Here is a 235171-nt window from a genome sequence, read left to right on the forward strand (position 1 = left end):
AGGGTTGTGCTTTGGCCCTAGAGTTGGAAAATTTTTCTTATACCCCTGGGACCTAATTTTCATTCATACATATTTAATCCTAGCTCTGTGAAGAAGAACCCTTGTCTGCTCCCTTTCGTGATGTTGTAGAGCCACATGACAGGTCGAAACTGACAATTTCACCCTCCCCACCACCCTTTTCCCATCCCCAGGCTGAAACCTTTTTCACTCCCCCTTTTGTTCAGCATGTTTAAAGATTCACTAAATGGCCAAGACCACTGTTAAACAATAAAGGGCTTAAATTAATTTCACATAACCGTTTGATTCTTGGACTGCGATTTTGCCCTGATAACCATGTGTCACAGATTAAACAAACCCCCCTTATCTCCTGCTTTGTGTCGTCCCTTATTCTTTCCCTTCTGACTAAAATCATCACCCCCCCAATCCAAAGTCTTTTCTTTTCGAGTTGCAATTTAGTAACCAATGATTTTTCAACGCATAGAATATTCAATACGTATATTAATTTCCCTTCTCCTTTCCTGGAATTCAAAATTGAATGTTCACATGAAACCATTATATAGCTAAGTGATATAATGGCCCATACCATTTTGAAATTGTTTTAAGCATTAATGATATCCTGATAATCCAGGATGTTAACCTTCAAGAATCTAGGCTCATTCTATCGCATATTTCGTAAACTACAAAACACATTATGCGCTTTTAATAAATGCGACCCTGTCATCTTCTCCTGTCACAACAGTCCTTTTCGTGAGCACATATTAAGCTTTCTTCCTCCCTCACATTATGTAATGAATTTCACTTTAAGCGTTATGTATGTCAGGAGAATTTCAAATCATTGAAATAAGGAAAACAAACTGAAAGGATACAGAGAGAAACAAACCGATAATTGTATGAGAGATATTAATATATCTCTTTTGGAAATTGATAAGGCATGCAGACAAGCAAGTTAGGAAAATAAAAGGTTTGAATAATGTGGTTAAAAAATATGAATTCCATGCACTTTTAATAGAAAATGTGCATTTTTACACACTTTTGTTTTTAATGACCATGTGTGGGACCACAAAGGAATTTTAAAGAACTGATGTTATAAAGACATTATCTGATCATGCTACAGTAAACTTTGAAATAACTGCTAAAAACAAAGCTATAAAAAGTCTCATGTGTTTTGGGAAAAGGAAAGAATACTTTTGAAAAAGTTATTGGCTAAAAGAGGAAACCCTCCATAAATTACTGTATATTTAGAACTGGATAGATTTTAAAAGCGCTACTCCCAAACTGAGGGAGCCAGATAAATCATGCCAAGAAAGGAAATATGTAGCCTTGAATATATCTGATAAAAAACAACAAAGTCTGAAAATAAATTAGTTAGGCCTTCAACCTGAGAATCCCAAAATAAAACAATAAATTTAAATAGAAAGAATCTAGAAGGAAAGAAATAATAAGATGAGGTCTGATAAACTAGAATACAAAAATAAAAATCAGAGATGACTTAAGATTTGGTCGAGAAAAAAATACAAGTCATAAATGATCACAGAACAAAAACAGGCAAGTGGTAGAATGCAGGAGAGTAAATTCATATGCAATTGAAATTGTATAAAATTATAAAAAAATAAAATACCAAAGGTATCTATTACCAATAAACTTAAAATTTTATATAAAATAAGTAATGGTCATGATTAAAAAAAAACACTCAAAATTGGCCTGAGAAGTAGGAAATTTGGCTAGATCCAGAAGAGATCAAACAATGCTGAACATTCTCTCTCAAAAGTCAACTCTCTAAAGAGGTACTATGGATGAATTTTAAAGTTTCAAAATCCACATAAATGATTCAAAATCTTTCCTGATAATTTTTTAATGATTAAGAACCAGAGTCACAAAGTTATCAATTTTTCTTTGGGGCCAAAGGTAGTAAAACTGGACATATATTTTGAGGATCTACAACCTTCAAAAGAAAACAGCCTATTTATATACTTTGAAGGGTGATGCACATTCCTGGTCCATGCACTTCTCAAAAAAACAGACTAAGAAGCAAAACAAACAAATAAAAAATAAACAAAGAAAATTCAACAAATGGTGCTGCAATAATGGGATGCTCACATGGAAAAAGAATGAAATGTGAACCCTGCCATGCAGCATATGTGTGTGTATATATATATATATATAATATATATATAATTGTATATATATATATATATATATATATATATATATAAAAGAGTGATGCACACCAGTAGCCATCCAAAGTGGTCAATTAATGTGACTCTTTTCAAAATTAAAGTGTATGTTCCACTAAAGACATCACAATATCATAACATCAAACTCTGAGTATCATTTCCTGCTAGAGAAACAAGTCATTACAGGTAATAGAAGAATTATTCCTGAACATCACCAGCAAAAAAAAGAAAAGAATGTAATGGGGGGAAAAAAATCACAGTAACAAAAAAACTTTAAAATACCTAGGAAGCAACTAATATTATGTAAAATATTTATGAAGTACATTCTGAGACTTTCTTGAAGGAAATAAAAGATACCTTAATAAATGCAGAGATATTGGGACAAGTCCACACTGTAAAAATATAATGTGGGTTCAAGTTAATTAATCTAATTGAATGCAATTACAAACATAATCCTATTGTTGGGAAGTTGACATACTGATGGTAAATTTCACATTCACGAATAACTCCGAGTAATGTCTGAAAATAGCTTTAAAATATTGAAAATAAATAATCAGGGGAACTCAATCACTATGTCAGAATAACTAAACATTATATTTGGAACTGGAACAAAAAAAAGTATAGTGAAATGAAAATAAAAAGGTTAGTTAATGACAATTTAATATATGGCAAATAATACAGAGAAATAGGTTCATTTGGAGGAAAATTAATTCTCCTCTTATACAATACGTAAAAATATATTTCAGGTTGATTACACCTATTAGTGTGAAAAATGAAACTCTACAAGATTAGAAGAGATGAGAGGATAAAAAATTTATGACATTCGGGTAAAACAGATTTCTTAAATACACCAGGATAGAGCATGAAGTATTAAATACTTCATAGATTTGGCTACATTAAAATTAGCAATTTTATCATAAAGCACTCTATAGATAAAATTAAATTAAAGTAGTAAGCTGTGAGAAGATATTTGTAAAGTATATAATTCATAAAGGATTAGACTATATAAAATGTCCTAGAAATCAACAAAAATTGTAGAGTATAGGAAGATGAGAATGTGAATATACATTTTAGAGAAAAAAAAAAAAATTGGGGCGGGCCACGGTGGCTCAATGACAGAATTCTCGCCTGCCATTCCGGAGACCCGCATTCGATTCCCGGTGCCTGCCCATGCAAAAAAACAAAATAAAAAAAATTGACACACACAGAAAGAAATGCTAAAAACCTTCCTAATCAGTGAAATACCACTTCACATGCAGTATATTTTCAAATAACCTTAACGTTCCATGAAGCTTTAGGAAACAAAAGTCCTTACATGTTGTTCTCTGGAAAGTATAGACACTCTGTAAAGCATCATGCAGCATTTGACTAAATTGAAAGTGCAACTGTGTGCATTTCAGTCATGTTTTTCCTAATAGCTAGAAGTTGGAAAGAAAGTAAAGGTCCATCAGTGGAAAATGGAGAAATGGTAAGTGCTAAATTCATCAAGCAGAATGGCATATAGCAATATAAAGCAATGAACTAAATCTGCACTTATTATTATAGATAGATCTCAACATAATCTTGAATAAAGCAAGCAAGTTTCAGAATGAGATCTAAAATATGATAAAATGGATATTTTCAAAACAACAAATACATATTAGAAGGGTATTAAAATACAGATTTGCATAAGGCACGGAGAGGAGAATGAAACTGGCAATAAGAAAAAAAGACATCAAAAAGGGAGCTTACAATAAAAGAACTAAGTCAGCGATGACCCTGTTCATCTAATAGAACAGCAGAGTGAATTGAATCAATCCCATTCTGTGCACTGAGATCCAGCACAAAGAAAATAAAATAATTTTAAAACAAAAGCAAAAATAATTGAATAGAAAATGTTAAGTATAGGAGAACACAGAAGGAAAAAAATCTAATGTTCTAGTTTGCTAGCTGCTGGAATGCAATATACCAGAAATGGAATGGCTTTTAAAAAGGGGAATTTAATGAGTTGCTAGTTTACAGTTCTAAGGCCGAGAAAATGTCCCGATTAAAACAAGTCTAAAGAAATGTCCAATCAAAGGCATCTAGGGAAAAATACCTTGGTTCAAGAAGGCCGATGAAGTTCAGGGTTTCTCTCTCAAGTGAGAAGGCACATGGCGAACACAGTCAGGGCTTCTCTCTCATCTGGAAGGGCACATGGTGAACACGGCATCATATGCTAGCTTTCTCTCCTGGCTTCCTGTTTCATGAAGCTCCCTGGGAGGCATTTTCCTTCTTCATCTCCAAAGGTCACTGGCTCATGGACTCTCTGCTTCGTGGTGCTGCAGCATTCTCTGTTCTCTCTGAATCTCTCATTCTCCTTTTATAGGACTTCAGAAACTAATCAAGACCCACTCAAATGGGTAGAGACATGTCATCCCCTAATCCAGTTTAACAACCATTCTTAACTAAATCACATCAACCAGGGAGATTATCTCATTACAGTTTCAAATATACAATATTGAATAGGGATTATTCTACCTTTAAGAAATGGAATTTATATTAAAACATGGCTTTTCTTAGGGGGCATACTTCCTTTCAAACCAGCACATCTAATATACACAAGGAAGAAAGGCATCAAAACATAAAAGCAAATAAATGTATAAAAGCCAAATATCTAGATTCATAAGAAAAGAGAGAGCCAACTATCAATATGGCTATACTGGGATGCAGGGTGTTGAGGGCATTGGTATGTATTGAGCTAAATTCTTATCTAATTGTGTCAGTATTCCATTGCTATTATTAAAAACAAATTGCCAAAGGGTCAGTGACTTAAAACAGTGGACATTTATTACCTTGCAGTTCCACAGTTAGAATTCCAAAAATGTGTTTTAAGTTATCAGCAGGGCTCTGTTCCTTCCTGAGTCCCTAGGAGAGACGCCTTCCTTTGTCTTTTCCAGCTTCTAAAAGTTGCATGCATTCCTTGTTTTAGGCTCCCTTCCTCCAGCTTCAAAGGCAAAACAACTCTGCATCTCAGACCTTTATTTTAGGTTCACCTCTCACTCTAACTCCTCTTGTGCCTACTTCTTCCACTTTTAAGGAACCTTGTTATTAGATTGTGCTCAGAGTAATGCAGAAGAACCTCCCTATTTGCAGTCCTCTGATTAGTGGCCCTAATTGGATCCATAACCTTAATTGCCCCTTGTACATAAGGTATCGTATTCAAAGGTCCTGGGGATTAGACTGTGAACATCTTCAGGGCCATTATGCCTGACTACGCTTGAAGAAAGTCAATAACTTTCTTGATCTGAACTTGGTAACTAAAGAACCAGCACAGAAAGCATGTTATTTAATCATAGGAAAGCAACCACTGGAACAAAAACAAAACAAAGCAGAAAAGAGTTTGAAATTATTAGCCCTGGAACAAAGGATTCTTGCTTTTCATTAAGTCTCAGCCCCCTGTGTTTTTCTTACTTTTAATGAAGTCCTTATATTATCATAACATACCTTCTTTTAATCTAAATTTCCTACTTTGGTCCTCATAAGCCTTTCTCTGAGACTAATTTTCCACACTCCTTCCTTTGTTTACCAAGCCTCTGTCACCCTGGTTTCATTTTGATTCCTCAAGCACACCAAGGTCCCCTGCCTCCCTCTCTTAGTACTCGCTGTCCTCTTGGCCAGGATGTCCCCATGGGGGCTTCTCCATTCTTCAGGCCAAAGATGGCATGCTTGGCTTATCCCGACCAGCCTAACTCAAGTCAGTTGCCCTCGCTAGTGTCTGTTATGCCTGGCTTATCCCGACCAGCCTAACTCAAGTCAGTTGCCCTCGCTAGTGTCTGTTATGCCTTTGTTTCTTTCATCGCATGTATTATAGGTGCATCTTTTATTTAACTGCATGTTAATTTGTTAGTCTCTAGGAGAATATTAAATCCTTGATGGTTCTATGTTTTCTATACTCATTATAACCACAGGCCCAGATCAATGACAGGCACATAGCAAATTCTCAAGACATGTTTGATGAGTGAAGAAAATGTATGCTCAACTTGCTTTTATGTCAACACAGCTTGAGGACCTTTGGGGATAGAGAACTTGGCACCTCAACAAGTAGTCCACTCCTTCTTTAGACAGCCCTGTCTTGGAGAGTAGATAATGAGAAGTGCTGAATATTTGTCTCACATTTCACATTATTTCATGTTGTTTCCCTGCAACTTATCCAGAAACAAATAGAAATTTTGCATTATTAGCTGCAGCTTCCAAATTTTATAATTGTAAATCAACAAGGAAATAAAGAGAAAATGAGCTTATAAGATTTTAGAGAATCATATAGCTCTATCATCTCCATTCTCACTTTTTTTAGCACCTATTACAAATACAAGGTCATACTGTTTTGGCTTGGACTTAATATTTTCCTATATTAATACTTTGAAAGCCCAATGTATATATTTTTATCATGTATTTTAGGAATTTAGCAAATAAAATTGGAACATGATGAACAGTCTGATTTTATGAAGTAAAAACAAAAGCATTTTCACTGTTAAAAAACAAGCGTATTTCTGTAAATTATGACTTATACTACGTTTTTAGGCAGTTAATGAAATTAAACAATTAATGGCCCATGGGTGCACCTGTCACCCACATAGATCTGAGTGGAATTGAATTAGGTGTGCTGTTAATTTAAGAGTTTTACTCTACAGTTCTACACTAAACATTATAGCCTTTGTCCAAATATAATGAAGAAATTTAGTTATCGTACAATCATAATACAATATAAATATTACCCAATAATTTTTAAATTGTGATGGTGAGCTTATAGAGTGCAGTCTCTGAATAAAATCAGTGGGAAACTCCCAAGTTCAGTGAGATCCCTCTGGAAAGGCAGAGGCATCCCTAGGGAAGCTGTTTGAGCAAAATGCTGCCTCAGCATCTCACACTGAAGCATCCCATAGCCTGAGTGCTAAGGATGACCAAAGAGCAATAGGTAAGGACAGTGCTGACCCGGCCTGCCTGTTCATGTCATACAGCCTAATGTAAAATTGTTAGCCACATGTCCCCAGCGCAATTCTTAAACAAAACAGGTGAAAACGGGGACCTAGTGTGAGCTTTGATGGTTGGATGCCTGGTCCAGCAGAACAAAAACTGGGGCAGAGGTTCAGCCAACAGATTTAACTATCATCTAGTAAATGCAGTTAAAGATCTTGAAGTAGCTTTACTTTCATTTTATTGTTTGGTTTTTGAAGACATTTTTTATCCTTTTAAATATTTTCTTAGTAACATGAGAAATTCTAAGTATGCAATGTTAAATGAAAAAGTGCAGAAAAAAATGTACATACCATTTAAGCTCATGAAATAACTTTAAACACAGAGAGCAAAAATAAGCAAGAATAATTGCTTTTAATGTGGAGGAATTAATAATGCTTATTGCCAATTCTTAGTTGCTCTGCCACCTCCCAAAATGATAAGGCTGTGTTGTGACACTAAATTAGGCATAACCTTTTAGTTAGATTTCTCCAATACTTTATGGTTAAACATATCAGAGTTAATCCTCCAATTGTCCCCATCCTCTATTAAGACAGATTCTAAAGTAATAAGTTAATTCTTCATCAGACTAATCTAGACAGATGAGTCTCTCAGTAGGAAGAAGAGAACCAGGGTTCAGTGGAGGAATCCAGTGCTTGCTTCTCTCATATGAATCCCATGAGCAGATGCTCTGTGTGGGAAGTAACTCAGTGTCACATACTTAGGTAGGCTCGAACCTGGACCACAATTTAGAGAGGATAGCCTGAGTAGTGATTGTTATACCACTCTGGACAGAAATTTCAGCTGCATAATCCTATTTTTATTTTGCATTTTATGCATACAACATATCATCCCTCTAAAGACACAATTAATGGCTCTCAGTATAATCACAGAGTTGTGCATTCATCACCATAATTAATTTGAGAACATTCTTATTGTTCAAAAAATATCCCATACAGCCTATACCCTCCTTTTATTGTCACTTATCATTGCTATAATACCTTTGTTACAATTTACAACAGAATATTACAATACTACTGTTAACTATAGTTCATGGTTTGTATTAGTTACATTTTTCCCATATACCACCCTACTATTAACACCTTATAAGGGAGATACTTAGATTTTTGAGGAGCCTTCTACAATGGGTGCACCCTTCTCCATTCCTACCAGCAATCACTAAGTGTTCCTACTTCTTACTTCTCCAAATCCGTTTCAGCACCTGTAGTTTTCTATTTTTTTTTAACCAGGAAAGCCATTGTAGTAGGTATGAAATGATATCTCATTGTGGTTATGTACCCCATAAAAGGCCATGTTCCCTTAATCCACCCCTGTGGAAGCAGACCTATTGCTGGGTGGGACCTGTTGATAAGGCGGTTTCCATGGACATGACCTAGCCCATTCAAGTTAGGTCTTAATGCCTTTGCTGGGGTCCTTTATGAAAGGATAGAAGCCAGGAACACCGAGAGAGAGAAGCCAACAGAGAAACACCCAGCCATTGAAACTAGAACCAGGAGAGAAGGACCAGTAGATATTGCAACATACCTTCCCATGTGACAGAGGAACCCCAGATGCGAGAAGCTTTCCCTCAGAGAAGGTATCTTCCTCTTGATACCGTCATTTGGACATTTTCATGGCCTTAGAACTTTAAATTTGTTACTTAATAAACAAACCACCATTGAAAAAACCAACCTATTTCTGGTATATTGCATTCTGGCAGCTTTAGCAAACCAAAACAGCTATTCATATTGAATATCTATTCATGTGCTTTTTGGCCATTTATATTACCTTTTTGGAAAAGTGTCTATTCAAGTCTTTTGCCCATTTTTAAAATGGGTTGTTAGTCTTTCTATTGTTGAGTTGTAGGATTTCTTTATTTATTTTGCATATTAAACCCTCATCAGATAAGTGGTTTCCAAATACTTTCCCCCATTGAGTAGGCGGCCCTTTCACTTTACTGTCAAAGTTCTTTGAAGCACAAAGGCATTCGATTTTTATGAGGTCCCATTTATCTATTTCTTCTTTTGTTGCTTGTGCTTTTGGTATAAAGTCTATAAGAAACCACCTCCTAACAAGATATTAAAGATAGTTCCCTACATTTTCTTCTGGGAGTTTCATGGTTCAGGCTCCAATGTTTAAGTCTTTGATCCATTTTGAGTTAATTTTTATGTGAAGGTTAAAAAGTCCTTTTTCATTCTTTTGGATATGGATAGCTAGATTTCCTAGCACCATTTGTTGAAAAGACTGTTTTGTCCCAGTTGAGTGGTTATGGTACCCGTGTCAAAAATTAATAGAACATAGATGTGAGGGTCTATTTATGAACTCTCAAGTTGATTTAATTGATCAATACATATATTTTTATGCCAGTACTGTGCTATTTTAACCACTGTAGCTTTGTAATATGCTTTACAGTCAGGCAGCGTGAGTCATTTTTCTTACTCAAGATCTTTTTTGCTGTTCAGGGACACTTGCCCTTCGAAAAACTTTGATAATTGGTGTTTCCATTTCTGAAAAATAGGCTGTTAGAATTTTGATTGGGTTTGTGTTGATTCTGCAAATAAATTTGGATAGAATTGACATCAAGCAATAGTCTTCCAATCCATGAACCAGAATATCTTTCCATTTACTTAGGTCTTCTTTGATTTATTTTACCAATGTTGTGTAGTTTTCTATTTATTGGTCCTTTACAGCCCCAGTTAAATTCATTCCTAGATATTTGAATCCTTTAGTTGCTATTGTAAATAAAATGCTTTTTCTTGATTTCCTCTTCAGATAGAATCGCTCAGTATAGAAACACTACCAATTTTTGTGTATTGATCTTGTATATTGCCACTTGTATATTGCTAAAATCATTTATTAGCTCTAGTAGCTTTCTTGTAGATTTTTTGGAACTTTCTACATATTGGATCATGTTATCTACACATAGTGGACATTCTACTCCTTCCTTTCTAATTTGGAGGCCTTCTATTTCTTTTTCTTGCCTAATTTGCTCTAACTGGAACTTCTAGCATGATACTGAATTATAGTGGTGACAATGAATATCCTTGTCTTGTTCCTGATCTTAGAGGGAAAGCTTTCACTCGTTCACCATTAAGAGCAATGTTAGCTTTGGGTTTTTCATATGTCCTTTATCATGTTAAGGAAGTTTCCTTCTATTATTATCTCTCAAAATGTTTTTATTAAGAAAGGATGTTGGATTTTGTCAAATGTCTTTTTTCTGTCAATTGAGATAATCGTGTGGTTTCTTCCCCCTTCAATTTGTTAATATGGTGTATCACATTAAGTGATATTCTTGTGTTGAACCACCCTTGGTATTTGCAGACATTTTAATCCTGACTAGAGTTTATTAAATTAATTCTATTTGTCCATGTAACTTAGCATTGCACCCATCCTACTCTGGAATGCTACCTTCTCTCTTCTTCTGGAACTTGCATTTCCCCAGCATTTAATAAATGTTGCTAGATCAGATAAATAATAGATGCTAACAAATTGGAGCAAGGACCAGAAGAAAAAAACTGTTGAGATGATGTTACAAAAGAAATCTAAGTTTGTGACACTTGAACATAATTAGCTAAGGATAGAAAGGATCCAGGGTTCCCTAGATAAATATAAATATGAGAAAAAGATGACCAACATCCACAACCACAGTCCCCATGTTTATTGAGAGCTTATTGCTCTTAGTGCATCTTTATCCATCACTTCAGCTCCATGTATCTGGAAACTACTAGCATCAACCTTTTAGAGAAGCACAAGCCAAGAATCAGAGGTTGACTGTCCTGCCCAAATCTGCAAGGATGAACTGAGATCTGAATCCAGAAGGTCTGCCTCTAAACTTCTCCCTCTTGGCCATGAAGCTAGAATGCCAAGGGCGTGTAAAAGCACAGCCCAGTGAATTCAGTAGAGTCTGAATAATGCCACCCTACACCTGGTCTTATCAGAAAAACGTAACAGAAAGGAATTAGAAGGGTTAGAAGAAATAACCAAGAAGCACATGAGAGAACTTAAATTAGATAAAATAATCATCTGTCAAGAAGAGAGCCACTAAATTCACTTTTTTTTTTTTTTTTTTTTAAAGAGATAGGGAGGAAAGGAAGGAAAGACAGAGAAGGAAGGAAGGATGGAAGGAAGGGAAACATTTTTAAACATTTTCTTGTTTTATTATATTTTGTTTGTTTGTTTGTTTTTACATGGGCTAGGGCCGGGAATCGAACCGGGGTCCTCCGGCACGGCAGGCAAACACTCTTGCCCGCTGAGCCACCGCGGCCCGCCCTAAATTCACTTTTAAAACAATTGCTTGCCTACTTCCCCAGGATGATCTTGCCATAAACTGATTTTTTTTGAAATGTCTGTATAGTGTTGCTATGCTTATTTTTTACTTTGTCTCCATTCACTATAGTGCAGCCTTCAGGAGGGTAATTTTCTTAATTTTTGTTTAATTTTCTTCACGTCAAGGTTCTATTAAGCAGAGAAACAGATTTTAAGAAAAACTCAGAAATCTCCTTTCCACCAGAATAGATTATCAGTTTTGTGATAGGAATCAGGTGGACAACAATCTCAGGACTGGATACAAATGACCAGATTTCCTTCCAAGTTCAAGACATAAATTTATTCGTCATCATTTGTTATCCATGGATACCCCCATACTCGCTCCAAACAGCTATTGAAATGTAGAAAGTCAAACAAAAAATGTGTTCTAATCTACCTGATCCTGAAAAGAACTTTGAGGCCCAAATCAACTGGTGTTCTTTGAGAAGGAGAAAACAATTGTGAACTCAATTTTCTTTTGAGTTGGTTGGTGGTAAAGTGGACTCTTTTGTCAGTTTTCTACCTGTTTCTCTTTGGTGCATAAAAAGTTGATGTAACACTCAAGTAAAACATTTTGAAGTTTTTATCTTTTTATGGTCACTAAGACACTGGTACCTGTTCTACATTGCTGATTGGAGTGAAGGGCCTTTCATGGGTGTCATTCACTGTAAATGCAAACAACCCAAAGAAGCCAATTTTAATAAAAGCCTCCCTCCAAAAAGATCTTAGAAGGTTCTTCCTTCTGCTGAGATAAATACTTCCAGGTGGTATTTGATGGACAATAAGAAGTATGTGCATCTGGGCTGGCATTCATAGCTGAGTTTGGAATTATAATTTTAGATCCTGCTGGCAAGCCTGAGTAATTCTTTAATTCTTCAAATGGAGCATAATTTTGCTTGCTCTTACATATTTTAATTTTAATTAAAATATACTGCATAATATAGAAACATTATATCAGCTGGTGAATATGGAAACATTGCATCAACTTGATGGAATAGGGGGAAGCATCAAACGTCCACACTTGAACTATTTGTATCATCCTTTGGAAAGTCACATTCAGTTACATGCAGAGGTCATGGGAGCCGAGCATTCCAAAAGAATGTCGTTGTGCTACGGAGCAGAGATGAGTAGTCTTCATTTTGGTAGAAATGCTTTCAAAGTAAATATAGAGATCTATTTTTTGAATGATTATATTTCCCCCAAAGTTTCTTCTAATCTGCTGCAAATAGCATTTCAGAATGGGCATCTGGTAAGATCAATGCCAAATTTACCACCAGACGGGTACTTATTATTTTGGATTAATGATCAAACTTATTTGTGAGAATCTCAAACAAGGGACAGCCCGGTATGAGATGTTAACCATGTGTCTGGAAATGGATCATCTAACTGAAGAAAAGAAAGAACCATGGATTGCCACAGGAGTCCTATCCAGGCCCTCTGCCTCTTGGAAAAGGAAACGTGACAGGATTTTGTCTTCAATAGTTTCTGGGCTGCCGAAATCTGAGAGGTCCTGAAAAGCAAAAATGGTGCTTAGTACTGCAGATAAATCTCAGTATTGGATTTTTTAAGTGCCTCAAAGCAATTTTTAGTCAGGCTTAGAGCAGAGAATGGCCCTGTGGACTTCGTACTTGGAAAAGCCGCATATTTCGAGCTTTCAGACAACTATAAGAAATTCTTCTCGGTTGACTCTATAAAAATTTATTAAAGACATTCACATTTCTATTAGGAGAATTTTGCCAAGTGACAGGAATATTCCAAAATGAGGGCTTTCATGAGCTTTGCACTTTTCTGCACTCACAAATGAATCACAGCCTGTATGACCAGCCAGACTTGATAAATCTTCAAGACAGTCACCTCTAGGAATTTGGCCCAATCCTATGATGACACATTTCTTTTGGCTTTATAATTGGGTTGTGCAAAAAGATTTGGATTTTGCTCCTAAAATAGTCTTTAATAGAGTAACTCTGTCCACCCTATACTTTCCTTTTTTTAATTTTTGTATGCTGTATGGCAGGGTCACATTTCATTCTTTTTCCGTGTGAGTGTCCCCTTATTGCAGCACCACTTGTTGAATTTTTGTTTTGGTTGGTTTTTGTTTGCTTATTTGGGAAGTGCATGGACCGGGAATTGAACCCGGGCCTCCCTCATCGCAGGCGAGAATTCTACCACTCAACTACCCTCGCATCCCACTGTCCACCCTGTATTTTGCATTCCACAGAATCTAAACTATGCTGAGGCCAAAAGTGAGAATAATTGTGATAGTATTATTATCCCAATTAGTTCCTCCTCTCCCTGTGAGGTAATTTTACTTCCCTGAATATTGCCATGTGACATATGATGCCTCCTAGGGGTTAGAATATATTTCTTTGCCCCTTTAAAGAATCACTGTAGTTTAGTGGTGGAATTTTCACCTGCCATGCAGGAGACTAGGTTCAATTCCCAGCCCGTGTTACACATCCCCCCCACCACAAAAAAAAAAAAATCATCAATGGTGCTGCAGTAAAGGGATATTCACATGGATAAATAATGAAATGTGACTACTACTGCACAGCATAAAAAAAATAAGTGTTATTACTGGCTTATCCATTGCTCCTTTTTTCCTCTGATATGACTATAATATGTACCAAAGAGTGGTATATCCTGTAGACTGGATACTGGCAAGAAAAAAGACATAGAGCAAAGGCACAGCTAAGCTGCACCTATGGCAGCTGAAATGTAACACGAGCAAAAAGTACAAATCTTTGTTGTTCTATGTGGCCGAGATGTTTGTTTTCAAACCAAAACTTTTACCCAAACTAATATAACAGGCTTTTAAAATTTTTCATTATCAATTAAGAGTTATTGAGTTGCTACTGCATGCTAAGATTTTGCTGGATGCATTCACAAATGTCATAGGATTTTCAAAGGTTATGCTATTTAGAATCCAGGAAATCTGAGATTCCAAACCAAGTAACATTAAATCCAATAGCATCATGATGCAGTTTTAAAAGCCTAAGTGCCACAATTACTTCCCTACTATTCTCTGAATGCACCCTGTATTTTCATATTTGTGTCATTCTGAATTTCAGAGACCTACTGTCTTCACCCCCCACGCCCCTTAACTCCTCATTTCCAACTGTAAAATTCCTCCATTTAAACTTCATGAGGTCAGAGACATTTGCTGCTTTGTTCATTCCTCTTTCTACATAGACTAGCACCGGGCCCAGAAAAAATGCTCAAAACATGTTATGGGTGAATGAATCATAGCACATTCTACAACCTGCTTTGTGTTTGTGACTATCTGTTATATAAATGAGCCTAAGATGGTCTCCATATATTGGTTCTGTGTGTTGTTTACTTCTTCACAGCAGCCTGGGACCATTAACTAAAAAAGCCCACCAGTGCCAAACTCAAGTTCTTACATATTCAATTGCTTTAAAAATAGCCCAACTAAGCCTTTTTAGGCATTTAGAGCCAACCTGCTTTGCATACCCTGCGAAACTGCACCCAACAAATGCTAATCACAGGTAAGATAAAACCCTATAGTTATAAGGCCCTAAGCCACTTCTGTGCCTAGGAACTGTTTGACCCTGAGACCCCACAGTGCTGACTGAGCAGCATCACATAGACACATAAGCCCATCTCTAGGTTCCATTCTCCTTTGGGAGTTTCCTTAGTCCTGCTTCTGGGTGGTCTCTTGCAGCACAACCTCTGGGAGGTTCCCTGCTAAGAGGGACCCCCCCCCTTCTCAAGTACCCTGTCCGAGCACCACCCAAATAAAGTCTGTGTTTTACTGCCTTCCAGTGGTTAAATCTGTTTTCTTTATGACCTCTAAGGTCCTTAAACTCACTAGATTATTGCTCACCATAAACTAAATAATATGAAGGAAAAGTCTGTTTCTTGGCCAAATTTTATCCCCACAGTGCCTCCCACAGATATTTATTATGCAGTCTGGATTTAATTTTTTTTTAAGTCTGGAATCACATATGATCAATCTATTTTTATCAAAACACTTCTTCTTTCAGTGGCTAGTTTTAATGAATATCCTATCAGTTCAATGATCATATAGCCTATTAAACCTATGATGCTTCCTGAAATAATATTAAAAGATCACAGATTGTTTACAAAATGGCCATTTTAGGTAGATATGTCTACTCTATCCAAGATATCAGTATTTCTTATAACTAAATTTTTCTGGCTTTATGACAACTCTATCCACAGCACCCTTTGAATTCTAAACATTTTGACTGCATCTATAATAACCCCAGTTTTCCCTTAGCTGCCCTTCAGTAACTATCACATTTTTGTGGTTAGATTTTTCCACTCTGACCCACAAGGGAAATTTCTGTAATGTTGCACTGGCATGATAAGATGTTATATTCAAGCCTGCTAAAAACTGAACTGATGAATAAAAGGAACATGCATTTGCTCAGCTCTGGTGTGAATATGCATGCCTCTTTCCTCTGTCTCTGAGAGATGAAGGTCCAGAGGCCCTAATCCTAGCCTCAACACATGGGGCTGTGAATTGCCTATCTTTCAGTTTAGTGATTCATTCATTCACCAACTAGGTAGTCACTAACATCTACTATAGAGGTTGGATGTGATGTCCTGCAGGTTACATCCAGAATGAAAAAGGATTTTTTTGGACTTGGCCAATGGTTAAAATTCAAGTACTTAATTAGTTGCCTCATTTAAAAAACTCGTAATACTTTATATAAAGGTTCAAATTTCTGGTATTCTTTGAAATATCAGCCATGGCCACACTGCGTCAGTGTTTCTATATGGTGATTGTGGTTTTCCTGTGGGTGAAACATGGGTGTCAGTTTCCCACAGCCCTGAACCCTTCCTGTTGTCTGATACCACATACACATTTAAGCTACTGTTTTAATTTGTTAAATGCTGCCAGAATGCAATATACCAGAAATGGAATAGCTTTTAAAAAGGGAATTTATTAAGTTAGAAGTTTAAAGTTCTAAGGCCATAAAAATGTCCAAACTAAGGCATCCAGAGAAAGGTACCTTGACTAAAGAAAGACCAATCTCTGTCATATGTGTAGGCATGTGGCTGGCATCTGCTGGTCCTTGTTGCTGGTTCCGTTGCTTCCAGCTTCTGAGGCCAGTGGTTTCTTCTCTAAGCATCTGTGAGCCTTCACTTAATTCCTCTGGGACACAACTCTGGATTCTGACTTGCTTAGCATCACATGGGAAGTCAGATGGCGACATCTTCTGGGTTCTTCATCTCTAAACATGTGTCTAAGTGTCTGCTCCCTCTGTTGGCACTTGAAGCATCTCCAAATGTCTGCGACTCTGTCAGATCTGAAGCAACTATATTTTCTCCAACATGTCTCTCCTTTTAAAGGACTCCAGTAAATTCATCAAGAACCATTTTGAATGGGTAGAGTCACGTCTCCATCAAGTCAAAAGGTGACGCCCACAATTGAGTGAATTATATATCCATGGAAACAATCTAATCAAAAGGTCCCACCTCTGCTGGTTTGAAATGATGTATGTACCCTAGAAAAAGCCATGTTTTAATCCTAATCCCATTTTGTAAAGGCAGCCATTTCTTCTACTCCCTATTCAGTATTGTATGTTTGAAAATGTAATCAGATCATCTCCCTGGAGGTGTGATTTAATCAAGAGTGGTTGTTAAACTGGATTAGGTAGAGGCATATCTCCCCCCATTTGGGTGGGTCTTGATTAGTTTCTGAAGTCCTATAAAAGAGGAAGCATTTTGGAGAATGAGAGAGATTCAGAGAGAGGAGAGTACAACAACATAGGCACAAAAAGCAGAGTCCACCAGCCAGCGACCTTTGGAGATGAAGAAGGAAAATGCCTCCCAGGTAGCTTCATGAAACAGGAAGCCAGGAGAAGAAGCTAGCAGATGACACTGTGTTCAACATATGCCCTTCCAGATGAGAGAGGAATCCTGAACCATGTGCCCTTCCAGATGAGAGAGAAATGCTGACTGTGTTCACCATGTGCCCTTCCACTTGAGAAAGAAACCCTGAGCTTCATCAGCCTTCTGAACCAAGGTGTCTCTTCCTGGATGCCTTAGATTGGACATTCCTATAGACTTGCTTTAATTGGGACATTTTCTTGGCCTTAGAACTGTAAACTAGCAACTTATTAAATTCACCCCTTTAAAAGCCATTCTGTTTCTGGTATATTGCCTTCCAGCAGCTAGCAAACTGGAACACCACCCTACAATATTGCATCAGGATTAGAAGAACAGGGCTTTTCTGGGGTACATAACAATTTCAAACCTGCACAGCCATATACAGTATAAGCTCTTGAGTTTGTGATCCCCTGCCTATTATATCCTCAACACTCTGCAAAACACTCAAATCCACAGTGAGGAAGTGTGTGAGTACACATGGCCAGCCTTTTTAGTGTAGCAATCCTCAAAATGTAGTCTGAGGGTTCCTCATGATTCTGCCCTGGATTTTTAAGGTCAAAATTATTTTCACTATGCTGGCATTTGTACTAATGGCACAAAAACAGTGGAGGCAAAATTGCTGGAACTTTAACATGAATAAAGGTAATGACACCAAATGTAATTATCTATGACACATAATCAGAGAAAAATAAAATACAGCCAGCTACAGTAAAGAATATCCTTGATGAAGTGATAAAAATTATTAATTTTATTAAATCAAGGCACTTGAGTGCATGGCTCTTTAATAATCTTTGTGATGAAATGGAAATTACACATAAGACTCCTGCGGCATGTTGAAGTATCGTGGTTGCCTCAGAGAATAGCGCGTGCTTGGTTGCTTGAATTACAAGCTGCAGTAGTTTCATTTTCCATGAAAAGCCATTTTTTTTACTTGAAAGAAAAGCTAAATAATAAGTATTAACAGGAACTTTCTACAGAATAAATGAAGCGAGCTGTTACGTCGAAGATATCAACAAACAGTGTTCGTTGCTAGAGATCAATTTGATCTCACTAGTAAAAATTTGAATTTTGGAAATCCTGTATCTGCAACTATGAGCTTGACAGCTTCCCCAAATCTAAAGAGTTTTCTGATGAGAATGTTGGCAATTTTAACATTTATCTTTTTTTTATTCTAAATGGATCAGCGTTTGGGGGATTTGCACAAGGAGGTAAACCAGTAGTTCTCAAATGACTAATGGTCATGCATGGGTAAAATAGGTATTAAAATTACAAGATAGGACAGTGGATTTTTAATAGAACAGTGTTCAAAAAAAAACATTAATGTTGTTTCTGATTCCATGTTGCAAACAACTTTTAAGAAACAGCCACTGGTCCAGGCTTGGTATCATACTAAAAAATATCCATAATTATTTGCAAATGCTATTGAAGTACTCATCCCATTTCAACCAAATATCTGTATGAGGCTGGATTTTACTCTATACTTCAGCCAAAACAACATATTGCAGCAGATTGAATGCAGAAGCAGATATGGGAATCGTGCTCATTCCTAGAAAGCTGGTCATAAAATAAATTTTCAGCAATTCAAACTAGTGCCATTCTTCTCACCATTTTTTTGCTTCAAAAAAAGTAGTTTTCACAAACTATACAATAGTCGATTCTTTTCACTTTAAATGAATAAATTTAAATCATCATTTTAATTTCTATTACAATAAACATCACTGGAGATGGTGCATCTAAAAATGTCTCTTTGGAGATCCTCAATAATTTTTAAGAGTATTAAGTGGTTCTGAGAGATACTGCTTTAGCACAACACTCACTACCTTGCTAATCTTGACAAAACACACAGTATAGAAGTCCATTCATTTAATGGAAAGAATAGGAAAAATCTGCATATTCTGAATCAGAAACAGTAACATTCTAAGAATTTCAGTCTTTCAAAAGTGTTGACAATAATCATGTGGGTGCCAAATAAAACTAAGATATTAATAAATATTCAGAAAGAACTTAATTTTGCTAATGGTTGCTAATCATAGATAAGCGAACTACCCTGGTTTTATTCTTTTTAGATCTTATTTGCCACATGCAATCCATATACTGGGAGACAAATGAATATAAATCTTTAATTTTAACAATTTACATTATATATAAAATACAACATTTGCATATATAACATAACATATAAGCGTGTATGTATAGGTGTGGGGGTACGAAATCTTTAGTTCCTTTGGAAACTAAATAATGAATCTATATGTGCTGTTGACTGATTCCAGGCAGCTCTGGCACACAGTATGCATCAGTCTGCTATTGCTTCAATAACAAATGGCCATCAATTTAGTGGCTTAAAACAACATTAATCTTTTATCTTTGATTTTTGGAGGTCAGAAGTCCAACACAGGCCTCACTGGGCTAAAATCAACATGTCAACTGGACTCTGTTCCTTTCCTCGAGCTTTCGGGACAATCTATGTCCTTGTCTTTTCTAACTTCTAGAAGCTGCCACATTCCTTGGTCTGTGGTGTCCTTCCGTAGTCAAAGCCAGCAATGGCTGGTTCAGTCTTTCTCATATGGCATCACTGTGTCACTGACCTTTCTCCCTCCCTCCTCTTCTCTTAAGGACCTTTATATTACATTGGCCCACCAGATAATCTGGAGAGCCTCCCTATTTTAAGGTTAGTTGGTTAGCAAATTTATTTCTATCTACAACCTTAACTCCCCTTTGCTGTGTAATGTAACTTCATGGATTCCAGGGATTAGAATGTTGCCAGCTCTCGGGACCGCTGTTCTGGAATACAAGGGTGGCAATGGGCTCCTACAATTGCCCCTGCCTCAAACTGGGTGCTTGGATCCAGTCACCATCTCATGAGGAGCATTGCTGCTCTTTCTGGTCCCACATCTGTTCTTATCCCAGGAGACCAGAAAGTTTGGGTCTTAACACCTCAGGAAGTTTGGGATATTTGTTCTGTTTCTGGTTCAAAGATGTATTTATTCTGTATTCTGGATCACCTGTGTTATCATCAAAGCCAGCAAGGTTGCATCTCTCTACGCCTTTTTTTAGAGTCACATCTCTCTTTGAACACAGCCAGGAAAGAATTCACTTTAAGGACCTGTGGTATTAGATTGAGCCCATTGGGTACTCCAGGAAACTCTCCCCATACCAAGAGTCACATCTGCAAAGCCCTTGTTGCCATGTAAGGTAACATAGTCACAGATTTTGGGGATTAGTGCATGGGCCCTTTGCAGGAAGGAGGCATTGTTCTGCCTAGCCTACTCTCAAAAAAAAGTACATGAACTATTTCTCCACAGATCCGCCTGCATGTCCCTGTGTTACCGTTACACAGTGGTCCTGTTTATGGGCATACAGCAAATGTTTGAGAAAACCTGCATCCTTTCCATTACACAAAATCTAGTGAGACTTCTGGGCCAGTGAACAACACTGCCACTCTGAAATATGGCTGAAGGTCAGATCATCTGGTTCTTCAAATAACTCAGCACCCGTATGAGGAAAATTATTTAATGAATATCAAGATCCCCATGACTTCCCCTGCTGCACTGGTGGTGGTCCTGGGTAGCCACGGCAAGAATGAAGTGGGCTCAAATATAATATATGAACAAATGCATTTTCATTTACTGTCAGGCAGCATACTGTCAAGAATTTTCAGAGTTATTTAAAGAGGTAGGGAAGTGGTTTTAAAAATAAAATACTTTGGTGCAAGGGTAGTTCAGTGGTAGAATTTTCACCTGCCATGCGGATGACCCGGGTTCAATTCCCAGCCCGTGTACTTTAGTTCCCCCCCCCCAAAAAAAATTTTTTAAATGATACTGCAAGAATGGGATAGTCACATGGAAAAAGAATAACATGTGACCCCCACTATGCAGCATACAAAAAATAAAATACTCAGAAAATCTCAGTTCCAGGAATTTATCCAAGAGAAATTAAAACAAATGTCCATTAAAATTCTTGTATAAAAATGTTCATACTATCTTTATACATAAAAGCCAAAAGATTAGGAACAACCCAAATGTCTACTAACAGGTGAATCAATAAACAAAAGTTGTATAACCATACAATGGATAAATAAAAAGGAACTGCTGATATATGCCACAAAATGGATGAATCTGAGAAACATTATGCTGAGTGAAAGAAGCCAGACACAAAATAGTAGATACCATATGATCCATTTATATGAAATTCTAGAACAAGCAAAATTAACATTGACAGAAGGATCAGTGATTGCTGGAGTCTGGAGATTGAAAAGGGACTCAAGGGAAATTTTGTGATGGAAATGTTCTATGTCTTATGTTGGTGGCTATATAGGTATATCATTTGTAAAACTCATTGAACTGTACATTGTGGGGGCATTTTATTATATGTTAATTATGCCCTAATGAAGTTGATATAAAAATATTATAAGTGAATTAATCTCTATATTCATTTTGAAGGTGATTACCCCAACTTATTTGAAACATTCTGATATCACACATATCTTCCCAAATACACAGCAGACACTGTGGGTTATTTTGCAATAGAATGAAATTCAGTGGATAATTGTGTTCGTTACCTGCGGTGGATTGAATACAGAGGTGGCAATGGGGTTCCTACAGCTGCTCCTGCCTCCGTGCACCCCAGTTTGAATGCATTCTTGGTCTTGGTTGTCATTCTAGGGGTTATAGGCTCACTGCAAATAGATCTCAAGATGCTGCTTCAGTTACAGTGGGTCCCCACTGAATCAGGTTGAGCTTTGATCTGGATTGCTGGAGTCCTGTTAGCAAAGCAAAAGTCAGAGGGAGAGAGAAGCCAGAGAGAGCAGCCAGAAGTCAACAAACCCAGAGGAGAAAGGAAAAGACGCTGCTATGTGCATTGCCGTGTTATGGAAGAACCAAAGAACCCCAAAGATTGCTGGCCAGCCAGACGACACCAACCTTGGGGGAAAGCAAGCTTTCTGGCCACTGAAACCCTGAGCCAGTAAATCCCTGTTGTTTAGCCAACCCATTGGATGTTACCTGTTCTAGCAGCCTGGAAACTAAAGCACATCGGCAGGGCTGATAGTCATATTATCACATACCTGCTGAGTCAGTTTTGTTCCTTTGAGCGTCAACCAGCACATATCTATATGTTGTTTTTAAACCGTGCTGTGTACCCAAAATAATAACATTTTTCATTTAGGAGGGAAAAAATGATCCTTAATCATCTCAGCATAATCAAGAGAATAAAATAGCAGCTAATTTTTAATCTCTAGTTTGCATCTGGAAAAACTGAATATCATGTATGAATGGAGCAGGTGCCCCTAGGTCACTAATGAGTCAGAAATGAAGTCAGAAACTTAATTTCCATTCTGCTGATTTTCACATTATTGTGCCTAATTCCCAAAGACTTAATAATAAAATGTCAACAAAGTCATTGGTAGGCAATAATGTTTCTTTGAAACCTCTAAGTATTTTCCTCTAGGGATAAACAGGCATGTCTAATCCATTTAGTAATAATTTTAAATTGTGCAAAAGAAATAGCCCTGATGTCACCATTTTGAAGCTCAGTAACTATGCTGACATTTATTTCACATTTAGCATTTGTGTGCAAGTTGATTCGATCAATACAAATATTGACCCATACCAGGATTTAAATTAATATTCAATCTTCTATTCTTATTAAAAGCAAGGCAACCATGAAGCTCCAGTGAACTTATTAGAGGCATATGTTCATGTTTTATTGTAATTTTAAGCAGTTTTACAACAAATAACCCCATAAATAATAAAACTCTAAATTTTGTATATGCCCCAAATTATCTCTAGATCTGTTCTTATGCATGTTATATATATATAAATATATTTTTTCATTATATTTTATATTTTATATATATTTGTGTGTGTGTGTATACACACACACATACATTTTTTTCTTTTTGCATGGGCAGGCACTGGGAAATGAACACAGGTCTCCGGCATGGCAGGTGAGAACTCTGCCACTGAGCTACCGTTGCCCGCCCCATATCATGTTATATATTTTTAAATGCCCATCATTTATGCACAGTATTTTTAAGTTTTTATATCACTTAACCATTTCTCTGCTTTAAGACAGTCATACTGGTTATTTTTTATGAGTGCTGAGAGGGTAGTATCATAATCAGACCTGATTTTCTAGGCCATTCCACTCTTGGTTGTCTTAAATTTTTTTTTTTTTCAGTTAAAAGATTTGTTACCATGAACATTTTTGTTTAAATTTCTTTGTTCTTTGTAGGTTTATTTGGGTTATAATGCAAACATCCCCCCCAAATAAAAATTCTATAGAAATACATGCCCAGTTCTTTTCTTTTTATCAAACAATAGGACTTATAGCACTTTATGAGTAAAAAACCACCATATGATGCAAGACTTTATAGCTAAATGGCTATTGTGCACCACAGTTCTTTAAAGGAAAACACATAATGTATATATGTGCAAAATATATGTGCATATGTTCATATGTGTGCACATGTGTATATACATATGTTTGTATGTGTATATATCCCTTTGTGAAGGTATGGCAAATCATCCTTCATAAAAGGAAAACTTATCCCATTACCCCACAATTTTGTACAAACGCCTTGCTTTAGGAAGTCTTTCTTCACAGAGTTCAAAGGTGAAGGTTAGCCCGCTTCTAGCCCTAGAATGTCAGATTTGGAAGCTGCCTTAGACCGCAGGCAGCCCACAGGTCCTGCTGTTTTGCTGCTGGGGGAGGGGAAGTGACCTGCCCAGGGCCAGCGGCTCTTGGGGCGGGGCCGGAACCCGTGACTTTGCTCAGGCCTGAGGCGCTGCACAGTCTAAGTCTCGCTGTCCTCGGGAACGTGCTTTCCCAAGGCCCCACTCGGAGTCCCCGCATCGCGCCATTGGTTCCTGCGGATTTTGTCCTGTTTTCCACAGGCTGCACTTCCTTAAAATGAACTGCCCAGAAAGGCGTCCCGGACACTCGCACTTCCAGCAGCTCTCAGTGCAATTCAGGCCGGTTCCTCCCCAGTGCTCAGTCCTCTTGCTTCCACTGCCTTAGGCTCCTTTTCCAGGTATCCATTTTCTCTGTAATTCCAATAGGAATTTTTTTTTGAATCTCTGAACTGCAGAACAAGTCCCATGTTTCTTTTGGTATGTAATCAGTCATAGTTCTTTTAAAAATGATTTTGTTTGCAAAGACCAAAAGCAACTTTGCATGTTTTTTCCGAGATTTAGGTTTTGAATGTTGGGTTCAAATTAACAGTCTTCTTGATTGCAAATCAGGATTTCCTTTTTTTTTTTTCACTCTGATTGCTAATTTTTTTTCCTGAATATAAGAATATTCCAGGACTATAGAATTATATGAGAACAGTCGGTTAGTGATTTTCGTATGAATTGTAGAAATATTGCATAAAGGACATGAGAGAAAATGACCCGTCTGAAAGAAAACAAAATTTGAAAGAGACCTACTATAACATGGAGTGCTCACCAGAAATATATTACGCTTGTGTGTTATTGTGATCAAAATATTCTGCCTTCACCATGCAGTACAAAGAAGGCCTGACATTTAACAGGAATATAAATCAATAAAAAAATGATGATGTAATGGGGGGCGGGGGGAATCTGTAAAATAGTAGCTCCCAAAACCTGTGAATTTCTGGAATGTTCAGTACTTACAGTTGCAATTCTGACTTATCACCTTGATTTCAACTTTAAAAAAGTATATCAGTAAATATATTAGCCATGGAAGATTAAAGAATGTCTTGTTACATAATAAAGTACAGAATCCATGAGAATGGAGAATTCATAAATACAGAACAGAGCTGACAAAAGAGAAATGAGGTCCGCTTGCTGCTACTTCTCACTGAAACTATCAATAGACACTCAGTTTGTGGAGCGTGTGTTGGAGTCACTGAATAACAGTTAAATTCATATGCTCAGGTTTACATTAAGGGATTACAACACAAGGAGACTTATTCTCTGAGTTTAGAAATTTTCATTTTTACCTTCATTTTCCTACTAGTAAATTTAATAAATCTTTGAAATGTACTCAAGCATCTAAGGTATACATACTATTGACACTGCCATTTCTGAAGATTGAAATAAATAATTATTTAATCTACCTTTCCAGTTCTCACATTTCTTTATCATTAAAAACTAAAGAATTTCACTAAAAAAAAAAGGAAGGAAGGAAACAGTATATATATAATCACTTGTTCCTGTCTGTCTTATATAACTGACTATAAATGCAGTAAATCATTGGTTCCTTTATGTTTTGTAAAACAAAGAGATTTTAAGACACTTCTGGGTGAAATCTCCTACCAGCACAAAATATAAGTTTAAACTAAGTTCTTGATCTAAAGATTTGAAGCTCAGGGGCCAAGTTTGGAGATTCCTTTAACAGACTGTCTATCCACTGTCACACTACAAATATATTTCGAAAAATACAATTTGGAGGGTGCACAGGCGATTCAGTGGTAGAATACTGGCCTTCCTTTCAGAAGACCCAGGTTCAATTCCCAGACCATGCACCTAAAAAAAAAGTACAATTTGGAGGTGCAATAGATCTTCTTGCCTCGATTATCTTGCTGTTGTGAGTGGGGCTAATGTTTACTTACTAATTCATTACTCCATATTTTACAACTCAAATCCAAGTCACACTCTAGGGTTTCCATGTCCTATTTTCAATGCCCTGCATGTAACCACCTAGGATTCAAACTCAGTGTACCTAGCACCATACCCATGAGCCCAGAGTTCCCCTCTCCCCTTTCTCTATTCCCTGTCTTGATATGCAGCCTCCATCCCCGGGATGACATGCCCAGAAGTCATCCTAGTTTTTTCTCTCTCTTCCTGCCATGCACAATAATTTCTATTTCCTTGCCATTCTACCTAGTAAAAGATCTTGGGATCTGTTCAGTGTTCTCTTAATCTTGGGTCACCATTTCAATAATTTCCAGGGAAATTCAGGCCACTGTATCATAGAGTACTTCTTTTATGCCTCACTCTTACACACCCTCTGTTCTCATAAAAAATAAAGATCCTCACTGGAGTGGGTATTTAAAAATGACAATAGGTTAGTTAGTATTTTTTGCCCAAAGCTTACTATTTTCATTTGCTAAAGTTGCCAGAATACAGCATATAAGAAATGGATTGGCTTTTATAATGGGGATTTATTAGTTTACAAATTTATAGTTCTAAGGCCATGAAAACATCCAAATTAAGGCATTGAGAAGAAGATACCTCCTCTGAGGAAAGGCTGCTGGCATCTGGGGTTCCTCTGTCACATGGAAAGGAACATGGCCAGCATATGCCGGTGCTCTGCTCCCAGGCTGTGTTGCTTTCAGCTTCTGATCCCAGCAGCTTTCTCTCTGGACTTTTATGGGTCCTCTCTTAGCATCTCCAGGCTGTTGCTCTCTCTCTCTCTCTCTCTCTCTCTCTCTCTCTCCAAACTCGCTTTGCTTTTCTGTCTTTTCTCCTCTCGTAAAAGACTCTTCTGGTAAAGGATTAACATTTACCTTGAATTGGGTGGTCACATCTCACCTTGTCAAAAAACCCAATGAAAAGGTCCCACCCACAATAGGTCTGCACCCACAGGAATGGATTAAAAGAACATGGACCGCATATAGAAGGATCCTGTTTTTTAATCCATTCTGCCAGTCTATGTCTTTTGATTGGGGAATTCAGTCCATTAATATTTAGTGTTATTACTGTTTGGGTAATACTTTCCTCTACCATTTTGCCTTTTGTATTATATATATCATATCTGACTTTCCTTCTTTCTACACTCTTCTCCATACCTCTCTCTTCTGTCTTTTCGTATCTGACTCTAGTGCTCCCTTTAGTATTTCTTGCAGAGCTGGTCTCTTGGTCACAAATTCTCTCAGTGACTTTTTGTCTGAGAATGTTTTAATTTCTCCCTCATTTTTGAAGGACAATTTTGCTGGATATAGGAGTCTTGGTTGGCAGTTTTTCTCTTTTAGTAATTTAAATATATCATCCCACTGTCTTCTAGCTTCCATGGTTTCTGCTGAGAAATCTACACATTGTCTTATTGGGTTTTCCTTGTATGTAATGGATTATTTTTCTCTTGCTGCTTTCAAGATCCTCTCTTTCTCTTTGACCTCTGACATTCTAACTAGTAAGTGTCTTGGAGAACGCCTATTTGGGTCTAATCTCTTCGGGGTGCGCTGAACTTCTTGGATCTGTAATTTTAGGTCCTTCATAAGAGTTGGGAAATTTTCAGTGATAATTTCTTCCATTAGTTTTTCTCCTCCTTTTCTCTTCTCTTCTCCTTCTGGGACACCCACAACACGTATATTTGTGCGGTTCATATTGTCCTTGAGTTCCCTGATACCCTGTTCAAATTTTTCCATTCTTTTCCCGATAGTTTCTGTTTCCTTTTGGAATTCAGATGTTTCATCCTCCAAATCACTAATTCTATCTTCTGTCTCTTTAAATCTATCATTGTAGGTATCCATTGTTTTTTCCATCTTTTCTACTTTATCCTTCACTTCCATAAGCTCTGTGATTTGTTTTTTCAGTTTTTCTATTTCTTCTTTTTGTTCAGCCCATGTCTTCTTCATGTCCTCCCTCAATTTATCAATTTCGTTTTTGAAGAGGTTTTCCATTTCTGTTCGTATATTCAGCATTAGTTGTCTCAGCTCCTGTATCTCATTTGAACTATTGCTTTGTTCCTTTGACTGGGCCATATGTTCAATTTTTTTAGCGTGATCCGTTATCTTCTGCTGGCGTCTGGGCATTTAATCAGATTTCCCTGGGTGTTGGACCCAACAGGTTGAAAGATTTTTCTGTGAAATCTCTGGGTTCTGTTTTTCTTATCCTGCCCAGTAGGTGGCGCTCGTGGCACACTTTTGTCTGCGGGTTCCACCAGTAAAAGGTGCTGTGGGTCCTTTAACTTTGGAAAACTCTCACCGTGGGGGAGGTTCGCCAGCCGAAGCGGCTTGGAAGAGTGCCAGCCGGCCTGGGGGTCCGAACGTGGGGAGGGTCACCAGCCCCCGCAGCCCGGGAGAGCGCCCGTCTGAATTTCCTAGTTGGCCCGGGGCGCCAAGCGTGGTGGGAGGGTGCCAGCTGCCGCGTCCCGGGAGAGTGCACCATTCCCAGCCGGATCGGGAGTCACGTGTTTGGAAGGGACCCCCCTGGTCACTGTTCTCCGCGGCCTGGGGATTTCCAATCCAATTCTCTCAGTTGGTCCGGGGGGCCGCGCGTGGTGGGGGTGCCAGCCGCCGTGGCTTGAGGGGACCGCCTGCCCAATTCTGCCAGCTGGCCCGGGAAGGAGGAAGGGAGGGACTCTGGCTGCTTGCCGCCCCACCCGGGGAAGCCCGCGCCCCTCGGCGATCTCACCAGAGCAGGTTCTCCCAGCCAGTCAGCCGTTCCAGGATGGGGTACACTGTCTTTTTGATCTCCGTCGTGGCTCCGGGAGCTGTTCTGTATCGTAGAATGGTATATGATTTCTAAATGTTGGGTTAATTTCTTTTTTTCCGTTAATTAATAAAAAAAAAAAAAAAAGAACATGGACCTTTGTTGGAATATATAATACTTCAAATCAGCATAGCTACTATACAGCTTTCCAAAAATTCATGACTACTTGTCATTAGAGGTTCTTTTCTTCCTCTCTTAATTGCATTAGAATCATCAACTGAAAGTTTACTGATAAACCTCAGATGAGCCTCAGAAGGACTTCATATCCCTTTCGGTCACTCTTCTGCAGGGATATCCACTATCTTGATCTCTAATGCAAAGAATTAGATTTGCCTATTTTTGGTCTTCATATAAACAGAATCATACTGTATGCACTCTTTTTTCCTGACTTTTCTTACCATAATATATGTGAAATTCATACCTATTGTTGTAGAAGTACTGTGTTCCTTTTCATTGATATAAAATACTCTGTTGAAAAAATATTTATCCATTATAGTATTAAAATACATTTGGATTGCTTTCAGACTGGGACAAATAATACAGCTATGAGCATTCTCATCTATGTGTTTGGTGTAGATCTGTATATATTTCTGGGGAAGTATTGCTAGGCCATAGGATATGCAAATATTTAGACTTTCTGGTACTTTCAAACAGTTTTCCATAGAAGTTGTACGAGTTGACATTCCTTCCTGTAGTAGATAAATCCATTTGCTCCATTTCCTCACCCACATTTGATATATTGTCTTTTTCTTTTAGCTGTTCTGGTGTGAATATAGTGCTGTGGTATAGTTTTATTTGCTTTTTTCTCTCCTCACCGAATAAAAAAAATTGAACATATTTTCGCATGTTTAATAGCCGTTTGGATATCCCTTTTTTTAAAATGCCTGCTCAAATTTCTTGTATTATCCTCTTCCTTACGCCTTTATAGGAATCTTTGACTATGAGTCCTTTGGTATGTGTATAGGTCTTGCAAATATATCGTCCTACTCTGTGGCTTACTTTTCCACCTTCTCAATGAAGTCTTCTGGTGAACAGAAGTTCTTAAAGTTCAATTTATCAACTTCTTCCTTTAAAGCTAGTGCTTTTTTGTGTCCTATTAATTTTTTTGCCTCCCTCAAAGTCATGAAAAATTTGTGATGCTTTTTCTATAAGCTTTATTGTCTTATCTTTCAAAAAGGCCACATTTTATCTGTAGGTTTAATTGTAGGGAAGATGTTATAATAATAATAAGCATTAATAAATGCTGGAACTTTAGTCATTGTGTGAAAATTAGGGGGCAGAAACAAAGGCAAATATTCGTCTCCTTGCTTTTCTTTATGCAAAAGTAAGAGGAAAATCAGCCTGGGAATAAGAAAGAGAAGCTTCACTTTGCATATACTCAAGTGATATAATCCCAAAGCGCTTGCCAAATGTTTCTTTCCCATAGAAATCTTCTGGAGAGTTCCACGCACAGTTTCTCTGGAGGCTCATTCTTCTTTCCAGAAGTGCTGATGCATTTATCTCAGAAGCTTCTAAGTAATTAGGTGCCAAAGGTGAAAAAAAGATAAGACCAAGAATGACTGACGTCAAGGTCTTTGCTGGAAATATCACACTCCGACTAAATGAGCAATGTGATTTTCTACAAACTGCTGAGTCATTCTCTTACCTCTCATAGAAATGAGAAAATGACTTTTAAAGGTGAACCAATTACATTGAGACCAGAAGGTCCCGCTTTCCTACTTATTTTTGCAACACAAATTTTAAACAAAGACAAGCAAAATATATGACCCTGTGGGTTGCTGAAAAATAGTTCCTGAAATAAACTACCAAGTATTTAAAAACTTCCAGCAGGAAAAGCTGTAAGAAGAGCCTTGGTCATGTCTTAAAACTCCTGCAGAACTTATTTCTCAGATACGCTGAAATTTTCCCAAAAAAATGTGGTTTGCCGTGATTTTGCAGTTGGTTTCTTTCAGATAAGGGTTTGCTTCTTAGAATTTTTTTCTTCTTGCAGTCACATTTCAGAAACTGTTTATTTCCATGCTCTAAAAACTGGTAATGCAGCCAAGTTAGTCATCTATTTGTGTTTGCAAGAAATGGAGTGGAACGATTATAAAGGGGAGAAGGGGAATTATTTGCCAGCAATAGCATGAATAAATTTACTCAATTTTTGATTGATAAGAATGTTCCACTGGTAAGGAGGGATTATAAGGGAAATGCATAGAGCTGGACCCTTGGACGCATTGGACTATGTCAGCTACGTAATACCAGCAAACCTAGGGTGTGGAGAGGGAAATCTTGTCAGAAGGGCCTAATAAAGATAATAAATCAAACATATTTTAACATCTTGGTGATGAACATGAAAGGGAAATAGTCCCACAAATAAGAAGAAAGTAATTAGTCACAAAATAAAGGTGCTGCTGTGCATGATAAACCAGATCTCTAAAAACTACAGCATTAACAGGAAGGAAAACTGGGCGAAGTAAATTGTCGAGCATAAACAGTCCTGCATTTTTTATGGCCCTTTGGTCTGCATGTTTTCAACTTTTCTATTAAATGTTGTCCTCAGCTGCTGGGGAAAAAGAACTCAGTAGCAAGACCCACCTGGCCTTGACTCCTCCTGCCTCTGTTCTCTCAAGAATGTTCTGGAACAATCACAAGGACAGCAGGGAGGCGTGGGGACTTCTGTGGGCTCTGCCTGATAAGAGCCATCAAAGGAGGCAGTTCTCAAATGCCAGGCTCCTGGGACAGTCTCCACCTGTTTGTTTTGTCACTGTGCCTTTTTTTTAATTCATGCAATAGGAAATGGGGGACCTGCTCTGTGCTTATTATCTGAAGTTCAAGACAGCCGTCTGGATTCTGAACTCTGAATAACATGAAAAAAAAATCCACCTATCTATTAATTTAATGTGCTAATTTGAAGCAGAGAAGAAGAAGAGTCCACAGGCAAAGGCAAGTCTATTTCTGTGACTTTAAACCATTATTCACCTATCAATTTTAAATGTGTTCTTTTGAGTCCTCTCTCATAAGACGTGGACCTAAAGAAATAATACTGATTTCCAAAAGCAGGTTTAAAAATAACCTTTACTTTCTTGATTTTCAGAATTCTAAATATGAATTGTGGTTGAAACTGTTAGAGTAGCATTCACATTATAATGCCTTTGCCATATATTTTGGCTTATTTGGAATGTGCTCTCTTTCTTTCATATCAAGTTGTCTCTCCACAATGGCAAGACCTACATAAACTTTTCTCACCTTCTTAATGAGCCCTACTAGTCATCATCATTTTAAAAGCAAAGCTCTGTCCTCACTGAGACTGTTGAAGATTGAATCACATCCCCCACAAAGACATGGTCAAGTCCTGAGCCCTGGTCCTGAGGATATGCACCCATTTGTATGTAAGCTGTTTGAAGATGCTCTTAGTTAAGATGAAGCCAAACTGAATCAGAGTGGACCCTACATCAACCCAGCTGGAGCCTTTATAAGCAGAAGGAATTCAGACATGTTAGTAGAAGATGGAAGGAGACATGGCCTTAAGACAGAGTAGAGACTGAGTTCCATGCCAGCAGCTACCCCCAGAACACTATAGGCTTCCAGAAAGCGTGATCCTGCCATGCCTGGAGTTTGGACTTCTAGCCTCCAAAACTGTTGTTTGAGCCAACCAGTCTATGGGATTTGCTATAGCAACCCTGGTAAACTAAGACAATGATCTTGAAGCATTCTACAACTGGCCTCTGTTGTACTTTGACAACCTTCTCTGGGAAATCAACACTCGCACCCAACTCTGGTTGAGGTGCCCCTCCACTCAACCCCCAAAGCACCTAAGGACACTGGCCCTGACCCCTCTTCATTGCCATTACAGGTTTGTCTCCCCCACTGAACTCCCCATGAAGACTAGAACTGTGTTCCACTTGATTTTGACCTAATCTTTAGTGTCTAGGACATTCCTTAGATATAACACATCGCATATATAGGAAATTTCACCAAAGATTTGACTTCAGTTTGTGATTTACTATTTGGATCACTAGACTTGACCTCTTTTCTGAGACAGACATAGGTATCCCACTGCCTGCTTGTTCTTTCCATCTAATGGCACAAAACACTTCAAGTGGACACATCAAAACAGAATTCCTGACTCCCTTGTTGAGGGCTTCCCAACTCAGGGAATGACATTACCCCAGGTCCAGCCCCAAGAGCCTGAAACAGGGGAGCCCTTCCTGATGCATCCACTCACTCAACTCTATATCCCTCAACCCCAAGTTCTGCCATTTCTTTTTCTCAATATCTCTTGAATTTATTTGGTTTTTGTTAGGGTTATTGAAACTTTCCTAATCCAAACTATTATCAGCCCCACACTAGAACACCTCCTTGATTTGTCTCCCTGCATCTGGGCTTTCAATGACAGCCTCGAGTTGTCTCGCTGCATCTGGACTTTCTTCTTCCAGTCTGTTCTTCATGGGCCAGCCAGAGTGAGCTTCTCAAAAAGTTGACCTGAACATACCATGCTTTTATTCTTCTTAGGACAAAGATCAAAATTATCACCAGCCATATCCACCAGAATGGCCATTATTCAAATAATGGAAAATAACAAGTGTTGGCAAGCAGGTAGGTAAATCAAAACCCTTGTACATTGTTGTTGGGGGTGCAAAATGGTGTAGCTGCTGTCAAAAACAGTTTTATGGTTCTTCAAAGTTAAATACAAACTTATCATGTGGCTCAGGAATCCCACTTCTAGGTTTATACCCGAAAGAAGTGAAAGCAAGGACTTGAGCAGATATTTGCATGCCAGTGTTCTTAGCAGCATTATTCACAAAGTAGAAACATCTCAAGTATCCATAAACAGATTAATGGATAAACAAAATGTGGTATATGTATCCAGTGGATTAAAATGGATACAATCCTTAAAATGGATTGAAGTTCTGATACATGTGACAACATGGATGAACCTTGAAGACATCATGTTGAGTGAAATAAGGCAGACACAAAAAGACATATACTATATATTTCCACTTATGTAAAATACCTAGAATATACAATTTCTTATAGCTGATTAGAGGGTGCCAGGGATAGGGGGAGGATGGGGAATGAGTTATTGCTTAATGGGTATAGAGTGTAAGGATGATAAAAAGTTTCCATAATGGCTCTGGTGATGGTAGTACAGCATTCGGAATGAAGTTAATACCACTGAACTGTACAATTTGAAAGTGGTTTAAATGGGAAAGCCTGACTTGTATATGTGTTGCCACTATAATATTTAAAAAAAAATTATCATCACATCCTGTACAAACAGATTGACATGACCTTGATCCCTCCTACCTCCAAACCTTGTTTCAAACCCTCTGCTCCCTCAATCTCTATCACTTCCTAGTGGAGTTTGTAGGCACCACATGCCCCCTTCCACTTTGTACATGCCTTTCCTTTGTTTATAAAACTGTCTGACTCCTTTCTCTCACTCTCTATCTTTATTGGCAGATCCCATGTGACATCCTCACTTTCTCCTGAAATATGCCCCATGTGCCTTTCCTTCCTAGCACTTTTCAGAGCTGTAATTAAATAGACATTCATTTAATCACCTGATTATTATCTCTCTCCCCTTAGATTATAAACTTCATCAGGATTATATATCTTTTTCCTCACTGTTTTATACCAGCATCTAGCGTCATATTAGCAAGAGTAAGGTTTTTAATTCCCTTTTGATAAATAAGAAAATTGAGGCTCAAATGGTCAACTTTCATAGCTAGAGCAAAACTTGGGCATGAATATAGGTCTTCTGATTCAAATGCGTGCTCAGCCTACTTGCCTAACGTCCTTACCATTTTTATCTGTGATACGGTGGGTACAAAAACCCGAAACCTGTTTTTGTATCACATCCAAATATTATTAATCATGCAAGTGGATGATCTCCATCAATAATTAAAAGTGCATATTAAATTCTGCCATTCATATAAATACATTAACTCAGTTTTTCCAACTCCCCAAATCAGTGTTGTTCTACAGCAACCCCCAATGTGATTAAACTTCCTATTGCAATTCAAATGCTTTGCCTCTAATATTCTTGTTTGTGGAGAAGTTGCAGAAACACAGTTCTGAATATTTAAATTTTTAATCAAATGTTTTTTTGTTCTTTAGCTTTAATCCCATACTGGTCAAAAGATAAAGATTTTAAACCTAAACACATACTCTGATTCACCTTTGTGCCCTCAGACTGTTTGATCAAAAGGGAGAGCAAGGGGGCAGGATGTTTTTGAAAAGAAGTGATGGCCTTTTTTTAGAAGGTAGCTGGTGGCTGGTGAGCACAACCTCTGGTTGCACTGGGGCAGCTTTTCTGGCTGCAGATGGAGCATGCCTGTTTGATCATCCTGTGCCAGTTTCAGAAGATGTATGTACCCTAGAAAAGCCATGCTTTAATCCTAAACCCATTTTGTAAAGGCATTTGTTTCTTCCAATTTCTATTCGGTACTGTATGTTTGAATCTGTAATTAGATCATCTCCCTTGAGATGTGACTCAATCAAGAGTGGTCGTTAAATTGGATTAGGTGGAGACATGTCTCCACCCTTTCAGATGGGTCTTGATTAGTTTACTGGAGTGTCCTATAAGAGAGGAAACATTTTGGAGAATGAAGGAAATTCTGAGAGAGCAGAACAATGTAGTCATGAGAAGCAGAGAGTCTATCAGCCAGCGACCTTTGGAGATGAAGAAGGAAAACCCCTCCCGGGGAGCTTCGTGAAACAGGAGGCCAGGAGAGAAAGCTAGTAGATGACACTATGTTTGCCACATGCCGTTCCAGATGAGAGAGAGAAGCCCTGACTGTGTTCGCCATGTGCGTTCTCACTTGGGAGAGAAACCCTGAACTTCATTGGCCTTCTTGAATCCAGGTATCTTTCACTGGGTGACTTAGATTGGGGGACGTTTCTATAGACTTGTTTTAATTGGGACATTTTCTCGGCCTTAGAGCTATAAACTAGCAACTTACTAAATTCCCCTTTTAAAAAGCCGTTCTGTTTCTGGTATATTGCATTCTGGCAGCTAGCAAACTAGAACACATCCCTGCAGGTTGGCAAGTAGAGTGACTAGTGGAAAATTAATTACTATACTTCTTTTGAACATTTAGAGCAATTGTTTCTGTGGATCTCACAAAACTAGGACAACAGGATTTATGGGGTCAGGACTATTTGTCCATGGGGGGGGCGGGCGTGAGCTTTCAGAGCCTTCATCCCTGACAGGGCCTTATGTTGGTTGACTGTTTGGGCTATCCATCTTCCTTGCCACATGACAGCAGGATCCACAAGCTCTATTTCCACACATCCCTAAAACTCGCAATCAGAAGAGTCTTCTTCATTCATATTGCCGTTTGCTACCTTCAAAAGAATCTCCCAGTTTTTCAATTTTGTGTCCTTCCCCAGAGCAAAATATCTTTTTAGCTATTTCTCTATTCTCTGGAAGATTCACTGTTCTTTCCAAATTTTGCAACTTAGAAAAGGTAAAATAATATTCTAAGTATAGTTGAGTTACTCAGCCAGAGGTGAATAATACATATCTGAAATATTTTCTAATAATATGCCTATCATAAATATTTTCTTAAAGACATGCAACATTTAAAAGTTTCAAATACTGAAGGAGAGTCACAGAAAAATTCATGAACCTAAAACCATCCTGTTCTCACTAGGCCAGATGGGTCCCATGTCATTGATCAAATTATGGTACCAATGGCCTTGTGGCTGAGAGAAAGTCAGGAGCACTGGATAGTTCACTTCTCAAACCTTCAGGCCTTGTCCCACCTCTCAAAGATTTGGTGACTTCTCAGGCAAATTAGCACATTTCAAAATATATTCCACATGGTGAGAAGAAGTAGCAGGTTAGGTTGACCTAAAGTGTATCATCACATATACTTTGAAAAGTTGGGGAGACCAATGTGCATCCAAATAATTGGAAGAGAGGAGAATAAACGATCAACACGGTTCATTCATGGGAGAACTAGCCTACAACTCAGAGGGTGGTGCAGCTTTCTGTGTCACTTGAAGCTGTCCAATGTAGTTGCCATGAGCCATGTATGACTATGTTGAAAATTCAGTTCCTCAGTCACACAGCCACATTCCAAGTGCTCAGTAGTTATGAGGGCAAGGGCTACTGTATTGGGTAACAAAGATAGAGAGAGCTTCAGTTCTGATGGACCATGCTCTTAGCCTGTAAGTTTTTATAGAGGATCACTTCCCTGACCTTGCTCAATCAGAGTACTCATTTAACCAAGTAAGCACAGAGTCAATACCCAGCTCTAGCGCATACTGCATTGTGCTGGGTGCTCCTGAGTCAAAGAGGAAAGAGACTTAGTTCCTTTCCTGAAACAGGTGAAGGGAGAAGGAGCTGAATCTGCAAACAGGTGGTGACTTGTTCTTTTAAATGCTTTGGCAGAGTTAAGTACCATCACTAGAACAGTGGGAATGATATTAAGTTTGGCCTTAAATTAGGACTGGGAGTTGGTCAGGGAAATAAGGGAGAAGGGCTGTTCAAGTCAAAGAAATTGTACGGGAGAACCAAGCTCTAAATTACCCTTGAGTGGTGGTGGGGGGATGACTTTCAGTCTGTCTGGGGCTCCAGGTTTAGAGATAATAAGGGGTGGGGGGTGCATATAAAGATGAAGAAAGAAAGAAAAGTCTACATATACTGGTGAGTTAAAGACTTAGAACTCAATTGTAAGCTGGCATTTCCCTGACTTGTCTGCTCATATGAAAATTTCTCAAACTATAAAAAAAATCAATAGTACAGATAGGGATTCAAGAAGTGTTTATTATAGTCACTAAGTGCAAGATTCTACCTTATATTTTGGGAAATACCCAAGTGAATGAGGCACTCTTTCTGCCTTCCAGGAGGCCAGAACCTAGGAGAGGAGAGGAGTGGTGTTTTTCCCTAAATATAACATGAAGTGTAGTCTGGTGAGTGCTGCGATCACAGGGGTGAACAAATCCACTAAAATGATAAATTATATAAAGAAGAGGCCCATTTTCTTTATATCCTACCTTTCAGGGAAGAGCAATATATAGTTTGTATCTTTAAAAATATACATATGTTTTCCTACGCCATATTCCAAGGATATTAAGACAAATGTACAGCAAAGAAATTAGGAGTCATGAATACTGTTTGTAGTCTAATTCACTGTTCCCCAAACTTGGCATTATCTACATTTTAGGCCAATAATTTCTTTGTTGCGGAGAACCTTCCTGTGCATTGTACAATGTTTAGCACCGCCCCAGCCTCGACCCACTGGATGCCAGTAGCCACAGCATCCTATCCCCCATGTTACAACAACCACAGACGTTTCCAGAGATGGCCAAATGTCTGCAGGGACAGACTCAGGTGAGAACTGCTGCTCTAGGTGAATTTAGTGAGCATTTTCAGTGTACATGGTTTGTTTCCATTTTAATCATAAGTCTCATCACATTCCGGATGAGAAGCAAGTTGCTTTTACTCTCCTTATTTAAATATGAACATTGCCTAAGCAAAGCCTAAGTCACCATGACCAAACTGTTAGTAGAAAGATAAGCCTTAAAATGCTGCTGGTAAGGGCTCCCAAGGAAGTGAAGAACATGCCATTGAAAATTGGAGGAAGGGGGACCTTGTTATATGGTGACAGTGCCCTTAGCAGAGTTGTCTGCTGCACTTATGTGAAAAACAGAACTTTAATTGATAAACATGGATATTTAGCTGAGGAGCTAGCCAACCAAGCAAAGCCTTGAAGATATGGCCTAGTTGATTCTTGCTGATCATAGGAAAATGTGAGAGAAGAGAGATTAATTGAGAGAAGAACGGTTAAACAAACTAGAAGCCAGACTTGATGATTAGGGAAATTCTCAGCCTATTTGGATGGCAAAAGACACTAAAATTAAGAAATTGCTTTGGAAAGCATGACATAGAGAAAGGATGTACAATGAGGCTTTATAAGCTTTTGTTGAAATCAGGAAAGTCAGAAGGACTCAGTCACAACCTGTAAAGGGTGTGCCTCATAGATATTCTCAATCAGAAGTCCTCTGTGAAGTAAACCAAAAATATAGAAGGGGGTATTTCAGAAGGACCAGTGGACAAGTTTTGCCTAATGGATTAAATTCCACCAAATCAATACAAAACCCATAGGGTTTTGATAATAATGTATCATACTGATAAAATATCTTCTAGAGACAATCCCTTCAACCTCAGCCCTTTTGTGAAGCAAAAAAAAAGGTTAAGCCAATGATAGGATCGTGAGCCAAGATCACGGACAGGGCCGAATATTTGCAATTCATAGTGTCTGGGATGTGAAGTGAGGCAATACATCTAGCCTTCTTTCGATTCATACCACCCATGCTGCCCACCAAAGAAGCCATTTGGCTACTGAACCCAGCGATGCTTTGTTGTGTTTTAGCTCTCATTCATTCAGGAGATATTCGAATATGTACAGTGAACAAAAACCAGTGATCCCTGTCTTTACTGGGGAGAGGAGGATGGATTTGAGATTTAAGTGTATGTTACTAAGTTTCTAATCATGCTTATTATGGTCCTGTTATTCTGGCTTACTTTTTGGAACATACAATATAAGAAGGAACGGCAGGAGATATTTCTGGCCTCAGTGACTTAGAGCAGCAGGCAATGGCCTTCTCAAAATCTCTGCCTTTTCTAACAGCAAATAACTATGACACTGTAAGAATGCAGATGGAATTCCCAAAGCAAAACAGATCAATTGACCCTTGTGAAAGAAAGCTTTCCCAGTGTGTCCCCTTGTTTTCTGTCTTCTGAAGGGAAGGAATGGAAAACAAAGCAGTAGAAGGTAAATCAAGGCAAGGAAGAGGGAGAAAATCTTTCTTTTTTTGCTCCTTTATCTATACAAATTATATACTAAGGCAACTAGTTCATCATTTCCTAGTTTCCTTTTTACTTTGTTTACTTTGTCTTCCCTGTGCATGCCATTTAGCTAACTGTTTCACTGTACTGTCATAACAAGAAGTGGACATACATCTGAACCTTAAAGTCTTTATTGTACAGATGGGAAAATTGAGACACCCGTGTGAGGTGCAGTGACTTCCCCAAAGTCATGTTGCTAGTAAATGGATGAAGTAGGGCTTCCCTTGGTCTCCAGATCTAATTAAGAACTCATTCACATCATCTCAACCATTTGGAATCTGTCTCACTCCCTCTGTCTCTTTCTCTCTCTCTCACATGTAAATACCCTGTATTAGCTAGGGTTCTCTAGAGAAACAGAATCAAAAGAAAAATTCATAAATATAAAATTTATTAAAGTAATCATGGGAACATAGAGTCCAAAATCTCTAGGGCAGGCTGTGAAGCTGGCGATTCCCATGGAGGGTCTGGACAAACTCCACAGGAGAGGCTAGCCAGCCGAAGCAGGAAGAGAACCTGTCTTTTCTGAATCCTCCTTAAAAGGCTTCCGGTGATTAAATTAAGCATCACTCATTGTTCTAGTTTGCTAGCTGCCAGAATGCAATATACCAGAAACGGAATGGCTTTTAAAAAGGGGTGCTTTAATGAGTTGCTAGCTTACAGATCTAAGGCCGAGAAAATGTCCCAATTAAAACAAGTCTATAGAAATGTCCAATCAAAGGCATCCAGGGAAAGATACCTTGGTTCAAGAAGGCCGATGAAGTTCAGGGTTTCTCTCTCATCTGGAAAGGCACATGGTGAACACGGTCAGGGCTCCTCTCTCAGCTGGAAGGGCACATGGCAAATACAGCATCATCTGCTAGCTTTCTCTCCTGGCTTCCTGTTTCATGAAGCTCCCCGGGAGGCGTTTTCCTTCTTCATCTCCAAAGGTCGCTGGCTGGTGGACTCTCTGCTTCGTGGTGCTGCAGCATTCTCTGCTCTCTCTGAATCTCTCATTCTCCAAAATGTTTCCTCTTTTATAGGACTTCAGAAACTAATCAAGACCCACTCAAATGGGTGGAGACATGTCGTCACCTAATCCAGTTTAACAACCATTCTTAACTAAATCACATCAACCAGGGAGATGATCTCATTACAGTTTCAAACATACAGTATTGAATAGAGATTATTCTACCTTTAAGAAATGGGATTTATATTAAAACATGGCTTTTCTTAGGGGGCATATACCCTTTCAAACCAGCACACTCATTAAAGAAGACACACCCCTTAGCTGATTACAAATGGAATCAGCTGTGGATGTAGCCGATGTGCTCCTGATTTAATTCTATGAAATGTCCTTGTAACAAAAGACAGGCCAGCACTTGCCCAACTAGATAAACAGGTACCACTTGGTCAAGTTGACACATGAACCTGACCATGACATACCCATATATAAACTATAATTATACACACAATACACATACATAAAACTTGGAAAACTATATGACAATCATTCAATAACTATTGTTACTTCTTATAATTGTTGATTTGTGTCCCAACATCTAAACAAATAAACCACATAAACTACAAAGAAGTTTAATTGAGAAGCATATGGAATAATTATCATTTAGGTTTGTCATTTCTTTACAGAGAGAATTACAAAACATTTATCTGGTAGAAGACAAATAAGGGTTATGAGACATTGTGAACATTCAGCTGAATTTACTGCTGGGCAGGAGAGGGAAACCCTGATCTGACACCAGGAAGTCAACCCTGTGGCCTTCAGTTTAACTGTCAAAGAAAAGTAGAAAGACAAATGCATTTCAAACATGGAGGAGGCATTCTGTGCAATTGACTCCCTGACCACAGGCCAGGCAAGGGTGAGGCTCACAAAATCAAAACAAGTTTCATAAGGAAGAGTAAATGAGTGCAGGTCTTGGCAATTGAGAATGGGTGGGTGGCAAGGAAGCACATATTGGCCAATAGTGGTTTGTTTGTAGGAGTTGGGTTGACCCATCAAGTCCATTAGATCACATCCAAATAGTATTGATTCCAGATTCCAAAAAGTTACAGCTCTTTTTCTGTTGGTTCTGCTCAGTTTTCCAAGAGATAGAAACTCTGTTTCCTTCTTTTGGTGCCTGATCACTTGCCACCTCAGAGCCTCTCATACAATTCAAACTCAGGGCCATGCAGGAATCAAGTCCAATACGCAAATTCAAGGCTCAGTTAAAATGGCCCTTTATGATACTCTATTTGCTTTCCAAATTAACAACAGGGCAACTAGACCCCCACATTGTATTAGTTTAGTAGCAAGTTTAATAACATATGCTGTGGCATTAGAACTCTTGATAAATATTGGTTCTTCTCTTTGCCATTTTGGTGAACTTAGGCAAATGAATAAGTCTCTCTAAGCTTCAGCTTCCTTATCTGAAAAGGAGAGCTCACGTCTTACTTGTAAGATGGTTCCAAGAATTCGATGAGTTCAAACATGGAAACAGCTTATTACAGCAGACAGGGGTAGGTAAGCACCCAACAAAGGAGTCCTTTTACTTGTTTTTTACTGTAATTATTAGCATAGTTACTATCCAAAAGTAAAAATATTTCCATGTGCAATCTGATTACTTGCTATTATTAGTGTGACATGGAATAGAAAAAGGAGAGAGAGAAAGCAAGGAAGAAACATGAGAGAAGGAGGAAGTGTAGATAAAGAGATAATAGGAGGCTTTTATTTCTATCACACCTTCAGGTTGGTAGCTAGCTTGGGCTAGACCTCTAATGGCTACTGTTTAAACCTTTTATTTATTTGAATAGTTAAATATTCCCAGTATTCACCTGTTCTATTCCTTATCAGAATCTTTCCAACTGATGCCCAGACTAACAGCATCAGAATTTTCTGGAAAAGGAATGTGTAGACTCATTTATTTAATGCAGATTTGTGAGTGCACTCCAGACTTACTGAGTTAGAATCATTGGGGGATGAAGCCAGGGAATCTGCATTTTCACCACTTTGCCCACCAGTTTTTTCTTATGTGCAAACAAATTTGAAATGCACTGCAGAACTGAGTATCACTTCTCAACGAAGTGTGCAATGGTGAGTGGGTGAATATTAGAATCTCCCTGGAAGTCTTGCTTCAAAATACAAATAGCCCCTCCCATTTCCTGGGTCAATGGGTACTCTAGAATTTGTCCTGTATCGTGTTGAAACCCAAGGTTCTGGGCTTTTTGACCAGGATAAAGATTGGCAGTCTACAGGTAAAAATGGAGTAGGCATTATCTAGAGGACATCAAGCCCATAATAGTATCTTGATATTATTTCAGCTGTGTGCATCATGACCCCTACAGGTATTTCTGACTGACCCTCCACTCACCCCTTCTGGTGTCTTGGGAATTGCTCAGGATGACAGGTGGAGGCTGGTCCTGACCAGGATTTCCTTGCTGGTACTGGGGCTTAGAGGGGGACTCACCCAGTGATGGTGGTTCCGAGACCTGCACTCATAAACCAACAGCCAGGAACTAAAGCCATGAATTGAAATGATAAATGGACATGCTTATGGGAATGAGAGGAACAAAAAAGTCTTAAAAGACTTAAAATAAATGTCAATTTCTTGCAGTTTCACTTTGAAGAAAACAGGTTCCATAACCATGGTGAAATTTGTATCATCAGCTTAACTAACTTTTTAAATGTGTTTTAATCTCTCCACTTCCATAAGTCTATTTGTTGAGAAAGACAAAATTTCAAATTATTTAAAAAAACATTATTTTTACTGAAGCAGGTTGAAGTATCATGTCTAATTAAACTAAAAATAAGCAACCTTCACCACAGAAATACCAACAGCTCTCTAGTGAGTAAATTCCCAAGTTCAGTTTATCAATCTGTCATTTAGAGATGCATAGACATCATTTCTTCTGACTGCTCATGTTTTCCTAGTTTGTTCTTTATGTTTAATTTTGGTAATGATCTTCTTTGACACAGTGAAGTATAAAAACTCTGACATAAATTGTATAGTATTAACTTAAAATATTACTTATAGAAAAGTCTAAATTAATATAAAATGAATTAACAGTTTTCTCAAGAATAAAAAATAATGGGGGGGGAACCTCACAGCAAACTATACAACTTAAAATAAAGTTGTGGGAGATAGGGGTCAAAGACAAATGAGGGATTTAACTCAATATGGAAGCATGTACCTGAAATGTACCGAAGTCCCTATAATATGCTCTTGCTTAGCATGATTTGATACAAGAGGTGTGAAAGCAATCGATTCACAGAATGTGCAACACGGAAGAACTCTGAGGATATCTAATTTGAGCCCCACATGAAGTGGGCCCTCTCAAAGGTGAGTCCTCGCTTATGTGCTCTGAGCCAAAAAGAGACATGGAGACTTCAGGGAAGGAAGAAAGAGCTTTATTGCAAAGCAAGCCAGCAGAGCTCAGGAGACCACATCTCAAATCCCAGACAAGTGCGGATCTTATTAGATGAAACAAAGGGAGATGATGAGAAGGATGTTAGGGATGTTGGCACATGGTGATTCACTGTACATTCAAACTAGAAATTGCATATTTGCTGTTACTGCTGGTTGAGCCTTTATTTTGATGAGGAGGCTTGTGATGTTGCTGGAACGTGTAATGGTCAGCCCCTTGCTTCTCTTTCTGGTCCCATGTTTCTCCTTTCTGGTGATTCTGCTCACTCTGTTTCTGCTTGCAGGGTATTTTATGTTCTGGGTTGACCTTGAGTTCAAGCTCGTTTGTGTGGCACATACTTCACTAGGTTAGCTAATTCTGTAGGGGGAAAAAAGAAAACAGGAACTTGTCCTGGAGTTATGCAAGTCTTTGTCAATAATTGATACTGTTAACAAATTAATGAGTTAGAGGCTATTCTAGTGGACTAATCCGTGATGCTCTTGGTTGGTACATTAAGTACAAGCATCAATTTCAGTCCCTTTCACACATTTTACAAATAGGTAAAACAACCACCCAAGTTCTCACACCCAGCTATTAGCCCACACTGAAGCAGAAACAAGGTCATCTGCTTTCCTGCCCAAGGCTCTTCCTTCTTCTCATGCAATGCCCAAGATTTAAGGGTATAAAGGAACCATCCAAAGGAGTCTTTGGAGTTTTTGATATTATTTAATTTTGTTTAGGAAAGTAAAATTGCAAATGATTGGCTCACACTGCCCAAAAGGTGAAAGAGAGGTTATTCTAGAACTGACTCCAGGACTGTCCAGTTACTGAAAAAGTTGTAAATATGTCACTTATCTCTTATCAGTTACACACAAACTCTGTATTAGATACTAGGCTGGCTCCCAGAGATCAAAGATGATTTGACTAGGGCTCTTAGGCCATTCATAGTTCTTATAAAAGTAGAATTTCTTTATGTTTGCACTGAGGACCCAGAGTCTGAAAATTTCCATCTCCAAGGGATTTGTTCGCCATTTCACAAACCTTAGAGCTTATGGCAGACTTATGGTACTAACAAGCAAGAGTTGCAGACTGATGTCAACTCTTTGACTCTACCAATACCAATGAAAGGGTGAAAATTTCAAAACAAGTGCCAGAATGGCCTTGTAATGTTATCATCAGTGAAAAGAGATGTACTAGCTGATTAACTGTATTGATGAGAGACCTGAGAAATTAAGCCAGTACATAGCATCATCCAGTAACATAGAAATGGACTCCTTTATGCACAAAATTTATAGGATATGTCAGAAAGTTAACAACACCCTAACTGTTTTCATGTTGGCTGAATACCAACCCACTTGATTTTCCAGACCAGGACCAATTGCCTTAGTCTTACCCTTCTGTTGTGCCACTCATCTTTTTGGTTGAACTTTTCCTTCACTAGAAAGAACCCCTTGCAATTGCAATTCTAAGCAATTGCAGAAGAAGTCTTGTACCCCATTCTCAGGTCAGCACCCCCCTAAACCAGGAGCAGCCTGCTGATTACCAAGATATAAACCAGACAACCCTGCAAGAGTTCAGAGAACTTATTTGTTGGTAATCATGAAGGGAAGTCACCAAGGAGGGAAGTCACCAAGGGACAAAGAGACCCCATAGAGAAGGAACCATTAGGCTCCATGGTGCCAACAACCAGCCAGGTCCTTCCGTGGTATTCTGGACAGGATTCTGTTTCTCTAATAAGATGTCAACTGGGCATAAAACAGGTGGCAATAAATCTTGCTGTGGATAAAAAGAGGCATTCACATTTATTGTGATGATCTTTTATATTTTCACCTTGAATAACATATCAGAAAGGTTTTTCTCACCCCCTTAAATAAAGGCCTTTATTTTAAAGGTCTTATTTAATTCAATTAACCTTTTAATTTTTAATTAAAAATGAAAGATGCTTAATTTTGGAACATCTTCTAGTTCCTCCTTTATTTCATGCTACTTTTCACAAAGCTCCCTTTGAGACAAAATTCCACTATAATATGGGTATAGAAATACTGCTGTTTTGGTAAATAAACACTGCCCACTTTATTTTTCCTTCTGGTTTTTGGCAGGCCTTGGAGGGGTCAGCACTCTATGACAAATAGACAGTCACCCAGTCAATCAACAGGCATTTACTGAGCAGCTACATCTAAAAAACTTGGCCAAGGAAAGGGAACGAGGGGAGTGATAACTGATTCAATCCCTCTAACTGTGGAAACAAGATCCATATTGGAAAATAAGACAACAATGTATAAAATATTTTAAAATACATCTATTGCTCCTATTTGATGAGCTGCCTAGTATTTTATCTTTTTCTAAGGTTGCATCTGTGTATTCCAGGCTCAGCCACTTTTAGAATTTAGAGAAATTACATATCAAGATGACAAGTGAGACCCATACTTCAAAATCTTCACTGATCCATCCTCTAAGAAAAGAAGGAGCACGTAAAAAACAGAAAATTACAAAGACATACATAATACAAAATACAAAATAATTATCCTCTGAACCGGAAACGAAGAACAAAATCCCACACTGCTAAGAGTATTAAGATCCCAGCTTGCTGGTCTCTAGTGGTGGAAGCAGCTAGTAGCAAAGAGTATTGCTCCTCATGAAACGGGTAACTAGACCTGGGCCAGAGGCAGGTGAAAGCACCCATTGCCTCCACTGTAGTAGGCAAAAAAAATGCGTCTCCAAAACATTACATCCTAATCTCTAGCATCTATAAATAGGTTAGCTTACATACAAAGGGAAATGAAGGTTGCTACCATCTGACCTTAAAACAGGGGGATACCTAGATCATCTGGATGGGTACAATGTAATCACAAAGTTCCTTCAATGTAGACTAGAAGTGCAAAAGAAAGAAAAGAGTCAGACACAATGATGCAATATGGAAGACCTGATTGGCCATTGATGGCTCTGAATACAGAAGAGGCCACAAGCCAAGGGATAAGGGTGGCCTCTAGAGGCTGCAAAAGGCAAGGAAAAGGATTCTCTCCTAGAGCCTCCAGAAAGAAATGCAGAATTGCTGACACCTTGATTTTAGCCCAGTGAGGCCTGTGTCATACTTCTGACCTCCAGAATTGTAAATTAATAAATTAATGTTGTTCTGAGTCACTAAGTTAGTGGTAAATTGTTACAGCAACAAAAAAAGTTTAATACACCCAGAACTTGTGAAAGGAGATTGAACACATCTGCAAGTGAACAGAAACTAGTTCTGGGACTCCAGGCAAGTGGCTGCCACAAGGAGGTGAGAACATGGGTGTAATCTGAGAAGGCCACCGTCCATCTCAGGATGCATCTGCCCTGAACCCAACATCTTCAGAAGCAATAACTCCTCGTGACCATTAAAAGACCTTGATTTAGACAGGCCTGAGGGCTTGATGGAGTCAACTGCAGAAAGCAAAATCAGGGAGAACAAGCAGCACAGAGGAGAAATAAAGTCCAAGACAAAACAAAAATTTCTACACTGAATAGATTTCTAAACTCAGATTCTAAAGCCACAGGAAGAAATCTGATGCTAAGAAATATACCGACACTTCAAACAGATAGTCACTCCTGATAGCATTGGTTTTTATAGAACTGATGGCTGAAGGTTTTATAGAACTGTTGGCTGAAAACTTTAAAATAAGTAAGCCAAAAGGGTACAAGGTGATTTAAAAAAATTTTTTTTAAAGAAAAAACAATGCTGAAGCACAAGGAAGCAGAAATAGAATGGCATCATCATTAATATGAAAAATGCAGCACACAAAATGAACTGGAGAGTGGTCTAAGTTGGAAAGTAACTAGACAAATAGTGCAGGGGAATTCACTGCCACACAGCAGAGACACACACACCCTTAAAATCAACCTCTATCATGAATGTGTGCATATATATGTATGTGTGTGTGTGTTCTTTATTTTTAACTTTGCAAAATCAAATAGGGCATGAAATTGATGGTTTTCCCAATAACACACATCTCTCTTCTATAAGAACATATTATTTACTTAGAAGGAGCCGTTGGGGTTAGGGTGTCATAGTCATATTGGATGCTAAATCTGAAGCTTCCTAAGGAAAGCCTAGAATTTTGAAAATTAAAGCCAAGAAAAGGCTCTAATTCTCCTGCTGCTGTTCATTGCTTCTCTGAGGCTGTGATCCAGGAGTACCCTAGCTTCTGCCAAATGGGAGGCGTGGAGCCATCTAAAGTGAAGAAAGAAATGACCATAAAGGATAGGAAAACCCAAGGGAAAACACGGCATTCCAGAAACAATATCCAGCCACGCTAGCATTATGAGTATAGAGATGCAATCATTTAAAAGATAAATTTTTAGACAGCCCAGTATGTCATGGATCACCTTGAGAACTCAATAAACAAATGATCTTGAATAGAATATTGCTTGTTGGGTTCTGCAAACTAATAAGGCAGCAGTGCCAAGAGCATACCCAGTGCCCTAACGCCCTGCACAGGGACACATCTTGGACACACTCAGATAAATGATGTTTCTAATTCTGGCTCTGCCATTGGATTATTTTGTTTCCTTGGATTAATGATGCCACGACTAAAAATGCTGGGGTTAGTTTGGATGTTCCCTTGCATCTCACCTGGTTCTATAAATTTGATTCTGTTTTCACAGTCATATTAAAATGTCCTAAATCCTTGGAGCCTTCTTACTTATGATTTATTAGAGTTCAGATAGAAAAAGGATATAGCAGAATTCTCCAAATAAACAGCAATTAAAATAAGGCATTATTAATGTTTTCCCCATACTATACAATATATTCTCAGACAAGACGGGAAATAAAAGTGTTCAATTGTTATTAATGATTGGGTGCTATGCACCTGCAAGGATTTTTCAAAAACTGCAGAAATATAAGCTACATTAAGGAATAGGAAAGCAAATTTTAGTTTGGGTTAAGTTTTAAATATTGTACCTTTTTTCTCTTTAATCAATATAAATTGAAAAGTGATTCATCTAATTCACTTCAAGAACCTAATAATGGATTTTGAAGGCCAAAACCATGTCTTCCAGCATGAAGCAAAAGAATAACGCATGAATGGTTTTCTGTCATTGGAGCCAAGGCATGAAATAAATCTGTGACTCAGGGTGAAGACTGAATGCATGCCCAGTTCCAAGGGCATGTGGACTCCAGAGATGGAATGTGACTGGTCACAAGAGAGTAAAATCAAGAAAGGTTCTCCACAGTTTCGTGACTACTAGGAGAAATGAATATACGATAACTGAGAACAAGTTTGGTTAATGTTGGTAAGCGAACTGCTAAATAAGGTTAAATGCACTGTAATTACCAAGTAAATGATGGGCATATGGATTTTCTTGCAACTAATATTAAGATCAAACAGATCTGCATAAACTCACTAAAATTACTTTCATAGCAAAAAGAAAATGTGCTCATTATTCGTTGTTATATAACAACTCACCTCAAAATAATGACTTAAAATAATATTCATTTAAGGCTGTGCGTAAATCTGGTATTGACTGGAATCATCTAGAAAGCTCTTCTTTGGGTCTTCTCCATGGCTGCGGCCCTCTTAAATGCTTCTTCACTCACATGTCTGGTCCCTGGGCTGGGAGGGTTTAAACAGCTGGAAACTGGAATGCCTGGGGCTCTACCTTTATGTGGTCTCTCTAAGGGTCTTTCCACAGCAGCCTCAGGGGTAACCAGGATTCTTACATGGTAGCCAAAGTCTCCCCAAGTGACTGTCCCAAGGGAACCATTAGAAGCTGCATGGCCTTTTCTAGCCTAGTCTGCAAAGTCATACAGCATTGCTTCTACCAGCTTCCGTTCATGGAAGCAGTCACAAAGTTTCTATCATGTTAACGTGGAACAGAGAGTCCCCTTTTGATAGGAATATGGCTAAGTTCTGGAAGAGTGTGAGGAACAAGAATTACCATTGTCACTCCTTTGCAGAAATAAAGTCTGCCAAAAGCTTGTTGGTATGAGAAGACCCTACTTATTTTAAGAAAACATTTCTGGTTTGTTGGGAGAAAATCAAGACTTAGGCATTGTATTGGTTTTCTTTTGCTTCCATAACAAATTACTACAAACTTAATGGCTTGAAACACAACTTCATTATCTAACAGTTGTGCATGTCAGGCTGCTGGTGTGGGTCTCACTAGGCTAAAATCTGGTTGGCAGAGCTGTGTTCCCTTCTGGAAGCTCAAGGGGAGAATCTGCTTCATTGTTTGTTCAAGTTGCTGTCAGAATTTAGTTCTTGCGGTGGTAGGACTGATGTCCCTATTTCTTTCTGATTGCCAGCTGAGTTCTAGTCCCAGGACCTAGAGTCCCTTGGCTCATGTTTCTCTGTCTTCAAGACAGCAGTGGTGTATCAAGTCCTTCTCACACCTGTGTCTTTCTTCTGTCTCATCTCCCTGTCTGGCATTAGATGCAGAAAAGTGTTGCCTTTTAAACACTTGTGTGATTAGATTGGGCCCACATGGATAATCCAGAGTAATTCTCCATCTCAAAGTCTGTCACTTTAACCTCATCTGCAAAGGCTCCTTTGCCGGGTAAGGTTAAGTACTTGGGCATCTTGGAGGGACCAGAATTCTTCTCATCACAGGTGTGATGTGTTTGTTTAAATAAAAACATGGCAATGAAATTAAAGAACTTGATACTAAAATGCAGAGACCCTGGTGACTCTATGAAGCGACTTCACATCCATTAAGCACATCCTATTTAAATAAATGTTTTCCATTCTCACACCTCGTCAGAGGGACACAATGTAAAAAAAGCACATGCTCTTAGGTTCAGGAGCTTTTCTCAACAGAGAGAAAGCCCTCCTCACTAAAGTGTAATTAACTTCATTTTATATGCAATTATAATAAAGGTTACTTGGTTTCTAAGACCAAACAAACCCAGCAGTAACAAATTAAAAGTGGCACATACCAATTAACAGCGAGAAGTGACATCTGGTAACAAAGAAGAAATCTTTAAAATTATGAAATGTAAATACGATACCTAATGCAAAACACAAACAGCAGTCGAAGGTCATTTGTTTCACAGGCAGACATTGCTAGACTGCTGAATATAACACATCCTTGAGAAATAGCTAAATTATATTAGAAAATTCTTTTATAAGTTATGACAGATCATTGCAAAAAAATAATGTTTTTTATAAAACAAGACTGGGTACATCTGTGGTCCAGTGACATGTTGATATATTTGACTGGCCATCCTCAGAGCATTTGCTCCCACAGACCCTGCTGAGCAGGGAATGGGTCATGCAACCACACTCCCTGGACACATGTGCTGTAGGATGTGTGACCCAGGCTGAGAAACTTACCATTTCTCTCCCCAGGGCAATCCTGTGGACACATGTAGAAGAATGAAGCAATATCTCAACAGAAGCCAAGATGGTGGCACTGGCCTAGCTCTTATCTGCTTCCATTCCAACTTCCACTCCGTCTGGAAGCTCAGGAGCACTTCCTGCCTTTGAGTTCCCTAGTGGCCTTTCAATTGCTTCATTTATTCCTTTACTTTGCCTAACCCAGTGGCAGTGAATTTCTCTTCCTTGCAAGCAAACAATTCTTCATGACGACAAATGGGCAAAACCTCAATCATCTGAAAAACAATCCAACCATCAAAAAAGATGGATTCTCCAACAATTCCAGATGGCTGTCAAGTTTTGTGTTTTGTGTGGTTCACCAAAGTTCCTTTGCTCAATTTAAGTGCTTCTCAATAATCTATTGAAGTCTTGATTAAAAGTATATGGTTTCCCACCTCAAAAACTGGCTTTTAATAAAACAGATGTCTGCAATTTTATTTCACTTATGACCCAATAATGGAATTTGATCAAAATCAGTTGAAATAGAGTTTTTCAAATAAAGCACATATATTCAGTTAAACTATATCTCAACACATAGCATTTTAAAGTTAAGAAATTAAATCATCTTGAGAACTATAACTTTCAAAGAAAGCATATATCACTTTTAAACCAAGAAATCTAATTTTTTTACAAAATAAATCACATTAGCATTAAAGACAATATGATTTATGCCTGAAAAAAGTCATTATTAAGGTTAGAATGTCAGGATTTTGAAGTTCAATGATTTTTATCAGTCAGGCTCAAGGCAGGAATACAGAGCCCTCCCAGGTAATTCAATAGAGGGAATTTAATATGGAGCACCAGTAACAATAGTGTTGGAAGATTTGAAAAGCCAAACAGGGCACAGAGGCAAACCAGAAATAAGCAAGTGTAGCTGGGCTTGTATACACACCTCACAGTTGGAGAGACCAAGGCAGGATGCATGTGGCAAGCACCCAGTAGCTGGAACTGCTGTGCAGGAGCTAGAACCAAAAAGAGAAACAACTTCGTGTGAGGACCCCGCATGAAGTGCAAAGAGAGGGGACAACTATCTGGCTTTTCCCCTCCTCAGAACTTTAGTCTCCTACTTGTCCTTTCCATTGAGTAAATTTAACTGATAGCAGTTGGCAAAGGAGCCTGGGCAAGGTAATTTTCAGGAGCCAGTCCTTTGAAAACTGAGCATTATCACAGAATAGGTGGAAATGTTCTGACTGCAAACAGGAAAATAACCATCACAGTGGATTGTGCAGATTTTTGCAAAAACACATAGCATGTGCAGTTGCAGGGGCAACTGCTTCCAATACAGAACAGTATTCCAGCTAAAAACTACATCACATGAATACACAACTCTGATGATATTTGAGCCACTGATTGTACACCATGTATGGAACGTTTATATGTTAAGAATGTTTGTGTTTGTATGTTGTTTCAACAATAAAAATATTTTTAAAATAAAAATAAATAAAATTAAAAAAATAAACACATCACAAGCCCCCAAGATCATGCTATGGTATACAAACACAGATACTTAAGATACAAAGCTAATGCAGAAGTTAAATAGAGAAACCATCAACAATTGTAGTGTGTTGCCCTCTGGAGGTATGCAGATTCAAAACTAGAGCAAATAGCCTGCCCTATGAACAAATACAAAAATCAAGATTATAATAATTGTTATTGTCCATGATTATTATTATAATTATAACTAAGATTTATTAAATATGATAGAAAACATTATGGATACCTTACAAAAGTCACTGCACCCTTCTTCCATTATTTTGCAGACATTTGATGTGGATGAGTATGACTCCAGCCTTCCCTTGAGGAGAAGGCCATGATATGTCTCAGCAGCTAAAGGAAATCCCATCAATCCGACACCATTACTTCAGAGAGAGTCTGAAAAAGTAAGTCAAGCAGTGCATGACATTTCCCTTGGCTATAACACTTATGCAGGAATGGTCCATTCAGAAGTGTATTCAATAACTGTGGAAGTGAAACTCTCTCCCTTTCCTCTTAAGAGGTGAGTGAGCACGTGTGATGCCTCAATTCCTTCTTGTGGATAGCTGGGGCCATGAGAAAAGCCAGCCTGAAAATAGAGCCTGACCTCCTCCTGGTAGACAGGCACTCTAGGTAAAAGGCAAAAGGATCACAGAAAAATTAAAACATAGCCTTGATCGAACCATGCTTGAATTCCTATATTTCTGAATATTTCAGAGACCTGTCATCAAATCCCCTAGATTATTGTTCTATTGTTTTATTGTAATTAGTAAACAAAAACAAATTATTAAGTCTGCTACATGTTTTGCATGGCTTCTTTCACTTAAATCTGCCAAGAATCTCAGAAAGTAGGTTTTCTTACTACCTCCATTTTATAGTTGAGGAGATTGAGCAATGCCTAAATTCCTGCTGAGTCCAGTCAGTCTGACCTTAGAACATATGCTCTTTGCAGGGGTGCCACAGAGTTACCACACCCACTTTGCTGCACCAGAACATTTCTCTAATGGATAACTCTGTTGGCCTTCAACTTTGACAGATATTTTTTAAATAAATGACTTTAGAATGCCAAACACATAAAACGTTAGGCAGATGGGAGAATGTTCAAGTTTATATGATCAAACCAAGTTAAACTAAATATTAAACCATATTTAACAGCTTAAAAAAATCATTCATTCTCCTTTTATCAAAGATATGGACAGAAGAGTAAAAAAATATGGATGAAAAATAAATAAATCATGGGGGAATAAAGGGAAAAATGAATTGGGTAGATTGTGATATTAGTGGCCAATGAGAGGGAGGGGTGAAAGGGATATAGCATATATGAGTGTTTTCTTTTTGTTTTTGTTTTTTTCTGGAGTGATACAGATGTTGTCTGGATGATCAAGGTGATGAATACACAGCTAAGCGATGATGTTGTGAACCACTGATAGTATACCATGTATGTGTGTGAAGATGCCAATATAAGTATTAAAAAAATCATTCAGGGACATGAGATACCCATGCATAATCTTGACAGAACAGATTTAATGTTAGGCTGGTTTGAAAGGATGTATGTCCCCTAGAAAAGCCATGTTTTAATCTAAATCCCATATCACAAAGGCAGAATAATCCCTATTCAATACTGCATGTTTGAAACTGCATTCAGATCATCTCCCTAGAGATGTGATTTAATCAAGAGTGGTTGTTAAACTGGATTAAGTGATGACATATCACTACACCCATTTGGGTGGTCTTGATAAATTTCTGGAGTCCTATAAAAGAGGAAACATTTTGGAGAATGAGCGATTCAGAGACAGCAGAGCAGAATGACGTAGTCATGAGAAGAAGAGTCCACCAGCCAGCAACCTTTGGAGATGAAAAAGGAAAATGCCTCCCGGGGAGCTTCAGGAAACAGGAAACCAGGAGAAGAAGCTAGCACATGATGCCATGTTCACCATGTGCCCTTTCAGATGAGAGAGAAACTCTGACTGTGTTCACCATGTGCCGTCTCACTTGAGAGAGAGACCCTGATTCATCAGCCTTCTTGAACCAAGGTATCTTTTCATGGATGCCTTTGATTGGACATTTCTATAGACTTGTTTTAATTGGGACATTTTCTCACCTTTAGAACTGTAAACTAGCAACTTATTAAATTCCCCTTTTTAAAAGCCATTCTGGTTTTGGTATATTGCATTCCAGCAGTTAGTAAACTAGAACAAATGTCAAATCTTAAATACTCTTAAACTAAATAAGAGCAGGATAAATACGAGGTTATGACTAGGGCATCTTTATTTCTAAACTGTTTAGCAAATATATCACTTGGAATAAAGTAAAACATCAAAGAAATTTGATATGACAGATACTTTTTCTTCCCCCAAGACAAATAAATTTTGATAAGCTCTCATATGGAGAAGGTCAGGGAAAACCAGGAGCATGTAATTAAATAAGACAGCTCAGGCTGCAAGTAGAGGCTGGAGGAGCTTGGCCAAGCAAATCTGCTTTGACCCCGGGTTTGTTATGTACTTGCTGTGTGTTATTTGGTAATTCTTTTAACAGTTCTCTCTAAGCTTAGTTGTGTTGATTTTCAAATAAGAGTAATACTTGCCTCAAGAGGTTATTGTAATAAGTGGATGAGATTTGTAATGTCTTGGTTTTACTAAGTTCTCAGTAGAGTGTGGTAATCATCACTAAATTTTCAAACTCTCTCCTCCAAACGCAGACCCTCATTTCAGATTCCCCTGCAACGTGCAAGCAGAGAGCTGTGCTGTCAAGGTCCAGCCTGACTGACTCCCTTCCTGCAGTAGGCAGAATTCTAAAACTGGCACCTCAGATTCCAACACCCTTTTGTTGGGCATCTGTTAATATGATGTGATAACACGCCCACGATCTTTTCATGCCATATTAGCAGGAGGTTATCCTTGTGGGTCCCATGTAATCACTTGAGTCTTTGAAAGCAGAGAGCCTTCCTCCTGGTAGAAGGAGGGAAAGTCTGGGGGACTTGAGGCATGAGACAGTCTCAATGTTGGTTTGACGATGGAGAGAACCACGCGAGAAGGAATGCACATGACCTCCACATGCTGAGAGCAGCCCCAAGAAACAGGACCTCAGCGGGAAACAAGTGAATTTTGCCAATAACCCAAACGAGCTTGGAAGTGGGGTCTTCCCAGAGAGGCCAGAAACGAATGCAGCCCTGCCTTGACTCTTTGATCCCAGCCCCCAGGAGAGGGCCTGGCTGAGCCTTGAGGGACTTCTGACCTCCAGGACTGCTTTTACATTTTACATGTGTGTTGCTTGAAGCTATTACATTTTTGGTAATTTGTTATGTGGCAAGAGAAAACTGTACACTTCCTGAAAAAGAGAAAAGAGAGACTAAAAGAAGAAAAAGAAAGGGGGGGAGGGTAAAATCAACAACTGCTGAATCTGATGAAGGGCATAAGGGAATTAATTTTTGGATCATTCTTGCAACTTTTCTCAAGGTCCATAATTACAACAAAATGGAAAGTTACAAAGAATTAAAGCACAAGGAAACAGAAAAACATCAATGTACGTGCCAGCAGGCAAATGCATAAACCTTCAAGTGTGGCCCAGGTCTGGGTTGTCCTGCCAGCGGTGAACTTCAACGTGAACGAGCTGCTAGCAACCCTGACAATAAATTCTCAGGTTCATCCAGAAAGGGGGAGGTCACCTGAGAGCTTCTCTTTTTAATTTTGGCATTACCATCTCCCTCTCAAAAAAGAAAAAAAACAAAAAAAAAAAACAAAACCGGGAAAACGGGTGACCTCCACCGGATTTAGTTGTAGGTGGTTCCTATCCTGGGTAACTTAGGATCACTAAGCTAAGGAGGGAGCACTTTTACTAACACCAGGTACCCATGCAACAATAAATGCATGCTGATTCCCTGGGCAATGGCTAAAAGCACATTTGTATGCTGAAGAGATGATTAGTACAGCAGCACAAAGGATCTTTGCAGACATGAGCTTTCTGAGGTTACGATGCAAAGTCTCCAAAGTTAGTTATAGGCACACTAAGGTCAATATCCCACCTCTGCAGTCCATCAGCGGCCTTCAGAAGCCCTTCTAAAGAAGGTCAAACACACACAGATAAGCAGAGTCTGTTCGCTATTGATTTCTCTGCCTTGCATTTACTAGGAAATACATTTCAAAGAGTCTAGAAATAAGTCAAACTCTGCTAAAGTTACGTTTTCAGATAACTTCCAGGTTAATTTTCTGTATTCCCTCTGCCATCTCTCTCAGTTCTATACTTTATATTGAGCTGCTTGGATTAGGTTTCAGCCCCATACTTTCTGTCAATGGTGCCCTAAGATATTGTGACATTGATTATCAACATCAATTTCAGTTTGATGCCATCTGTTATGCACTGAGGGACTTCGGTCCATCTTTTCTTTCTTTTTTTTTTCTAAGCTAATTTGAATTCATACATTTCCTGACACGTAGAAACATTATGACACTACAAAGCATCTTCAAATAGGAGAAAATCAGACTGAGTTTTACCACCATTCTCTCCATGGAAAACCATTTCCTTTACTTATAATAATCAATCATTGGCCGAAGGACTAACTGGAGACTCTCGAATTGCCCTCAGCTCTCTTAGGGCTGCAGCATGAGACATGTAGGGGGCTCCTCAGCCTCTCAAGAGAAAGGATTTCCATTTTTGGACAGTGATAATGATTTGTTAGAAAATTCTTCCCTGTTTGGTTACAGAAACAGCATCTCTCTAATTTCTGATCATTGTTCTTTATTTGGACTTTTTACGACTACCTGGGTTAAATTTACCTCTCTTCCACATGACTGTGCTTCTGATACCTGAAGACACTTCTCTCCCTCCCAGTCCCAAGCATCCCTCTTCTCCAGGAGAAGCATTCCAGGACTTGCAGGACATCTACCTGTGGTCCCCTTGTCCATGGTCATTCTCCTTTGGACCAGCTGTATTTGGGCGAGCAGCACAACTCTCTATTCTAATCTCTAATTGACACATCATGTTAGAATGATGAAAATGAGGTTAGTAGCCTAGTGTTACAGAGCATAAGACTCCAGAAAAATAAATAGAGCTATCATTATCTTGCCAATTATTATTTTGTCCTTCCTAAAACTGAGGCTTCTCTGTCTTCTATGTTTATAAAAATCAGCCAAGCGTGCATTTAGTCTTTATATTATGTGAATGGAAATGAAGGGTGCAGGTATATATTGAGGGGGGTGTAATACTTCTATAAAAGCACTATACCGTCTAAAAATTGTAAGATTCTATAAATGTTCAAAGGCCAGTAGAGAAGACTTTAATGTGAATGTAACTGATACTCTATAATCTCTCACTGTATAGTTGTGAAATTTTATCACCTATTCATATGAAACAATTGCTTCATTTTAAACAGGGCACCTTGTACATTTTATTTTGTTCAACTCTCAATCCAACTATATGTGGACGCAAATGCATATGCCTTTATTCTCTTAAAGAAGCAACTGCATTAAATACAAAATTGCATATTTAGAAAAAAAGGCAAGCTATTTGAGAAGTGCCACAGGTCAGATGCAAAATAAAATGGTACTAAAATCATGAAAATTTAAGTTTAACCATATCAAGCATCAATTAGGTTGAAATATTGTTGACACACTCACAACACTTGGACTGCAAATATAAGAACGCTACACACTTTTATTGCAACTAATAAACCCTGAAACTCTTTGAGACTCCATGGAAGCCCAAGATCCTGGTAATCTTCCTATAACAATTTGACCTAAAGCAAAGATTATCACAATGATAAACTCTATAAACAGTAAGTGATAGTTCTATCCTAAACTCACACTCTTGCATAAAAACAGCTGCCAATTTTCTTGTGGTAAAATGACAGTATTGTGATTCTACACCTCTATGCTGACACATTTAAAAATGTTTTTATTTAGAAGAACTGTAATATATTAATCAAAATCCTCTTATATATGAAATTTGAGTACGCAAAGAAAAATATTGCGTTGGTCCTGGCATTTTTTTATACATTAATTTTTTTTTACAGTTTTATTCATATACCATATCATCCATCCAAAGTGTACAATCATTGGCTCTTGGGATAATCATAGTGTGTATTCATCATCACAGTGGATTTGAGAACTTTCTCCTTGCTCAAAAAAATTAAAAATCCCATACACCTCATGCCCATCCCTTTATTGACCCTTATCAACAGTATAGTACCTTTGTTACAATATATGAAAGGATATTACAATACTACTGTTAACTGTAGTCCATAGTTTGAATTAGTTGTGTTTTCTCCATATAGCACCCTATAATTAACACTTATAATAGTGACATGCATTTTTTTCTAGTTCATGTGAAAACCTTCTTATATTTATACAGTTAACCAAGGTCATTGGCCACAATAAGGTTCCCTTTGTTATGCAGTCCCATGTTTTATCCTCTAGCTTTCCTTCTGGTGTCATACATGACCCTACACTTCCCCTTGCAACTATATTCATACACATAATTCAGCACTGTAACTTATACCCACAGTAATGTGCTACCATCACCTCTATTCATTTCCTAACATTTATAGACAACCATATAAAAATTCTTTACAACTTAAGTTTCCGCTCACCATTCTCTACTCTCTATCTCCTCGTAACCTTTCCTCTAGATTTTAGCACCAAGAGTTTGCTTAGTATAATTAGTTCATATTAGTGAGACCATAGTATTTACCCTTTTTCTATCTGGCTTATTTCACCCAACACAATGCCTTCCAGGTTCACTCATGTTGTTGCATGCTTCAGGACTGCATTCCTTCTTACAGGTGAATGATATTCCATTGTATGCATATATCCCCATCATGTTTATCCGTTCATCAGCTGATGGACACTTGGGTTGTTTCCATCTTTGGACAATTCTGGGTAATGCCACTACATGGCCATTCTTTCAGCTCTTCTTTGTATATACCAACAGGGGGGGTTGCCAGATTGTATTGTAATTCCTGAAGAACTGCCAAACTCTCTTCCACAGTGTCTGTACCATTGTGCTTTCCCACCAGCAGTGAATAAGTGTTCCTATTTCTTCACATCCTCTCCAACACCTGTGGTTTTCAATTCTTTTCATACTAACTATTCTAGTAGGTATGAAATGATATTTTATTGTGGTTTTTATTTGTATTTCCCTAATTGGTATTGATTTTGAGCATCTTTTCATATGCCTTTTAGCCATTTTTATTTCCTCTTTAGAAAAATATTCAGGTCTTTTGCCCATTTTTTAATTGAGTTGTTTGTCCCTTTATTGTTAAACACTAAGATTTCTTTATATATTTATATATAGCTTATCAGATATGTGATTTCCAAATATTTTCTCCCATTGGATAGGCTACATTTTCATTTTCCTGACAAAGTCTGTTTTTTGTTTTGTTTTTACAACAATGGATGTTAACATATTTATTTGAACTGAAGAATGAAGTCAGGCTGTTTTTGATAAGAAAGTTTGATATGGCTGATTGGTTTAACTTTGAAGATTAGAGCTTTGCCAATTAGGTGAATGGTAGACATTTTCTATACTCTGCATACGCTAAAGCTGTACCTCAGGGCTTTTTGAATGCAGTTTTACTGAGATATATTATGTATTCACATATAATCATCCAAATTGTACAATCAGTATTTCACAGTATCATCATGTAACTGTGCATTCATCATCACAATAGATTTTTGAACGTTGTCATTACTCCAAAAATATAAAATAAAAATAAAAATAAAAGTAAAAAAGAACACACAAAAGATTCCATAACCCCCTACCCCTCTATTGTTTATTTATTGTCTTCTTCTTTTATCTTACTCATCTGTCCAAATCCTGGATAAAGGGAGTGTCTGTGACAAGGTTTTCACAATCACATGTTCACACCTTAAAAGCTCTACAGTCATACCATCATCTTCAAGAATCAAGGCTATTGGATTACAGTTCAACAGTTCCAGGTATTTCTCTCTAGCTACTCTAATACACCAAAAACTGAAAAGGGATATCTATATATTGCATAAGAGTAACCTCTAGAATGACCTCTCAATTCTATTTGATATCTCTCAGCCACGGAAGTTTTATCTGGTTTCATTTCTCTCCCCTCTTTTGTTTTCTCAATCCCACAATGCCAGGGCTAAGCTCATACCTGGGAGTTATGTCCCATGTTACTGGAGAGATTTACACCCCTGGGAATCATGTTGCTCATAGTAGGGAAGGCAGTCAGTTCATATGCAGAGTTGGCTTAGAGAAAAAGGCCACATCTGAGCAACAAAAGAGGTTCTCGGGCAGGGGAGGGGGGTCCCTTAAGCCTAATCATAAGCGGGTTTAGCTTCTCCTTGTTTTCCTGATAAAGCCTTTTGAAATTTAAAAGTATTGAATTTCAGGTCCATTTATCTATTTCTTCTTTCATTGGCTGTACTTTGGTTGCAAGGTCTAAGAAACCAACTCCTACCTCAAGATCTTAAGAATGCTTCCCTACATTTTCTTCTAGGAGTTTTTGTTCCTAATTCTTATATTTAAGTCTTTGATCTATTTTGAGTTAAGGTTTGTAAAGGTGTGAGATAGTTGGAGGATCTATTTCTCAATTCTCAACTCAATTCCATCATCAGTATATCTATTTTTATTCCAGTACAATGATGTTTCAACCACTATAGCTTTGCAATGTACTTTGAAGTCAGGAAATGTGAGTCCTCCCACTTCATTTTTTCTTTCTCAAGGTGTTTTTAGCTCTTTAGGACTCCTTGCTCTTTCAAATAAATTTGATTATTCTCTTTTCCATTTCTACAAAGTAGTCTGTTGAAATTTTGATTGGGATTGCTTTGAATCTGCGGATTAATTTGGGTGAATTGACAGTTTTCCTGTGTTCAGTCTTCCAATCCATGAACACAAGATGACCTTTCATTTATTTAGGTCTTCTTTGATTTCTTTTAGCAACATTTTGTAGTTTTCTGTGTGTATTTATATCCTTGGTTAAAGTTAGTCCTAGATATTTGATTCCTTTGGTTTCTATCTCTGATGGTTAAGTTCTGGTGTCAACTTGGTCAGGTCAGGATGCCCAGTCATCTGGTCACTTAAGCACTGGCCTAACCATTGCTGCAAGATTATTTCATGATTGGTTGATAAACCAGAAGGCTGGTATATTAAATCATTAGTCAGTTGACTGTAGGTGTAGCTGATTACATCTATGATCAACTAAGGTTACATCTCGCACAAACAAGAAAATCCTATCAGTTTGATTTGAGCCAATTGGTTGAAGACTTGTAGGGAAGAAGAGAGAATGTCCATAGCTGCTTCAGCCTGTAAGCTTCTCCTATGGAGTTTGTTGTGGACCTTCATTGCATTTGCCAGCTTCACAGCTGCCCTATGGATTTTGGACTCCTGCATTCCCATAGTTGCGTGAAATACCTTTATTAATCTCATATTTACAGAATTTCCTGTTGGTTCTGTTTCTCTAGAGAACCATGACTAATACACCACTGTAAATGGAATTTTTTTCTTGATTTCCTCCTCTCATTGATCTGTACTAGTGTATAGAAACTCTGATTTTTGACTGTTGATCTCATATCCTGCCACCATGCTGAACTCATTTATTAAATGAAAGCAACAAACCAAGAGCAAGGACAAGCAAATGCCCACCGCATGCCTTTCCAGCTGACAGAGATGTTCCAGATGCCAGCGGCCTTTCGTCAGAGTCCAGGTATCATCTTGTTGATGTCTTAATTTGGATATTTTCGTGGCCTTAGAACTGTAAATTTCTAACCTAGTAAGTCTTTGTAAAATCCAATCCATTTCTGGTGTCTGCATTCAGGCAGCTTTAGTAAACCAAAACAATGATCATGTGGGGGTTTTCCCATTTGAGTTGTTAATGTGGTGTTTTACACTAACTGATTTTCTTGTGTTGAAACCACCTTGTATACCTGGATAAACCTGACTATATCATGGTATATAATTCTTTTAATGTGCTGTTGGATTCAACATGCTAGCATTTTGTTGAAAAATTTTGCATCTATAATTCATTAGAGTGATTGGTCTGTAGTTTTCTTTTCTTGTAGTATCCTTATGAGGCTTTGGTGCTAAGATGACTTAGTTTATTTTCCATCCTCTTCAAAATAGGTTAGAAAAGTGTGAGTGGTTTTGGTATGTTTTCTTCTTGAAATTCATCTATGAAGACAGGTGGTCTGGGGCTTATATTAAGTTGTTTCTCCCTTCACAGAGCTTAGGATCCTTTTAAAAAAATTATTGACAAATCTTCACACGCATATAGTCCATACATGGTGTACAATCAGTGCTCGCAATATCATCATGTAGTTGTGTATTCATCACCATGGTCACGTTTTAGAACATTTGCATCACTCCAGAAAAAAGAAATAAAAAGGAAAAACTCATACATCCCATATCCCTTACCCCTCTTTCTCAATTTATTTTATTCCTTATCTTCCCTATTATATATTTATTTTTATCTATATATTTTTTTACTCATCTGCCCATACCCTGATAAAAGGAGCATCAGACAACAGGTTTTCACAATCACCCAGTCACACTGTAAAACCTATATCATTATACAATCATCTTCAAGAAACAAGTCTATTGGAACACAGCTCTACAGTTCAGGTACTTCCCTCCAGCCATGCCAATACACCATAAACTGAAGAGGGGATATCTATACAATGCATAAGAATTACCTCCAGGATAGCCTCTCCTATCTGTTTAAAATCTCTCAGCCACTGAAACTTTATTTTGTCTCATTTCTCTCCTCCCCCTTTTGGTCAAGAAAGCTTCCTCAATCCCATGATGCTGGGTCCCAGCTTATCCCCAGGAGTCCTGTCCCAAATGGCCAGGGAAATTTTCATCCCTGGGAGTCATGTCCCACAAAGTGGGGAGGGCAGTGACTTCACCTGCCAAGTTGACTTAAAGAGAGAGGCCACATTACAACAACAAAAGAGGTTCTCTAGGAGTGACTCTTAGGCATAATTATAAGTAGGCTTAGCCTATTCTTTGCAGGTATAAGTTTCATATGATGAACTCCAAGATTAAGGGCTCCGCCTCTTGCTTTCGTTGTCTCCACTACTTATGAGACTATCAGGAATTCTCCATATGGGGAAATTGAATATTTCCTCCCTTCTCCCTGCTTCTCCAAGGGGACTTTGCGAATACTTCTTTATTCATTGCCCAGTTTACTCTGGGATATTATCAGGGCATCACTTTTTACCTGCACAAACACCAAGACATCACACCCTATTCAAGATTCCATGTACTCATGGTGTTTAACTAAACTGACCATACAAGATAAGAGGTAATGAGCTACCCAAAATATAAATTTTGCATCAAATAAAAATCTCTCACACAGAAGTTGAAGTTTCAAAATATGGACGATATCATCCTTTATCCTGTATTCTGATTTAACTTAGTCCTATCCAGATCAGCTTCATTCATATCGTTAGTTGAAGTCTGATCTCTCTTTCAATTTTTTAAGCTGTTCCTGTAGTGGGTAGTGCTGACTTTCATAGCTTCAGATTCTCAGATGTCACGTACATTCCCAACGTTTCTGGGAATGACCAGGTTATATACAAACAGCTCAGTATCTCAGAATTTAGAAATAACAGTTATAACTCATACAAGTATGACTGCTGTAAGAACTTACAGTCTAGGACCATTTACAATAGGCCCCAACCAGATAAGCCATACTCTTGATTTCAGTTCAGCAAGTTTTTATGCTATAGTTAGTCCATATGAGTGAGGCATGATAATATTTGTCTTTTTCTTTCTGACATTCACTCAACATACAGTCCTTAAGGCCCATTCACCTAGATGCATGCCTTAAAACTTCATTCTTTCTTGTGGCTGCTCAGTAGTTCATTTTATGTGCACACCACAGATCCCCCTTCCATTCCTCAGTCGTTGTACCCTTGGACCACCTCCATCCATTGTGAGTCATGAACACTGTTGCCATAAACACCAGTGTGCAAATGTCCATTCATGTCCCCACCCTCAGTTCCTCTAGGTATATACTGAATAACAGGGTTGCAGGATCCTATGGCAACCCCACTTCTAGCCTCCTTTGGAACCACCACACTGCCCTCCAAGGGGCTGCACCTCTCAGTTTCTCTACCAACAGTGAATAGGTAAATCTCTTTCTTTGCATTTTCTCTAGCACTTGTTTCTCTCTATTCATTTTTAAATGGGTTGATCCATACATCATACAATCCAACCTAAGTATATAGACATGCCTTCACCACTATAATCTATATAAAGATGTTTCCTTTTCTACCACAAAAAATCCGTACCCCTCCTCCATACCCCCAAGCCTGCTGACATTTAGTTTGGGCATAATACCTTTTTACATTCAATAGAAGCATATTACACTGTAACCATTGACTATAGACCATACAATTTGACTGTACTTTTTCCTGTATATCATCCATTTTCAGCACCTTGCAATGTTGATGTTAATTTGTTATCCCTCATGCAAAAATGTGTTTGTACATTTAATCACCATCATTGTCCACTTTAGGCATTCATAAATTATACTGTATCGGCCTTTATCCTCTAGCTTTCCTTCTGATTTCATACTAGCTCCTGGTCTTCCCTCAATCATACTTACATTGAGCTTCATTCAGTGTATTTATGTTATTGTGTTACAATCAGGTAGTATTGTGATATCCATTTCTGAATTTTTACAATCAGTCCTTTTGCACAATGTGTCTTCCTTAGGCACGAAATGCCCAATCTCTACCCTATTTCTATCTCCTGATATCCTATGTTTTTAACTTCAACTCCAAAGTTCACTTATTAAGGTTAGTTCATATTATTGAGATCATATAGTATTTGTCCTTTTTTATCTGGGAATTGCATTCTGCATAATGTCCCCAAGCATCCACATTGTTACATACTTCATGACTTTATTCTTTCTCACAGCTGTGTAATATTCCATCGCAAATACATACCACAGCTTGTTTAGCCACTCTTCTGTTGACAGACATTTGGGCTGTTTCCATCTCTTGGCAGTCATAAATAATGTAGATATAAACATTGGTGTGCAAATGACCATTTGTGTCCTTGCCTTCAGTTCCTCAGAATATGTAGCTAATAATGGGATTTCTTGATCATAGGATAATTCTATACTTAGCTTCCTGAGGAATTGCCAAACTGCCTTCCAGAGCAGTTATACCATTTTACATTGTCACCAATGGTGTACAAGTGTGCCTCTTTCTCCATATCCTCTCCAATACTTGTCATTTTCCATTTTGTTTTCTTTATAATGGCCATTCTAGTGGGTATGAGTTGATATCTCATTGTGGTTTTGATTGGCATTTCCCTATTAGCCAGTGAAGTTGAGCATCTTTTCATGTGCCTTTTAGCCATTTGTATTTTCTCTTCTCAGCAGTGTTTGATCATGTCTTTTGCCCATTTTTTTAACTGGTTGTTTGTCTTTTTGTTGTTGAGTTGAAGGATCTCTTTATATATTCCGTATACTACACTTTTATCTGATAACCTGGTTTCTAAATATTATTTCCCATTGCATAGATTGCCTTTTAATTTCCTGACAAAATTCCTTGATGCACAAGAGTGTTTAATTCTGAGGGGAGCCCATTTATCTATTTCTTTTTTCAATGCTCGTGCTTTCAGTTTAAGGTCTAGGAAATCACCTCCTTTTACAAGATTTATAAAATATTTCCCTACATTTTCTTCTAAAAGTTTTATGGTCTTAGCACTAATGTCTGAGTCTTTGATCCACTTTGAGTTAATTTTTGTATAGGGTATTAGGTATGGACCCCTTTCATTCTTTTGCATATGGATATCCAGTTCTCCCAGGACCATTTATTGAAGAGGCTTCTCTATACCAATTGGGTTGGCTCGACCTCACCTTATTGAAGATCAGTAGTCCATAGATGAGAGGGTCTATTTATGAACACTGAATTCGATTTCATTGGTCAGTATGTCTATCTTTATGCCAGTACCATATGTTTTGACCACTGTAGCTTAGAAATATGCCTTAAAGTCAAGTAGTGTGAGACCTCCCACTTCATTTTTATTTCTTAAGATATTTTCAGCTATTTGCCCTTCCAAATTAATTTGGTTATTCATTTTTCTATTTCTGCTAAGTTGTTAGGATTTTAATTGGTATGGCATTGACTATATAAATCAATTTGGCTAGAATTGGCATGCTAACTATATTTAATCTTCCATTCCATGAACACAGTATGTCCTTCTAACTATTTAGGTCTTCCATGAGTTCTTTGAGCAATCTCTTGTAGTTTTCTGTGTATACATCTTTTGTATCCTTGGCTAAGTTTATTTCTACATATTTTATTCTTTTGGTTGCTATGATAAATGGATTTTTTTCTTGATTTCTTCCCCAGATTGCTCATTACTTATGTATAGAAACACTACTGATTTGGGGTCATTGATCTTGTACCCTGACACTTGGCTGTACTAATTTGTTAGCTCTAGTAGCTTTGCTGTAGATTTTTTGGGATTTTCACCATGTCATCTGCAAACAGAGTTTTACTTCTTCCTTTCCAAACCGGATGACTTTTATTTCTTTTTCTTGTGCAATTACTCTGGTTAGGACTTTCAGCACAATATTGAATAGCAATGGTGACAGTGGGCATCCTTGTCTTGTTCATGATCTTAGAGAGAAAGCTTTCAGTCTTTCCCCATTGAAGGTGATGTTAGCTGTGGGGTTTTCATATATTCCCTTTATCATGTTGAGGAAGTTCCTTCCTATTACTATCCTTTGAAGTGTTTTCAACAGGAGAAGATGTTGCATTTCGTCAAATGCCTTTTCTACATCAATTCAGATGATCACGTGTTTTTTCCACTTTGATTTGTTGACATGGTGTATTACATTAATTGATTTTCTTATATTGAACTGCCTAAAATTAATCCCACTTGGTCATGGTGTATGATTCTTTTGATGTGCTGCTGGATTTGATTTGTGAGTATTTTGTTGAGGATTTTTACGGCTATATTCATTAGAGAGAATAGTCTCTAATTTTCTTTTCTTGTACTATCTTTGCTGGCTTTAGTATGAAGGTGATGTTGGCTTCATAGAATAAGTTAGGTAGCTTTCCCTCCTCTTCAGTGTTTTTGAAGAGTTTGAGCAGGATTGGTACTAATTCTATCTTGAATGCTTGATAGAATGTACATATGAAGCCATCGGGTCCTGGACTTTTCTTTTGGAGGAACTTCTTCATGACTGATTCAGTCTCTTTACTTGTGATTGGTTTGTTGAGGTCATCTATTTCTTCTCAAGTCAATGTTGGTTGTTCGTGTCTTCCTAGGAAATTGTCCATTTCTTCTACTTTGTCTAGTTTATTAGCACATGGTTGCTGATAGTATCCTCTCATTACTTCCTTTATTTATGCAATGTCTCCTCTTCCATTTCTGATTTAATTATTTGCATCTGCTTCTTTTTGGTCAACTTAACTAAGGGTCCATCAATTTTATTGATTTTCTCAAAGAACCAACTTATGGTTCTGTTGATTTTCTAGATTGTTTCCATGTTCTCAATTTCATGTATTTCTGCTCTAATCTTCATTATTTCTTTCTTTTGTTTGCTTTGGTTTAGCTTGCTGTTCTTCCTCTAGTTCTTCCAAGTAAACACTTAATTCCTTGATTTTTGCTGTTTATTCTTTTTTTAAAATGGGCATTTAAGGCAATAAATTTCAATCAGTTTAAATTTATTGAAATATGCTTTGTGACTCAGCATATGGTCTATCCTTGAGAATGATCCATGTGCACTTGAGAAAAATGTATATCCTGCTGTTGTGGGGTGTAATGTTCTGTAAATGTCTGTTAAGTCTAGTACATTTATCATATTATTCAAAAATCTCTGTTTCCTTATTGATTCTCTGTCTAGATGCTCTATCCATTGATGAAAGTGGGGAATTGAAGTCTCCGACTATTATGGTAAAGGTGTTTTTTTCTCTTTTCAGTGTTTACCTCATGTACTTTGGAGCACTCTGGCTTGCTGCATAAACATTTATGATTGTTATGTCTTCTTGTTGAATTGTTCCTTTTATTAATACATAGTGTATTTCTTTGTCTCTTTTAATTGTTTTACATTTGAAATCCAATTTGTTGGATATTAGTATAGCTACCCCTGCTCTTTTATGATTGTTGTTTGCATAAAATATCTTTCCCAAACCTTTCAATTTCAACCTATTTTTGTCCTTGGTTCTGAAGTGAGTCTCCTGTAGACAGTATATAGATGGGCACTGTTTTATAATCCATTCTGCCAGTCTATGTCTTTTGATTGGAGAGTTTAATCCATTAACATTTAATGTTATTACTATAAAGGCAGTCCTGTCTTCTACTACTTTGTCTTTTGGATTTTATATGTTGTTCTGGTTTGCTAGCTCCAGAATGCAATATAACAGAAACAGAATGGCTTTTAAAAAGGGGAATTTAACAAGTTGCTGGTTTACAGTTCTAAGGCCAAAAAAAGTCCCAATTAAAGCAAATCTATAAAAATGTCCAAATTAAGGAAATCAACAAGAGTTTACCTTCACACAAGAAAGGTCAATAAAGTTCAGGGTTTCTCTCTCAACTAGAAAGGCACATGGTGAACATGGTGATATCTACTATTTCTACTCCAGGCCTCTTGCTTCATGAAGCTACCTGAGGCAATCTCCTTCATCTGTAAAGGTTGCTGACTGGTAGACTCTGTGATTCTCTTATCATTCTCATGGCTACCTCATCATTCTGAAGCGTTCTCCAAAAATGCTTCCTCTTTAAAGGATTCCAGTAAACTAATCAAGACCCACCTGGAATGGGTAGAGTCACCTCTCCCTCTAATCCAAAGCTACTACCCACAATTGGGTGAGTCACATCTCTGTGGGATAATCTAATCAATTGCCAGAATACAGTATTGAATAGGGCTTAAAAGAAAAAAACAGCTGCCTCCACATGATGGATCAGGATTAAAACGTGATTTTTCTAGGTGACATAAATCCTTTCAAACTGGCACATTCTACCCTTTGGACCATAAAAATGGCACGTTTTTCCCATATACAAAATCCACTCATTCCGTAACAACATCAGAAATCCTTAAACCATTTCACTAACAATACAAATACAGTACAAGGTTAAAACCAGTACAAAGTCTCATCAAAGTCTGTTATATGCATGGCCTGTTCTAAGGCAAAATATCCCTCTGGCTCTGGACCAGCAAACAACAAGTTATTTGCTGCCAATATGCAGAGGAATAGTCATAGGAAATATATACCCATTTCCATAGGGAGGAATTGGAATGAACACAGGGTCACTGGATCCAAGCACTTTCAAAAACCTGTAGGGCAAAGTCCATTAGATTTCAAAGTCTGAGAGTCATTTATCTTTGGGGCTTTAGAAAGCTGCAGTCTGACCCTTCCCAAGGGTCTATGCATTGGCCAGCCTCTCTCTGAAAGCAACACTGGGGGACACTGGGGAGACCACCTTTTTCTCGGCTCTACCATTTCCAAGCATCAGGTCGCACCTGGACTGTCTGCCATCTCTGGGGCACATGCTCAACCCCTCTGTGTGATGGGCAACCAGGCTCTCCCCAATATCCAAGGAATTTGCTTAACCCTCTCCAAGACTGAGGTGCCACAACTCTTCCACTGCAATGAGGTGGAAGGCCCACCCTCTCCCTTTGGGGCAAACTCACCCTTTCCCTGTGCTTGGGTGGGTCTGCTCTCCTGGCCCAATGCTTCTTGACGCTAGACTTTAGCTTCCATAGTTCTGCTTCTGAAGTTATTTTTCTTCCAATGTATCCTTTTCTGTCCCTCTCAGTCCAGACTGGCAGTGGTTCTGCCTGTACAGATCCTGCAATACTCTTGTTGGCTTTCTATGTAGTAAGCTTGAATTGTGCCCATCAGACAGCAGGAGTTTCTACAGATCCTTCCTGGATAACTCCATTTCCAAGCTCCAGCTTTTTATGAAATGGCTGACTGGTTCCACATTTGTCTAAATCCTCACTTGGGGCATTGTTCTCTTGGGTATCCCTTCCTTGAAGGCCAGAATTTTCCAGAACATCCATTTCTGGTTTCTTTATGCCCAAGGGTTCAGTTCTCAGTTTCTCTCTTTCCTGTTGCATTTCACTATAAGCTGTGAGGAGAAACCAGGCTGTACTGTCCACATTTAATTTGGAAATCTCTTCTGCTAAATATCTAAGTTCATGGCTTTTAAAATATGCCTTCCAGCCAAAGCCACTACTCAATTTTGCCAGATTACCTGCCATTTTAAAACAAGTATTGCCTTCCTTCCAGTTTACAATAACACATGCCTCATTTCTGTCTAAGGCCTTACCAGAAATATCTTTAGAGTCAACACTTCTAGTAACAATACCTTCAAAGCATTCTAGGCCTTCTCCCTCAAACTCCTAACAACTCCTCCAAAATCTTCCCCTTATCCATTTAAAAAGCCATTCTAACATGTTTGGTATTTGTAAACCTCAGCAGCACCCCACTTCTCTGGCTCCAAAATCTGTTCTAGTTTGCTAGCTGCTGGAAAGCAATATGCCAGAACTAGAATAGCATTTTAAAGGGGGAATTTAACAAGTTGCTAGTTTACAGTTCTAAGGCCAAAAAAAGTCCCAATTAAAGCAAATCTATAAAAATGTCCAAATTAAGGAAACTAACAAGAGGTTACCTTCGCACAAGAAAGGCCAATAAAGTTCAGGGTTTCCCTCTCCACTGGAAGGGCACATGGTGAACGTGGCGGCATCTATTAGCTTCCGCTCCAGGCCTCTTGCTTCATGAAGCTCCCTGAGGCAATCTCCTTCTTCATCTGTAAAGGTCGCTGGCTGGTGGACTCTGGTTTTGTCATCATTCTCATGGCTACCTCATCATTCTGAAGCTTTCTCCAAAAACGCTTTCCTCTTTTAAAGGATTCTAGTAAACTAATCAAGACCCATGTGGAATGGGCAGGGTAGCATCTCTGTGGAGATAATCTAATCAAGTTTCCAACATACGGTAGTGAATAGGGTTTAAAAGAAACAGCTGCCCCCACACAATGGATTAGAATTAAACCATGGCTTTTCTAGGTGACATAAATCCTTTCAAACTGGCATATATGTCATATCTAATTTTTTTTCTCTTTTTACCTTTACTGATACTGTTCATTTCTACACTCTTCTCCAGACCTCTCTTCTGCCTTTCCTATCTGCCTGTAGTGCTCCGTTTCATATTTTTTGCAGAGCTGCCCACTTGGTCGCAAATTCTCTCCGTGATTGTTAGTCTGGAAATAGGTTAATCTCTCCCTCATTTTTGAAGGACAGTTTTGCTGGATATAGATTTCTTGGTTGGCATTTATATCCTACCACTGCCTTCTCACCTCCATGGTTTCTGCTGAGCAATCCACACATAGTCTTCTTGGGCTTTTCTTGTGCATCATGGTTGCTTTTCTCTTGTCGCTTTCAAAATTCTTTGTCTTTTGCATTTGACAATCTGATTAGTAAGTGTCTTGGAGTATGTCTATTTGGATCTATTCTTTTTTGCTGCACTTCTTGGATCTGTAATTTTATGTCTTTCATAAGAGATGGGAAATTTTCAGTGATTATTTCTCCATTAGTCTTTCTCCTCCTTTTCCCTTCTCTTCTCCTTCTGGGACACCCACAACATGTATAGTTGTGTGTCAGTCAGTTCCCTGAGCCCCTCCTCATATTTTTCCATTCTTTTTCCTATAGTTTCTTTTGTGTCTTATATTTCAGTCCAGTCCTCTAGTTCACTAATCCTTCCTTCTTCCTCTTCAAATATATTGTTGTAGATTTCCATTGTTGTTTTTTTATCTCTTCTATTCTGTCTTTCATTCCCATAAGTTTTGTGATTTGTATTTTCACTTTCCAGTTCTTTTTGTTCACCCAATATTCTTCTTTACACCCTCCCTCAATCCTTGTCTGCCTGCAGCTTCCCATCAGTTTAAAGTGCTACAGTGCCTTTAATTTCAGCAGACTCTGCCTGTCATTGGTATGATTGAGACAGATGTGAAGTGGTACAATGGCTTTGATTGTTTCTGTTTGTGAGACCCTGGGGCCTAAATTCCTGAAGGAGGGATTCCTCTTGAGCTGGGCCCTACCTCCATTTTCTTGGGGAAAATACATCCCTTAGGAGTTAACCCCTTTCACCTGACTAGTTATTTTGCCTCTCATACGAGCTTTAGTTCTGCCCTTGCCTGGAGCAGTGCTGGAGCCTGAGTCTGCTTCCTGTTCTATCTAATGAGCTATTTAAAAAAAAGTCTTTCATAGCTGGACCTGTGCTCCTTAGGTTTGTCCATCAAGAGCTCAAGTTGGTTTGTGGCTTGGTCTCCAGGCTCTATGTCCCTCTTTTCTTGGGGTCCAGTCCTTTTCCAGTATTTTGTGCTGTCCAACTTAAAAAGCCTCTTTTTTTCCTCCATCAGCCCTGCCCCCTCTCTACCAGGGTTAAATCTCATTGTTCCTTTAGTGCTTATACCAGGTTTCTCTGTACTGGGGGCCTCTTTTCAGTAGTCAGAATTTGTTAATTAATTGGAGCAGTTGGAGCTTGGTTGAGCTAAGCTCTTGCTGCTAGTAAAGTCTGTTTCCCATTGAGGAACCAGTCTGCCGTGCCCATGGGGCAGGGGCTCCAGCCTTTGCAGTTTGAGGGTCTTACAGTTCTCTGTGGGATCTCAGCCATTCCACCTGGCCCAGACTGCTGTATTGTGTGTGTCCAGTTACTGATGTTCCCCCGGCAGTTGTTCTATACCATTCCTGGCTATTTACTAGCTGCTCTGGAGAAGGAACTAAATGCTCCACCTCACATGCTGCCATCTTGTTGTGCCTCCCATTGGGGAGGTTTTTGATGAGCATTTCCATCTGTTTACTTGTGATTGGTTTGTTGAGATCTTTTATTTCTTGTAGAGTCAGTGTCTATTGTTGTGTATAGAGGGAAATGTCCATTTCATCTAAGTTGTCTTATTTGTAGGCATATAGTTGTTCACAATATACTCTTATGATCTTTTCATTTCTATGGGATCAGTAGTAATGTCCCCCCTTCCATTTCTGGTTTTATTTGCATTTTCTCTTTTTCCTTTGCCAGTCTAAGTTTGTCAGTTTTATTGATTTTCTCAAAGAATCAAATATTGGTTTTGTTAATTCTTTTTTTTTTTGGTCAGTTTCATTTATTTCTGTTCTGATCTTTATCTGTTTCCTTTGGGGCTATTTTGCTGTTCTTTTTGTAGCTCTTCCAGGTTTGCAGGTAAGTCATTGATTTTAGCTCTTACTTCTTTTTTAATGTAGGCATTTAGGGTTATACATTTTCCTCTCAGAGCTGCCTTCACTGCGTCCCATACATTTTGATATGTTGGATTCTCATTCATTCATCTTGTGAAATTTCTGATTCCCCTTGTAATTTCTTCTTTGACCCACTGACTGTTTAAACATATACTGTTTAACTTCTTTAAATCTGTGAATTTTCCAGTTCCCTGCCTGTTATTGATTTCCAGCTTTATTCTACCATGTTCACAGAAAGTGCTTTGCATAATTTCAATATTTATAAATTTATTGAGACCTGTTTTGTGACTGATCATGTGATCTATCCTAGAAAATTATCCAGGAACACTTGAGAAGAATGTCTATCCAGCTGTTTTGGGGTGCAATGTTCTGTATATGTCTGTTGGTTCTAGTTCATTTTTCATATTATTTAAGTTCTCTGTTTCCTTATTAATCCTCTGTGTCTAGATTTTCTATCTATTAATGACAGTGGTAAATTGAAATCTTCAACTATTATTGTCGAGATGTCTATTTATCTCTTTAGTTTTGCTTCTTCATGTATTTTGGGGAACCCTACTTAGGTTTGTAAAAATTTATGCTTTTATTTCTTCTTGTTGGATTGTCTCTTTTATAAATCTATAATGACCTTGTCTTTTTTTTTTTTTTTTTAAACATGGGCAGGCACTAGGAATTGAATCTGGGTCTTCAGCATGGCAGGCGAGAACTGTGCCACTGAGCCACTGTGGCCCCACCCTTTTTGTCTCTTTTAACAGTTTTGCATTTAAAGTCTATTTTACCTAATCGATATATTAGCCCTTTTAATTAGAAGAACCACATATTCAATTACTGATAAGTAAAATGCAACAGAAATGTTAGTGGAGAAGAACTGGAATTTTTACTTGCTATGAATTTTTCTTTCACTTTGGGAAAATGAACAATTTTGTTTTAGACATTTTTTAGGTTTGCTAAATCTGCCAGAATGCACTATAACAGAAATGGATTGGCTTTTACAAAGGGGATTTATTAGGGTACAAATTCTAAGGCCTGAAAATGTCCAAACTAAGGTAGGCATCAACAAGATGATTCCTGGACTCTGAAGAAAGGCCACTGGCATCTGGAGCTCCTCAGTTAACTGGAAAGGCATGTGGCTGTTATCTGCTGGTCTTTACTCCCTGTTCATTGCTTTCAGCTTTTGTTTCCAGTGGCTTTCTCTCTGTGTCCTGTGGGTTTTCTCTTAGTATCTCTGGGGCAGTTCTCTTTCTAGGATCTGTGGGTCCTTTCTAAGCTTCTCTGGGACAAATTCTGGATTTCATTTCTTAGTTTAGCATCTCCCAGGGCATTTTCTGTCTCCAAGCATCTGTCATTTTTCCAAAATGTCTCTCTTTAAAGGGACTCCAGTAAGTAGAGTAAGACCTATCTTGAATAGGTTGTTTCCATGGAGATGTGACCTTGCCTAATCAGACGGCCCCATTCAATAGGTCTACCCCAACAAGATTGGATTAAAATAACATGGCCTTTCTGGGGTACATGACAGCTTCACACCTGCACAGATATAATTGTCTTCCTCACATTCTGAATGAAATGTTCATATGCTTTGCAGATAGGACCAAGTGTTGTCCTTGGATCTGTAACTAAGATTGTGATAAAATAGAGAAATATAAAAATACATATTCTTGTCATATACAAATGCTCTTGACTTAAACCTTTGGCTTCCCACAAAATTAAAATCACCATTCCAGCTAGTTCTGCTTATAACCTCCATTCACTTTCAGAAGTTGTTGCTTTCTTGTTTATGTCTCTCTGTGGTTAGGACCAACTGTTTTTGATAGAAAATTATCTGGAAAAAAATTACTTCCATGGGGAAAATGTGTTACACCATTTGCCAAAAAAAAAAAAAATCCAATGCTCTCCTGTAAAAAATACCGTAAGGCAAATGAGTTGAATTTTCAGTATTTAATAGGTACTTTCAAAATATATATATATGGTGGAGAATTGTAGCAGTTTCTGCTTTGAACCCCTTACACTGAACCCCTTGCTCCCTGGTACTGAGACAATAACACACTCCCTCTACAAATCCAAAAACTACAAAGAAAAATAACTCCTTGACACCTGGGCCCAGAAATTCATGGCGTACTCCAAATATAGTATGTAGTCCTAAGTAGATATCCGGTATGAAAGTAGTATTATGAGATTTCAATTTTAAAAATATATGCATACACATATATTATATAAACACATGTCCACATTTATATAACCTGAGAAATCACAGAAATTACACAAACCAAATTACTCATAGTTGGGGTACACGGGTAGTTCAGTAGGAAAATTCTCGTGTGCTATGCGGGAGACCTCGGTTCAATTCCTAAAAGCCATGCACTCCAAAAACAAAAAAAAACTAAATGGCACTACAGTAACAGGATCTTCACAGGGAAAAGAATGAAACATGACCCCCCCCACCCCCATGGACAACAAACAGGAAAAAAATTGCTAACAGCCTGAGAGTTGGAATCAAAAGGCGTAAAATCGCATTTTTGTTCCTTTGCACTTTTCACATTTAAAACAAAAAATTAAAACAAGAGGGAAATTTTTCTGCTCATAGCCTTGTAATGAAATTATGCTTGTAACAATAACACCACCATATGTGGATCTAAGATTTTGTGGCTGATAGCAGTGCTTTCTCATGTGATCTCTTGTGTTTCCTGTTCAGCTCTACACAACTCGTAAGATATTCTCATTTTCCTTTTATGGATTAGTACAATGAGGTTCAAACAATGTCTGTTGACAGGTGTGCTGGTTTGAAAGGATATATGTACCCTAGAAAAGCCATGTTTTAAACAAAATCCCATTTCATAGAGGCAGAATAATCCCTATTCAATACTGTATGTAATTAGATTATCTTCCTGGAGATGTAACCCAGTCAAGAGTGGTTGTTAAGATTGATTAGGGGAGATTTGTCTTCACCCATTTGGGTGGGTCTTGACTGGTTTACTGGAGTCCTATAAAAGAAGAAACATTTTGGAGAATGAGAGATTTGGAGAGAGTAGAGAATGCTGCAGCACCACAAAGCAGAGAGTCCACGAGCCAGCAACCTTTGGAGATGAAGAAGGAAAATGCCTCCTGGGTAGCTTCATGAAACAGGAAGCCAGGAGAGAAAGCTAGCAGATGACACTGTGTTCACCATGTGCCCTTCCAGCTGAGAGAGAAGCATTGACTGTGTTCACCATGTGCCTTCTCACTTGGAAGAGAAGCCTTGAACTTCATCAGCCTTCTTGAACCAAGGTATCTGTCCCTGGATGCCTTTGATTGGACATTTCTATAGACCTGTTTTAATTGGGACATTTTCTCAGCCTTAGAACTGTAAACTAACAACTTATTAAATTCCCCTTTTTAAAAGCCATTCTATTTCTGGTATATTGCATTCTGGCAGCTAGCAAACTAGAACAACAGGCTTGAATGATTCCACATGGGGATATGGTAGCAAGGAATTGAACCCAGGCCTTCTAAAGCCAACTGTACAGCTGTTTCTTCTAAATACCACCTTTAAAATAAAACCACCAAACTTTCTAGGAGCATTTCGTTCAGAAAATGCTCAGTCAGTGATGTACTAGGAAACAAAATGAATTCAGCATATGTTTCAGAAATCATTTCAGAAAAGCAACATAATAAGCCCAGATAATTATTTCTAGGCTCTAATGCTGACCAAGGAAATTTTACATCAGTGTAATTTGAAAAGGCAGCCACTGCTGCCAACATGTGTATTTTCATAAGCTTCAGGGATTTGTCATTATTGTTATTATTTGCTTCTTACCTTATTTCAGGTCAGGAATATATTTAAATTTGCTTACTAGTTTCTTTCAATTTATGACCTTTTTTCCCATGTGTCCTTTGTTTTGCCCTTCAATGTTCTGTCAGGTATTCAGTCATGCCAAGATTCATTATTTCTTCACCCTGGTATCTGTGACTATTCTGAAATATCCATAGTACATTCATTGTTTTACCTAGATAATAGATCTCAGCAATGGCATATTCTGAATGGGTATTGCTCAAGTTTATCATATACTAACTATTCCTTACACATAAAACTAGCATTTGCATCATGCCATGGGTCTAAAACAGCGTAACATGTGTTTACCAGGGTCAACAATAACATCAAAATTAAATATTTACTTACTAAAAAGGCTCTCATGTAGGAAGCGCCAAGGACATATCAGAATATTGAAGTGCTCATATATCAATGACACACTTCCTTGACACGTGGTCACACACCCAAAAAACAAGTGAAACAGCAGTTATCATGAGCCCCCTCTGTGCCAGGCACTAGGAATGGAGCACAGAATATGATGACTATAAGGAATCCTGTCTCTAAGGAACACACAGCCAAATTGAACTAAAAAACACAAAGAAGGAATTTCAATAAAACAATACCATTGCCCTGATAAGGATAAACAAGTATGTGTTGGTGGGAAGGGAGTCAAGGAAAGCTTCCTGAAGGAGGTGGCATTTGAATGAATGAGGAAGGATGAACAGAATAAGCAAAATGGTGACTGGGAATGGAGACCATTCCATGCATTACCAGAAGTTCGAGTATGAGTTATTATGCATAAGGTCTTGGCCCTGTGTTGGGGCATCTCTGGAATTAGAAGCCCTCTGGCTGCTTCTAATTCACACTCCCTACTCCTATTTGCCACTAGAGAAGCCTGAAAGCTAAAGGCCCAGCATTATTTCTTTCCTGGTAGATCAGCAGTAATATACCCTGGGTGGGGGCGGGGGGGGGGGGGAGGCTTATAATTACCTCCGTCACTTTAAAAGACACAGATGCCCAGGCCTGACTGCAGTGATTCTAATCCAATTGGTCTAAGTGGCCTGACGCCCAGGTCTTGGTATTTTCATAAAGAACTCTAGAGGACCGTAATGAGCAGACAATGATGAGCATCACTGCTTCAGGGCATAATTCTCAACACTGTTACTAAAGAATTTCTTGATGAGTTTGTAAAATTACTCATGGCTGAGTCTACCTCTAAAGAACCTGTTTAATTGGCCTGTGTTAGGGTTCTAGCATCAGTATTCTTCCGCTCTCCCCTTCTATGTTCCTGGAGAACCCCACAATGAATAATCCCAGCTTTAGAATCTCCCACCCTAACTGAGCTCTCATTAGTCTTATGAATCTCATTAGATGTACAGTCTTCTAGCATTAGACATAGATTAATAGACATAGATGTCATATGGATATAGATGTAAGTAGATAATTTTTTTAATTGGTGTATGATATGATAAGCCACTTCATTCCCTTAATGTACCAGAAATATTTGCAAACTGCCCTTTTGTACTCCTTGAATGAAACCTGGGCTGCTCCTATAATTTGTTTACTCATTTCTAGACTTGACAGTCCAACTTTAGCAGTTAGTATGACTGGTACAGTATAATAATCAAAACACTGAATTATATTTTAAGTTTAACTTTTCTCCCTCTCTGCTCTAGCATATTCCAGGCCAGAATCCTGCCTTAGGAACTGAGCACATTTGGCTTCTTTATGTCCCTGCTTTGGAACCCTCTGCCTACTTACTCAGATTTAGTTCCCTCCATAGCAAGATAGATGAAGGGGAGAATAGAGGACAGATAAATGGGGGTTGGGGAGAATATTTCTTCCTTGAATTGCACTAGGATGATCTGGAATTAACTGGTTCTTTCTCTGGTAAGTTGATTTTTGAAGGTACGTAGAAAACTCACACCTAGGGAATACCCTCCTGCTAATTTTTGGCAATCCCTAACCTTCAGCATATTGGATTTCCTCAATTTGTCAGGATGGCCGTTCCATCGGGACCCCCTAAGAAAGGGCACGTGTCCTTCTGTGCTATCCATTTGCCCCATGGGATCACAGCTCCTTGCAACACATGCTGGAAATGTAGATAATACCCACTGTTGCCCTCACTCCTTGCCTGGCCACGACCTGGGCCCCAGACTCGGATTTTGCTTTTAGTCTTCTCAGGCACAGGTCATACATGAGTTCCATGTTTTCCTGTAAACACCAGGGGACATGTGTCCAACTCCTGAAGTGGTAGGGAGTAGCCCTCTCTTCCCTGTATGGGAGAGGAAAAACCCTGCAGCACTGACAAATATTCTGCAGAATGATTCTCTCGTATCCATTTCAACCACGACATTGTTTATACCCTCAAATGAGTATCAGGCAAAAGGACAGGCCCAAACAAAACACCATCAATTGCCACCCCACCCCCCTTGCAAGCTCTGCGAGGAGGTTGAACACTAGTTACCTGTGATTTTGTGTTCTCAGCTTTTGGGGGCCTCCAGGAAAATCATGACACAAAGAATTCTTATTTTTAGCATTCAACTACACTTTTATGCGTTGTGTGTTTTTTTCTGCAATATCATTATGAATTGTTGAACATAATTCCAGTTCCTTTTAATGACATTTAGTTTGTTTCTGGTTTGAAATAGCACTATGATAAATATTCCTATAGCCATACTTTGGTGTACATTTAGGATTATTTTTTCAGGAGAAATTCCTAAATGTGAAGTTCCACTGTTATTGAGCTTGAAAGACACTTGGAATTCTTTTTAAACTTGTTTACAAGTTTAGAATAACCAGTTCTGATCCTGCAACCCAAGAACTGAAAGCAGGGATGTGAATGGACATTTGCACACTGGGGTTTATGGCAGCAGGGTTCACAGTTTGCAACGGATATTTGACTTAATTGGCTGGTGCTTAAATGAGAGAGCACAACGTAGCATGGCCTAAGCAGCTCGGCATTCCTCATCTCAGCACTCGCAGCTCAGCCCAGGCCTTTGGAGATGCAGAAAGAAGTCACCCCGGGGAAAGTTGTTGGAACCCAGGGGCCTGGAGAGAAGACCAGCAGAGACCATCCTGTGCCTTCCACGTAAGAAAGAACCTCAGTGGAAAGTTAGCTGCCTTTCCTCTGAAGAACTAACAAAATAAATCCCCTTTTATTAGAAGCCAATCCGTTTCTGGTGCATTGCATTCCGGCAGCTAGCAAACTAGAACACCCAGTTACCCAGACTCAAGAAGAAAAATAAATAAATAAATAAATAAATGGATGTGTTTAAAAAACTCAAGCTGATATATGAAAATGTTATCTCTTATGTTTGCTTATTAAAACCCAGGATAACTTTTTACTTTAGTGAGTATATTACCTTAGGGGAGTCTGAAGAAAAACTAAGGCTGCAATCACAAAGCAAGCAGATTATAACCCTGTTGAGGCTAGTAGCCAAGCAGCAAGGGATCTTGAGAATGTTCTTTCCAATGTAATTATGTTTTTCCCATGTAATTATCTTTTATAAGTCCAAAATATTGGTCTCTTCCTGTATTATTACTAGATTTCTTTAAAAATTAGTAAAGTTGTAGATTTACAGAAATATGCGTAAGATACAGATAAGATCTGGAATTAACTGGTTCTTTCTCTGGTAAGTTGATTTTTGGAGGTGCGTAGAAAACTCACACCTAGGGAATACCCTCCTGCTAATTTTTGGCAATCCCTAACCTTCAGCATATTGGATTTCCTCAATTTGTCAGGATGGCCGTTCCATTGGGACCCCCTAAGAAAGGGCATGTTCTTTCCAAATCCAACATCTTGCATAGATTTTATAGCTTAAAATTATCAAAGCAGGATAAGCAAAACTGAACCAATAACATACCTTCCCTAAAAACAAAATATTTTTTGTAGCAAGCCAAATTTCAGAAAGGTATATTTTATCGATCAAAACTTTTAAAAAGTTCATTTCAGGCTGAAGAGTTATATATCTATAGTATTATTCTTCTAATTTATCCATGCTAATTGAAAAGTCTCAGCAAAGCCATATTCCATAATACTATATTGTTTTATAACCACAGGAGTGAAAAACATGATTTCACATATGGAGGATTTGAATATTATTTCTCTAACCCATGATTATTTTAATTTTCCTGAAATTCTTTTGTCCTACTACATGAAAAAAAGACATTATGAATATCATCAATTTTAAGCTATAACCCTCCTAAACTAATGCTTACTGATTCCTGAAATGTTTTTTTTGCATGGGCAGCCACCGGGATTCAAACCCGGGTCTCTGGTATGGCAGGCGAGAACTCTGCCTGCTGAGCCATCTAAAATGTTTTTAATCATTCTTTTTAAAGTTCTCAATTTCCTTTTGATGTTAAAATGAAAATACATTGTGAAAGTCACTAACCAATATGGAAATTTAGTGTATGACAAAGGCTTCATGTCAAATCTGTGAAGAAAAGATGACCTATTTTTAAAAATGGTGTTGGGATAATTTCTTAATGGTACAGATAAACATGAAATGAAAGCATACAAATATTAGAAGAATGCACACATGAGCTTCTCTATAAACCTAAGAATAGGAAAAGCTTTTCCTACATGTGACTCAAAATCTAGCAACAGGGGTAGAGATAGGGAATAGAGAGTGAAGGCATACATTGTACAGAATCTCTATTTGGTGTGCAGGAAAAGTTTAGTAATGGTTGGTAGTGATGGTAGCACAACATTGTGAACACACTTACCAACACTGAGTCATACATTTGAGTGTGGTTGAAGGGGAAATTTTAGGTTGTATATGTGTTACAAAATTAAAAATTAAAAAAACAAACAAACATAGGACTGTACAATACAGTAAGCCCTAAGTTAAACCAGGGACTATAGCTAATAGTATAATTATTAAAATGTTCTTTCAAGAATTATAACAAGTATAATGCACTAATGCAAGGGGTTAATAACAGGGTGGTGTATGGGAACTCTGTATCTTACGCATATTTCTGTAAATCTACAACTTTACTAATTTTTAAAGAAATCTAGTAATAATACAGGAAGAGACCAATATTTTGGACTTATAAAAGATAATTACATGGGAAAAACATAAACACAAATAAAGGACGAATGAAAAAGTGGGAAAATATTTGCAACTTATATCAATCCAAAGGATTAATAACTTTAATATATAAAGAACACCCAAAAAGAGAAAATACTCTATCAAGTTGCCATTAAAAATAAAGGCAACTGATTTCATAATAAGGGAAATATAAGATAAAAAATCCTCTGAAATACCATTGTTGCTATTATATTGGGAGAGACAGTTGACATCTCACTTGGTTGAGATTAACTTTTGGATGTGGCCTCAGTAGTAGAGCAAAATTAACTCGACTAAATGCTACCCTGGTTCCACCTAACAAAGGATAAAAACAAATCCAAAGGAATCAAACTGTTCCCAAGTAACTAATCCCTAAAAGTCAAAAGCAAATGAAACAGATAATCCTAACTACCAGCATGATTGCTTAACTACCCAGGGAGTATTTATTTTAAATGAATTTAAAACACAGCAGTTTGATTAGTGGGATATAGCATCAGGATAAAAATAAAATTAGGAAATCTTACTTTGAGTAATATTGATTGCAACAACAGTGATACCGTTAATCTGAACCCATTATATATATATATATATATATATATATATATATATTCACAGACAAATGCACCTAATAAAGTAAAAGAAACAAGGAAATGCTTTAACATTTTATTGTGAAAAGTGTATAAATACAAAATTAAAGAAGTTAAAAATATGTAATACCAAATTTGATCAGACACGTAGTATGAAGGTGTATAGTTTTTTGAAAAACATACCTATATATGTTCATCAAAAATGACTGAAAGAAAAAAAAGGCCTGAAAATAATTAGATCAAAAGCAGAGCCCCCTCCCCCAGCACCCAGATTTTTGCAACTGAGTACCATATCCTACTATATTGAACAAGGTTACTTTGGATAAATAACTGATTCTGGGTCTAGGACAGGAGATGTACAAGATTCTACATCAGAAGTCAAAAGTGCTATTAAAGATTGGACAATTTGGCATTAAAAAGAATAGCTGCAGTGGATTAAAACAAAAAAATGTTAAAAATCCATGAGTTAATGACACAAAAACCTTCATTTTTTACTTTTAGAAGATGCTTAGGAATCATTTTGTTATTCTAAAATTAGTAAATAAAGGGAATGAATATAGCATTTTTCTGCCTTTCCTTTTTCCCTTGAGCTTATCAAATATCTGATGAGAAAATCTTATATATGGAAAAATTCTAGTTATTAATAAATAAATAATTAGATTCAAAAATTATTTTTGTTACCCTGGATAAAAATATTGATTCTAGGTAATATTCACCAATAGCTACTACATTATAATAAGGGATCAAGCTGACAAGACCTGACATCACTTATCCCACTTAACATAATAAAAAAGAGACAATCAGACATTTTGTGTCCCTTAATGTGAAACAAGGTTAGTTTATGTGATAGATACCCCATCCATGATGTGCTCATGCCAAAACACTCCTTGAATTTCATCAAGGCTCTGGATGAACTAGTTTATATGACACAGAGAGGATAGAGGAACATTCTAAATAACACCAGGAGAATGTCATCAGTCAAACCTAGAGTTGGGAAGTTCTAGAGAACCAACAATCTGGATTCTTTAACAAATAAACTACAACAGAAAAACAAACATTGAGCACCTATAGATCAACAGATCTTACAGACATATCAGCCAAATCAATGATTGACCTTACTTGAATCCTGACTTTAAACATATTAGATAAAGCATACCAGACATAGTATGAGAGGAATACGATACAATCCCTAGCCCCAAGATGCTTAAAATCTAAATGAAGCTAGGAAGGGTCTGGGATTGGGACTTTTTTCTATCATCTATGAGTTTATCTTTCTTTTTTCCCTCCACTACAGATCTTTGTAAAATATTCTCTAGATCTGCACAATCCAATATGCTATCCATAGCTAGTTGTTGCTAATTGAGTAGCAACGCGAGACTAAGAAAACACATTTTTATATTAGTTTAATTAATTTAAATTTTAAAACATACATAATTCAATTTTTGGAGTTTGAATTCTAATCATGTAATTCCAATGAAAATTTAGCATATTAATGCCATAATTTAAAAATTAGCTGCCATAATTTAAAAATGCACTCTAGCTTTTCACACAGTATGAATAAAATAAAATGTTAATATTTTATATATTGGTTTAAATTATATGTACTATTAAATTTATTTCATCTGTTTCTTTTTATGTTAATTTAATGTTGCTATCTTTATATTTTGAATATATAAATGGCTAACATTATCTTTCTATTGGACAGCAATGCTCTAGCATTCATCAAAGTGAAGGGTACTTATGTTTTTCTCTTCATCTTTGTTTAACCCATCCTTGATACATAGTAAACACTCAAATACTGGAGAAAAGAAAAAAATGGTGCGGAAATACTTTGCTGAGAGCTTGTTTGAGAGTGCAGATGAGTAAGACCTGTTGGAGAGAAGTTCCATTTAACTCACAGTTGACTGCTGTTTTGTTTATGTCACTTTCTGTGAGGTATGGTAAGACCAGATGCAGATCAAGAAAGACCAGAAGAGTTTGTAAGATTTATTATAATCACAGTTCCCTGGGAAGAGGGCAGCAAGCCTTGCAAGGCCACACAAAGGGGAAGCAAAATAGCTCAATCAACAAGAGGAGACTCTGATAACCCCTGGCAGTGTGCTCTAGTTTTTTTGTTTGAAGAGAAATGAAACAACATTTCTCTTCAACGGTCACTCTCCTTTTGATTAAAGATAACCCCCCAAATATTATTCCTGATCATAAGATAAGGCTAGTTTCATTAGATTTGGCAAGATTATTTACATAGGTGCAGCAAGAATGGTGATTAGATACAGAATGTCTGCTTTCTAGGTAGATCATTAAGATGGTTAAGAAAAACCTTTTGCAGCCTCATACTAAGAGCAGGCCAATAATCCAAGTACACTGACATTTTACCAGAGAGAAAACCAAATTCTAGTTTACTTAAAGGATTAAAGGAGATGAAGATTGAGGAGACAAGAGAGGAATAAAGGAGTTGGCACCAAGTGGATCCCCAAGTTTCTGCTTGGCCTCCTGGGACACCACCAAGTTGGAGCTTTCACAAAGCTGACGACATTGCATGTAGTTCTTGAAGACTGAGTAAGGATTACACATGTGGAATGAGGGGGATGTCGTGAGTTGAAGAGAATAGTCTCCATACAGGTTCAAAGTAATGGAGGAAAAGAACTTTGCTGATATCTTTGATGTGTGACTGGATTTGGGGGCCAATACAAGTTTTATAATTCATGTCTTAGGATTAGACACTTAACAATTGTAACACTCAAATTGTCCAACTAAGAAAGTCATGGTTGCCCAGATGATCTTTCAGGCCCCACGCGCTGTTCAGCCTGTATGCTACTGCCTGGCTGTTCCCAAGCCCTTTCTCAAGATGAAAATCAGAATTGGCAGCCTATCAAAACAGCTGCAAGAAAGAGCATCATAAAACTCTATAGAGAATAGCTATAAAACTGGATTGGGGGGCTGCTAGCAAAGTAAGGGTAAAACAGAAGCACTTGGACAAATCAAAAATACACGACTCCTATCGATTACAGAGATAGAAGTAAGAACTTTTGATGATTAACACAATCCCCTGTGAAGAAGCGCTCTTACAATTTGTCATGTTAAATTGCCAAGGTACATTATCAGCATGAGCCTGCAGCTGCCCCATCTTAGCACCAGGGAATGTTATTTTTACTCTTACAGTTACAGCAAGACTCTAATTACCGAAACTGCCGATGTCACCTTAATTACAGTTTTATTTAATGATCACGTTGGGCACTGCTGTATGATATAGAATTTTTTAAGTAAAATATGGCAGACAAGTGGAGGAGGAGAAGTTGGCCTCAATGAACTATCATTCAGCTCACTAGGAGGCATAAACTTAAGATGAGTTACCAAAGAACTCCAATTCACATAAAATGTTGCTGTAATTTGTCTGGCATTTGTTGTTTAAAAGGTAAGAAAATAGCACATTTTTTAAATGTGAGCTCATATTTTTCCAGTCAATCACTATTAGAAATAATAGTCATTAATATTTGTATTTCTCAGCATATAGAAATATGTTATAAACACAACCAGATTACATGTGCTAATGATTTTCACATTTCCTAGGTGCTCACTATATGACGATTATGTAAACTCCAGGAGCTTGCAATTTAATGGTGGGAATAAGTGATAGGCACGTATTAACTGCCCATCAGCATCTGGGTGCCAAACAACCTTGGAAATGGCATGGGTGACTGGAGTGATGAGAGCCATGTGTGGTTACTCATAAAGGCTTTCTTATTATCATGCAAATTGTAAAATGTGTGATATGGAATCCACCTTAGAAGTTGCAGTGGTTTGGAGCTGTATGATATAGAACTTGCATTTTAAAATGTGCAATTTTCTTACCTTTTTAACAACAAATGCCATAAAAACACATTTGTAAACTTCATCTATTTTGAACTTAACCCATCCTCTAAGTAGGACCTTTTTTTTTGACCATTTCATTCTACACATATAATCAGTAATTCACAATATCATCAGATAGTTGCATATTCATCATCATGATCATTTCTTAGAACATTTGCATCTTTTCAGAAAAAGAAATAAAAAGAAAACAGGAAAAAAATCATACATACCATACCCCTTACCCCCCCTAAATTATCACTAGCATTTCAATCTAAATTTATTTTAACATTTGTTCCCCCTATTAATTTTTATTCCACGTTTTACTCATCTGTTGATAAGGTAGGTAAAAGAAGCATCAGACACAAGGTTTTCACAATCACACAGTCACATTGTGAAAGCTATATCCTTATACAATCATCTTCAAGATACGTGGCTACTGGAACACAGCTCTACATTTTCAGGCAGTTCCCTCCAGCCTCTCCATTACATCTTGACTAATAAGGTGATATCTATTTAATGTGTAAGAATAACCTCCAGGATAACCTCTCGACTCTGTTTGGAATCTCTCAGCCATTGACACTTTATTTCGTCTCATTTCACTCTTCCCCCTTTTGGTCGAGAAGTTTTTCTCAATCCCTTGATGCTGAGTCTCAGCTTGTTCTAGGGGTTTTCTCAATCCCTTGATGAAAGTCTCAGCTCATTCCAGGATTTCTGTCCCACGTTGCCAGGAAGGTCCACACCCCTGAGTCATGTTGCATGTAGACAGGGGAGGGGTGGTGAGTTTGCATGTTGTGTTGGCTGAAGAGAAAGGCCACATCTGAGCAACAAAAGAGGTTCTCTTGGGAGTGACTCTTAGGCCTAATTTTAAGTAGGCTTGACCTATCCTTTGTGGGGTTAAGTTCCATATGAACAAACCACAAGATTGAGGACTCAGCCTATTGCTTTGGTTGTCCCCACTGCTTGAGAGAATATCAAGAATTCAGCATGGGGAAGTTGAATTTTCCCCCTTTCTCACCATTTCCCAAAGGGGACTTTGCAAATACTTTTTTATTCACTGTTCAAGTCACTCTGGGATTTATTGGGGCATCTTGACAAACCAGCAAAATCTCATGTCCTACTCAAGGTTCCATGTACCTATGGTGTTCGATTAAGCTGTCTACATAAGCTATATTAGGAAATGTATAAGTAGGATTTTTGATGAGATAACTTCAGCTAAGGTGTAGCCCAGCTCAGTCAGAATGGGTCTGAATCCTATTATTGGAATCCTTTATAAGTAAAATGAAATTCAGACACAGAAGGATAAAGCCATAGAGGGAACAACCAGAACCTGAAAGTCAAAAGACCACAGAAGACAAGGGACAAGCTAGGAGAGGCCACCATATCCTCACCATGTGGCAGAGGAGCCAAGGATCACTAGCAGCCAACCCCAGAACATCAGTTTTTGAGAGAAAAAGCATCATCTTGATGACACTTTGATTTGAACTTCTCCCAGACTCAAAACTGTAAGCCAATAAATTCCCCTTGTTCAAGTCAACCCACTGCAAGGTACTTGCTATAACAATAAGGAAACTAAAACAATAGTCTCTTTCATCTCTTTCCTTCTGTTGTCAAGGAAGGTGAGACCCCCAGAGGTCAGGGCATTCCCAAATTTCATAGTAAATTAATAGGAGAACTGACATATTCCGAGGGTCCTGAGACTGGATGCTATATGGAAACAAGTCTTGAGCAGTCTTTGGGAGAAGAAAATGGAGAGAGAGTGATAGAGATGACAAATATATAAATAGCCATGCACAAATTTGTCTCCAACTGGCCCGATAAGAGACAGAAGTACATGGCATGATTTGCTATATAAATGAAGGAGACCAAAACAGAATGAAAGAAACTTAGAAAACTGGGATAATGAGGAAAAGTGGGCTGCGAACAATTTATAGAGCTTACTAAGAACCAAATTGAAGGACTCTAATTGAAAAAGAGAATTGGAAGCCATTTCAAAATTTAAAAACAGATGCTTTACATGATGAACACTTATATTGCTGATAAACCTTGCCGCTGCAAGTAGGACAGATAAAAGGCGGGACAAGCTAGAGTAGTGAGAAAAGCCATAAAAAGGATCGTCACTGTTAATTGGGAATTAATTAGATCCATGACTAGGAAACAGGAATGAAAGACAAAATCACTTAAGTATTTTGGTGGGTGGAAACATAAATTAGTGAAGTATGGAGAATTTACTCAATATTCAAGGACAGAGATATTTTTAGAAATATCTAAGAACACAAGTGTAGAAGTCAAGTAAAATATTGTAGTGAAAATTTGGGTTTTGGAAGTATATCTTTAATATACTTTATTTGGCTTCTCAGGTGTGGATGTAATGTAAAGAAAGAGAAACAAAAATTTGGTTATAACAACAAGGGTCAGGACTGGACACAGACATGAGAGATGCTCACATATTAAATAACAATTCTCTTCAATAGCCTGAATTCCTGCTGCAGTAAAAATATACAGTATCAAAGCTTAACTTTGCCAAATACAGAAAAAGTATGTTGCTCAAAATATAATTCCTTTAAAACTGGTAGCTTTTAGAAATTGGAAAAGGATACAGGCCTTTTCTACACTAATTTGATACTAAGGAATCGTACTCAAGATGATCAGAAATCGCCTTGACTTCCATGAGGCTGTTACTCTTTATGGAACAAAAAGTTGCCTTAGCATCAGGCTTACTGTGGAAGGCAGCTTGAAAAGACATATTTGCCCTGCTTAAGCCTTTCAAAACTTAAAAATAGCAAGCGCATCTCATCCGGCTCTACTGAAATAACATCCCTGAAAAGGAAAAGCATTTCAACGAGCCTGAAAAAACAAATGCTTCCCCAGAGATCAGGCCTGTCTTTGCAAACAAGACTCTCTATCAAAGCTCTGGGGGAGTTTTACATATAACCAGATGGGGTGAATTTTTCCTTTTATTGTCTTCACCTCTAATTGATGGGTATCCGGAGAAAGCCTGACTCATAAAGTGCACAAAATGTTCTTCATCTACACTCCCTCAAGCTCTTTTCAAGAGGTTTATTTTCAGGAAGTCTACCCTCATTGACAAAAGTGGAATCAATGCAATTAAAATGAACAAATAACTTTGCAAATCCCCGCATCTAATTTCAACAACGAGTCTCTTCGTAAAATCTGTGAAGACTTTGATTTTAGTCTTCTTTTCTCCATGGAATTCAAATGGCTGCAAATTCATGGAGGTTTATATAAGTTTAAGAGAGAAATGACCTTTTGGACAATGCATGAAACTACTCTTGAAATCCAAACTTTGTTCCCAAACCCTACTTTGGGGATAGACAGTGCCAACATCAATCTCTGTCTCTATTATTACAGCTCAACTTTGCCCAGCTTTCTCTTCCCCTTCTTCCCCTTGCTCAAATCAACCCTTCGAGCAAGTCTAAATAATTAGCAAGAAAACTTGAGTTAACTAGGATGATCATAGAAATGTGTGTAGATAGTGAATGCTGTCTGCACCAAACTTTGTGTGTTTCCATTTTGCACTTACTACTGTGGAACATGCTGAAAGGTTGTAATTGACTGTGCTTGAGGGCTTTCTCTTAGCCCCTGTATAGAAAACTCAGGAGAACCAAATATGGACAGGAACTGGAAGATAAATACCCCATCTTCATTGACCCTTTGTTGGCATAATTCTGACCCTGCCATTGATTCCCAGTATTCTCCAACAAGACTGAGTTTCCATTGCTCAGTCATAGTCCAGTCCATAAAAACACCTTTTATTATTTTGCATTGTTTTCTCTGCCTTGCTTCCCCAGGTTTATCAATACTTGCTGGGATTAACTCCCAAATAAACTACTTGCATTTGGGATCTGCTTTTGGATAAACTAAAATGGTTTATTACAATGTAAGTCCATGGAAGCAAAGGTGAGAGACAAACAGGAACTACAGAACCTCTCCCACACCCAATCATTGTGATGGTAGTGGAATTCCAAAAGGGCAAGAAGTAACCCCTGCTGTAAGAGAGAATGGCTACATGTGCTCTTCTATTAACTGTTCCCTTCACTCCAAAGAGGATTATGGTGGTCGTAGCTAAGACACTATGCATTTCCTTTATCCACGCCTTCTTTTTATCCAGGTGTCATGGAATCAAAAGCAGAAGATGAGTATGTTCTCATAAGACATCAAAGCACAGCCAAGTGTCTTGCAAACTAGTTTCTAATAGGAAGTGTATTCACTGGGATACACTGCAACCTCCAGGTTTAATCCTCAGCTCATTCATATCTTCCTTGAACCTGCCTAATTTACCAACTTTCATAGAAGACTGTTCAAAAATGAGGATTTTAAATTTAAAAACTTATATTGGTAGCCATTTTATATCTGCATACAGCAAGTGACATGTATGTGAAGACTATGCTAAAACCCTTTAGAGGTATTAAAGCAAATATTTCAAAGCATATAAACTACATAAGAAGTTAACATGAAATTGAACATTTCTCTACCAAAGTCTTCCTTACCTAGGTACGTTTCTTGAGCACTGTTTGCAATCACTTTATGAAGATTTACAGAGCATCAGGAAAGTTAGACGGCTTGGTAGCTGCTCATAACAGAATGGAGAGTGGGGTAATTTTAGTCCTAGTGCTTGAGCATCTTCTCATCCCTCAACTACAGCCATAGATGCTTCCAGCTATGACTCCTTACAATACCTTAGCCTCTGGCTGAACTTCACAATCAAGGTGAAATTTATCTGCTTATTTTAATACCTGCTTTGCTCAATTCACTTATCAATGTTTGGCTGATTTCTTTCCAAGTGGCAGATATTTGGGCATAAATATTTTCTATTCCACATGTAATATGTAGCCTTGGGTAACTTTCATCAGGCATGGCATTAAGCTATGCAAAATGATGGACTGTTTTCCTTCACATTACCTTCTTCCAGGTAAACTACTCTGAAGATTAGTAACTGGTTTTCCTTGATATATTTTTGAAGGCTACTCCATCTTACTTTCCTATGAATTATACATGCTTTTTTTCTTCCCTTATAATTTACATTATACTACCATAAATGACTTAAGCCTCTAAAATTTTCATCCAGAAGATAAAGCTGAAAGAGAGATTCTGAGCCACCTGATAATTTTGCAATTTTTGAAAACATTTTCATTTCAAAATTGATATTTACCATGTTTCAATTATAAATTTTACATACATGCATACCGAAACATGTAAAACTGATACCCACCCCAAAATATAAAACATCTAAAATATAAGCATTTCATATTTCTTTTCTACCTGAGGCACTTAAGACGAGTTGAGAATCAAAAAAGCAAAAAGATAAGACTGGAAAAAAAGAGAAAAGATGCTGAATGCTATAGATGACAGTTTGATTTATCATTAGTTGGTCTTATTTGGTGTTTAGCAAGCACATCTAAATATTATCATGGTCAACGTTTTCCCCCTTTCTTGCATCAGTGAACCATGTTTCAGCCTATACCTTTTATCGTCCATCTCCTTCTGCCAATGTAATTTCCTCCTTTAGTTTTTTAAATCAGAGACTTTAAAAAGCAGAACTTGGAGATCCCCAAGTCAGTATTTCTCCAAGTGTATCTTTTGATCAGCAGCAGCAACATCACCCAGCCCCCACCTAAGACATACAGTATCAAAACTGAGACCCAATAATTTGTTTATATAAACCTACCAGGGGATTCTGATATATGCTCAAGCTTGAAAACCACTCCCAAACACAACTACGATATCTCCCGTGCACCGACTCTAACCTCATCCGCTCATCTTTTACCCCAGCAGCTAACTGCCCGACAACAGTTTCCTTACAGGTGAAATCTGGCGACACCTTGCCTCCACTGCATTATTCATTTTTTACCCACCCCCCACCTTGGCTCCAGCCACCTGAGGACACCTTTAAAAACCAGCCTGACCATCATATTCCCACAACCTAATATGTGGGCATGAGAATGGTCAATGACACACAGGAAAATTTTTGACCAGTAGAGACAGGTGTCAGGGGATAAATGTTTCCCCTTCCTCCCCTTGGCTGGAAAATTCTGAGACAACATTCTAAGCAGATCCTCCTAAAGTGGGGCCAGCTCAAACACAGATCTTATACTGGTCCACCCTTCCTCCATATTTTACTCACTCTGATCTATTATCCCTCTTCCCTGAGATGACTATAAGCAAGATAGAGGAAATCTCAGCAAAGAAATAAACTCTTCTATTTTAAGGATGAAAAAAGGAATATTATTGTTCTTCTTGGTTAGGTGAGCCTACTAGGAAGAATGGAATAAGTTCTGTGGAAAGAGAGGGGAATGTCACAGTTTCCATTTAAAATTGCAGGGATTTCAATTGGTTGGTATTTTTCACATTTCTAAAAAGAGGTTTAAAATGAGCACTGCATTCTTCAATAAAGCAAATAGAGATGGTGATTCAGTTCCAAGCCCATCCAATCTTTAGAAATTACTGGAACAATCTATAAAAAGTAGAAGGATCTTTCCATACTTCAACTGGGAAGAGGGAGTTTTAGTAACTGTGTGGCATAATTTATGACTCATTAGCTACATGATGAATTAAATTTGATATAACTGTGTGCGTGTGTGTGTGTGTATCAAGAAGGTCCAGCCTCCCTCCCAATAAATAATAAAATGAATCCCCATAAAAAGTGAACTTAACTAGGAACTTAAGTTAATGGCAAGGTTTGCATCATTTTTAATGCACCACTAAAATGACTTTACCTAAGTGTGTTTTGTGCCTCATTTTCCAGCATCCTTAGTATGATTATAAAAATGAGCTCCTTAGAGAAGGAAATATCTTTTCTGAAAATATTTCACCCTCAATCATGAATATTGCTTAAAAATTCATCTTTACAATCCAATCTGTAAAATTATTTTTCTAAATAATTTTTCAGCCCATACCTCTTCACAATGAAAGGTATTATGTTCAGATGTGCAAAATAGATCTGCTAAGGCAACATTCTATTATGTTGCTTTGTAATTTATCTCTTTTTCATACCTGTATGCACGGACTTTAAAAATATACACAGTAAGTTTAAAAGAATCATATTCAAATGATGCTTGGTTTAGTATTATATTTGCATGAAATAGTTGCATTGGAGGCATTATTTTTGCCATTCACTTATACGAAGGTGAAGATAGGGTTTTGGCACAATGAGTAATTTTATTAAAATGAAATTATACATACATTATTCCTGTTATAAGTTCAACATTCCCCCTCCCTTTTTTTTTTTTTAACAAATTTTCCGTAGGAAACATTACAGATTTTACAATATTTGTCTTCAATTAATATATTTAAGGGATTTGAATTACATTTTTAAAGTTGCCAGAAAAATAAGATATTTTAGCTGGAGATCCGGGTTGGATTCCCAGGGCCTGCCCATGCAAAAAAAAAAAAAAAAAAAAAAAAAAAAAGTTAATTTAGAATTTCATTTCTTGTCTTTAAATTATTTTCTTCTCTTAGAGGATTTAACAATTTTCAATTCAAGTGATTTTTTGGAGGGGTCGGGGGCCAAATTACTTTATTTGAAGGAATGATACCCATGAAATAACTTGGTAGTACTTACACCCTTGACAGAAAAGGTGAAGAGAAACCCAAGACGCATGCACTGCCTGGCGACCAGCAAAGTCCCCGGTGGCTCTGGGCAGAGGTAAGGCTCAGCTCTCCCCACCCCTTCCCGCTGTGTGCGCGGCCCAGGGGCTCTGCCCAGCCCGCCTCCGGGACCCCCGCCTGGCGCGAGTTTGGTTCCGCAGTCACCCAACTCTCTGTGAATGCCACCTGCTCATTCAGGTAACAGGGCTGAGTGAAGTCACACAAACGGGGCTGGCTCTTGCAGTGGCCACTCTGCGCAGGTGCAGTGGTGACCGGGGCTCCCTGGGGTCCCAGCAGAGCGCGCGCTCCAGGGCCTGCCGCCCGCCCTGCGGTGGTCGCTCCTGGTTTCCTGACCTCCCGAAGGAGGGGTCGGCCACCTCGTTGGTCCGGCGGCTTCTAAAGTTGCTCAGCCTGTTCCCTCTCATGAGACTGGTGAAGAAAATATCCCGCTTCAATGCCACGTTGGCACAACTAAAGTGGGAAGACACCGGCGGGTGCAAGAGGCGTGGAGCCCCAGGTTGATGTGGCGCTTAACGGCGGCCTCTGAGTCGTGGCGGTAGTTCTGGCACGTGCGTGGGGGACGTCATGGCGTGCGAGTGAGGAGAGGAGCCACCTTGGCCACGGGCCGCTGGCGGGGCCGTCGTGGCGGGCGGGCGAGCGCCGACCTGCATTCAGGCACTGTTGAAGCAGGAAGCCGGGGCCACTCTCCACAAGACGTCTGCCCTCAAGTGATCTTCCTTAAGGCCCTGCTCAAACATTACAGAATGTTCTTTGTTTTATAGCCACAAAAGTCAATATCTAGAATTTTGACTGAGCTTCCACAAACAAAAATAGTTTATAATCACGACTGACTCTTAGAAATAAATGAGACGGGTTGTAGTTGCGTTTTGTAGATAAGATTTAAAAATTACTTTCTCATTTCCTAGGTGAGAGAAATCCCCTTTAAGCTTCTAGTTCAGCTGGAGCTGTAGGACTCATGAATATTTTATAGAAGTCTAGTTGACATAGAAGACATCTATCATATATGCATATATGTGATATATATAATTGTGTGTACATTGTTACGGACCAAGAGCTATTTATGAAAGGATGTTTTCATACCCAAACAAGGTTGAGCTCCTTTGTTGCTGGAGACAAATGCAAAATCCTCTCATTTTAGCAAACATTATGTTTCTGTAGTTATGGATACTCCTCAGCAGTAAATGAAAGGACATTTGTTTCATGCAACAACAGGGTGACTCTTAAATGCATTTTGCTAAGTGAAAGAAACCAAACCCAAAGCCTACATACCTGCATGATTCCCATTACCTAACATTCTGGAAAAGGCGAACCCATAGGGTTAGTAAACAGATCAACATTAGTGGTTGTCAAGGTTTGCAGGAGATATTGCCTACAAGGGGCTAACAAGAAGGAACTTTTAGGATGCTGGGCAGTTCTGTTTGGTACTTTGCTTTTATATACCAGAAAGAGTGAACTTAACTGTATGCAAATTAAGAAAAACAACCTGGATGTAGGGGTTTCTGTATAAAACGCAGATGATGATACATCAATATAACTGCATGAGGTAAACAGAATTTTTAAACGGCCCCCAGAGATTTCCTACCCTCATTCCCAGGACTGTGAATGTAATGAGCTACACACCCATGGCTGTGCTGTTACATGTCAAATAGGATTTTGCGCATATAATTCAGGTTACCAATTAATTGATTTGGAGCTAATGAAAGTGGAGATTTTCCACTGGCCCCAACGTAATCACACAAGCCCTTTAAGAGCAGAGAGTTTTCTCCAGCTGGTAAAAAGTCAGATCGAAGCAGGGGAACTCAATGAAAAACTTACCATCTGAGTTCCAGTGACTCATGTACAAGGAACGGAAAGTGGGCTGTACAACTGGAATCTGACTCCTGGCCAATAGCCAGCAGGAATCAGGGACCTCAGTCCTACAGATACAAGGAACTGAACTCTTCCAACAACCTGAGGAGGCGGGAAGAAGATTCTTCCTCAGAGTTTTCAGGTAAGATCGCAGCCCAGCCACACTAACCCCATGAAACCCTAAACAAAGAGCCCCTCGAAATCTGACCTATAGAAAGAGAGAGCTAATAAACAAACATTGTTTTAAGCTACTAAATTGTAACTTAAAACAAGAACAGAAAACTAATACACGCTTTATGAATGCATGGTATATTCTCACTGGAGATAGTGGGGGAAGAAATAAGCTCATCTACGTAACTTTGGAAACCAGTGTTTTGACTGGTTATTGAAGATGATAGGCAAAAAGAACTTTACATAAATACTGTACTTGATTAGGTAGTTTTCTTTCTTACAAGGGTACAGACCAGCAATTCTGAAACTACATGTATAGTAGGACTGGACAAATACACAAATCAATAGTAGATAATGGAATCAGGTTTCTCGCTATCACAAAAATAAATTACAAATCACAAGAGGTGGAAGGCTACAATAAACATGGTAGTGTTGGATTACAGTTGGAGGAATGAATATAAATTCATTTATATAGGTGGATAAACAAGCAACTATAATGTGTATATACATGGGTTAGCAAACAGACATTTATGTCCTAGCTGTGCCCACCAAGAGAGTCTAGAGTCAGTGGCATTCAGTAACAACAAGCGCACCTACTGCCCAGATCTTAGATTCTAATTACCTTTTGGCAATAAAAGGAACTAGGCCTCTTTGAATAAATGGGTGATTTAGGTCTGAAGCAGGAAATATACATTATAAAGTTGGAGCATCTTGTTTTGCCAGAAAGGAAGTGCTAAAAATAAAAACAGCAGTAAAAATAATGGGACCATATCAGAAGGACTCAGGAATGTCCCATGCTTATGAGGTTTATAAAGACCAAAGCTGGAACAATTTGAATATTGATATTATCAGATTATAACCCAAAGATCAAAATATATGTCCATGAGTCCATGCTGATGAGAGTGAATTAAAAAAATCGATGCTGGATAAAGGACAAATCTTCCTCGTAGAAGAACTCCAGACAATATATGTAGAAGGAATAATGAAGAGTGGCCGTTAGAATTATCACTCTAATCATTTCTGTAGATAAGATCAATGAATGAATGTGAAAAGTAGAGGGTGAAACTTTGAGGAGAATTAGGGTAGATGCATAGCCTCAAAGTATTTCCCCCAAAATATTTGTTACTTATTGGGGTGCTTTTAACATGTGATAATCCTGTCTCCTAAAGCTCTAGTTTGATTTCATTCCCCTTGACTGCAGGCTGGACATAGCAACTTGCTTCTCACAGAAAGAATATAAGAAGGAAAAAAAAATAGATGCCAAATGATCAGGGTAATGTCATCTGTTCCTCTCCCATTGACTTCAAAGTCCCTGGCCTCACTTTTCACAGTAACTGATCCTTTAATCAAAATAAAATAAGGATCAATATCCTGGTTCCATCAATTATTGTTATTTATTTTCACCCACCATCTTGTGGGTCTTTGCTTTCACATTTCCATATAAATTTAGATCCTAGAGAAAGGATTCTTAGCTTGGGTCTTTGGAAGCAGGAATATCTTGCAATTCTTAGGAGAAATTTCATTCTTTAGTTTTCCAAAAGGCATCTAGACTCCTCAAAATGTTTTAAAACCTACAATACTATTCCTGAAATAGACATTGGCACATATCCACTTTATCAGTTTACTCTCCTCTGTACACAACCTAGTGTTTTGGGGAAGGAATATATTCCATGTCTATGTGGAATAAATGAATAACTTAATGGAAGGTAAAAAATATTTAAATTATTTGGCCCATTACTGAGAATGATGATATTTGTATTAAGGAAATAAATGATTTTACAAATTTGAGACTTCAGTTAAGTAGGTAGGTATGTTGACTGCTCAACATGCAGAGTCAGCCTAGAATAAACCCAGCTCTCCTCTGTGAGTGCACACACGTTCTATATGTATATGAAAAAAGAACATAGTATATACAGCTAGGGTCCATATACACAGAGGTCGAAGTGTACATACGTTTTAGTGTGCCAGGCTGCTGAAAGCAGATACCATGAACTGTGTTGGCTTTAACAATGAGAATTTATCCGTTTACAAGCTTACTGTTTTGAGGCTGAAAAAAATGTCCAAACCATGGCATCATGAAGGCAATGTTTTCTCCCCAAAGGCTGGCTGCCGGTGATCGTTGACTCATCTGCCACATGGCAACATCTACTGGTGTCTCTCTGCTCGTCTGGGTTTCATTGCTTTAAGCTTCTTGCTTCTAGGGGTTTCTCTCTCCCTGTATTCGTCCCATTAAAGGAAAAATGATTAAGATCCATCCTGGGCCTTGCCTTTAAACTAATCTCATGAAAACTTACCTACATGGGTTTATCCTCACAGGAATGGATTAGCTTTAAGAGCATGACTCTCTGTGGCACAAACAGTTCCAAACCGCCACGTATAGTATTGACTGAACCAAAAACATGCAGAAATATTTTCATTTTACACTCTGTATGAAATGTGAATAGGTTATCTCTGGCTCGGTTTGTGGGTTTTTTCATTCACTCATATATTTACGGTGTCTTCATGGTCCAGGTACTAAATTCTAAAAGAACAGTGAATATGATGGTTTTTATTGTCTGTTTACTTTCCAAGTTTTCTATTATGACTTTGAACTACTTTCTAAATACATGAAAAATATTTTTAAGGACAATATAATTTCACAGATATTTTAAAAGATTATTAAATCTATTCTCTCTAGAGACAGGTGAACAAAAAGGAAATAACAGAAAAATAACTTACAAGGCACCTGGATCCTTCTAAGGTACGACTAAGTCATCCTAAATCTGCTTCTACTTCATCTGATGTGATTTTCTCTGTTCTAAATGCTTCACCAAGAAGATTCAGACTCCTCCATTTCTGGGGTGAGTCCTGCTGTTATTTCAGTGAGGTTTCATAGTTGCATCTCCTTTTACAGTAACCTTCAGAATGCCATTGACGTATTTCCTCTGGTCATAAGTCTGTGTGGAAGTGTTCTCCAGGCAGGATTTTCCTGTATCTCATCTGTGTTAGGGGGTGAGAAAGACAGAGAGACAGATAGACACAGAGAGAGATAGAGACTGAATTCCCTATTCTGTTCCCTTCTGTTTCCTAGCTGAAAGAGAAATCACAAGATGTTTTCTCTGTCCTGGCTAACGCTGACCTCTACTTCTGTCTCTGTAAAAGGAGGGCAACAATAGCCACCCTGCTTCTTTCCCTAAATAAAATATATTAGCAGTTATTAAGTTGGTTTAGAAATGCAAACATACCTTTCAGATATGGAAAAATGGCTATAAATTGTAAAAGAGACTATGAGAATATTCTCAAAGCCATTTTCCTTTGGAGGGCCTTGCTTCTGTATCTTCGAAAAGAAGAATGATAACTGGACCAATTTCACATAGCTTTTACAAAGAGCACCTAAAATGTTATTTTAAGCTACTGTAAAATTATCCTCAAAAGCGTCAGCTTAGCACTTATTGATAGTAATTTGAAATATGCAGGATGTCAAGATGAACTATGTACTTCTGCCCTGATAGATAAAATATACTACATGAGTTCAAACACGTTTATTCAAATGTCTCTCCTGAGAGGTTATCGGGGTGGCTGCTGCTAGAACATTCGGTGCACTAGATGCAGAAAACCTAAGGAGTCTGTGGCTCTGTTGGAAGATTAAAGACTCCCAGCTCTCGGTGTCACTGCCAGCTCCCAGCATCCTCATCAATCTCTGCAGCAGGCTGTGAAGGCATTACTTTCTTGCTGCAGTTTTATAAACAGGAGCAAGTGAGCTATTGTTGCCATATACACTGGTGCTTGACTAGCAAAAGATAAACACTTTTTAACGCTTAAACTTCAGAGAGTAGAAAATCTGGCTAAATGCTAAGGAATAGGGAAATTAGGTCACTGGGCATGCACAGAAATATATTTTCAGAAAAAAATAGGCACCAACTTATTTCTTAAGCTGCAGACATGCCACTCCATCATGATAGACACTGCCAAGCCCATGCATAGGTTGTTCATTGACATGCATTATTCATTGTTTAACGTTATTTGTTGAATCCGCCTATGCTTTATTTCTCTTGCTCCCTTTGTCCCACGCAGTTTGTTTGTGCCTCCCTCTTTCTTGTGCTATCACCAGTTTATATCAGGTCCTCTCCGTCTGTCCTCTCTACCTACATCCTACATCTCCTGAACCATGTTCCACAGAAGATAACCCAGGGAAGCCCACAGTGCTCACTTCAAAAGCACGTTATTATTGAGATAATCTTGAGTCCACCCAAGTGTTTGCAAAGCTTCTGTACTTAAATATATTTTGCAACAGTTCTTGAGTTCTCCTCTCACAGGACCAGAACACTGCAATATAAGCACCTCTGCTTTTGAGATCTAGTAGCTTGTTGCCTCTCCACACTTCAGGGGGAGTTTCTGAAGGACAGGGCTGTTTCTTGGCCATCTTTGCTCCTTCCTTCCTTAAGTTAGAGCATCCTGAAGGTATCCACTCGTCTCCACTCCCCAGACTGCCACTCATATCAAAGCCACCAGTATCTCTTCTCTGGACTACTGCAGTTTCCTAATTGCCCATCCACCCACACAGGCCATGTCCCTCTTCTCTGGTAACAACACAGGAGCCAAAATGTGGATTCTGCCTTCTCCCTCTCTTCTGTGGCATCCCACTGCTCTTAGAATAAAGACACGAGGACATAGTTCTTTCTCATGGCCTGCAGGTGCCTGCAAGGCTGTCCAAGGCCTTTGTCATCAGCCCTCTCTCTCCCCCCAGGCTCCACCTCACTCTCTGGGCTCCAGCTTCATATGCCTTGCCCACATTCTTTTCATCTTCTCCCTCCCTGCCTCTGTGGGGCCTTCACACACTTCGTTCTCTGTGTCAACTCCCGCTCAACTTGAAGAGCCCAGCGCCACTATTACCTCTCCAGGGAAGTCCTCTCTGGCCTCCTGGCCAGGTAAATCCATCTGTTAGGGGCTCACCTGGCACTGTCATACCTGTCCTGTCCTTTCAGCTAGTGTCACCATTGGGATTCCACGTGTATTAGAGGAGTACTCTGGGGCTGTGTGATTTTTGGACAAAATACCTATCTTCCCTGTGCCTTAACAAAATCTGTAAAATGAGAAAAATTTTACCATTCTCATAGGGTTGTGTGCAGATTAAAAGTGACAATGCAGGACAAGTGTCTAGCAAATTGTAAGCACTTAAAACACTTAGTCACCATTATTGAGATGTGGTTTTAAAATAGAAGTTCCCCAGTGATCAAACATGTAGTGCCCCAGCAGAGGTTCTGACAGAATCTTCAGAAGGATCCCTGCCGTCTGCAGTGGGCAGGGACTGAGACAGCTGCTTCAAAAGCTGGGAAGTTTCTCCCTGCCCCATAAGTTCCATCCTTTCCAATTAGAGGTTGTCTTAGTTTTCCAGGCTGATATCCCAAATACCTCAAACTGGTTTTGGCTTAACAACAAGAATTTATTGGCTCACGGTTTTGCAGCTAGATAGAAGAAGTCTCAAATCAAGGTATCAGCAAGGCTCGCTTTCTTAAGGGAGTCTAGCATTCTGCTACGGGAAGCCTTGGGGGCTCCTTGGGGTTCCTTGGCTTATCTCTGCCTCCCATCACATAGCAAGCCCTCTCCTTTCTGGCTACTGTGATTTCTGCAGTCTTTGTATATGTATATGTATATATATAGCCTCCAGTAATATGGAGTAAAGCCATCCTGATTCAGGACGCTCACAGATCCTCAAAGATCCAACGCACAAATGAGTCCTCACCCTGACTCACCTGCACTATTCAAAGATGCTGGGGTGGGGGGTTGGTTGTCCAGGAAGGGAAGACAGCAGCAGGGCATCCCCACCTAGCAGTCGTCTCCAGGAAGCCTCCGAGACCCTCCAGCACCTCCTCTGTGTGAAAGCTAGGACCCCACCCTACCAGGAAACATGTACAATCCCTTAAATAATAGATGAGGAATTAGGGAATATGCAATCCTGAGGTCCCAACCCTTGTATGAGACAGGCCAACATAGAATCCTTCCTTTGCCACTTTCTGACTATGTCACCTTTGCATGATTTTAGTCTCCCTAGGCCTCAGGAGCTTCCACTGTGAAATGGGCATTACAGTAGAATCTACTTCATAAAGTTGTTTTAATTAGTAAATGAAAAGATGCATGCCCAGTGCTTAGCAAAGAGTCTGGCAATGTGCTCAAGAACTGTTAGCTATTAATATTAAATAATAATCAGCTATGCAACCTGAAGTGACATATTGAACATGTCATTTGGCATTTTGATGCCAGTAAAACAGTCAAAACCATTGTCTCCAGAGAACCCCAACTTGCATTCTCGCAATAATTTAATTTGGCAGGTACCATGCAGTCTCTGCAAGGGAAGCTAACATTACTGAAAACAATCACTAGGACTGCAAGAAAAACTTGGAATTTTCCAGTTAATAATGAACTGACATCCCAGCTCCCCACCCCCAGAATCAAGAACACAGCAGGAAGTGATGTCAGTGACATGTGGTTACAGGTTTGAGAATCAGGAAGGGTCCTGAGACCACTGTGGGTGGAGGGTGGCCTTAACTATAGATATAGAAAAGCTAAGTGCATCTGCTCCGAGAGCAGAAGGGAGAAAAGCAACTGTCCTCAGGAAACAGAAAGTGCCTGGGGAAAGAAGGGAAGGGGCAGGAAGTGCGCACGGAAGGCGCATTGGCTTCCCAGAGAAAAGTAAAAGGGACACAATAAAGCCTTTCTGGGGCTTCTGTTGTTCTGTAGATAGAACCTGCTCAGCCTTCTTTCCCTCCAGATAAAGGAAGCCAGATAATGGGGCTGTAGTCAAGAGGGACTTGGGTCAGATATTTCAGGAATTTGTGTCAAGACTACCAAACAGGCCTACTGTTCATGAAAGTCTGGTCCCTAGGACAGTGGCTGAGCAGGAAGTCGCCCAAGGTCTAGAGAAGTCGACCACATGGCCCAGAACCAGTGGAGGGGAAGAGGAGGAGAAGCACATCTCCAGGTGCTCACAGGAGGCCAGGCACCAAGCTGAGCTCTATACATTCACCATCTGATCTGATCCCTGCAGCTTCCCCTCAAGGTAGGTACCCATTTTTACAGATGAAAAATCAGGCTCAGGTGGGTTACAGCCTGTGCCAGTTTGAAGCTATTATGTAGCCCAGAAAAGCCATCTCTTTTAATCCTCATTCAGTAGTGCTGGGTGGGATCTTTCTGATTGTTTCTATGGAGATATGACCCACCCAGTTGTGGGTGGGAACCTTTGATTAGATGGTTTCCACCCATTCAAGGTGGCATTGCTTACTGAAGTCTTTTAAGAGGGAACCATTTTGGAAAAAGCTTTAGAGCCGACAGAACCAACAGAACCCCAGGGAACCACTGAAGAAGCCTGGAGAGAAAGCTAGCAGACATTGCCATGTGCCTTTCCAGCTGAGAGACAAATCCCTAACGTCACTGGCCTTCTTGAACCAAGGTATCTTTCCCTGGTTGCCTTAGTTTGGACATTTTTTATAGTGTTGCCTTAATTTGGACATTTTCATGGCCTTAAAACTATAAACTTGCGGCTTAATAAATTCCACTTTTTAAAAGCCATTGTGTTTCAGGTTTAGTGCATTCCAGCAGCCTGCAAACTAGAACACAGCCCTTAGACAAGAAGCTGGTATTCAAACCAATTCTCATGAAAGCAAAGTCCTGATGGTCCTAAAAATTTACTATATAAAAATGCATGGCCCTGAGATACTCCCAGATCCTAAATCACAGAAGAAATCAGAAGAGCCCATTTACCTTCAGTGCCCAGGTACTGTGCTTCATGTGTATAACTCTTATTCTTCACAGAAACCCTATGAGAGTATTCCATTATCAACACCACTTCAGTGATATTTGAACTGAGGCACAGAGAGATTTGCCAATTTGCTCAATATCACAAGGGCTCAAATCTAGAGTGTTAGAATCCTTACAGCTGGGCTATACTGCTACTTGCAACTCAATAAACATTATTCTCTGTACATTCCATTTACTAATCAGGAAGGAATGATGATAAATGTTAGAAACATCTGAAGCAAGAAATATTTGCAGGTTAAATCTAAAACTCTTAACCAGTATCAAATATTCCTCTTCTCGAATGGAGGTATTTTGATCGTCATTGTAAATGTTTAACACATACATAAGATTGTTCAGAATGCAAGTGAATCTGGACTTTTACAATCCATGAAATAAAACAGCTGGATATTTTGCAGGCCTAGGTCCAAAATAGTACATTTCCTATAGGCAGAATTATAATAAAAGCAAAAAACTCCATCTTAGTCATACATGGATAAAATAATAGATCATGTCCCTCCCTTGATTAGAAGCCAATGGATGTGGCATTTGACCCAGGCAGTAACTCAGATCTGTGTGAAAATATGAGTCAGTAAATAAACAGTTTCCAGACACCTGGAAAACTGTTTCAGAAAAAAAAAATATTTGAACCATACCTCAAACCATACTTCCAGTCAACTTCCAAATGTATCAAAGATTTAGGAAGCATGTAAATTATTTTTTAATTGTGGAGTAACTATGTCCTCTTCAACAAAACTCTGGCCAGCACACCCTTCTCCCTTCTGGGTCATCTTTCTTAGATGCTCAGAAAACACAGCTGCAGATTCATGCCACATGGAGACAGATTTTCCTGTATGTCTTAGGTGATCCAAATTGCACTTCTTTGTAAAATTTTGAACTTGTACTGGCTTAAAATTGAACATCTGTTGATGCCGAATTTTAGTTTATATTTTAGGTTAAAAAAAAGCCGGTTAGGGAAACACCAGGCCTGTCACAAGAACCCTGCTTAATGACACACGTTTCTGGGTCTTATATTTTAGGTACAAAATGTGAGTGTCACATGTACATGGGCTCTTGTGTGTACTTGAAACCCCTGTGTCTTAGTTTTCCAGGCTTAAAGAATGGGAATGTATTTGTTCATGGTTTTGCGGCTAAGAAAAGTTCAACAATGAGACCTCAGCAAGGTCAGACTTTCTCCCTCAGTGCTGGCTGCCCACCATCCTTGATGTTTCCTGGCTGGTCTGCCTGCCTTTATCCATGGTAATGTCCTCTCCTTTCTCTTCAAGGTTCCTTTAACTTCCAGCTTCCAGCTCCTCCCTGGGGCTGCCTCTGACTATGTCTGGATTCCTTCCGCTTATGAAGGACTCCACAAATCCCGACCAAGGCCCACCCTCATCCAGTTGAACCACACCTTAACTCTCTCTTCAAGAGATACTATTTACACTGGGTTCACAGCCATGGAATGCAGATCAAAATGAAGAACACATCTAAACTGGGAGTCATAATTAAAGCCACTATACCGCGTATAGTCTGTGAAAAGGAGGAACAAGAAGAAGTTATGTGTTCTTTTTTACTTTACCTTCCTCTCTCCCTCTCTGCCCCCCACCACTCTCCTTTCTTCCAGTCTACCTGCCTGCCTCCCTTCCTTTCCCTTCTTTCTTCCTCATTTTTCAGTTTACACACTTTTGTTTAAAAGGAATACAGCTGAAAACCATTACAATGTTGAGAATTTAAATATGTCAGTATTTCTAAAATTGAGCTGGTCAAACTGAACTCAGCAAAGGATTCATGGATGGGACAGAGTTTTTCCTGACAGAAAAACAATAACATCATCAACAAAATTTCCAATGTCTTTCCTTATCACAGGTAGATAATGTTTCTTAAAACAACGTCAGTTATCCACAGGACCAGAAACTCGCATAGCAACAGGCAAGCATCAGTTTCTATTAATGTTGGCATGTGGGACTGAGGCATCATGACCCATCCCAGATAATGTGCATAATCACCTCTGTAAAGATGGGGAAGAGCCTTGCCAGAGGCAGCAGGCTAGGGGGATGTTTCCTGCTTAGCACAGGGGAGTGTCTGCCTGCTTAGCACAGAGAGGAGGCAACAGGGCTCTTACTAAAAACATTGCAATTTCAGTAGAAATATATGAGATGTGATATGTGGCAGCTCCAGAACTCTTCTAGCTTAAAACACAGGATATGTGAAAATAATTTGAAGTATTTATGGGTAAATTCTTTCACTTGGGTTTGTTACTCAATCTAGTGTATTACTGAACAATAGAATTTTTTGTGATGATGGAAGTGTTCGATATCTGTACTTTGCAACATGGTAGCCACTAGCCATATGTGATGATTGAGCTCCTGAAATGTGGCTAGTGCAATGGAGGAACTGAATTTTAATTTCTGAAAATCTGAAAAAACTTAAATTTTGGCAGCCTCCTGTGGATTCTGGTTCCAGGGGAGATGAAGTAAGCACACACCAACCTGCCTCTCCCACTGTATGCAGCTATAACATCTGTACTGAATGCATAGAGTAGTGATTTGAGGACTCTGAAAAGTGAATTATAGCAGATGGTTTGGGAGAGACTAGCGTTTGAACTTTGAGTGAACCACTTGAATTTCCCATATCTTTCCCTCTGGAGTCCCCCAGAAAGGACACAATGCAGCCCAAAACCCAGAAGTGGGCATTGGCACAAACAGAAAGAGTTGTAGGAGAACACTAGTTCTCCTACATTGGTGAAAAGGGAACACCTTAGTACTTCGAGAGAAGAGGGTAAAAAAAAAAATCCCTCTTTTTGTCTCTTTTCTCTCATATCCCCTGAGAAAAATTTTTCTCTGATCAGAGGAGCCATGGCTCCAAGAGAGAATGGCAGCCTCTCGTTCTTTCTCTTGGTCATCTTGCCATATGGCTCCAGACTTGTGTAGAGCTACAGAAAGTGTACAGTGGAGTGGGGAAACTAAAGCCCCATCTTGCTGTCCAGAAGACTGAAAAGGGGAGCTCAAGAAAGCCAGAGCATACAGGGAAGACTGTGGGGAGGGAGGATGCATGACTGCTACCCAGTCAAGTGGTTATGAACACCTGAGCAGCTCGTGCATAAGCCTGACCCTACACAGAAGGTATAGGTTTTGAGAACTGAAGTACAGGATAGACCACAACCATGCCCCAGATTGGCTATTGTATGGCATGCACATGTGACAGATTTAAATGGCATGGCAAAGGTTTTGCAAATTGCAGATTTTGGAGCAAAAATCCACAAAAAGCTGTTCAAAATTGTGACCTCGGCAAAGTTGGGTGGATTGCCTGATAATTATATATGTATATCATGATCATGATTTAAACAAGACCGAAAGTCTCATAACATATTATTCAAAATGTGGAAGATACAATCTAAAATTACTCAGCATGTGAAGCACCAGGAAAATCTCATCTTGTGGGGGAAAAGATAATCAATAAAGTCAATGCCAATATGATGTAGCTAATGTAACTAGATGAAAAATACTTTGAAGCAACTATCATTAAAAATACTTCAATAAGGAATGTTCTTAAAATGGATAGAACTAGAGTATATATATTGTATTTGCTGAAAACTTTGCAACTTAGCATAAGATACTAAATGACAGATTCAAGGAGCTCAGTGATTTCAAACAAACATCCAAAGAAAGCCATGCTCATACACATCATAATCAAACTGCTGAAAACTGAAGATGAAGAAACATTAGAAGAGCAGTCAGAGAAAAAATGGCATATTACTTATAGGGGGAAAATAATTCAAATTACTGTAGATTTCTCATAAGAAAATACATACCAGGAATAAGTAGAACAATATCTTTAACTGTTTAAAAAGGGTTTGGGGTCTTTCTGTTTAGTTTTCATACAGTCAGAATTTTTATATCCAGTGAAAATATCATTCAAAAATGAAGGAAAATCTCAGATGAAGGAAAACTAAGATAATTTTTGCTCTAAGATAATTGCTAAGGAAAATTCTCCCAACCAAGGGAAATGATACCAGTTGGGAATTTACAACATCCAGAATGGAGGAATAGCAGAAATGATCATTTGAGTAGTATACCATTCTTTTCAAGTTTTTAAAAATATCTTTGAATTGAAACAAAGAATTATAACATTTTCCAGTGGTGTAGTAGTATTTCTACATTCTAGCTGAGGTGGAAAAATAGAACCCTTTTGTAAAAGGTTAAGTACTTTGTATTGCAATCCCTAGAGCAACAAGTGATAGGTGATGAAAGATGGACAGACAGATAATAGACATACAGTGAAAACATGATGATTAAATTGAAATTGAACACAGAGAAATGTTCTTTTAAAACTAAAAAACAAATGGAAAGGTAAAAGGAATACAAAAAAAAAGCAGAGGAAACAGGAAAGAAACAATAAAGTTATAGATCTAACCCAAACATCGATAATTACATTAAATGCAAATTAATACACCAACAAAACAAGAGATAGTGTCAGAATGGAAAACAAAATAAAACAAAATGACTAAAGAAACTCATTTCAAATATAAGTAGGTTGCTTCCAGCATTTACATATTCCGCAAACATTAAGCACAAGTCATAGCCAGATTAACATAATTTCACACTAAGGAACTGTATACCTCAGTTCTTCTAATTCAATACCTCATGTCCAATTTCAACAAAAATTACACATCTTGCTTGCTAAAAAGCAAGAAAAATATACTGTTGGAACAAAGTAAGCATAAGAATCAGACTCAGATATAATAGATTTTTGAATTATCAAACATGGAATTTAAAATAATAGTGAGCAATATGTTAAAGGTTCTAGTGAAAAAGTAGACAACATTCAAGAACAGATGGGTAGTGTGAGCAGAGAGATGGAAATTCTGAGAGAGAATCAAAGTCTAGAAATCAAAAACACTGTTGCAGAAATTAAGAATGCCTTTGATGGTGGAACTATTTGTACACTGGACACAGTTGAAGAATCACTGTAAAAGTATGTTAATAGAAATTTCCCACACTGAAATGGAAAAAAAGGTAATCTAAAAATTAACAATATAGGAAAACAAACTGTAGGACAGCTTTCAAAACCATAATATATGCATAATTAGAATACCAGAAGGGGGATAAAAAGAGAATGGAGCAGGAGAAATGTCTAAGTAACAAATGGCCAAGAAGTTTTCAAAATTAATAAGCCACCAAGCCAGAGATCCAGGAAGTTCAAAAAACACAAAGCAGAATAAATACTCAAAAATACCAACAACTAGGCATAACATATTCACACGGAAGAGGTCAAAGATAAAGATTAAATCTTGAAAGAAACCAAGAGGAACCTGTGGGACATCTTACTTATGGAGGAAATAGAAGAGTCATAGCAAACTTCTTATCAGAAACCATGCAAGCAAGAAGAGAGAGGAGTGAAATATTTAATGTTGAAAGAAAACAAATGCACACTAGCCTAGAATTCTATGTTCAGTGAAATTGTTCTTCAACAGGAAGGTGAAATAAAGACTTTCTCAGACAACCAAAAAGTAAAGGAATTAATTGCCAGTAGGCCTGCCCTTCAAGAAATGTTAAAAGAAGTCCTTCACAGAAAAGGGAGCTGATATAAGTCATAAAATTGTATCTAAAGAAAGAAAAGAAGGAGTGTTAGAGAAGCAATAAATGAACTATAATTTAATTGTTAAAAGTCATGTCAATTTAAAAATGTTAAAGGATGGGGCAGAAGATATACCATGCAGACCTTAATTAAAAGAATTCTTGGGTGGCTATATTAATATCAGACAAAAATACTTCAGAGCAAAGGGTTAAAGAGGACTAAAGAAGGTTAAAAGGAACTCAATTCACCAAAAAGAAATAGCAATTCTAATTGTTTACATAGAATGGGGCTTCAAAATACATGAAACAAAAGCTGACAAAACAAAAAGGAAAAACAGAAATATCCACAATTATACTTGGACATTTTGACACTGTTCTCTAAATAATCAATAGACAACAGCCAGGATATCAACAAGGAGATAAAAGGGTTGAACAACACCATCAACCAACTGGATACAATTTATATTTTTAGAGCACAAACAACAGAATAAATCTTTTCTTCAAATTCACATAGAACATTCACCAAAATAGACTATCTGGAGTCATAAAACAAACATTAACAAACTGAAAAGAATTAAGGTCATACAAAGTACGTTCTCTGACCATAATAGAACTAATCTAGATGTCAACAACAGAAAGATAACAGGATAAATGCCTAAATATTTGGAAATTAAACAGCACATTCTCAAAAGAAATTAGAAAAATATTTTGAACTGAGTGAAAATGAAAATACAATCTATCAAAATGGTAGCATGCAGCTAAAGCAGTCTTTAAAGTGAAATTTATGGCATTAAAATATTTATATTAGAAAAAAAGAAAGGTCTCAAATCAATAATCAAGCTTATAGATTAAGAAATTAAGAAAGGAAGAGCACAATGAAGCCAAAGTAGGTAGAAAAAAAGAGATATTAAAGATGAGAATAGAAATAAATTGGAAATACAAGATAACAGATAAAAAAGTAAACCAAAAGTTGGTTCCTAGAATAGATCAATAAAATGGATAAACCTCTTGCAAGACTGACCAAAACGAAACACACACACACATACACACACATACACACACATACACAGAACGCAAATTACCAATATAAAGAAATAAATGGGGAAACCACTATGGACTCCTCATGCGTTTAAAAGATAAGAGGAGGATACTATGATCAACTCTATACACGTAAATTCAATAACAGATAAAATGGACAATTCTTCAAAATTACAACTACTAAAACTCACTAAAGAGGAAATGAATAACCTGAATTGTCCTATAATTATTTTAAAATTGAGTTCACAGTTAAATCTTCTGAGCAAGAAACCTCCAGAGCCTGGTGGTTTCTCTGGCAAATTCTGTCAAACATTTAAAGGGGAAAAATCCTAATCTTACGCAATCCTATGCAAATAATACAAATTGTCTAGATCTAATGTGAATTTTTCTTCTAGAAAATTAGAACAGTTGTGGACACTTCATTTTTTTTAGGTCAGCACTGCCATAATATTAACACCATACTAAGCCATTACAAAAAAAGAATACACATCAATATCTCTCATTACCATACAGCCTATAAAAACATTAGCAAAGTGAATCTAGCAATATAAACTAATGCACCATGACTAAGTGAATTTTTATCCAGGAATGTGAGGCTACTTCAATATTAGAAAATAAATCAATGAATTACAGCAGGTAGTTCAATACATGAAAAAGAAACAGGATCATATTGACCGGTATAGAAAAATCAGTTGACAAAAATTCAACATCAATTCAAGTTTAAAAAAGAAAAAAACAGGTACACTTGGAATAGAAAAACTTCCTCAAACTGCCAAAGGGCAGCTACAAAAAGCCAACATCATACTTGATGGTGAAAGACTGACTGCTTTCCCTTTAACATCAGAAACAATGTAAGAATGTCCACCTCATCACTCTAGTTGCCATTGCACTGAAAATCTGAGCAGTGCAGTAAAACAAGAAAAATAAGACTTTGTTCAAACTAACAAGAAAGAGATAAAGGTTGCCTGATTTGCAGGAGTGATTGTTATGCGAAAATGCCAAGGAAGCTACCAAAAAAAACCTTGTAGACATAAGTGAGTTTAAGAAGTTCTTATGACACAACATACAGAAAAATCAGTCGCATTTCTATATTCTAGCAATGAAAAATCGGAACTTGAGTTTTTTAAAAAATACCATTTACTACAGCTCCACATAAAATGAAATAGCTATGAATCTAACAAAATGTGTACAGGATCTATATCCTAAAAACTACAACAATGAAAGGAAAAAGACCTAAATAAACAGAGAGGCAAATTGTGCTTATACAATAGAAGACTCAACATAGGAAGTACATCAGTTATCCTCAAGATTCAATGCAATTCTAATCAAAATCACAACAGTTTTTGCAGCTATAGACAACCTGATTCTAAACTTTATATAATAAAGACAAAAATCAGATGACCCCAAAAACCATTTTAAAAAGAAGAATCAAGTCAGAGTACTCATGTTACTCAATTTTAAGACACCTAAAAAGCTACAGGAATCAAGACATGGTATTGCTGAAAGGACAGATACCTATTTCAGTGGGATAGAATAGAGAGTTCAGAAATAGACCCACACAAATTTGGCCAGTTGATTTTGATACAGCAGACAATTCAATAGAAAAAATGAGAATAGCTCTTCAACAAATGGTATTGGACACTAGATATCTTGAAACTCCTGAAATGGAATCCCATTATAACAGTCAAAACTGGTTAGTTGCTATATTAGCTTTTAATGACAGTTTGTTATGTATCCAAATAAAATAGCACATTAAACACATGTATGTATGTGTTTTTGTTTTATTGTGTTTTTTTGTTTTAGAAGAAATCAACAGGCATTTCATATGCCCTATTTTCAAATGGTACTTCAGTGTACAGGAGAATACTGTGATTCATGACTCAAATAAAAGCAAACACCAATGATCACAGACAATCAAGTATGCACATACCACATCATATATTTCATCCACATCATCAAGATTTAACAGTTCATGAAAGTAAAATATTTAATACACTAGATTCAACAATTTGCAGTTCATTTTCACAATCTGTGTACTCCCTTGGGAACACTTGGGAAATAGTTCATGTTTTCTCCATCAAATTTCTAAATGCTTATAGGAGCCCATAATAAGGAAAAGGGCAATGAGGACAGTGCAGGTAGCTAGTGTCCCATCCCGTCTCTGTAACTTTCTACCTGGGCAACTCTCAGCAGCGTGCCCCTTCTCACTGGGCCATCAATTAATCATTTAAAAATGATGGCAAAAAAAAAAATGATGGCAAGGAATTCATGGCAATCAAATTTCTCCTCTAGCTCAAAAATCCCATGATAACATCTATCATTATCTTGGCATCTATAGAAATCCCCTCTTATACAGTTTCCCAAGAGGAGTCTTTCTTTGAGGTGTGAGAAGCTGCTTAAGCTTTCTAGACAAACTCAGTCAGATTTAAAACATTTGCAAAACATATTGGGCCCTACTGTGAATGAGTTCTAGGCTCTGGAAGGATAGAACATAGATGAAAAGGGCATGTGCCCTGCTCTGTCATGTATTCATGGTAGTGTGAAACCAGAAATGAAAAGGTTAAGTGGAAATTTAAATATGGTAGGAATAATTGAATCCATTGGGGGAGGAGTGGGGCTCAGAGAAGACCATGACATTCAGGTTTCTTAGGACTCAGTACTTGTACTACATTTTATGAATGGTGCTTTTAACAAAGCTGTTTGTCTAGGTTAAGCATATGGCTTCAACTAATTGCATCTCTGGTGCTATTTCTACCACAAGAGCTCTAAGACAGTTCAGGTAAATCCCATTTAAACTAGTGGAAACTGAAACCCGGAAATCTTACCTGTCATCAAGGTTCACAAATAGTTTCAAGGATATGGACAATCAGAGGTTCAGACAAAGCAAGAATAGGAATGGAGAATCAAAGGAGGGTAGTTCCTGAGTCCTGTCTTCTCCTTTAGGATATGCCCTCTCTAGCATAGAGGAGATGAGTTCTCTTAGATGAATAGAAGATATTTTTTCAGATGGGGTGGGGGGGGAAGGTTTAGTTATAAAGGTAATTTCATTTTACCAGCTTATCTGACCTTCTTCAGAAAGCCATGTCTCATAAACCCATGGTTTCTGGGACTATTACAACAAGCAATCCTTTATCAGGGATAACGTTAAGAGTATTCAGTAGACACAGTCATGGTAACAATTATATCCCTACTGTATAGCTTAATTTACTTCACTCTTGTAGTAGCCATGCACGTTGACTTTGCTATACCCATTTTAGAGATGAGAAAACTCAATCTCAGTTTATTAAGTGACTGGTCATGAAGCTACCTAGTTTATCCCTGGGCAAGGCTCAGATTTGAAGGCAGATTTATCTCTGTTACTCATCCCTCTTTGCTTTAGCCATGTCACTGTCTCATCAGCAATAGCCCAACTGGTTTGGGAGTAGGAACTGGGAGGGTCTCCCTAGAATTGGCCTGCGACTGACCCAAGTGAGACCTATGGATAGAGGGGGTGCATAGAGGTGTTACAGGAATTGTAACTTCCCCCACAACACTTGGGAAAACCTCATTAATGAGATTTTATACCTGAAATTCTTCATGTAAATTTGGAGGACAGAAATTAATAATCGTTGTCTGTTAAAACACAAGATTAGGTCTACTATCCTTAATTTTACTTCTTAGCTCTTGACATGATTTTAGAATTACAAAATATAGGTAGTAAAATAAAGATGATATGGTCTTCTGGAAAAGTTAATACAAAGTTGTGGCTAATTTTGTGAGATCAGAGTCAAAGCTCTCTAACAGTCTTGGAACTATTCATCCTGTGGAGAACTCTATGGGATTTTTTTTTTCCTTTTGATGTGGACCATTTCATTCTGTGCTCCATTTTCCAACTCAGTGTATTTTATAATGATATCCATCATATCTGTTTGTCAGTTTATGGCAGCTTAAAAAATTGCCTCAAGGCCAGTAATGAGAAGAAATCTTTCCCACTTCCTGTAGATTGTTTTATGTGCTTCACAGTTTTCTGCACCAAATAAAAAATAACATTGCTTTCAAAGTTGTCCTTTATCTTCCCTCTTTTTCCTCTCCTTTTAATCTTTGTGGCTTATTTCCCTTTGCTTTACTGGGTTTGTTATACTGTTTTTTGATCACAATTAACAAGATAGGAAAAGACAAGAATATTGTCTTGAAATGGGAAGCTTTCTGAGGCATTATTTCAAGTGGCCCTCAATCTAACATAAAGGGAACTGTCTGGCAGTCTTAGTAACTTAGTAACTATATTAGATATTATATAAAAATTATATATATATACAGCTTCTTAGCAAGAGAGTCCACACTTTAAAATTGTTTTTTGAAGCAGAACAATCAATAGATGTTAGGGCTGAGAGGAGAAGTTTAGTTGAATTCCCATGAATTAAATATAGAAGGAAACCTCTAGCTTCTTCCATTAATTATATTAGTACCTATAACTGCCATTAAGTCTTGGAAACTTCAGTTAGTTCTGCTGTTATTAGAAATGCATTGGTGATGGGTGAGGGAAGGTGGAAGATTTTTCCAGGATGACATGTCTTTTACTGTTATTTATTTATTTTTCCACCTAAACTCCCTGCCTATCCCTGAAACATCAAGTTACGCAATAATGCCACGCTTGGATTGTCATTTAACAATGCTTGTCATTTCCCCAAACATTATTTTCTCTGCTATTCTATCATGCAAAATCTTTAAGCAATCTCCTGATATGAGTAGGCAGGTAATAAATTACTACAAGACAAAAATTTTTAAAGAATATTCCCAGATGTCCCCTTTTCTGGAAATTAGCTCTAGTTAGCATGCTTCTTCAATCATCAATATTTATTATTCAGCACTTAGCAGGAAAATCAGTCCTTTATAACTGAAAAGGGTGAATAAGTTAAATTTCCTCTTGTTTGTTTCTGATCTCAATACATGTTTGTTTGAATGAATGAATGAGTGGATGGATGGATGAGCATATGTTTTCCTGCTCTTCTGAAAAAAAGCCTCACTTAAAACTAAATTGAAAAGTGACCTGGTGCAGGACAATCCTAACCCTTGTCTAATACTTCTCTGTTTCTTATTCCTTGAGAGAGATAGTTAGGATCATCTTTCAACCCCAGACACTTCACCAGCCTGTGCTAGACTTTCCCTTTTCCTTAAGGCTGATTTGTTTGCATGTTCTTCAGAATCAGGGCATAAAACTTAAGAGACTTAAATTTGATCTCTAGATGCCCATTGGACTGTCACACTTCATACTTAGAAGAAGAAAGAACAGAGAGGAGTTACATAAATGTTAGAAAAAGAACCACATTTAAGGAAAATTAAGCTGTCTTTTAAATTGTCATTAAAGACATAGAATCTAGAATTTAGATTACCAGGAAACAGAATGAGTCGAGAGAATGGAAGCGGTTGCTTAAGCTGTGCAGAATTTTTAGCTAAGTTGAATTTAAATAAGTGGAGACGGATAGAGGTAATGGCGGTACATTACTGTGAGTATAGTTACAGTGCTGAACTGTGTGCGAGTGTGGTTCATAGGGGAAGTTCAGAGTCATATATGCCACCAAAAGGAAAGGCAGAAGTTAAAAATGGGGTTATATAACTCAATAAATCTTGTGGTGGATGGGGATGACTATGATTAACATTAAAAATATTAAAAAATTTCTTTGATGACCTAGAACAAATGAATGAAACTGTTAAAAGCAAAAAAAAAAAAGTTAACAGAGTGGCATATAGGAAAAAAAATGCACCTATTGCAAACTATGAACTATATTTAACAGTGATTTTTTAAATATTCTTTCATCAAAAGCAACAAATGTACCTCACCAATGTTGGGGAGGATAATGGGTATGGGATGTTTGGGGTTTTGTCTCCTTTCTTCCCTTGGAGTAATGAAAATATCCTAAAATTTATTGTGATGATTAACACACAACTATGTGATGATACTGTAAGCCATTGATTGTATACTTTGGAAGGATTGTATAGTGCGCAAATACATCTCAATAAAATTGTGTTAAAAATTTAAATCACAATGTGAAAGCTAAAAGAATAATAGAAGATCACAGAAGTAAAATTATTTAGCATTATCATTTTCATTTGTTTTGTTTGTGGTAATTAATTTCAAAAAGATATTTCTGGGGCGGGCCGCGGTGGCTCAGCGGGCAAAGTGCTTGCCTGCTATGCCGGAGGACCTCGGTTCGATTCCCGGCCCCAGCCCATGTAACAAAAAACGGAGAAACAGAATACAATAAAACAAGAAAATGTTTCCCTTTCTTCCTTCCTTCCTTCCTTCTATCCTTCCTTCCTTCTCTCTGTCTTTCCTTTAAAAAAAAAAAAGATATTTCTTTTTTCTGAAAAAAAAAATAGTAATTGAAAAGAATGACAAGAGCTTCCTTGACTGAGAATATGCTTCCTAGTGCCAAAAGTGTAACACTTTCTGATTCTACCTGTTTAGGACAGGAAAGCTTACATTTGAGACCCTCCCAGACGTGTCCTAGGCATCCTTTCTTTTGGTGTCTTCTTTGTTCCCTTTTCTATAATAAAAGTATAATCCAGTGAAGTTGTTCTGTAAACTATCGTGGAGTTTTTGACATTCCTGATCTTGAGCAGCATACCAAGCCTCCTCGTAACTAACCAAAACCCTACAACCACCATCTCCCAAAATGACACCAACTCAATTTGTCTTCCTCAAGAGACTGCTCTGCCACTTCTACCAGAGCCTTTTATTGTGGATGGCACATAGATTCCATCTTTTCTGGATCTTAGCAAACCATGGAACAACTCTAAACAAGAGTTAAAGCAAGTTTTTAGACAATTTCTTCCTCTCAGTACTCCCCACATTAGCCTCTTCAGAACATCTGTCTCTTTGTTAACTACTCCTACCTCTTCTCTGCATTTCCCTTACACCTGTTACACACCCCGTTTTGATACAGCAGTGATTTTAACCATATACACACATGCACACACACACACACATATCACTGATACAGGTGAAAATTTTTAGTTGTAGGTCCACAATCTCTTATTGTCTATTTAGACTTAAAATTATATCCAGACTTCCGGAGAAGATGGCGGCTTAGTAAGACGCGCGGATCTTAGTTCCTCCTCCAGAACAGCTACTAGGGGAGTAGAAATGATACAGAACAGTTCCCAGAGCCACGACAAAGATCAAAAAGACAGCGTACCCGATCCTGGAACGGCTGACTGGCTGAGAGAACCCGCTCCGGTGAGATCGCCGAGGGGCGCGGGGTTCCCCGGGCGGGGCAGCAAAAGCGGCCGGAGTCCATCCCTTCCTCCTTCCCGGGCCAGCTGGCAGAATTGGGCAGGCGGTCCCCTCAAGCCGTGGTGGCTAGCGCCCCCACCACGCACGGCCCCCCAGACCAACTGAGAGAATTGGATCGGAAATCCCCAGGCCGCGGAGAACAGTGACCAGGGGGGGGTGTCCCTTCCAAACACATGACTCCCCGGTCTGGCTGGGAACGGTGCACTCTCCAGGGCCGCGGCGGCTGGCACCCTCCCGCCACGCTTGGCGCCCCGGGCCAACTAGGAAATTCGGACGGGTGCTCTCACAGGCTGCGGCGGCCGGCAACCCTCCCCGCGTTCAGACCCCCGGGCCGGCTGGCACCCTTCCAAGCCGCTTCGGCTGGCGAATCCCCCCCACCGTGAGAGTTTCCCAAAGTTAAAGGACCCACAGCACCTTTTACTGGTGGGACCCGCAGACAAACATGTGCCACAAGCGCCACCTACTGGGCAGGATAAGAAAAACAGAACCTAGAGATTTCACAGAAAAATCTTTCAACCAGCTGGGTCCAACACCCAGGGAAATCTGACTAAATGCCCAGACGCCAGCAGAAGATAATGGATCACGCTCAAAAAATTGAACATATGGCCCAGTCAAAGGAACAAAGCAATAGTTCAAATGAGATACAGGAGCTGAGACAACTAATGCTGAATATACAAACAGAAATGGAAAACCTCTTCAAAAACAAAATCGATAAATTGAAGGAGGACATGAAGAAGACATGGGCTGAACAAAAAGAAGAAATAGAAAAACTGAAAAAACAAATCACAGAACTTATGGAAGTGAAGGATAAAGTAGAAAAGATGGAAAAAAAGTTGGATACCTACAATGATAGATTTAAAGAGACAGAAGATAGAATTAGTGATTTGGAGGATGGAACATCTGAATTCCAAAAGGAAACAGAAACTATCGGGAAAAGAATGGAAAAATTTGAACAGGGTATCAGGGAACTCAAGGACAATATGAACCGCACAAATATACGTGTTGTGGGTGTCCCAGAAGGAGAAGAGAACAGAAAAGATGGAGAAAAACTGATGGAAGAAATTATCACTGAAAATTTCTCAACTCTTATGAAAAACCTAAAATTACAGATCCAAGAAGTGCAGCGCACCCCAAAGAGAATAGACCCAAATAGGCGTTCTCCAAGACACTTACTGGTTAGAATGTCAGAGGTCAAAGAGAAAGAGAGGATCTTGAAAGCAGCAAGAGAAAAGCAATCCATCACATACAAGGGAAACCCAATAAGACTATGTGTAGATTTCTCAGCAGAAACCATGGAGGCTAGAAGACAGTGGGATGATATATTTAAATTACTAAAAGAGAAAAACTGCCAACCAAGACTCCTATATCCAGCAAAATTGTCCTTCAAAAATGAGGGAGAAATTAAAACATTCTCAGACAAAAAGTCACTGAGAGAATTTGTGACCAAGAGACCAGCTCTGCAAGAAATACTAAAGGGAGCACTAGAGTCAGATACGAAAAGACAGAAGAGAGACGTATGGAGAAGAGTGTAGAAAGAAGGAAAGTCAGATATGATATATATAATACAAAAGGCAAAATGGCAGAGGAAAATATTATCCAAACAGTAATAACACTAAATGTTAATGGACTGAATTCCCCAATCAAAAGACATAGACTGGCAGAATGGATTAAAAAACAGGATCCTTCCATATGCTGTCTACAGGAAACACATCTTAAACCCAACGATAAACATAGGTTGAAAGTGAAAGGTTGGGAAAAGATATTTCATGCAAATAACAACCAGAAAATAGCAGGAGTGGCTATACTAATATCCAACAAATTAGACTTCTATGGAAAACAGTTAAAAGAGACAAAGAAGGACACTATATACTAATAAAAGGAACAATTAAACAAGAAGACATAACAATCATAAATATTTACGCACCGAACCAGGATGCCCCTAAATACATGAGGAATACACTGCAAACACTGAAAAGGGAAATAGACACATATACCATAATAGTTGGAGACTTCAATTCCCCACTCTCATCAATGGACAGAACATCTAGACAGAGGATCAATAAAGAAATAGAGAATCTGAATATTACTATAAAGGAGCTAGACTTAACAGACATTTATAGGACATTACATCCCTCAACAGCAGGATACACCTTTTTCTCAAGTGCTCATGGACCATTCTCAAAGATAGACCATATGCTGGGTCACAAAGCAAGTCTTGACAAATTTAAAAAGATTGAAATCATACACAACACTTTCTCGGATCATAAAGGAATGAAGTTGGAAATCAATAATAGGCAGAGTGCCAGAAAATTCACAAATACATGGAGGCTCAACAACACACTCTTAAACAACGAGTGGGTCAAAGAAGAAATTGCAAGAGAAATTAGTAAATACCTCGAGGCGAATGAAAATGAAAACACAACATATCAAAACTTATGGGATGCAGCAAAGGCAGTGCTAAGAGGGAAATTTATTGCCCTAAATGCCTATATCAGAAAAGAAGAAAAGGCAAAAATGCAGGAATTAACTGTCCACTTGGAAGAAATGGAGAAAGAACAGCAAACTAATCCCAAAGCAAGCAAAAGGAAAGAAATAACAAAGATCAGAGCAGAAATAAATGAAATTGAAAACATGAAAACAATAGAGAAAATCAATAAGACCAGAAGTTGGTTCTATGAGAAAATCAATAAGATTGATGGGCCCTTATCAAGATTGACAAAAAGAAGAAGAGAGAGGATCCAAATAAATAAGATCAGAAATGGAAGAGGAGACATAACTACTGACCTCACAGAAATAAAGGAGGTAATAACAGGATACTATGAACAACTTTATGCTAATAAATACAACAATTTAGATGAAATGGATGGGTTCCTGGAAAGACATGAACAACCAACTTTGACTCGAGAAGAAATAGATGACCTCAACAAACCAATCACAAGTAAAGAAATTGAATTAGTCATTCAAAAGCTTCCTAAAAAGAAAAGTCCAGGACCAGATGGCTTCACATGTGAATTCTACCAAATGTTCCAGAAAGAATTAGTACCAACTCTTCTCAAACTCTTCAAAAAAATCGAAGTGGAGGGAAAACTACCTAATTCATTCTATGAAGCCAACATCACCCTCATACCAAAACCAGGCAAAGATATTACAAAAAAGGAAAACTACAGACCAATCTCTCTAATGAATATAGACGCAAAAATCCTCAATAAAATTCTAGCAAATCGTATCCAGCAACACATTAAAAGAATTATACATCATGACCAAGTAGGATTCATCCCAGGTATGCAAGGATGGTTCAACATAAGAAAATCAATTAATGTAATACAACATATCAACAAATCAAAGCAGAAAAATCACATGATCATCTCAATTGATGCAGAGAAGGCATTTGACAAGATTCAACATCCTTTCCTGTTGAAAACACTTCAAAGGATAGGAATACAAGGGAACTTCCTTAAAATGATAGAGGGAATATATGAAAAACCCACAGCTAATATCATCCTCAATGGGGAAAAATTGAAAACTTTCCCCTAAGATCAGGAACAAGACAAGGATGTCCACTATCACCACTATTATTCAACATTGTGTTGGAGGTTCTAGCCAGAGCAATTAGACAAGAAAAAGAAATACAAGGCATCAAAATTGGAAAGGAAGAAGTAAAACTATCACTGTTTGCAGACAATATGATACTATACATCGAAAACCCGGAAAAATCCACAACAAAACTACTAGAGCTAATAAATGAGTACAGCAAAGTAGCAGGTTACAAGATCAACATTCAAAAATCTGTAGCTTTTCTATACACTAGCAATGAACAAGCTGAGGGGGAAATCAAGAAACAAATCCCATTTACAATTGCAACTAAAAGAATAAAATACCTAGGAATAAATTTAACTAAAGAGACAAAAAACCTATGTAAAGAAAACTACAAAAAACTGTTAAAAGAAATCACAGAAGACCTAAATAGATGGAAGGGCATACCGTGTTCATGGATTGGAAGACTAAATATAGTTAAGATGTCAATCCTACCTAAATTGATTTACAGATTCAATGCAATACCAATCAAAATCCCAACAACTTATTTTTCAGAAATAGAAAAACCAATAAGCAAATTTATCTGGAAGGGCAGGGTGCCCCGAATTGCTAAAAACATCTTGAGGAAAGAAAACGAAGCTGGAGGTCTCACGCTGCCGGACTTTAAAGCATATTATGAAGCCATAGTGGTCAAAGCAGCATGGTATTGGCATAAAGATAGATATATCAACCAATGGAATCAAATAGAGTGCTCAGATATAGACCCTCTCATCTATGGACATTTGATCTTTGATAAGGCAGTCAAGCCAACTCACCTGGGACACAACAGTCTCTTCAATAAATGGTGCCTAGAGAACTGGATATCCATATGTAAAAGAATGAAAGAAGACCCATATCTCACACCCTATACAAAAGTTAACTCAAAATGGATCAAAGATCTAAACATTAGGTCTAAGACCATAAAACAGTTAGAGGAAAATGTAGGGAGATATCTTATGAAACTTACAATTGGAGGTGGTTTTATGGACCTTAAACCTAAAGCAAGAGCACTGAAGAAGGAAATAAATAAATGGGAGCTCCTCAAAATTAAACACTTTTGTGCATCAAAGAACTTTATTAAGAAAGTAGAAAGACAGCCTACACAATGGGAGACAATATTTGGAAATGACATATCAGATAAAGGTCTAGTATCCAGAATTTATAAAGAGATTGTTCAACTCAACAACAACAAAAAGACAGCCAACCCAATTACAAAATGGGAAAAAGACTTGAACAGACACCTATCAGAAGAGGAAATACAAATGGCCAAAAGGCACATGAAGAGATGCTCAATGTCCCTGGCCATTAGAGAAATGCAAATCAAAACCACAATGAGATATCATCTCACACCCACCAGAATGGCCATTATCAACAAAACAGAAAATGACAAGTGCTGGAGAGGATGTGGAGAAAGAGACACACTTACCCACTGTTGGTGGGAATGTCAAATGGTGCAACCACTGTGGAAGGCAGTTTGGCGGTTCCTCAAAAAGCTGAATATAGAATTGCCATAGGACCCAGCAATACCATTGCTGGGTATCTACTCAAAGGACTTAAGGGCAAAGACACAAACAGACATTTGCACACCAATGTTTATAGCAGCGTTATTTACAATTGCAAAGAGATGGAAACAGCCGAAATCTCCATCAACAGAAGAGTGGCTAAACAAACTGTGGTATATACATACGATGGAATACTATGCAGCTTTAAGACAGGATAAACTTATGAAGCATGTAATAACATGGATGGACCTAGAGAACATTATGCTGAGTGAGTCTAGCCCAAAACTAAAGGACAAATACTGTATGGTCCCACTGATGTGAACGGACATTCAAGAATAAACTTGGAATATGTCATTGGTAACAGAGTCTAGCAGGAGTTAGAAACAGGGTAAGATAATGGGTAATTGGAGCTGAAGGGATACAGACTGTGCAACAGGACTAGATACAAAAACTCAAAAATGGACAGCACAATAATACCTAATTGTAAAGTAATCATGTTAAAACACTGAATGAAGCTGCATCTGAGCTATAGGTTTTTTTTTTTTTTACTATTATTATTACTTTTATTTTTTTTCTCTATATTAACATTCTATATCTTTTTCTGTTGTGTTGCTAGTTCTTCCAAACCGATGCAAATGTACTAAGAAACGATGATCATGCATCTATGTGATGATGTTAAGAATTACTGATTGCATATGTCGAATGGTATGATTTCTAAATGTTGGGTTAATTTCTTCCGTTAATTAATAAAAAAAAAAATTATATCCAGACCAAGGCAATGTCAGCATCCAATATAAAGATGTCAGTAACAGCTCAGATGACAGGGGGAGAATTCCCTCCATGCATTACAATGCCTTTTGTGGGGGTCTGGACCAATCAGATTCTATAAAAGTAAAGAGAAGAATCTATGACTGTCCAGATGAACTCCCAAGGAAAGCAAGAGGGAACTGAAATGAGTCTATTGTTGCCAAAAATTTGAGGCTTGGCATCAGTGGTATTATAGGTAAATAATATTTGTATCTACTGACTATATTATATTTAATATATATTTAATGTTATATACATAGGTGAGTATTTACACTTACTAAACCTTTTCTCCTCAGCTTTCAAACACTTTGGGAAAACTGAGACTGCTTAGTAACTCACTTATCCACTGATTCTGTATTAGTACCTCCTTGCCTTTCTTTTCTTTTTCCTCAGTTTTCTTTCATCTCTGTTACCTTCCAAAAAAATGACTATTCATAAATTTTACCTGTTACCTGTTAGGTAAAAAGGAGATTTGCTTATCACAGAGGAAGTTCTATATGCTTTTTTCTTTTTAAGTCAGTAGAGTTTGTTAAAAGGGATTGTTTAATGAGAAAGCTTTGTCATTTGTCTGTGGAATCCCCTGGGGCACAAACTGGACTCAGAGAAAACCTCAGCAGCCACTGTTATCAGCAGATGGACCAACAAGCCAGAAATCGCACCATGCATGGCCCACAGCAGCAGGTCCTAACAAACCCCTCTGATGGATGCTTTTGCTTACAATGAATACAGAAAATGCTGGTCAATTTGGGACTTTAGAAGACCAAACAGTCATCCAGTAATTGCCTATCTTTGTGCTGCAATCCCACTAAGCTTGTGAAAACAGAAACAGGCTATTTTGGTGGTGGCCTTTGCCATCCCGATAATTGGATGGGCCACAAGGACCCTGCCAAGACCAGGACAGGGCAGAGTAGGTCAAGGAAGCCAGAAAGAGACTCTTTCAGCACTTTTATCCCCCCCATGCCCTACAATCACATTGAACTCAATTCCCACTTAGTTTTGTGTTATCCATTAGTTTATTACTATCAGTTAATTTTAAAGGTAGAATATAGTAATTTCTAGTCTACATGGTCTCAAAAGTTTACCTTTTCAGAAATATTTTAAAGGTGACTAGATTTGGAAGGTTGCCAACTCAGCTGGGTTTGCCCACACCATGCTTGGTTTTAGATTCAAAGTCCTGCAGCTCTGGGATTCCCTAAGTCCTGGGCAAACCAGGACACCCTACTCCAGACTCAACATAAAGGAGATCAAAAGCAAGCCTCACAAGGATTAAAAGTGATCCTCAACCAATTTAATTTCCCACCCCAACAAAGTCCAACATTGTTTTTGTCTTGGTATGTCTGTATATTTTTAAGTGTAGAAATACTAAGAGATTTAAGGAATTTGTTCACACAATCGTGGGGGCTGGCAAATCTGAAATCCATAGGACAGGTGGGGAGGCTGGAAACTCAGGCAACAGTTGATGTTGCAATCTTGAGTCTGAAATCTGTAGGGCAAGGAGACACTTTGGAAACCCAGGCAGAATTTCTATGCTGCCTTTTTTTTTTTTTTAAGAGAAGTTGAAAATTTACAGAAAATACAGAGTTCCCATATACTATCGCTTCATTAACACTGTCTATTACTGTGATACATTTGTTAAAATTGGATCAAAGAATATCATTATAGTTGCACTATTAACTATAATGTTATATATATTGAAGAAGTCATAGGTTTATAGGAAAATCATGCAGAAAGGAGATATGCTTTCTCTATATGCAGCTTTCTAATTATTATTCTAATTATTTCATATAAGTGGGATCATACAACATTTGTCCTTTGGCATCAGACTTATTTTATTCAGCATCTCTTCAAGGTTCATCTGTGTAGTCATGAGACTCAGAACTTCATTCTTGTTTATGGCTTAATAATCCATTGTATTGATATACCACTTTTTGTTTACCCATTCATTTGTTGATTGATGCTTGGGATGCTTCTGTCTTTTTGGCTACTATGAATTATGTCACTATGAACATCAGTGCTCAAATATTTGTTCAATTCCCTGCTTTCAATTCTTTTGGAAATATACCTAGAAATGGGACTGCTGGGTAGTATAGTAATTCTATACATAACTTTCTGAGGAATCAACACACTATTTTCCACACAGCAGCATCACCACTTTACATTCCTACGAACAGTGAACAAGTGTTCCTGTTTTTTCACATCATCTCCAGCACTTGTTATTTTCGATTTTCTTAACCATTAAAAATTAGAAGCTGTTCTAGTGGGTGTAAAATGGTATCTCATTGTGTTTGGATCTGCATTTCCCTAATAACTAGTGATGTTGAGCATCTCTTCATGTGTTTCCCGTCATGTGTATATCATCTTTGGAGAAACGTCTATTCAAGTTTTTTGCCCATTTTTTAAATTGGGCTTTTTTGTTATTGAGTTGTAGTATTCCTTCCTATATTTTTGGCATTAAACCCTTATTGTAGATGTGGTTACCAAATATTAATTTCTCCCATTCCATAGGTTGTCTTTTTACTCTCATGATGATGTCCTGTGATATACAAATGTTTTAATTTTGATGAAGTCCTATTTATCTATATTTTCTTTGTTGCTCATGATTTTGGTACAAAGTCTAAGGAGCCATTGCCTAACACAAGGTCCTGAAGAAGTTTTCTCCTAGGAACTTTATAGTTCTGGCTCTTATATTGAGGTCTTTGATCCATTTTGAGTTGAGTTTTGTATATGGGGTGAGGTAAGGGCCCACCTTCATCATTTTGCACATACTTATCCAGTCTTCCCAGAACCATTTGCTGACGAGACCATTTTTTCACCATTGAGTGGACTTGGCACAGTCACCAAAACTTATTGGGATTGACATCATCAACATGGTGAGGTAACAAATTCACTGAAAGTCCCTCTCCAGAGATTCAGAAAGAAAAAAAAGGACAAATCTCACTTGCTTAGAACTTTAAAGGAAGATAGACAGTGGAGATGCTGAATCAAAGAAAGAAAAAAATATCAAGTAAGAAACTTCCATGCTGGGCAAGCCAGTCCTCTTTCTACCCTCTCACTTGGTCCTACACTGCTTAAGAGGCAGTCAGGGATCCTCCCATGTCCCACCAGGGATGTAAACCATAAAAACTCTCACAGCAGAGAGTTATGTATACAGAGACCCAAATTCACAGAGACCGAGGGCTGAAAATGAGCCATGGAGGAGTGAATACAAAAGCAACCGAGGGAGGGACTTTCAAAATGGAGGATTAGGGAGGGAACAGAGAATGTGCATCTTTCCAAAAGCAGCAAGTACCCAGGCAAAACTGTCTAAATCAACTGTTTGGGGACCTGGGGGACAGGGGAGGACATTTCAAGGCCCACATCAATGAGGGGAAAAGAGACTGAGAAAACGTGGGCAGAGGCTGTATGTAATTCCAATTGTAGATCCTGTGCCCATCCACCTCCCTTGAGAGAAGCAGAAGCAGGTGACCCAATCCTTGCCTTGGTGATAGCTGTGGAATGGGACTACTGTGGGAGTCTTCTGCCCCAAGTACAGTGAATAAGATATTGGATAGTGAAGTGAGTAAACAGCATCCCCACAGTTCCAGCCATGCCCAGAAAGTTCAGGGGAAAAAGAAGGACTTTTTTGGAGTCCTTCCAGGTCCTATTCCAGGGCCCATTAGAGCTGGACTATGGTCCCTTCATGGGTACCCAGCCCTGCTTTGGCTGAGGAACACTGATGATCCAACTGTCAAAGAAGTGCCCTAAGACAACCCAAGCAGCAACACATTCCTAGACAAGATAAAGAATCTAACCTTCAGAATAAACACATCAAGTTAGTCAGATGACCTGATATCAAAAAGAAATCACAAGAAATACTAAAAAACAGGAAAATATGGCTTAACCAAAGAAATGAATTTAAAAGGTCAGAAGAGACACATAATTGGGAACAATTAATCAAAGATGTTCAAACAACTCTCCTAAACCAATTCAATGAAATTGACTAAAGAGATAAAAGAAATTAAGTAGATACTAGAAGAACAGAAAGAAGAATTTGAAAGAATATGTAGAAAAATAGCAGCTCCTATGGAAATGGAAAACATTGTAGATGAAATTTAAGATATACTAGAGACACAGTAGCAGAATTGAAGAGTCAGAAAAAAGGATTGGCAAGCTAGAAGATAGAGCAATTAAATTAAATAGACAAAAGAAAAATGGAGAAAAAATTTGCGCAAGATCTCAGGGAAATGATACACAACATGAAAGCACTCAAACATATGTATCATTGGTGTCCCAAAAGGGGAAAATGAGGGAAAATAGCCAGGAAGAGTATTAGAGGAAATAATGGCTAAAACCATGGAGATGGAAAGGTGGTTGTATGATACATTTAAATATACTGCAAGAGAAAAAATGCCAGCCAAGAATTCTCTATCCAGCAAAATTGTGCTTCAAAAATGATGGGGAGGGGACTTCTAGGAAGTTGGCTGAATAGAGTAGCTTGAGATTAGCCCTGCTCCACAGAAAAGTTTGAGAAGGGACAGGAGGGAACTGAGGCAGTGATTTTGGAGTGCAGCTGACCTGGGAGAAGCTTCTACACCACATGGGGAAGCCCTGGTTGCAGAGGGCAAGGAAATGAGAGGCAGAAAGCTGGAGCCTGGTGCAGAGGCAGGTAGCCCACAGGAGTGCACAGATGGGAGCTGGAGACTAGGAAGTAAGCAAGGCTGCCTTCTTTGGGCATGCTACTCTCACCAGCACAGCTCCGTGATCCACGACTCATCCCTCAACCCATGCACCCGAACTCCATCACCCGCTCCCATCCCCCATGCTCTAGATGTCCCCACCCCAACAGCCTCCAGGGCACACATCTTCCCCCCCCCCGACCCCAAGTGCAGCCCAACCCACCTTTCCTGTACCTCTCCCAATCACTTTGTCCCCCTCCCTATTCCCTTCAGGTTGACAGTACATAAAGGCTGTGGGCACTAACCTCCATACCCAGGCTATCCCTGCCCCAACCCATAGTGTCACACAGCCTCATCCTGCGCCCCTGATCTCTGTGCATCTACATCCATTTATGGCACTTCTAGGCCCGTGCATGTGCACGGGCCCCCACTCATGTCATTCAGCTCTGGCAACCGCACTTTACAGCAGTCCTAGAACCACACATGCACATGGCCCTCAGCTACATGTCCCAGCTCTGAGAGAGTGCTGAACTGAGCAGCCAGGTCACAATTGCACCCAATCCATAAAGGCATGATGCCAACCTGCTGCCACAGCTCTACACATGCGCACAAAGGGCCCTGTGCCTTAGACCACTGCATACAGGGTTATGCCCCCCTGACTGGTGCATCCACACAGCTACATCCTCCCTGGCTGCTGGGCACCCATGTTTACAAGTTAAAGTGTAACATCCCCAACCTGCACCTATACCTACCCTGAAACTAATCACTGCACTGAGTGCCCCTGTACCTGGCTCCCTGCTATACAACCATCATGCAAACACAAGGCCTTGAACTACTGACATAAATCAAATCCCAAAGTAAATCAATCAAGATATTTACATGCCACAAAGACAGCAGATCACTAAGCATATCACAATGCAGACAGATATAGCCCTGCCTAATGACCAAATTAAAACACCAGAGGAGACCCAGACATTGGAACAAGTTATCAAAGATGTATATGCAACTCTGCTTAATAAAATAATTGGGATAGCAAATGACATGAAGGAGATCAAGAAGACAGTAGAAGAGCACAAAGAGAAATTTGACAGAATAAATAGAAAAATAACAGTTATCACAGAGATTAAAGATTCTATTGACCAAATAAAAAAACATACTAGAGGCACACAACACCAGGTTTGAAGAGACAGAAGAAAAAGTGAGTGATAAAGAGGACAGGATAACTGAATTTGAAGACTCAAAACAGCAAATGGCAAAAAAGGTGGAAAAAATTGAATTGGATCCCAGGGAAATGACAGGCAAAACAAAGCACACAAATATAAGAATTATTGGAGGGCCAAAAGGAGAACAGAGGAGTATAGGGCTAGGAAGAGTAAGTGAGGACATAATGGGGGGAAAATTCCCAACCTTCATAAAGGACATAAATTTACAAGTCAAAGAATCCCAACGAACTCCAAACAGAATAAATTCAAAAGAGGGCTTCCGTAAGGCACATACTAATCAATCAGTTGAAGTTGAAGAGAAGCAGAAAATCCTGAAAATGGCAAGAGAAAAACAATCTACTACATACAAGGGAAACCAAATAAGACTGAGTTCAGACTACTCAATTAGCACCCTGCAGGCAAGAAGGCAGTGGTATGATTTATTTGGAATTTGGAAAGAGAGGGACTTCCAGACAAGAATTCTGTACCCAGTCAAATTGTCCTTAAAAACCCAGGGAGAGATTAAAGTTTTCACAGATAAAGAAGCTCTGAAAGGATTTGTCAACAGAGACCAGCCCTACAAGAAATACTAACAGGAGTTATGCTGGCTGAAAAAGAAAAGAAAAAAAAAGACAGGAGAGGGAGGTCTGGAGGAGAGCACAGAATTAAAGAGTACCACTAAGGTAATTTAAACAATACAAAGAGAAAGAGGATATATAGAGAGATCTGACAAAATTAAAAAGATAAGATGGTGAATTCAAGAAACATCTTTTCAGTAATAACTCTGAATGTTAACAGGCTAAACTTACCAATTAAAAGATACAGATTGGCAGATTTGATTAAGAAACATAATCCAGCTCTATGCTGCTTACAAGAGACTCATCTTAGACACAAGGATTCAAACAGATTGAAAGGATGGAAAAAGATTTTCTGCACAAGTTGTAACCAAAAGAAAGCAGGAGTCACTATGCTAATATCAGACAAAATAGACTTTAAATATAAAGACATTATAAGAGACAAAGAAGGACACTATATACTGATTAAAGGGTCAATTCACCAAGAAGATATAAAAATCACAAATGTTTTGCTCCCAATCAAGGAGCTCCAAAGTGCATGAGACAGACATTGGCAAAACTGAAGGGCGTGATAGATGTTTCAACAATAATAGTAGGAAACTTCAATATACCACTCTCCTCTATAGATACAACAACCAGACAAAAGAAAAACAAAGAAATAGAGAAGGTAAATAACCTGATAAATGAATTAGACCTAACAGATATATATAAGTCATTGCACCCCAAAGCACAAGGTTATACATCCTTCTCTAGTGCTCATAGAACATTCTCCGGGACAGATCATATGCTGGGGTACAAAGCAGGTCTTTATAAATTTAAAAACATTAAAATTATTCAAAGCACTTCCTCTGATCACAATGGGATGAAGCTGGATCTCAATAACCACCAAAGAATAAGAACATTCACAAATATATGGAGATTAAATAACACAAACAACCAGTGGGTCAAAGATGAAATTGCTAGAGAAATCAGTAGATATCTGGAGATGAATGAAAACGAGAATACAACTTATTAAAATTTATGGGATGTGGCAAAGGCTGTACTGAGAGGGAAATTTACTGCCCTAAATGCCTACCTTAAAAAACAAGAAAGAGTAAAAATCAAGGACTTAAGAGCACACCTGGAGGAACTTGAGAAAGAACAGCAAACTAACCCCAAAGCAAGTAGAAGAGAAATTTTCCCATCGCCTGCCCATGAAAAAAAAAGAAAGAGAGAGAATTAACAAAGATTAAAGCAGAGATAAATGAATGGGAGAACAAAGCAATAATAAAAAGAATCAATGAAACCAAAAGTTGCTTCTTTGAGAAAATCAATAAAATTGATGGGCCACTAGTAAGACTGCCAAAGAAAAAAAAGAGAGAGGATGCAAATAAACAAAATCAGAAATGAGAAGAGGTGTGTTACCACAGACCCTGAAGAAATAAAATAAATCATAAGAGGATACTGTGAACAACTATATGCCAACAAACTAGACAACTTAGATGAAATAAATTCCTGTAGACACACAAACAAGCTACACTGACTAAGGAAGAAAGAGAAGATCTCAACAAACCAATCACAAGTAAAGAGATTCAGTCAGTCATCAAAAATCATCCTTCAGAGAAAAGTCCAAGGCCATATGGCTCCACAAGGGAATTTTATCAAACATTCCAAAAAGAACTAACACCAATCCTACTCAAACTTTTCCCAAAAATTGAGGAAAAAGGAACTAAACCTAACTCATTTTATGAAGCTAATATCATTTTAAAACCAGGTAAAGATGCTATAAGAAAGGAAAGCTACAGACCAATCTCCCTAATGAACATGCATAAAAATTCTCAATAAAATATTAGCAAATCGAAACCAACAGGACATTAAAAGAATTATACACCATGATCAAGTGGGATTTATATCAGGAATGCAAGGCTGGTTCAACACAAGTAAATCAATTAATGTAATACAGCACATTAACAAATCAAAAGGGAAAAATCATATGACCATTTTGATTGATGCTAAAAATTGCATTCGACAAAATTCAGCATCCTTTTCTGATAAAAATCCAAAAGATAGGAATCAAAGGTAACTACCCCATTATGATAGAGGGAATATATGAAAAACCGATAGCCAGCATTGTACTCAATGGAGGGAGACTGAAAGCTTCCCCCCTGAGATTAGGTACAAGACAAGGATGCCCACTGTCACCACTATTATTCAACATTGAGCTAGAAGTTCTAGCTAGAGCAATAAGGACAAAGAAATAAAAAGCATACAAATTATAAAGGAAGAAGTAAAACTCTCATTATTTGCCGATGATAAGATACTGTACCTGGAAGATCCTGAGAAATCTATAGCAAAGTTACTTGAGCTAATGAACAAATTCAGCAAGGTGGTGGGACATAAAATTAATGTGCAAAAATAGGTAACATTTCTTTTTTTCTTTTTTTTTTTTTTTTTTTTTTTTTTTTTTTTATTAACGGAAAGAAAAAAAAGAAATTAACATAACATTTAGAAATCATACCATTCTACATATGCACTCAGTAATTCTTAACATCATCACATAGATGCATGATCATTGTTTCTTAGTACATTTGCATCAGTTTAGAGGAACTAGCAACACAACAGAAAAAGCTATAAAATGTTAATATAAAGAAAAGAAATAAAAGTAGTAGTAATAGTAAAAAACAACAACAACAAACAAACCAACAAGCAAACAACAACAACAAAAAAACCCTATAGCTCAGATGCAGCTTCATTCAGTATTTTAACATGATTACTTTACAATTAGGTATTATTGTGCTGTCCATTTTTGAGTTTTTGTATCTAGTCCTGTTGCACAATCTGTATCCCTTCAGCTTCAATTACCCATTGTCTTACCCTGTTTCTAACTCCTGCTGAACTCTGTTACCAATGACATATTTCAAGTTTATTCTCGAATGTCCGTTCACAACAGTGGGACCATACAGTATTTGTCCTTTAGTTTTTGGCTGGATTCACTCAGCATAATATTCTCTAGGTCCATCCATGTTATTACATGGTTCACAAGTTTATCTTGTCTTAAAGCTGCATAATATTCCATCGTATGTATATACCACAGTTTGTTTAGCCACTCTTCTGTTGATGGAGATTTTGGCTGTTTCCATCTCTTTGCAATTGTAAATAACGCTGCTATAAACATTGGTGTGCAAATGTCCGTTTGTGTCTTTGCCCTTAAGTCCTTTGAGTAGATACCTAGCAATGGTATTGCTGGGTCGTATGGCAATTCTATATTCAGCTTTTTGAGGAACCGCCAAACTGCCTTCCACAGTGGTTGCACCCTTTGACATTCCCACCAACAGTGAATAAGTGTGCCTCTTTCTCCGCATCCTCTCCAGCACTTGTCATTTTCTGTTTTGTTGATAATGGCCATTCTGGTGGGTGTGAGATGATATCTCATTGTGGTTTTGATTTGCATTTCTCTAATGGCCAGGGACATTGAGCATCTCTTCATGTGCCTCTTGGCCATCCGTATTTCTTCTTCTGGTAGGAGTCTGTTTAAGTCTTTTTCCCATTTTGTAATTGGGTTGGCTGTCTTTTTGTTGTTGAGTTGAATAATCTCTTTATAAATTCTGGATACTAGACCCTTATCTGATATGTCATTTCCAAATATTGTCTCCCATTGTGTAGGCTGTCTTTCTACTTTCTTGATGAAGTTCTCTGATGCACAAAAGTGTTTAATTTTGAGAAGCTCCCATTTATTTATTTCCTTCTTCAGTGTTCTTGCTTTAGGTTTAAGGTCCATAAAACCACCTCCAGTTGTAAGATCCATAAGATATCTCCCAACATTTTCCTCTAACTGTTTTATGGTCTTAGACCTAATGTTTAGATCTTTGATCCATTTTGAGTTAACTTTTGTATAGGGTGTGAGAGATGGGTCTTCTTTCATTCTTTTGCATATGGATATCCAGTTCTCTAGGCACCATTTATTGAAGAGACTGTTCTGTCCCAGGTGAGTTGGCTTGACTGCCTTATCAAAGATCAAATGTCCATAGATGAGAGGGTCTATATCTGAGCACTCTATTCGATTCCATTGGTCGATATATCTATCTTTATGCCAATACCATGCTGTTTTGACCACTGTGGCTTCATAATATGCCTTAAAGTCAGGCAGCGCGAGACCTCCAGCTTCGTTTTTTTTCCTCAAGATGTTTTTAGCAATTCGGGGTACCCTGCCCTTCCAGATAAATTTGCTTATTGGTTTTTCTATTTCTGAAAAATATGTTGTTGGGATTTTGATTGGTATTGCATTGAATCTGTAAATCAATTTAGGTAGGATTGACATCTTAACTATATTTAGTCTTCCAATCCATGAACACGGTACGCCCTTCCATCTATTTAGGTCTTCTGTGATTTCTTTTAACAGTTTTTTGTAGTTTTCTTTATATAGGTTTTTTGTTTCTTTGGTTAAATTTATTCCTAGGTATTTTATTCTTTTAGTTGCGATTGTAAATGGGATTCGTTTCTTGATTTCTACCTCAGCTTGTTCATTACTAGTGTATAGAAAAGCTACAGATTTTTGAATGTTGATCTTGTAGCCTGCTACTTTGCTGTACTCATTTATTAGCACTAGTAATTTTGTTGTGGATTTTTCTGGGTTTTCTACATATAGTATCATATCGTCTGCAAACAGTGATAGTTTTACTTCTTCCTTTCCAATTTTGATGCCTTGTATTTCTTTTTCTTGCCTAATTGCTCTGGCTAGAACTTCCAACACAATGTTGAATAATAGTGGTGATAGTGGACATCCTTGTCTTGTTCCTGATCTTAGGGGGAAAGTTTTCAATTTTTCCCCATTGAGGATGATATTAGCTGTGGGTTTTTCATATATTCCCTCTATCATTTTAAGGAAGTTCCCTTGTATTCCTATCTTTTGAAGTGTTTTCAGCAGGAAAGGATGTTGAATCTTGTCAAATGCCTTCTCTGCATCAATTGAGATGATCATGTGATTTTTCTGCTTTGATTTGTTGATATGGTGTATTACATTAATTGATTTTCTTATGTTGAACCATCCTTGCATACCTGGGATGAATCCTACTTGGTCATGATGTATAATTCTTTTAATGTGTTGTTGGATACGATTTGCTAGAATTTTATTGAGGATTTTTGCATCTGTATTCATTAGAGAGATTGGTCTGTAGTTTTCTTTTTTTGTAATATCTTTGCCTGGTTTTGGTATGAGGGTGATGTTGGCTTCATAGAATGAATTAGGTAGTTTTCCCTCCACTTCGATTATGTTGAAGAGTTTGAGGAGCGTAGGTACTAATTCTTTCTGGAATGTTTGATAGAATTCACATGTGAAGCCGTCTGGTCCTGGACTTTTCTTTTTAGGGAGGTTTTGAATAACTAATTCAATCTCTTTACTTGTGATTGGTTTGTTGAGGTCGTCTATTTCTTCTTGAGTCAAAGTTGGTTGTTCCTGTCTTTCCAGGAACCTGTCCATTTCTTCTAAATTGTTGTATTTATTAGCGTAAAGTTGTTCATAGTATCCTGTTATTACCTCCTTTATTTCTGTGAGGTCAGTAGTTATGTCTCCTCTTTCATTTCTAATCTTATTTATTTGCATCCTCTCTCTTCTTCTTTTTGTCAATCTTGCTAAGGGCCCATCAATCTTGTTGATTTTCTCATAGAACCAACTTCTGGTCTTATTGATTTTCTCTATTGTTTTCATGTTTTCAATTTCATTTATTTCTGCTCTAATCTTTGTTATTTCTTTCCTTTTGCTTGCTTTGGGATTAGTTTGCTGTTCTTTCTCCAGTTCTTCCAAGTGGACAGTTAATTCCTGCATTTTTGCCTTTTCTTCTTTTCTGATAAAGGCATTTAGGGCAATAAATTTCCCTCTTAGCACTGCCTTTGCTGCGTCCCATAAGTTTTGATATGTTGTGTCTTCATTTTCATTTGCCTCTAGGTATTTACTAATTTCTCTTGCAATTTCTTCTTTGACCCACTTGTTGTTTAAGAGTGTGTTGTTGAGCCTCCATGTATTTATGAATTTTCTGGCACTCCGCCTATTATTGATTTCCAACTTCATTCCTTTATGATCCGAGAAAGTGTTGTGTATGATTTCAATCTTTTTAAATTTGTTAAGACTTGCTTTGTGACCCAGCATATGGTCTATCTTTGAGAATGATCCATGAGCACTTGAAAAAAAGGTGTATCCTGCTGTTGTGGGATGTAATGTCCTATAAATGTCTGTTAAGTCAAGTTCATTTATAGTAATATTCAGGTTCTCTATTTCTTTATTGATCCTCTGTGTAGATGTTCTGTCCATTGATGAGAGTGGTGAATTGAAGTCTCCAACTATTATGGTATATGTGTCTATTTCCCTTTTCAGTGTTTGCAGTGTATTCCTCACGTATTTTGGGGCATTCTGGTTCGGTGCGTAAATATTTATGATTGTTATGTCTTCTTGTTTAATTGTTCCTTTTATTAGTATATAGTGTCCTTCTTTGTCTCTTTTAACTGTTTTACATTTGAAGTCTAATTTGTTGGATATTAGTATAGCCACTCCTGCTCTTTTCTGGTTGTTGTTTGCATGAAATATCTTTTCCCAACCTTTCACTTTCAACCTATATTTATCTTTGGGTCTAAGATGTGTTTCCTGTAGACAGCATATAGAAGGATCCTGTTTTTTAATCCATTCTGCCAGTCTATGTCTTTTAATTGGGGAATTCAGTCCATTGACATTTAGAGTTATTACTGTTTGGATAATATTTTCCTCTACCATTTTGCCTTTTGTATTATATATATCATATCTGTCTTTCCTTCTTTCTACACTCTTCTCCATGTCTCTCTCTTCTGTCTTTTTGTATCTGACTCTAGTGCTTCCTTTAGTATTTCTTGCAAAGCTGGTCTCTTGGTCACAAATTCTCTTAGTGACTTTTTGTCTGAGAATGTTTTAAATTCTCCCTCATTTTTGAAGGACAATTTTGCTGGATATAGGAGTCTTGGCTGGCAGTTTTTCTCTTTTAGTAACTTAAATATATCATCCCACTGTCTTCTAGCTTCCATGGTTTCTGCTGAGAAATCTACACATAGTCTTATTGGGTTTCCCTTGTATGTGACGGATTGTTTTTCTCTCGCTGCCTTCAAGATCCTCTCTTTCTCTTTGACCTCTGACATTCTAACTAGTAAGTGTCTTGGGGAACGCCTATTTGTGTCTAATCTCTTTGGGGTGCGCTGCACTTCTTGGATCTGTAATTTTAGGTCTTTCATAAGAGTTGGGAAATTTTCAGTGATAATTTCTTCCATTAGTTTTTCTCCTCCTTTTCCCTTCTCTTCTCCTTCTGGGATACCCACTACACGTATATTTGTACGGTTCACATTGTCCTTGAGTTCCCTGATACCTTGTTCAAATTTTTCCATTCTTTTCCGGATAGTTTCTGTTTCTTTTTGGAGTTCAGATGTTTCATCCTCCAAATCACTAATTCTATCTTCTGTTTCTTTAAATCTGTCATTGTAGGTATCCATTGTTTTTTCCATCTTTTCTACTTTATCTTTCACTTCCATAAGTTCTGTGATTTGTTTTTTCAGTTTTTCTATTTCTTCTTTATGTTCAGCCCATGTCTTCTTCATGTCCTCCCTCAATTTATCGATTTCGTTTTTGAAGAGGTTTTCCATTTCTGTTCGTATATTCAGCATTAGTTGTTTCAGCTCCTGTATCTCATTTGAACTATTGGTTTCTTCGTTTGACTGGGCCATATGTTCAATTCTCTGAGCGTGATCCGTTATCTTCTGCTGGCGTCTGGGCATTTAGTCAGATTTCCCCGGGTGTTCGACCCCACAGGTTGAAAGATTTTTCTGCGCAGTCTCTGGGTTCTGTTCTTCCTATCCTGCCCAGTAGGTGGCGCACGTGGCACACGCCTGTCTGTGGGTTCCACCAGCGAAAGTTGCTGTGGGTCCCTCAACTCTGGAAAACTCTCGCCGTAGGGGAGGTTCGGCAACCGAAGCGTCTTGGAAGAATGCCAGCCGGCCCGGGGTTCCAAACGCGGGGAGGGTCGCCGGCTGTCGCAGCACAGGAGAGCGTCCGGCCAAATTAGCTAGTCGGCCCGGGGCACCAAGCGTGGCGGGAGGGCGCCAGCTGTCGCAGCCCGGGAGAGTGCACTGCTCCCAGCCGACGGGGGAGTCACGTGTTTGGAAGGGATCCCCCGGTCACTGTTCTCCGCAGTCTGGGGATTTCCGACCCAACTATCTCAGTTGTTCCGGGGGGCCTCGTGTGGTGGGGGCACCAGCCGCCGCGGCCTAAGGGGACCGCCTGTCCAATTCTACCAGCTGGCCTGGGAAGGTGGAAGGGAGGGACTCCGGTCGCTTGCTGTCCCACCCAGGAAAGCCCGTGCCCCTTGGTGATCTCACCGGAGCTGGTTCTCCCAGATAGTCAGTCGTTCCAGGATGGGGTACGCTGTCCCTTTGATCTCCCTCGTGGCTCCGGGAGCTGCTCTGTATTATCTCCACTCCCCCAGTAGTTGTTCTGGAGGAGGAAAGGTGAGGGCGGAAAGGCTGTCGAGGCTGGTGGCGGAGGAGCACGGTGAAGGCGGGGGAAGAGGGCACCGTGTTGGTTGGAGAGCAGCCGGAGCAGGAGGGGGAAGAGGGGGGTTAGGGAGGTCGGGCGGCTCGGCTGCTGCGGGGCGCGTGCGCCGCGCGGCGGTCCGGCGGAGAAAGAGGGGGGTTAGGGAGGTCGGGCGGCTCGGCTGCTGCGGGGCGCGTGCGCCGCGCGGCGGTCCGGCGGAGAAAGAGGGGGGTTAGGGAGGTCGGGCGGCTCGGCTGCTGCGGGGCGCGTGCGCCGCGCGGCGGTCCGGCGGAGCAAGAGGGGGGTTAGGGAGGTCGGGCGGCTCGGCTGCTGCGGGGCGCGTGCGCCGCGCGGCGGTCCGGCGGAGAAAGAGGGGGGTTAGGGAGGTCGGGCGGCTCGGCTGCTGCGGGGCGCGTGCGCCGCGCGGCGGTCCGGCGGAGAAAGAGGGGGGTTAGGGAGGTCGGGCGGCTCGGCTGCTGCGGGGCGCGTGCGCCGCGCGGCGGTCCGGCGGAGAAAGAGGGGGGTTAGGGAGGTCGGGCGGCTCGGCTGCTGCGGGGCGCGTGCGCCGCGCGGCGGTCCGGCGGAGAAAGAGGGGGGTTAGGGAGGTCGGGCGGCTCGGCTGCTGCGGGGCGCGGGCGCCGCGCGGCGGTCCGGCGGAGAAAGAGGGGGGTTAGGGAGGTCGGGCGGCTCGGCTGCTGCGGGGCGCGTGCGCCGCGCGGCGGTCCGGCGGAGAAAGAGGGGGGTTAGGGAGGTCGGGCGGCTCGGCTGCTGCGGGGCGCGTGCGCCGCGCGGCGGTCCGGCGGAGAAAGAGGGGGGTTAGGGAGGTCGGGCGGCTCGGCTGCTGCGGGGCGCGTTAAAAATAGGTAACATTTCTATATGCAAGCAATGACCTAGCTAAGGGGTCGGTTAAGGAAAAAATTCCATTCAAAATAGCAACTAAAAGACTCAAGTATTTACACAAAATTGCTACAAGAAATCAGAGAAGATCTAAATAGGTGAAAAGACATTCCCTGCTCATGGATAGGTAGGCTAAGTATAGTTAAGATGTCAATTCTCCCTAAATTGATCTGCAGATTCAATGCAATACCAATGAAAATTCCAACAATCTACTTTGAAGATTTGGAAAAGGTAACTACAAAATTCATCTAGAAGGAAAAGATACCCCAAATAGCTAAAAGCATCCTAAAAAAGAAGAACGAAGGGGGAGGATTAACACTCTCTGACTTTAAAAACTATTGTAAAGCCACAGTGGTCCAAACAGCATGATACTGGCACAAAGATAGAAGCATTGACCAATGAAATCAAATTGAGAGTGCAGAAATAGACCACCAAATCTATGGTCAACTGATTTTTGACAAGGCCCCCAAATCTTTTGAACTGGGACAAAATAGTCTTTTCAATAATTGGGCATGGAGGAACTGGATATCAATAGCCAAGAGAATGAAAGAGGACCCCTATCTTACACCCTACACAAAAACTACCTCAAAGCGGATCAAACACCTAAATGTAAGAACCACCACCATAAAGCTTCTAGAAGAAAATGTAGGGAAATATCTTCAAGACCTAGTCATAAGAGGTAGCTTCCTACACTTTACACCCAAAGCACAAGCAACAAAAGAAAAAATAGATAAATGGGAACTCCTCAAAATCAAATGTTCCTGCACCTCAAAAGACTTTGTCAAAAAGGTGAAGAGGCAGCCAACTCAATGGGAGAAAATATTTGGAAATCATATATCGGACAAAGGTTTCATTTCCTGTATATACAAAGAAATCATACAACTCAACAACAAAAGAACAAACAACTCAATTATAAAATGGGCTAATGATATGAATAGGCATTTTTCTGAAGAGCAAATACAGATGGCTCAAAAGCATGTGAAGAGATGCTTATTTCCATTGGCTATAAGGGAAATGCAGATCAACATTACGACATACCACCTCACACCTATAAGAATGGCTGCTATTAAACAAACAGGAAATTATAAATGTTGGAGATGATGTGGCGAAACTGGGACACTTATGCACTGCTGGTGGGAATGTATAATGGTACAGCCACTATGGAAAACTGTTTGGCAGTTCCTTAGGAAACTAAATATAGAGTTTCCCTATGACCCAGCAATAGCATTACGTGATATATAACCAGAAGAGCTGAAAGCAATGACACAAACAGACATTTGCACACTGATGTTCACAGCAGCATTAGTCACAATCACCAAAAGATGGAAACAAACCAAATGCCATTCAACAGACGAGTGTATCAACAAAATGTGTATATATGATCAGATATTATGTAGCATTAAGACAAAGTGACGTCCAGAAGCACATGACAAGATGGATGAGCCTTGAGGACATAATGCCAAGTGAAATTAGGCAAACACAAAAGGACAGATACTGTACGATTCCACTTTTAGGGCCAGCATAAAGGCATAATTAGAAGCTTATAATACAGGATATAGGGGACTTAGAGATACATAGAAGCTAGAGATGGTTGAAACATTAGCTAATGAGGTTGAACTCCAATGTAAGGGAATAGATAGGAGTGAAGGTGGTTCTCTAGTGGGTCTAGAAGTAATATTACCATATTGAAGATGAACAAGATTGAAATGGGGTTGTATAGACCTACGTGTCCCACTGACACACTAGAAATATGAATGAGATCTCGTAAGAATTACTTCAAAGATACAATTCTTGTATAAAGAGTGTTTAAGTCCAGGTTACAGGGGAAAACTGCTATTGCATACTATGAGCAAAGTTCAAAAGGAAACCATCAGCACTACCACAGCAACAGCAGAGTTAAATACTGCAGGGAGGGATAAGAGTTGAGAGGAGGTTTAGATTTCCTATTTGGCGAGGGTGTGTTTATTGGTTTTCTGTCTCTTGGGAACATGAAATTATCTAAAATTGAGAATGTTGATGGACTGTGGACTTTGGGCCCTCTACATGATGCCAGATGAATGTAGGTGGCTGAAGGATGCACTGACAGAGAAGTAGATTGGCGAACGATGTGTATACTTATGAATGAAGGTTGTGCTGCCACCAAAAGGAACAAAGTCGTGAGGCATGCAACGATGTGAATGAACATGTGGGACATTTGGTGAGACAAAATAAGCCAGAAATAAAAGAACAAGAATGGTATGGTCACCTTAAAAAATGCTTATAAGGAAACAGGGGCCTAGATTGTAAGCTTTTAGAGCAGACACATTAAGTCCAGAGTGGTGATTATTATTTCTGGATTTTGAGAGGCTGTTTTATATATATAGCCTGATACTTAGACATAAGCATGAACCTGAACAGGTTGGGGTCAAAGTAATTCAGAAGATAGGGGTAAAGAAGACAGTATCTATACTTTAGAACTACACATACTCTTTGAGACCAATGGAAGAAAGGTTTATTTGGTCTGGAACTGAAATTTTCTGTAGTGCATAATCTAATTCAACCTATCTGTAAAGAGAGCCTAGAATAAGAAAGAGGTCCTTTAATCCTGTATAGATTATTGTAATGCCTGGAAACATCCTAGATTATATTAAGCAGATAATCAAAAAGTATTGGCAAAGTCCCCTGAGGGAGGGAAGAAAGAATATGAAACTATTAAACCTTACCATCAGGGGACCCCCTGATACTGTGTTAAACTTTAGGGATACCCAAATCAATAAGCCATACCCTCCATCATGAGGCTTAATCTTGTGAAGCTTATGTAGGTAGCATAGAAACTTTGACTACCTTTAGGCATGCCTAAGAGTTACTTCTGGAGGACCTCTGTTGTTGCTCAGATGTGGCCTCACTCTCTCTAAGCCCAACTCTGCAAGTGAAATCATTGCCCCCCCCCCCCATGTTTGACATGACATCCAGGGGTAAAAGTCTCCCTGATAGCATGGGAGATGATTCCCAGGGATGAATCCACACCTGGCACCATGGGATCAACAATTCCATCCTGACCAAAAGGGATAAAAGAAGTATAATTAATAAAGTACCAGTGGCAGAGAGAGTTCAAATAGAATTGAGAGGCTACCTGTAGGTTGCTGTTACACAAGCTTCAGGGAGACCTTGCTACCTATCATAACCTGCCCACCCCCAACCAGGACCATTCCAGCCAATCCTAAAGAACACCTAGGGCAATATATAAGATTCCACAAGGGTTCCAGGCACTACAGTAACTTTCCAGATACCTACAACTTCCAGATGGGTCTCTGGTCCAGATAAGTCCTGAAACCTAGCCCATCGTCTCCAGAACATCAGATAATTCCATCTCCCTACCCCATATTAGTGACAGTCCCTTTCAATATGAAAAATTCAGAATGGCCATAGCCCAAACACCCCATAAGAGAGGGATGGAAAGATCCAAGTTGATGGTGGAGTTATACAGAGAAGATAGGATTTAACTAAAGAATATGAATGCTGAATCATTAAATTGGTATCTTTTATTCTCCAGTATCTCAGAAAAGCTAGAAGTAAAAACCTAAAATTGTGGAATTATAACCCATGTCAAACACTGAAATATGTTTTACAACTAATTGTGGTGCTGTTCTTTGAAATTTATAGCTTTTTTTGTATTATGTTATTTTTCACAAAAAAAAAGAAGGAAAAAAAGTCAATTGTGATGAAAAAAAATATTTAAGCCCTCTAGCTTCCTATATTCTGGAACAACTAGAAGGAAAAATCTGAGAGGATCATATGGCACCCATGACAAACTCTGGGATCTGTCCTGTAACTATTTGTTGAAGAGTGCTTTGGAAACGATTGCTTTTTTTATTTCTCTGCTTTATACATATATGTTATACTATACAATTAAAAAGTTAAAAAAAAATGAGGGGGAGTTTAAAATAATCACAGATAATTGGAAGTTGAGAGAATTCATTAATAAGAGAACTTCCCTACAAGAAATCCTAAAGAGAGTTTTGTGGTCTTAAAAGAAAAGACAGGAGAGAGAGGCTGGAGGAGGATACAGGAAATGAAGATTATCAGTAAGGGTAACTAAACTGATAAAAAGAGGGAAAAAGTAAATCTGACAAATAAAAACCAATGGATAGGATGGGTGAAGAAGCACTGCCTTTAAAATAATAACACTGAATGTTCATGGATTAAACTCTCCAGTCAAAACACAAAGATTGGCAGGATGGATTAAATACATTTGATCCGTCTCTATGATATCTACAGGAGACTTATTTTTGACCCAAAGATACAAATAAGTTGAAAGTGAAAGGATGGAAAAAGATTCCATGCAAGCAATAACAAACAGAAAAAAGCTAGGGTAGCGATACAAATATCCAGCAAAATAGATTTTAACTGCAAAAAATGTTATAAGAGATAAAGAAGGAGGGAGGTGCAACAGTGGCTCAGTGGAAAATTTCTTGCCTGCCATGCAGGAAACCTGTGTTCAATTCCCAGTGCCTGCCCATGTCACACACACACACTCAAAATATATATATACACACACACACACACATATATATATATATATATATATATATTTTAACAAAATAATTTTTAAAAAGAGATAAAGAAGGATACCCTATATTAATAAAAGGGGCAATTAACCAAGAAGAAATAACAATCATATTTATGTACCTACCTCAATGTGTCCTAAAGTACATAAAGCAAACATTGGCAAAACTAAACAAATAATAGATGTCTCTACAATAATAGTGGGAGACTTCAACGCACTACTCTCTTCAATAGATGGGACATTTAAACAGAGGATCAATAAAGAATCAGAGAATGTAAATAATATGATAGATGAACTAGACCTAACATATATAGAGCACTGCACCCCAAACAGCAGGATATACATTCTTCTCAAATGCTCATGGAACATTCTCCAGGATAGACCACATGCTGTGGCACAAATCAAGTCTTAATAAATTTAAAAAGATAGAAATTACACAAAGCACTTTCTCTAATCATAATGGAATGAAGCTGGTAATCAATAACGTCTTGGAGAATTGGAAATTTCACTAACAGATGGAGGTTAAACACATTCTTAAACAATCAGTGGGTCAAAGAAGAAATTGCAAGAGAAATCAGTAAATGTCTTGAGATGAATGAAAATGAGAACACAACATATCAAAACTTGTGTGATGCAGTAAAGGCAGTGCTGGTAAGGAAACTGATAGCCCAAATACCTACATTAAAAAGGAAGAAAGTAAAATCAAAGACCTAAACTGAACACCTGGAGAAACTAGAAAAAGAACAAATTAATCCCAAAGCAAGAAGAAAGAGGAGAAATAAATGAAATTGAGAGCAAAATAAAACAATAGAGAGAATCATGAAATCAAAAGTTGGTTCTTTGAGAGATCAAATTGAGAAACTCTTAGCTAGAATGACAAATAAAAATATATAGAAAGTAAAAATAATTAAAATCAGAAAGAGAGGGTGATTCATCATTGCCATGGTTTCCCAAAACTTAAAATAACCATAAGAGGACACTATGAACAATTGTACACAAAGTAGACTACTTGTGTGACATGAACAACTTTCTAGAAACCTATACTGACTTTAGAAAAATAGAAGACCTCAACAAACCAATCACAAGTAAAGAGATTGATTCAGTCACCAAAAACTTACTGGAAAAAAAAAAAGCCCAGGAACAGATTCATAGCTTCACAGGTGAATTCTACCAATCATTCCAAGAAGAATTAATACCAATTCTGCTAAAACACTTCCAAAAATTTGAAGAGGAAGAAACACAACCTACCTCTTTCTATGAAGCCAATATCACCTGAATACCAAAACCCCATGATACCACAAGAAAAGAAAATTACAGACCAACATCTCTAATGAATACAGATACAAAAATCCTCATCAAAATACTTGCAAATCAAATCCAACTGAACATTAAAAGAATTATACACCATGATCAAGTGGGTTTTATCCCAGGTATGCAGGGGCAGTTCAACACAGTATCAATTAATATAAAGCACCACATTAACAAATTAAAAGGGAAAAACTACATGATCATCTTGATTGATGAGGAAAAGGCAATATCCTTTCTTTTTTTAATGCAATTCTATTGAGATATATTAACATACCATATAATCATCCAAAGTGTACAATCAGTAGTTCACATATCATATAGTTGTGCATTCATTACCATAATAAATTTTTGAACATTTTCATTACTTCAAAAAAATAAAATTAAGAATAAAAACTAAAAAGAACACCCAAACATTCCATACCCCTTATCCACCCCCTATTATTTATTTTTTGTCTTTATTTTCTTACTCATCTGTCCATACAGTGGATAAAGGAGTGTCAGTCACAAGGTTTTCACAATTACACAGTCACACCATGAAAGCTATACAGTTATACAATCATCTTCAAGAATCAAGGCTACTGGATTACAGTTCAACAGTTTCAGGTATTTTCTTCTAGCTATTCTAATACACTAAAAACTAAAAAGGGATATCTGTATAAATGCATAAGAATAACTTTCAGAATGACCTCTTGACTCTATTTGAAATCTCTTAGCCACTGAAACTTTATTTCTTTACCCCTTTTTGTCAAGAAGTCTTTCTCAATCCCATGACAGCATCCTTTCTCGATAAAAACACTTCAAAAGTAGGAATACAAAGAAACTTACTCAACATGATAAAGGGCATATATGAAAAACCCACAACTGTCATTGTACTCAATAGTGAACGAGTGAAAGTTTTCCCTCTAAGATCAGGAACAAGACAAGGATGCCTGTTGTCACCACTGTTATTCAACATTGTGCTAGGAGTTCTAGCTAGAATGATTAGGCCCAAGAAAGAAATAAAAGGCATCCAAATTGTAAAGGAAGAAGTAAAACTTCCACTATGTATTATACTTAGAAAGTCCCCAAAAATTTACAACAAAGCTACTAGAGCCAACAAACGAGTTCAGCAAAGTGGTGGGATACAAATTATCATACAAAATTGGTAGTGTTTCTATACACTAGTAATGAGCTATCCAAGGAAGTAATCAAGAAAAAAATTCCACTGTACAATAGTAACTAAAAGAATCAAAAAACTAGGAATATGTCAAGGACTTATACATAGAAAACTGCAAAACATTTCTAAAAGAAACCAAAGAAGACCTAAATAAATGGAGAGACATTCCATGTTCATGGATTGGAAGGCTAAATGTAGTTAAGATGTCAAATGTAATTAAGATGTCAATCCTAAGCAAATTGATCCACAGATTCAATGTAATACCAATGAAAATTCTAACAGACTTCTTTGCAGAAATGGAAAAACTAATTATCAAATTTATTTGGAAAGGTAAGAGGCCTCAAATAGCCAAAAACTTATTGAAAAATAAGAGTGAGGTGGCAGATCTCATACTTCTTGACTTTAAAACATACTATAAAACCACAATGGAAAAAACTGCATGGTACTTGAATTAGGACATATTTTTAATGGCTTTAAGTGGACAGTTCATAAATCAGCCCTCTGATCAACGGTCAATTGCTTTTTGATATGTCTCCCAAGTCCACTCAAGTGAGACAGAATTATCTCTTCAATAAATGGTGTTGGGAGAATTGGATAATCATAGCCAAAAGAATGAAAGTAGACCCCTATCTCATACACTATACAAAAATTAACTCAAAATAGATCAAAGACCTAAATATAAGAACCAGTAACATAAAACTCCTAGAAGAAAACACAGGGAAACATCTTCAAGATCAAGTGACAGGCAGTAGTTTCCTAGATCTTACACCCAAAGTACAAGCAACAAAAGAAAAAAATAAATAAATGGGACCTCTGCAAACTTAAATTCTTCTATGCCTCAAAGGAGTTTTTCAGAAGGGTGAACAGTTAGCTGACTCAGTGGGAGAAAAAACTTGGAAACCACATATCTCATAAGCGTTTGACATCCAGAATATATAATGAAATCCTACAACTCAACAATTAAAAGACAAACAACCCAATTGAAAAATGGACAATTAAATTTTTCCAAAGAGAAAATAAAAATGGTAAAAAAAATTTTAAAAGCACATGAAAAGATGCTCAGTTTCACCAGATATTAGGGAAATGCAGATCAAAACCAGAATGCGATATTATTTCACACCTAATAAAATGGCCACTATTAAACAAACAGCAAACTACAAGTGTTGGAGAGAATGTGGAGAAATAGGAACACATATTTACTGCTGGTGGGAGTGAAAAATGTTACAGCCACTGGGGAGGTTGGTTTGACAGTTCCTGAGAAAGCTAAGTATAGAGTTGCCTTACAATCCAGCAATCCTGCTACTTTGGTATATATACAGAAGATCTGAATGTTAAATGGTATAGCCACTGTACAGAATGGTTTGGTGGTTCTCCAGAATGCTAAGTATAGAGTTGCCTTACCATCCAGTAATCCCACTACTTGTTAGATACCCAGAATAGCTGAAAGCAGAGATGTGAACAGACATTTGAGCATTGTTTATAGTGCATTATTCACAATTGCTAAAAGAACCCAAGTGTTCATAAACTAATGAACAGATAAGCAAAATTTGATGTATACATAGGATAGAATATTATTCAGCAATAAGAAGGAATGAGGTCTGCCACAACATGGGTGAACCTTGAGCACACTATGTTCAGTGTAGTAAGTCAGATACAAAAGGAAAAATAATATATGAGCTCACTAATATGAACTAATTATAATGCATCAATTCATAGACATAAAATCTACAATATAGTTTCCAAGAGATTGAGTGAGGCTAGAGAATGCAGAGTGGTTGCTTAATCTATACAGAATTTTAAACAAGGTTGAACTTAAGTAAGTTCATCACCTGGAAATGGATACAGGTGATGGTAGCATATTATATTGATATAGTTAATAGGGATGAGCTGTGTGAATGTGGTTGAATGAGGAAGTTTGGAGTTACATATTTCACCAGAAGAAAAACTAGAGGTTAAATCATGGGAATGTATAACCAATGAATCTTGTGGTAGATGATGACTGTGATTAACAGTACAAATGTAAAAAATTTCTTTCATGAACTAGAACAAACATACAACACTATCACAAGGAGTTAATAGAGTGATACATGGGAAAAAATGTACACATTGCAAATTATGGACTATAGTTCACAGTAATATCTTAATATTCTTTTATCTAAGTAGAAACAAATGTACCACACCAATACTAGGAGTTAATAATGGGGGGGGGGATGATTAGGGATAAGGGATGTTTTAGGTTGCTTTTTTATTTTTGTTTATTTAATTTTTGAATAATGAAAATGTTCTCTAATTGATTGTGATGATTAATACACAACTATGTTATGATACTATGAGCCATTGATTGTATATTTTGGATGGATTGTATGATGTATGAATATATCTTAATTAAATTGCATTAAAAAATTAACTGGCCATAGGTGTGAGGGTGTATTTCTAAACCATGAGTTTGATTCCACTGGTCAACATGTCTATCCATGTGTCAGTAATATGCTGTTTTGATTGCCTGTACCTTTGTAATTAGTTTTAAATCAGAAAGCGTGAGTCCTCCAACTTCATTTTTGTTTTTCATGATGGTTTTTGGCTATTCGGAACCCTTTACTCTTCCATATAAATTCAATGATTGCATTTTCCATTTCTGTTAAGAAGCCTGTTGGAAATCTTACTGGTATGGTATTGAATCTGTAAACCATATCGGGTAGAATTGACCTCTTAATAATATTTAGTCTTCCAATCAATGAGCATGAAAGACCTTCCATTTATTTAGGTCTTCTCTGATTTCCTTCATCGATGAAAGTCCAACATTTCTTAAAGGGAAAAAATTTAAGCTCAGAAAAATATAAAATTTCACAATGTTCAATAACCAATACAAAATACTAAAGATGAGAGAAGCAGCAAAATATGATCCATTTCAGGGAGTAAAAAATCAAACAGTAGAGACAGACCTAGAAATTGTATAATTAGTAGACAAGGACATTAAAACATGTTTTATAAGTATATTAAATAATATCAAGCATTTATAAAAAATATATAAAGAAAATCATAAGCTAAAAAAAGCAGCACATAGAACTTGTATAAATGAAAATAATGTGTAATGAAAATTTCGCTCCATGGTTTCACAACAGATTTAAACACCTCCAGTGAACCTGAAGACATAACAACAGAAACTATCCAAAGCCTTAAAAAGTTCTGCTAGCTTCCTTTTTTGTGGTTTTGGTAGCCCAGAGCCATCATGTAAGGTCCAGACACTGCTGGAAAGGTCTTATGGAGAGACCAGATAGAGATGTTATGTGGAGGGGAGAGACTGAGAGATCATCAAAAGGTGGTGAGAGGCCTAGAGCTCCCAGCATCCAAACAAACCTCCAGATGAATCCAGCTTCGGCTACCATCTGACCACACCTCCGTATAAAACCCCAAGTCAGAGCTGCATCATTTCCCAGTTGAACCCATTCAACTCATAAAACTATGAGAGATAATGAAATATTGTTTTCAGCCACTAAAAAATATAGTGAAAAAGTTAAAGCAATAAGAAATTTCTGAATTTTTAGAGACATTTGGACAGGAAAGCATAGATAGCCACAGCTTAAAAATGATTTTCATGGGTGGTGTGATGGTGGCTCAGTGGCAGAGTTCTTGCCTGCCATGCCGGAGACCCAGGTTTGTTTCCTGGACCCTGCCCATGCAAAAAAACATATATGTTTTTCATGAAAAATATGACCATCGTATGCAGCCTTATTCTTTAGCTCACTCCAAATAATATTGATCCTGCCTTACTCTCAAATTTAGGTCCATCCTACTATCCCCAACCTTCCTTTTGAAATACCATCCAAACTCTCATAACCAAAGGACCCCCTTTCAAGTGTTTCTACCAACACATAAGTCTATTTTTAATCACTCCCTCCAGAAACAAAGAGTGAGGATTAGGAGTCCCTCTGCAATCCCGGATACTAAAGAAAGGCAAGAATATTGGAAAGAAGAAGAAAGGAAAGAACATTTTCTCAGATTTGGAGTAAGAAGAACAAAACCCAAGTATGGGGACTAAATGGAGGAGACATATCCTCCTAGAAACTAAGGCTGCCCCTAGATGACTTGGTATACAAAATCTTCAGTCCTTGAATACAGACTGGAAACTGTAATATTACGTCAGTATATTTCATTTATATTTTGAGTTAAACTGGCTTCTGAAGGCCTAACCACCATCTTCAGCATCTGTTTTCCATGGGAAAATATGTTTCACATTAAAACAATCCATTAATAAATCAGAGACTGCCTGTACTAAGAAAGCATGCAATTGTAACAACATCAACACAGCCCAGTCATTCATCAGTCAGACTGTAAAAGTTCACTCCTACAGATAACTAGAGTTTCATAAATCAGCTTTTAATCAGACCGGTAAAAATGGCTCATAACTCTTCAACATCTCTCTATTTAGTACCTTCTTGTTGCTGCAGTTCTACATACTGTTATAGCTTTTCTCACTCACAGCTTATCTCCCTATCTAGGGTATCAGCACAGCGAAGGCCAAGGACTATGACTCAAACTCGCCTGGATGTTTTTAGGACAGTGCCCGGAACCTCCCAGGCATCCCTCAACTGTATGGGTTTGGTTTTGGTTTGGATTCATAGCACACATAAGAGCCCTTCAGTAGCCCCAAAGCAGCACAAAAGCCAAATAAACCATAGCAGAGGAACATGGCGAGTTTAAAAAATCAAACATTAGCTGGTTCAATATACACAGATATCTGAAGTAATAATTGGGCAAGATTAAGGAAGTCTCCTGGGTTTCAAGGACCCAGATATGTTTGGGGGAAGAAACTAAGTATACAAAGAGTTTTAGTCAAGTGTTGCAATTGGAGCAGGTAGAGCCTTTGAGAGTCTGAACACTGGGAAAGCCCACTGGACACCACCCCCCAAAACACTCTCGATGAGACTTGCCCAGGGCAAGCTCTGCAGGTACGCTCACCTCATCCATCCTCACATCTTCAGTTTTTCGTTCATTTGGCTGTGCCTTGCGCTTTACTTCATCTACTCTCAATACTATCTTCTTCATTTTGTTTTGTTTACCCTTTTGGTACTCAGCACAAGTTTTTGCTTTATGTTCATCAGAGTGGCCAGCTATTGACTGAATATCATCCTGTGGATAAGGGAAAAGAGAATGAGCTAGCAGAGACATTTGAGGTGAAGATACCGATAACAGCTGAGGATTAGAAGCCTGGAAGTTATAACTTTTGAGCAATTGATCAAATGGCATCTGAAGAGATAAGGATTTACAGTTTCCTTTTCTTTTAAAGGAATACACTATATATTTAAACATCAAAATAACTGCTTCATTTCATGAACCTGCTTCAAGGTTAAAGGTATCATAAATGTTTAAAAGCAAGGCTAGGATAAAGTTGTACATTAGTAATTAATAGGAAAAAGAGAAAAATCTTGTAAAATTTGTTCTGATCTCAGGGTACAGGATACCCATTCATTGGGTGGGAGAGAGAGACAGTTGATGGGAATGAATATATATCATCAGAGATATCTCTGCATGAGAGGTATTTACTCCCAGTGGGCATTGCAAACAAGATGATGGTCCCTTTCCAAAATGTATTCATCAAGTATACTTTGCTTGTCCTTTGTTATCTCCACTGCTCTCACCCTGTTTCCTCACTCTGCCTACGTATGAATTTACTGAAAATTGGAGTGTGTTGGAGAAGCCAGCCAATTGATTATTTGTCTTCAGGTCATGTGGAAAACAAAAGGGCTCAGAGCATTGCTAGAAGGGAGGAGGGGGGATAAGACAATTACAAATCACCAAGGAAACACGGACTCAATGTTATAACAAAGTGCACATTTCTACCGAAACACAGATGAGGAAGAGATGAATTCCTCGGGTGGAGTAGGGAGGGCTCAGGGCATTTTCTCTGGGTCTTGAGCATCTGGAGAAATATTCATGATGGAGTTAAACTTCTGAAAGCATTAATTATTAAATTAACTAGTGAATTTTAAAGAAATTGGGTCTAATCTATTGGGAGAAGAGAAAATCAGTAGAAGATAGAGTTGTCTTTAAAACTTGAAGAATTACCAGGTTGAAGAAGGAGATTATTTGCTTTGAGGTTCTCCTGAGGACAAAGCCAGTCTGCACCAGGGTAAGGATTCAAGAAGGCAAACTTGAATGTCACATACATAAAAAATAGTATTGAAGCAAATTGAACTTTAAAAAAAAAATCAATATTTTCTTTCAAAAATCACCATGGTGCAGAGACCAATATAAAAAAATTGTTCAAATTGGCAGTTACCTTAACTTCCCAAGAAAGTTCTTGGAAAAATAAAATATCAAATGCATTTTTGTGAACATGATCATTATAAAATGTTAAAGACAAATAGAAAATTAAAATCTAGAAGTGTATCCTATGGTATTTATTTTTCATCAATAAGTATGTGAGTCTTGTAGAAGAGAAACTCAGCTAAAAGTTTATTTTGTAAGGATCAATCAATTATGAGATCCTGCAAAAGAATAAGAAGAAACCTGAATTCAGATCATTAACAAATACACCAACCACTATTTTGATGCCAAGCTCAGCATAAATACCTTAAGCAACAGGAAAGATCTCAAAGAAAGACTCTGACAGCACATTTTGATGTGCCTGTTAGCCTATACATTCTTCAGAAAACTCTAAGGACAATTTCACCATCACCAGGTTAAGTATCATCGACAGGTATATTTCATAAGGATGGCAAAGGCATTGAGATTTACAAAAAAACATAGCGGATCTTATTCATTATGTCACGGTGGAGTTGTGATATATTCCAAGGGCAGACACTCACTCTAATCAGTTGAAACAAAGGGACAGATTCATTCATCCAACTAATCAATATGAATTCCCTGGTCCAGAAAAGAAATATAAATCAGCAGCTGCTCCATGGTCAGTTTTCTCATCTTCCCCTCCTCCTAGACAAAGGAAGGGGGAAAAGTGGAGCAAGTACAGCAGCAAAATGACTTCAGCCTTTCTATCGACAGCCATTGCCATTGGGCTGCAAATTCTCGATGGCAGGTGGATTCAGATCAATGTGGCTGAAGGTAAGGAAGGGGAGAGTATTGGGTTTGGGCATTTATTGCTTTTGCCTGATCACAGTTTGCAGAAGATGCTGTTGTTTGTTACAGAATGTGGAAGTAAAGAAAAATCATGCCAAGTTTTACCTCCTGACCATCTTGCAGAATGCATGTTCACTAAAAGCAATTCTTTGGCTTGTACCTTGTTCTAACTGCTTAAGGTTGACAGTCACTGTACACTGACTAGGTATCAAATGAGGTACTAAGCTACTGTTCTGTTCCCCATTATAACTTTCCTCCATACTTCAGAGTCAGCAAATGATTTCATGGTTTTGTTAGGGCATCTTTGCCTGTACCTAAAAGCAAGGGCAGCAAGATGTCCTAAGAGGCACTAGGATATTAGCCACAGAAGGATCTCACCTTGATTCCCATCTCTGTTAATCACATCCGTGTGATGCAGAGTGGACTCTGTCTGCTTGGATACTCAAGGCCCTCATCAACTCTTGCTGGAAAGGTTATTTTCAAGATCAAAGAAAATATATACAGAGACTGGAGCCGAGTGTATAATGTGGTAAATAGTGATGAAGCTTTATGGGGATCACCTATTGTGTAAGGAGAAATTGTCTCACATTTCAAAATGCTTGGTTAGCACCTAAAGATACAGTGTCTGAAGTCAATTTTCTATTGAACTGCCAACACAAATTGCAAACTAACAACAGACTAATCTGGACATGATATTAATATCGACTCTGGAGATTAAAGTGCATATATCTATTCTGCAAATTTCTGGCCAACCTAAGAGTTTGTCACCAAAAGCATAAAATGCTGGTCAACACTGAAAACTGATAAATGATCCAGTAAAAATTAACCAGTATCAAATACGTTTTGACTATGGACAGACAGTAGACAGGCAATCTGCAGAGAACGATTTGGGGAAATGACAACTGACGGTGGAATCATGGGAATTGGACATTTAGAAGCTACTGGATAAAGCAATTGCCTAGAAAAGTGCTCCTCAGAAATCTTGGGAAATTGAAAAAAAGAAAATGACATAGTGAGGGTATTTCTGAACTTGGGCACTCAAAAGGGGTTAGGAAGAGAGGGAGGAGAAAGGAGAAAATTATAGCAAATTGTATCCAGGAGGTGTTCTAATTGAGTATTAAAGATATCACAAGAATGACAAAAAGACAGTTCAACTGAACTATCAGTACACTGAAGGGTGCTGTCCACGGGCAATGATTCAGGCAGCCATAACCAACCAACCCCTCCTTAGCTAACTCTGCATTGTCTCCTTACTGTCATCTCCCTTTTCAACCTCTTTGCAAAATTTGAGACAGTTGGGAGAAACCTTCCATTTACACCAGCCAGATTTAAGGAAAGTTTTCTGTGAAGGCTGTTTCCAAATGCTGAGAACTATGTCTGTAATAATGGTTTAGGAATTCCGCATTTCAAACCAAATGAAGTTTGACCTAGGGGAAACTGTCACTGTCCATTCTAAAGTTGAAAGTTAAAAAAAAAAAAAAAAAAAAAGGAACCCAAATCAGGGAGAGAGACAACTTCTTAGGATTCATGGGTATCAAAGAAAATGTTTTAAATTTAGATAATTTTATTTTTTTCACAAAGTTTAGAAATAATTTTAAAAGGCTAGGAAAAACAGAAAAATTATGAAAAATGTAAAATTGAGAACATTTTAGAAAATTTAGAAACCTTTCATATGGAAGTGGGAAGGAAATGTGTAACAGGCAATAATCTCCAGCAATCAATTGGAGTTAAAGAAACATTGTGTAAATAAAGTAATAAATTTACTTTAAAGGAAAAATACATATCAGAAACTGTTTTTTGACATTTTGTTATTCATGAACTGCTGCTATCCACTGCATCTTTCATAAACTAAAGGAAGTTTTTGTAGAAATATTTTGTGGCATAATGACACAGCACATATTCCTCCAGGGGCTGACCCCACAAACATTTTTCAATACAAAGTGAAACACTTGGGTGATGGATCAGTTCACCAGGGAAGAATTAAATGATCCTTGCCCTTAAATGTATTCTCTGGGATCTCATGGGTAGAGCATTACATATGGGGGCAGCTCTAATTACAAGTAATAATTGCAGGTGAATGCAAGGCAGTTCCCCACCTCAGATGATAAATTATACCAAGAGACAAGGACACCCTGTGCAAAACACTAATGCTTTTATCTGTATGACATTGCAAGGAAATGCCAAGTCAAAAAAAAAAAAAAACTAGCCCAAGGAAAAGTACAATCGAAAAATACTGGTAACAGGAGCTAGTCATTCACATTTGCAATAGAATTTTAATTAGCATTTTAATCAAGCAATGTGTACCATAGATTTAATACCAACAAATATATATATTTGCTGATCTAATAAAGTTTATAAAATCAGAGAATAGAGTAATGGTAAGAGGGACAGGATAGGGAAAGAATTTTTCCTACATGCCAAACGCTAAAAGCTTTTCCTAAAAGCTTTCCCAAGTAACTTCAGGATATGTTCCAGATCTTAGCCTAATTGGTAAATTTCATATTCTGTAATCCATTGTGACTGATAAATGTTCATCGCTAGTAGTGATTTCTAATTCCACTAGCCTTTAAGATTCCTTGGAATCACCTGGGGAGCTTTAAAAAATACTGACACTGGGGCCAACTGCAAAGATTAAGATTTCTTTTGGGTTAAGCAGTGGCCTGTGAATCAGGAATTTTATAAGCTTCTCAGATCCTTCTAATGGGCAGTCAAGGTTTGAGAGCCACCACTCTAGAGGCACACAGTTGGATGAAGAACAAAGTTGGTTGTCTTTGTCCTTCCATTTTCACTGATGTAGTTAGCACATGTTGCCGTGGCCTTCTCTGACTCACTCATTGACTCCGTGTGATTATAGAAAGAGACAAGTGGTGACTGACAGTCACTCCCAGTTATGAAGTGGTGTCTAGTGTTTTGTCCTCTCTGGTACAGGATATTATCCTTGAGCTGAGGTTTCCTAGTCCTGGGGCGGGGGAGGGGGGGGTGCTCCTGTTGTAAGCTTGTCACCCTGTGCCAAATGTCACTGTCTCCAAGCCCCCCATTAGAGTGGAAAACCTCCCATGAATGGTCAGCAGAGTCTCCAGTCCTTGGTATGCAATATTCTGCAGAGAGCTTTGTTTGAAAACAAGCTTGAGTCCACAAGGTAAACTAGAATTCAAATATCCAGGACAGATCCCACGACATTCCCAAATCCTCCCTCTTTTACTCCAGATCTATTAGAACACAAGGCCTGTATCCCACTGTAAATTCTCTCTGCATTTGAAGAATCCTCAACTTGCCTTCTCAACTTCTCACTTCTCTTTGTTCTTCTTTTCTATTTTGTGGGCACATATCCCTTCCCTTCCAACCTCAAGATCATTTCCATTTCTGTGAGTTCATGTCTATAGAAATGAACATACTTTTGCACAGAGTATATTTCAGGTTGCTTACCTACAGCATTGATGGAACTGGCAAAAAATTAGAAAATGTCTGTTTCTCAGCAAAGAAATAAATCCATGGTATCCCCATTTTACGCATTATTAATAATACTAAAAAGAACGAGGTGCATCTGTTTGTGCCTACACAGAAAATCTCATAAAATTATTATTATTTTTTTTAGGTGCATGGTCTGGGAATCAAGCCCGGGTCTCCTACATGAAATGTGAGCATTCCACCACTGAACCACCTCTCATATAATTCTTTGATTAAAAAAAAAAGTTACAAAATAGTATGTGTAGTATGCTCCTCATTATGTAAAAACTTAGCTATCCATGTAGAAACACAAACACAGACAAACACATAAATATATATATAGGTACACATAGACAGATATACACATCAATACGTAGAAAAAGAAGTATAGAAGAAGCCTCCAAGCAATTAATATTAATGAAATCTAGGAAGGAACGTAGAATTGGGAGTGGAGTTGAATGAATGGAAACTTACACTTTTTAATCATTTCTATAATTGAATTTTTACATATGTTTATGGATTGTTTTTAATTGTTTTAATTAAAATTGCTGGTTAGTTATGATAATTAGCACATCATTGGCAAACTTGATAAGAACTGTAGGGCAGTAGTGAGGGTGGAAGTGATGGGTTATCTCTAAACCTTTTTGATGCACCACCTTATTAGAATAAATATATTGGCACACAACTAAGGATGGGTTTAGGTTTAATAGGACCTGAAATTTATACAATTTGGGGATCCCTATTTAGGAAAAGAGCATAAAATTATTAATGTAAAATTATAATAGGATAAGCAATCATAAATACCAACAAAAAAATATCCTGAAAATGTAACATGTTTATTAATTGTCTGACATGCATTTAATAGCAATTTCCACAGACCAGCTTCTGGTTTTTATATTTCTTTCCATGCATCTCCCAGTACTTAATGTGCCCAGAGCCAGAGGACTTGGTTTGATCACCACAGATTTTCTGGTTCTTTTACATCGTGATGTAGGTGAGGAATCATAGTGGATGTAATGCTAAGAGTATTTCTGGAAGCCATTCCTATAGTAGGATGGCTAGCAATCATTTAATGATACACCAAAGTGACTGCAACCATATAACATGTATTAACCCAACTAAATGTATCTCTAAAGCAGCTTCCCTTAAGCTAGATTCTCCAAATGCCCACGACCTTCCCAACATTCTCTGATGGGAAAAGAAATGTGACAGTGAGTTATTAGGCCAAACTAAATGATACTTACTCTCTTTTTGTGATCAAGAATGATTTTTTATATTATTAAGATCATGACAGGGTAGAGTGTCAGAAAAAAAAAGTGAAAGACTGAAACGAGCAAAAGTGATAGTGCACCCTTACATGTCATCTAATGTGAAAATAACCCAGACATACTGATTGCATCACAAATCTCTTCTAGTATTTTAGCAGCTGGGATATTTGAAAACACCCCAATTATAAGTGTCTCTCCTCTACCCAGATTCTGATGGTATCCTTCTCCAGTTAGAAATCTATTATGGTTCCCCCCCCCAACCCCACTATGTGAGACATGATCCCCCCCCTACATAGGATATGACATCCAGGGGTGAAATTCTCCCTGGCAGTGTGGGAGATGACTCCCAGGGATGAGTCAGGCCCTGGTACCATAGGATCAACAATACCATCCTGACCAAAAGGGGGAAAAGGAGTAGAATTAATAAAGTATCAGTGGCAGAGAGAGTTCGAATAGAGTTGAGAGGCTACTCTGGAGGTTGCTCTTACACAAGCTTCAGTTAGATATTGCTACCTATCATAACCTGCCAAACCCCAATCAGGACCATTCCAGCCAATCCTAAAGTACACCTAGGACAATATATAAGATTCCACAAGGGTTCCAGACACTAGAGTAACTTTCCAGATACCTACAACCTCCAGATGGCTCTCTGGTCCAGATATGTCCTGAAACCTAGCCCATCCTCTCCAGAACATCAGATAGTTCTATCTCCCTACCCCATGTTAGTGACAGACCCTTCCAATAGCAAACATTTAGACTTGTCATAACCCCAACAGCCCTAAAGTGAGGTATGGAAAGATCAAAGGTGATGGTGGAATTATACTTGGGAGATAGGATTTAACAAATGAATATGAATGCTGAATCATTAAATTGACATCTCTTTTAGTCTCTAGTCTCTTAGATCAGATAGATGTAAAAACGTAAAATTGTAACCCATGCCAAACTCTGAAATATGTTCTACAACTAATTGTGTTGTTGTGCTTTGAAATTTATAGCTGCTTTGTATATGTTATTTTTTACAAAAAAAAAGAAGAGGGAAAAAAAGTCGATTGTGATAATAAAAAAATATTTAAGCCCTCTAGCCTCCTATATTCTGGAGCAGCTAGAAGGAAGAATTTGAGAGGATCATATGGTAGCCCATGACAAACTCTGGGATCTGTCCTGTAACTACTTGTTGAAGAGTGGTTTGAAAACTATTGCTTTTGTCTTTCTTTGCTTTGTTTATATGTTATATTGTACAACAAAAAAAGTTAAAAAAAAATCTATTACAGGCCTCGTGCCTTCCTCACCTCTGTCTTTGCAAGAGTGCCCACATGTCCTCTTACATGTGTTATCAGAAAATTTTCTGTTGGCTTACTCGTTGGGTTGTGCCCTTGAATTCTTTTTCACATCCTGGCCAAGAACCTGGAAGCCAGAATCTGGCAACATATTTTGGCAAGCTAACCAGGAGTCACTTCTTTCCAACTATCTGGACTGGTGACTACCAGGAGGGTTGACCACATGTTGTCACTTTCCTTCTCACTCGGCTCATTTATATCCTCGTCAATGTACTCATGCAACTCTGTGTCCTCCTGAAAGGTTGGAATCATTTTCTTTGTTCTCTCTAGGAATCTAAGGGTTCTGATGCAGCTCCTCCAGGACATAAATTCAGTTCACTCTGAGCTTCTGCCTACCCAAGGAGGCTCAGAGTAATGGGTGATACCCATTGATTTGGCTTCTCCTTGTGTCAAGCAGGAGTCCATTGAGAGCCAAATCAAGTCCCCATCTCCCTCTCCCTCTCTCTGTCATCTGCTAAATCTGTTCTTTTCACCTCCACAGAGGTCCTCTTCCCAGCCTCCATAAAAATCTCCATCTTCCTCTTCTGTCTGGATTTTAATGCCTTCCAAAGCATTCCATCTGTTGTAACACAGAATTCTGGGCTAAAAATTCTTATGCCAAAGTGCTTTTTTAACATTCTAGGGAGTCACCTCTAGGTAGGCTACTATATGTCCATACCTAGACCCTACTAATTGCCTGAAAAGCATATTAAGCCACATTCTTGAAGGAGGTTGATTGTCTTGCTCATGTGCTTTCCCTCTAGCCCAATCCTGGCAACACCCTGAGAGATTCCTTCCCTAAAGTTTCTTTGTTTGTGGCAAATCCTTTCCATTCTCTTAGGCAGTAAGTTAAGAGTGCAAACACTTCTAAGAAGATGAGTGGGCCAGTTCAGCAGCAGCAGGATGGTACAGGGCCATCCATCTCCTGAGTCTTTGAGGACGCTAAGGACACCTGGGTGTCCTGGGACACCTGGGACAGGGATCAGCACTCAAAATGGCAGGCCAGTGACCTGGCAGGCCAGGCACAGTACTGATGTCTGCCCTTTTCTCTCTCTCTTCTTTAGAAATGGATGGTGCTTCCAGTATTCCAGCTGACAGTCCATTGGACTGACTGCTACAAAATTAAGATAATTTTCCCACTCCACAGTTAAAAGGCTACCGCAATATTGCCTGGTCATACTATCACCTGGGGGGTAGCCTGTGTTAGCCCACAAATGGAACAGTCAGTTATAACTCTACCTTATAATTAAACCTCTTTTGTAAAAGGGAGGGAATGTGATAAGAAACTCCGTATGTACAGCTTTTATGGCCTTATACCCGGACAAATCCATGAAGGGCTCTTACAAATTATGTTATGCCCAAGAGGACTACCAAAAACTTCTTTCTCATAACTCTTCTTTGCAGAAAGAGGCATATGTTTTAAATAACCCTCTTTTAAAATAGCCCTCCTTCCCAGATTCCTTGTTTAGTCTCTATTAAAATCTACTGTGGCCAAATATAAAGGCAAACAGTCAAAATAAGCTGAAAGATGAGGAAGGACAGCCCTCCAATGCGACTCTCAATCACAATACCATCCTCCAGTCTGTAAAAGACAAGATTATTCAGAAATTTCCTAGGCCAGATATTCATAGCTCTCAATCAAGACAAGGACCTGAAAAAAAAAACTTGACACTTATATCTCAATTTCTATTAGAGGAGGAAATACTTATTTACTAAAAAGCATGAGAAAATGTGCCACCAAGATGGGTACTTATGATAAGTTAAGGGAAATAACTCAGGAAAAAGAGAAACACCTGGCCCTGATCCAGGGGAGGCTAGTGGAAGCCTTGAAATGTACTAATGTAAGCCCAGATTCCTGGGAAGATCAGATTTTGCTAGGCACCCATTTCATCAGCCAGTCTGCCCCTGACTTTCAGAGAAAGCTACAAAACCAAACTCCCACTAAGGACTTATTAGAAACTGCCTTTTTTGTCTTTAACCATCGAAACAAGGCCAAGGAGAAGGAGAAGAATGCAAGGAGATGTAAGCAAAAGACCTGAGAACAGGCTCAGCTCATTGCCACAGCTGTTAACAGTGTGTCGTCCTCTTGAGGTAACCCAAATTGTGGCCCCAAGATTCAAGGGCCTTGCTTCAACTGTGAGTCAGAGGCTACTGGCAAAGAAGGTACCAGAAACCTCAAAACAACCCCCGACCTTGGGAACCACTAGGGCCTTGCCCCAGGTACCACCGACATGAGCGTGGGGCCCAGGGACTACACCGTCTCCTGAAGGAGGTGAGGGTGGGGGACAGCCCTTCAAGCCCTGCCTGTAGCAAGTGAGGAAGACTGAGGGTGCCTGAGGTTGAGTCTGTCTCTGCTGACTTCATCTGACCAACTTAGAGGAGCTCCAGGTGACACTAGATGGGACAGTTAAGATAACTAATTTCTTAATTAACACTAAAACCACTCTGTCCTAAATGCCACCCCGAGTCTACCGCCATTCACATTACCTAGCTATGGGAGCTGATAGTAAAGCCAAAACTAAAACCTGCACTATCCTTCTCCTTTGCAGGCTTGAGGACATTCTGGTGTCCCATCAGTTTCTCATTGACCCTGAAGGCCCCACCCCTCTTCTAGGGAGGGATCTTCTTCACTCCCTGGGGGCCACTTTAAGATTAGTACACCAGGCTAATGTTTACCCTTTGTTTGCCATGAGGCCCTGAGAGGTGGAGGCCTCTCGGCATCCAAAGGGATGCTAAGCAACTGAACCTGACTATGGAATCAAGGCACCCTAGGAGAGCCCACTGAGTAGCCCTGTCGGCATTCAATTTTTGGTCCTAGATCTTAACTCATCTTTGTATCTCTCTCCATCCTAACTCTCAATACCTATTAGCTTTTTTTTTTTTTTTGTCTGTGTGTGTGTGTATGCTGTATGGCGGGGTCACATTTCGTTATTTTTCCATGTGAGTATCCCTTTATTACAGCACCATTTGTTGAATTTTTGTTTGTTTGTTGTTTGTTCTGCTTATCTGTTTTTTGGGAAGTGCATGGACTGGGAATCGAATCTGGGCATCCTGCATGGCAGGTGAGAATTCTAGCACTGAACTATCCTTGCATCCCCCTATTTGCTTTTAAATGACAAATACTTAAGGATAAAATTCCCACCCTACTTACTTAGATGGTGCTGTCCCAAGAGTTTCAAAATAATCCCCATATCTTTAAAGATGCCTTAGCAGCAAACCTTGCTAACCTCCAGCGGCCTCAGAGCACGATCTTGCAAAGTGTTAACTTTGTAGAGCAACATATTCTTAATATGAAAGTAAATTTTGTTTGTTGTAATCATTGCTAACTACCTGGATATGAAAAACTGCAGAAAGTTTAAGAAAGTCAATTTTGTAGTCAATTGCCGACTAGGTGGATATGGAAAGTTTAAAAAAAGTAAATTTTATTTATAGTCACTGCTGACCTCAAGAAGTTATACAGAGCTTATAAAAATGAATTCTTTTTGTCAATGATGCCCTCTGTTAAACTGCTCTTAATGAAAATTTATTAAAAGTTCTCCTTAGCCATCTAAGTACTCTATCTAGAAAACATATTTTATAAAATTTTGAAATAATATCTGTGCCGGTTTGGATTGGTTGTGAACTCCAGAAAAGCCATATTCTTCAATCCTCATTCAGTATTGCTGGGGAGGAGTTTTTTGATTATTCCCATGGAGATGTGATCCACCCAATTGTTGGTGGTAACCTTTGATTAGATGGCTTCCATGAAGATGGGTCTCCATCCATTCAAGGCGGGGTTGCTTACCAGAGCCCTTTAAGAGGGCACCATTTTGGAAAAAGCCACAGAGCCCACACAGCTAGAAACCTTTAGAGATGAAGAAGGAAAACACACCTGGGGGAACTGCATGAAGCAAGAAGTGTTCTAGTTTGCTAGCTGCTGGAATGCAATATACCAGAAACGGAATGGCTTTTAAAAGGGGAATTTAATAAGTTACTAGTTTACAGTTCTAAGGCTAAGAAAATGTCCCAATTAAAACAAGTCTATGGAAATGTCCAATCTAAGGCATCCAGGGAAAAACACCTTGGTTCAAGAAGGCCAATGAAGTTCAGGGTTTCTCTCTCAAGTGAGCAGGCACATGGCAAACATGGTCAGGGTTTCTCTCTCATCTTGAAAGGCATGTGGCAAACATGGCATCATCTGCTAGCTTTCTCTCCTGGCTTCCTGTTTCATGAAGCTCCCCAGGAGGCATTTTCCTTTTTCATCTCCAAAGGTTGCTGGCTGGTAGACTCTTGTGGCTACATCGTTCTGCTCTCTTAGAACCTCCTACTTTCTCCAAACTTCTCTCTTTTATAGGATTCCAGTAAAGTAATCAAGACCCACCTAGAATGGGTAGAGACATGTCTCCACTTAATCAGCTTAACAACCACTTTTGATTGAGTCACATCTCCAGGGAGATGATCTAATTAAAGTTTCAAACATACAGTACTGAATAGGGATTAGGAGAAATGGCTGCCTTTACAAAATGGGATTAGAATTAAAACTTGGCTTTCTAGGGCACATACATCCTTTCAAACCAACACAAGAAGCCTGGAGAGAAAGCTAGCAGACATCACCATGTTCGCTATGTGCCTTTCCAGTTGAGAGAAACCCTGAACATCATCAGTCTTCTTGAACCAAGGTATCTTTCCCTGTATGTCTTAGACTGCATATTTCCTTAGTCTTGCTTTAAATTGGACATTTTATGGCCTTTTAACTGTAAACTTAGTCTTAATAAATTCCCCTTTTTAAAAGTCATTCTGTTTCTGATATATCACATTACAGCAGCTAGCAAACTAGAACAATATCCTTGTTAATGTTTATGTTAATCTTATCATCCTTTATTTCAGAAGACAAGTTTCTTAGTGGAAAACTGTTACAAAGGATTTGTTCTCTTAGCTTGTAAAAGTAAGATGCAAAAATAGTTCAGCATATATTAAAATGTGTTTAAGAAGCATTACAATCATCAAAATAAATATTTTATCCTTCTGTTAGTGAAATTTGCATGGGTGAAATGTTATTCATATTTATAAAGATTGTTTAAAATTCCTAAAAACTGTACAATGTTTTATCTAATACTAATCTATATAATAACCAAATACTTGTCAGTTACACTACTTTGCTCTGAAGCTTTGCTTTTCTAAAAATACAGATGGTCAGCTACAAGTCAGAACTTTATCTTCCAAACGCACACAGAAGAAAACCTTGAAAGAGAAACAAGACAAGTACACAAGGAATGTTCTACCTGTTAATTAACCTCACCCTAATAAGTGTGTGAAGGCAAAAGAGGACAAAAATTCTGCTGTAATGTTTCAAATATTTTTATTTCTAAAAGTAGCTTCATTAACCAAAATCAAAGAAAGCAAAGTATGTGGTAGTCAGCCAAACTAGAACGAAGCCTAAATTCCAGAGATTTTAGCTCAAAAAGCAAAATTAATTGCCCTCATCTGAGTTCTAAAACTAGGAAAAGGCTATGCCTTCCTAATCCTGCAAGCTCATGCAGCAGTGTAGAAAGAGTAAATTTTCTCTCAATTAACTACCACCAAAAAATGCTCAATCTCTTAAATGCCATGCTCTTACCAACAGAAAAATAGTGGTAATTCATTGCCTTGGCCATGAAAAAAAAAAAAATACTGACATCTCTCCAAAAAATAACTGGGCCCACACAGGAACAGAGCTGCAGCACAATCACCCCAGCCCCTTCTATGCTTCATCCCTGTAGCCCTTTAACTTGGCTTGCCCTCCCTCTTATTCCCCATTTGAGCAAAAATGAGCTACCAAGCTAAAATTCACTCTTAGACCTAAAAAAATGGTCATTTCCTTCCATCGTCCCCAGTCTCTCTCGGCTAATGCATCTCCTTAGGCCCTCACTTCTATCCTCCTCTTGCTATCGTTCCACCCTTGCATTTTCACACTTCCCACCAAGTTCATTTCTCCCAGACTAGAACCTCTCACATTAAACTCATGCTGATGAGGGGATTTTCAGTTGTTCCAACCACCCCTCCGGACATGCCCCTCTCAACTTAAATGAAATGGCCAGCAAGTTCTGCAGCCTGGCAGGCAGGGCCTACACCCCATATACTGGTTTGAAAGGACGTATGTCCCCTAGAAAAGCCATGTTTTAATCTAAATCCCATTTCATAAAGACAGAATAATCTGTATTCAATACTGTATGTTTGAATCTGTAGGTAGATCATCTCCCTGGAGATGTGATTTAATCAAGAGTGGTTGTTGAGCTGGATTAGGTGACGACATGTCTCCACCCATTTAGGTGGGTCTTGATAAGTTTCTGGAGTCCTATAAAAGAGGAAACTTTTGGATAATGAAAGAGATTCGGAGAGAGCAGAGAATGCTGCAGCACCACGAAGCAGAGAGTCCATCAGCCAGCGCTTTGGAGATGAAGAAGGAAGACGCCTCCTGGGAGCTTCATGAAACAGGAAGCCAGGAGAGGAAGCTAGCAGATGACGCTGTGCTTGCCATGTGCCCTTCCAGCTGAGGGAGAAACCATGACTGTGTTCACCATGTGCCTTCTCATATGAGAGAGAGAGACCCTGAACCTCGCTGGCCTTCTTGAACCAAGGTATCTTTCCCTGGATACCTTTGATTGGACATTTCTATAGACTTGTTTTAACTGGGACATTTTCTCAGCCTTAGAACTGTAAACTTGCAACTTACTAAATTCCCCTTTTAAAACCATTCTGTTCCTGGTGTATTGCATTCCAGCAGCTAGCAAACTAGAACACCCTGACAAGCCAGAAGCAGCTACAGAAGACAGGCCCTCATGGCCTCAGCACCCCTTGAGGGGGAAGTTGAGGCAGGCTAGCACAGAGACCTGAGAGGAGAGAGAAGCCATAGAACAAGGACAGTTAACAAGGTCAAGAAGGGCCCTGTTTCAATTGACATCCTGCCCACAGGCTACCCACTTACGGGAAACACCTGGCAACAACTGACCCATCTGGCACCAAATGTCCCCCACCTGACTGAGTCATCTACAGAGAAGGGTAAAGCCAACTGACACCACCCACCCCAAATGCACCATCTACTACCAGACACCACCGTGGAGAGAAAGGAGGGGAAAGAAAGCCCCAAGCAAAGAAGAGGGAGGGGGAGTAAGTAAAACTAATCTATAAAAGCAAGTGACCCCATGTTGCCTCTTGCCTCTTGCCTTCCTCACCTCTGCCTTTGCGAGAGTGCTCTCATGTCCTCTTACATGTGTTCTCAATAAGTTTTCCACTTTTTTTAAAGATCTGCTTTAAAAAAAAAAAACATTATTATGGGTTTAACTGCTCTGGAATTGAGTCCTGATTCCATATGACATCCAAGGTTTTCATAATCTGGTCATATCCTAATGTTAAGGAAAATAACATGACCACTTGCATTGAGTGTGGTGGGGAGAATAACTCTTTCCAAGAAAGGTTTGTCCAGAAGACAAAAATAATTGACTTGCAGGGGTTTTCTGTAAAACACACACACACACACACACACACACACACACACACACACACACACACACACACACACACAAAACCAGAACATACTCTACAGGGTTGTTAAGGAACACCAGGTAATAAAACTAGTTTTGGTACAGTAGAGACATTTTATCAGAATGGACAAGCATACATGCTAATCAATGTCTATTTGCTCCCCACTTTGTAAGACCCCTATATGGAAAATGCAAATTTCATGCCAGCCAACCAGAGCATTTCCTCACTTGCTTCCATGCTCCCCCTATATGAGCTGCCTCTTTCCTCCCTCTCAGCTGAGCATCCTTCCAATTTCTCAGTGGGTTGCTGCCGCATTCATGAATTACTCAATAAAGCTGTGAGATCCTAAATTTCTTAAAAACGTTTCCTTTTATCACCAACTATCTCCTCTCCCCATTTGCTTCTAAGGATGTCCCTACCCCCTTCACACCCACCCACACTCACACCATCCTCAAGAAATTAGCCTTTAGCCAAAATGCCCTTCCAATAGTCAACTGCCTTTCCAGAATATTCGTCTTTCCCTTCCGTCAAAACCTTACTACATCTACCAGTTTCAACCTAAATACTGCCTTTAGGTGAAGCATAACACATTCTGTCTCAGGAAAGTTAAACAGTCCCCCTTCAGTTTCCCAAGGCGTTTGTGTTGTATAGGCTTCTGTAACACACACTAAAACATATAACACAGTTGGGCTCGGAGTTATAATTGCAACCACATAGGTTACTAGGGACTTGGGGAGATCTTATTGATCGCTGATATGTGTGCATGGAGGAAAGGAGCCAGTAAATCTTGGTGAAATTGAATCAGGCTAGATAATAGCAAAATTATGTCACTGAAAGTCAGTGTCATAAGAAACCTGGTAAATGCCAAATGCAGCATTTACTAAAGGTTGTATAAGGGAATTACTAAGCAGATATTGTTCCCCAGTGTTAAAAGATTCTTTCCTAAAAAAAAAATCTAGGATCATGACTCTCGTGAAGATATAAAATGAACACTTGTGAAGGATGCTATTTAACTCTTTAATTAATGAAAGAACCAGTAAGAATTTATAATTAGTTCAAAGACTTCTACGAAGACATACATATATATATATATATATAGGCAATCAGGAATGCTGAAATGTCCACTGGACATAAATTATTTACATTTTTATGAACAATGATAATTTGCATTACTATTGGTTTTCTACATACTACAGAGCTGTAAATTAGCTCAAAGCCAGTGGAAGTCAGGAAGAACCTAGAAGGGTGCAGTAGAAAGGTCATCCATTTATCATTTTTACTCATTTAAAAATCTTTCACATGTTTTCCTAACAGTCTTCCACTATGATCAAAATAATTTCAACGATATTCTTGGCCAAAATCAGTTTGGTAATAGCTCACTATATTTTAATTGTCTGTTTATTTGTTGATCACCACCGTTAAAATGCTTATTTTTCCATCATCTCCTTTAAAACATCAACTCACTATGAAAGAAAACAAACCTCTCTGTTTTAAATATTTTTGCTTCAGTAAATTCACAATTTTCTTTGTTTTACTATGATAAAAGTAAAGCCATCTTATGGTTATATGTTTTCTCCCCCTCAAGTACAATAATGGTGAACTGCCAAAGCTAATGATATTTCTTTTCCAAATATGTCTTTATCTTGAAAATAAGTTCTTTGGGAATTAGGGAATAAAGACCTACATCACTATATTATTTAATATCATTATGCTCAGGCACTAAAGAGCATGGGACAGTGTTGGTATGCTTGTTGAAAGTTAGAAACATCACACTTACCACTAAGATTAGCTCTATCATTTGGGCAAAATAATTCCAACCATATCAATACCCCACTGATGAAATCTGTTAGCAATTCCTTACTCCTGTCAATAAAGAGGCTGATATAAAGACCCAATGAAGAGATGCTCACTGGGCTTCTGAAGAGATCTAACTTATGGGTGGACTCTACTCTAGAAAAAACCGTTGTTAAGTGAATTACAGTGAAAAAAAGAAAACATTTCAAATGCCCAACCAAAGGAAAATAGTTTTATAAAAAGTGATTCATGGGCCACGGTGGCTCAGCAGGTAAGAATGCTTGCCTGCCAAGCCTGAGGACCCGGGTTCGTTTCCCAGTGCCTGCCCATGTAAAAAAATAAATAAATATAAATAAATAAATGTATTAAAAAAAAGTGATTCATTAATCACAGGCACTGTCATGTAGTTATTTTTAAACTATCACTTTGAAAACTATGCTTCCAAGAGGAAAAATATATGACATGTTAAAATAAAATAGAGTATAAAAGATTTATACTTATACTTATTTAAAATATATACTCATAGGAAAAAGGCTTGAGCAGTAATGATGCATATTGAAAAGATTGGATTATAGGCCACACTCTATTTTTAACATTTTCTTTGTGTTGTTACATCAGTGTGCTAGGCCTTAAAAAAAAAAAAAATAAGAAAGGAAGAAAGAAATGGTATTCTATAAAGTCTCTTCAGCAGCCTGTGATTTGGATCCTTGCAATAGAATAAAGTGTTTCATTATGCCTTGTTTTTCTAACAGACGTCTGATGTCCTTCTCCTGATGTGATTTTCATTATAGCTATTTTCAAAGTGCTTGAATTCGGATTACTTGCTTGGTAAGAGGCTTCTTATTCTTTTAGTCAGTGATATAAGTTTTATGTGGCTTGAAATGGAGAATCCATAACTATGTTGAATTCTTTAAGAGCTGGGCCACTGTGACTTTGAAAATCTCCAAAGAGAAGACACTACCCACTATTCAAACAAGTAATCTTGGATTCATCATCACCTTTCTAAATTTATTTCTTTTCATAAGGAACAGGACCTGAATGGGTTGACTGGGTTTGACTAGGCTTGGTTACGGGAGTGACCTTACTAGAAGTGTCTAGCCCACTTGACTTATTCATGGAAGTCAATAGGCACATGCTGTGTTCTTATTAAACACAGATTAATGAAAACTATTTCACTGTTTATATGACATTTTGTGACAAAAGAAATATCCCAAAGCAGTTTATATTCTGTGAGATGTATAAATACTCATTTATTAGATTTCTACCACACATTATACGAGAATCAAGTGCATATGATATAAGAAACCATAGTTCATATTATAAATTCCCTGGGTGGTTTTTAAATGCTCATATTCCAGAAAAATAGCTAAACTAAGCTTTCTGTCTAAACAGAGGAAACAGCATGCTATGGTGGTTTATTTTGTCCTCTTTAATTCTATATAAGCACTAAATATCATGCTAACATCATGTGCATAAAAAATCATGTTAATTGATCTGGAGACTCATGCTATGGGGGTTGTCATCACCCAAACTGTCAAGATGGACCACCCCCACCCCAGTCAAAACTTAGCTTAGATACTGAGACTGATGCCATACACATGTGCCAAGAGCATATGAAAAGATTTATTACTCACGGAATAGGTGAGTGAAAATTGTAGGCTCCCAAGTTGGACAAAGAATGGCTTGAGAAAACAGGACAAGGAGACTGGCTTACAGTTTTGTGTTTATTGGAGTCAGGTGTGGAGAGATTCCCTGAGCATGGAACAGGGCTTGTTTGGTTTGAAACTCCCACCAAAGGACAAAGCACAAAGCACCTGGACTTTGTTCAGATGTGGGGTAGAGAGGAGGAAGAGGCTTAAAAGCTGTCAGAGGTCAATGATCAGAAAGGGATGAGACTATTACAGGGATATGGAGAAATGCAAGTTTAACCTATGTATATATTTCCTTATTTGTTCCCTCTGAAAACTCTTGTCCCCCCAAACTATGGCTCTGTGCTTCTTATACCTGGTTATTTTAATAATATTCCATGAGGAGATATTGACATGGTTGACTCAAGATTTTCACAAATATTTTTGCAGAGTTGTGGTGAGTAAATATTTCTCTTTGTTCATTTTATAGCAATAGTTTCATCTTTTTACTTAAATATCAAAGTTCCAAGTGGGGGGGCTGGGTACAGAGTTTCTTTGCTTAACTTATTCTCTAATGCCTAATGTCTAAGGACTATAAGCTTCCATGTCTAAAATTGCCCAGAAGTCCAAATAAAAAAGTTGCATTGACATTATCAATCTCTGTTCCTGCAGCAGCTATTTATGCTGCCTTTCAGATGGACAATTAATTTCCTAATGGTCTACAGGCAGCTACTGAAGAAAATTGGCATACAAAAGATGACCTTTTCATTGCCTCTGTCTTTTAAACATTATAAATGTCCTCTGGTTTTCCTCTTCTTAGAAAGAGAAAAGGTGTTAAGATGCACCTTTTATCTACATAGAGTCTCCAATATAGACTACTTCATTGGTACCCAGCCCATCCCACCTTCCATAAACATAAGAAACATTGCTTTCCTACTCACACCTTCTATGGCACTTGAGTAGTCAGGATGGCCTGAGTTATGCTGCGGTAACCAACATCTTGGAAATGTCACAGATTGAAAACAACCAAGGTTTATTTCTTGCTCATGTTATGTGTCCACCAGAGGCTGGCTGAGGCTCTTCTTCACACAGCATTTACTCTGGCATGCAGAAAATTGGAGCAGCTTTCTTCTGGCCCATTGCCAGTCATTGTGGAATAGGGAAAAGAGAATGTGACACAAGAGAAATTGACTCTTAAACCTTCTGTCATGTCCACCCTTATTTTATTGGCCAAATCAAGTACATGGATTAAACTTCAAACTTCAAGGCATTTCACAACAGCGGTGGGCCATACTAAAGAATGAGGGTAAAGGCAAGCTCCAGCATTGTTCTCAATTCTTCAGTACTGATGTAATCAATTAGCATTTATTGGGTGAAGGCAAAATGTCAGGTACTGTACTAGGTAGTGTACAGTGGGTTTGAAATGAAATTCTCGCCCCTGTAAGAATCAGGTATGGAAATTGATAATTAAATCAACAATTACAATTCCAGAGAAAAGTTCAAAAGTAATTATATGCATAAAGGAGTACTGGTATCAGCTGAGAGGAATGACTGAAGAGAACTAGGGAATGTGGAACCTGAACCATGTTGTGAAGGAGAGCTGGGAGGCAGCAAGGAAAAGGTATTCTTGGCCAAAGAAATAATATGTGCAAAGGCAGGAAGGAAATAGATCAATCCCTACTGGAAAAATTTCCAAGATATCAGGCATGACTATAGAGGAAAAGAGTGCTGAGAAGTGAGGCTGGAGGGTTCTACTCAGAGCAATTCAGGGATGATCTTGAGTGCCAAAGTGAATTTGTGACAATGTCCTGAAAGAAATAGGTGGCATTAAAGATTTTAAATAAGAAAGCAAACAGATTATCACATATGCATTTTAGGAGGACTACTTGGCTGCCAATGAAAAGATGGATGAGGCAGAGACCAGACCAGAAGCAAAGATACCTATGAGAAAACATTGCACTGATCCAAAAACAAAATATGCAGATGACCTACAGAGTCAACGATGAAAAGAATAAAGAGGTGAGATGAGAGATTTTAAAGAAGTAACTTTATCAGGTCTTAGTGGCTAATTGCATGGTGGTGAAGGGAGCTAGGAGGCAGAGTGCTTAGAGTGCAGAGACAATTAAGAGTGGCTCCCAGTCTGCTTCTGACTTAGATGACTAGGCAGAAAAAAGTGTTTTGAATAAGTTGAATGTTAGATGTCTGCATGAAATCCAGGTCATGTCCAAGAGGCTACAGAGATAATAAAAGTGGAGATGGTGATGCAAACTCACTGCCAGAAGAAGGTAGGATGAAGTCCCATTTAAAGGTACAAAAAAAAATAAAGGTTATATTTCATGACACCTAATAAAATAAAAACATTGCTTCACAGGGTAGTGATATATATGAGAGCCTTTATGTAAAGAAAAAAATTATTGAAAGCCAAAAATAACTAAGAATATTTCACGAACATTTACTTTAGAGTGAGCTTAAATACTTTCTTTCCTGAAAACTTTCGCACCTACTTTTAGTGAAGTCATCCCTGGTAAACTATTGAAAAATCATGTCAGGAAACAAGAATTTGAACCATACATATGTATTAGTTGTTGCTTAATTGAAAAAGCTGTACATCTACACAGCAATAATTGCATAAGGTTTACAAGGAATGATAGGCACACCTACTCTAGAAACCCGAGTTCCCTTTCTAGAGGCAATGGCTCTTACAAGCTCCTTGTATGCCTTTACAGAAATCTGAACTGCTTTGTCTTGAACATAACAAGCTTTCTGCCATTCAAATAGCATTTACCTATCAAGAAGTCTATTTTCCATTTCCAAGACCCACAGAGCCAGAAATCCCCCAAAAGTAAACTAAGCAGCAGAGAAATAGATCAAAGTAACCAATGACTTTTAGACTTAAGTCTTTGTTACAAGTTGAGTAATTTATCATCTGCTTTTAGTGTTCATATCAGCCTGTAGGATTTCAGTTCCTGTCATCAGGCCCATGGCTTAGGGTGGCCACAGAGCTCAAATTTAGAACCCACAAGTAACAGTACTATGCAACTAGGAATAATCTAAAACTTGAAGAAGGAACTTAACTCAGTCGAAGAACTGTCATTGGGAGAGAAAACTCTTCAGGAACACTTTTACTTTATTTTTTATATTTCAAAAACAAAAGAGACAAGGAAATAAATCATGACCCAAAATATTCAATCCTGAAATCTCTTATTTAATTGCCATCCTATGATCCTTTTAAATATTAGAAGCTTGGATGGAAGCATATAATTTCTTAAATAACTTTTCTAATTATAAAAGATATGATTAGTTACTGTACAAAATATGTAAAGCCCATCATCTATTAAGAAAATTATAATAATCATGATGCCACTATCCAAATAACAGCATTGTCAATATTCATCAAGCTAAATTCCACCTACAGATATTACAGTTTTGCTTAAAACATTTGTATTTTTTTCTTTCCCAATACACTAAATTTTCTTTAGATTTAAATCAAAAGAAAAAGCTCACTGGCTTCTGGTGAAAAAAGATGGTAGCATAAGATGCTCCAGGAACGGGGTTCTGTTACCCAACAGAATCTTTGAACAAATAGCAACAACTGGCAGGGCTTTCTTCCTCGTAACTCCAGAAAATAGTTAAAGAGTTGCAGTAATTGTGCCAGCATCCAATTAAGAAAACACAGCTTTGAAAACAGGAGGCAATGCTGTGGTACCCTTACTGGGCATTCCCCTCACTGATAAGGTGTTGAGCCATCATGCACTGGAATTATAGGTCCCTGGTCTTGTTCTGGAGGGAGCAAAGTAACCCCCATGCACCTACTGGGGTGTCTGTATGTCTGTGTGACTTTATTGGATGAGAACCTGAAAGACTAAATCAAAAAACTCATCTCTGGCCTTGCAGACAGAAGCAGTTTACACAGAGCTAAAGAAGAGTAAAAAACAACTAAGTCAAACAATCTGGGGGAAAACGCTACCTGCTTTTCTGTACATGGGGGAATTCCTAAGGCCATGAGTGAGCAAAATCATGAGCATGTCAGTTACATCCACAGCTGATTCCATTCATAATCAGTCAAAGGGGACTGTCTTCTGCAATGAGTAATGCTTAACCTGATCACTGGAAGCCTTTTAAGGAGGATTCAGAAGAGACAGGCTCTTCATGTTTTAGCTGGTGAGCCTCTCCTGTAGAGTTCATCCAGACCCTCCATCGGAATCGTCAGCTTCACAGCCTGCCCTGTGGATTTTGGACTCCACGTTCCCGCGGTCATGTGAGACACTTTTATAAATTTTATATTTGCAAGTGTTCCCTGTTGATTCTGTTTCTCCAGAGAACCCTAACTAACGCATGAGGGAACTACAAAATCTTCCCCCAGAAGCAGCAAGTAGCCAGGCAGAAATTGCCCAATGAAGTGTTTGGGACCCAGGGAACAGGGAAGGACATTTAAAGGCCCAGATCAGTGAGGGGTGAAGAGTCTGAGAAAACATGGGCAGTGAATGTCATTCCAGCACCGGGTCCTGGTGCCCATCCCCCACCCTTGAGAGAAACAACAGTGAGCAGCCCTGATGGATGACTGCAGAATGGGGCAGCTGTGGAGTCCTCTGCCACAAGTACAGAGGGGGACACAACCCCACATTGAGTCGGATTTGGGCTGGTGAGGTAAGGGCACAAGGAACCCTGCAGTTTCAGTCCTACCCAGCCAAACACTGGGGGCTTCAGGAGGTAAACATCTTCTGAGGACAATTAAGAAACCAGAGTGCCATTTGATGGGCAGGCAAGAAAGTTCAGGGCTTTTCAGAGCCTCTCCAGATCTTATCCCAGGCACATTAGAGCTGATCTATACCCCATGCATAGGTACCCAACCCTGTTTTGGCTGGGAAATATGGATAAACCAATTGTAAAAGCAGTGTCCTAATACAAACCCAGGCAATAACTAAATCTCAGACAGGAGAGAAAAACCAACCTTCAGAATAGATCCTTCAGATAATCAGATGGCCAGATATCAACAAGAGCAAACAGCCACAAGACACACTAAAACTGAAGAAGAAATGGCTCAATCAAAGGAATAAATTTAAAAAAATCACAGGAGGCATAGAATCTGGAACAACTTATAAAAGCTGTTCACACAAATCTCCTGAATCAATTCAGAGAAATGAAAGAAAATGTGTATAAAGAGATAAAGGACATGAAGGAGACACCAGAAGAGCATAAAGAAGAATTTGAAAGAATATATAGAAAAAATAAGAGATATTATGCAAATAAAAACACTGTAGATGAAATTAAAATTTACTGGAGAACACAACAGCAGAATCGAAGAGGCAGAAGAGGGAATTAGCAAGCTAGAAGACAGCATCAAATTCAAACATAAAATAATAAGTGGAGAAAAACATGGAAAGATTTGAGCAGGGTCTCAGGGAAATGACTGACAACACAAAGCACACAAACATAGGCATCACTGATGTCCCAGAAGAAGAAGAGAAGGGAAAAGGGCCAGGAAGAACATTCAAAAAAATAATGACTGAAGATTTCCCAACCCTTTTAAAAGACGTAAATATGCAAATCCAAGCAACCTGATGTATTACAGACTGAATAAAACTGAATAGACCCACTCCAAGACACATAATAGCCAGTTTGTCAAATGCCAAAGAAAAGGAAAAAATTCTGAAAGCAGCATGAGAAAAGCAAAGTCAAATAAGACTAAGTGCTCATTTCATATCAAACACAATGAAATGAGAAGGCAGAGATAAGATTTATTTAAGATAGTGAAAGAGAAAAAAATGCCAGCCAATAATTCTCTATCCAGCTAAGCTGTTCTCCAAAAATGAGGGAAAATTTAAAATAATCAAAGATAAAAAGAAGCTGAGAGACTTCATTAATAAGAGACTGGCTCTATGAGAACTACTAAAAGGAGTAATACCAGATGAAAAGAAAAGACAGGAGAGAAGGTCTGGAGGAGGGTACATAATGGAAGAGTATTGGTAAGGGTAACTAAAAGGATAAAGAGAGAAAAAAATAGAACTGACAAAAACCAAAGGATAAAATAGTTGAAATAAGAATTTCCTTTACAGTAATAACTTTGAATGTTAATGGATTAATGTGTTAGGGTTTTCTGGAGAAACAGAATCAACAGGAAACACTCGCAAATGTAAAATTTATAAAAGTGTCTCACGTAACTGTGGGAACACAGCATCCAAAATCCACAGGGCAGGCTGTGAAGCTAACGATTCCAATGGAGGGTCTGGATGAACTCCACAGGAGATGCTTACTGGCCGAAGCAGGAAGAGAGCCTGTCTCTTCTGAATCCTCCTTAAAAGGCTTCCAATGATCAGATTAAGCAGTACTCATTGCAGAAGACATGTCCCTTGGCTGACTACAAATGGAATCAGCTGTGGATGTGGATGACATGATCATAATTTAATTCTATGAAATGTTCTCATCGCAACAGACAGGCCAGCATTTGCCCAACCAGACAAACAGGTACCACCACTTGGCCAAGTTGACACATGAACCTGACCATGACAATTAAACACTCCAATAATAAATATTATTGGATAATATTCAAACCCAGGTTCAATTCCTGGACCATACAATAAAAAAAAAACACAGATTTGCAGAATGGTTTAAAAATAGGATCCATCTATACGCCGATTACAAGAGACTCCTTTTAGACTCAAAGATGCAAATAGGTTGAAAGTGAAAGTATGGACAAAGATATTCCATGCAAGCAGTAACAACAACAACAAAAATCTGAGGTAGCATTACTAATATCAGGTAAAATAGACTTCAAATGCAAAAATATGATGACATAAAGGGCACTATATATTAATAAAGGGGGAATATCACCAAGGAGAAAAACAATCATAAATATTTAAATGCCTAATCAAGTTTCCCCAAAGTACATGAGGCAAACACTGGCAAAACTAAATGGAGTAATAGATGTCCCTACAATAATAGTGGAAGACTTTAATACACAACTCTCTTCAATAGATAGAAAATGTAAGCAGGATCAATAAAGAAACAAAGAACCTAAATAATATGATAAATGAACCAGACCTAATAGACATATATAAAACGCTGTACCCCAAAACAGCAGGATATGCATTCTACTAAAGTGCTCATAGAACACTCTTTGGGATAGACCAAATGCTAGGGCACAAAACAGGCCTCAACAAATTTAAAAAGATTGAAAATATATACAGCACATTCTCTGATCATAATGGAATGAAGCTGGAAAGCAGTAACAAACAGAGAACCACAAAATATGCAAATATATGGAGGTTAAGCAATACCTTCTTAAACAATCAGTGGGTCAAAGAAAAAATTACAAAAGAAATTAATAAAAATCTTGGGATGAATGAAAACGAGAACACAATGTATCAAAACTTACGTAATGAGTTGAACTGAGGGTTCAGAAATAGGCCCTTAGATCAATGGTCAACAGATTCTTGACAAGCCTCTCAAGTCTACTCACCTGGAACAGAACAGTCTCTTCAATAAATGATTCTGGGAAAACTGATAACCAAAAGAATGAAGCAGACACTTAAACACCCAATACAAAAATTAGCTCAAAATGGATCAAAGAAATAAATTAAGATTTAGGAACATAAATACCTAGAATAAAATTTAGGAAAACATCTTCAAGATCTAGTCATAGGCAGTAATTTCTTAGAATTTATACTGAAAGTACAAGCAATGAAAGAAAAACTAAACAGATGGGATCGTCTCAAATTTGGATATTTCAGTGCTTCAAAGGACTTTGTCATAAGGGTGAAAAGGCAACCAACTCAATGAGAGAAAATATTTGGAAACCACATAGCTAATAAGGGTTTGATAACTAGAATATATAAAGAGATTCTACAACTCAACAATAAAAGAACAAACAACCCAATTAAAAATGGGGAAATACGTGAATTTTTCCAAAGAGGAAACAGATGGCTAAAAAAACACATGAAAAAAATACTCAGCTTCATTAGCTATTAGGGAAATACAAATCAAGACCACAATGAGATATCATTTCAGACCTACTACAATGGCTGCTACTAAACAAACAGAAAATTACAAGTGTTGGAGAAGACGTGGAGAAATTGGAACACTTGTTCACTGATGGTGGGAGTGTAAAATGGTTCAGATGCTGTGGAAGTTAGTTTAGTGTTTCTTCAGGCAGCTAAGTATAAATTTGTTTACCACCCAGCAATACCAGTACTAGGTATATATCTAGAAGATCTGAAAGCAGTGACATGAACAGACATTTGCACACTGATGTTCATACCAGCATTATTCACAATTGCCTAAAAATGGAAACAATCCAAGTGTTCATCAACAGATGAATGGATCAACAAAATGTGTATACATATATGATGGACTATTATTCAGCAGCAAGAGGGAATAAAGTCCTGAAGCATGCAACAACATGACTGAATCTTAAGGGTATTATGCTAAGTGAAATAAGTCAAACATAGAAGGACAGATATTGTATGATCTCACTGATATGAATCAATTTAATATGCAAATTCATAGACATAAAATATAGAATATAGGTTACCAGGAGATAGAGTGAAGCTAAAGAATGGGGAGTAGTTGCTTAATATGTACAGAACGTTTAACTAGGTTGAACTTAAAGGTTTGGAAGTGGATGGAGGTGATGGTAGCACATTATTGTGAGAATAATTAACAGCATTGGAGTTTGAAGGTGGTGGAAAGGGGAAATTCAGAGTCATCTATGTCACCAAAAGCAAAACTGGAGATTAATACATGGGAATGTGTAACACAGTGATTCTTGTGGTAGACAATGACTGTGATTAACTATACAAATATAAATTTCTTTCATGACTTAGAACAAATATATGACACTACTACAAGCAGCTTATAATAGATGAGTACCAGGGAAAAATGTATCTATTGCAAACTATGGACTATAGTTAGCAGTAATATTTTTAGCAGTAATATTTTAATATTCTTTTATCATAGTAACAAATGTACCACCCAATACTATGGATCAATAATTGGGGGTAGATAATGGATATAGGAAGAATTAGGTTTTCTTTTTTATTTTTATTTCTCTTCTGGAGTTACGAAAATTTTCTGAAATTGATCATGAGAATGTATGCACAGCTATGTGATGATACTGTGAGCCAGTGATTGTATACTTCGGATGTTTTATATTGTGTATGAATATCTCTCAATGAAATTCCATTAAAAAAAGAAACATTGGAGTATACCAAACAGTGAATGCCAATATAATTTATGGACTAATATTATTAGTAATATTATAATAATGTTCTTTCAATAATTATAACAAAGCTACCCCACTAATGCAAAATGTTAATAGGGAAACTGTGGATAGAGGGGGGGCATTTTCTGCATGACTTTTCTGTAAACCTATAACTTCCTTAATAAAAACAAACAAAAAGATAACTCATTCAAATGGGCTCTTTGTATATTTATCTCCAAGCTGGTTTAGGCAGGAGTGGGGATGATAGGACATTCTACTATAATAGTATTTAATACATTTTTTTCCTTGCACCTCAACCTCATCTATGGTGTGCCATGAGAAACAGAAACTATTCTGAAATTTGCAACTGAGATAATTTATTTTAAAAGTCTGTTTATATTGAGGTTATGATACATTTTCTTGGGGATTTGGTTTAGCTTCACGGTGAGGGGAGGCCACTGGAGAAGATTATCTCTGCCCATCTGTTCACAGTTAAGCTTCTCCAGTTTTCAGATCATATCTGTTTTGCCTCATGATTTAAAAAACAAACAAAAAAAGTGTCACACAGAGCTTGATACTGTTAGACTTCTTCCAGCCACGATTTTATATTCATTCACTTTGAATTACTTTAAGAAATAAATTCAGTATTCCAATATTATTGGAATTAGAGTATTCATCACTTCTTTAAAGGATTTCAAGTTTTCTTACAGTAAACTGGTTCAATTGGTGACTCACGGAGTATAAATCAGCATAGGAAATGCAGGTTATATACTTAACCTGGAACATTGAATCATATGTTCTGAACAAGTTATTCTCTTATGGTCACATAAAGTCACCAGATTTTATTGTTTTGGCATCAGCAGTCACTGCTGTAATGTTACTTTTTTTTTTCAAAGTGACATTGATATCACTGAGCATGAGGCAGAAACAAATGTATATGCCAGTAAGAATCTGGAAATGGAAAGGGAACAAAAAAGAGGAGAATTCTGCTAAAACTGTTTATTGTAGCAAAATTAGCAACAAAACATTTTCATCTAAAAATAGGGATTGCATATAGTCTCAAAGAGGAGAATGCCTTCATTAATCATATACTTTTCCAGTTACATTACTTCAACTATCCTAGGATCGATGATGGGAAAGTTCATTTTATTATCATCTTTCATAATGTAGGCTACTGTTGAAAAACCCTCACTGAGGGTTTGTACTTATTTTCCGCCTTTGCTCAAGTCTGAGGATTCAATATGATAATCATCAGGGTTGTCTTGTCTGAACAAAGTTAGAGAACCAGGGAGTTAATGATTGACAGCCCGTCTAGGTGTATTGAACAGGGAAGCAGGTCTCCCTGGATAGACACAATGCCATACAACTTTACAAACATAAATCCTTTATCCAACGGGCACATTAACCTCAGTCGTTCATTTATTTCTTGATACCTTTGAGAATGAACATTCTGCATTCCACCAAAGTCTATCATGGCTTAGTAAAAAAGGCAAAGAACTGAAATCCAATAAACTCCCTTTTTGTCAAGTGCATTAGAGAGTAGATTCAAATAGAACTTATAATTATCAAAACCACTTAGGCTTTCCAATTTGGTTCCTGTTAACCCACTTCTTCCATAATCCTGTGCATCCTCACTACTCTTTTCTGACTAATTTAAACTTTTAAGTAAAAGTAACACATGGATGTTTAAAAAATCATAAACAAGGTAAATAAGAAAATGCAAACAATAGAAAAATTCATGCAATAAAAGGTAAGTTTCACTTCCTGTCCAGATGCTCAGTTTTTCTGATTGTCTCTGCCTCAACCACTGTTACCAAGCTTGTATATTCTTCCAGAAATAGTTCCAGATATAGATTCACACAGCTGTGTTTATGTGTGTGCAGCCCAGATGTCTCCTGTGGCCTCATCCAGATGTTGTAGAAGAACAGACCAAGGAGAGAGAGAGAGAGTCTGTAGCACTTCACTGCCAACTGTCCCAACCAAAGTTCAGATTAATTACCTCTTGTTCTAGTTTGCTAGCTGCCAGAATGCAACACAGCAGAGACAGATTGGCTTTTAATAAAAGGGGATTTATTTTGTTAGTTCTTCAGAGGAAAGGCAGCTAACTTTCCACTGAGGTTCTTTCTTACGTGGGAAGGCACAGGATGGTCTCTGCTGGTCTTCTCTCCAGGCCTCTGGGTTCCGACAACTTTCCCCAGGGTGATTTCTTTCTGCATCTCCAAAGCCCTGGGCTGAGCTGCAAGTGCTGAGATGAGGAATGCCGAGCTGCTTAGGCTGTGCTACGTTGAGTCTCTCATTTAAGCACCAGCCAATTAAGTCAAACGTCATTAATTGCAGCAGGCCCGCCTCCTAGCTGACTGCAGATGTAATTAGTAACAGTTGAGGTTCACGTACCATTGGCTCATGTCCGCAGCAACAAAACTACATGCCTTCACCTGGCCAAGTTGACAACTGAATCTAACTACCACCCCTCTCAACTAGTTATGAACCCACTTCATAGTATTTTTATCCCGCTATATTTTTTCATCTCTTAACAAAGATATGTTTTGTTGAGTCCAAGTTATCTAGCCATTGTAGCATCTCCCAGTATGCATTTCTCCTATCAGTTGTCCTGAGAACGTCTGAGTATATCTCATTCATGAGAGCGCCAATGCACCTAGCTTACCGAATCCTCGGAGATCAAGAGAGAAAACTAACATTTTAATTTTATTAAAAATCCACTAAACATATTTGACCACATATGCACATACTTACATTTTATAGTATTACCTATAGATCAATTAATTTTCTACTTTGGGAAACACTGGTAGGTAGCATTAACAAAATATACCAACCTAGAGCCCTAATTTATTAAAAAGATGAAATGAGGAGGCGGGACAAGATGGCAGCAAAAGGAGGCATGGAATTTAGTTTACTCTCTAGAGCAGCTAGTAAACAACCAGGAACTGACTGGAACAACTGGTTGGGGGACCTCTGTGACCAATGCACATTGTATACCAGCCTGGAACAGGTGGAAGGCCCAAGTTCACCCCACAGAACTCTGAATAAAGGCCCCCAAATCTGGAGGCTGGCACCCTGCCCACTAGCACAGCAAGCTCCGTCAGAAACACTAACTCATGGGAAAAAGAAACAGTCTCTGCTGGGAGCAGGGTAGGACAGCCCAGCCAAGCTCCAGTTTTGGTTTGTTTGTTTTTGCATGGGCAGGCACGGGGAAGCAAACCTGCATCTCTGGCATGGCACATGAGAACTCTGCCTGCTGAGCCACTGTGGCCCGCCCTCGAATTTTGGTTTTAATGAACGTATTTAGACTGTTGAATACAAGCTACAAGCACAAATAAACCGAGAGCAAGTAGGAAAGGAATTAAGGTTTCTCTTGGCAGACAGGAGGTGCTGATGGAAAAAAAACAGAAGCTTTTGGAGTAGGCCCAGCTCAGATCACTGCAAAAGGGCTGTACCCAAAGGCCCATAGAGCCGGATACCAACTCTCTTTACAGGAGAACATGGGGACTGGAGACTGGCTCTGAAAGAGATTCTAAGTAGCTCATTAGGGAACGCCTCAAACATTTTCAATTGTCAGCCCTGACCCGGGGAGGGCAAAGTTAAGATATATCAGAGAAGGTTCTAAGAAATGAAAAATGGTCATGAATATACAACTATGTGATGATATTGTGAGTTATTGATTATATACCAAGAATGGAATGATCATATGGTAAGAATGCTTATGTTTGTATGTTGTTATGTTTAAAAAAATTTTTTTAATTAAAAAAAAAAGATAGGTCTGAGAGTCAAATTAACGAGTCAAATGAAGGAAATAATTCCCTAATGGGCTTATCTTTCCCAGGTAAAAGGGGGCAGGGCCCAGCTCAAGTGGTGGCCTTCGATAAGAGAATTCAGACCTCAGGGACTAAGAGAATTCAGACCTAAGCCCACCTTCTACATCAGCCTCTGTGTCATCCACGCCCCCAGCAGCAACAAGGTCATCTTAGAATTAAAGGCATTGCACCACTTCACACTGATGGAGAGCTACAGGCTGAAAAACACCACCTGCTAGAAAGGATGAGAAAAGCATGGAATCTAGAGACTTCACAAGAATCTCTACAATCTGCTGGGTTTCATCCCCAGGGAAACTTGATAGTGTTTACACCCTCCTCCCAAGACCTGGGCCTGTCTGACTGGGGTTGTTGACATCTGGGGAGACCATCCTAAAGAGAAACAAAAGATCCCATTTAGGCAGAGCAAGAACCAGAAAAACAAGACCTGAAAAATTCTGAACAATTAACTGGAAGGTATGCTAGAGGTCTAGAATAAGTTGAACTGAACACCAAAAAAAAAAAAAAAAAAAAAAAAAAAAAACCCTAGGCAAAAGAGTGAAAATGACCTCCAGAATAAACTAATCAAGGAAATCAGATATTGAGACACCAACAAAAAATTACAAGTCATACTAGGAAAAACAAAGATATGACCCAGTCAAAGGAACAATAAACACTTCAAGTGAGATACAGGAGTTGAAATAACTAATCAATCATCAATCAAAAATGCTAAGTCAAGCCAAAAATCAAATCAATGAGTTGAGGGAAGACATAGCAACAGAGATGAAGGATATAAAGAAGACACTAGGTGACAGCAAGGAAGAACTTGAGAGCTTGAAAAAAAAATGGCAAAACTTATGGGAATGGAAGGCAAATAGAAGAGATAAAAGCCACAGTGGAGATTTACAACAGCAGATTTGAAGAGGCAGAAGAAAGGATTAGTGAACTAGAGACTGGATGTCTGAAATCTTACACATAAGAGAACAAATAGGGAAAAGAATGGAAAAATATGAGCAATTTAATGACAACATGAAGTGTACAAATATATGTTATGCATGTCTCAGAAGGAGAAGAGAAGGGAAGGGGGCAGAAAGAATAATGGAGGAATAATCACTGAAAATTTCTCATCCCCTTTGAAAGACATAAAAGATCTGATGTAAAATTACTGTACCCCAAACAGAATAGATCCACACAGACCTACTCCAAGACACTTACTAATCAGATTGTCAAATGTCAAAGACAGAATTCTGAAAGCAGCAAGAGAAAAGTGATGCATCACATACAAAGGAAGCTCAATAAGATTCAGCAAAAACCATGTAGGTGATAAGCGGTATGATATATTTAAAATTCTGAAAGTGGAAAACTTCCAATCAAGAACTATATACCCAGCAACACTGCCCTTCAAAGAATGAGGGAGAGTTTAAAATATTCTCAGACAAACAGATACTGAGAGAGTTTGTGACTAAGAGACCAGCTCTACAAGAAATACTACAGGCAGATAGGAAAAGACATGAGAGCGAGGGCTGGAGAACAGTGTAGAAATGAAGACTCCCAGTAAGGGTAAAAAAGCAAAAAAATAAGATATGACATATATTTTAGTTTGCTAATGCTGCTGGAATGCAGTATACCAGAAATGGGTTGGTTTTTGTAGGAGCCAAAGGGTTAATAGAAAACCTGCGGAATTTATTGGGAGTGACTGGCTTCAAAGTGGCCTTGAGGAGGTCTGCTGCAAACAGCGAGCTCCTGGCCGTGAGCCTTACCTGGGGATGAAGGGGAAGAACATGTTCTGCAAACAGACTTGTTTTGTTCCTACTTTCACACACAAAGATGGAATGTTCCCTTTTTGCTACCCAAATATCCGGGAGGCTAGATTGAAAGTAACAAGAGAGCAAGGGAGTAATATACTGAAAAACAGTCTTGGTCAGCAAAAGAGCTGTAAGATATGATATAAAATAAAGCAGCTGGAGCTCTTTGGGCTGCAGTCATCTTGTACGTCTTGTGTGTCTGTGTGACTCACTCTGCAGGGTTGCTGAAAGACTGCAACAAGTGTCTGCATCTTTGTATCTCATTTTACAGGGCCACAACAGTTTTTATAAAGGGGACTTATTAAGTTACAAGTTTACAGTTCTAAGGCCATAAAAATGTCCAAACTAAAGTATCCAGATAAAGAAACCTTGACTCAAGAAGGGCCCATAGCATCTGAAACACCTCTGTCAGCAGGGAAGACATGTAGCTGGTATCTGCTGGTACTTTGGCTTCTGGTTTCAAACAGCTTTCCCAGGGCACTTTCTTACTTAATGTCCAGATGTCTCTGTCTGTGTCAGTTCTCAGCTTTTTTCCAAAATGGTCCCATCTTAAGGACCCCACTAAGCAGATTAACACCCACCTTGAATGGGTGGTAAAACACCTCTATGGAAACCACCTTATCAAAAGGTCCCACCACAACTGGGTAGGTCATATCTCTATGGAAACAACTTAGTCAAAAAGATGCCACCCAAACAATTGGTCTGCCCCCACAAACGTGGATTAGGGTTGAGAGAATATAGCTTTTCTGGGGTAATTAACAGTTTCAAACCAGCACAACATATAAAATCCAAAAGACAAAATGGTAGAATAAAGGGATGCCTTTACAGTAATAACATTAAATGTCAATGGATTAAATACCCCAATCAAAAGACATATGCCAGCAGAATGGAATAAAAAACAGGACCCATCTATATGCTGTCTACAAGAGACTCACTTTAGACCCAAGGACAAAAACAGACTGAAAAGAAAGGAATGGAAAAAGATATTTCATGCAAACAAAAACCAGAAAGGAGTAGGGTAGCTTTACTAATATCCAATAAATTAGACCTCAAATGTAAAACAATAAAAAGGGACAATTCATCAAAGGAATTATTCATCAAGAAGACATAGCAATAAGAAATATTTATGCACTGAGCCAGAGTGCCCAAAAACACGAGGCACACACTGACAACACTGAAGGGAGGAGTAGACACCTCCACAATAATAGTTGTAGATTTCAGCACACCATTTTCTTCCATGACTAGAATATCTAGACAGAGATAAGTAAACAGAGATTTTGAATAATATGATAAATGGACTAGACTGAACAGACATTTACAAAATATTACACCCCACAACAGTGGGATACACATTTTTCTCAAGTGCTCATGGATCATTCTCCAGTATAGACCACATATTGGGTCAGATAGCAAGTCTCCATACATTTGAAAAGACTGAAATTATACAACACAGTTTCTCAGATCATAATGGAATGATGTTGGAAATCAATAACAAGCAGAAGACCAGAAAATTCACAAATATATGGAGGCTAAATAACACACTCTTAAACAACCAGTGGGTCAAGGGAGAAATTACAAGAGAAATCAGTAAATATCTTGAGGCAAATGAAAATGAAAACACAACTTATCAAAACTAATGGATGCAGCAAAATCATTGCTGAGAAGGATATTTATTTCCCTAAGAATTTACATTTAAAAAGAAGAAAGAGCAAAAATTGAGGAATCAACTATTCACCAGGAGGAACTAGAGAAAGAACAGCAAACTAACTAGAGAAAGAAAGCAAACAGAAGGAAAGCAATAATGAAGAGTAGAAATAAATGAAATTGAGAACATGAAAACGATTGAGAAAATCAACAAAACCAGAAGTTGGTTCTTTGAGAAAAACCATTGAAATTGATGGAATCTTTGCTAAGCTGACACAAAGAGAAAGAGAGAGAGGATCCAAATAAATAGAATCAGAAATGGGAGAGGGAACAAAACTACTGACCTCGCAGAAATAAAGGAGATAATGCGAGGATATTATGAGCAACTACATACTAATAAATTAGACAATGCAGATGAAATGGACACCTAACTAGAAAAGTATGAACAACCAACATTGACTCAAGAAGAAAAGCATGACTCAACAAACCAATCACAGGTAGAGAGATGAATCAGTCATGAAAAAGCTCCTCAAAAAAGAAAAGTCTAGGAGCAGATGGCATCACATGTGAATTCTACCAAGCATTCAAGAAAGAATTAGTACCAATCATATTCAAACCCTTCCAAAAAATTAAAGAGGAGGGAAAGCTTGTTCTATGATGCCATCATCACCCTAATACCAAAGCCAGACAAAGATACAAGGAAAGAAAATTACAGACCAATGTCTTCAAAGAATATAGATCAAAAATCCTCAACAAAATACTCACACATAAAATCCAGCAGCACATTAAAAGAATTTTCACCATGACCAAGTGGGATTTATTCCAGTATACAATCCTGTTTCAACACAGGAAAATCAATTAATGTAATATACCACATCAATTAATCAAAGCAGAAAAAGCACACAATCATCTCAATTGATGCAGAAAAGGCATTTGACAAATTCAACATTCTTTCTTGATGAAAACATTTCAAAGGATAGGAATAGAAGGGAACTTCCTCAACAGGATAAAGAAAATATATGAAAAAAATCCACAGCTTATGTCATACTCAACTAGGAAAGACTGAAAGCTTTCCTGGTTGTGTATGAAAACTCAGGAACAAGACAAGGATGCCCACTGTCACCATTATTTAATATCGTACTGAAAGCTCTAGCTAGAGCAATTAGACAAGAAAAAAAAAAGGAGTGCAAATTGGAAAGGAAGAAGTAAAATTTTCACTGTTTGCAGTGACATGATTCCATATATCAAAAATCCCAAAAAATCTACAGCAAAGCTACAGAGCTAATAAATGGTTCAGCAAAATGGCAGGGTACAAGATCAACACCCCATAATCAGCAGTGTTTCTATATACTAGTATTGAGTAATGTGAAGAGGAACTCAAGAAAAAAATTCCATTTACAATAGCAACCAAAAAATAAAATATTTATAAACAATTTAACCCAGGCCATAAAAGACCTATACACAGAAAAGTACAAGAAATTGCTAAAAGAAATGAAAGAAGACACAAATAAAATAAATAGCATAAAAGGACATACCATGTTCATGTTTTAGAAGACTAAATACAGTTAAGATGTCAATTCTACCCAAATTGATTTATAGATTCAATGCAAAACTAATTAAAGGTCCCAACAACCTATTTTGCACAAATAGGAAAAGTAATAACCAGATTCATTTGGAAGGGTAAGATGCACTGAACAGCCAAAAATATCTTGAGACAGGGTGAAGTAACCAAGTGGGAGATTTCACACTACCAGACTTTAAGGCATATTACGAAACTACAGTGGTCAAAAGAGCATGATACTGGCATAAAAATAGATATACTGACCAATGTAATAGAATTAAGTGTTCAGAATAGACATTCTTGGTGAAAATCTCCCTCGTGGTGTGAAAGATGACTCCCAGGGATGAGTCTGGCCCTGGTACCCGGGATCAACAATTCCATCCTGACCAAAACGAGGAAAAGAAGTGTAACAGATAAAGTATCAGTGGATAGGAGAGTTCAAATAGAGTTGAGAGGCTATTCTGGAGGTCACAGTTATGCAAGTTTCAGTTAGACATTGCTACCTATCATAACTTGCCAAACCCCAACCAAAACCATTCCAGCCAATCATAAAGAACACCTAGGGCAATATATAAGATTCTACAAAGGTTCCATGCACTAGGATAACTTTCCAGAAATCTACAACCTCCAGATGGATCCCTGGACCAAATAAGTACTGAAACCTAGAGTGCCCAGCCTCTCCAGAACATCAGCTATTCCATCTCCCTACCCCATATTACTGATAGCCCCTTCCAACCTGAATATGTTAGAGTGGCCACAGCCCAAATACCCTTAAAGGGAGGGACAGAAAGATCAAAGGTGATGGTAGAGTTATACAGAAAAGGTAGGGTTTAACAAATGAATATGACTGCTGAATCATTAAATTGATGTTTCTTTTAGTCTCTAGTATCTCAGAGCGACTAGAAGTAAAAGCCAAAAATTTTGGAATTTGTAACCCTTACCAAATTCTTAAATCTGTTCTGCAACTAATTGTTGTGCTGTGCTTTGAAATCTATTGCTTTTTGTATATGTTATTTTTTACAAAAAAAAGAAAAAAATGTCAATTGTGGTGATAAAAAATATTATTCCTTTTAGCCTCCTATATTCTGGAGCAGCTAGAAGGAAAAATCTAGGAGGCTGGTATGGTGGCCCATGACAAACTCTTGGATCTGTCCTGTAACTACTTGTTGAAGAGTGCTTTGAAAACCATTGATGTTTTTCTTTCTTTACTTTGTATATATGTTATTATATTATACAATTTAAAAAGTTTAAAAAAATAGACCCTTTCATCTGCAGATAATTGATCTTTTTTTTTCTTTTTACATGGACAGGCACCAGGACTTGAACTCGGGTCTCTGGCATGGCAGGCAAGAACTCTGCCAGCTGAGCCACCATGGCCTGCCCAAGACAATTGGCCTTTGATAAGGTGGTCAAGCCAACTCAACTGAGACAGGGAAGCCTCCTCAATAAATGGTATTTGGAGATCTGGATACCATATACAAAAGGATGAAAGAGGACTGAATATCTCATTCTTTATACAAAAATTAACTCAAAATGGATCAAAGATCTAAACCTTAGAACTAAAACCATAAAACTTTTGAAAAAATATAGGGAAATATCTTAAAGATCTTGTGGGGAGGTGGTTTCCTAGTCTTTATACCCAATGCATGAGCAATGAAAAAAGAAATCTATAAACAGTATCCCCTCAAAATTAAACACTTTCATGCAACAAAAGACTTTCTTAGGAAAGTCAAAACACAGCCCATGCACAGGGAGACAATAATGGGAAAGCATATATAAGATAAGGGTTTAATATCCAGAATATTTAAAAAGATTCTACAACTCAACAACAAAAAGGCAAACAACCCAATTAAAAAATGGGCAAAAGGCATGGCAGCCTTTTTCAGAATAGGAAATACAAATGGCTCAAATACATGAAAAGAGGGTCAACCTCACTGGTTGCTAGGAAAATGCAAATTGAAACCACAATGAGCTATCATTTCATACCTATTAGAATGGCCATTAAAAACAAAACAAAACAGAAAATTAAAAGTGTTGGAGAAGATGTTAAGAAAGAGACACACTATTCACTATTGGTGGGAATGTAGAATGGTGCAACTGTTTGGAAGACAGTTAGCTGGTTCCTCAGGATGCTAAGTATAAAATTGCAGTATGATCCAGCAACCCCATCAGTAGGTATATATTTAAAGAAACTGAGGGCAAGGAGACAAACAAACATCCGCACACCAATGTTTATTGTGGCATTATTCAAGATTGCCAAAACATGAAAACAGCCCAAATGTGCATCAACAGATGAGTAGCTAAACAAACTGGTAAGTACATATGATGGAATAGTATGCAGCTATAAGGCAGAATAAATTCAAGAAGCATGAAACAATGTGGATGAACCTTGAGGACAATATACTGAGTGAAATTAGAACGAAAAGACAGATACTGTGTAGTCTCACTAACATGAACTAACATTAATAAGTGAACTTTGAGGTTCAATGTTATGAGTACAGGTTATCAGGAGATAGAAAGAGAGTAGAGATTGGGCATTTGGTGCTGAAGGAGTACAGAACTTTCAACAGGACTGACTGTGAAGATCCAGAAATGGACAGCACAGTCCTATCAGAGGGTAGCACAGTATTGTAAGTACACTGAATGAAGACGAGTGTGAGTGAGGTTGAGGGGGAAGGGCCGGGGGCATGTATGAAACCAGAAACAAAGACACGGAATAAGGACTGGGACAGTCTAACTTAGTGATGTATAGAACGAACAATGATGAGAATTAAATGTACAAATGTAAGAATGTTTTTGCAAAAATAATAATAATTTTTAAAAATGAAATGCGTTTAGTCTGGTTTAATCTTAGTGAATGAACATCTGTCCTTTTCTAAACACTCACAAACCAGCCATTTCTTAATTCTCCCTAAACTTTTATGGCATCTTAGAGGTTGAAAGTTGGGATCAGCTAAAACTGTAATTATTTGGCACTTGAAGCTGAAAATTTCAAGAATATGAGCAGCTTAGAGCAAGAGATGAACCACCTCTTGGATCTATTTCACCTATGTTGGTTCCATACCCAGGCATGCCCTCTGTTCTAGATTTACCTACAGGAGCTCTCAGCACCCCAGGTTGTAAATCAGAAGCCCCAGGAAATTTGAACATACAATATAGATCTATTTTTTCAGCTGTCTTGAGTTGCAATTATTGATTTTTTTTCCTGTTCCTTCAGGCTTAGGGAGGAAAAAATATGACCCCTATAACTTATTATTTCCTTACATATGAAATCTTTGGATACTAAGTCTTTACCTCATGAGAATGTCAAAAAGAGCAACAAAACAGAGCTAGGATAAAGACTAAAAGACACAGGTTAGACTAGCCAGATTATTATGGGCCAAAAATCCTAGCTTCTCTCCAGCAAACTTCCAAACACAAAGATACATCATGACGCTGTAGACGTGTGTGTCACAGAACAGGCCATTCCTGAGGGTCAGAGAAGCACAGAGACCAGTTGGATCCTTGAAGGAGTTTCCATTCATCCATCTGTGATGCTTCCATTTCTACATCTAGAGATCTAGCTTTCCTACATGGGAATTCATTTGCACAAAGCATAATGAGCACATTCAATTGACGATGGTATTTCTCACTGCTATATAAATCTTCCAAGCGATAGGTATTACATCGTTTACCTTTCTGTTAAGCTTCTACTTTTGGATCCTCCTGTAGGCATATTTCATTTACTATCTGTTAGAATATTTGTCTATGCTTTTCAGTAAGTGAATAAACCAGTAAAATCAATTGCATCAACCACCATCTAATCACACACTTTAAGATGAACTATATATACTATAGTCATTGAGAAGTAGCAATATTTAGTGTAGGTACCATTTCACATGGCATATATTTTCTGTTTAGAGAAAATATACTCAATTTGGGGGAAAATATGAATATGCAAATAAGCCATATATGGTTTCAAAACTGAAAACAGTTTATTATAAGTGAGAGCTATATTCAATCATTGGTGAAACTGTAAGCTTTCATTTATAAAATGCAGAAATCTGAACAACCAGTCAGTCATATATAATTGTGGAAGTACCTACAGTTATATATACACCCTTATTTTGTGAAATGTTTCTACTTCAAACTTTTGTGAGAGTATTATTTCTGAGCCCAGTCTTTTCCTCTTAGGTTGGCATTATACTCTCTCCTCCACCCTCATATAGTACGTGTCTACTAAATGCATTTGAAGGGATGCTGCCTGTAGAGAGGAAGTACTATCGTTATTCTCACTTGTGCCTCTACAGTAAATAAACTGTAGGAAAACAGAAAAAGAGAATAAAATATTGTAGTTACATTATAGTTAAAAAACACAAAAGGATAATTAAATATTACAGTTACATCAGTAATTTCTAATTATTTTCATAATTATGTTATTTGAGACTTTACCACATAATATGAATGCCTGGATGTAATCCAAGATATTTTTTTGTGTGTCCACATTTGCTAAGCAAGATCATTGACACCTCTTCCTTTTAACACATCTTCATGACCTCCAAACAATAAAGGAACATGTACTCATCTCCAGGACCAATCACTGTAGTCAGATACATATGGTATTACTCTTGGCCAAAGTAAGGTCACATGCCCATGCTTATGTTCAATGGATGGAACGCTGTGATTGGAAGTCCAATGACATCATATGGAATGGGTCAAAGGGTTGGTCTTGCTCCTCTCCACTTGAATCTGGTTTTATGTCTGCTTGATCAATAGGAAATAATGGAAATGATGATGTCCAGTTGCTGGTCCAAATAATTAAGCAATTGGCAGGTTCCACTTTCCATTTCTGGATGCTCATTCTTGGAAACCAGTCACAATGCTTCAAGGAAGTCAAGGAACTTATGAGAAAGCCCATGAAGAGAGAAACCCAAGTCTAAGTCCCTCATCCCCAGCTGAGCTCTCAGCCAACAGCCAGAATGAACTTGAAAGTCACAGAAGAGAGTCAACCAATAAATACATCTTCCAGGCCCCAAACTGCCCCACCTGATCCTGATTGAAACAGGGACAAGTCTTCCCTGCTGAACCTAACCGAATTGCATGTTTGTGAGTCCTAATTGTTGCTTTTTTAAGCCACTAAGTTTTAGGGCCGTCCACAATATAAAAATAAATAACTGGAATAACCAGAGTCGCTGATTTCATTTTCTTTTGCCTTGAGCACAGGAATTTTGCTGCCTTTTTTTTTTCATGGCCCTCTAAGTACCCAGTGCTATGCCAAGCACATTGTAGTTGTGCAATAAATATTCATGAAATAATTGAATTATGCATTCAGAGGTATTACCATCACTTTGTAAATGGATAAATGGCACATTAAGTGACTTGGAAATGATCTTAGATTGAGTGGGAAATAAAAGATTTTCATATGCAAGCTGATGCATTACTTATCACAAACCTCAGAATGTTCTCTTCTTGTTGAGTAAAATTCAACTCTTCTTTTTCTCATGGAATAAGATGATGAGAGGTGGTAAATTCTTTCTGAGCATTAAAAATAAGTACAATAGGAAGGATAGGCTATAAACCATTTACAGTGGTTAATTTTGGAGAGTAGGCCGTGGGGTTTGAGGATGCAATTGATTTCTAACTTCCATACCACTTGTATTTTTTACAGTGAATGTGTATGGATTTTATACTTTCAAATGACACTAAAATATATTTAGTAGGGAAATTCATCAAAATATTAGCAGCAATTGTCTTGATTCTAAGACTATGAGGGATTTATATTAACATTTAATGCCTAAATTGTATACTGATAGTGAAAATCTATTCCCCCACAGTTCCCAAAGATTTGATGTAAAGTTTTGACCATTAAGATCCCAAATTTTATATAATGGGAAAAAATTCATTGCACATTACCTGGATGTGTCATGCAAAATCAATTGTAATGTGCCAAGCCTTCAATTCTTACCCAGATAAGAGGATTACACATCTGGTCGCCCATTCCCAGGTGCATCAGGAAAACATTAAGGCAAAGCTTTGCTTTAGGGCACAGCATCAGTAAGAATGTTGCAAATAACTCACTGATTAAAGCTTCCTTATTTTGATGCATTTGTCTGGACACAGTAGCATTTCCAGGAAAGAGATTTGAAACATGCCCTTGCTCAGTGCTCAGAGGTTAAGTGCATAGATGGTAAAGAGCCCATCTGTTTCCACCTCTGAAACTCAAGCCTTGCTGAGGGATCCTAAATCTTTGGTGCTTCCGAAGCTTTTCTACTTATATAAAAGCTGGAAAATTAGGTAACATGGTACTTTAAAATCCTTGCAGTTGAAACTAAAATTTTTTATTTGGGTACTCATATTTTGCTTCCTGATTTCTCTTTTTATCAGTGGATTGAGTGATTTTCAACCCAAATCACAAGTCATCAAGGACCAAGCTTTATATTCATACATTTATATATTCAACCTATTGTTTAAAAGCCTCTGAAGCATTTCCTCCAGCTCACTCCATGCAGTTGTGATAAATGGGAGCTAATAAAAGTGCCCAGCTCCTATTTAGCCACAAGAAAAAATTAGGCTTAGAGAGCTCCAATAGAGACTCCCAAGTCTGTTCACTCATAATAGCATGCAGTAACTCACCACAGTAACATGCATACATGTCCCTTCAGATACCATTCCTGCCAACCTGACTTCTTCCAATAATGTCTATTCATCTCATGCTTTGCAAATACTTGATAATGTGGTCAGAAGAGTGACCACAGGCAAAAATGTTACTTTTCCAAACCTCGGGTTTCTCACTCATTAATTAGAAGTAATAACAATGTCAACCCTGTAGAATTGTATTGAGTAATACCTGACACTTAAGTTCTCAAAATATAGACATATCAATAGTGATCTTCAAAATGCACTTATGAACATTTTGTCCTTATATTTATTTTCATCACTCAAGGCTTTAAAGAAAAATGACATGTTTCTGTAGGCAGAATTTTTGTTTCCTGCAGCCCCTGAACCATTTCCTCCAGTCTCATCCCTTAGCAACTCCCTTCACCAAAGGTCTTGGCAACTCCAAGAATCAATGTTGGGTGTCCAATTTGAGAAAAAGGATACAAAATGACAAATAGGAAATTGTTATTAGTTTATAGTCAGAAAATGAATCACAAAAATTACTTATAAAAAGTTAAAACTACCCCATTATTACAAAATCTGGGAATATAACATTTTTATTAATTAGCTGCCTGGCACATCTCCATAAAATATTTTGTGTGTTTTTTTTTTTTTTAACCTGCATATTCTTTGACTGCTTTCTTATATGACCTTTTTTTTTTGCATGGCAGGCACCGGGAATCGAACCCAAGTCTTTGGCATGGCAGGCAAGGACTCTGCCTGCTGAACTACTGTGGCCCACTCGACAACCATTTTTAAGTCCTATTTTCTATAGAAAGAGCAAAATAATAATTTAGTCTTTCCTCTAACATGATTAATTGATTTGTTTTTGGAGGTTTGATAGTTTATATGCACAAAATGACATTTCTCATGTAGTTACCTTCTGTTTACGGTACTACTACAGAAATATGCCTTATGAACATAGAAATTCTAATAATTTCTATTTCACAGTTTCTATAAAAAATGTAAAGTATATTTCTAATTTTATGTGTTGCATTATATTCCTGTGAAAAATGAGAGCTTAAGCATGCCTGTGGTTACGCAGCTGGCACGTTGTTGAGCTGGGATTCTGTCCCTAACATCTGGCATCCATTAGAGCTCAATTCTTATGCATCATTCTGCACTGCCTTGTGCTCCATGCCTTCTAATTCAGTACCTACAACTCTGACGTCTTGATCAACTATGAAGAGGGAGAGGAAAAGAGGCACAACGAACTAACGTTTACCATCCATTTGCTGCCTGGCAGACTCCCATGTTTGGCATTTCCTTATCTTGTTTATTCCTCAGAGGAACTCAGAAAAGTCAATATCATTTTAGCCAATTTACAAATGAGAAAATTGAGGTTCAGAGGTTCAAGTTTACACCATTAAAAAAGTCCATGTTTATACCAAACATTCTCCTTTAAAATATGTGAGATAGGGTGGTAAATGGGGAGAAAATACAATTAATGCAAACTAAGGTCTATAGTTAATGGTAATATTGTAATATTCTTTCATTAATTATAACAAAGACAGTATCCCAAAACTAAATGTCAATAATTGGGGGTCAAAGGGTTATGGTATTTTTTTTTTGAAGAAATGAGAATTTTCTCATATTGATTGTGGTGGCAAATGCATAATTGCAATTACACCAAAAGCCATTGATTGTACACTTAGGATGGTTTATATGGTATGTGAATAAAACTGTTAAAAACAAATGTGAGAGAGATGTAGAATGTCTGGAATGAAGACTGTAAAATTAGACTTCAAACCAATCTAACTTAATTATTTAACAAATACCTGTGTTGGTTCCCTGTCCTTTTCCCAGGCTATGGATTGATCAGTGAAAACATTGTTCATATTTGTCCCCGCACGTACTTCTTGATGAGGGTTTATTTCACCAAAGGTGATGGTGGAGTTATACAGAGAAGGTAGGGTTTAACAAATGAATATGATTGCTGAATCATTAAATTAATATCTCTTTTAGTCTCTAGAATCTTACAGCAGCTAGAAGCAAAAACCTAAAGTTGTGGAATTGTAACCCTTAACGAACTCTGAAATCTCTTCTATAACTAATTGTTGTGCTTTGAAATTTATTGCTTTTTTGCATATGTTATTTTTCACGAAAAAAAAGGGGGGGGAAGTCAACTGTGATGATTTAAAAACACGTATTCCTTCTAGCCTCCTATGTTCTAGTGCAGCTAGAAGGAAAAATGTGAGAGATTGTATGGTGGCCCATGACAAATTCTGGGATCTGTCCTGTAACTACTTGTTGAACAGTGCTTTGAAAACTATTGCTTTTTTTCTTTCTTTGCTTTGTATATATGTTATATTATACAATAAAACAGTTTTTTAAAAAGCCAATAAGAAATTTTAAAAACAACTAGAATCAATTGATGTGCATGTGTGACTGTGCCTTTCAATTAAGGTAAGTAGACAGTCTTGCAGTCTTATTGATAACTTATAGAAGGAACTTTAGAGTAATTAGCTACTGCAACACTGATCAAAATCTACAAATGATACTATGATTACTAGATAAAAATGTACTTATTACTTTTCAAGATAAGCTTCACACGTGTAAATTGCTGACTATACAATTTATTTCATATTTTAAGCCTCTTTAATTAAAATGTATTTATTATTTCTAAGGCTTCCATTTATGATCAGTTTGAAATTAAGGATTGTCCACTTAAGATACTATGAAAACATTTGGCTTTTGTCATTTAATTTTTATTCAACACTTTAAAAGTCATCTTTCTCATTATCAGGGAAACTGAACAAAGATTTTTCATTGTATCCAAATGGACCTGAGCTATAAAGATGAGAAAATATTTCTCAGAGAAATTGATTTTACCCTAGTTTTCTTTTTCTTAAGAACAGTTTTGCTATTTCATAGGGTTAATATTTCATTTGTTTTTAAGTGGGCTTTTTCTTCAGTAGGCCTATCTAATATCGTGATTAACATATGCTTAAAACGAGCATCCCAAATTAAGATAATAGCAAGATTCCTGCTTTGCTTATCACACACTCCAGCATGAAACTGTGCTGAACAATCAAATATAAACTTTAAGCATAGAGAAAAGTCTCCTTTTGCTGGTAAAGCACTTTCATTAAACAAGAAAGTCACAACCTATGCTATAAAATAAGAGAGAGAAAGAGAGAGATTGGAAGAGGAAGATAGGGGCAGAAAGAAAAGAGCTTACATTAGCATTTTCCATGTATTCTTTAACAGAATTCCCTTATGACTAGTCATGAATGCCTGGTAGTTATATGTTTCTTAATTTCTGAGAAAACAAGTAGGATTTAACTGAGCAAACACTCTTAACAGGGTGCTAATTTTGTTGAACTGCAATAGATAAATTTAGGTACCCCACATAAAATCCCTTGATTGCTCAGAAGGGAGCCAGAAAGAGGGAGTGGCCGTGCCCAACGGGCCTGGATCCTGCACCCCGGACACCCCCAACTTGAACACACGGTGGGTCCAGGGGCCCAAGCGACTTTGGGTCACTCTCTGTTCCATGCATCTGTACTGCAGGAACCGTTAGCAAAAGAGAAAAGGATAATATCAGAGGTCCTCGGGGCAAAATCCAGGTGCTGTGGCACCCCTTTATCTCTATCCTTTTGGAGTTTTTTCTGACTATGAGGAGCCATCTGGTGAGACAGAGTCACTCCGCACACTGTGGCATCCCGATGATGTGAATGCACACATGCTTCACATTTTAACAGCTCTGAAATTGGGCTATATCTCAGGATTGATTACTGTTGGCAGCAGGTAACTGCAGTGACAAAGCGATTGTCTGAGCATGCGTGAACTTTATTTTACTCCTACACTGCTTTTCATGCGTGCATAAGAGTGATGTATGATAAAAAATATCTACACTAAACCTACATAAGCCAAAAAAGATCTTTTAAAATAAATATAAGCTTTCTGCTTAGTTTCATGGGCAGCATTTTCTCCTCTCTGGGTGGAATAGCAAATAACGGTGCATCTTTAAAATAACAGCATTCTAGATTTGATGAAATGATCATAAACAATAGTACAGCTTAATTTCTTTTTTCATTTTTAGAATTTAAAAGTACAGAAATCCTCATATTTTCTTCCTGAACCCAGAGGATCCTTCTGTGCATTCTTGTTCACAAAATTCCCAGCTCTGGGTCCTTGTGGGTCAAAATTAGGGATCCCTGGAGACATTCTGACAATATGAGGGTACCGCATAGTTTAGCACACTGTAAGACTGTATTCCTGTATCGTATCCTTGAGTTCGGAACAAGAATGCCTCTCAAGTATACTGTCAGTATTACTTTACATACATTAGATGTTTCCGTTTCCTAAACGTTTTCATAAAGTTTATTTATGAAAATCTTAGAGGGGGTAAAATATCTTAAACATTAGCACCCAAAGTTCTCTCTTTCATTGCACAAACATTTATTGAGGTCTTAGTTATGTGTGCATGGGCTCCCCTGCAGCTCCATGTGGAAGGATGGTGATGCAGTAGGACAGGGACCAGAACGGAGATATGCGTTAGGGACAGTGGGGGCACTGAGAGGGACTCAACCAACTGTGCTTTGGGGAAGGGTCCTGGGAGTCTCCATGGATAAGGTGACGACCGAAGCTAGATTGTGAAACTGAACTGGCATTTATTAGCCCATAAAGAAAAAGCATCCATAGTGGTATGACTCTTTTATTATCATAGTCCCAATTCGAGCCCCAGGCCTTCCTCAACACTTAACTCATCTGAATTCAGGCTATCTTACACTTCTGTAAAGAACGGTCTATGGCAGGGGATTTCAATCTTGGTGGTGCATTGTGATCATCTGTAATGTTTTTAAAAATATAACGGGGCCTGCCTCTCACCAAGGGATTCCATTGGTATTAGTGGGGTTTACTTACCAATATTTTGTAAAGCCCCTTAAATGATTCTAAAATGCAGCCCAAGTTGCAAATCTCTGCCTTAAGATAGAGTTTAGCGACCCAGGTCAAGATCTGTTGAAAAAGTCAGATATACAGGCTGTGTGACACAATGAGTTTCTTAAACTCTGAGTATCACCTTATCTGTGAAATAAAGAATGTAATTGTGTCCTCTTCATGGTATTGTTGTGTAGATTAAGTGGAATTTGGCAGATCCTTAGAAAAAGTGTCTGGTGTAATGCAATAGAATTTTAAAGTATTATAACTTCTAATTTATGATTATTGCCATTGATTTAGAGACAAGTGATTTCTCTTGCTAAGTACCAGCAATACAAATATTAGTAAAGGTAATACAAGGTAAAGAAGACAGTTGCTTCCTGAATGCAAGCTCTTGTCAGAACTACCACCTATCTCTACCTACCAAATGCCGTAACCGAATGACTCATGGAAGCCTCTGAAAAGTCACTGATACCTTACTTTTCCCATTTACTAAGTGGAAACAGCTTTCTTACGTCTTCAAAAACAATAATTAAATTATTCTTCAGCTCTCTGAGTTCCACAAAAGCCTCACTGTCTCTGATAGAAGTGAAAAAAATATTGAGGAAAAGGAAATAATTTCTTCCTGGGCTGACTTTATGTGTGGGTTGGGGAAAGCACTCAAAATTCAGAAAGTTTAACAAGTCTGTGGGGCCTTCTCATCTCACCTCAACATATGTGTGCAAGTACTGCCATTCAGCCAGGGACAGGTACGCAGCTAGCACCCTCTCTGGTGTCCCTTGAGCATGCATCATCTTATGCATATGCACACCTGTCCAGATTTTAAGGGATATATGGAAATTTATGTCCTTCCAGAATGTCTGTGAAATTTCTGGCTGGTCTGATTCTCCATTGCTTGTCCCAACTATGATTAAAAACCTCATCCCTGCTCATTTGTTACTGAGTCTAGCAATGCCTAAGCACAATTCAAGCCAACCTTTTCTGGCAGCAAAGCTGCTCTCATAGAGCTGCCATGCAATGGAGGGAGTGAGCTGAGAGCATTGTTCTTCTCTGAGGTTCAGTCGTTTGTCTTGAATACATCCATCTAAAATTATAGTTTGCCTTTGGTTAATTTCTAGAGTCCTAAAATGGTTGTTTTTAGAAAATCTGTCCACAGTTTTCTTTGCCTTTTGAGATGAACAATTGCCAAGCTTTTCACGACGTCATTCCTTAAGTACCACCTTCTCTGTTCATTTCTTTTCTATCCTTTTTCTCTGTGTTCTTTGGATTGAATAACTTCTCTAATAAAGCCAACATTTCTGTCTTCTGACATGTCAAGTCTGTTGGTCATCCCGGTCAGTAAATTTTTAATTTCAGTTTTGTAATTTTCAAGACTAGAATTACCATTTGGTTCTTTTTAAGTTTTTCTTTCTCTATTGAGATTCCCTATGTTGAATCATTATTATCATATCTTCCCTTAATTTTTTCAATATAATTTCCTTTGATTCTCTGAACATATTTATAAATACTAATTTGAAAGTTTTGACTGCTAAAACCAATATTCAGTCTTATTTAAAGTCATGATTTTTTTTAGTACATTTTCCCCCTAGATATGTGTCATAAATGTTTCTTAATATGTTTTGCAGTCTCAGTTTAAAAATTAGACATTTTAGGTAATATTATAGAAACTGTGGATTTAAAAAAATTTTCAGAGGAGTATAGGTTCTGTTTTTAATAACGTTCCTCAAATTAAACTACAAAAAATATCCCAGGTAATAAGCTAATATCACTTTTTCTTCTTTTTATTTTTAGCCTGGTCTTTAGAAGTTATACTGTATCTGTATAGTTCAGTGGTCGGCTAATTACTTGGGAGAAGTTTGTACTCGTGCACCTCAAGCCTTGAATGCTTCTACCCTCTACCAATCAATCTGTGGCTGGGTTGGGGAAAGCACTGACAGTTATAGCCAAATATCATTTCTCCCTTAGTTTGGGTCTGCTGGGGCCTCTCAGTTCTCTGCTGAACATGCAGATTCCCAGACTGCCTGAGAGGTGGGGAGAGCTTAACAAGGTTGTTTTATGGTGCTGTCATGTTCAGGATTTTCTTGTTAAATTCCTGGATGGCATGAGACTCACCTCAAGCAGGAACACAACTTCAGGCAGCAAGTGCGTGGGTTTTCCCCTTTCTTACTAACCAAGTGGCAAGATGAGGAAAAGTATGTTTTTAAAATTAAGCCATTCAGAATCTCCAGTTTGAGGACATACATTTAATAAATTCTATTATATTGGGGGTGCTCTACTTTTTTAAGTCCAATACGCCCCAAAACATACACAGTGAACATTGAAGGTTGGTGGATTTATGAACACAAGAGGCATTCACAATCTAGGACCCAAAGTTTTCTAGATAAATTTTTTGTTTTGGTAGCAGAGCTATATTAAAAGAGAGTTTCTAGTGTGTGCTTAGAAGAGCCTTCTATTACTGGATAATAATGGTAAGAAAAAACAAGTCAAGTACTTCTCAAATTTGTTCTGAATTCTTAATGCACTTAAGTTTTATATGATGCTTTTGCATTACCTGCTTTTTAAAAAACATCTGTCTTCTATGTGTTTACACTTGAATGATGAAAGCATACTGAAATGTATAGACAGACAAATGCACATTGTGTCATTTCAAAAGCAGTGGTTAGAAACTAAATCATGATAACTCGCCACATTTGTGAGGATACAATCTTACTGTAAAGGAGAATCAAGAACTATTCATTTTAGTTTGAAAATGTGTTGCTTCAGATTTTAAATATGGGATTTTGTGGGGGAAGTAAGATTATAAGTTTCTCGATCTAAAAAAATAAAACAATTTTTCAATTATAAGCAAGCAAAACAAACTAACTTTTACTAAAATATCAAATCTTCTCATGGTATTGAGAAAACTAAGCAGTCACTTTTTTTTTTACAGAACCTGGAGATATTTTGATAAAAGTCCCTCCTCCCTCCCCAAAAAAGAATATACCATAACAACTGGATATGTATATTCATTAATTTAAAATTCAGAATACTGAAAGCCCTACAAGAATGCCCATCATTAAGATTCTTTGCATGAGAACCAAATGTCACCCACCCCTCCCCCAATCTCACCTCCATCTATTTAAGAAAATAAAAGATATACTTCTTTAGCCACTGTCACGGTTAGGGACACATGTCAACTTGGCCAAGTTGTGGTACCTGTTTATCTGATTGGGCAAGCGCTGGCCTGTCTGTTGCAATGAGGACATTTCATAGGATTAGGTCATGATCACGTCAGCTGCATCCACAACTGATTCCATTTGTAATCAGCCAAAGGGGAGTGTCTTCTGCAATTAGTGATGCTAAATCTAATCATGGGAAGCCTTTTAAGGAGGACTCAGAGGAGACAGGTTCCATTCCTGCTTTGGCTGGTGAGCCTCTCCTGTGGAGTTCAGCCAGACCCTCCATCCGAGTCGTTGGCTTCGCAGCCTGCCCTGTGGATTTTGGACTCTGCATTCCTGCGGGCACGTGAGACACTTTTATAAATTTTATATTTGCAAGTGTTCCCTGTTGATTCTATTTCTCTAGAGAACCCTAACTAATACAGCCACCCATATAATATCAGCTCTTTTCTGAGTATAATTTTTTTTCCTTCAAAACATTCATATACAACCTCACTTCTGGTTGGTTAGAGACAGACGCTATTTACTCCAAGGACTCCAAGGACTATAACCCTATCAATTAAAGAATTGTGTGGCAAAGCAGACATTTGTTGCCACAGTTCACTAAGTACTCTTTTTGTGACCAGCCACTTACAGAAGAAAAAGAATAGGGAAAACCTCAAAGAGAAATATCAATCAAATGCTTTGCCACTCCCCCTGCATTTTATTCCTCACTAGGTTTTTCTTCAGAACCAAAACCAAAACAAAAATTAATAAACCGGCAAACAAAAAACCCTTCCCTGCCATACCACTGTCTCGCTGCAGTTTCCCACTGTTTCCATGCAAATGTAAGATCCTCCTTTCTTGGCTGGAGGTCTTCAATAGCAGCACTTTGAATCTAGTTCTTACTTCATCTATCTGCATAAACCTCTTATTAGGAGAGGAAAATAAGAGGTAATGTTTCTTCCAATAATAACTGTTCAATCTCCTGCTGTACTCTTAAATGGGCAGTAAAGGATTTTTTTCTACATTGATAGCCACATTCCCAGTAGCCTTCTAATTGAAAACCGCAGGGATGTTCAATGATGCTGCTCTTTGAAATGTCTGTGTAGCCTCCAATGGGCTTCTCAATCTCAAGGGTAGAAGCGCTCACTGAGGGGTGAGTCTCACTAACCTTCAGTTAATAAGCACTAGAAAAGAAGCCCAGGGATGAGAAAATACAAAGGGTACTCAACTGAAAATCATCTATCAGTTCAGTCAATTTCTGGTTCTCCATTGAAGCCTAATTTTCCCTTTGAACCTGGAGGAATCTAAAAATGCCTTTCTTGGAAAAAAAAAAAAGAGAAGAGAAAAAAGACTTTTAAAAGGATTGTGTGAGGGAAAAGAGCTAAAAGGCATCTACAATAGTTGCTTAGAGATGGCTCTGTCCAAAGACTTGGTTTCTTCCATCCAACAAAGGTTTACTTACAGGGATTAGGATCAGACAGGAATGAGTTCAAGTCCCAGTTTAGCAAATTACTAACTATATTTCTTGTTTAAGTACCTTACCTTTTCTGAGCCTCATTTAATTATTCTACAAATGAGAATGTTGACAGTGTCATTTCTCTGTCTTCCCAGCACCTGGCATAACATCTGAAAATATTTCCCCTTAGTGGATGGACCTATACTCTGCTTCCATCTAATAAACTCCTAATATCTATGGGTACCCTTTTGGTATTTGTCTGCCATACATATCTCCAAATGCAGAGCTTTTTTGCTCTAAGTCTAGAGGTCTTCGGTGCTATGTCAAGCAGAGAGTGTTTTGATGCCCTGGTATTAAAAAAGTAGATTGGTTAAATTGGTTAATTCACTGTTGGTGGGAATGTCAAATGGTGCAACCACTGTGGAAGGCAGTTTGGCGGTTCCTCAAAAAGCTGAATATAGAATTGCCATACGACCCAGCAATACCATTGCTGGGAATATACTCAAAGGACTTAAGGGCAAAGACACAAACGGACATTTGCACACCAATGTTTATAGCAGCGTTATTTACAATTGCAAAGAGATGGAAACAGCCGAAATCTCCATCAACAGAAGAGTGGCTAAACAAACTGTGGTATATACATACAATGGAATATTATGCAGCTTTAAGACAAGATAAACTTATGAACCATGTAATAACATGGATGGACCTAGAGAACATTATGCTGAGTGAGTCCAGCCAAAAACTAAAGGACAAATACTGTATGGTCCCACTGATGTGAACAGACATTCGAGAATAAATTTGGAATATGTCCTTGATAACAGAGTCCAGCAGGAGGTAGAAACAGGGTAAGATAATGGCCAATTGGAGTTGAAGGGATACAGACGGTGTAACAGGACTAGATACAAAAACTCAAAAATGGACAGCACAATAATACCTAATTGTAAAGTAATCATGTTAAAACACTGAATGAAGCTGCATCTGAGCTATAGGTTTTTGTTTTGTTTTGTTTTGTTTTGTTTTGATTTTACTATTATTACTTTTATTTTTTTCTCTATATTAACATTCTATATCTTTTTCGGTTATGTTGCTAGTTCTTCTAAACCAATGCAAATGTACTAAGAAATGATGATCATGCATCTATATGATGATGTTAAGAATTAATGATTGCATATGTAGAATGGTATGATCTCTAAATGTTGGGTTAATTTCTTTTTTTCCGTTAATTAAAAAAAAAAAAAGAGAAGGGATAATTGGAGCTGAAGGGATACAGACTGTACAACGGGACTGGATATAAAAACTCAGAAATGGACAGCACAATACTACCCAATTGTAATGCAATTATGTTAAAACACTGAATGAAGCTGCATGTGAGGTATAGGTTTTTTTTTTTGTTTTTTTTTTCTTTCTATTATTGTTTTAATTCTTATTCTGTTGTCTTTTTATTTCTTTTTCTAAATCGATACAAATGTACTAAGAAATGATGAATATGCAACTATGTGATGTTATTAAGAATTACTGATTGTACATGTAGAATGGAATGATTTCTAATTGTTTTGTTAATTCTTTTTTTAATTAATAAAAAAAAAAACCAATACCATTACCATCTAAAAAAAAACACTAATTATTTAATATCATCAAAAAAAAATTTTCATTTTAATCAGTTTATTAGGTTGTTTTTCCTTGGATAATATTTTTGACCAAATGCTTTTTTGGTTCAATAAAAAAATAGAGAGGTGATGTCGTCTACTGAAAACCTCTCACCAGAAATTCAGTAAAAAAAGGACAAATATCACTTGCTCAGAACTCTGGAGGAAGGTAAAAACTGGAGAAGGATCCCACAAATATCGACTCAAAGAAAGAGAAAAATATGGAGAAGGAAACTTCCATCCCAGACTGGCTGGTCCTCTTTCCTCCCCCTCACTCAGTCCCACACAGTATGGGAAGTGCCCAGAGGCAGCATCTGTGATCCTGCCCGCCTCCCACAGGGGACACAAACTACAAACTCTCTCATGTAGTGAGACAGATCCCCAGGTATGTCCAGCCCAGAGATCCAAGTCCACAGGGACCCACTACAGGCCATAAGCTGTTGAAGAGGAAAAGAATACAACAGGGCACCAAGAAGGAGATTCTAAAATGGAAGATTAGGGGGGGAATGGCAGAACCCTCTTTTTTAAAAGAAGCAAGTAGCCAGGAAGAAACTTTCCAAATCAACTGTTTGGAGATCTGTGGGTCAGGAAGATGAAGGGACGGAGAAAACATGGGCAGAGACCTTAATTCCAACAATGGCTCCTGGTACCCATCCTCTACCCTTGGGGGAAAAAGCAGTGGCCAGCCCAATCCTTGCTTGGGGAACTGCTTTAGATTGGGAGAGTTGTGGGAGGTGTCTGCCCCAAGTACAGAGGGAGACACAGTGCAACACTAAGTAAGATATTGGCCAGTGAACCGAGTAAACAGAATACCCACATTTTCAGCCCCTCAGGGTCAGATGCTGCTGGGTTCCATGAGTGAAACAGCCTTTGAGGATGAATAAGTATCCAGAGATAGCCATCCATTGGGCAGGCTGGAAAGTACAGGGGAAAACAGGACTTTTTGGAGTTTCTCCATACCCTATCCCAGGCCCATTAGAGCTGGTCCACAAACCCTGCACAGGAACCCAGCTCTGTTTTGTATGGGAAATACTGACAGTGCAACTGTCTAAGAAGTTCCCTAATACAAAGCCCAGGAACAACGAAATTCTAAGCAAAAGAAAAACTGACTTTCAACATAAATCCATCAACACAACCAGATGACTAGATAAAGCAAAAATATCATAAGGCACGCTAAAGCACAGGAAGACATGGCCCAGTCAAAGGAAAAAATTTAAAAGTCAGACAGAATTTAGAGTTTAGAACAAAAATCAAAGATTGTCAAACAAATATTCTCAATCAGTTTAAGGAGACCAATTTAATTCTCTTTTGTAGAATGAAGGAAAATATGCATAAAGAGATAATGGATATTATTAAAAGATAGTGTTAGGCCTGGTAGACAGGAACCCTTTCCCCCAGGATGTAACCCACCCCTGGCAAATATTTCAGAAAGCCTCTCCCACCCCAAACCATGCCAGCCTGGCATCTCCTTCACCCTCCATCAGCTGCCCTCTTGCAATAACCTCCCATTACTCAGCCTCCACTCTCTGGCAAATGCATTCATGCGTAAACTCCCCTTACTCACTATCCGTCCCCCAGCATTTACAACCCTGTACGCCTAAAGCAGTGTTTAAATTTTAAACTTTCCCATGGAAAGCTGCCAACTTCTAAGTTAGCTCCCTATTTCTGAAAACTAGCCAATAGAGACCTAACTAAGCCTTGGCTCCCAACTCCCTAACCCTAAGCCTTAAAAACCCTTTCCCTACCACTTCAGGGCAGCTGTTTTTCTCTCTCTCTCTCTTGAAATGCTGCCTGGGCGGGTCTGTTTCTCCCTGAAATAAAGCCTTGGCCTGAATTTCTTTGCCCCACCTCATTCCTGGTGAGTTTGCTGAGTTTGCCCTTCAGAGAGAGTGCATAAGGAAGAATTTGAAAGAATACAAAGAAAAATAACAAGACATTATAGAAACAGAAAATGCTGTGGTTGAAACAAAAATATATTAGAGACACTCCCAACAGCAGATTTGAAGAGGAAGAAGAAAGGATCAATAAGCTATAAGATGGAGCAACTGAATTCAAACAGACCAAAGAATTGAATTGGAGAAAAAAATGGAAAAAATTTGAGCAGGGTCTCAGGGAAATGATACACAACATGAAACACCCAAATATATGCATCATAGGTGTCCTAGAAGAAGAGAAAGGAAGAGATCTATGAAGAATATTTGAGGAAATAATGGCTGAAGATCTCCCAACCCTTATAAAAAGACATAAATTTATGAATGAAAGAACCCCAATGTTCTCCAAACAGAATAAACTCAAGTAGATCCACTCTAAGAAACCTACTAATCAGATTGTTATATGCCAAAGAGAAGGAGAAAATTCTAAAAGCAGGAAGAGAAAGTGGCTCACTGCATACAAGGGAAGCTAAATAAGACTAAGTGCTAATGTCTCATGAGACACCACAGAGGTGAGAAGGCAAAAGTACAATATATTTAAGATACTGAAAGAGAAAAATTGCAGGCTAAGAATTCTCTATCCAGCAAAGCTATTTTAAGATAGTTACGGAAAAAGAGACACTGAGAGAGTTCTTTAATAAAAGACCAGCCCAGGGCAGTGCAACAGTGGCACAGTGGCAGAATTCTCACCTGCCATGCTGGAGACCCAGGTTCAATTCCTGGGACCTGCCCATGCCAAAAAAAATTAAATAAAATAAAAAATTAAAGACCAGCCAGAAAGAACTACTAAGGGAGTTACCAGATGAAAAGAAAAGTCAAGAGAAAGGCCTGGAGGAGGGTAAAGAAATGAAAACTATTAGGAAGGTAAGTAAAAAGATAAAGAGGAAAAAAAAAGAACTGACAAAAGCCAATGCATAAAAGGTTGAAGTAAGTACTGTCTTTATAGTAATAACTTTGAATGTTATAGATTAAACTTCCCAATCAAAATATACAGATTGGCAGAATATTTGAAAGTGAAAGGATGGAGGACCTGCACAGGACCCTTAAAAAAAAAGCTGGGACTGCTATACTAATATCAGACAAAATAGAATTTAAATACAAATGTTTCATAAAAGACAAAAAGGGCCAATTCACCAAGAAGAAATAACAATCATTAATATTTATGCAACTAATCAAGTGCCGCAAAGTACACTGGCAAAACTGAACAGAGTAATAGATGCCTCTACAATAACAGTGGGAGAGTTCAACACACCACTCTTTTCAATAGACAGAACATCTAAACAGGGGATCAGTAAGGACACAGAGAACCTAAATAATATGGTAGAAGAACAAATTTAAAAGAAAAATATAAAACATTGCATCCCAAGACAGCAGGGTATACATTCTTCTCAAGTGCTTATGGAATAATCACCAGAACAGACCACATGTGGGGACACAAAACAGGTTCTAATAAATCTAAAAAGACTGAAAATACAAAAAGCACTTTCTCTGATCATAATGGAGCAAAAGCTGGAAATTAATCAAAGCCAGAGAGCTAGAAATTTCACAAATATATGGAGCTTAACCAAAAAACTATTAGACAGTCAGTGTGTCAAAGATGAAATTACAGGAGAAATCAGTAAATATCTTGAGATGAATGGAAAGGAGAACACAAACGTATCAAGACATATGAAACGCAGCGAAGGCAGTGGTGAGAAGCAAATTTATAGCCCTAAACACCTTAATTAAAAGAAGAAAGAGATAAAACCAAAGGTCTAACTGAACAATTTGAGAAGCCAGTAAAAGAAAACAAACTAATTCCAAGGAAAACAGAATGAAAGAAATAGCAAAATTAAAACAGAAATAAACGAAATGGAGAACAAAACAACAATCAGAGAACTCAATAGCCATACTCAAAACAATGAAAGAGAGCCCCTATCTCACACCCTATATAAAAATTAACTCAAAATGGATCAAAGACCTAAACATAAGAAAAGTCACATAAAACTCCCAGAAGAAAATGCAGAGATACATCTTCAAGATCTAGTGATAGATGGTAGTTTTTTAGAACTTATACCCAAAGCACAAGCAAGAAAAGAAAAAAATAGATAATTGGGATCTCCTCAAAACTTAATACTCTTGTGCTTCAAAGGACTTCATCTAAAGAGTGAAAAGACAGCTGATTCAGTGGGAGAAAGTATTTGGAAACAACATATCTCATAAGGGTTTGATATCCAGGATATATAAAGAAATCCTACAACTCAACAATAAAAAGACAAATAACCCAATTTAAAATTGGGCAAAAAACACAGACATTTTTCCAAAGAGGAAATACAGATGGCCTAAAAAGCACATGAAAAGATGCTCAGCTTCACTAGCTATTAGGGAAATGCAAATCAAAACCACAGTGAGATATCCTTTCATACCTAATAAAATGGCCACTATTAAACACACAGCAAATTACAAGTGCTGGAGAAGATGTGGACAAATAGGAACACTTATTCACTGCTGGTAGGAGTGTAAACTGTTATAGCCACTGGGGAGGTTGGTTTGATAGTTCCTGAGAAAGCTAAGTATAGAGTTGCTTTACAATCCAGCAATCCTGCTACTTTGGTATATATTCAGAAGATCTGAAAGCAGGGATATGAACAGACATTTGCACACTGATGTTCGTAAAGGCCATTATTCACAATTATCAAAAGATGGCAACAACCCAAGTGCCCATCTACAGAACAATGGATAAGCAAAATGTGGTATGCACATATGATGGAATATTGTTCAGCAATAAGAAGGAATGAACTCCTGAAGCATGCAATAACATGGATGAACCTTGAGGACATGTTGAATAAAATGTCAGGCACAAAATGAAAAATATTTATGATCTCACCAATATGAACTACTTATAATATGCAAGCTTATAGATGTAAAATCTAGAATATAGGTTACCGGGAGTTAGAATGAAGCTAGAGAATGAGGAGCGATTACTTAATATGTGCAGAATTTTTAACTAGGTTGAACATAAATGCTTGGAATTGGACAGAGGTGACAGTAACATGTTATCGTCAGGATCATTCACAGCGCTGAATTGTGGCTGAATGTGGAAGAAAGGGGAAGTTTAGAGTCATGCATGTCACCAGAAAGATTGTCGGAGGCTAATCTTGTGGTTAATTGGACAACGACTATGACTAACAGTACATATATAAAAAAATTCTTTCTTGAACTAAAACAAATGCACAACACTTACAAGCAGTTAATGATAGAGTGATATATTGGAGAGAATGTACCCATTGCAAACTATGGACTGCTGGTAACAGCAATATCTTAATATTTCTTCATCAAGTATGTACCACACCAATACTAGGGTCAATAATGAGGGGTTGGGAGGATGCAGATAAAAGGCATGCAATGTTTTAGGGTCTTTTAGATTTGTATTTCTATTTTTGGAGTAATGAAAATGTTCTAAAATTGATTGTGGTGATGTGTGCACAACTACATGATAATACTGTGATCCGTTGATTGTATACTTTTGGATGGACTGTATGATGTATAGACAACTCAGTAAAATTGTGTTAGATGATAGAGAGTATTTGAATTCAAAATAGGCCATTCCAATTCAGAGTCCAGTCCTAATTACGGCCACTTTGACTTGGCTGGAAGATAGTCAATCTAACTCAAGTCAGACTGTGGGTATTTGATGAGTTTATTGTGTGCCATAGACACATATTTGAAGTAAAATCACTACTGGTTCCATCCTTGATTTCCTATAAATTTCAGAATGTTTCTCACGTTGTCTCTGCCGTTGTAAATATCAGCTCTGGCATCAAACATATTGTGATAACAGACACAGGGAAGCCCTGCAAAGTTAACAGTAAAGAATATTTCTCTAAAGGTCATGCTGCAGCTTTGGAAGTTTATAATGACATGACCTCCTTCTTTGAGTTACTACTGATGTCTTAAAAAAAATGTCCCTAGTCTTCCTTTGCGGCATCCACCTCCTAAACAAAGATTACTCTTCGTGACAGCAAATAATTCAGAACTGATTCCCACTTCCCCCGGCCCTTGCTAAGAATCATTCAGAACAACGACAAGCCTCATAGAAATCCACCCCCTGTCTTCTTACCAAAAGACACTTCATGGTTCACCTAGCCTGTCTCTCCTTTTGCACCAAGACAATAAACCTAATTTGTTGGACTATGTTTTTGTCCCTGTTGCTCTGTGGTTGTTGGAAATTATCATCTTTCTTGCAGCAAAACAATGTTTCCAACCTACCTAGACCAGCAGGCCTAAGTAGAGAGGTTTGTTTTTTCCTGAAAATGAGGATAAATCTGAAGTCTGTAAAGAACCATTCTCATCTCCTAGCATAGCTTACCATCAATCAAACCACCAGAATCAGTGGGATGGCTGGGAGCAGGGAAAGAGACCGTTTTCTCTGTGATTGTGCACAATTGGCTTCTATCTCTTATTCCAGCCAGTATTTTCAGATTTATCCCTGGAAACAATTATGTTTTCTTGAGGTCTTCAAAATCTAATAGCTCCTCCTTCTCTGAACCCAGGTACCACTGACTATGGGTATCTCAAAATCTGGCATTTGACATCCACCCTCTATTTCAGGTCAAGGCAGGCCTTCTCTAATCATTCAAGGTTTTGCTGAAATGATCTTTCTCATAGACACCATCCTCCAAAACTCTAAATTAAGTAGCCTTCTCCCAGACAGCCTCTATTGCAACACCTCATTTTCCTTTCTTCTTTGATTTATCACATAAAAAGCATTTACCCTTTAGCATGGATATTATCTTATTTACTTGGTTACTGGTTTAGTTTCTCAATTGCTAAAACAAATACCATACAATGACTTAAATAAGGGGAATTCGTTGGCTCATGGTTTTAAGGCTAGGAGAAGTTTCAAAATCAAGGCATCAGCAAGGCAATGCTTTCTCCCCAAGTGACACAGTGGCACTTTGGGGCTGACTGCTGGTAATCCTTGGTCCTTGGCTTTTCTGTCCAATTTCAAGGGTGTTGTCTTCTCCTTCCTTTTCTTGGTCCTGTTGACTTTAGCTTCTGGTTGCTCCAAGGGCTTCTTTTTCTGTGTCCAATTTTCTTTGGTTATAAGGACATCAGCCTTATATGTCCTTAAGGGGAGGATTAAGGCCCACCCTCATTCTTTTGGGTGTGCCTTAACAATAAACACCTTCAAAGGCCCTATTTATAAATGGGTTCATACCCATAGGATCAGAAGTTTGAACCGGAAAGACGCTTTTAGTGAGTGACATGATTTAATGCCCAACAGCTTTTACCAATCTCCCTATCTCCAGCTGAAGAGGTAGGTAATTGGCTTGAGGACACAGAATCACCATTGTTAATAGCCTATATTTAAAGGCCTTAAAACTTTATAGTGTTTACTGAGCCTCAAGCTTTCTAATAATATATAAAAAGGTCTAGAGGTACATGCAAGCATAAGATTAATTTGGACTGTGACCATTATTTGGAGTGACAGTAGGAGTCTGATCTTCGGATTCAGAGATGCTTTGTTGAATTCTTTGCTCTGTTCATTCCCAGCCACATGGCTTGAAGAGCATCTCTAAGTTTCCTTTCAGTTATGAAATAGAGATAATAAGCTCATATTGTAAATTGTTAGTGAATGTGATGGTTAATTTCATGGGTCAGTTTGGTTAGGTTATGGTATCCAATTATCTGATCAAGTATGAACTGGCCTGATGGTTACTATGAGGGCATTTCATAGATGGACCTAAATCACTAGGTGATTGCATCTATGGCTGGCTGCACCTACAATAAACAAAGGGGATTGCCTTCACCATAAGAAGAATCTCCTCATCTATCAGCTGGAGGTCATCAAGGTTGAAATGAGGATTTCAGCAGCCTGAAAGAAATTTTCTACCTCTACTTCAGCCATCCAGCTTCTCTTGGAGAGTTAATCTATCACCTTCATCAGAGTTCCCAACTTGAGACCTGCCTTACAGAATTCAGACTTGCTAATCTCCATGGTTGTATGAACCAATTCCTATAATCTCCTCATATTTATGTTGGTTTGGTTTTTTTTTGAAGAACCCTAACATAGAGAGAAAGAGGAAAGTTTTGGAAAGGTCCAGAACATGGTAGGCACTAGACCTTCTTCTTTATTATCAACGCACGTGTGCTCAGGAGCCTAGAAAGATGGGTCAAGGTTCAATGTTGGAAGACCTTAAATTCCAAACCAAAGAGTTTATTTCATCTACCACATGGAGCTGGTGTGCTATGGGACCTTATATTTTGCACAGATCCCAACACAAGGATAAATATGGACCATTATGCATGGTCAGTCAATATTTACTGACTAGTGAAATTCCTGAAAAAAAGATCAGTTTTTATTTTATCTTCTTAGAAAATTTCTAAAATCAGGAAACAAAAGATTCTCCCAGCTTTCACACCAATCCCCTCCAGTCTTCTTCCTCTTTTTCTAAGCTGTTGCCTTTTAAAAATGTAACTATCGATGAACTGAAAGCAAATAATATATAAGAAGTTTCAAACACAGTAAGGCACCCAATCTCTGGCAAGCCCAAAGTCACAAATGAGGTTATTTTCAGAGACTATGAGAGGACTTTTATCTCTGAAAAATGGGTTATTGGGCTTTACCTAGAAAAACATTTTTAAAAAATTTACAAGTTCCATAGATAGGACATTTGTTATAACAATAAACTACCAGTCCATACTGTCCACTTAGCATTTAACCAACAATGGGTCAGTTCACAGAAGCATTTGATACATACTAGGTTTTAATTAGGTCTCAGGGAAAGGCCTCATCACTCACTCAGGTACCCAAGCCACAACCCTGGGCTCCAACCTTCACTTTGTTCTCTTCCCTCACAGCTCAAGTCATAGGACCCTACATGTCTTGGACCCTGCCCACCTCTCTGACATTTCTTTACACACAGAGTTCCTTCATGCTACTAAGCATTTTAACTTGCTATGTCCTCTGGATGGACAGGGTCTCCAGATGTTCCCAGGGCTGCCTCTTACTTATCATTTACATCTCAGGCTAAATGACACCTTATCAGAGAGGCTTTTCTGGACCTCAATAGCCTCTAGTTCCTATCACTGGCACATTAGCTTGCCCTGTCCTATTTAGCTTCCTCACAGCATCTATTACTCCTGCAATTATCTTGTTCATTGGCATGTTTACTTGCTCATTGTCCCCCTCCCTGCTCTGGAATGCAGGGTCCTTAAGAGCTGAAGACTTGACACAAAGTACAAGTAGGAACTAGGTTTCCATCCCCCACCGCCCTCCAGAGGCAGCCATCTCTGGATCCCAGCCACCTGGGAGAGCCTAGTCAACTGTCTTCCTTAAGGTCTCACTAACCCATTTTTCATGTTGCAGGCAGCGAGATCTTTACTTTCTACAGCACAACTCTGATCATGTCACTTGTCTGCTTAAATGCATTCTGTGTCTTCCCACTGATCTAAGAATAAACCCAAATCCTATGTTTGGCTTACAAAAGCCTTTGTGATCCATGCTAGCCTTTGATCACCACCCCATTTCTCTCCAGACAACAATTTGTAATATATTCTACTTGCTTTACTGGGTCTAATCCAGTAGAAACCCAAGGTTGGAACTCAGTGACTGACAAGAGCTGGTGTTGCACAGTTTATACAGACATGGACAGAATGGTTTGATCGTGGACCCGGGCCCTGGCCAAACAGTGTAAGATGGTCCCTCAACCTACAGGGGTGTGAGGGGCAAGGGAAGTCAGTGGCCTAAGCTCTGGGGGTGGGGGTGGGGCGTCTCAGCACTCATTTCTCCTGTTCTGCTCAATTTCACCACCAAAGAGGCCTGAGTTCCAAATTTAGAGATTTTAGAAGGAGGCAGTATGAAAGAAGGATCAAGGGTCTGAACCCTGATGCTGGGTCCTGACTGACACACTAATGGTACAATGAACTTGGAATGGGCATTTGGCCTTCCAAGACCAAGTAACAACAGGACATATACCGAGTTTACTGTGAGGAGGAGAGAACAAGTGAAACAGTATCGCAGACAGGAAAGAGTGAAGGATTCTAGGGAAGGCTGGGGCCTGGGTGACTGAGAACAGGAGAGACCCTGAGTTGACTTGGCCATTAAAGAATTATGCCACTGGGATTCAAATTTGGCTTCTAAGCCTCTAATTTCCAGCTCTTATCACTGGAAAAAGCAAAGCCACTGATAAGACAATGGGGATGTATGTTCTCCATTTGAGTTTGAAGTGAGGGGAGGGGTGAACAGCATTTATACTTAACTGAGGGGCTACTTTGTGCCAGGCACTCAATGCCAAGTTATCTTATCACTCACAACGACTTTGTGAAATAACTACTGAGATTCCTATTCAACTGAAGAAGATATTTCAAAAAGATTACATACCTGCCATGGCCACCTCAGTGCCAGGATTGAAGCCTTGTACATCTCAGTATGAATCCTGTGCTCCTTCTGGCAATGTGCACCTGGACATGGGCTTTTGAGACATTGTGAAGTTGGGGCCAAGGCACCCAAAAGCAAATGTCCAGTGTGGACTGTGACTGAGATTGGATAAGTGGGTCACAAATGGTCTTGCTTTTGGAGCGACAGCCACTAAGAGCCAAGGAGTAAGGCCTCAGGAGTATTCTCTACGAGAGGGTTCTAGATTCTTTTTGCTCCTTAAAATAATACTCAGCATGCTCCTCTTTTTTCCTGTTCCAATCATTTTATATTTAGTCAACATCAACAAATAATTTGAAATAATATTTTTCATAAGTCTGGAAATCACCTCTTAAAAGAGCATATAGCTTATACAGATATAAATCAGAAATAAGTTCATTAAGAAAAATAGTAAAATAAAAATAATTTCAAGTCTTGGGAACATCTCTGAGAATATTAAAACAGCTCTTCTCACTGTCACCTAAAATCATTCCCAAATCTATAATTCCTACCCTATGTTAACTCATGCATCAGCTGATGAAGTACAGAATTCCATTTTCCATTCATTCAGACAATCAGACAGTCAGTACATCAAAAATGCTCTTTGACCACCTATTACTGTGTCCCAAACATTAATCTTGAAGCTGAAGATATAAGGACTACAAGGGGAGTACTCCATTCATCAAAGAATTTATGATCAATATCGAAGAGACAGAGAAGTAAATCAGTGAGTCAGTTAGTTGTTACAGTTCAACATCATATATGGAATAGTATGGGATGGGACAGAAAAGACCTGGACAGTACAGTATGTAGCTGCTATGATAAAAGTTGAAAACCAGGAGTAGAGACAAAGAGATTTTCTATATCAGGTTAGGAGGTCCAGGAAGCTTCCCGAGGGAATCTTTAGCCTGTATAGCATTAATAAAGAGGACAAGCTCTTGCTTGTCTTATACCTTAGACAAGTTACTTAACTGGTTTCTCAAGGATCCAATGGCCCAGTGTCTGCTAAACCACAGGGCTCCATTCAGGTTCTTGACTTTAACCTTGAAGTTTCATTTTATGAAGGAATACAGTTGAGGCCATGGTCTCGGTCCTGCTTAATTACCACCTACCAAAATATGGACTGAATTAGTAAAATGATTATTTTATCCTTTAACTAATCTGGCTACTGTCTACCTTTCCTGCCCTTTCCACCACTCCTTGCTTCACGCCTAAACTTAGCCAGTACCAGCTGACTCCAAGTTCCCGGCTCAGCCCATGTCATTTCCAGCCTCCTTGTGATGAAATGTGCCTGGGATGCCCTTTCCATCATGCGCACTGGAAAACGCCTAGATAAGTTGACACCACAGTCACCACCCCTCATCCCATCCCCTCAATTACTCCCTCCTCAATGCTAATTCTGTGACTTGTTCTTCTGTTGATGCAAATTATCACATGCTCTTATAACATTTGTGTACCTTTCTATTTCCTCTAGCTAGAAAACGAGACACCTGAGGATAGAGATAAACACGATCTCATTAAATTCTGATACATTAGGAAGACTGAAGTTTCCTTCCAGGTCCAAATGGATCTTCTTATTTGACAGAGCCATCCAGTCTGATGATACAGCCACATATTCCTTTGTTATAAAAATGTGTCACTTTCCTCTTATGAAGAGAAATTTCATCATTGACTCCCCCACCTTTAGTACTTGAAAAAAAATAAATTCAGACTTCCTGGAAGATGGCGGCTTAGTAAGACGCGCGGATCTTAGTTTCGTCTCCAGGACACCTACTAGGGGAGTAGAAACGATACAGAAAGCGCCCAAAGCCACAACAGAGATAAAAAAGACAGCGTACCCCATCCTGGAACGGCTGGCTGGCTGAGAGAAGCAGCTCGGGTGAGATCGCCGAGGCGCGCGGGCCTTACCGGGCGGGGTGGCAAGCGGCCGGAGTTACTCCCTTCCCCCTTCCTGGGCCGGCTGGGAGAATTGGAGAGGCGGTCCCCTGAAACCAAGGCGACTGGCGCCCACACCACGCGCAGCCCCCGGACCAACTGAGAGAATTGGATCGGAAACCCCCAGGCCGCGGAGAACGGTGACCCCGTGACTCCCGGGGAACGTGCACTCTCTCGGGCGGGCTGCTGCCGCTGGCGCCCTCCCGCCACGCTTGTTGCCCAGGGCCGACTAGGAAATTCGGACGGGCTCTTTCCCTGGCTGCGGCGACCAGCAACCCTCCCTGCGCTCGGACACCCTCCATGCGTTCGGACCCCGGGCCGGCTCAAGCCGCTTCGGCTACCGAACCCCCAGGACGGCAAGAGTTTTCCAAAGTTTAAGGTCCCACAGCACCTTTTACTGGTGGGACCCGCAGACAAACGTGTGCCACGAGCGCCACCTACTGGGCAGGATAAGAAAAACAGAACCCAGAGATTTCACAGAAAAATATTACAACCTTGCTGGGTCCAACACCAAGAGAAATCTGAATAAATGCCCAGACGCCAGCAGCAGAAGATAACTGTCCACGCTCAAAAGATTGAGAATATGGCTCAGTCAAAGGAACAAACCAATAGCTCAAATGAGACACAAGAGCTGAGACAACTAATGCTGAATATACGAACAGAAATGGAAAACCTCTTCAAAAATGAAATCGATAAATTGAGGGAGGACATGAAGAGGACATGGGCTGAACATAAAGAAGAAATAGAAAAACTGAAAAAACAAATCGCAGAACTTATGGAAGTGAAGGATAAAGTAGCAAACATAGAAAAAATAATGGATAGCTACAATGATAGATTTAAAGAGACAGAAGATAGAATTAGTGATTTGGAGGATGGAACATCTGAATTCCAAAAAGAAACAGAAACTATAGGGAAAAGAATGGAAAAATTTGAACAGGGTATCAGGGAACTCAAGGACAATATGAACCGCACAAATATACGTGTTGTGGGTGTCCCAGAAGGAGAAGAGAAGGGAAAAGGAGGAGAAAAACTAATGGAAGAAATTATCACTGAAAATTTCCCAACTCTTATGAAAGACCTAAAATTACAGATCCAAGAAGTGCAGCGCACCCCAAAGAGATTAGACCCAAATAGGCGTTCTCCAAGACACTTACTAGTTAGAATGTCAGAGGTCAAAGAGAAAGAGAAGATCTTGAAAGCAGCAAGTGAAAAACAATCCATTACATACAAGGGAAACCCAATAAGACTATGTGCAGATTTCTCAGCAGAAACCATGGAAGCTAGAAGACAGTGGGATGATATATTTAAAATACTAAAAGAGAAAAACTGCCAACCAAGACTCCTATATCCAGCATAATTATCCTTCAAAAATGAGGGAGAAATTAAAACATTCTCAGACAAAAAGTCACTGAAAGAATTTGTGACCAAGAGACCAGCTCTGCAAGAAATACTAAAGGGAGCACTAGAGTCAGATACAAAAAGACAGAAGAGAGAGATATGGAAAAGAGTGTAGAAAGAAGGAAAATCAGATATGATACATATAATACAAAAGACAAAATGTTAGAGGAAAATATTATCCAAACAGTAATAACACTAAATGTCAATGGACTGAATTCCCCAATCAAAAGACATAGATTGGCAGAATGGATTAAAAAACAGGATCCTTCGATATGCTGTCTACAGGAAACACATCTTAGACCCAAAGATAAACATAGGTTGAAAGTGAAAGGTTGGGAAAAGATATTTCATGCAAATAACAACCAGAAAAGAGCAGGAGTGGCTATACTAATATCCAACAAATTAGACTTCAAATGTAAAACAGTTAAAAGAGACAAAGAAGGACACTATATACTAATAAAAGGAACAATTAAACAAGAAGACATAACAATCATAAATATTTACGCACCGAATCAGAATGCCCCAAAATACGTGAGGAATATACTGCAAACACTGAAAAGGGAAATAGACTCATATACCATAATAGTTGGAGACTTCAACTCACCACTCTCATCAAGGGACAGAACATCTAGACAGAGGATCAACAAAGAAATAGAGAATCTGAATATTACTATAAATGAACTAGACTTAATAGACATTTATAGGACATTACATCCCACAACAGCAGGATACACCTTTTTCTCAAGTGCTCATGGATCATTCTCAAAGATAGACCATATGCTGGGTCACAAAGCAAGTCTCAACAAATTTAAAAAGATTGAAATCTTACACAACACTTTCTCGGATCATAAAGGAATGATGTTGGAAATCAATAATAGGCAGAGTACCAGAAAATTCACAAATACGTGGAGGCTCAACAACACACTCCTAAACAACGAGTGGGTCAAAGAAGAAATTGCAAGAGAAATTAGCAAATACCTCGAGGCGAATGAAAATGAAAACACAACATATCAAAACTTATGGGACGCAGCAAAGGCAGTGCTAAGAGGGAAATTTATTGCCCTAAATGCCTATATCAGAAAAGAAGAAAAGGCAAAAATTCAGGAATTAACTATCCATTTGGAAGAACTGGAGAAAGAACAGCAAGCTAACCCCAAAGCAAGCAAAAGGAAAGAAATAACAAAGATTAGAGCACAAATAAATGAAATTGAAAACATGAAAACAATAGAGAAAATCAATAAGGCCAGAAGTTGGTTCTATGAGAAAATCAATAAGATTGATGGGCCCTTAGCAAGATTGACAAAAAGAAGAAGAGAGAGGATGCAAATAAATAAGATCAGAAATGGAAGAGGAGATATAACTACTGACCTCACAGAAATAAAGGAGGTAATAACAGGATACTATGAACAACTTTACGCTAATAAATACAACAATTTAGAGGAAATGGACGGGTTCCTGGAAAGACATGAACAACCAACTTTGACTCAAGAAGACATAGATGACCTCAACAAACCAATCACAAGTAAAGAAATTGAATTAGTCATTCAAAAGCTTCCTAAAAAGAAAAGTCCAGGACCAGATGGCTTCACATGTGAATTCTACCAAACGTTCCAGAAAGAATTAGTACCAATTCTCTTCAAACTCTTCAAAAAAATCGAAGTGGAGGGAAAACTACCTAATTCATTCTATGAAGCCAACATCACCCTCATACCAAAACCAGGCAAAGATATTACAAAAAAAAGAAAACTACAGACCAATCTCTCTAATGAATACAGATGCAAAAATCCTCAATAAAATTCTAGCAAATCGTATCCAACAACACATTAAAAGAATTATACATCATGACCAAGTAGGATTCATCCCAGGTATGGAAGGATGGTTCAACATAAGAAAATCAATTAATGTAATACACCATATCAACAAATCAAAGCAGAAAAATCACATGATCATCTCAATTGATGCAGAGAAGGCATTCGACAAGATTCAACATCCTTTCCTGTTGAAAACACTTCAAAAGATAGGAATACAAGGGAACTTCCTTAAAATGATAGAGGGAATATATGAAAAACCCACAGCTAATATCATCCTCAATGGGGAAAAATTGAAAACTTTCCCCCTAAGATCAGGAACAAGACAAGGATGTCCACTATCACCACTATTATTCAACATTGTGTTGGAGGTTCTAGCCAGAGCAATTAGACAAGAAAAAGAAATACAAGGCATCAAAATTGGAAAGGAAGAAGTCAAACTATCACTGTTTGCAGACGATATGATACTATACGTCGAAAACCCGGAAAAATCCACAACAAAACTACTAGAGCCAATAAATGAGTACAGCAAAGTAGCAGGTTACAAGATCAACATTCAAAAATCTGTAGCATTTCTATACACTAGTAATGAACAAGCTGAGGGGGAAATCAAGAAACGAATCCCATTTACAATTGCAACTAAAAGAATAAAATACCTAGGAATAAATTTAACTAAAGAGACAAAAAACCTACATAAAGAAAACTACAAAAAACTGCTAAAAGAAATCACAGAAGACCTAAATAGATGGAAGGGCATACCGTGTTCATGGATTGGAAGACTAGATATAGTTAAGATGTCAATCCTACCTAAATTGATTTACAGATTCAATGCAATACCAACCAAAATCCCAACAACTTATTTTTCAGAAATAGAAAAACCAATAAGCAAATTTATCTGGAAGGGCAGGGTGCCCCGAATTGCTAAAAACATCTTGAGGAAAAAAAACGAAGCTGGAGGTCTCGCGCTGCCTGACTTTAAGGCATATTATGAAGCCACAGTGGTCAAAACAGCATGGTATTGGCATAAAGATAGATATATCGACCAAGGGAATCGAATAGAGTGCTCAGATATAGACCCTCTCATCTATGGACATTTGATCTTTGATAAGGCAGTCAAGCCAACTCACCTGGGACAGAGCAGTCTCTTCAATAAATGGTGCCTAGAGAACTGGATATCCATATGCAAAAGAATGAAAGAAGACCCATCTCTCACACCCTATACAAAAGTTAACTCAAAATGGATCAAAGATCTAAACATTAGGTCTAAGACCATAAAACAGTTAGAGGAAAATGTTGGGAGATATCTTATGGATCTTACAACTGGAGGCGGTTTTATGGACCTTAAACCTAAAGCAAGAGCACTGAAGAAGGAAATAAATAAATGGGAACTCCTCAAAATTAAACACTTTTGTGCATCAAAGAACTTCATCAAGAAAGTAGAAAGACAGCCTTCACAATGGGAGACAATATTTGGAAATGATATATCAGATAAAGGTCTAGTATCCAGAATTTATAAAGAGATTGTTCATCTCAACAACAAAAAGACAGCCAACCCAATTACAAAATGGGAAAAAGACTTGAACAGACACCTCTCAGAAGAGGAAATACGGATGGCCAAGAGGCACATGAAGAGATGCTCAATGTCCCTGGCCATTAGAGAAATGCAAATCAAAACCACAATGAGATATCATCTCACACCCACCAGAATGGCCATTATCAACAAAACAGAAAATGACAAGTGCTGGAGAGGATGCGGAGAAAGAGGCACACTTATCCACTGTTGGTGGGAATGTCAAAGGGTGCAACCACTGTGGAAGGCAGTTTGGCGGTTCCTCAAAAAGCTGAATATAGAACTGCCATACGACCCAGCAATACCATTGCTAGGTATCTACTCAAAGGACTTAAGGGCAAAGACACAAACGGACATTTGCACACCAATGTTTATAGCAGCGTTATTTACAATTGCAAAGAGATGGAAACAGCCAAAATCTCCATCAACAGAAGAGTGGCTAAACAAACTGTGGTATATACATACGATGGAATATTATGCAGCTTTAAGACAAGATAAACTTATGAACCATGTAATAACATGGATGGACCTAGAGAATATTATGCTGAGTGAATCCAGCCAAAAACTAAAGGACAAATACTGTATGGTCCCACTGATGTGAACGGACATTCGAGAATAAACTTGAAATATGTCATTGGTAACAGAGTTCAGCAGGAGTTAGAAACAGGGTAAGACAATGGGTAATTGAAGCTGAAGGGATACAGACTGTGCAACAGGACTAGATACAAAAACTCAAAAATGGACAGCACAATAATACCTAATTGTAAAGTAATCATGTTAAAACACTGAATGAAGCTGCATCTGAGCTATAGGTTTTTGTTTTGTTTTGTTTTGTTTTGATTTTACTATTATTACTTTTATTTTTTTCTCTATATTAACATTCTATATCTTTTTCGGTTATGTTGCTAGTTCTTCTAAACCAATGCAAATGTACTAAGAAATGATGATCATGCATCTATGTGATGATGTTAAGAATTAATGATTGCATGTGTAGAATGGTATGATCTCTAAATGTTGGGTTAATTTCTTTTTTTCCGTTAATTAAAAAAAAAAAAAAAAAGAGAAGGGATAATTGGAGATGAAGGGATACAGACTGTACAACGGGACTGGATATAAAAACTCAGAAATGGACAGCACAATACTACCCAATTATAATGCAATTATGTTAAAACACTGAATGAAGCTGCATGTGAGGTATAGGTTTTTTGTTTTTGTTTTTTTTTTTTTTCTTTCTATTATTGTTTTAATTCTTATTCTGTTGTCTTTTTATTTCTTTTTCTAAATCGATGCAAATGTACTAAGAAATGATGAATATGCAACTATGTGATGTTATTAAGAATTACTGATTGTACATGTAGATTGGAATGATTTCTAATTGTTTTGTTAATTCTTTTTTTAATTAATAAAAATAAATAAATAAATAAATTCATATTATAATAATGAAAACTGAGATTATCTATGATTTCATATCTAGCGTTTTAATTTACAGCTGTCTGTCTTGGTTGGTTGGTTTTGGACAAGCTGTGTTGTTTTGGGTTTTTTTTTTAATCTATTTTATATTCTTAATCTAGCATGAATTAACATTTTTGCTTGATTAAGTTCCATCAAAGATCTTGATCTGCATTACATTTTGTTCAGGTCTGTTAAGATTTTAGGTTTATTTTACATATATCTTAGACATTTCTGGTTATATTAATTCCCTATGTCCCAGTTGCTATTCAGAATGTGATTTATTTTCCCATTTCCAGTTTTTAATTTAGTATTTCGGATATGGAGAAAAGCAGCTTATATCTTGCGTTCCCTACTTTATCAAATTACCTTTTTAATTTTCATAGTTCTTAGTAGAGTTGCATGAATTTTCTAATCTTACACCACATCACCAACATGTCTTTTCCTCCAATATTTATTATAAATACATCATTTTTTGTTTCTATTACAATAGCTCCTATATCCAAAAGAGATTAAAATAAAGCAATAAGATGTGCAACTGCAGTTTTTAATGGGCAATGGACTTAATATTTTATTTTTTAAAATGTTATTTGCTAATTTTTGTAAATAGCACTTGTTTGTTTAAGTAATTTCCTAACAATCTTATTCTCTTCATAGTTATACACAATAGTTCTACATTTTATTGAATGGCTTTCAATATCTATCGATATCCTTGAGTGAGTTGATATAAAAAAAAAAACAAGTGCATTGATAAAATGCCTTTTGCTGCAGTCATTACATTACAGGATTAGTCCCTTTTATTCATATATTAGTTTGTAAGTAGATAGTGGGGTTCAGTCTTCTAATATTTTATTTTAAATATTTGCTCCTATGCTTGTAGGGGGAATTGGTCTAATTTTCTCTTTTGCTATTTTTTTAATCTTAATTTAGACAATGGATTCTGTCTATCATCTTTCTGTGGTCTGGAGTTATTTAAATGAGTTAGGAATTATGACTTATGAATTTTGATTCAACTCTGCTATGGTTATTGGTCTGTTCAGATTTTCTACCTCATTTTAGATCAAATGGACTATGTCATGTTTTGATAACAAGTTGCTCATTTCTTCCAGATTTTCCAAATTTATTATCATGGATTTACACAAGAAACATTCATACAAATCTGTAATATTTTCTGAATTCGAAATTAAATCTACTTATTATTAAATTTATATATTTGTGCTTCCCCTCCTGCCTTAATTGAGATTGCCAGGGATTTCCTTTTTTAGGAAAAAATCTTAGTCATTTGTATCATATGACATACACCATGAAGGATACTACAAAATATAAGTAACAATGCCTTAAAAGATGAACGTTAGTGTTTCTCCCTCAGATATTAGAGGTCCGAAGGACTGCAGCCCAGGACTGATGTGCCAGCTCCTCAGGGTCCACGGGGGCCCAGGCTCCATCTCTCTGTGCTGGTCCTGGCTTCTATCCTTACAAGCTTCTTATCACTCAAGATGGAGCCCAAGGACTGAGATCCATGGTTCTTGGCCAGCAGCAGGAAGAAGAGGGTGTTAAAATGATCACCTTGTCAGAAATCCAGCCCTCTTTATGTGCCTTCCAGAAGCCCTGCACTGGGCATCTGCTTACATATATCATTTGCCAGAACTTAGTCATAGAGCTACTAGAGGCAAGGGAAGCTGGAAATGCAGCTTAGTTTTCACTTGAAAAACAACAACAAATTTCTGTTACTAAACAAGATAAAGAGAATGGATACTGGATGCAACTGGCAGGGTCTGTACAATTTTATGTGACCTATCAAACATTTCCACTTTTGCTTCTATTTTAAATTTGCATACGTTTCAGGCTTTCATCGGAATTAATTTTTCTCCTAATTTTTATTGGTCTATTTTGTTCATTTGTTTGTTTGATGTTTTGCATGGGCAAGCTCTGGGACTCGAACCCGGGTCTCCAGCATGGCAGGCAAGAACTCTGCCACTGAGCCACAGTTGCCAGACCCCTATTTGTCTATTTTGATATTCCTTTTCTAAATCCTGAAATCAGAGAGTTTGGATATTTTTGTGGGTTTTTTTTTTAATTACAATAATGCATTTGAGAATATAAATTTGAAATCCTAGATGTAATTGCCTCCTTGACTAGATCTTAACCCCTTATCTGGTCAAGCAAGGTGTCTATTGAGCTGCCCAGGGGCAGCTGAAGCTAAGAGCATTACATGTTAGGGTTTATGGTCTTCAAACACACATTCCCTGAGCTGGGTGGTTATTTGGCATATGAAATCTCTCTTCTTGAGCACATGGCCTGTCTGAACCATAACTCATTTAACCAACTGCCATTTACTAGACATTTAATGGTCTCCAATTCTTCATGATTATAAATAATGCTGAATCTGCCATCCTTACGATAAGTCTCTGTCCACTTGTGCAATTATTTCTGTAGGTTTAATTTATAGAAGTGGAATTAATGTGTCAAAGGATATGCACATGTAAGACCTGATACCTATCACAAAGCAACTTATTAGTCTGATCATCTTTGCCTTCCAAAAAGTTGTCTAAAAACTGTATAATTGCTTTTTCTCATATACTTTTGTTCAGAGTGTAACATGACAGCAATTTTGTGGGATCAGACAAAATTTAAATAGTAATAGCTATTGATGCAGCCAATCCTTTTGTCTGAGTCTGTCTTGTAAATGTTTTCATATGTACACAAATATGCGCTGCACATAATGACTTGGAAATACCTTAACAACATTAAAAGAACTGTGAAGACATGCACATATAGTATGGCTCCAGTTTTTAAAAAGAGAACTATATATTCACTTATGTACATATAAAACTAGTAGTTAAATGCAAAGACAAGGACTGAGAAGAATATATTTCCAACTATAACCAGTGGTTACATCTGAGGGGGCTAGGGGTGGGGAAGGGGATGAAATTCAGCCCAGATAATGGATATTATAATAAAGGGGAAAGTCCATGTTTAAGTCTATGTACTTTTGCACTATTAAGTTTATTTTCCATTTAGAATACATTTTCATTTTGTTACTAGAGGAAGCAAGATACTTGTTAATCAAAAGAAAATTAGAATGGTGCATAATGTTAAATTATTTGTTGTGCTGGGTTTGAATCTGTTGTGCACCCTAGAAAAACCATGTCCTTTAAACCTCATTCAATATTGCTGGGTGGGATGTTTGTGATTGTTTCCATGGAGATGTGACCCACCCAATTATGGGTGGTAACCTTTGATTAGATGGTTTCCATGGAGATGTGTCTCTACCCCTTCAAGGTGGGGTTGTTTATTGGAGCCCTTTAAGAGGGATCCTTTTTGGAGAAAGCTTCAGAGCCACCAGAAGCAACAGAGCCAACAGAATGAACAGAGCCCTGGGGAATCCATTGAAGAGTCCTGGAAAGGAAGTTAGCAGATGTCGTCATGTACCTTTCCAGCTGAGAGAGAAACCCTGAAAATCATCGGCCTTCTTGAACCGAGGTATCTTTTCTTGGATGCCTTAATTTGGACATTTTCATAACCTAGCCGTAATTTGCACATTTCCACAACCTTAGAACTATAAACTTGCAACTTAATAAATTCCCCTTTAAAAAAGTCATTCTGTTTCTGGTATATCACGTTCCGGCAGCTTGCAAACTAAAACGTTTGTATTATAATTTAATTCTTTATATTTTTTCAGTTATCTTTAGGATTGCTTTCTTTGTATTTCAGTGTTTCAACAACATAACCAGAGAGTGGGGTTCTTTCCCCCTTGTTACTCTGCAAGGGTAATGAGTGACTGTTACAGTCCCAGCTGTCATATGGAAACCAACAAAGCCCAATGAAAAGACAGGGGCTATGATCACAATGTCTCCTCCAAAGAACAAAGAAGCCAACCAGTCCACCCAGCAGATACCCCTAAAGACACACGCACCTCCCTGTCATAATAATTCCCATGTCCATTCCGAGACCTGTCACTGGCAAGGGGATGGAGATGAGCATGACAGGTATAATGATTCACCTTATCATAAGGAAGAGGGTGGGTATCTGAGCATAAAAAAAAGGGGGGGGGGGATCTTTCCTCCACCATGTCATTTATTCTAGTCTTTCTTTCTTTTTTAAATGGTATATTCTAAAGTTTAGGCCCTAAAGCACATCTTACAATAAGTACATTTCTCTAAAAAGATTAACTGTTTTGGCTCCGCCAGTGTGAGTTAGTCTGTGGCAATTTATACTGGAGGTATATCTGTCTGGGAAGGACCTAGGAAGGTTCAGTTCTGCATGCAGCTACAGGTTAGGAAGTTCCATGGGAAATTTATGGATAACCCCACTTGATCTGAAGGAGCATAAATTTTTTACAGATTATACAATAAACACACAGTTTTAGGAGTTTATCTACAGCTTGGAGCAACAGTCCTTGCTCCCCCAAAGGAGCCACCCATGTGTGGAATCAAGTGCATGGAGGGAGTTTAGAAAAAAAATAAATAACTCTATCACCAAGATTGGCCAAGAACTACTTCTCCCAGCATAGGCTAGGCATCCAGGAGTCAAAAAGGTTTGATACAGACAGAACTTTGCCTTGAGAAAAATCAGTTCACTGTCTTCGCCACAGCAAGCTATGCAAACCATAAAAGTGGGTAAGAATATTTCAGCTAAAATTTGTAATGCCTTGCTAAAGGACAGCTGTTGGCAAGTATGAGGGTATACAAACCCTGGGAGACGCAGAAACAGGAGGAGGAATAGCACCAACTCGCAGGCTATTCTCTATGAACATTGTAGAGAACTATGTGTGGGTATATGTATGTGGGGGGCGGGGAGGGGGCTGGTGATAAAAGGCTCTTTCATGTATACTGGCCTGGAGGGGAACAGCTGCCACAGGAGGGAAAACATAAAGTCCCAGCCAGTTCCTTCTCTATGGAGCAAAAACTGTCAACCCCAAGTCCCAGGTCAAACCCACTGTAACTAGGGGCAGGGAAAAAGGAGGAACCCACTACTGCTCAGAGAGTGGCTGTTAACCATCTCCCATCATCAGAGTCATCTCCCAACAGGGAGGTACCAGGTAAGCTCCACTACCAGCCCAGTAATACTGGGACAGCTGCAGATGGAGGCTCAAGCAGGAAAAACAGATTATTTCCTATAGCCCCCCATCCCCCAGCCAAGCTAAAAGCATCAAACACCAGCTAACAACAGTTGAACACAACAGGAGAGGCAAGTGCCTCAAAAGAAACATTTCTGAGGTCCAACTCACAGGAAAAGCCTAAAGCTGAAAGGGAAGCAGTTTCATTGAGAAAAGTCCTCTGACAACCTGCCTCTGCCCTAAAGGAGAGCTGGGAGAATTCAAAGTAGTGGGGCACTGATGGTAACCATAGCAACAAGATGCCCATGCCACACTAAAAGTATAGTGCAAGAAAAGCTGTGTCCTTTTCCAGACCTAAGTACTATCTGCCCCAGTCTCTACTGTCATAAATATGAAAGTTTTTCTAACAAAAGTTATGAGAGCCACAAACAAGAATTAAAAATAATAAACAAAATGTCAAGTGACAAACTAATTAAAAGAACTGGACTCAGAGATAAATTTGTTGTCAAAATATATATATATGGGTGTATAAGTATACATATATATGTATTAATTTGTTAAAAGCTGCAGTGGAATACTGGAAAAGATGGGAAATATATGGGAACAGATGAGTAATTTTATCAGAGAGAAGGAAACCATAAGAGACAAATACCAACGTTAGGGAAAAAAATGGTAGACATAAAGAAACCCTATTGGGCTTATCAGAGAACTTAGCACAACTGAGGAACTAATTAGTGAAATGCAGTATGAATTACTCAACAGAAACACAAGGTTAAAAAGAGTGAAAAATATTGGGAGCCAGATGACATGCATGGTGTGTGAATATCAACAAAATATTAAAAATTTCAAAATTAAAATTGAAAAGAGTGCAGGAAAAAAGAACAGAATGTTCAAGAGTTGTGGGACAATATCAGATAGTCCAAGATACTTACAATAAGTATCTCAGAGGAGAGAGAGAACAGTGATCGCACAGGGGTGAGGATGAGCAGGGAGCTAGGCTTTGTTTCCTCAATTCTCTTTTCCTGACTCTCCTGTATTTCATATATATTCCTGCTTTATTTCATTTCATATCCTTTTGTTCTACTTTTTATTAAATTTTGCATTTCCTCTAGAAATTATAACATATATTCTTAACAATGCAACGTTATTGCAATGTTATTTTTATCATATCTAGAATTATTGAACACCCAAAATATAATTCCATTTCCCCTGGGTAACTTTTTTATTATTGTTATCAGTTTTACTCCAACGTCTGTTTAAACTCCATGAAGCATTTGTTATTCATGTTTCCTTAAACAGTCAACAATGTTTTGTCTATTTAAATGTTTTAGAGCTGTTTATTCCTTCTTGCACGTCTTTGCTTCATTCTGGGATTCTTTTCCATTAGCCTGAGGGCTTCCTCTAATATTTCTTACAAAGCATGTAGATCTACTGGTGATAAATTCTCTGAGATTATGTTTGACTGAAAATGTTTTTATTTGACCTTTACTTTGGAAGATGATTTTCTAGGAAATAGCATTCGAGTTTGCAGGACTTTTTTTTTCTTTCCCTTTAAGCACTTCAAGGAATAAATTCAATTTCTTATTGATTCCATAATTTTTGTTAAGAAGTCAGGCAAAATTTGTATTCTTCTTACCTTGAAAGCAATGTTTCTTTTTTCTCCAGCTGTTAAAGATTTTCACTTTTTCTTTGATGTTCAACAGTTTGAATGTGATTTGCCTGGTTGTGGCTTTCCTTTAAGTTAATCTGCTTGGCGTTAATTGAGGTTCTCTGTCTATAACATCTGTCATTGGATTTGAAAAGTTTTGACTGTTATTCGAATGTAATTTCTGTCCTCTTTTCTCTCACTTCTTTGGATTCCAGTTACACATACACAAAACTTTGTGACAATATCCCAAGTTTCCTTTTTGCACATCTTTTGCTATTCATCCTTCATGTGTATTGACTTTTGCTTTGGTCTCTTCGAGTTTAGTAATTCTGTCTTCTCTTGTGTCCATTCTACAGGTAAACTCATTTTCTGAGTTCTTTATTTCATTTACTGTATTTTGCTACTTGTAGAACTTTCATTGACTTCTTTACATAGATGATACTTCTCTCTTTACTCAATATTTACATGTCTTTATCATCGTTTCTTCTCTTTAATATATCTTCCAGTTATTTGAAGTTCTTTCCCACCAACTCTAGATCATCTCTAGGTTTGTTTCTACTGCCTACATTCTCTCTTGATTATTGGACAAGTTTTCTTCCTTCTTGTCATGTTTGGTCATTTTTTATCATGTGCTGAACATAGTCAATGGCATATTATAGAGACTATGTATTGTGTTATCTCCATCTAAAGACTGTTGCTTTTATCCTGGGTGGCAACTGAAATATCGGTGAGATCAATTTGTTACCAATGGGGCCCGTTTTTAGGTTTTGTTCAACTAGGTCTATTTCAGTTTTATTCTAACACATAAAACTTGATCTTTATGAATATGGCATGGATTTTACAGGGTTGCAATTGAATGTCCTGGGTTTTTTTCATGCATTAGATAAAAACAGCAATGCTTTTTAGGGGAAATTATTTCTTTTTCTTAATTTCTGGCCTCTATTAATGATTAAGTTTAGCACTCTTAAAGCCAATTTGAAGCATACAGGGTTGGCGATGTGGGGATAATTTGTTATATCGACCATAGCTAGATTATACCAGTTTATACTTTCCCCATAGCCCTATGCAGAGCCATCCCCAAATTCATATTTTCTTTTTCACCTACACAGCTGTTTGGATGTCCTAAAAAAAAATTCTTAGAAAATGTCAGGATTGAAGGGAAATGTGTGTGTGTGTGTATGTTTGTGTGTGAGTGTATTTGCAGTGGTGATTCACTCTCAATTGACACTAATTGCTTGTCAACAACATTCCAGAAAGTCCATGAGCAATACCATGAACGAGGGTCATCTTGGGCAGTGTCTAACATACAGACTGCTGCTTAATTAATGTTTGTTGAATCAACGGCAACTTGCTTGAATTTCCCAGTAATATCTCTTTTCATCACCAGCATTTCCCTGTAAAATATTTCAGGCCCTTTTCATGGATGATGAAATTTAGTCTCGAAGCAGTTAAAGTGCTCCCCTTGCACAGGTCCCAGCGCTGGGGGTGGTCACACAGTGCTCTCCCCACCTGTGCTGTGCTCATTCCTTCTCCTGGCTCAGCAGGATGCAGTCACAGGAGCCAGAGATTGAGAACGGAGCCAGCACTGAATTGGCAGGCAGTGTAGACGTGTCTCCTGATAAGCAAAGTGAGGGTTTGTGAAACATATTGGAATCCATGAGCTGTTAGAAATCCAGGAGAGAGTAACCATGGCAACCATTTGCAGAAGATGCTACAGGGGAAGACGTAGAGGCAGAAAAAGAGGCTCTTTGAGCAGACACTAGGGTAGAAGGGATGAAAAGGTTCAGTGTGTTTGAGCGGAAGGCTTTGATTCAGCAAGGGGGCATCCTGTGAAGTTACTCTGAGGCTGTGTAAAAGAGAGAAATCAAGCCAAAGTTTTGGATGGAAAACTCAGCCCTTAAGAGGGATCTGTAGTTACTTAAATTCCATAGCTGCACTCTAGCTACCGCTTAACAAATCTGACCTAAGTCATACTCTCTTTTGCTTTAAATAAAATGGAATGTGGTGCCTTGAGGCATGGTCTGTACTCTGTAGGGTGCCTGCTATTCCATCTTTACTTGATATTGCCAGTCTGGCCCTCGGGGACCACTGACTTAACCACCCACAGGCTCACAGCAGTTGCATATGAGCCTGTTCCACTGATGTGGAGCTCCAGAATCTCTGTTCCAAAGAGAACAGACACAGCCCAGCATGTAGTAAGTTTTCCTTAGCTTGTTTCTATATGTCTTAGGGATCATCCTTATTTTTAGCAACTTCTTTCAACCTGGTTTATAAGTATACAACTATGAAACCTGCTAGACTCAATGGACCCTCAAAACCCAAACAATGATCTTTATCTAAATGTAATTTATCTGAAATGCCACATTGGTATGAGCATCTGCATTATTGCACAGACTTCTATTTTCATCTTAAATAATGAAATGCCCTAGTGGAAAATATTCCCTCTAAGTAAATTTTAACAAGCATTTATTTGCCCAAATTATCCTTTCTCTAAATAGTAAATATTTAATATGAGCTTGAAATTATGAGGAGCATTTTGTTATAATGGACATTGGGGATTGTTTTAGTTTGTTACAGGTACCGGAATGCAACATGCCAGAAATGGAATGGCTTTTAAAAAGGGAACTTATTAAGTTGCAAATTTACAGTTCTAAGGCCATGAAAATGTCTGAATTAAGACACCAAGGAAAGGTTACCTTCACTCAAGAAAGGCTGATAGGTCCAGAACACCTCTGTAAGCTGAAAGGCACATGGCAACATCTGCAAGCTTTCTCTCTTCATTCCATAATGCTTCCCTAGGGGCATTTTCCTTCTGCATCTCCAAAGGTCTCTGGCTGTGTCAGCTCTATCAGC

At 38.2% G+C, this 235171-nt stretch overlaps 2 long non-coding RNA genes across 4 annotated transcripts; both read right to left on the reverse strand.

Moving 5' to 3' along the window:
• Positions 1-43943: 43943 nt before the first annotated feature.
• On the reverse strand, positions 43944-231162 carry LOC143660374 (uncharacterized). Of its 3 annotated transcripts, XR_013163992.1 has the most exons (6): positions 230842-231162; positions 218424-218559; positions 152266-152436; positions 53019-53170; positions 52191-52260; positions 43944-44327 (listed from the first exon to the last, which is right to left on the reverse strand). It is a non-coding gene; the product is annotated as an uncharacterized LOC143660374 (long non-coding RNA). The 3 variants fall into 3 exon arrangements; XR_013163993.1 differs by lacking the exons at positions 152266-152436; positions 218424-218559; positions 230842-231162 and adding exons at positions 51257-51534; positions 94845-95029; XR_013163991.1 differs by lacking the exons at positions 152266-152436; positions 218424-218559; positions 230842-231162 and adding an exon at positions 94845-95029.
• LOC143660375 (uncharacterized) lies at positions 98904-99906 on the reverse strand. Its single transcript, XR_013163994.1, has 3 exons — positions 99629-99906; positions 99225-99431; positions 98904-99125 (listed from the first exon to the last, which is right to left on the reverse strand). It is a non-coding gene; the product is annotated as an uncharacterized LOC143660375 (long non-coding RNA).
• Positions 231163-235171: the final 4009 nt, after the last annotated feature.

This window comes from Tamandua tetradactyla, chromosome 16, assembly GCF_023851605.1.
Source record: "Tamandua tetradactyla isolate mTamTet1 chromosome 16, mTamTet1.pri, whole genome shotgun sequence".
NCBI classification, from domain to species: Eukaryota; Metazoa; Chordata; class Mammalia; order Pilosa; family Myrmecophagidae; genus Tamandua; species Tamandua tetradactyla.